Below are 288,358 nucleotides of genomic sequence, written 5' to 3'. Positions count from 1 at the left end.
ACACCACAAATGTGCTGGAGTACCGATTAAGGAGCCATGGTCAAGTAGCAGAAAATAGATCCAAAATTATTTCCATTTGAGCAGACTTCAGATGTCAACGAAGATAAAAAAAAATCAGGAGTAGAGTTTATTAACCCTTCCGTTGTGTTAGCCATTTTGTGTTAAGTCTGTGCTGCAAAGGGAAAACAATAAGTGCATCAAAACTTAAATTAAGACTTATTACTACATATAAATGTACTACATATATATGCATGCCTTTAGTTTCTTCAACAGATCCTTACACAAATATTCAAGAGGTCCTTACACATTTAAAAAAAAAAAATCCTTTTGATTCAGTAAAAAAAGAAATTGAATCAAAAGGAATCAAAAATATTTTCTGTGCAGTATACAATAAATGTCTCCTTGCAGAAAACTTGACCATGTCAGTGATTATTTGTATTTGTTAAATTACAACACATTTTCATAATGTGACTCAAATTTTGAGACAAATGCTTTCCTGACTGTTTTCCACAAAGATGCACATTGTTAGTTCCCTTAAGCACCCTTACCATTTTATGGAAATTGGCTGGGTTGATTGCCATGTCCATTATGTTTCAGCTGCAGCCAGTCTAAGTTGTTTGTCTTTTTCTTCTTCTTTTCAGTAACAATCAGACACAAAAGTAATTGAGACAGCCAGGCATTCTATGCAAGCAAACTAAGGTAATAACTTTGTTTTTTGAATAGCTGAAAACTATACAGCACACGTTTTCAACAAATCCATTTAAGAAAGGTAATACCATTCTAGACCTAGTTCAGGTTCATGAATAGGAGAAACATCTGCAAAACCACAACATGAATTCATGTTCATTAAATGTTTAAAATAGTACAAAAACCATCTCTTTTTCACAGTACATACAACTGAAAAATACATTGGAGAAATAACCACTTTTAATGACACCCATATACCCCTAAAATCTGTTGAAAATCTGGATATATCGAAATATATGTAGATTCATAATACAAAACAGCTGTAAATGTAAATATGCAGCATTTTGTGTTGTGAGCAAAAATATATCATATTGCATTAAAAGTGAATCAGTTATTCCCTTAGCTACCAAAATGTTACTGTACCACGAAACTTACCCTGTATGTATGGGTGAGAGCATAACACAGTCATAAGATCACACAAGATAATACATGGCATCCTGCTCTACCTAGCTAGCACAAAGTAAAAATAAATAAATAAATAAAGAAGCAGAACATTAATTATTATTAATTATGTGTAATCTTTTAAATTGACAGTTTTCGAAACATGCTGTGCTGTTCATGAACGAAGCAAACATTGGTCCTAAGCATGTTTAACAGTGCATGTTTCATTTAAAAAGCATGATCACCCAAACCTGTAGACATTTGAAGATTCTCAGAGATCATGAGTTCACTTTAATTTCATATTGATAGACTTACTTTAGACTTTTCTGGTGAGTTTGCTTGTACAGTTTCAGCAATGGTGTAATAATCACACCAAAAACATTTAAAGAAGTCATAAAATGACCAATGGTACATTCAAACATTAACTGATCTACTCCAATACCAGTAACATTATAAGTAATGCTTGAGGAATGTAGGAGAACAGAATTAGAAGCAATGCTGAAAATGTAATATTAGAGGCATTTCTCTTCTGTTGATTCCCTACATCTCTACCTGTCTGATTTCTGGTACATGTATTTCCTGGCCCTGGTTGTTTCAGAGCACGCAACACAGACACACAGCAGAATGAAATCACAGCCAATGTTATGATGAACACAGAGTTGAGAACAGGATCAGGGAAAGTCATTGTGTTGATATGGTATAGAATGTATCCAAGTGACATGAACCAAACTGCTATAGCTGCTGCAATACCTTTAAACCTTTATATCTCAAGAATGTTACTGGATGAAGCACAGCCAAGTATTGTTCAATGCAAATGCAGGTTTGTATCAGAAGCCTTCCACTCCAGGACAAACACAGAAAAAAGGAATTTCTATAGAGCATGTGTTATTTCTTAAAATAGATAGACGTAGCATTTCAGCAGCACACTCGAAGCAGAAGATGAGGTAGCTCATCTACTGTATAGAATGTGGTATAGAAACACTGAACACATTTATTTTCAAAGATGATATAATCTTGTATGTGTTTTCTTTCTTTTTTGGCCTGTCCTGGATTGGAAGGCCACTGTTACAAACCAGCATTCGTACTGAAAAATACTTGGCTGTGATTCATCCAGAAACATTCTTGAGGTATAAGTCTATATGCTGTAGCAGCTTGGCTGATTGCTTTTGGTTTGACTTTCCGCTCAGTGCAAAAATAGAACCAGAGACACCATGAATTGGCTGGTGTACCAAGAAGGAAACATAATGTTATGACACAGTAGAAGGAAATAAATCCAAAATTAAATCCTTTTAGGCATTCAGTAAAACTAAATGGAGGTGGCAAAATTACAGTGGAATTGATGATCTCTTCAGATATATTAGTCATTCTGTATTAATTCTATACTGCAAAGAGAAAACAAAATAATGTTTTAAGTTTTACAAAATAAAGATTAGAGATCAGGCTCTCATATAATATACAAAACGATATGCATAAGTAATGCACATGTGTCTTGTATTTGTTTGCTATACAGTTTACACATAAACTAGTAGAAAGTTCTTAAAAATCAGTGAATATACCAAGATGTAAACATTAAAAAGGTGGTGAGATTAGAGTGGAATTGTTTAACGCTTCAGATATACAGTGGGAGAAATAAGTATTGGATGCTTCAACATTTTTTTCAGTAAATATATTTCCTATGAGGTTATTCACAAGAAATTTTCACCAGACTTAAGTATTAACTCAAGAAATCTGGAAATATAAAGAATTCACAACAATAAAGTCCATAAATAAAGTTATGTGTAACAAAGTGGAATGACACAGGAAAAAGTATTGAACACACTAACTGAAATTTATTTAATACTTAGTGGAGAAGCCTTTGTTTGTAACGACAGCTTCAAGATGCTTCCTGTTTGAAGAAATTAATTGGCCACAGTATTCAGGTGTGATTTTGGCCCATTCTTCTATGCATATTGTCTTTATATCTTTAAATCTCAATTTGATTCAAGTCAGGTGATTGACTGGGCCATTCTAACACCTTGATTATTTTCCTCGGAAACCAATTAAGAGTTTCCTTTGCTGTATGCTCTGGATCGTTGTCCTGCTGGAAGGTCCACCCACGTCTCATCTTCATCAACGTGGTCGATGGCTGCAGATTCTTCTCAAGAACCTCACGGTAAAGGGCTCCATTCATCATTCCTTCAATTATATGTCTGTCATAATTGGAATAAGTCTGCCAGTACCATGCGATGAAAAACAGCCCCACACCATGATGCTTCCACCTCCAAACTTCACTGTTGGTATAGTGTTTTTAGGGTGATGTGCAGTGCCATTTCTTCTTCAAACATGGTGTGTAGTATGACAGCCAAAATGTTAAATTTGCTCTCGTCTGACCAGACTACACTCTTCCAGCATTTCCAAGCATGCTCAAATTAGTTATTGCACACTCTAAATGAGTTTTGACATGCCTTTTCTTTAGTAATGGAGTCTTGCAGGGTGAGCGTGAGCAGTGGAGTGCATTGCCTAAAGTTTTCTCTGTGACAGTGGTACCTGCTGCCTCTCAGTTTTTCTGGAGCTCTTTCCGAGTGGTCCTTGGCTCTTGGGCTACTCTTCTGACTACTCTTCTGACTCCCTGGACAGAAATCTTGCGTGGAGCTCCTCTACGTGGCTGGTTGATGACGGAGTGATGTTGCTTCCACTTGTGGATAATGGCCCCAATGATGTTTACTGGAGGATTCAGAAGTTTTGAAATACGTCTGTATCCGATTCAATCAATATGTTTTGCAACAAAAAGGTTGTGAAGGTCTTGGGAGAGCTCTTTGCTTTTACTCATCATGAGATGTTTCTTGTGTGACACCTTGGTAACAAAAAGCCTTTTTATAGACCATCAATTTACTAACCCAGCTGATATTAAGTTACACAGATAGGGGTATAATTACTTACGGATTTCAGCTGGTTCCTTGCCTTACCTTGCCTTGGAGAAGTGCTTTTTCTTAGTGTATTCAATACTTATTTCCTGCGTCATTCCACTTATTACACATAACTTCATTTATGGACTTTAATTTTTGGATTTCTTTATATGTGTGTATTTCTTGAGTTAATACCAAAGTCTGGTGAAAATTTCATGTGAATAGCCTCATTGGAAATATATTTACTGAAAAAATGTTCAACGCATTCAACACTTATTTCCCCCCTCCATATATACTGTATATATGGAATAAACATTGATTATATTGCACGTATGGAGTGTACAGTGGTATAATGAAATGTGCATAATGAAAATTAATCTATGTCCTATTTCCTTTCAAAGTATTTCCTGATTCAATAAATCAGTTGATAACACTAAGCACTTTAGTAGTAAATCCTTCATGCACAATGCTTTTCTGTAGCGATCAATAGACTCGCTTGCTGAGATAAAACACTGGCTGAAATGATTAGACTGTCACGAGTGATGGTGTTTCAAAATTGTTTTATTATGAATATGCACATTATTTTTTTTATCTTAAGTACTTTGACCATTTTCTAAATATTTGCTGGGTTGTTTGCAGTTTACATTATGTAAGTAAATATGTTTTCATTTCCATTACAGTATGTTACAGAATCACACCCAGTCTATTTTTGTCTGAAAGTACAAAAAGACAAATAAAAAGACAATCACATGCAGTCTCTCTAGCTGTGGTTCCTAAAACAAACTTTTACATTTATGCGAACAACCCAAGTATTACACCATTTTTTATTTGAAATTTTATCAGTAAATCTATTCAACATAGGAACATTTTCTTAAGCTACTTCAGGTACAGGAATAAGAGAAACCTTTGAAAACCCACAGCATAAACCTGTTCATTATATGTTTAAAACAGTACAAAAGCCATAAATTTTCATCTGTGTTCATAGCACATACTACTTAAAAATATAAAGGAAAAACTACCACTTGTTATAGAAATTATGCCTGTACATGTAGATATATTTAAAACATATTTTATGTTGGCGTTACTCCATTTCATCATTATTACCATAATAGATCAAATGCAATTAGTTTCAAAATACAAAAAAAACCCCAAAAAAAACAAAAACCAAAACACTCAACTGCAAATATGCTGTGAGCATATAAAAATATAATTTTAGTACTGAATCGTCAGTTAAGAAAAGTTTTAGACAGATTCCATACATGAGGTCACATTCCTTTTGGTAGCCTTATTATTTCTTGTGCTGGTTCGTCATTTCTATTACTACTGATTTTTCCAAAAGATTCAGTAAAATGTTTGTGAAAAATTATTCTGTAAAATGTATCCCATAGATTCCACTCATGAAATCTTAATTTCCTTCTGCTACTTTAGACATTTTAGATGACCTTCCTTGTACATTTTCAGGAATGGTGTAACCACCACACCAAATACATTAAAAGAACTAACAAAAGGAGCAATATTACATAAAAGCATTATCTGATCTACTTTCAAAGGAATACAAATGACAAATAATACATGAGGGAGATAGGAGAACAGGATTACAAGCAATACTGAAAATATAGTATTAAAGGCATTTCTCTTTTGTTGGTTTCCTACATCTCTACCTGACTGATTTCTGGTACGTGTATCTCCTGGCCCAGGGTGTTTCAAAGCGTGTAACACAGAAAAACAGCAGAATGAAATCACAGACAATGTTATGATGAACACAGAGTTGAGAACAGGATCAGGGAAAGCCATTGTGTTGATATGGTACAGAGTGTATCCAAGTGACATGAACCAAACTGCGACAGCTGCTGCAATCCTGTATTTTATACCTTTATATCTCAAGAATGTTATTGGATGAAGCACTGCCAAGTATTGTTCAATGCAAATGCAGGTTTGTATCAGAGGCCTTCCACTCCAGGACAAACACAGAAAAAAATGAACCACCATATAGTACTTGTTATTTTTAAAAACAAACAAATTTACTATTTCACCAGCACACTCTAAGGAGACAATGAGCTCTATTATAATGTGATTTAGAAGAAAGACCTGAGTTTGTTTGTCTTTCCGCTCAGTGCAAAAATAGAACCAGAGACACCATGAATTGGCTGGTGTGCCGAGAAGGAAACAAAATATCATGACACAGGAATAGACAATTAATCCAAAATGAATTCCTTTTAGACAGTCAGTAAAAAACAAAAATGTAGTCTGAGGAATTAGAGTGGAATTGATGAGCTCTTCAGATATATTAGTCATTCTGTATTAATTCTGAACTGCAAAGAATGTGTGAAGATTTACAAAATAAAGATTAGAGATCAGGCTCTCATACAATATACAAAAAGATATGCAAATGTGTTTTATATTTGTTTGCTATACAGTTAATGCATATAGAAGATTCCTAAAAGTCAGTGAATATACCAAGTTGTAAACATCAGAAAAATTTAAAAGGTGGTGGAACTAGAGTGAAATTGATGAACTCTTCAAATATACTAGTCATTCTGTAAAGAGAAAACAAAAGAATATGTGAAGTCTTACAAAATAATGATTAGGGCTATTGAGATGATTACAAAAATTGTAAGAAAGAGATCAATGACATACCAAATGCTTATACCTGGTTGAAGAAGTTTTACAAAGTTTTACTGGTGGTCTGGTGCAAGACTTCTAAGAGATTTCTGTGCAACAGCGAGATTGCAAAGCAATGACATTGGACCTTGTTTGCAATTCAAATGACTTTGCCAAATGAAAACATTATTTTTGTGTTGAACAGCCCTGTCCTGTCACGTTAAAACATATATTAGAATTAATAATCTATTTAAATCTTTTTTGACATGTGTTTTGATATACCTTCAATGGAAAATGGCTAAACTAATCACTAAGCAAGTTCAATCATGTTTATTTAAAGTTATTCCGCTTTTCATTTTTTGATTGATTGGATATGTTGGCTTATTTAATTTAAAGTAGGTCTTATGTTGAGAATATTTTTTTTTTTTTTTACATGAACATTTATACGATACAAGTGTTCTGGAGTACAAACTGTCCATAAACTTGGTTTATTATATTGAAGTAAACATTTACAATGAAAAGATGTAACAATCTTGTTCAATTACATTATATAACCATTGAAATAAATGAGGAGTTAAAAATGCAAAATAGGATAGCATAGAACTGGTTTACAGTATTTGAGTAATCAAAAGAACAAAACGAACATTTTCATTCCCAAATCTTTATTTTTTTTTTGTGGCCCTGATATTTTTTGCGCCTGTCTGTCATTTTCGTTATTAGTGCATTTTACAACAGGTCTTGTTAAATAAGTCAGAGATTGTCCACTAAATAGGTCTCTTCAATTTCAATGTATTGCAGCTCAATTGCACTGATCTCATACAGGCCACATCCAAGGTCATCAGATAAACATATGCTGATTTGCAGCAAAGGTCTGACAGGAAACTCCTCTGTCCTGAAGACTTTCCCATTACAGAAACCATACTGCCTGTTAGAAAGTGCTGAAACCTGCTACTCATACCATAAATGTTAAATAATGTCTCCTTTGAGAAAGCTTCACTATATGAATGATTAAAGATTTTTCATTATTAAATAACAGCACATTTTATTCAGTTTATTTTTAGTCTTAGACTATGTGGAACATCTGCTTACACATTAATCTGAAGCTGTGAATTGAATTATAGTTGGCACTATTATCATAACTCCTATTATGGAAAAGTAATCAACTGTTATACACCAATCAGCCATAACATTAAAACCACTAAGAAGTGGCATGAATAATATTGATTATATCATTGCAATGGGACCTGTCAAAGGATGGGATATAATTGGCAACAAGTGAAAGTCAGTTTTCGAAGATAACTTGTTGAAAGCAGGAAAAATGAGCAAGCGTAAGGATCTGTGCGACTTTGACAAGGGCTAAATTGTGATGACTAGAGGACTGGCTCAGAGCATCTCCAAAATTGCAGTTCTCATGGGTTGTCCTGGGTATTCAGGGGTTAGTACCTACCAAAAGTAGTCCAAGTAAGGGTAACTGGTGAACTGGTGACAGGGTCATGGGTGCCCAAGGCTCATTGATGCAAGTGTGGAGCAAAGGCTAGTCTGTCTGGTCCAAGCCCACAGAAGAGCTACTGTAGCACAAATTGATGAAAAAGTTCATGCTGGTTATGATAGCAATGTGTCAGAACACACAGTGCATTGCATCTTGCTGTATATGGGGCTGTGTAGCCACACGTACCACCTACCTAAACACTGTTGCAGAACCCTTCAAGTACAATACACCCCTTCATAGAAACGATATTACCTGATGGCAATGGCCTTTTTCAGCAGCATAATGTGCCTTGTCACACTGATATAATTGTTCAAGAATGGTTTAAGGAACATGACAAAGAGGAAAAAAGTGTTGACTTGGGTTTCAAATTCCCCATATCTCAAATCGATCAAGCATCTGTGGGATAAGCTGGACAAACAAGTCTGATCCATGGAGGCCCCACCTTGCAACTTACAGGACTTAAAGGATCTGCTGCTAATGACTTGGTGCCAGAAATAAATAAATATATTCAGCATTTCAGCAGCACACATTTCAAAGCAGAAGATGAGCTCTATTATAATGTGATTCAGAAGAAACACGAGTTTATTTGACTTTCCGCTCAGTGCAAAAATTGAACCAGAGACACCATGAATTGGCTGTTGTACCAAGGAGGAAACATAATGTTAGGACACAGTAGAAGTAAATAAATCCAAAATTAAATCCTTTTAGACAGTCAGTAAAACCAAATGGAATTGGAGGAATTCGAGTGGAATTGTTGAAATTTTCATATACTGTATATTAGTCATTCTGTATTAACTCTGTACTGCAAAGAGAAAATAAAAGTATTGGCGAAGTTTTACAAAATAAAAATTACGGATCAGGCTCTCATACAATATACAAAAAGATATGAATAAGTTACCTTTGAACTGATGCAAGTCTTCTAAGTGTTTTCTGTGCAACAGCGAGATTGCAAAGCAATACGATTGGACCTCCTTTGTAATTCAAATGGTCTTGCCAAATGAAAACATGACTTTTGTGTTGAACAGCCCTGTCCTGTCACATAAAAACACATATTAGAATGAATTATCTTTTCAAATGTTTTTGACAAGTTTTGAAATACCTTAAATGGAAAATGACTAAATTAATTGCTAAGGAAAGTTAAATCATGTTTATTTAAAGTTATTCTCCTATTCAATTTATTTGACTGATTGGATTCTAGGTGGCACGGAGGCTTAGTGGTCAACGCATCTGCCATACCCCTCCAGGGTCGGGGTTGGTGTGTGCTCTGGTTTCCTCAACCAGTCCAAAGGCATGTGTTATAGGCATTTCCAAGTTGTCCATAGCCTGTGACTGTCACGAGTGATGGTGTTTCAAAATTGTTTTATTATGAATATGCACATTCTTTTTTTATCTTAAGTACTTTTACCATTTTCTAAATATTTGCTGGGTTGTTTGCAATTTGCATTATGTAAGTAAATATGTTTTCATTTCCATTACAGTATGTTACAGAATCACACTATTAGTGGCTTAGTGGTTAGCACGTTTGCCTCACACCTCCAGGGTTCGATTCCCGCCGGGGCCGTGTCTGTGGAGTTTGCATGTTCTCCACGTGCTGTGGGGGTTTCCTCCGGGTACCCCGGTTTCCTCCCCCAGTCCAAAGACATGCATGGTAGGCTGATTGGCATGTCCAAAGTGTCTGTAGTGTATGAATGGGTGTGTGAATGTGTATGTGATTGTGCCCTGCGATGGACTGGCACCCTGTGCCCGATGCTCCCTGGGATAGGCTCCAGGTTCCCCCGTGAACCTGAAGAAGTTCAGGTAAGCGGTAGAAGATGGATGGATGGATGTAGTCTCTCTAGCTGTGGTTCCTAAAACAAACTTTTACATTTATGCAAGCAACCCAAGTATTACACCATGGGTGGCTGTGGCTCAGGTGGTAGAGCGGTTTGTCCACTAATCGTAGGGTCGGCGGCTCGATTCCCGGCCCATGTGACTCCACATGCCAAAGTCATGACACTGAACCCCAAGTTGCTCCTGATGGCAAGTAAGTGCCTTGCATGGCAGCTCTGCTACCATTGGTGTGTGTGTGTGTGAATGAGATACAGTGTAAAGCGTTATATAAGTGCACAATTTTTTTATTTGAAATTTTATCAGTAAGTCTATTTACATTTTCTTAACCTACTTCAGGTACAGGAATAAGAGAAACCATTGAAAACCCACAGCATAAACCTGTTCATTATATGTTTAAAACAGTACAAAAGGCATAAATTTTCATCTGTGTTCATAGCACATACTACTAATATAAAGGAAAAATATGAAGGAAAAATTATAAAAATATAAAGGAAAAATTGCCACTTGTTATAGAAATTATGCTTGCACATGTAGATATATTTAAAACATACTTTATGTTGGCGTTACTTCATTTCATCATTCCTACCAAAATAGATCAAATGCAATTAGTTTCAAAATACAAAAACAAAAAACCAAAACACCTCAACTGCAAATGTGCTGTAAGCATATAAAAATATAATTTTAGTACTGAATCGTCAGTTAAGAAAAGTTTTAGACAGATTCCATGCATGAGGCCACATTCCTTTTGGTAGCCTTATTATTTCTATTAGTACTGATTTTCTATTACTACTGATTTTTTTTCCAAAAGATTCAGTAAAATGATTGTGACAAATAATTCTGTAAAATGTATCCCATAGATTCCACTCATGAAATCTTCTTAATTTCCTTCTGCTACTTTAGACATTTTAGATGACCTTCCTTGTACATTTTCAGGAATGGTGTAGCCATCACACCAAAGACATTAAAAGAAGTCATAAAAGGAGTAATATTACATTCAAATATTATCTGATCTATTTTTAAACAAGCACAAATGCTAAGCAATATCTGAGGAATGTAGAAGAGGATTACAAGCAATACTGAAAATATAGTATTAAAAGCATTTCTCTTCTGTTGGTTCCCTACATCTCTACCTGTCTGATTTCTGGTACGTGTATCTCCTGTCCCTGGGTGTTTCAGAGCGTGTAACACAGACACACAGCAGAATGAAATCACAGCCAATGCTATGATGAACACAGAGTTGATAAAAGAATCAGGGAAAGTCATTGTGGTAAGCTGGTACAGAGTGTATCCAAGTGAAATGAACCAAACTGCTACAGCTGCTGCAATCCTGTATTTTATACCTTTATATCTCAAGAATGTTACTGGATGAAGCACAGCCAAGTATTGTTCAATGCAAATGCAGGTTTGTATCAGAGGCCTTCCACTCCAGGACAAAGACAGAAAAAAAAAACTTGCTGTAGAGTATGAGTTATTTCTAAAAATAAATACATTTAGCATTTCAGCAGCACACCCGAAGCAGATGATGAGCTCTATTATAATGTGATTAAGAAGAAACACATGAGTTTGTTTGACTTTCTGCTCAGTGCAAAAATAGAACCAGAAACACCATGAATTGGCTGGTGTACCAAGGAAGAAACATAATGTTAGGACACAGTAGAAGGAAATAAATCCAAAATTAAATCCTTTTAGACATTTAGTAAAACTAAACAGAGGTGGTGTAATTACAGTGGAATTGATGATCTCTGCAGATATATTAGTCATTCTGTATGAATACTGTATTGCAAAGAGAAAACAAAAGAATGTGTGAAGTTTTACAAAATAAAGATTAGAGATCAGACTCTCATACAATATACAAAAAGATATGCATAAGTAATGCAAATGTCTTTTGTATTTGTTTGGTATACAGTTTATGAATAGAGAAGATTCATAAAAGTCAGTGAATTTACCAAGATGTAAAAATGAGAAAAAGTGATGGAGTTAGAGTGGAATTGATGAACTCTTCAGACACATTAGTTATTCTGTAAAGAGAAAACAAAAGAATGTGTGAAGTCTTACAAAATAACAATTAGGGCTAATGAGATACTGATTACTTTTTTTTTTTTTTACCTGCTATTTAGATCATCTTGCATTCACTACATAAAAATCAATGACATACAGAATGCTTATAGCTGGCTGAAGAAGTTTTAAAAAGTTTTACCTGTGGATCAGTGCAAGATTTCTAAGAGTAGTCTGTGCAACAGCGAGATTGCAAAGCAATGAGATCAAACCTCCTTGGTAATTCAAATGATCTTGACAATTGAAAACATTTGTGTTTAATAGCCCTGCCCTGTCACATTAAAATATATATGAGAATTAATAATCTATTCAAATGTTTTTGACATGTGTTTTGAAATACGTGATAATTCTTGTGCCTGTTTGTCCTGTTCCAAAACATCAGTCATCAGCTCATCAGTCAAGCAGGGTGGAGGTAGTGTCATGGCTTGGGCTTGCACGGCTGCTTCTGGAACAGGTTCACTAATCTTTATTGATGATTTAACGCATAATGATAGCAGCAGAATGATTTCAGAAGTCTACAGAAACAATCTCTCTTCCAATTTGCAGAGAAATGCATCCAATTAATTGGGAGGATCTTAATCATGCAGGAAGACCCAAAAATCACAGCCAGGACAGGGCTGTTCACCCCAAGAGGCATGTTTTCTTTCGTCAAGACCATTTGAATTGCCTAGGAAGTCTGATCTCCAGAATGTTGATAAGATGGCGCTGGTGTGTGTGGCTCTCTCTTAACTCATTTGGAGCACTGTGTGGGAATCCAGGGAAATGATTTCAAATGGTTTAAATCTTACTTGACTAACAGAAGCTTTTCAGTTAGCATTGCAAATTTCACCTCCTCCTCAGCCCATCTCACCTGTGGAGTGCTGCAGGGCTCCATTCGTGCCCCAGTTTAATTTTCCCTTTATATGCTTCCTATAGGTGCTACAGATCCAAGATGGTTTCCACTAATATGGTGCATGTTACGTGTAGCTTACACCAATTTGGAAAGTTTTTTAACAGATGTACATTGGAAGCACTGGTGTACATGTCTATCATCGCCAAATTCTGCTGAACAGTGGAGAACAAAGCTCAGGAGGAATACACAATGGACTGCAAAATGAGCTATGCGACGTCACGCTACTACGCAAACCAGAATCTGGGACCTTACCATCCCTTTGCACTTCATGTAGTCTTGCGTACTGTTCTGTGTTGCACCATGGTCCTGAAGAAACTTCATTTCATTCCAATGCGCCCAAGCTATATAACGGAATGACAATAAAAACCTACTTGACTTGACTTGACTTGATCTTTAAGAGACGTGTGGTGTCTTTTCACTGTTATGCTGACTACATCAAATCATCATTCACAGCACCAAATTTCATACCAAACTTTGATCAAGTTGCATACTATGTTACACCACAAGTTAAAATTATTGGCTTTTTACTGGATAGTGATTGCAAAACTTGACAAGCAGATTTCTACCGTTGTCAGATCAAGTTTTTTTCAACTTGGGCTTTTAGCTAATGTTAAGTCTTTTCTAACTTTTAAGGATCTTCAAAAAGTGACTCATGCTTTTATCTCTTTTCATCTGGATTACTGCAACTCTCTCTACACTGGAATTAATCAGACATCTATTATCTGATTACAATTACTCTGGTTTCCTCAACCAGTCCAAAGACATGTGTTATAGGCTGATTGGCATTTCCGAATTGTCCATAGTCTGTGAATAGGTGTGTGAGTGTGTGTGCATGATTGTGCCCTGTGATGGGTTGGCACCACATCCAGGGTGTCCTCTACCTTGTGCCCCGAGTTCCCGGGGACAGGCTCCAGGCTCCCCTATGACCCTGTGTGAGATAATGGATGGATGGATGGATGGATGGATGATTCAATTTTATGTTGGCTCATTTAAGTTAAATTAGGACATAAGTTGGGATTTTTTTAGACGTTAAAAATGTACTGGACTGTACATTCTCCATAAACTTGCTTTATTATATTGAAGTAAGCATTTACAATGAAAAGATGTAGCAGACGTTCAATTACATGATATAATCGTTGGAATAAATACAAAACAGGATAGCATAGAACTAGGCTACAGTAGTTGAGTAATCAAAAGAACAAAAACAATACAGTCTTCCCCAAAATCTTCATCTTTTTTTCATGGCCCTGATGTTTCTTCTGCCTGTCTGTCATTTGCCTTACAAGTGCATTGTACAACAGGTTTTGTTAAATGAGTCCCAGAAGTTCCACTAAACAGGTCTTTTTAATTTTGATAGAATGCAGCTAAATTGCATTGATGTCATACAGGCCACATCCTAGGCCATTACACAAACATATGCCGATTTTCTGGCACTGCTATCATAACTGCTGTTGTATAAAATTAATCAAAACTTAAATATATGGAATTAATATTGATATACAATCTAAAGACAAGTAAAAAGACAATCAAGTGTCATCCCTCTAGCTGTGGTTCCTAAACGAGACTTTTACGTTTATGCAAGCAAACCAAGCATTAAACCATTTTCATCATTTGAAATGTTATCAGTAAATCTATTAAACATAGGAAACTCTTTCTTAACCTAGTTCAGGTACAGGAATAAGAGCAACCTAGGCAAAAGCATAGCATAAACCTGTTCATTATATGATTAAAATAATACAAAAGCCATAATTATTCATCTATGTGTTCACAGTACATACAATTGAAAAAATATAAGGGTAGAAAATGACCATTTGCTATACAAATGTACATGTAGATATATTTGTAACATACTTTATGTTGGTGTTATTCCATTTAATGAGGATTTCTTACCAAAATGTATCAAATGCCATTAGTTTCATAATACAAAAACAAAAAACAACAACAACAAAACAAAAACCATCCTCAACTGCAAATGTACTGTGAGAATATAAAAACATCATTTTAGTACTGCATCACCAGTTAAAAAAAGTTTTAGACAGTTTCCATAAATGAGGTCACTTTCCTTCCAGGTAGCCTTGTTATTTCCTGTGCTGGTACATTATTTGTATTACAACAGATTTTTCCCAAACGATCTGTAAATTTATTGGGAAGGTCATACCTAGCTATAGCACAAAGTAAGGGGGGAAAAGAAATTAGAAGAACATTATCTATCATGTGTAATATTGATAGTTATGGAAACATACTGTGCTGTTCAAGACCAAAGCAAACATTGGTCATAAGCATGTTTAACAATGCATGTTTAATTTTAAAAGCAGGTTCAATTTTAATGTAACTGAATAAAAATGAATAAATAAAAAAAGAATAACCATCATGATCACACAAACCTGTAGATAGTTGAAGATTCTCAGAGATCATGAGGTCACTTTAATTTTGTTTTCGTAGCCTTGTTAGTTCTTGTGCTGGTGTGTCATTTGTATTACTACTGATTTTTCCAAAAGAGTTCCACTCAATTAATTTCCTTCTGCTACTTCAGACATTTTAGATGACCTTCCTTGTACATTTTCAGGAATGGTGTAGCCATCATACCAAAGACATTAAAAGAAGTCATAAAAGGAATAATATTACATTCAAATATTATCTGATCTATTTTTAAACAAGTACAAATGCTAAGCAATGCCTGAGGAATGTAGGAGAACAGGATTAAAAGCAATACTGAAAATATAGTATTAAAGGCATTTCTCTTCTGTTGGTTCCCTACATCTCTACCTGTCTGATTTCTTGTACGTGTATCTCCTGGCCCTGGGTGTTTCAGAGCGTGTAACACAGACCCACAGCAGAATGAAATCACAGACAATGTTATGATGAACACAGAGTTGATAAAAGAATCAGGGAAAGTCATTGTGGTAAGCTGGTACAGAGTGTATCCAAGTGAAATGAACCAAACTGCTACAGCTGCTGCAATCCTGTATTTTATACCTTTATATCTCAAGAATGTTACTGGATGAAGCACAGCCAAGTATTGTTCAATGCAAATGCAGGTTTGTATCAGAGGCCTTCCACTCCAGGACAGACACAGAAAAAAAAAACTTGCTGTAGAGTATGAGTTATTTCTAAAAATAAATACATTTAGCATTTCAGCAGCACACTCGAAGCAGAAGATGAGCTCTATTATAATGTGATTAAGAAGAAACACATGAGTTTGTTTGACTTTCCGCTCAGTGCAAAAATAGAACCAGAAACACCATGAATTGGCTGGTGTACCAAGGAGGAAACATAATGTTATGACACAGTAGAAGTAAATAAATCCAAAATTAAATCCTTTTAGACATTTAGTAAAACTAAACAGAGGTGGTGTAATTACAGTGGAATTGATGATCTCTGCAGATATATTAGTCATTCTGTATGAATACTGTATTGCAAAGAGAAAACAAAAGAATGTGTGAAGTTTTACAAAATAAAGATTAGAGATCAGACTCTCATACAATATACAAAAAGATATGCATAAGTAATGCAAATGTCTTTTGTATTTGTTTGGTATACAGTTTATGAATAGAGAAGATTCATAAAAGTCAGTGAATTTACCAAGATGTAAAAATGAGAAAAAGTGATGGAGTTAGAGTGGAATTGATGAACTCTTCAGACACATTAGTTATTCTGTTAAGAGAAAACAAAAGAATGTGTGAAGTCTTACAAAATAACAATTAGGGCTAATGAGATACTGATTACTTTTTTTTTTTACCTGCTGTTTAGATCATCTTGCATTCACTACATAAAAATCAATGACATACAGAATGCTTATAGCTGGCTGAAGAAGTTTTAAAAAGTTTTACCTGTGGATCAGTGCAAGATTTCTAAGAGTAGTCTGTGCAACAGCGAGATTGCAAAGCAATGAGATCAAACCTCCTTGGTAATTCAAATGATCTTGACAATTGAAAACATTTGTGTTTAATAGCCCTGCCCTGTCACATTAAAATATATATGAGAATTAATAATCTATTCAAATGTTTTTGACATGTGTTTTGAAATACGTGATAATTCTTGTGCCTGTTTGTCCTGTTCCAAAACATCAGTCATCAGCTCATCAGTCAAGCAGGGTGGAGGTAGTGTCATGGCTTGGGCTTGCACGGCTGCTTCTGGAACAGGTTCACTAATCTTTATTGATGATTTAACGCATAATGATAGCAGCAGAATGATTTCAGAAGTCTACAGAAACAATCTCTCTTCCAATTTGCAGAGAAATGCATCCAATTAATTGGGAGGATCTTAATCATGCAGGAAGACACTGACCCAAAAATCACAGCCAGGACAGGGCTGTTCACCCCAAGAGGCATGTTTTCTTTCGTCAAGACCATTTGAATTGCCTAGGAAGTCTGATCTCCAGAATGTTGATAAGATGGCGCTGGTGTGTGTGGCTCTCTCTTAACTCATTTGGAGCACTGTGTGGGAATCCAGGGAAATGATTTCAAATGGTTTAAATCTTACTTGACTAACAGAAGCTTTTCAGTTAGCATTGCAAATTTCACCTCCTCCTCAGCCCATCTCACCTGTGGAGTGCTGCAGGGCTCCATTCGTGCCCCAGTTTAATTTTCCTTTTATATGCTTCCTATAGGTGCTACAGATCCAAGATGGTTTCCACTAATATGGTGCATGTTACGTGTAGCTTACACCAATTTGGAAAGTTTTTTAACAGATGTACATTGGAAGCACTGGTGTACATGTCTATCATCGCCAAATTCTGCTGAACAGTGGAGAACAAAGCTCAGGAGGAATACACAATGGACTGCAAAATTGAGCTATGCGACGTCACGCTACTACGCAAACCAGAATCTGGGACCTTACCATCCATTTGCACTTCATGTAGTCTTGCGTACTGTTCTGTGTTGCACCATGGTCCTGAAGAAACTTCATTTCATTCCAATGCGCCCAAGCTTTATAACGGAATGACAATAAAAACCTACTTGACTTGACTTGACTTGATCTTTAAGAGACGTGTGGTGTCTTTTCACTGTTATGCTGACTATATCGAATCGAACAAATGCTAAGCAATGCCTGAGGAATGTAGGAGAACAGGATTAAAAGCAATACTGAAAATATAGTATTAAAGGCATTTCTCTTCTGTTGGTTCCCTACATCTCTACCTGTCTGATTTCTGGTACGTGTATCTCCTGGCCCTGGGTGTTTCAGAGCACGCAGCACAGACCCACAGCAGAATGAAATCACAGCCAATGTTATGATGAACACAGAGTTGATAAAAGGATCAGGGAAAGCCATTGTGGTAAGCTGGTACAGAGTGTATCCAAGTGAAATGAACTAAACTGCGACAGCTGCTGCAATCCTGTATTTTATACCTTTATATCTCACTCCAGGACAAACACAGAAAAAAATGAACCACCATATAGTACTTGTTATTTTTAAAAACAAACAATTTTACTATTTCACCAGCACACTCTAAGGAGACAATGAGCTCTCCAGGCCTTCCACTCCAGGACAAAAACAGAAAAAATATATCACTATAAAGAATGTGTTATTTCTTATAATAAATACATTTAGCATTTCAGCAGCACACTCGAAGCAGAAGATGAGCTCTATTATAATGTGATTAAGAAGAAACACATGAGTTTGTTTGACTTTCCACTCAGTGCAAAAATAGAACCAGAGACACCATGAATTGGCTGGTGTACCAAGGAAGAAACATAATGTCATGACACAGTACGAGAAAATAAATCCAAAATGAATTCCTTTTAGACAGTCAGTAAAACCAAATGGAGGTGGTGGAACTACAGTGGAATTGATTAAATCTTCAGCTATATTAGTCATTCTGTAAAGAGAAAACAAAATAATGCGTGAAGTCTTACAAAATAAATATTATGACTAATGAGGTGATGACAAAAAAAATGAGTCTCTCAAATTGCTTTTTTTACTTCCTAAAATTCAGGTCATCTTGCATTCACTACATAGAGATCAATGAAGTCTTACACCTGGTTGAAGAATTTTTAAAAACTTTTACCTGTGGACTGATGCCAGACTTTTTTGTCTAAAAACTGATGCAAGTTTTTTCTGTGCAACAGCGAGATGATCGTCTGCAATTCAGATGGTCTTGACAAATGAAAACCTGACTTTTGTGTTGAACAGTCCTGTCCTGTCACATAAAAACACAAATTAGAATTAATAATCTATTCAAATGTTTTTGACATGTGTTTTGAAATACCTTAAATGGAAATGGAATAAACTAATCACTAAGCAAGTTCAATCATGTTTTTTTTTTTCATTTTATTTGGCTTATTGGGTTCTATGTTAAATGTAGGTCCTAAATTCAGCTTTTTTTTTACATTAACATATAGATGTTAAAAATGTACTGGAGTTAAATGTCTGCACAGGCTTTAAATTGAAGCCCCATTAGTTAGACATGTTAGACACAACCCAACCCGACCCTACCTGTACTGCTAAATTTCAAGACTGAACCCGAACCAAACCTGAAATTGGTTTCCCACAACAAATAACTTTTTGCAATATGCTGTATTTCAGGATTGCATACCACAGTCTGTTACGAAATGTGTAAACAAAAAACATTTTCATCAAGGCAAAGCGCCCCCTCATGACACAAGTGCAAAAGAGAAAAAACACGTACTTACCATTTATGAAACTTGCTGGGTGGACAACAGGTGTAACGTAAATATAAAGAACATAAATTCTTCTTGGAACTTGAACTTCTTCAAGACAGAGTTTGCAACAAGTGTTGCACAACTATTTACACAAACATATCCTTATCAGCATGAGTTGTGAAGCAAGAAAATGGCATAAAAAGTTGATGGTTTCAGTGCTATCCTCCTCTGATTAAAAGTTAGTCCAGCTACACTGAAGTTCTTCTTGCTGCTTCTGCTATTTGCAGGGATGTTGAGTATACTGTGGGCCTGTCATGGAAGCAATGGGAAAATGGCGCTTTTATTTTTCCACCAACTCAACAGATCCCATTCATCTTCTATGACGTGGTTGGGGCTGATGTATTGCTGAACTTCATCACCAGTTTCATTCAGGGGCAAATTTACCCACTCCTCATACTCTGCCACTACAATCTTGTTTCTTTCAGTTGTGGGTTTACCGTCTGGTTCACCACCAGTGGTAATGCTGGCTGTGGCTTCTTGGTGGATATCCTCTTAGATTAGTCTTAGATTATGTGGTGCATCCACCATACAAGTCCATGTGTCTGAGCTGTTACTATAGAAACAATTATGTGTTAAAACAAGCACATTAATATAAAGTTGTGATTTGAATTTGAATTTGAATTTGAATTTTTGAAAGTTGTGAATTATAGTCGGCACTACTATCATAACTCTACTATCACTACACTAATATGGAATAAATATTGATACACTGTGTGTATGGAATGAACACTTGTATAAATGAAATGTTCATAATGAAAATTAATCTATGTCCTATTCCTTATTAAAATATTTGCTTTAATAAATCAGTTGATAACACTAAGCTCTTTAGTAGCAAATCCTTCATGTACAATGCTTTTCTGTAACTATCACTTGCTTCCTGAGATACAAACACTGTCTAAAATGATTTGACTGTCACTAGTGATGGTGATTCAAATTTGTTTTATTGTGACTAGACACAGTTGTTGTTTTTTGTTTGTTTGTTTGTTTTTATCTTAAGCACTTTTCCATTTTCTGAATATTTGCAGGACAGATTCAATCATCCATCAATTTCCCATACCAATTATTCTGCCCAGGGTTGTGGTGTAGCCTATCCAAGGGAACTCAAGGCATAAGGCATGGAACTCCCTGGATGGGGTGCCAACCCATCACAGGGCACAGGACAGATACAGAAACATAGAAATCACTCGAGTCAGTCTGTAGTCATTTTGTAAAGAGAAAGGTTGAGGACAAAAATAAAAAGGGTCTGTAATGTTATTTTTAGGAACTTCTTGCTTTTAAGATAGTCTTGCATACACTACACAGTGAGCAGAGACCTAATGAATGCTTCTATCTGGTTGAAGAAGTTTTACAAAGTTTTACCTGTGGACTGATGCAAGACTCCTAAGAGTTTTCAGATTGCAAAGCAATGAGGTTGGCTCACTGAGATCGTGATTCAAATGGTCTTGCCTAATGAAAAATCAGGGTTTGTGTTGAACAGCCCTGTCCTTTTAATTTAAAACATTAATAATCTATATTTTTGACATGTCTTTTGAAATACCTTATATGGAAACTTACCTAAACATATCACAAAGCAAAATATTTTAGAAATTTAAATGATTTTCAGGACAGACTCCTGGACACTCTGCTGTTGCCAGAAACAGAAAGTCACAAAATCTGTAACTTTTCAGTCATAGTTGGAAAAAATATTAATATGCATTAACATTAATATGAGTGGTTTTATGGTAATGTTTCTCACTTTTTAAATCACAAACTCTTTTAGAGCTGTTTTATTTTAAGGATGAGCACATTTATTTAAAGTTGTTTCCATTTTCATTTTAATAAAAAAAAGTATGTCTTTTTTATTTTAAGTTTTATATATACATTTGCTTATATATATATATATATATATATATATATATATATATATATATATATATTAAAAGAGGCTAGAATATATATTGTCAGGGTGGGCAGTAGTGGCTCTGTGGTTGTCTCTGGTTTAGTAATCAGAAGGCTGCATGTTTGTTTTGCTGTACTGTGATGTGTAGAGTATCTGACAATTTATTATACTGCAGAGAATTACTGAGATTTACATTTTACAGACTAGCTCAATTACAGTATATTAACATTTGAATGAATATAAAAACTAGGATTTCATTTTAAAAACTAGGATTCAATTCATATATAAAATAGGATCTAATCAAAATAGCAAATCCAAAATTGTAAACTCCATACTTGCATCTGTTTTTTGGCCACAATATTTATCGTGTCCTTCCATTATTTGTTTTACTAGTGCACTTTACAGCAGGTTTGGCAAGAGTCCCAAAGTTTCCACTCACATGGTATCTTTAATTTATTATTGATAATTTAGTTATTATACATAACCTTCCTTTTATATGTTCAGCAATAGTGTAATCATCAACTATATACATTTTTTTGGGGTCACCAAGATAGTACACTGGTGGTCAGGGAAGCCGTCCGACTAAAGAAGGAGGCCTTCCGGGATGTGTTATCCCGGAGGACTCTGGAGGCAGTTGCAAGGTACTGACAGGCCCGAAGGGCTGCAGCCTCTGCCGTGAAAGAGGCAAAGCAGCGGGTGTGGGAGAAGTTCAGAGAGGACAACCATCCGCCACCTCAGGAGGGGGAAATGGGGAACCATCCAAGCTGTGTACAGTAAGGATGGGACGCTGTTGACCTCACCTGAGGAAGTAATTGCACGGTGGAAGGAACACTTTGAGGAACTCCTGAATCCTACTAACACGCCCTCTATGGTAGAGGCAGAGGTGGGGGATGATGGGGTATCATCGACAATTTCCCTGGTGGAGGTCACTGAGGTACTCAAACAACTACACAGTGGCAAAGCCACCTTGGATTGATGAGATCCGTCCAGAAATGCTGAAAGCTCTGGGTGTGGAGGGGATGTCTTGGATGACACGTCTCTTTAACATTGCGTGGAAGTCGGGGACAGTGCCCAAGGAGTGGGAGGCCGGGATGGTGGTTCCCCTGTTCAAAAAGGGGGACCAGAGAGTGTGCACCAACTATAGGGGTATCACACTTCTCAGCCTCCCTGGTAAAGTCTACTCTAGGGTGCTGGAATGGAGGGTCCGGCCAATAGTCGAACCTCGGATTGAAGTGGAACAATGCGGATTCCGTCCTGGTCGTGGAACAATGGACCAGCTCTTTACTCTCGCAAGGATCTTGGAGGGGGCCTGGGAGTATGCCCATCTGGTCTACATGTGTTTTGTGGATTTGGAGATGGCATATGACCGGGTCCCCAGGGGTTTACTGTGGGAGGTGCTCTCCCAAAGCGAGAGCTGTGTCCGGATGCTCGGCAAAAAGTCGGACTCGTTCCAGGTGGGGGTTGGTCTCCGCCAGGGCTGCGCTTTGTCACCAATCCTGTTTGTGATATTCATGGACAGGATATCAAGGCGTAGTCATGGTGGGGAGGGGTTGAGGTTTGGTGACCTGATGATCTCATCGCTTCTTTTTGCCGATGATGTGGTCCTGATGGCATCATCGGTCCATGACCTCCAGCACTCACTGGATCGGTTCGCAGCTGAGTGTGAAGCGGCTGGGATGAGGATTAGCACCTCTAAATCTGAGGCCATGGTTCTCAGCAGGAAACCAATGGAGTGCCTACTCCTTGGTGGGGAATGAGTACTTAACCCAAGTGAAAGAGTTCAAGTACCTTGGGGTCTTGTTCACGAGTGAGGGGACATGCAAGCGGGAGATTGGCCGGAGAATCGGAGCAGCGGGAGCAGTATTGCAATCGCTTTACCGCACCATTGTGACGAAAAGAGAGCTGAGCTGGAAGGCAAAGCTCTCTATCTACCGGGCAATCTTCGTTTGGTCCTATGGTCATGAAGGCTGGGTAGTGACCGAAAGAACTAGATCACGGGTACAAGCAGCCGAAATGGGTTTTTCTCAGGAGGGTGGCTGGCCTCTCCCTTAGAGATAGGGTGAGAAGCTCGGTTATCCGAGAGGAACTCAGAGTAGAGCCGCTGCTCCTTTGCGTTGAAAGGAGCCAATTGAGGTGGTTCGGGCACCTGGTAAGGATGCCCCCTGGGTGCCTCCCTAGGGAGGTGTTCCAGGCATGTCCAGCTGGGAGGAGACCTCGGGGAAGACCCAGGACCAGGTGGAGAGATTATATCTCCACACTGGCCTGGGAACGCCTCGGGATCCCCCAGTCAGAGCTGGTTAATGTAGCTCGGGAAAGGGAAGTTTGGGGTCCCCTGCTGGAGCTGCTGCCCCCGCAACCCGATAATGGATAAGCAGTTATGGATGGATGGATGGATGGACCAAGAGAGTAATATTACACACAAGCAACAAGTGATATATCGCAGTAAGATGATAAGTAATACAATATTAGGTCAACAGTATAAGAAGCAATGCTAATAACACCATATCAAAGGCATTATTTCATTTACATCAGGACTTGTGTACTATTTGTCTTGTGTATTTCCTGGCCCTGCGTGTTTCAGAGTGCACAGTGCATATACACAGAGAACGAAATCTGTCACTGCCACAAAGAACACTAAGAAAGAAACATGGTTGTGGAAATTTATTGCACTGATCTCATACAGGCCACATTCAAATGCCATCAACCATATGCAGATTTACCACAGCAGGTAAAAAATAAAACAAAACAAAACCTAAAAACAACTTATTATTATAAAAGTTAAATGCTATATAGAAGATGGGCTCTATAATGTGATTCAAAAGAAACATCCAAGTTTGATCAAATCTCCACTCAGTACAAAGGCAGAACCAGACAATTGGTGTGAATTTGTGAAAAAGTTCTCATACAGAAACTACAACAAAGTATTAATATGCAGTATACACACACACTCATAAGAATTTTTTTTCTATGAAATATCAGTGTATCCTAAAGTTTGGCAAACATAATGAGATCTAAAAGGGTAAAACAAAATTGAAAAGGCACATATTTTAAAGTTATTATGTATGCAAATGTACACATTTCCAAAGACATATATTCACATTTTTCACATAATTCACATTTTAGCATCAGTGCCTAAGCCTGATTAAACTCATTTCTTCACAATAGCACTTAAATGCAGAGATCATTTCACATTTGCTATCTAAATACTGTTGTCAAATGAACAAATATCTTTTCTGTTAAACAGGTGCAGGTTATTTACATCTTTCATAATGAGCACAATAACAGTTATTAGGAAATACAGTTTATAATGAATTACCAAAATATTCCATAAATGTTTATGTTCGTTTTAATATGTGCTTGCTATTCTAGCTTGTAGGTCCATTTACAAAAGAACAATTTGGTTGGTTTTAAATAGCACTGAAAAAACCCATTATATTGACTGAGATTGATTGTGTCCTGCTGTAAACTCTTTAACTGTTAACCACTGTTTTTATTAAATTGACACTTCATGAGGTACAGTATGAAATTTTATTTTAATTTATTTGTTTGTTTTTGCTAACTGAAATGTATCAGCCATCCATTTTACAGTATCTCACAAAAGTGAGTACACCCCTCAGATTTTTGTAAATACTTGATTAAATCTTTTCATGTGACAACAATGAAGAAATGACACTTTGCTACAATGTAAAGTAGTGAGTGTACAGCTTGTATAACAGAAATCTCAAAATAACTCATCAAATGTTCAAATTGGGCCCAATCTATAATTCATAAAGCTATTCATCAGTAGTCATGAGTAAATTAATGGGTTAGACAGCTAGAAATGTGGTGTCCATGTGCATAGTTATGAATGTCATGCTGAAAGGGTCTGATTTTGACTAGCTTCAATTACCACTGCTGTGCAGGTTTGGGATTAGTGCATTGTTATTTGTATGGAATTGGAAAATGTGTACTGGATTGTACAGAAAGGATCTACTATCATAGATCTCATATAAATTCACTGATTTCGCTTTAATCGCTACAGGTCCAGAATCTGACTCCAGAAGCACTCGGACACAGCGACGTAAGTACAAAATTATTTTCTGTCAAAGTATTAAGATATTTCTGTCTCAATTAGGATATGTCCGAGTTACATTCAGGCCATAAAATACAGTTATTCTATATTTATAAAACAACAAACTGAGTTAAAAGGGAAAAGTGAATGTTTTTTCTAATTGTCATGTCTTTGTGTTACAGCTTTATCCCATTTGGTTGTGTTCATGGTTGGCTCAGTGGTGGTGGTCCTTGTGAACGCAGTTGCGTTATTAGTGGAGCTGATCCTAATAGTGTGTGAGTGAACTCTATAGTCCATGATCACTGTAAAAACATTAGTGTGAAATTATTGACATATTAATCGCAAAAATGTTGTTGAAACCAGTCCATTTTAATGTATATACGTACAGAACTACAGTTTCTTTTCTTTTCCAATTATAATTATAAATAGAAACTGGCCAGCTGGCCGACTGAATGCGTCTTTGCTGTGTGCTGCCTTGCTTTACAAATATCTGCTTTCTGTAAGTATAATCTACAAACACAACACAGTTTAGTGTGTGATCTGATGTAGCTGGTCTATGCACTTTTTTCTCATTCTACTGTCATATCAGTAACAGAAATAAAAAGTCTCTGACTCTGAATATATCCCTTAGATCGGACACTACACGCCGTGTATTTACAGCCGGATCGGTTTAGTACTTGTGCATGCTATAAACACGACCAGTTTCTATTCTAAAACACTGTCACGTTTTCCCCCATCACAGACAGGAAAGAAGAACAGATAATGGTATGTGTGTCTTGTTGAGGAATATGAATATATAGATAGATGTTTAGATAGACGATATGATTGTTTTTGTTCTGGTTATCACAGAGTTAGAAAAGACATCGACTGGCTGCAACGAATGTGTACACTCTAAAAACAAATGTTTGGCTCAACAAAAAAAATTAACGCAACAGTTTGTGTCAAATCTTTTTGAGTTGTGACAACTTCTAAAGAAATTAAGTTCAATCAACAAACTATATTGAGTTAGACGAATGACCTTTTCCTCTACAATCAAATGTATTTTCAATTAACACTAACTTAATATTTTGTAGAATAAACACACATCTTTAAGTTGATTACTCATAAAAATGAAGTTGCTCCAATTAGTTTAAGAATGTCGGTAACGACATTCTTAAAACGTGATGGTACTTGTTTTTCTGCAGTAGCGTGGGTACTGTTGGTAATGAAGTTACCAAGCCTGCAATTCTTCCAGAACTGATGGGGGCAGCAAATACACGCAAGTGTTTTAGTCGGTCTACAAGTGGTAAAGAAGAAGAATGCCTACAAGCACACGGGAAAAACTACAGAACATGGACAAGTTAAGCTCCGCCCTGACTTGTTGAGAGAAAATGTGGTATGGAATATAGAAATACTTTGCATTCGATGCGGATGACAACAAACATAATTGATGCTCTGAAGCCGATGTGTAACCGATGCTATCGTTCATTTCAAACACAGTGAGGAAAGCTGGAATTTGGCGAAGCACTTGAAAGAAGGGTTGTTATGTCTGTTTGAGGCAGCTGGCATTGTGGCTGTGAAAACAGCTAACGTTATTCTCCATGTAATGTTTGCGATAGCCAGTTATTTGGTAACGACGCTAACGGATTGCAATGTTATAAACTACCTCTAATGAGTCACCATGCTTCGTGTCCTGTCAGCTAAATGTAGCTTAATGTCACTAATAATTATTTAAATGTTCAACCTTTTAATAAATCTTTTTGGCCTGCCACCATAGTGAATTTAAACTAATGCTTGCATTCAGAGTATAAGTGGTGTGTGTGATTTTATACATATGTTTACATATATACAAACATTAAGTTGTCATACATGCAAGCAAATACATATATACAAACATTAAGTTGTCTAACAATAGCAACCAAAATCCAGAATCATTTACAAAACAAATATCATACCCAACATCTCTTTCTGCAGGTTTGATATACATAAAAACAACATTGGATGAAATGAGCAATACAGACAAAAAAAAAAACAAAAAAAAAATGAAGAAACACTCTACCTGTTATACTTTAACCCCTCTCACAGAATTATCCAGTCTAAAGGCAGCTAATTTTGGTCAAACAGAAAATTGCAGAGAGTGAAGGCTATGTGTGAATAACGAAAGATTTTAAAAAGGGGTCAGTGCATGAAATTAGCAAAAACTGAATGCTTTTCCTCCCTACAGCACAAATGAAAAGCCCTCTCTAGCTGAGCAGATTTGTCAAATGAAACTCTCATTCTTGTCCACTGCTACTGTCTAAACTAAAAGGTAGATGGTCAAATTACACTGCTACATATGAATAGCGTTAGCTTCATGTAACAGATTTCATCAACGTTATTAGCAGGTGTAGCCAAACCTCTGGACATGAGTCCACTATTGGTCATATAACAATTGAGAATATGCCCAAATTAATTGCTTTAGTAGAATTTATGTGTAAATTAAATTTAAAAAATGAATCAATATGCTATGTGTTGATTTTAAAGCACGCGCGCAAGCTTCCTCACAAGAATATTTAAAATTTTAATGGTAACGCATCTGTGGAGTTATTTTTAAAGAGATAGCTAACCTGCTAATGATGGAAATTTCGTGAGTTAAATTGAGATATGTGTACAAATAATGTAATAATTTATAAAAGGTTTATCTTTTAAATAATTAATAAAAAGTTAGATAGGAATAGTGAATACAGTGAAAAAAGACTGTATTAGCACTGTATTATGTATCTATGTAGCAACTGTATTAGCAGGTGTAGCCTAACCTCCGTACACGAGTCCACTATTGGTCATATAACAATTGGGATATGCCCGAATTCAATGCTTTAGTAGAATTTATTTGTAAATGAAATGATACTCGCCTTGAAATGTCCTTGGTATGTTTTTTGTTCAGCAAGGTCCTCTAACACAGTGGTTTTCAAAGTGGGGGCCGCCAAGGGGCGCCCGGGGGGCCTCAATAATTTGGTGTGAAAAATAAATAAATATATGATTTTTTTTTTTTTACATGATTTTTAATCAGACAACCACACCCACACAATCAATTCCTAATGTAATGTAAAGATGTAAGATGTAATTGTTAATAAAAAAAAAGGGGGATATATTCAGAAGTCTGTATTTTTAATGTGTTTTAAAGACATCTTGCAAAAGGGGGGCCTCGGTCAAATGCTAATGCCATTTGGGGGGCCTTGCCCTGGAAAAGTTTGGGAACCCCTGCTCTAACACATGGTCTTATTTGTCTGGACTTGTCCAGGCATGTTAAGTGGGCAGGGGGACAAACCAAGTTACAAACCAATTTCATTAAGTTACTACAACTTTAATTTAGCTTTAAATCAATTAAAGCAGAAGTTTCAGTGACACACAATATTAAGTTGATGTAATTATCAACATAATTATGTCAACACAACTCATCAAAATAATGTTTTCAAATTAAAAGGTTTAATTAAATGACTAAATTAGAAATTTTGTCTTGCAACCATGCACTTAAATAAGTTGTGGTAATAGGTCCTCTGAATTACTTTTTAGAGTGTGGGTGTGAACAGAAACACAGGGTGAGTACATAACGGTGTAATATTAAACACGGGAGGAAAAAATGATTAACATCATTAACTTGTGCGGCTTTTACATTAAACATCATACAAACGCAGGGTTCACCTCCACGAAGCTCAGCCCTCAGGGTCTTAGCAGGTAAGAAGAAGAAAAACAACAACACAAGATTGTTCCAGGTGTTATTACTGAAATATTAAATGAAAATTTAAGTTAATCATCAATAAGTGTGTGCGAATCTAGAAAAGCAGAACATACAGCGGTTTGGTGTTGTGGAGCACTGAGGTGTATCTGTACATCATTTTGAGACGAAAGGACATCAGCCATGAACTGAATGGACTGGACGCACTCGTCTGATCACCTCAAGGATTGTTTTAAAGATGCTTGTAATGTGTTATATTTTTTTTACGATCTTTTGTGTGACATTTAAATGTGAATTTCTTGTCTTCATGTTTGCACCTCCTGTAGAATAGTTTTTATTATCTAATTGCTAGATATAATGACTGGATTTATTCATTTATTATTTTTGTTTAGTTCTTTTGCATGTCAAGAGTTAAGACTGATTGCAGCAAGAGGAAATATGTCATGCTGTACAAGTAAAAATGTAAAAATAAAATCTGTAAAGTTCTGTAATATATTCAGCCAGGTGAATGTGGTGCTTCCAGGTTTATTATAAAATCAATGTCATTATAATATACTGTGTTTGAAGTTGGGCAACTTTTAAACACTATGAAGCCATGAAGCCATGAAGCCATGTAGTCATGTAGTTTGGGACCACAGCTTAGTGACGTAAAGCAGAGGGTTTATTTCACAGGCTTCTCTCCGATAAATAAAAACTACAGAAATAATAATAATGATAATAATAATAATAATAATAATAATAATAATAATAATAACTATAAAACAGTCCCTCAAAAATAAATAAATAAATAAATAAGATAAGCTACTGTTGATTCTGAGATCCTTCACTATGAGCTGGTTTTAAGAATTCTGGAATGCTGGATGCTGGAATTCTACAAGTTCCAGTCTTTATAAAACAGCCCTGTGTGAACGCTCATCATCATCACGACCCTTTAAGAAGAAAATTGCAGATCGGATATGAGTTCTGATGAATGAAGACATGACACTGTGGGGTGTGCTGAACGAGATGCGGTTGGGGGAGGAGCTATGCGACGTGGTCCTCAGAGTGGACGAGGTGCAATTCAAGGTCCACAAGACCATCTTCTGAGCGCACAGCCCGTATTTCAGGTAAAAGGAAGAAAAATCCAAACACATTTTTTCTTAAAAGTGTTAGCTAATGGGCAAAACTATACAGCAGATGAGTGAAGGATGAAATGATGTGACTAAAAAGAGAAAACTGAGTAATAAAAAAACGATATAATACAGTAGCTAATAAGTAGAGTAAAATAAAACCAGTTCATAACAAGACAGGAAATTCAGTAAATCTTTCACATCATCACCATAGCAACTCGTGATGTACTGACATTACAATAATTAGCTGAGCGAATACACTTGATTGGCTAGGGTTACTCTGATTGACAGGTCAGAGACACACCCTCCGTTTAAACTCTCTCAAACTACAGCTTTCACATCATCATCATCAGGATTCCAATTTGTGATTTCCAGACTATAGAGCAAACTGTTGTTCCTAATATGTTTCCTCTTCCTGATTTTCCAGAACCCTGTTCATGAGAGGGAGCAGCTCGGATCAGAAGGTGTACACCATGACGAATGTATCTCCAGACATCATGACAATTATAATCCACTACATCTACACCCAGGAGATTCGAGTCACCACTGATAATGTGCAGGCTGTGTTGGTCATGGCCTATTACCTGCTCATGCGAGACCTTGTTCGCAGCTGCTGCGACTTCCTGAAAGCACATCTCAGCCCGAAAAACTGCTTAGGGATTTGGCAGTACGCCGACACCCACTCGTACAACGAGCTGCAGGATCGGGCCCACACCTACGCATTGCATCACTTAGAGGATGTCGTTCGGTCACCGTCCAGTAAGTTCATGGAACTGAACGTGGAGCAGTTCAGTGGCATCCTGGAGAGGGATGGGCTGAACGTCAAACAGGAGAAAACAGCGTTCAAAGCTATAATCAAGTGGATCGAACGCGAACCCGACATCCAAATGCGGCACATCGCAAACCTGCTGCTGAAGGTGAGCTCCAGTACACTCACTTGGAGGATCCTGACCGTTCCTCTATTTACTCCGTGATAGGTCAGAGTTTGGTTAAGCCGGGTTTACGCACATCGTAAAAAAGATTCTTTGGTCATGAGCTGAGATTAGAACCTTGAACCTTCTTGTTTTTGGGTTCCTTTAGATCTACATCTGTGGAGGATTCAACGGAAACCAGTTCATTTTCACAGCCAAGTGTTTCGACCCTTTTTACGATCAGTGGACACGAATCGAACGGATGCACATCGAAAGAAGTGCTGTGGGCGTCATTGCTCTTAACAACCAAGTGTTTGCGGTAAGGACTTCCAGTGCTGAGGGTCAGTGAAGTTTCTGTAATCGCTCTGTGAAGGATGAGAAAGAGGTGTGTTTCTGTTGGCACAGTTTGTGTTCTTTTATTAATGTACATCGATCAAGATAAGATGTATGGTATTACAGATCGGGGGTTTTGATGGAGCCCACAGTCTGAAGAGTGTCGAAGCCTACAACCCTCATACCAAGTCCTGGAGAATGCTTGCCTCCATATTTAACCCACGAAGCAAATTTGGCGTCGAGGTAATGCACCAAAAGACACATGGCTAACTCATTTTTTGTTTGTTTTACTGAGGCTGGATCCATCAGTCTTCCTAACTCCAAGCACTGGAATGAATTAATGAAATTAGTCATGTACCTCTTCACCATACTGCCTTTTTCTTCTTCTTCTTACAGGTGATGGACGGCTGCTTGTATGTGGTTGGCGGCTACAGCAGCGGAAAGACCACATCCAACTGTGAGTACTACGATGAAGAGAATGATGACTGTTATGAGATGTATAGTGTCAGGTCCAGAAATGTTCTGTTCTGGAGTTAAGATGTATATCAAAACCAGGCTCAGAACTGGAGTGATGTCCTGTGATGTTTCCTTGAAATCCTAAACTCATGGTATTAAGTGAGGTAGAAAACATGACATGATGTGCTGTTAGGTAAAAATAAATAAATAATCGACGACAAGGTGGTGTCCACCCCAAGGTAGATTATTTTACTATAAACAGCACGTCCTGAAGCGTTTATTATTCCTAAATTTGAACTTATTATTGAAACTGCAAAGCATAAACTCCTTTGTCCAGACTGTTACATAGCACAAACACCGGAGACTCCTTCCATAAATGTTAACAAACTTTCTTTTTAATGTGTATGTGGTGTTTATAAACGAGCTGTTACTATAGAAACGATAATGCTACTGTCAGAGCTGCTGTTATAGACACCTTATATAATCAACACCTTCTGACCCAATCACGATCCAGAACTCAGCAGCGTTGTGGTTGAATTGTATTATTCATGTAATTATTCTGTGTAGTAAAGCAGGACCCCAGGGTAAATGTATTACAGTGGTGATTAAAAGCATAATATGTGTCATAAACATGACAAAATAAACGTGATTTCCTGCAGGTTCAACGTCCAGGACATGAATTTCGTCCGCAGTGCGGAAAGCTGCTGGGTGATTTCCAGGCTTCCCAACGTCACCGACTACACCGTCTCGTACGAGGACCTTCTCTGGATGTGGAGCTTTTAAAAAATGCTTTGTTTGTAGTTTGTAGTTTTTTGGGGACTTTACCTTTCTTTAGAATGGAATCAAAGGCTTTAGTTACCTTGAGTCCGGTATTGTTTCGTAACACATGTACCCAGGCATATTTGGATAAAATATCTATGACGTGATCATAAATTTATATGTGATCAATAATATTATCTTTGGCGTGATTCTCTCAACATAATATGATTGCTTCTTCTAGTGCAGACCAGAAGTGCAGAATGTATGTAACATTATCTTTGGTATACAACTCTCAACATAATTAGGATTGATGATGATGACCTTTAACCTGCCAAGAAAATGACAGTTGGTGATGACCTTTGACCTGCCAAGATCATTATAATTGATGATAACCTTTGACCTAGAACTGTCCAAACCATTTAACCAATTAATGATACGAAATATAAGTAAACCTCTCTCTCTTGTACAGGGTGCACAGTGGCTTAGTGATTAGCAGTTTTTTATTTTCTGCTGACAAATAATTAATTTTGACTTTGAAAATTCACTGTAAGAGAACATGAGTTTGTAATAAAAAAAAATACTGACAGGAATAATATGTGTATTTATCATTGGTTATTCAGACAAAATCTTGGTTGAATACTTTTGCAAGCCACTCTGTTACATTATATTATTTTTCAAGTCAACTCTTCAAATCAAGTGGGGTTTTAATGTCATTCCTCTATATAGCTAGAATACATCAGAATAAAATGTCATTTATCTGTTTGAGAGCAGTCCTCATTTTCTATACCTGATTATCTGTGTTTGAAGGCAAGAGTTTGTGTGTAAAGGTGGTGATGTAGATGCTATTGAAAAACCCTGTCTCAGATGTTTCTGCTCAAGAATTTTACAACCTTGAAGACATAAACTACGTGCAAATGTACATAATCTGAATGGGGAGCCCAAAAATTTAACTTAAAGAGGTTCATAGCCACCATCTGAATATGTGCAAATTTTCCTGCATAATTATGTTTTCCCTGTCTGACCTGTTCAATGTCTGGTTGCTAATATACCAGTAGTTTCTTTCTTTTTCAGGACATTTCAAAATGTTGTATTGGCTATGCCCAATGCATGTGCAATGGCTCTGATTTTTTTTTTTTCCTTTTTACTCAGCTTCAAAATGGCTTGCTTTTCTCCCACAGACAGCTCTCTGGTCTTCATGTTGGTTTATACATTTTAACAGCAAATACAGTCTTTGCAGGTGAAACCCAGTACTCAAACCAAGTAAAACCAAGATCAAATAGGTGGGTTTGATCAAAAGGTGGCATATTCTAAGTTGGTTAACACACCGCTGTAAATATCAGGAAAATATGTAAATATCTGTTGTCTCATATAAATATTTTTATCTCAAACCAAATTGTCTTCATCTTATAGCAAAAATAAAAGAATTGGCCAATTTCGTTCCAATACGTTTTGCAGTTAGTAACTTCAAATGAATTTAACTCATGTCTGGGTTTTTGTGTGATGCCTAGAACACCATTATAAATAACTGTGATGCATCCTCTTTTGATAGTTACACAAGGGACGTGTATATAGCTATATACAGGAGGCGTAGCTTCATTTAATGCTACCTACACATTTGGTCTAATCCAAGTTTCTGTAAAGACAATAACTGAAATCCCTGACTACTGATCTAATCCCTAATTAGACCAAATGTCTATAACACCATTGTGAAGCCATCCTCCTCTCCTCCAGACTTGGAGAACCACCAACATGAAAAGAATCCAGATATTTACCAACACCTGCCTCCGAACGATAACCAAGAATTATGGCAGCAAACACGCAAGCCTGCAGAAGATGACATTCTTCAGAGACACTGGAGATGGACCATCCACACGCTTTGCAAGCCTGCTCACAACATTGCAAGGGAAGTGTTCACCTGGAACCCACAGGGAAAAACGTAAAGGGGACAGCCAATAAACACCTGGCACCACGCATTAGATATAGACTTGAAGAGAACAGGCCACACCTGAAGACAGCTGGAGCAACTTGCCCAGGACCGGGATGCATGAAAAGCACTTGTTGGCGCCCTATGTTCCAGCAGGGGCCACAGGCTTTGAGTTGAGTGAGAGTGCTGATTATGGGTGGGCAACGGGGCATAACCTGGCCGGGGCATTCGGGGCTGTAGCCTCGAAGATTTTTTCTTTAGCCCCGAATAATTCTCCAATTGGAGCAGTTTGTCACTACATAACTGAATGTCAGTAAAAGAAGATGGTGGTGTTGCAATTTTACATCTTCAGTGAATGGAGATGAGACCAATCAGACAGGGATTACAGGAAAACACGTGTCAGTCTTATTGGCTGACAGCTCTAAATTCTGCCAAATGCTAGCTCACACAGTCACTGTGAATGGATATACAACAATGGTATTTGTTTTTTTAAACCAGTAAAGGGGTTGAAACTGAAACAGTAACATTCTCTGATGCTGAGCAGGAAAACAAGGTGTGTAAATGTCTATACGAGTTCCAGTTTACGTAAACATGATATGAGAAGAGCATAAGGAAAGATAATGTACTTTGAATGACACTGTAGCAGTTAAACCCATACAATGATAGCTTATTTGTGCCTCCCATTGGCTAGTGACATCAACCCAGCCTAGTTAGTAAAGTTTTATATTTTATCTGTCTGGTAGCCTTACAAACAGTGACAACACCCGAGCCAAGTTTTATGATAAATCCAACTTTTTACTGATCATGTCATACATTGACAGCTTCCATAAAACAAAACTTAGACAACTAGCTCAGCCGCCGAATTATTAACAGTCCCTGGTGGGCACTATGAAAAAATATCATATCATGATACTTGAGGACATTTGTATGATCACAGCGCATATCACGGTATATAATTTTGCTAATAAACTGTCTGAAAAACAGTAGTAAAATAAACAAAAAAATGTTCAACTGAATTTGACTATGCTTTTTTTAATGCCTACAAATGTCATGATTCCCCCTTGAAGCAGCGTGCTCTAAGCGCGAATGCGCGAGCACCTGCTTTTCCGTTGTTGACCGTAATGACATCTGGACACGTGTGTTTTGTTTATGTTTCTGTCATGTCTCCTCCCTGTTCTGTCATTGGCTGGGATTTCACGTGGGTCTGTATTGCTCTCAGCTGCTAGCAGTTTAGACGCTGATTATGTCCGCATATATACCGCGCGCCTCCCAGCACACAACGCGGAAGATTATTTTCGAGTTAGTTTAAGTTCGTATCGTAGTCATAGTCACGGTCCATGTTTAGAATTAGTTTAATTCGTATAGTAGTCATAGTCACGTTCCATGTTTAAAGTTAGTTCGCGCTGGATTATCCGCTTCCAGTCCCTCGTCATAGTTCGTTTCTTGTTTTGTTTATCGACCCTGTTTTCCGTGACCACGACCTAGATTCCTGCCTTGCCCCGTGTATACCTGTTTGCCAATCGCCTGACCTCTTGCATGTTTGTGGATTACGTTTTGGATCACGTTTTAGATTTGTCTGCCTGTCTCTCTTTCAAATAAACAACTGTGCATCCTGCACTTGCATCCGTCCTATCTCTGCACCGTCACGATTCGTGACAGAATCTTCCACCGAAACATGGATGCAGCAGGAGAACGGAGGAGACGCAGAACCCGGAAGTCGACGCCAACCGTCCCCGCTATGGACTCAGTCCACTTCCCACAATGGACATTTATGGAGCTTCCTGATCCATTTGACGGATTTTTCGGTGCCCCAGAATATTTCCTGGTAGATTGTCAATTCTATTTCTCCAGCCTGTCAGACCCTAAGCCAGAGGAGAAGCACTGGCTCCGATTCATGTGGTCCCGGTTCTTTGGAACGGCCCGTCAATGGGTGCAGCTCAAACTGGATAAGCACTGTAGGAACCTGGACAGTGTAGAACAGTTTGTGGGGGAATTCATGATGCGATTCGGGAGTCCGGAGGCGAAGGACGAGCTAGAACAACTTCTCAGGGGGGTAAGTCTGGCAGGCGAACCTGCCCTGCCGTTTACCCACTACTACAGGCAACTTCATGCAGAGCTCAACTCTGAAATCCAAGTCAAGTCTCAAGTCCCTAAGGTCCAAGTCCAAGTCAGGCCTCCAGGCTCTGAAGCCCAAGTCAGGCCTCCAGGCTCTGAAGCCCAAGTCAGGCCTCCAGGCTCTGAAGCCCAAGTCAGGCCTCCAGGCTCTGAAGCCCAAGTCAGGCCTCCAGGCTCTGAGGTCCAAGTCAAGTCTCAAGGCTCTGAGGTCCAAGTCAAGTCTCAAGTCCCTGAAATCCAAGTCAAGTCTCAAGTCCCTGAAATCCAAGTCAAGTCTCAAGTCCCTAAGGTCCAAGTCAAGCCTCCAGGCTCTGAAGCCCAAGTCAAGCCTCCAGGCTCTGAAGCCCAAGTCAAGCCTCCAGGCTCTGAAGCCCAAGTCAAGCCTCCAGGCTCTGAAGCCCAAGTCAAGCCTCCAGGCTCTGAAGCCCAAGTCAAGTCTCAAGTCCCTGACGTCCGAGCCAAGCCTCCAGTCCCTGACGTCCGAGCCAAGCCTCCAGTCCCTGACGTCCGAGCCAAGCCTCCAGTCCCTGAGGTCCGAGCCAAGCCTCCCGTCCCTGAGGTCCGAGCCAAGCCTCCCGTCCCTGAGGTCCGAGCCAAGCCTCCCGTCCCTGAGGTCCGAGCCAAGCCTCCCGTCCCTGAGGTCCGAGCCAAGCCTCCCGTCCCTGAGGTCCGAGCCAAGCCTCCCGTCCCTGAGGTCCGAGCCAAGCCTCCCGTCCCTGAGGTCCGAGCCAAGCCTCCCGTCCCTGAGGTCCGAGCCAAGCCTCACGTCCCTGAGCTCACGTCCAAGCTTGCTGACCCAGTTGACCAAGCTCTGCTAATATCTCAGCCTAATGACCAAATGCTGCTCACACCCCAGTCTGCTGACACGGCCAGCCAAGCTCCGCCCGCGCCACAGTCTGCTGACACGGCCAGCCAAGCTCCGCCCGCGCCACAGTCTGCTGACACGGCCAGCCAAGCTCCGCCCGCGCCACAGTCTGCTGACACGGCCAGCCAAGCTCCGCCCGCGCCACAGTCTGCTGACACGGCCAGCCAAGCTCCGCCCGCGCCACAGTCTGCTGACACGGCCAGCCAAGCTCCGCCCGCGCCACAGTCTGCTGACACGGCCAGCCAAGCTCCGCCCGCGCCACAGTCTGCTGACACGGCCAGCCAAGCTCCGCCCGCGCCACAGTCTGCTGACACGGCCAGCCAAGCTCCGCCCATGCCCAAAGTTCACCTGGTGACCTCAGAGCCTCAGCCTCCCTGTTCAGCTGAGGTCGTCGCTCGGCCTCCCTGTTCAGCTGAGGTCGTCGCTCGGCCTCCCTGTTCAGCTGAGGTCGTCGCTCGGCCCGCCTGTTCAGCTGAGGTCGTCGCTCGGCCCGCCTGTTCAGCTGAGGTCGTCGCTCGGCCCGCCTGTTCAGCTGAGGTCGTCGCTCGGCCCCCCTGTTCAGCTGAGGTCGTCGCTCGGCCCCCCTGTTCAGCTGAGGTCGTCGCTCGGCCTCCCTGTTCAGCTGAGGTCGTCGCTCAGTCTTCCTGTTCAGCTGTGGACGTTGCTCAGCCTTCCGGCTCCATGGCAAACGTCGTTCCCCCCTACTGCTTCGAGGAGACCCACGCTCCTCTCCCTGGCCCCACAGAGACCCACGCTCCTCTCCCTGGCCGCACGGAGACCCACGCTCCTCTCCCTGGCCTTACAGGGGACTTCGCTCTGCCTTCCAGTTCAGCTGGGGTCGTCGCTCCGCTTTCATGCTCCGCCGAGGACTTCGCTCAGCCTGCCTGCCCGGCTGTGGACGTCGCTCTGCCTTCATGCTCCGCCGAGGACGTCGCTCTGCCTTCATGCTCCGCCGAGGACGTCGCTCTGCCTTTATGCTCCGCCGAGGACGTCGCTCAGCCCGCCTGCCCTGCTGTGGTCGTCGCTCTGCCTTCATGCTCTGCCGAGGACTTTGCTCAGCCTGCCTGCCCGGCTGTGGATGTCGCTCTGCTTCCCTGCTACGCCGAGGACGTTGCTCCACTTCCCTGCGCCGCCAAGAACACCGTGCAGTTTCCTGGCTCTGCCTGGGAAATTCAGTCCAGGGGGCCGGGTCCGCCAACAAAGACGAAAGATGAAGTTAAAAAAAATGTCAAATCAGTGGCATCCATTCAGTACCATTTAATTTTTAATTATTAAAAATGTAATTAAAAAAGTAATAATAGTACATCACCATACCAACAATATCTCAGAGAATTATTTCATGTAATCATTTATCAGTAAGTTTAATTTACAATAAGCTCTTTAGATATGAGATCTAATATTTAGAAAACCTTCCTTCAGATCAGAGGTGCTGTCTGAATCTAATGTGTGTTTAATAGAATAGAAACCTTTATTCTCATTGCATCAAAATACAACGAAATTTCAGAAATTGCTCAGCGGTGTCACAATACATACACACATATAAACCACACAATTACATTCCATACATAAACCTAAATGCAGCAGGTAAAATAGGAAAGTGCCAGGTTAAGGGTTTCAAACAGTTATTGCACAGTCCACAGTAAGTGTCATATATAAACAGTGCAAATAGCCCTTAGTTTAAGGACTGGATGGCTTTTGGATAGAAACTGTTCAAGAATCTGGCAATGTGCATTTTAATTGACCTGTATCGCCTTCTTGAGGGCAGGAGGGCAAACAGGTAGTGACCGGGGTGTGAATAGCCCTTAAACCACACATGCTACCATAATGATAACAATACCATAATACCATAATCATACATGCTTTGCAAATGAAATTACCCTAAATTTTAATGTGGGTAAATGTGATGATACGCATATATAAAGGTGTCTTTGAAGGTAAATAAGCCAGACATCTTGCTTTCCTTGGCCATCCTGGGGAGTTAAACCATCGTCTGTCTCCACACAGTATGTATTCATTCAAGCTGTCATTTTATTTTGTGGGGGGTTGTTGTTTAGATTTTAGAAATATATGCAAGTAATAGCATCAGATTTGTTTGATCCTTGGATTAGATTTATACTTTCTTTATACAATAAGTCTATTAAAATGATCAGAATAAGATCATCATGTCCATTTTCGGGCTATGAATATGTTATTATTGTTTGCTTATATGATCAAATGATGATGTTTCTCTCTTTCAAAGATTATAATCCCTTTTCAATCTTTCTGGCCAGAAACAAGGTACAAATCTGGAGATGAACTTCACTCATGAGCTTTCAACCTCACCAAACCCAGTCAGCAATAATACAAACTACCTTCCTGTATCATCATACATCTACCTTGCTGTTTATTCCATGAATGTCATCATGGGCCTTCCAATACAATCCTATGTTTTGTGGCTTATTTGCACGGGAAAAGGAAGTGGAATAGTGGCTGAATTTTTCAGCCTTAATCTCACTGTTTGTGAGATTATCTTCTGCTTGGGTAGTGCACTCTTCATTGCTGCTTTGAAATTTCCAACACTTTTAAGTGGATCATTTTTTATAATAGCACAACCCAGCACTGCCCGTCCTCTGATTAACTGTGTGATCTGCATAGAGCGCTACCTGGCAGTACTCCGTCCTGTTTCCTACCTGAAATACAAACCACTGAGATACAAACTGGCATGTTCTGCTGTAATTTGGATGATGGTTCTTGGCTTTGCTTTGTTCTGTAGGTTTATTCTACTCTCCAACAATATGTACATGTTCCTTTGTGTTTATCTGCCACTGTATTCGGTTCTTCTCTTCATTAAATTATTTTGCTCCCTAGCTATATTTATAGCTTTGAAGGACTCAGGACCAGGTGAGAAAGGGAAGGAGCGAGAGGAAGCCAATCACATTAAGAAAAAAGCAATGACAGTCATCCTAATAATCTCAGCAACCATGTTTGTTCAGTATACTCCTATATATTTAATAGGGATATTTTATAAAACTCTGTCAGTAGCACAGTTTGACCTGTACTGGTGCATTGGGGTTGTCATCTCAATGATGATGGCTTATGTAAGCCCTTTTCTCTACATCCATAGGGTTAGAAAACTTTGATTGATTTCTTGAATTTTTGGTTGTCTTGTTGTCTAATTTTTTAATTGCAGTTATTAAATCAAAGACCATTACAAATTCTGGACCCATACTCAGCACTTTAAACAATGTAAGTTCTAATCATTTTATAAACAACACATCTAAGTTAAAGTTTCATGTGATAATGAACAACATCAGTAGTGTTGGCTTTTCTCCAGAAAACACCCAATTCAAAGAACAATACTACACTAGTAATTTTTTTTACCTATTTTCTCAGAATACAAAAATATATCAAATTAAGGAATTTAGAGAGACTGTAAATGCTCTAATACATGCTATAAATCAAATCCAAGTGCTAAAATCTTGAAGTTGTTTGTTTATTTGTTTGTTTGTTCGGAAAATATGAGCAAAAGAATTACAGATTTAAAAATTCCATAAATGTGGCCTTCTATACATGGGCATGACTTTATTTGGTTAGACAGAAATCTAAGCAAATTAATCTACTCCCATTTCTTCCTTGGAGTTCTCATTTTTTTGGTGTTGGGTTAGGGTTCTCCTAAAATGGAAAGACTCTTAATACTATCAAAAACATTGATGCAGTGTATATGATTGAATTTGCACGATTGATGTCATATGAAAAATGTTTTTTACTTTCACCTACCCATTCAGCGTGTGAGGTTAAATACTTTTGTGTGCTGGAAAAAAAAAAACATCTGATATGTCTGATTTCTGGAAAACAGTCAATAATGGCAAAAAAAAAAAAAAAAGATTTTGGCCTATATTTAGTTTTTCTGACATACTGTGGGCACTTATTGGTTAGCACATGTGCCTCACACCTCAAGGGTTGAGGGTTCGATTCCCACGGTGGCCCTATGTGTGTGGAGTTTGCATGTTCTCCCCATGCTTTGGGGGTTTCCTCCGGGTACTCCGGTTTCCTCTCCCAATCCAAAGACATGCATTGTAGGCTGATTGGCTTGTCCAAATAAAGTGCCCGTAGTCTGTGAATGTGTGTGATTGTGCCCTGTGATGGATTGGCACCCCCTCCAGGGTGTCCCCTGCCTTGTGCACCATGCCCTCTGGGATAGGCTCCAGGTTCCCCACAACCCAGTAAGGATAAGTGGTCCAAAAAATGGATGGATGGATGGATGGATGAAATACTGTACGACCTGTATAATTCAGCAAAATTATGGGAAATGTTTTTTTCTTGTTGTTGTTAATCTTGTGAATATTATCTTCCTTGTGGACAAATGCTGTGGTAAAAACTATTACTCCTAATATGCCTAATGATATCTAAAATCTTTCCAACTGTGACACAGTGAATGTCAGTTTTTTCCTCAAAGAAATACTACTAAAGTAATTGCATTGTTTAAAATGGTCATAATGTTGCTCTTCAGTTAACATAATGTTTACATTTACATTACATTTATTAATTTAGCAGACGCTTTTATCCAAAGCGACATACAAATGAGAAAATACAAGCAAAGCGATATATCAAGCAGAGAACAGTACAAGTAGTGTTACCATACAAGATCTGTTAATTGAGTTCCAGAAGAAGCAAAGTGTACAGAGTAGAGGTGTAAGTGCCAGAGTAAATTTTTTAATTTGTTTTATTTATTTATTTATTTATATATTTTATGAGTTGGTTAGGTGTTCATGGAAGAGATGGGTCTTTAGCTGTTTTTTGAAGATGGTGAGAGATTCTGCGGTCCGGATTGAGGTTGGAAGTTCATTCCACCACTGAGGAACAGTTAGTTTGAATGTTCCAACCTCAATCCGGACCGCAGAATCTCTCACCATCTTCAAAAAACAGCTAAAGACCCACCTCTTCCGTGAACACCTAACCAACTCAATCAATCAATAAATAAATAAATAAATAAATAAATATTGCACTTACACCTCTACTCTGTGCACTTTGCTTCTTCTGGGACTCAATTAATGGATCTTGTATGGTAGCACTACTTGTATTGTTCTCTGCTTGATATATCACTTTGCTTGTGTTTTTCTCATTTGTAAGTCATTTTGGATAAAAGCGTCTGCTAAGTGAATAAATGTAATGAAAATGTAATGTTCTTGAAAGGGACCTTGAGCTACACTGATAGGTACTACTAAGCATCAGTCGTGGATTGAACGCAGATTGCGTGAGGGAACGTAAGCCTCCAGGAGAGAGTTGAGGTAGGAGGGTGCTGTTCCAATCTTCCAATAGATGTTACATCTATTTAAAAAAAAAAAGCACCATATTCAACATTTTAAACAATGTAAAGCAATGCTACACATATCTTTTTATGTGTATTTCCTCAGACTTAAAATATATATATTTAATTAAAGATGTATATATATATATATATATATATATAAGTGCTAATATATTGTATTTGTTTGTTCTTAGTAAAATGTATTGAATACATTTCATGTAGATTACAATGACACTTAATGTCTCATTTTCAATAACAAATACTGTAAGAGATTAAAAGTTGTTACTTACCAAATGTATGCTGTTGAAAAATGCTTTTTTGTCTTCACATTACTATCTTCATTAGTAAGGAAATTGGCTCTATATACAGTATATGTTCTGTATATATATTTTTTAAAAAACATTCTGTTTCTCTGTACTTACACCTGCTGATGATCATCATTAAGCTCTCAAATTTATAACCAAAAATATATTATCAACACAGTATTGTGTTATAAATTGAAAGGAAAGATAGTCTTCTTTCAAAGTATGCAAAACAATTTTTCATAAAATGCCACAACATGTCATGCTGTATTGAAATATTAGTACCCATAATAACAGATTCATCATTTATGATTAATGTGCCTCAGGTCTATTCTGATAGACCTGAAAATAGTGTTCAGGTGCATAGTGCTTCAGGTGAGCTTACAATTGAATCCTCTTACTGTGCTGGGATATAAATAATTAAGTAATGTAAAATTCTTTTAAAACTGGGTTAGTTTTGAACCATTGTTTTTTGTTGCTGTTTTGTTTTTTCATCTATTCTAATAAGGCCTAGCAGTATTAAACTAACAATATTGAACAAGTACATAATCTAAAGTATCCTATGTAAGCACTTGGACAAAGCAGCATTTTAATTTAATATAAAGAAATAATGAAGTACACATAATCACATAAAATATCGCCTTTTATACATGGGCGTGAACATGTTTGGTTAGACAGAAATTGAAGCATGCTTATCTACCTCCTTTTCATCCTCTACTTATAAACAGTATTTTGTGTGTCCAAACATAGTCCAAACACAATGAACTACAAAAACAGTAAGATAATTTGCATTAAAAATGAATGTGCAAATTGAGAGTATACATATAAAGGGGTATTTGAAGGTAAATAAGCCAGACATCTTGCTTTCCTCCATTATTCCAGGGAGTTAAACCATCATCTGACTCCACACTGTATGTATTCATTAAGCTGTCATTTTACTGTTGCTATTTAATAATGCCTCTTCAGTAAACACAAGTAGCACAAAAGAGTCATTGTAAAATGTGAATATACATTTGATCGTTCATTTAATAATGCTAATACATGGTATACTCATGTTTAATTAGTATTAAATGAAAATCTACTATGTGAGTTTTTTTTAAAGTAACTCAGTAAAAAGATAGAAACAAAGGTTGAAGAAAATTTAACAGGGTTATGAGTCTGCAGTTACATTTTATTTGTATGAGTACAGATAAATTATTTTGTTGTTGTTGTTGTTGTTGTTGTTTGTTTTATGGCTGTATTTAATTACCAGTAACAGATCTGTTTGATCCTTGGATTAGATTCCAAGGGTATTTGTTCAGTAAGTCTTTTAAAAGTTGCTTATGTATTGATGTTTTTTTTTGCTGAGAAAGCACAAAACACAGGAAGAAGAAGCGTTATTAAGAATGTACAAACATGCTTAAAGGAACAGAAACTATGCTAAGAAATATGGTAGAAGATGAGTAGAGTTATGTCTGAATGCAAAGGTGATCAGAGTAATGATTAGTAACAACAAAATGCAGTTTTAATTATAAGCCTACAGAGTCATGAGGCCATTAATTACAACAAGATGGGGCAGCATGCCTATTTTTGGCCTATGAATATGCTATTATTGTTTACTTATATCATTATGTGATGGTATTTGTCATATCATAATTTCTGTTTAATTTTTAAGCTTGTGGTCAGAAGTAAGGCACAGTCTGGAGATGAACTTCACTCATGAGCTTTCCACCTCACCAAACCCAGTCAGCAATGTTACACTCTACCAATCTATATCATCATTCATCTATTATTTTGCATATGTCATCAATGTCGTCTTGGGCCTTCCAATTAATTCCTATGTTTTGTGGCTTATTTGCAAGGGAAAAGGAAGTGGAATATTGGCAGAGTTCTTCAGCCTCAATCTCACTGTTTGTGAGATTCTCTTCTGCCTGACTAGTTTGGTCTACATTGTTGCTATTCAATTTCCAGCAGTTTTGTACATAACTTATTTTTCAGTGGCACTACCCACCGTTGGCCGTCCTCTGATCAACTGTGTGATCTGCATTGAGCGCTACCTGGCAGTACTCCATCCAGTTTCTTTCCTGAAATACAAACCACTGAGATACAGACTGGTGTGTTCTGCTGTAATTTGGGTGATGGTTCTTGGATTTGGTGTGTTATTTTTGTTTGCGCTGTACTCCGGCAACATTCACATGTTCATTTGTTTTTATTTGCCCCTGTTCTTAGTTCTTCTCTCCATTAAATTATTTTGCTGCCTAACTATAGTTAGAGCTTTGAAGTACCCGGGACCAGGTGAGAAGAAAAGAGAGGAGGCCAATCACATGAAGAAAAAGGCAATTGTGGTCATCATGATCATTACAGTGACCATGTTTGTTCAATATTCTCCGATAATTTTTACAGGGCTTCTTTATAGTACTCTGTCAGACATAAATCTGTTCATGTCCATTGGGGTTGCCGTTTTTTTAATGTTTGGTCATGTAAATCCGATTCTCTACATCTATAGGGTAAGAAATCTTTGATTGATTTCCTGATTTTTTTGTTATTTTTAATTGCAGGTATCAATCACAAAAGCACATTACAAATTTTGTAACTTTCCTAAAAGTGAACACTTCTAATACAAAACAAATATTGGTGTAGTATGTAACACAGAATTTGCATGATTGATGTAATATTAAAAATATTTTTCATGCTCTCCTACCCATTCAGCCAGTGAGATTAATGTGAGATTAATTGTGCTTTCCTCATAGAGTATATCAGGCTTCTAGCAAGTTTTGCATAACTAAATGCTATAGTGAAGGGGACATGATCAATTCAGTCTGTAATCAGAAACGGCTGTCAAAATGTTTATGACACACCTGAGCCACCAATAAGTACAATAGGTTATAACAATAGAGGTCAGTGAATGGCATACTGCAGAGCGATTTTCCCCTTTTCACATTTGGGGGTAACTAGACTTTAAAATGCTGAACTTTACATGCAGTTGACAGACATGCTAACTAGTTGGACCAGGAACAAAGAAAGAGCTAATAAGTACCTTACAATTAGTTTGATATACTAATGAAATGAAATTGCGCTTTAGTGAACACAATGTCATGCCCTTTGAAAAGCAATATGTAAGCAGTGGTTCTTGCTCTTAACTGCTCAAACTGCCATTTGTTACTACATTTTTCAGTGTAGACTTACTAGCAGCTCTCGTAGTCAGTGTGGTTACTAGCAGTCAGTGTGGTTAGCTGGGCGTGTTGACTGTAGGAGCCGGGTTTGTGCTGTCTGTAGAGCTCGCTAAAATATGCTTTGAGGTCAGGTGGTATTTCAGGCTAGAATTGCTTCAATGGTATGTAAATCCCATACTGCAGATAGGGCAAAGACTTTGGTCTTATCAGTGCTTCCATCTGTATGCATTTTGAATTTCCCTTCAGAGAGCCCAGCAGTGTTTGGACGTCACCTTACATCATGCTTGTCACTAAGTAAATGCATGCAATGTAACGTGAGGTCTGGGGTACAGGTCTGGTTCAGGGCGGGGTGCATTAAATGCGTTAATTGTTTTAATGAGTTATTTCTTCAATATTTAATCACACTAAATTAATTATTATTATTATTATTAATGTAATTATAACATTATTGGCTTTATTGTTAAAGAAATTGTCTCTATACAGAATTAGAGTTTTATTTTTTGTTTTATTTTTTATTTTATTTTGTTTTTAAAAACAATGTTTTAAAAAATTGTTGTATTTTGACCTGTGCAAAACATCTTTCAAGTGTGTTGTGCTTAAGAGGAGCTTAAAACTGGATCCTCTTACCACACTGGGCTATGAATATTTAATTATGGATTTAGCTTTATGTGATTTTGCATGTTTTACTTAATGTTTCCATTTGTAATGTCAATTTTCCTTTTTGTTGATATGTTATGTTTGATATGTTTTCTTTGGTCTTGGTTTTATAACTCCAACCAGTGTAAATAAGGGACTGTTTTTGTTTTTTTTTCTTTTCAATATTAAAATACATGAATAAAATTAAACACAATAAACATTTCTTGCTGAATCCAGTTATAAATTATTATAAAACCATTTTTCTGTAACATATTTTGAATTGTATACTTTTGAACTGGTGCAGTTTTTTCCATCCATTTTCATACTCTAGATATTGTTTATTTATGACAATATTCTGTATGTAATTATATATATATATATATATATATATAAAATTGTTTTCACTCTGCCCACGTTTTACATTTTTTCCTACATTATTTTAAATGTCCATGGAATAAAATAAAATATCAGATGCCACGAATGGCCCTTCTGCCATCATTTACACATTTGAATGACCATGTAATACGAAGCAATGTGATAACATGAAATTAAAAATTACCTTATAAGGCTATGGGCATTGTTTAAACTCAGGACAGCTGTCATTTGCTGCTATTATCAAGCAACAGTTTGATGCCGTACACATCAGTGCTTCACCTTCGCGCGTTCGCTGAGAGTAGAATAATGGTTGAGAGGCAGGAATTTGGCCAATAGTTTGCTGCAAGCCTTTTATAATCAACCAATTGTTGTGCCAGAAGGTGGGAATTACAGAGAGGGGTTAAAGCAATGCAAATACGCGCACACATGATGCAGTATTAGACCATGTGCACATCATAATGAAACTAAAGCTGATTCCCAGACATTTTCGCAAATTTAAAAATCCCCGCCACATTCTTTTCTAATGCCTGAAAAAGAGGACATGTCCGGGAAAAGGAGGACGTATGGTCACCCTAATAAAAGCATTTCAGAGAGCAATTTGTGTTCATTTTTACCAAATTAATTTTGGACAAAATTTTTTGCGTATGCACCAGGGGGTTGCTGATGTGAGCAGAATTATAATCAAGCAGCTGTCTTATTGTGTTATGTCAAAAGATTAATTTCTTTGGTTTTAAATTTTAAAAATTATAATCCTGATAGTATTCCCATTATTTTACCAAATGTACCTGGAATCTGATTACTCCGTTACATGTATTCCGTTACTCCCCAAGCCTGGTGATTGACCACTTTAGCTAGCACGGATTCTATATGAGGTTTTTGAAATCCAGACTGAAATATATCATGCTTGTTATTTCTGCTTAACAAAGAAGAACTTTCTTCAAATTCTTAGATAGAAAAAGCATGGACACTTGATAGTAATTGAAGAGACCTGACAGGTCAAGATGTGGTTTCTTAAAAATGGCTGCCTTTAAAAACTTGGGGATAATTCATTAGTTACAAAGTAACTTATACAGTATATAGTCAAGGACACAAATAGTTGGTCTAGATGACGGCATCAAGGTATAGCTCATTAAATCCAATAGAACTAAAGTCACTGAGGCATTCTCGGATTATGACACTTCCTGGATTATCATCATTTGGGGATGATACAATAATACTTGTTGACATCTAGCTGCTGAATTCGAACCCTTATGGTTGTGTAACAACATTTTAGGTTTAGAGGGGAATGAAGAAATGGGAGGTAGGCTTGGGATAAAAAAAAAAACATGGATCTTTCTTTATTATTTGTAATTCATGAGCACTTTTCAATTCTGATGTAACGTCAGAGTTTCTCTTTTTTGACCCACAAACACAACCACACAGCTCAGCTCTTGCTGCTTGATTTTCATGTCACTTAACACCTGCTTTCTCACTGGGCTGTTCAGCCACTTCTGCAGAAAACCCCGCAACATAAATTGTGCAACATTAATAATGAACAGGCGGCAGCACTCATTCATTATCCCTTGTTTTCCACAACACTGCATCGTTCACCAACTTGTGCCCAATCACGGCTCTGCTGCCACATACCTCCATTCAGGATAGGGAGGACCATGCCCCTGGCCAGTGGACCACCTCAAATTAAATGACTGAAGTGCAAGAAACCAAAGTGATCTACATATTGGTATCTTTAATGTGGTGGAGCTACTGGAATGGACCATGGTCTGAACAGAGGGTGAAGGCCTGTCCCAGCAGCTGGTATTGGAGGGCCCATTTGATGGCCAGGCCCTCCTTTTCTCTTGTGCTATACCTGCTCTCCCAAAACAACAGCTTGCAGCTGATGTAGAGCACTGGGCACTCCTCTGCCTCAACCACCTTGGACAACACAGGACAACATAGCCATAGCCCTGCATAGCCCTCCGTCTGATGCATTGCACTGCAAAACAAAAAGGGATAGAAAAGTCAGGAGAATGCAAGTATGGTCCAGCACAAACTGCAGCTTTTAACTGATTAAAGACCCATTTGCACAGCTCTTTCCACTGGACCAGATCTAGTGCTCCCTTTTTAGTAATGTCAGTCAGAGGCCTGATGCAAATAGGCAGTGGCATAGGTGGCATGTGTGCAGAGGATTTTGCCTCTGAGTTGTTGAAATGTGGCTGGTGCTCCAAGCAAACCAAATGGTAGCGTGACAAATTGGTGTAAGCCAAATGGAGTGGAAAAGCCCCTATTCTAAGAGCCACTAGAGTCAAGTGAATCTGCCAATATTCCTTAGGTAAACCCAGTGCTAAATCAAAATGAGCCACATCTAACCTATCAAATTTGAATACTGCCTTAACCTTTCTAAAGTCCACACAAAAATAGACCAACCCATCTGTCTTGGGAACAAGGACAACAGGGCTGGATCAATCACTCCAGCCCTGGACTCCTCAATTACACCCAAATCAAGCGTAGCCTGGGTCTCCTTCTGAACCTTCCTTTTTTGTTTGGGTAAGCAGTAAGGGTGGCGGTGTACAACCATCCCCTGGGGAGTAACAATGTGTGATGTTCTATGAGACCATTGTGACCAGGAAGGGACAAAAACATATCAGAAAACTCTGACAGCAACTGGACAGCCTCTGTTTTTAGAGATAGTAAGAGGTGGTTTTCACATGGAAATGGGGTTAATTGAGTTGCATTTTCATCTTTACTTCTGGACCCAGTACTGCTCTCTCAGTAATCATCATTACCAGATTCACAAGGACAACCTCACTCCATAGTATTAGGAGGTTGAGGTGATATATTTGTAATGCACTGCCCCTGTCTGTTCACCTGACATCACAGTCAACTTCCCCAACTTGCCAAGTGACCTCAAAGAGTCCTTACAACATTGCAAACAATTTGGAATTTGACACAGGTAACAATATGATCTCTCAGTGAAAATCAGGGAGAACAGGGCCAGGGATCATGGTCTAAATGCTAGATACATGGAACCCTCATTCCATGTATCCAGCCTTCAGACCATGATCCCTGGCCCTGTGGCTGAGGGAACACACACAGCTGAAGCCCTTGCTCCTCTCGAAATAGATGGCCAACCCCCAACCCATATACATAGTCAAGGAGATCCTGGATTCATGACCCCATAGAGAAGGCAAGCTTCAATATGACCAAATCCATCTACATTTCCCATCAGCACCACATACTACAAACCATGTCACATGATTCAATCACATGCTTAAGTTCACTGAATTTCTAATTATACATACCTGATCATAATCACACTCACACTGTAAACAGCCTGGACTTTCATTGCGAAGTCTTGCTCCAAGTATGCCTGTTGTCATTCTATTTTTTGTTTTGTACTTTATTTTGTTGTTACTTTGCTCAACAAAGGTGTGTGTATGGGGGGGGGGGGGGGGGGGTTGAGTGTGTACACATGCATCCAACTCTGCCATCTGTCTGACACATAAAAAATAGAAGCAACACTTGCACCATGTCAGTGTACACAAGTGCTGTGCTTATACCTATGTCCTGCTAGGGGAAACTCACTGAAAATACAATAGTCACATGGTTTAAGCTAAGTTTCTCTTAGACTGAGTAAATTATGTTTATAGTCATTGAATAATTCATGGACAATTTTTTTAGTCAGAGATCTTATGTTTAGTGAACCCAACTGTAAGTTAAAGACACTCTCTGTAGATTCTGACATAGGTATTTCAAAAAGATTTGCTGGGTTAATGCTATAATTTCCAATAGGGGACAATATTGCCTCAGTGTGTTACTCAAATTTCAATAGCAAAAGGATTATGTGAGAAGTCATCCACAACAGAGATACCATTATTATACTCAATGGGAACCACAAACATATTAATCAAACTGTCTGCACAAGTCTTAGCAAGTAACACAATTCCATTCATCCATCCAAATACACAGGAGTTCCTTTGTAGCAAGTGTGGTATTTAATTAGTGTTGCTAGTGTTCAGTTAAGTTTAGTTCTGTTCAGTTCAATGAAATGAAATGAAATGAAATGAAATGAAATGTAATTAATTAATTTGTAAACTTAGTTAAGTTGGAAGGAAGTGGAACAAGCCACAATTGAGACTCGAAAAATAATAAACAACACAACACAATGATAGCAACAAAGAAGAAATATATTTGGAAAACAAGGTGGTCAACTGTAACTGACCCTTCTCTAGCAGAACTACTGGTCCCAGCCTAACAACCACCACACCCACCACAACACTGCTATTGTAATAGGAAGAAACCTGGAGAGGAACTGGATTCAAATGGGAACCAATCCTCTTCTGGGTGGCAGAAAGATTATAAATCTGCAATTATAAATCATTACTCTTCCATAATTGAATATTATATATCCAAACAAAAAAAGTTGAAAGTATGAAAGTATGAAAGTTGAAAGTATGTTCAGTATGAGTCTTTTAGTCTTTATGATTACTTGTCCACAGTATCCAGATGAGATTATCCACAGAAGAAAGTATGAGTGATGGACATATACTGTTTTTGCGATGTGTGAATCTGTAGGGTATCCATTTGGGACCATCCACAGCATTCTATTTAGGTGAACTATAGGATGTTAATAATAGATTAATTATAGGATGTTCTATGCATATGTCCTATGCCATCACATGGTATTCTTTTCTTACTATGCAAACTGGTTGATAATAGGGGGAAAATGTCTAATGCCCAACCTAATTAGTAGTAAGTTGTCATTATATCAATAAGCCCCTCTACCAGTACTCATGCTTATGCCTTCCCCTGCATAAAACTGAGTCTAATATTTTCACAAACACCAAAGACAAATACCAAAATGGCTCAAAATCAGTTACTCTTGAGTGGGATAATTGTATGTGCAACTTGTTTGAAGAGGATGGCCCTGTAGAACTTTTCTGCCATTCTGTAATACAGTTAACATTCTAAGCACATTTCCTTGCTAAAAAGGTCTAGAACTACATAGCCAATCCCTGTCAAAAATTATGGAATCACCACACTTAGAGGATGTTCACCTGACTATATATATATATATATATATATATATATATATATATATATATATATATATATATATTTACTTTGTAGCAAATAAACAAATATGACACAGATTTTTGTTTAATAGCTGAACATTCTGGCTTCATGAAACATACCTCAAACAAGTTAAATGAAATTAGTTTAATTAATGGCATATTTTACCAGATCAAGTAGAGGGAAAAATATGGAACCTTTCAATGTTGAGGAAGAAATTATGGAATCACTTTGTAATCTGCATTTCTAAAACAAATACACAAGTCTAAAAAAAAAAATGCAAATTAGTCTGCAATTAAAAGAGAGTGCTTACAGACCTTAACCTTGGACTTTGTGAAAGAAAACATGGCCCCAACAAGAGAGTTGTCAATTGAAACAATGGAAAGGATTATAAAACTCTTTCAAGAAGGGACTCCAACACTGAGTGTGGCAAAAGATGTTGGTTGTTCCCAGTCAGTTGTGTCTAAAATTTGGTCCAAGTATAAAAAAAAAAAATGGGAAGGTTATAAAAGGAAAGCATACGGGTATACCAAGGAAGACAGCAAACATCGGGATAGAAAACTCAAAGCGATATGCCTTCAAAATAGAAAATGTGCAACAAAACAAATGAAAAACAAATGGGTGGAAACAGGAGATAATGTGTTTGACAGAACTGTAAGAAACTCCATGAATGAAATGAAATTTGCGTATAGAAAAGCAAAATGAAAACCAACACTAACACCTAAACAGAAGAAAACCAGTTTACACTGGGCTAAAGAGAAGCAATCATGGAGTGTGGATGATTGGATGAAACTGATATTCAGTGATGAATTATGAATCTGCGTTGGCCAAGGAGATGATGCTGGTACTTTTGTCTGGTGCTGTTCTAATGAAACACATAAAGTTGACTGCCTGAAGAAAACAATCAGATTTCCCCACTCATTTATGATATGGAGTTAAATGTCAGGTACAGGAACAGGAGAGACCTCAACAGTCAATGCACAGATGTACATTGAAATTTTGGAAACGTTTCTTATTCAATCGATAGAAAATAGATTTGGTGATGATGAAGTCATTTTTCAGGATGATAATGCATCTCGCCACAGAGCAAAAAGTGTTTAACCTTTTCTTAAGGAAAGGCATATCAACTCAATGACATGGCCAGCAAACAGTCCGGGTCTCAATCTGATTGAAAATTTATGCTGGAAATTTAAAAAATTGGTCCATGACAAGGCTCCATCTTGCAAAGCTGATCTGTCCACTGCTATTGGAACCAGCTTGATGGAATATATTGTTTTTCATTAGTGAAGTCCATGCCTCAGAGAATTCATGCCATCATAAAAGCCAGAGGAGGCATAACAAAATACTAATTGTGATTATTTATTTTTTTTGTTGATGATTCCATGATTTTTTCCTCAACGTTGAGTGATTCCATATTTTTTTCTCTGCTTGATCTGAAGAATAATATGCCATTAATGGAAACAATTTAATTTAATTTGTTTAGGTATGTTTCACAAAGTCATAATGTTCAGCTCTTAAACAAAAAGTTTTGTGTCATATCTGTAATTTGTTTATTTTCTACGAGCTAAAAAAAATGGGTGAGCATCTTCTAAGTGTGGTGATTCCATAATTTTTGCCAGGTATAATAAAACATGAATTGAACTGCACTGTAACCAAAATGTTGGCTCCCCCACTTCCTAAATCACAATTGAACCCCCTGGTTATATTAAGTTTGTCATGTATCAGGGAAGGAAGTCTGGACTCCAGTTCCCAGCAGCCATTGCACCACACTCATCAGTCACATGACCACCTGCACCTGTATTCACTTCCTGTTTAACGAGCATGTTTATATATAGTTACTGTTTGCACTGCTTCCTTCTCTCACGTTGTCGTCTTTCTATGCTTTTGTCTATGCTGCCGTGTTTATTTTTTGCCACAGTATTTCGTATGTTTGTTGTAGAGTCTTTTGTATCTTGTTTATTTGTTATGAAATGTTTGATATCCGTGCTTGCATCCGTACTCAACTTTGTATCGTGACAAAGTTCAAATCTATTAATATTCAATCATTTAAACAGCAACTCAATTTCAGTAATACAGTTTCAACATAGAACAGCATGGTGAGCATTGCTGCCACACTACTCCAGAGTCCCTGTTTTGACCCTGAGCTCTGGTCAAATTTTGCATGTTCCCCTCTTGTCCGTGTGTGTTTACTCTGGGTTCTCTGGTTTCCTCCCTCCTCAATAAACATGCTGGTAGGTGGATTGTCTATGCTCAGTTGGCTATGCTAAAGTGTGAATGTGTGTTGTCATTGTGCCAATGCAATGGACTGGCACCCCATCCAGCATGTATTTCCACCTCATGCCTAGTGTTCCCAGGACAGAATCTGGACCCACCAGAACCCTGACCAGGGCTCTGATCAGAGTTTCTGAAGTAAAGCATGACATATTTGCCAGGTGAAGGCAGTTTCTAGATTCTACAAAATCACACTTGAATTCTTTATTGACTTTTAATATATAAAATGACTGTTTACAATGTATGTTTTTCACCTAAGCAGGGATTTAGTTTGTTAAACAAAGGCATCTGACCATGTACCAACTTTTCTTCCATTCTTCGTACTCACCTATCCAAACAAGCCCTTTGTAATTATGTAATAAGATGAATTGGCTACAAGTAATACTGACAGAAAACTAGAATGAAAATGGATAACGCAGATTATTCTTTATTCAAGAAGACAATAATGAAATATCTGAATCAAACATGGTATCAAAACGAGCAATTTGTCGGTAATTGTCAGCAAATACGTTTTGCTTACACTAGCTTAGAATATATTTCAGAAAACAAATTACATAATGTGTATTTAAACCAAAGTAATGATATCATACATGCTTTGTGACTGAAATTACCATAAATTTTAATGTGTGTAAATGTGAGAGTACGCATATAAAGGCGTCTTTGAAGGTAAATAAACCAGACATCTTGCCTTCGTTTACTTGCACAGGGTATTAAACCATCATCTGTCTCCACACAGTATGTATACACTAAGTTGTCTATTGTTATTTAATCATGCATTTTCAGGCTTAGAGTCATAAGAACGACGCAATAACTTGTAGTAGATAAATATATATGCGTATAAGGTTTACAGATGTTTGACTACAAGTTTGATAATTTTGTGTTAGCATTTAATTATTAAATGAAGCAGCCTGTTGTTTAAGTGTTTAAAAAGTAGGTTAAACAAAACAACTAAATTTTAACAGGGTTCAAAAGTTAATTTAGATTTGATATATATGAATACAGCAATACAATAAATTATTTTGTTTAGTTTTTTTTTTGTTTTTGTTTAGTTTTTTTGTTTTTACAAAGTTCTTTGTACACTAAGTCTGTTAAAAGTGAATTGGAAGTTGTTTAAACCTTAAATGTACACAGTAGAATACACAAGATTTAAATGGTCCAAGGTCTCTACTGGATGTACAGTCAAATCTAAAGGAAACAAAAATAGAACTATAAAATTAATATATGAGCGATATTATGACTGAAGGCAGAGGAGAGCAGGATATTTAACAGGAACAGAAATATGTTGTCTCAGGGAAAAAAATCTCACTTAACTGTACATTTCTTTGTCAAGGGGATGGTACCCTCCAGTGTACATGCTTTGAACCTTTAGTATGTATCTTTTACCTAGAAACGTGTATCTAGTGGACCTTTAAAGCATTCCTATACAGCAGTGGTTTTCAATCCTGGTCCTGGGGACCCACCAGTCTGTACATTTTGTATGTCACCTTTATTTAACACACCTGGTTCAGACCATCAGCTCGTTAGGAGAGAGATTCGTGAACTGAGCTGAGTGTGTCAGATATGAGAGACATACAAAATGTGCAGTGCTTTAGGTCCCCAGGACCAGGATTGAGAACCACTGTTCTACAGGATAATATTGGTCCACTTATGTATTACCTATAAATACTTTTTAAATGTGCACTACATCCACATTTCAAGGTAAAAGATATATAGCAAGGCACTAAAGTCCAGGGACTAATAAATCCATCAATTAGAAAAGGACAGGTCATCATGCCCTGTGAATATAGTGCTATGAATGTTATTATTTTATGCTTATATGGTGAAGTTTCTTTTTCAAATATAATAATTTCATAATTCCTTTTCATTTTTAATCTTGTGGTCAGAAGCAAGTTACACGATTGGAGATGAACGCCACTTATGAACTTTCCACCTCACCAAATGCAGTCAGCAATGTTACACACTACAAAGCTATATCATCGTACATCTACCTTTCGGGTTATTCCATCAATGTCATCTTGGGCCTTCCAATACATTCCTATGTTTTGTGGCTTATTTGCACGGGAAAAGGAAGTGGAATAGTGGCAGAGTTCTTCAACCTCAATCTCACTGTTTGTGAGATTCTCTTCTGCCTGGGTAGTTTGGCCTTCCTTCCAGTCTCAAAGTGTCGACAACTTTATTATGTAGCATGTTTCATAGTAGCATTACCCAATGCTGGCCGTCCTCTGATTAACTGTGCGATCTGCTTTGAGCGTTACCTGGCAGTGCTTTATCCTGTTTCCTTCCTGAAATACAAACCACTGAGATACAGACTGGCATGTTGCGCTGTAATCTGGGTGATAACTCTTGGCTACTGTGTGTATTCTTTGTTTGTTTTAAGCTTAAATAATATGTATATTTTCGTTTGTGCTTACCTGCCACTGTACTGTTTCCTTCTCTTTGTTAAAATGTTCTGCTGTTTAGCCATATTTAGGGCTTTGAAGTACCCAGGTCCAGGAGAGAAAGGAAAGGAAAGAGAGGAGGCCAATCACATGAAGAAAAAAGCAATTGTGGTTATCCTGATAATTACAGTGACCATGTTTTTTCAGTATACTCCTATGTTTTTTATAGGGATTCTTTACAGAACTCTGTCATTTGTGGAATTCGACCTGCTCTGGTGCATTGGGCTTATCATCTTTTTGCTTTTAGGTTATGTAAGTCCATTTCTCTACATCCATAGGGTTAGAAGTCTTTCCTGAATTTCTGGAAACAGTTTTTTTGTTTCAGATAATTGGACGTCAGATAATAAATTATTCTTTGAATCTTAATAAAAGAGTCCTAAAATGCAAAATCGTATAATTTCAGGAAGATACATAGAGTCCAATAACCAATAATCAGTAAATAATTATCAGTTATGGAGTGAAATTATAATTGTATAAGATTAAACACTTAAACTCCCAGAATCCAGTGGAGAGTCCAGCCTTACATTCCTCACTCTCATAACTATGTACATTTCCTATTAGTTTCACTGTGGTGAGGAGCTCATAGCAGTTACTAAATAAAATGCTTTAAGATGAATAACAGCATAGCAAACTGAGACTTGAAGGGGTCATTTTGGCAATGTGTGTATATTTAATATATCCTTGTTGAATGTTAATAAATTATAATTGGGAAGATTTTGTAGTGCTTGTATTGTAGCTCTTCTTTAATGTTATGTTGGTGTATATGTTTCTACACTTTCAAAAAATCTATTTAAACGGATGTGATAATAATCACCTTTAAAAATGCATTTACATTTTATTAAAACAAATTATTGCTTGCTCTTTTACTGCCATGGTTTATTTTTTCTTCTTCACATTTGCATTCAGTTTGTGAATTATTTGCAAGCTTCCTGTTTTGCATTTGCAAAACATATGATGTAATGTTGCTAGGCTGTTGTTCTAACTGCACGTCCTAATCTTTCAATGTCATATGATTGTTAATAAGCAACCCATGTGCTTTACAGTGATTTATTTTTACATTTCATGTTACTGTTTGACTTTTTTTCCTTGAAAATGTGATTATGATTTGATATGATTCTCTATCAGATACACAGAGATTGAAGTATCTGTTAGTGTTTTTCTACTTTATGATATTTGCTGGATTTGTGCATCCATTTATGTATCTTCACAGGGTTGGAAAACTTCCTTTAATTTCAGACATGATTCTGTTCAAATTGCATTGAATACCACCAGCACTACAATTTATTATTTTCTTCTAAAATATTTAGACGTTTGTGAAATAAGAAACTAATGTTTTCTTTCTTAGATAAAACAGACATATGTTACTTTCTCACTCTTCTGCATGATAGTTATTCTATTTATTAGTATTTAAAAACTTTATCAAAATTAGAGCTGTGCTATTTTCATGTTGATCTTGTGTCCCCTTATATATAACGGAAAAAAATCAATGTGAAATAAATCAGCAGAGGACTGCTTTTTTTGTCAATTATGCACTGAGTTCATGCAAGAAGTAATTGTAATTCTCTTTTGCATTGCATTTCCCTTTTACTAGTGCAGTGCAGTTGTGCCAAACTGCAGTGTCCAGTCAAAGTTTTAAGCTGTACTCAGGTTATGGCTGTAATCAGAAAAGAGGAGAAGGGCCTCACTCTTGTAAATATGTACATTTCCTATTAGTTTCACTGTTGGGAATAATTCATAGCCATTACTAAACAATATGTTTTAAGATGAATAACAGGATTACAAGCTGAGACTTGAAGGGGTCATTTAGGCAATGTGTGTATTTTATATATCTTTGTAAAATGTTAATGTAGTGCTTGTAGTGTAACTCTTCATTGATGTTACTTTGGTGTATATATATCACTATTTAAACAACCTATTTACCAGACATGCACTTAATAAATGTTCTCACTTCTAAAAAGGCATATAAATTTCGTTAAACAAATTAGGGCTATCTATTTTTATATTTGCATTCAGTTTGGGATTTATTTGCAAGCTTTCTGTTTTGCATTTGCAAAATATATGATGTAATGTCGCTAGTCTGTTGTACTAACAGCATTTCTTGTAATGTCATGCAATGTTAATAAGTAAACCATGTGTTAACAGTGATTTTTTTTGACACTTCATATCAGTAACCATTATAAACCTTCTAGTTCTAAATTATTTTAATGTGAATGCTTAATACTGTCTGTCTTTTTTCCTCTGTGGGTGCAATATTATTTGTACATAATGTTAATGTAATCACTTATTACGTCAACCCTAATCTAGAGCAATACATATTAATAAATAAACAATAGCTTATTTTATTGTGACTGGACAATTGTCGTGTTCAGACAAATAAGTAGGCTAAGGTAAAAATTTCAAGAATAAAAGCACTAAAAAACAATTCAAAAAGCCAAAATTGAACAAAAGATTTGTAAAGTCAAAAACAAACAATAAAAATTACATAATAAACTGTAATGACTGTAAAGAAGCACAAAATGACAGTAGGATTGTATACAGATCGTAGTTAAGGAGCAACATGTGGAAAGCCAGGAGGGTCAGAAAGGGGAAGTCTGAGAAAAGCAGTGTAATATACAGTAGTGAACAATTAATGCATAGACCTACTCTATAGTACATCCAACTACAACCAATATAATCTAAATATAAAATGTATAAATAAAAAATTTAATATTATTTAGAAATAGACTACATCAGCAAGCGATTTCACTTTCAATGAAAATCAGCGAAGACTGTCAGTTCAGTGTATGTGCAGGGATTAAATTGAGGAGCACAGCTCTGGTAACTTTGAATTACTTGACTGAGGAGCAGAGCTGAGGTCTAGGACTATAAGAAATGTAAATCATCGTATACAAATGAAAATAACAATAATCATGTTTTGCGCAGCAGTTTGCCCTTTTATGCAGTACTGACAGTGCTGAAACTCTTTATACACTATATACTAGTGAATGATCATTCCTTCATAACCTTCAATGTTATCTCACGTGTAAGATGAAATAAAATAAAAGGTTGATCTGAAATATGGTTCATTGTGTTTTGGGGTTTTTTTGTTTGTTTGTTTGTTTGTTTGTTTGTAAAATGAATAAACAACCTCCTGCAACCACTTTTTTGTTTAGTAAACAAGAATATTCTAAGGAAATCAATTTCTTGACCTTTTCCCCTAGTACTCTGATGTCTTAGTTTTGTTAATATAACTTTCTTTTTTAGTATTGTCTATTTAACATAACTTAAAAACCTTTGTGTTTTGGTGAAGTAATGTACTTTATATTTTTCCAGATGAGAGCTATTTTTTGGTTAAGGCTCTAATGACAAAATCACACCCACACATTTTTTTTATTGCTATCAAAACTATTATTATTATTATTATTATTATTATTATTATTATTATTATTACATTAACATTTAATGAGGTTATGGATTTTTTTTTTTGCTTGCATTACTTAATTTTCATTTCGCTCCCCTGACATTATTTTCACTCTTGCTTTACATTACATTGTTTGCTGTTCAGGTTTTTCACAGCTGTTCAGAAGTTCTTGGAGCTATAATTGATCACATCTTAGAACCCAATTTTAGTAATTACTGTACATCAGGGCATTTTTAAAGGTCATTTAATCTATCATAATGTGTCTTCAAAAGCAATTATTAAATTCAGTCACCATTGCCAGTGTTTGTACTCTTAAGGCTCCAGGAACTTTGGTGGGTCCACACTTATGTTCTTTGTTCTTGTCACTACAGACCTATTTAGATCAGTTTCATTGTTACTACTGAATAATTCAGAGTAGTTGCTAATGTATGATTTAAATTAAATTCTGAATGATCATCCCTTCAAAAAATGTAACCATTTATAGGTTTAAAAGTGAATTTATAGCATAAAGATTCATTTGGACAGCATATATTGCTAGCCCAGAGTTGTACTATTAATTTCTTGAATAGTAGTAATTTAAGGTATTTGTTTGAGTTGCTATGGCCTTTACACACTTTTCTCGATGCCAGATGATTAGACTTTACACTTTACAAGCTTATTGGTGTCCAGTTGTCCCCTGTAAGATTTAAGGTCAGGTGTGATGACAGACCTTATGTTCAGAAGCACACTCTGTGTATGAGGTATGAAAACTTTATGCTGTAAGAACATTTAACTCTGTCTAAAACAAAACGACATAGGTATGTGTATATTAAGGAAAAAATCTGATTATGTACTAAGTTTTTACATTTTCAGATGATTTAAGTACATGTAAATAGGTTAATCAGATCATTAACAAAAATACATATTTTAGTTATCAGATTATGCAAAGGCTTCTCGATTTAAAGTAGTTATTGGACATTCGGATCCTAATGGCTACAAGACAGTCACTAATCAGCTGTTTTGCATGTTGTAATAAATAAACACATAGTTCATTTAGTAATGGTTATGTCATTATAAAAGTATACCCTCTGTGGTACTGAATTCTATCAGTAGAATGTGATATATGTATATGTGTTTATATTCCTAATTCAATAGAACTGATATTTTCTGAAATGATCTTTTTTCTTTCTAATTCAATAGAACTGATTTACCTTTAAATGATGGTTGAGTAGACCATATTATTCCTTCACTTAACTTTATATGTTCCACTTCAGTGAGGCCCCCACTGTCTTTCTTTAATCACTATATATTTAGTCCTCTAAAAATCATTTAATTTCATTGTTTGTTTGAACCATTGTTTCAACATGATTTCAGTCCTCTAAGTGGACTTAATAATAATAAAAAATAATCCACTCATCTTACAGTGAACTTTTTTTTGACTCATTAAGCTCCGTGGGTTTGTTTTATTTTTGTTGGTGCCTCTTTGACACTCCTAATGATGATTAATATATTGATTTGTTTAATTCACCACATGTGAGTCATGCCCTCCCTCATCACAGTGTCACAGGCTATAAAGCATTTCAGTGATATCATCAAATAGAACTTTGCTCCACTATTACTTTTCTATATACTGTAGAAATAAACAGGTAATGTAGATAAATAAAAATGTGGATTTATTTCTACCTTTTTAATATAACTGATAAGAACAAAGAACATGAAATATCTGCTACTGGGAGAAACCATGTATCTAGTGCTATTATCTCCATTCATTTTCTTCCAGAAATCTCTGCCATTTACATTAAGAAACTAAGAATGTGCATTGCTGTTAATGATGGAAGGGTTTGCACTTCAAAAAAGGTAAATGTTTTTGTATCCAGGTTTCTTGAATCAACACTGTCTAACTAAACATTTTCAGTTGTACATGCTGTGATATGACATGAATATACACAGTCCCCTCTCTGAAACTATTGGAACGGCAAGGCCAATTCATTTGTTTGTGCTATATACCAAATACATTTGCAGAGGATTGTGATACCTTTACCCCTGGTTATGTCACTGACTGTGAGGGCTGTGAAGAAAAACCAAAAAACATCAACATTTCTGTCATCAGCTGTTGTTGATTTCCATGGCTGACCCATTCAGTGTCTGTTGCTCAGTACACCAGCGGTTTCTTTCTTTTTCAGGACATACCAAATTGATGTATTGGCTATGCCCGAAGTTTGTGAAATTCCTCTGATTGATTTTCCTGCTTTTCTCCTCAAAATAGCTGTCTTTTTCACATAGACAGATCTCTGGTCTTAATGTTTGTTTATCCTTTTTAACAAAAAATGCAGTATTCACTGGTGAAACTGAAGGCTAAACCCAAGAGTAGATGTTCAGAGTTATTTATTGTTTAAACAATCAGTCTGACAGGACACACCTGGGTAACAAGAAACATCTCCAATATGTCAGTCACATATTCCAATATTTTTGCTCACCTAAAATTTGGGTGGTCTGATATAAAATATGCTGTGTTCTGTCATTTAACACATTAGCATAAAAATATGAAGAAATAAAAGCTGAAATTAGAAACTGTCTTCTCATATTCATCTTTTGACCTCAAACCCAAATGCCGTCAGTCTACAGCACAAACAAATGAATTGGCCTTGCTGTTCCAATAATTTCAGTGGGAACTTTCTAAAAGCGGTTGTACTTGGAAGTTTGTGAAATAGAAAAACTCTTTGTAGTTATTTAAGGTGTTACATTTACCCTTTTGTTTAAGACTGGATCTGTGGTAGCCTATAATAACTTAGATTCTTTGAATATTACTTAATTGTAGAACCTATGACAAATTGAAAACTGGAAAACAAAAATGCTTTTGCTTTTAGGTTTTCCTGTATAATTTATCTTCTTCTTCTTCTTCTTCTTCTTCTTAAAAAAATACATTCTGAAACTAACAAACAAGGGTTTCCAAAAACCTAAGGTTTCTCTACAAAATTGTAATTAGTTAAATTTAACCATAAGAACAGAAACAGACATACAGTATCAAAAACATGTTTAATCTTTATAAATTTAATCATATTCTTCACATTTCACATAATCTTTATTTTGCCCCAATTCACAATTTTACTTTGTATACAATACTGTACTGACAGCTTAGTAGTCTTTATAAATTCTACTGAATGTTCATGTTCTTCCACATGAAATACCAAATGAAACAAAAATGATATGAAATAATGAGATTTTGAATGGCTTCATACTTTTTAGAATGTCATTATATTAGTACATGGACATGTAGAATTTTATAAAAGTATTAGGTAACTGTAACATCAGTGTCTTTATCTAACCTTTTTCTACATCCTCCATTTTATCCTCCTCAGCAATTTAATGACACAGACCATAGAGACGGTTATGAACTCTTCATTTTTCCTTCCTACTGATGACAAAATGCCTGTCTCTCTGATGTATGCATTCATTGGTATCAGCATAACTGTGATGTTTGTGTCTCTCCCACTCAACGTGTATGTTTTGTGGCTGATTGTAACAGGTGCAAGAAATGGAGTAGTATCAGAATACTTTTCTCTTAACCTCTGTGTGTGTGAGATCATCATTAGCTTCATTTCGGTGCCTAGTGTTTTAAACGTTATACTCTATAGAAATGATCAAAATAGCCCTTTATATCATATTCTTATGTTATTGTCCTCAATTCATCTTATCAGCCGTCCATTCTTCCAGTGCTTTGTCTGCGTGGAACGATATGTGGCAGTGATCCATCCCATCATCTTCCTAAAATACAAATCACTAACATATCGCATTGTTTGGTCATTTGTTACCTGGATAATCATTTTAGGATTCAGTGCACTTTGCTTATATGTACAACTCAGATGCATATATTATTATATTCTACTGCCAGAGTACATGCTTTTATGTTCTATTAAGATTCTCTGCTCCATAGCAGTGCTTAAGGCTTTGAGGAAACCTGGACCTGGTGAGAAATTACGTGTAAAAGATGTAGAGTCCAACCGCATGAAAAAGAAGGCTTTTTTGGTGATTGTGATTATTCTGATTTTCATGGTTATTACTTATTTTCCAATGATGATATTAATGTTTCTCATTGATTATCTATCAGCTATACAGGTATGGAAGGGTCTGGCAGTGTTTTACTACTTTACGATATTTGCTGGATTTGTGTATCCATTTCTGTATCTTCACAGGGTTGGAAAACTTTCTTTCATTCCTGGTTTATGATTCTGTTCAAATTAAAGTGAATACCATCAGCACTACAATTTTTTCTTTTCTTCTAAAATGTTTAGAAGTTTGTAAAATATGAAACTAAATTTTTCTCTTTTTTAGATAAAGCACAAATGTGTTAATTCTCACTTCAAATGAGCTAAAACCTTTCAGTCTTCTGCATGATAGTGATTCTATAGTAATAAATATTGATTGTTACATTTAAAAACAAAAATAAAATTAGAACTGGGCTATTTTCTTGCTGTTCTTATGTCCACTTATATATTTAGTGAAAATATATCAGCAGAAGATTTTTGTTTGTTTGTTTGTTTGTTTTTTAATTAAGCACTAAGTTTATACAATAATTAATTGTAAGTCTCTTTTGCATTCTATTTCCATTTTACCTGTGCACTGCAGTTGTGCCAAACTGAAATGCAATTAAGCCTTAAGCTGTACTCAGGTCAAGGTTGTAATCAGAAAAGAGGAGAAGGGCCTCACTCTTGTGAATATGTACATTTCCTATTAGTTTCACTGTTGGGAATAATTCATTGTCATTTTCTAAACAATATGAGACTTGAAACAGTCATTTAGGCAATGTGTGCATTTTATATATCCTCATAAACTGTTGATGTAAAATTATAATGTGGAAGATTTTTTTAGTGCTTGTAGTGAAACTCTTCATTGATGTTAACTTGGTGTATATACTGTATCTCCACACTTTTTAAACATCTATTTACACGCTTAATAAATGTTCTCACCTGTATAATGCACATATATTTAGTTAAACAAATTGGTGTTTGATCTATTACAACCATGTTTTTTTTTTTTTACATTTACATCCAGTTTGTGATTTATTTGCAAGCTATCTGTTTTGCATGTAATGTTGCTAGGCTGTTGTACTAAATACACTTCACAATCTTGTAATTTCATGCAATTTTTAATAAGTAAACCATGTGCTTTACAGTGATTTATTTTTACTTTTCATGTTACTGTTTGACTTTATTCCTTGAAAATGTGATTGTGATTTGATATGATTCTCTATCAGATACACGGAGATTGAAGTATCTCTTAGTGTTTTACTACTTTATGATATTTGCTGGATTTGTGCACCCATTTCTGTATCTGCACAGGGTTGGAAAACTTCCTTTCATTTCAGACTTATGATTACAGTGATTTTTTGACACTTTATATCAGAAACCATTATAACCCCTCTAGTTCTGAGTGATTTTAATGTGAATGCTTAATACTGTCTGTCTTTTTTCCTCTGTGGGTGCAATATTATTTGTACATAATGTAATCACTTATTGCAGCAACCTTAATCAAGAGCAATAAATATTAATAAATAAACAATACCTTCTTTTACTCTGACTAGATAATTGTAATGCTCAGACAAAGAAGTATATGCAGCTAATTAAAAGGTTTCAAGAATAAAAGTACTAAAAGAAAATCCAGAAAGCCAAAATTGAACATCAACATTACAAAAAAATGCCAAAACATTTGTAAAGACAAAAACAAACTGTAATGATTGTAATGAAGTCTGAAACTAGGACTATATACAGACTGCAGTTAAGGAGCAATCTGTGGAAAGCCAGGAGGGTCAGAAAGGGGAAGTCTGAGAAAAGCAGTGTATTATACAGTAGTGAACAATTAATGCATAGACCTACTCTATAGTACATCCAACTACAACCAATATAATCTAAATATAAAATGTATAAATAAAAAATTTAATATTATTTAGAAATAGACTACATCAGCAAGCGATTTCACTTTCACTGAAAATCAGCAAAGACTGTCAGTTCAGTGTATGTGCAGGGATTAAATTGAGGAGCAGAGCTCTGGTAACTTTGAATTACTTGACTGAGGAGCAGAGCTGAGGCCTAGGACTATAAGAAATGTAAATCATCGTATACAAATGAAAATAACAATAATCATGTTTTGTGCAGCAGTTTGCCCTTTTATGCAGTACTGACAGTGCTGAAACTCTTTATACACTATATACTAGTGAATGATCATTCCTTCATAACCTTCAATGTTATCTCACGTGTAAGATGAAATAAAATAAAAGGTTGATCTGAAATATGGTTCATTGTGTTTTGGAGTTTTTTGTTTGTTTGTTTGTTTGTTTGTTTGTTTGTTTGTAAAATGAATAAACAACCTCCTGCAACCACTTTTTTGTTTAGTAAACAAGAATATTCTAAGGAAATCAATTTCTTGACCTTTTCCCCTAGTACTCTGATGTCTTAGTTTTGTTAATATAACTTTCTTTTTTAGTATTGTCTATTTAACATAACTTAAAAACCTTTGTGTTTTGGTGAAGTAATGTACTTTATATTTTTCCAGATGAGAGCTATTTTATTGGTTAAGGCTCTAATGACAAAATCACACCCACACATTTTTTTATTGCTATCAAAACTATTATTTTTATTATTATTATTATTATTATTATTATTATTATTATTACATTAACATTTAATGAGGTTATGGATTTATTTTTTTTTTACTCGCATTACTTAATTTTCACTTCTCTCTCCTGACATTATTTTCACTCTTGCTTTACATTACATTGTTTGCTGTTCAGGTTTTTCACAGCTGTTCAGAAGTTCTTGGAGCTATAATTGATCACATCTTAGAACCCAATTTTAGTAATTACTGTACATCAGGGCATTTTTAAAGGTCATTTAATCTATCATAATGTGTCTTCAAAAGCAATTATTAAATTCAGTCACCATTGCCAGTGTTTGTACTCTTAAGGCTCCAGGAACTTTGGTGGGTCCACACTTATGTTCTTTGTTCTTGTCACTACAGACCTATTTAGATCAGTTTCATTGTTACTACTGAATAATTCAGAGTAGTTGCTAATGTATGATTTAAATTAAATTCTGAATGATCATCCCTTCAAAAAATGTAACCATTTATAGGTTTAAAAGTGAATTTATAGCATAAAGATTCATTTGGACAGCATATATTGCTAGCCCAGAGTTGTACTATTAATTTCTTGAATAGTAGTAATTTAAGGTATTTGTTTGAGTTGCTGTGGCCTTTACACACTTTTCTTGATGCCAGATGATTAGACTTTACACTTTACAAGCTTATTGGTGTCCAGTTGTCCCCTGTAAGATTTAAGGTCAGGTGTGATGACAGACCTTATGTTCAGAAGCACACTCTGTGTATGAGGTATGAAAACTTTATGCTGTAAGGACATTTAACTCTGTCTAAAACAAAACGACATAGGTATGTGTATATTAAGGAAAAAATCTGATTATGTACTAAGTTTTTACATTTTCAGATGATTTAAGTACATGTAAACAGGTTAATCAGATCATTAACAAAAATACATATTTTAGTTATCAGATTATGCAAAGGCTTCTCGATTTAAAGTAGTTATTGGACATTTGGATCCTAATGGCTACAAGACAGTCACTAATCAGCTGTTTTGCATGTTGTAATAAATAAACACATAGTTCATTTAGTAATGGTTATGTCATTATAAAAGTATACCCTCTGTGGTACTGAATTCTATCAGTAGAATGTGATATATGTATATGTGTTTATATTCCTAATTCAATAGAACTGATATTTTCTGAAATGATCTTTTTTCTTTCTAATTCAATAGAACTGATTTACCTTTAAATGATGGTTGAGTAGACCATATTATTCCTTCACTTAACTTTATATTTTCCACTTCAGTGAGGCCCCCACTGTCTTTCTTTAATCACTATATATTTAGTCCTCTAAAAATCATTTAATTTCATTGTTTGTTTGAACCATTGTTTCAACATGATTTCAGTCCTCTAAGTGGACTTAATAATAATAAAAAATAATCCACTCATCTTACAGTGAACTTTTTTTTGACTCATTAAGCTCCGTGGGTTTGTTTTATTTTTGTTGGTGCCTCTTTGACACTCCTAATGATGATTAATATATTGATTTGTTTAATTCACCACATGTGAGTCATGCCCTCCCTCATCACAGTGTCACAGGCTATAAAGCATTTCAGTGATATCATCAAATAGAACTTTGCTCCACTATTACTTTTCTATATACTGTAGAAATAAACAGGTAATGTAGATAAATAAAAATGTGGATTTATTTCTACCTTTTTAATATAACTGATAAGAACAAAGAACATGAAATATCTGCTACTGGGAGAAACCATGTATCTAGTGCTATTATCTCCATTCATTTTCTTCCAGAAATCTCTGCCATTTACATTAAGAAACTAAGAATGTGCATTGCTGTTAATGATGGAAGGGTTTGCACTTCAAAAAAGGTAAATGTTTTTGTATCCAGGTTTCTTGAATCAACACTGTCTAACTAAACATTTTCAATTGTACATGCTGTGATATGACATGAATATACACAGTCCCCTCTCTGAAACTATTGGAACGGCAAGGCCAATTCATTTGTTTGTGCTATATACCAAATACATTTGCAGAGGAGTGTGATATCTTTACCCCTGGTTATGTCACTGACTGTGAGGGCTGTGAAGAAAAACCAAAAAACATCAACATTTCTGTCATCAGCTGTTGTTGATTTCCATGGCTGACCCATTCAGTGTCTGTTGCTCAGTATACCAGCGGTTTCTTTCTTTTTCAGGACATTCCAAATTGATGTATTGGCTATGCCCGAAGTTTGTGAAATTCCTCTGATTGATTTTCCTGCTTTTCTCCTCAAAATAGCTGTCTTTTTCTCATAGACAGATCTCTGGTCTTAATGTTTGTTTATCCTTTTTAACAAAAAATGCAGTATTCACTGGTGAAACTGAAGGCTAAACCCAAGAGTAGATGTTCAGAGTTATTTATTGTTTAAACAATCAGTCTGACAGGACACACCTGGATAACAAGAAACACCTCCAATATGTCAGTCACATATTCCAATATTTTTGCTCACCTAAAATTTGGGTGGTCTGATATAAAATATGCTGTGTTCTGTCATTTAACACATTAGCATAAAAATATGAAGAAATAAAAGCTGAAATTAGAAACTCTTTTCTCATATTCATCTTTTGACCTCAAACCCAAATGCCTTCAGTCTACAGCACAAACAAATGAATTGGCCTTGCTGTTCCAATAATTTCAGTGGGAACTTTCTAAAAGTGGTTGTACTTGGAAGTTTGTGAAATAGAAAATCTCTTTGTAGTTATTTAAGGTGTTATATTTACCCTTTTGTTTAAGACTGGATCTGTGGTAGCCTATAATAACTTAGATTCTTTGAATATTACTTAATTGTAGAACCTATGACAAACTGAAAACTGGAAAACAAAAATGCTTTTGCTTTTAGGTTTTCCTGTATAATTTATCTTCTTCTTCTTCTTCTTCTTCTTCTTAAAAAAAAATACATTCTGAAACTAACAAACAAGGGTTTCCAAAAACCTAAGGTTTCTCTACAAAATTGTAATTAGTTAAATTTAATCATAAGAACAGAAACAGACATACAGTATCAAAAACATGTTTAATCTTTATAAATTTAATCATATTCTTCACATTTCACATAATCTTTATTTTGCCCCAATTCACAATTTTACTTTGTATACAATACTGTACTGACAGCTTAGTAGTCTTTATAAATACTACTGAATGTTCATGTTCTTTCACATGAAATACCAAATGAAACAAAAATGATATGAAATAATGAGATTTTGAATGGCTTCATACTTTTTAGAATGTCATTATATTAGTACATGGACATGTAGAATTTTATAAAAGTATTAGGTAACTGTAACATCAGTGTCTTTATCTAACCTTTTTCTACATCCTCCATTTTATCCTCCTCAGCAATTTAATGACACAGACCATAGAGACGGTTATGAACTCTTCATTTTTCCTTCCTACTGATGACAAAATGCCTGTCTCTCTGATGTATGCATTCATTGGTATCAGCATAACTGTGATGTTTGTGTCTCTCCCACTCAATGTGTATGTTTTGTGGCTGATTGTAACAGGTGCAAGAAATGGAGTAGTATCAGAATACTTTTCTCTTAACCTCTGTGTGTGTGAGATCATCATTAGCTTCAGTTCGGTGCCTAGTGTTTTAAACGTTATACTCTATAGAAATGATCAAAATAGCCCTTTATATCATATTCTTATGTTATTGTCCTCAATTCATCTTATCAGCCGTCCATTCTTCCAGTGCTTTGTCTGCGTGGAACGATATGTGGCAGTGATCCATCCCATCATCTTCCTAAAATACAAATCACTAACATATCGCATTGTTTGGTCATTTGTTACCTGGATAATCATTTTAGGATTCAGTGCACTTTGCTTATATGTACAACTCAGATGCATATATTATTATATTCTACTGCCAGAGTACATGCTTTTATGTTCTATTAAGATTCTCTGCTCCATAGCAGTGCTTAAGGCTTTGAGGAAACCTGGACCTGGTGAGAAATTACGTGTAAAAGATGCAGAGTCCAACCGCATGAAAAAGAAGGCTTTTTTGGTGATTGTGATTATTCTGATTTTCATGCTTATTACTTATTTTCCAATGATGATATTAATGTTTCTCATTGATTATCTATCAGCTATACAGATATGGATGGGTCTGGCAGTGTTTTACTACTTTGCGATATTTGCTGGATTTGTGTATCCATTTCTGTATCTTCACAGGGTTGGAAAACTTTCTTTCATTCCTGGTTTATGATTCTGTTCAAATTAAAGTGAATACCATCAGCACTACAATTTTTTCTTTTTCTAAATGTTTAGAAGTTTGTAAAATATGAAACTAAACTGTTCTCTTTTTTAGATAAAGCACAAATGTGTTAATTCTCACTTCAAATGAGCTAAAACCTTTCAGTCTTCTGCATGATAGTGATTCTATAGTAATAAATAATGATTGTAACATTTAAAAACAAAAATAAAATTAGAACTGGGCTATTTTCTTGCTGCTCTTATGTCCACTTATATATTTAGTGAAAATATATCAGCAGAAGATTTTTGTTTGTTTGTTTGTTTGTTTTTTAATTAAGCACTAAGTTTATACAATAATTAATTGTAAGTCTCTTTTGCATTCTATTTCCATTTTACCTGTGCACTGCAGTTGTGCCAAACTAAAATGCAATTAAGCCTTAAGCTGTACTCAGGTCAAGGTTGTAATCAGAAAAGAGGAGAAGGGCCTCACTCTTGTGAATATGTACATTTCCTATTAGTTTCACTGTTGGGAATAATTCATTGTCATTTTCTAAACAATATGAGACTTGAAACAGTCATTTAGGCAATGTGTGCATTTTATATATCCTCATAAACTGTTGATGTAAAATTATAATGTGGAAGATTTTTTTAGTGCTTGTAGTGAAACTCTTCATTGATGTTAACTTGGTGTATATACTGTATCTCCACACTTTTTAAACATCTATTTACACGCTTAATAAATGTTCTCACCTGTATAATGCACATATATTTAGTTAAACAAATTGGTGTTTGATCTATTACAACCATGTTTTTTTTTTTTTACATTTACATCCAGTTTGTGATTTATTTGCAAGCTATCTGTTTTGCATGTAATGTTGCTAGGCTGTTGTACTAAATACACTTCACAATCTTGTAATTTCATGCAATTTTTAATAAGTAAACCATGTGCTTTACAGTGATTTATTTTTACTTTTCATGTTACTGTTTGACTTTATTCCTTGAAAATGTGATTGTGATTTGATATGATTCTCTATCAGATACACGGAGATTGAAGTATCTCTTAGTGTTTTACTACTTTATGATATTTGCTGGATTTGTGCACCCATTTCTGTATCTGCACAGGGTTGGAAAACTTCCTTTCATTTCAGACTTATGATTACAGTGATTTTTTGACACTTTATATCAGAAACCATTATAACCCCTCTAGTTCTGAGTGATTTTAATGTGAATGCTTAATACTGTCTGTCTTTTTTCCTCTGTGGGTGCAATATTATTTGTACATAATGTAATCACTTATTGCAGCAACCTTAATCAAGAGCAATAAATATTAATAAATAAACAATACCTTCTTTTACTCTGACTAGATAATTGTAATGCTCAGACAAAGAAGTATATGCAGCTAATTAAAAGGTTTCAAGAATAAAAGTACTAAAAGAAAATCCAGAAAGCCAAAATTGAACATCAACATTACAAAAAAATGCCAAAACATTTGTAAAGACAAAAACAAACTGTAATGATTGTAATGAAGTCTGAAACTAGGACTATATACAGACTGCAGTTAAGGAGCAATCTGTGGAAAGCCAGGAGGGTCAGAAAGGGGAAGTCTGAGAAAAGCAGTGTATTATACAGTAGTGAACAATTAATGCATAGACCTACTCTATAGTACATCCAACTACAACCAATATAATCTAAATATAAAATGTATAAATAAAAAATTTAATATTATTTAGAAATAGACTACATCAGCAAGCGATTTCACTTTCACTGAAAATCAGCAAAGACTGTCAGTTCAGTGTATGTGCAGGGATTAAATTGAGGAGCAGAGCTCTGGTAACTTTGAATTACTTGACTGAGGAGCAGAGCTGAGGTCTAGGACTATAAGAAATGTAAATCATCGTATACAAATGAAAATAACAATAATCATGTTTTGTGCAGCAGTTTGCCCTTTTATGCAATACTGACAGTGCTGAAACTCTTTATACACTATATACTAGTGAATGATCATTCCTTCATAACCTTCAATGTTATCTCACGTGTAAGATGAAATAAAATAAAAGGTTGATCTGAAATATGGTTCATTGTGTTTTGGGGTTTTTTTTGTTTGTTTGTTTTGTTTTGTAAAATGAATAAACAACCTCCAGACCACTTTTTTGTTTAGTAATCAAGAATATTCTAAGGAAATCAATTTCTTGACCTTTTCCCCTAGTACTCTGATGTCTTAGTTTTGTTAATATAACTTTCTTTTTTAGTATTGTCTATTTAACATAACTTAAAAACCTTTGTGTTTTGGTGAAGTAATGTACTGTATACTGTCAAGACTCAAATTACAAAATCACACACATATGTCTAATCTAATTTTTAATTAAAACTGAATTATGTTTCATAACTACAGGTCGTTATGAAAATATAATGTTGCATGTTGTAAAAAATTAACACATTTAATTTATTTAGTTATGGTTATGTCATTTTACAAGTACTCTCAATGGTACTGAATTATATATATATATATATATATATATACATACATACATACATACATACATACAGTATCTCACAAAAGTGAGTACACCCCTCACATTTTTGTAAATATTTGATTATATCTTTTCATGTGACAACACTGAAGAAATGACACTTTGCTACAATGTAAAGTAGTGAGTGTACAGCTTGTGTAACAGTGTAAATTTGCTGTCCCCTCAAAATAACTCAACACACAGCCATTAATGTCTAAACCGCTGGCACCAAAAGTGAGTACACCCCTAAGTGAAAATGTCCAAATTGGGCCCAATTAGACATTTTCCCTGCCCGGTGTCATGTGACTTGTTAGTGTTAAAAGGTCTCAGGTGTGAATGAGGAGCAGGTGTGCTAAATTTGGTGTCATCGCTCTCACACTCCCTCATACTGGTCACTGGAAGTTCAACATGGCACCTCATGGCATTGAACTCTCTGAGAATCTGAAAAAAAGAATTGTTGCTCTACATAAAGATGGCCTAGGCTATAAGAAGACTGCCAAGACCCTGACACTGAGCTGCAACATGGTGGCCAAGACCATACAGCGGTTTAACAGGACAGGTTCCACTCAGAACAGGCCTCGCCATGGTCGACCAAAGAAGTTGAGTGCACATGCTCAGCGCCATATCCAAAGGTTGTCTTTGGGAAATAGTTGTATGAGTGCTGCCAGCATTGCTGCAGAGGTTGAAGGGGTGGGGGGTCAGCCTGTCAGTGCTCAGACTATACGCCGCACACTGCATCAAATTGGTTTGCATGGCTGTCGTCCCAGAAGGAAACCTCTTTTAAAGATGATGCACAAGAAAGCCCGCAAACAGTTTGCTGAAGACAAGCAGACTAAGGACATGGATTACTAGAACCATGTCCTGTGGTCTAATGAGACCAAGATAAATCTATTTAGTTCAGATGGTGTCAAGCATGTGTGGCAGCAACCAGGTGAGGAGTACAAAGACAAGTGTGTCTTGCCTACGGTCAAGCATGGTGGTGGGAGTGTCATGGTCTGGGGCTGCATGAGTGCTGCCGGCACTGGGGAGCTACAGTTCATTGAGGGAACCATGAATGCCAACATGTACTGTGACATGCTGAAGCAGAGCATGATCCCAGCATGTATTCCAGCATGATAATGACCCTAAACACACCTCCAGTACGACCACTGCCTTACTAAAGAAGCTGAGGGTGAAAGTGATGGACTGGCCAAGCATGTCTCCAGACCTAAACCCTATTGAGCATCTGTGGGGCATCCTCAAATGGAAGGTGGGGGAGCACAAGGTCTCTAACATCCACCAGCTCCGTGATGTCGTCATGGAGGAGTGGAAGAGGACTCCAGTGGCAACCTGTGAAGCTCTGGTGAACTCCATGTCCAAGAGGGTTAAGGCAGTGCTTTAAAATAATGGTGGCTACACAAAATATTGACACTTTGGGCCCAATTTGGACATTTTCACTTAGGGGTGTACTCACTTTTGTTGCCAGCGGTTTAGACATTAATGGCTGTGTGTTGAGTTATTTTGAGGGGACAGCAAATTTACACTGTTACACAAGCTGTACACTCACTACTTTACATTGTAGCAAAGTGTCATTTCTTCAGTGTTGTCACATTAAAAGATATAATCAAATATTTACAAAAATGTGAGGGGTGTACTCACTTTTGTGAGATACTGTATATTTAGTTAACAAATTAGTGTTTGATCTTTTACAGCCATGTTTTTTCACATTTGCATTCAGTTTGTGATTTATTTGCAAGCTTTTCTGTTTTGCATTTGCAAAACATATGATGCAATGTTGTTAGGCTGTTGTACTAACAACATTTCCCAATCATGTAAAGTCATACAAATGTTAATAAGCGAACCATGTGCTTTACATGTTTTTGTTTGTTTGGTTAGTTGGTTGTTGTTGTTTTTATTGTGTTTCTATTGTTTTTGTTGTTTGTTTTTACAATTATTCCCTGAGTGATTTTTATGTGAATGCTTTATTTTCCTGGGTGGGTGAATATTATTTGTTCTCAATATTGAATCACTTATTACAGCAACCCTAATCTAGACTAACAAATATTAATCAATAAAAAATGCCTTCTTTTAGTGTGATAGGTCAACTGTAAGACTGCTCAGACGTAGAAGTATGAACACAAAAATTAAAATGTCAAATGGCAGACAAAATGTGGTTTAAACAGTAATGATAACAATAAAGTCAGATTGTATACAATTAAGGAGCAAGATGTGTAAGTAAAGGGGTCTGTGGAAACAATACCACCTATATTTTATTATTTTACACCCAGCTTTTTAAATTCTTTTAAAAGATTAATTCAACATGAAAAATTAAACCGAATATCATAACCTCCTACAACCATTTTTTAGTTTAGCTTACATAAAAAAAAAAAAAGTTTATTTTTTTTTAAAGGAAATCATTTTCCTGACATTTTCCCCTAATAGCCTGACTGGTTAGATTTGTTAATGTAACTTTTTTGTATTGTCTATTTAACATACAAAACCTTTGTGTTTTGGTGAAGTAATACACTGTGTATGAAAGTTATTTCAAGCTCAAGGTTCTAATGACAAACTTATACCCAAATTTTTATATGTCTAATCTAATGTTTAATTAAAACAGTATTTTATAGGTACATTTTTTTTTTTTTACATTTTAACATTAAATGAGGATGTTCATTTTTTTATTCACATTACTTCTTGTTCACTTGTCTCTATTGCCATTATTTCCACTCTTGCTTTGCATCAGATTTTACATCAGTGCTAATCTCTTTAGATAAACAGATGTTACAGTCTTTGACAACCAAATGACTTAATCATTTGCATTTGTGGTTTGTTATTTCCTTTCATGATTCTGTTTTGCATTTGTAGTGATTATGTCATAGTTTGGTGCACAGCAAGCTCCCATATTTCCACAGAGTTCTTGGAACTATAATTCATCACATATTAGAACCCAGTTTTGGCAACTACTGTATCAGGGCATTTTTAAAGGTTATTTCCTTTGTCATAATGTGGCTTCAAAAGCAATTAATACATTTAATCATGTACTGCCAGTGTTTTAACTCTTAAAGATCCAGGATCTTTGGTGGGTCCACACTTATACTCTTTGTTCTTGTAGCTACAGACCTTTTTAGATCATTTTAACTGTTGCAACTGAATAATTCAGAGTAGTTGCTAAAATATGATTATATGTAATGTAATGTAAAACTAGAGTTTTTCCATTTTCAGATGATTTAAGTACATGTAAACGGGTTTATAATATTATTAACAAAAATACATATTCTTAGTTATTGGATTATGTAAATGCTTCTTAATTTAAAGTAGTTATAGAATATTCAGATCCTAATGGCTACAAGACACTGGTATGTTGTCAGGCCACCAACAATAGCATCCCTCACCCAACACTTTGGTCCAGCAGCTGAGAATGTGCTTTAATGTTCCTTTTCTGAGGCACAAGGTATAAGCTGGTTATTAAAAAATTTCCCCATCTGAAAAAGTTCGGATGGGCTTGGTAGGACATCATACAGTAGATGGATTGGATTAAGAACTTGATGTGGAATGGTTCAGCTTTCCACAACTCAGACCAAGAGATCCTCTGATCTCATGCCTATTCCCATCATGTCCATGCACCTTGTTGATGCATACCCACCTAACACAGTGGTCCTCAACCCCGGCTCAAACCTCCCCTTGGACCAGTTGGCACCTGCCCTTGCTCTGGGCTTGGTTGTAGTGAATCGAGCCCCTCTTTGCCACACAAACCTGGGAAGGATACAGTGTTGGTTAATCCAGCTCCTGGTCCAAAGCCTTAATGGACTCAGCATACCTCAGACTGCTGTGAATGTTCTTCCTGAGTCTCCTGATAAGGTTCTCAGTGGATGATGATATCTTGGTGCCTCACAGAAAATAGCAGAACTGGTCAATCACCTTCCCCCTCTTCAGCAACAAGGACCTAGTTTTCTCTGGCTTGAGGCTAATCTGATCCTATATGATGAGTCTCTACAAGACTTGGAGAATCCATTTGCATCCTGGCACTGTGGTTGATTTTGTCACCATCAGGCTTTGATGGGGGGCTGTTGGACTCCAGACTTTGTGTGAGGGCCTCTGCAGGTTCATGGCCAAGGCAAAGAGAGTCAATGAAATGGTACATCCAGTGATTATCCCTTTTGTTTCCAGCCTGAGTCACTGATATGAGGTTACTCTTAGACTGAAGCTATAATAATAATCGCATAATCTAATGATCTAAAATGAGGTCCCTGATCTTGCCTGAAACATAGTGCTGCTCCAGTGTTGTCTTCACCAATTTGTGTGGTATGCCAGGCCCTCACTGTCTTTCTGTCATCACTAGAGGTTTATACCTCCAAAGATCATTTCATTTCATTGTTTGTTTGAACCATTGTTTCAACATTTTTCAGTCCTATAAATGGGCTTCAATCTTTTCACTAGCAACTGTTTTAGTTTGGTGAGATTTTAATTGTCTTCAAAATAATCCACTCATATGACAGTGAATATGTTTTTGTTTTTTCATGTTAATTTGTCTCATTAAGCTCCATGGGTTTGTCATATTTCTGTTGTTACCTTTTTGACCCTCCTAATGATGATAAATATTTTGTTTTGTTTACCTCACCACATCTGAGTCATGCCCATCACAATATCACAGGCTATAAAGCATTTCAGTGATCTCATCAACTAGCTCTTTCTCCACTAGTAATTTTCTGTATAAATATACAGGTAATATCTATAAATAAAAATATGGCTTTATTTCTGCCTTATCCATATAACAAAAGAACATGAAATTATTTCTACTGAGAGAAACCATGTGTCTAATGCTATTATCTCCATTCCTTTTCTTCCAGAGATCTCTGCCTTTACATTAAGAAACTAAGAGTATCCATTGCTGAGTTAATGATGGAAGGTTTTAAACTTCAAAAAAGGTAAATGTTTTTGAATCCAGGTTTCTTGAATCAACATAATCTAATATCATACAATAACATATAATAACATTATCTATAATATAATAAAATATAATCTAATAATGATAGGAAACAAGACATATTCATTGCATCTTTAATCAGATTGTAACTTTATGCTTATTTTTCACAAGTAGTGGGGTTCCCATCCATCTGTTTTATATGAAATTTAAATTTGCACATATGAAAACCTGAATAGAAAAACAGACAAAACTCTATATTTGGCCGACATAACTGGCAGGAAAACGTTGTATCACTACAGAGCAGATGCAAAATAAATAAAATAGGGTTTTTAAAATAAATTACACTTTATGTGAAAAATCTAATAAATAAATTAACAAACAAACATAAAAACTGCACTTTCCCAGGCTACATCAAGCACAACACTAGATATAATATTAAATTGTACATTACATCCTAATGAAATGATTTCTCTGGGATATTGTGAAGGGATCAGAGTTCTGGATTTTATATGATAACTTCTTTACATATTAATTAACTGTAGAATCTATGACAAACTGACAATGAAATAATGAGATTTTGAATGACTGCATACTTTTGAGAATGTAAATATTTTAAGCTAGTACATGGACAAGGACAAATTGTTAAACTTTCAGGAGGTTTTATAAAAGTATTAGGTAACTGTAACATCAGTGTCTTTATCTGACCTTTTTCTATGTCCTCCATTTTTATCCTCCTCAGCAATTTAGTGACACAGACCATAGAGACGGCTATGAACTCTTCATTCTTCCATCCTACTGATGGTAATGTACCTGTATCTGCATTCTATGAACAAATCTGTCTCAGCATAATTGTTTTGGCTGTGTCTCTACCACTCAACATATATGTTTTGTGGCTGATTGTAATAGGTGTAAGAAATGCGGTAGTATCAGAATTCTTTTCTCTTAACCTCTGTGTGTGTGAGTTCATCATTTGCTGCAATGTGTTATTGGGTTTATTCAGTGTCATACTCTGTAAAAATGAACCAAAAAGCCCTTTTTTTCTTCTTATTATGTGCTTATCCTTAATGCATAGTATCAGCCTCCCCTTCTTCCAGTGCTGTGTCTGTGTGGAGCGATATGTGGCAGTGATCCATCCCGTTATCTTCCTAAAATACAAGCCACTAAGATACCGCACAGCAATTTCGGCTTTTGTCTGGATAATAGTTTTAGGATTCAGTGTTTTTTCTTTATTTTTACAGTTGAGAAACATATTGTATTATATTCTACTGCCAGAGTACATGCTTCTATGTTCTATTAAGATTCTCTGCTCTATAGCAGTGCTTAAAGCTTTGCAGAAACCTGGACCTGGTGAAAAATTAAGCGTAAAAGATGCAGAGTCCAACCGCATGAAAAAGAAGGCTTTTTTGGTGATTGTAATTATTCTGGTTTGCATGTTTATTACTTATTGTCCAATGATCATGTTAGTGTTTGTGTATGATTCTCTATCAGATACACAGAAATCAACATGTATATCAGCACTTTCCTACTTTACGATATTTTCTGGATTTGCGCATCCATTTCTGTATCTTCACAGGGTTGGAAAACTTCCTTTCATTCCAAGCTTATGATTCTGTTCAAATTACAATGAATACTACCAGCACTAAGATATATTATTTTCATTATGTAATTTTTAGGGGTTTATAAAAACAAATTAATTGTATAATGATTAAAATGTGTTGAACTTGTAATATAAATGTAGAATTGCTGTGATATGTAAATGAGGTGGGATTTTTTCGGGATGTTTTTGTTTCTTTTGGTTTCATCAATCTAATATTTTTTGTTTGTTTGTTTTTTAATTTAAGGCATACATATGGTCAGGTGCATAAATATTTGAATATTGTTTGTTTTTTCAGCCTAATGATGGCTTGCTTTACTGGAAGTGACAGCTCTTTGGACTTCATAATAAAAGTTACCAGCATCCTATTTCAAATACAAATGCCACACTTCTAGACACCTCTAGACCTTTCACTTACTTGTAAGTGAAATAATGACAGAATAACACACACCTGGCCATAGAACAACTGAGCAGCCAATTGGTCCCTTAAAAAGGGGAAAACCACATACCGCCATGCTGTAATCCCTACACCTTTCAGCCAATTTGGATGTACAGTCATGGGAAAAAGAAAGTACACCCTCCTTTAATTCTATGTTTTTGACCTAAATAACAGGATTTAAATAACAATTGTGTGATCTTCACCAACTTCTATAAACAAGCAAATAACCAAAAGATTTCAATATGCAGTCACTTTATCCCAACAAGTAACCCAACATTCAGAAATGAGGTGGGGGGAAAAAAAACAAGCATAATTTGGTAACACATAGAACCACCTGTTAGCAGCAATAACTTGAGGTAAACATTTTCTGTAGGAGTTTGGTTTTTTTGGAGAAATCTTGGCACACTCATCTAGACAACATTGCTTCAGTTGATCGATGTTTGAGGGCATTTGTTTATGCACAGCTCTCTTAAGATCCTGCCACAGCGTCTCAGTGGTCCAGACTCTGACTTGGCCATTCCAACACCTTCATTTTTTTTACTTCTTTAGCCATTGAGATGTCAATTTACTGGTGTGCTTGGGATCATTGTCCTGCTGCATGATTCAATTTTGGCCCAGCTTAAGCTGCTGGACTGACGGACTGGCACGTTTGTCTAATGTTCTGTTTTAAAGTGGAGTTTATTGCCGTCTCAATGACTGCAAGTTTCCCTGTACTTAATTTTTCCCACCAAGTTTCTGAATTTTGCTTTGCTTTTTTTTGTGGGGGGGGACGGGGGACTACATATTGAAATCTGTTGTGTTTTTTTTTTTATGTCACCTGATGTTATGTGTTGATAGAAGTTGGTGAAGACCAACTTCAGTTGTTATTTGGTCCCTAATAAATAAAAACATAAAATTGAAAGAGGGTGTACTTTCTTTTTCTCCTGACTGTAAATATACTAAAATGAAAGGCCTGCATTTTGAATTCTGTTTAGTTATTATGTTTATTTTCTATTGATATTCATGGGCCTGACTGTTTTAATAAAGTGCTGAAAAGTTTCATTATTCTGCATAAATGTGATTTTATCGTAATAAATGTTGATTGACACAACAAAATTAGGGCTGTGGTATTTTTATATTGCACTTATGTTGCTTTGTCTTTTCTCTGAAAAAAATATCAGCAGGGGATTGCTTTTTTTAAGAATTAAATGCTGACTTCCTGTAAGAAGTTAATGTAATTCCTTGTTACATTGTATTTCTGTTTTACCTGTGTATCACAGTTGGCCCACAATGATTGTCCACTTACAGCCCCTGGCTGTACTCAGTGGCATGGATGAAAGTGGGGAATTGAAGAAAGCATTATTTTCCAGGAGGCATTAGCATACATATAAAGCAATGCCCTTTGTAGTTTCTCATTGACTTGTTGTTTCTTCATTCCTACTGCACTGAATTCTTATTCAAGTTTTTTTTTTTCAGAATTATTACTAAAACATTATACTGCTTAAATGCTAATAACTGATGACATAACAAAAATACTTTTTTAAAAAATCACTGCTGTGCTGAATGTTTTTCACAGACGCACAGATGCATCAATGCAATGAAGGTTTTGTTTTTCAGTGTGACACATTGTCCTCACAAATGCATTTCACATTTTTATTAGGTATGCTTCTTTTTTGCCACAAACAATACAATAATAGGTTTTTGCATATGATACTTGTTCTTGATAGCTTCGACGAGTTCACATCTTAAAGCAGATCCTGTCGTGTTGTGGCTGGCAAGTTCTCACCTTTCTTCCATTCCAGGCAGTGTGTCTATATTCGAAGAGGGAAACTATTGAATTGTTGTATAGACCTAGTTGACTATTTATTTTTCTAATATCTTTATATTTTGTTGCCTACTTTTATTGTTTCTAAAAGTCTGTATTTTCTTGTGTTGTTTATTACTGATGATTCCTTTCTTCATATTATCTGGAAGCGTAGGGAGGAAGGTGATATTTATTTTGTGCTTACCACCTTTTTCTTCTGTTTTTGTTAGATAGAGAAGCTAGGTAAGATTTATGTTGTTAATTTTCTATTCTTTTGGTTGTTAGATTAAGATAGCTTCTTCTGTTAGTAGTCAGTGGCTGTTTTTGTTTCTTATTTTGGCCTGGCCTCCTCCTAAAGACTGTTGCTTCCTTTTGAGTTGTTTAATAAATCTTTACAGTTGAACTTTGAAATCCTGTGTGTGCGTGTTTGTGCTGGAATTGGAGAAGGGCTCAGTTATGTTTTTATATTTTTCCTTTCCTTGTTACTTGCTTCCGACCCTTAGACTGGGGAAGAATGTAAGAAACATCATTTTGACATATTAAGGCACAATCTTCTCATTATTAAGACCAAGTGAATGGTATAATTTATCTTTAACTGATGAACATGCCTGCACAAATTTCCGGTACGCCCAGTCCTGCTTCGCCTTCCCTGTGACTCACCGATAGACGATAGAGCAGGGGTTGGGAACCTATGGCTCTTTCAGTGACTGCCTATGGTTCAACAGCAGGAAAAAACAAAATAGGAATCATAAAGGTTAGTGTGTCAATTCAATTAAAACTCTATATATTTTAAAATATTATGTAACTCATAATTGATGCCCGTTTGTTATGTATACACCAACCTGCGGCACAAGCAGCTCAAATTTCACTGGACAGTGTTTAGTAATTTGCTGGTCTAATTCATAAATCGGTTGAAAACTACACAGCCAGTCTGTTTTCATTTTTTTTAACAAAGGTTAAATGGCTAAAAGAAAAAAGATGACGAGTATCGTTCTTTCCAGTCTGAACGAACAGACGAATTTTCATATTTGGAAAGTCGCATTAATGGTAAGTAGTGTTCAATTTACTCTTACTTACCTACTGCATCTTGTACTGATTTACCATTTGATGAAACTATCATAATTGGTTAAATGACGTCCGACTGCCACCTACAGGTCTGTTAGGTGAAGTGCAGGCTGTAAGGTCAAGCACATGCAAACTGTCAAATGGCCTTTATTACATTACCACTTTTTATAATAATGCAATAATAGTATCCATACTCTATTTTATATCCATACTCTGTCACCATACTCTATTTTATACTTTAAGGTAGAAATGCTCCAAATTACATATTCTTTAAGGGAAACCCACAAAAAAAATTAACAAGATGTTCATGTGAAATGTGCAAAAATGCTTAGTAGATCTTGTTAGTAATCATTCTGAATATTAGTGTTAAAAATGTGTTGCCAAATACAACAAAATATAAAATTATGTTACAAGTCAGACTCGATGATAATGGTATTGATGGGCATGCCTCCACGACGAACAAGTCTAATCCTTCTTATTACTAATTTGTATGCTAAAAATACCCTTAAAATATCATTCAAACATAAAGGAAGCTACTGAAGAAAAATGTTTTTTAGACATTTGAGATTGCTGTGACCAAGATCCTGTCTGAATCAATTCCCAAATCTAGTCAGCTCATCTTCTGGATACAATGATAATTCTGTATAAATCCTACAAACATTCAACAATTCATTCTTGAGATATCTATGCTAATGATAATCTTGGATGGACACACTGACATGGCTCAGTACCATATGTATTATTGTGAATATTCAATACAGAAATAGACTGGCAATAATTACCTTAATCATAGGCACAACTTACCCTGGGGATGCTGGGAACATGAGCTCACCAATTGATATGCATGATTTTGTCTTATATACAATAGCTCACATAATAATGCTTTCTAAAAATGTAATATCAGTCATATTTATGCTATAAGTTTCTTAGTGTAGCATTTTTTGTTCAATCTTCATTTTTGGCCCCAGCACTTTTCATAACAAAGTTATGGCCCAAACTCACAATAACATGGAAACATGTAAACTCTTCGCCATGGAAAAACTGGCAACAGGAAATGAAGTTTAGAAACCAAACTTATATTCTTACTAGAGCAGTCAAATTCGTAATGCAATAAGGAAGTGGGGCATAATTCCACTTTATATCATGCGATGTGGAACAAAGTTCACATCACTGTTGAAGTATAAATCACATGCAAATGCCCATAGTGACTCATCGGTATTGTGCCACCACTGGAAACAGGAAGTGAGTCTGAACCAAACTTTTTAATATTCCTTCAAGAGAGTACATCAGATTCATACCAAATTTGGTCAGCATGATATCATAATATCAAGAGATGCAATTTTGTTAAGGAATTGTTGTATAATTCCACTTTTATGTCATGTGATGTGACTGAAAGTTCGCATACATGTTCAGTGATGCCACAAAATAACATCCACATTTTTTAATAAAGTCAAATATTTTTGCCTTCTTGTTGCTCCGCCTACTGTAGGGAAGTTTTTAGATACCTTATAATGTCTAAAGAGAGGGCCTCGTTTTCATTCTATGGCATGTACTTATCATCTGATATGTATAGTAAATTCCTCCTCTAGAGTTTTACACTATATGACTTCTTTGGGAGATTAATTATAGCTATAAGCAGTCCTTGAGTTTCTATCATTTTTTACCTATGGCTATGGCTTCCAAACGAAGCTATCTGCCGGGAACGGAAAAAAAAAAAAAGAAAGAAAAAGCGCCAAGAATGTGAAGCAAAAGAGCAAGAAGAACTTAAACGTATGTATTTTTTGTAATATTTTAAATTCTCATTTATTCTTGACAAACCATGCAATGAATTAATTAAGAACAATACTCCAGTCAGTCCAGATCAACAGATTCGGCAGTAGTCCAGTGTGTTTTGTTAGAAATGCCACATGATGAAATGTAATTTTCAGTTTGTGTCAGCATACATCAATAATCAAAACGTTCTTATACATGTTTTAATGTACAGGACATAAACATATTCCTGTTCAGCAAAGCAAGCTGGCGTATGACACCTGTCAGTGCTTTAAAAACAATGCCCATTTTTCTAAAGTTTGCATATTTAGAGAATTATTTCTGTATTGTAATCAACTCACTGTATGTTGTTTGTTGACAGTGAAACTGCTCTGAAAGAACAGATTAAGGGATGGGGGTCATTTAGGTTTTTTTTTTTTATGAAGGCACTGACAGGGGCCCTCTGACAAAGTTTTCCTCAGGGCCGCCTGAAGTCTAGGACTGGCACTGATAGTAGAAAATGTCCAAATTTGGCGCCCCCTCCTGGTTCCTTGCCGCATGTACAGCTTGTGTTGGCCGCCAGGGGGCGCACACACTACCGTTTCAAATGCAGCTCCACATGAATGATCCTGACGTAGGATTGAAGGCTGGCCAGGTAACGGTGTTACTGAAAACTGGACAATTTAATCTATCACAGGAGCTTGTTTTGGAATTATTCGCGATAAACGAGTCGGTATAATGCCTGGTAAGTCATATTAGATATGAAAATGTTTCGCTCTGTTTTTACACGGTTGTCGGATGATATCGTTGTGTTTTTAGTCACTGAAAAACACGCGATGTATTTTTAGCTGCTTGCTAAATATTAGCCAGGTTTCAAGTGTTCGTTAGTTCCATGAGGCACTATTGTTTTATTACTTGTTTTGCAGCGTAGTGTAATATAGTTGGCGGATAATATCAAAGGTTGTTTTTTTTCAATAGCATAATCAAGATGTCTAAAGAGCGCTAATGTGGAAAGTAACACCGTCGAGGCCTTGTTTCCTTTAGCTAACTTCGACGTCGGCCTGCTTGGTGATCTCGCGAGATTGCGCGAGATTGCGCGAATCAAAATATCCCCAACCTGTTTTCGTTGTGTATAATTTGTATTTCACGGAATTTCCCCAACTCTGCGCTACTCAAACATGCTTCTAAGTGTTGGTTCGAGTGTAAAACTTGGATATGATCCCACCAAGGAAGCGATAGCCTCATGTGCTCATTAATAGCAAACATATTCTATCGAGTTTATGCTAAACGCGGGGGGTGGGGGTGTATTAGCAAACGTTTCAGAGCAGCTATGTAGTGACTACATAAAACTTAAAGGCGTCTCATTTAGATTTTGTCTTGGATGTTTTTACATGGATGTGCAAATGTGTCAGCCTCTGAAGTAGCTGACCTGACCTGAGACTGTTCAGGGCCCCTAGGTCTATGGAGCCTGGGCTTAGATGGGAAAGGTGTCCACTAGGGATGGGTGATATGAACTTAAAACTATATCACGATATTTTTTTATATTTATTGCGATAACGATATCAGTGACGATATATATATATATATAGTGCCATTCACCACAATTTTTGGCTACAAGTGGCGGCTGCATGCAGTCTTGAGAGCCTCAAAAACACAAACTTTGATCTAAAAGTAAAACTGATTTCCTGTAACCAAACCAGATACACCTTGTAGAGGTATAGTAGCTCCTTGTTTAACGATAAACTCCTCCTCAGCTTCATGTCCGCCTTCCTCCATACATGTTTTTGCTCTGCACGTGAGCTGTGAACGGGTCACAGACCATCGCACACAGAAATACGCCATCAACTAGGCATTATCATTATTATCACTGGAAGACTAATTCATATTGTGGGGAGAATTTCTACCGGTATATCGCAAACGATATCGTCCATCCCTAGTGTCCACATAATATTAATATTAATAATAGTAATGAATTTGATTTATTGAAGGCACCTTTCAAATCATTCAAGGTCACCATACGTCAACAACAAGAAGTAGCAATAATGACACTGTCAAAGTAGTAGATGGCAATAAATAACAATGTCAATAAACCATAAAAGAGGAGAGTGACAATTACAAACATGACAACTGTAAGAAAAACAGAAAGTACTAGATTTGAGTGCAGACAATAATCATGAAGGATAAGCTATTCTGAATGAGTTTTGAGTTTGACTTTAAATTGGGATAACGAGTCTGAATTACGGATGATAACTGGGAGAGAATTCCTAAGGCGAGGAGCAACACGGCTAAAGGCCCTATGGTCCGTGATGGTTAGATGAGTAGAGGGTGTATGGAGGAGACCCAATGAAGGGGTGTAGGGCTGTAAGAGATCTGCAAGGTAAGGTGGGGTGAGGTTAACAAAGCATGCGTTTGCTCAAAGTCCCTGTTATTGAGAGCAATAAAAAGGAAAATAAACTGTATCTGAAACTAAATAGGAAACAGAGGGAACACACCCTGACTGGGACACCAGTTCATCTGAGGGAACCATGCACACACATGTTCACACACATGTTCACACACTTGCACACCTAGGAGTAATATAGCATGTCCAGTTCACCTAGCATTATGTTTTTGGGAGGGACACGGGACGAACGTGTGCGACTCTTACAGACACCCGAGTTCAGGATTGAACTGGTAACTCTGGAGCTGTTGCGTGCACAACAGTACTCACTGCTCCTCCATGTCACACAGGATTAAATATATTATTGTTGTTTTGCACATCTTTAACATAACGTGGACAGTAGCTAAGCAATGATTTGATGGAATTCATGATCATATTGATTAATATTTGCTATGTTTTCAGACAACAAAAAAAAAAACTACTTCCAGTAGTGCAGAAGGTTTTCTGTTTAGGGTCGCACCAATCCAAGTGTTTCATTTTCTGTATAATTATGATACTGACTCATACTGACATCCTCACAGCAACTGACCCATTCACTCTACAATTTTCTGTTGCTAAATTATGCAGAATATCAGTGACATGACTGCAGCAGATTTTAAAACCATGTGATTATACAGCATAAATTACATCGGTGCATCAGAAAATGTCAAGTCCAACCTAATGGCAATAGTCTTTAGTCATTCATGACAACTGAATGATAAGTAGTGTTCGTGGACATTTTTGCTCGTTTTTGTTTTTAAAGTGAGATACATTCATGGTATTTACTCCATGTGACGGGTCACATCTCTGTCCGTTTGAGTATAAAAATGCTGAAATTGTGATGACTGTAGCCTGTTTCAGATTTGCCTACGGCTTTTAAGTATTCCTTTATTAAATATCCATAGTGGTTTGGTGTTTAAGGGGGCTACTCAGATGGGAATATTCATTTGCTTAAACTTCCTCAGAGCCTGCAGATATTAACAGTCCTGAGGTGGCAAAGACACCAGGGGGCAGCAGTGGCCCTGGGAAAGAAGACAGCATGCTGAATGGACACAAGGAAGGAGAGGCCAACCCCTTTGCAGAGTACATGTGGATGGAGAATGAGGAGGAGTACAACAGGCAGGTTAGTGTAACTTCTAATGCAGCTCAGGGGGTTTTATATGGGTATAAAGTTTATGACTTGACTTTTTGTGTTAGTATATCATACATGGAAAAAGCCTGTGTGGGTTGGTCTCGGGGGTCTCTCTCTCTCTCTCTCTCTCTCTCTCTCTCTCTCTCTCTCTCTCTCTCTCTTTCATAATAAAAAAAATGTCTGAGCTGTGTTTGCACCTGTGATTGTAATTTATCTTAAATTCACACAGGTGGAGGAAGAGCTTTTGGAGCAGGAGTTTCTGGAGCGCTGTTTCCAGGAAATGTTGGAAGAGGAGGATCAAGATTGGTTCATTCCTGCACGGGACCTTCCCTCTGGAGTTGGACACATTCAGCAGCAGTTCAGTGGCCTGTCGGTCAATGACTCAAATGCCGAAGACATTGCAGTAAGTTTTTTGAACTGGAACACTGAAATCAGTATAACAGAAGTAGGGGTGTGACGATACCCTTGGGTCACGATTCAATTAACAATGCTGGTTTCACGATTCGATTCTCAGAATGTTTTTAACAAAATTTTAATTAAGAAAAATTATCGTTGAAAAGATATTGTAAACGAACTGTAATACACGTTCACCATATCTTAATAATAAATAAATAAACTTATTGATTCTCGCAAAATTATGATTGAATAAACAAAGTCTTTGACTTTGTAACAGAGCCTGACGTGTTATTTTAATGGGAAATGGAGGTTTGTTTGCATCATTACATTGCTGAAAATGAGAGATTCTTTCTAAACCAGTAGTTGAGGGTGTGTGCACTGTATATGGTGTAAATAAGTTCCTCCATTCCTATGTCTTCACCTCACCACATCTGCACACTGTTGATTAGACACATGGACAGATGTCTTTCCACAACAAGGTTTCCAAGTTAAACTTTTAATCATGAAATGTTGATTTCTCCACATTGAATTGTCTGAAATGTGGAGCATCTCATCATCAAAATCAAATAGTTCTAATCGCTTTTCACCAGTGCTTGTTAGTCTTGGTTCCCTAAATATATTTGTTTTTCTTACAGATAAATAAAAGTGTTAATTTATCTAAAATAAGGGATAAAATTCTATCGAACACTAGAAGACTTTAGAAAAATCTGGTATTGTTTTACAAATGTTTGAGGAACTCACATTATTGTTTTATCTTTTGTTTTTGTGTTTCAGCGCAAAAGCAGTTTGAACCCAGAGGCAAAGGAGTTTGTGCCAGGAGTGAAATACTAGGGATCTACTGGGCTCCCTTATAGAGACTCTTATGTGACTGCTGATGGTCAGCGGTCACCCCCACCTCATGCCTCAAATTAAATTTGGTGTGTGTGTGTGTGTGGGGTTGGGGGGTGGGGGGTGGGGGTTTGATGCTCTTCTGTAAGCTTTTTATTTTTATTTGTCTCCATGTGTACCCTGGGCAGGATATTGGGGTGGGCTGGGAAATCCAAGTAATGCTCCTATTGGACTGATTCACTTTGTGACTAGCTTTCTGAGAGGCAACAATGTTATTTCCACTATTGTGATAGTGATTACCAGTTTGTCCCTGGACATTGTTAAAAGTTTCTTCTAATTCCTTTCTTTTCCCTTTGTACCTGTCTTTTTTTTTTCTTCTTTCTTTTTTTTTAAAAAGGGAGGAAATGTGTCAGAGTGGGAGGGGAAAGGGGTGGGGTGAAGAATGATAGACACAGCAAAAAGGATCATTGGCAGGTGGACCAGTTCAGAGTGTTTGGAGCTGATGGCAGCTGACTTCCTGTAAGGGATTTCTAATGTGTTTATTTTTTCTTCTTCAATTGAAGTCCTTTCACTGTGCGACTTGCATTTACAAAAATGAAGAAAAAAAAGTATAATGAAATAAAAGAGTGGGTTCCCTCTTTGATGTGTTTTGCCCAAGGTTTTATTGCATACTACTCTGCAATGACTCGATATGCTGGGTATTTAAGGCGTTTTATTGCATGAGGTATCGTATCAGAGAAAATGTAATGCACCATTAAAGAGTGTAAATTGCTAAAACTAAAATGGTGATGATGGACATGTAAGTTTCCATTCATGCTGAACTGTACTGAGGCTGTTTGTCTCAGCCCTCAGGCTCATTCAGTGGTGTATTTTTTTATATATATATATATATATATAAAATCAATTCAGTAAGGCTAAGAAAGTTTAGATGGCACTGGAAGTTACCTTTTAGCTATGGCTGTAGAATATGTTGTTTGGCATTGCTGTATTAATAAATCAAATACTGTTCTCTGTCTACTAACCCTAAGAAAAATTATATCACTATAGTGGTAATCGGGAGCAACTCAATAAGCCTGGCATATTAAAACAAACCCAGCTAATTTTTCTCAAATTTGTCACTTACCAGAATTGCAGCTAATCTTAAACCCTGCTCAGTTACTATAGCAACATATACTTATGGACAAACCTGCTCTATATCAAGCTAAGCTTGAATCTTAGCTTGATCTGTTGTTTTGGTAAAGCTGTATGATGTCACATTTCTGACAGGCTAAAATAATATTCTGGCACTATGACTAATAAATTGCTGTCAACCTAGCACATCTAATATTACACTATGCATTATGTAGTCTAACATAGTTGATGAGGGAATTACTGTTTATCGTGGCTATAACAAAGTCTGAACAGGAACAATCTTGTATTTTGGACATTCTGCAATATTCAGTCTAACTATAAACTGTTCAAATGTGCAGCGTTTCTTACATTAATAAATTAAACATTGTACTCCATGGCAAATCGCTGTGATAGAGGTGGGGTTATGCAACAGTTAGTTCTGGTCATTAATTTGATTGGACGAGCAACATTCCAAGAGTGCTTGTATTTAGTATAACCACACTGGGACATTTCACTGTTTGTATCACTCCATTTGTCTGTGTTCACTACTTGAAATTTCAAGTCTATAGATAGTTTTTTACACTGAAACTGTTGGTACAGTAGAGGTAATGACATCAGTGGTCATGGCGAACAATCCATTTTCCATGAATATAACTTTTGACTTGTTTAGATGAAAATGCAAAGGAAGACACAGCCAATTTCACAGAAAGCACCTTTAATGGGAATGTACAAATCAGTTTGGGCCCAAGCTAGCAAGTTAACGGGATGTCAGGGAGTCTGTGTTGGCATAGCAACACGTAATGCTCTATCCATCTGTGGTTTCTTCAGGACCTATTTCTGCTAGTGTCGTGGATAAATCAACCTTTTTAGCCTAAGTCAAAAACTTCAGAGACAGAGAGTTTAGTAGATGTCAAAAGTAAATAAACTACTGAAAACCAATAAAGTGTGACAGTCTGCAGAAAGTCCGAATTATCCAAGCACACAGCATTTTATATACCTTCCCCACAGTGTATACATCTTAGGCGGGGTTTTGCCTTTCCTCATTAAAAACAGACCAATCTTCTTTGCCACAATTAAATATTCATGTCTATGTGTTATCTTAAATTTGTGGAGCATGCACAGTCAGTTGTTTTTCTTGAAAAGGTTTCATGAGGACAAGGTTTCTTTTTACAAAAAAGGTCTCACTCAGAGTCCTGACCCTGACCAACACTCCCTTCTTAGGCCTCAATGAGGCTCTGTCTGTCTCTATCGGCTGTCCCGGCTGATATCTACCTCCCTTTCTGAGGCCCTCTTCCAACTCCCTAACTGGCACCTGTCCTCAAGGTTATTCACCCACAAAAGCTAATCTCTAATGCCAATTTATTGCTGTGCAGAAAAGTGCCAGCTGATACAGAAGAACATTTATTGTACACTTAAGACATAGAGTTCATCTAACTCAAACCACACTCTTAACTTGATCAAACATTGTTCTATGGATTTAGATTATGCTTCTAACTGTTGATTATACATATAGATTATGTTTTTTAACTAATATTGATTATTCGATTATGCTTAAGTAATAATTCTAAATGTTGGCTACATATTGAGTACACTTCATTAACATATCCAAATGTTAGTTACACATTGAATACACTTCATTAACATATTCAAATGTTAGTTACACATATTGATTACACTTCATAGATATTTTCTGTACTAGCAGAGAAAAAAAATAACAAAATATTTGGTTATATTATGTCTCCAATGTCAGGTACTAAATATGAATTTCTTGTTTACAAAACAGCCGAATCACAGCCGTACTGCTATTCAGTATACTTTAACATGAAAATTAATGTTAAAATATCGTCTTTCCACTTGGATTACAGTTTGCTGTCTTCGTAGTAGATAATGTCTATGATAAGAAAAATGTGAGAGAAAAATGGTTTTCCCTGGATGTTGTTTTAGTACATTAAGCCACATTAAACATTTTAGAATGTCCCTAAGGGCCTGTTTACACCTGGTCACATCATGCGTTTTCGCTGATCGGATAGCTATCCGATTGTGAAAAGACCAGGTGTAAATGCCTTCCGAAATGCATTCGAGACCGATTTAAATCTAATCACTCAAAGTACATCAGGAGATGGTCCGGGATGCATTCCAGACAAAACTGGACAAGTCTAAATGCATCTGGTTGTTGAAACCGCATACATCAGCACTTTTCTCCACATATGTCAGAGCTTTTCTCCTCCCAAATGTCACTCACTTTAGCCACGCCAGAAGCAAAAACAACTTATCAACCGGTATAGCCTGACGGAGATGAGTGTGCCTCCTCATTAAATTTCTTTGCAGGCTGACGCAAAGATAATTGAACGTCCCCATTCGGAAACTGGATAGCTAGTCTTGTTCCGTAAAAGAAGCCAGCATTATATTTTCCCACCGGTGTTGACTCTAAGCTTTCATCCAGGTATCTCACTGGGTTTAAAGTTTAGTACTACCGATAGCGAAAATGCTGCACATAATAAGTGCTGCCTTTTGTTGTGTAATCGTTGTAGCAAGCATTTTCCTTTTCTTTTCGACTGCATTCGCAAACCCAAATATAGCAAAATTACGGTGACTGCCATTTCAGTTCAGCAGAAATGTGTATTTGCCTTTTGAAGATTGGATTCATTTCCGTTTAGCTGAAACACCTTATGTGGCCAAGTGTAAATGGAACCATTTTAACAAATAGGATAGCTATCCGATCAGAGAAAACTCATGAAGTGACCAGGTGTAAACAAGCCCTAAGAAACAGTCAGTACATTTACATGGACAACCATAATCTGATATTAACCAGATTAAGACGATACTCTGATTAAGAAACTAACATGTAAACAGCGATTACTGATTACCTTAATCTGGCTAAAATACTCGAAGTAAACACAAATTGAATTAAGACATGTGGAGTATTCCTGTTTTAGTCACATTATTGGAGTGCATTGCAGACATGTACACACCTTAATCACATTATTAACGTCGTGTGAGAGTTTTCACCACATTTTGCGACAGGACACGTACACACATGACAGTGCTCAACCATTTGAGGGCAAACAAGAGAGCAGGACTGCGTCCGAAACCACGTACTTACCTGCTATATAGTAGGTGAAATACATGTATCTCAACTACTATATAGTAGGTCAGTACGCGGTTTCGGACGCAACCCATGGCTTCAAGGAGCCGTCTCTTTGCACGTACGGCATGACAAATAATTAACTGCACTTGAAGCTTTCGTAAAATTAAAAATAAAAACACATAAACTGTATACGGTACCATAACGAAGACGAACTGTATGTCGATACGTGAAATTCTGGAGGGAACATCGAACGGCGTGGCACGGTGACGTAATGACGTGTGCCATTAATCGATCTCTGTTCTATAACATGTAAAACAGGAGCATGAAAGAAATATCCTAAAAGCAGCTCATGTAAATACCTTAATCACAATATTGTCTTATTATTGTCTTATGAATAAGGTCAATAATTAGATTACTGCTATCCATGTAAACGTAGTCAGTGAAAAGTGTGACGACATGCCCCGCTCTCCCCTATTCACGCGTTATGTTTTATTAGTAAATCGGCCTTAATACATTCTCGAAAAGTAAGAACAGACTATTAGAATAGAAACAGATTAAAGCTATGCGTTTTCGGTCACGCAAATATTCTGTATTTGAGAGAGAATTTAACCCCAAAATAGACATGGAAATGTAATCGGAGCATGCGGCTCAGCATCAGTCACTGAAACGGATATGCTGTGTTGTGTGGTGCAGTGACGTTATTTCGATACTCTGGAGGAGTCAGATATGACTTGTCGGTAGTTGGGCGGAATAAAAACTCGCCTTTTAAAGACGGAGTAAACGTCCCCATTTACAGCAGCAAGAAGGTAGATTCCATCTTCGGGCTATACTAACTCAAATCCTCCTGGCCATAACTCAAAGCTCAGACCATCTGAGCTTAAACGTGACTTAAACAGGATATGGACACCCATGTAAAACGAGGAGAGGTTTATTTACAACACCAAAAATATTCAGAGGTAAGACTTTCGTCTTGGTTTGTCTTGCTTTATTTTAGCACCTTAATAACTTTTTAAAGTAGGTCAGGTCTGAGAAATAAATCATTTTGTATATAGGATAAGTTATATAGGCCTGTATATATATATATATATATATATATATATATATATATATATATATATATATATATATATATATATATATGATAACAAATTATATAAACCTATAATAACTCAGTTAACAAGTTCTATAGTATAGAAAAACTATTGTTCTGTATTTGTAACAAATAAAATAAACTAATCAGATATTGTAACAATCTCTCATTAATGTCAATATAATTTTTTATTCCAACCAGTTACCTACACAAGAAAGGATATGAATAAATCGGCGTTATATAAAATGATTTGAGGTTCATTTTTTTCACTTTTGTCTGGACAAGTCTTTGCATTTATAGGCTGTGATGGAAAGCTATGTGCTGGTATGAAAGAGGTGTAGTGGGCTGGGTTTCTACATGTCAGGACAGAGCAGACATCCCAGATTGTTTCGCAATGTAGCACATTTTTGGTGACGCAGTTTATGTGAGAAGCCAACCCCAAACCCCCCCACACACAGACGTACATGAAATGAGTAACTGTTTATTAATTAATCCTCATATGGTTGCCACAGGTCCTCAACCATGGTCCTGGAGTAACCCCTGTCCTGCACATTTTAGTGTTATCTCTGCTCAAATCATTCCTGATACACCTAATCAGATAATTAACAGCCCTTCCCGAGTGGAAGTGGATGTATTAAAGCAAGAAAAGCAGCAAAATGTGCAGGACAGATGGTACTCTAGGACCAAGGTTAGGAAACTGAACTAAGCAAATCAGAAATATGGTCACCTTCATTTTTGGACATCCAGTTCTTCAGCGCTATGTAATTAATAAATGCCAATTGAATATGCAATGTAGATGAAAATCAGTTATAGCTATACAGATAATGCACAGACAACCTACCCAAATACTAGATAAACTTGTTATAACCTTTCTGTCATTGCATATGGATGAATAACAAATTCCAAAAGGATACATTTGACTTAGAATGAGATTTTCCTTATTGGTCTATAAACTTAATGCACATAGATAAGAATCTCAACCATGCATTTGTGTTTTTCTACAGAGTACTTTATTTTATCATTACTTGATTTAACTTGAACGAGTGTCACTACGTTGATTTCACAATACATTTTGCACTTTTGCTATATTAATCATTATCTGCACAGCTCATTTTTGTAATCTCTTTTTATATATTTTATGTATAGTATATCTTAATTATTAAAATTTTATTTTTACTGATATTTTCTTCTGTTATTTGTAATATTTATATGCTCTTATATCACATACATTTCCATTCTGGGAAGAATAAAGTATTATCCTTCATTTTACCTACTAAAAAGAGAAGCTGTAACTGTTGCAAAATTTTGCGGCCAGAGTATTAACAAGAACTCATAGCATATTGCATATCATGAGCATATTGCACCTATTGTGTTGCCAACACTATCAGTATTTCTGTTTTTACTAAACCTTGCATGTCTTTCTCTATGTACTCCTGACTCCCAATTTCCTTGGTCAGAAGTGGAAGCGGTACTGGCTAAACCTTTACCCAAACAGTCGGAATGGTGTGGCTCGACTGGCGCTAACAGAAACAGGTCCAGAACGATCCCCAGTTATTGTCCGGAAGCAGCTCGACCGCAAGATTATAAGGCTAGCAGACTGTATCAGCGTTGTTCGACTCCCTCCACACGCAGAGGCCCTACCTGGGGACAGCATGGCAGCCTTTTGTGTAGATACAGGTGAAAAGAGGCTGGTGTTTGCTGTAGAGAAAGAGGGCTGTGGAGAGTGGCTGGAGAAGATCTGTGAAATTGCATTTCAGGTTTGAACATTTTAGCTTAAAAATACTCATTGAAAACTGAGTCAGTTGTTTCGTGTTTAAACTGTTTCAATTTATCTCCCATGTTGTTTTTGGGGTCCTGGTTTCTAAATTTAACAGAAGAGCAGTAATAATGTGCCACAGCCAGTGCTACAGATGGAAGAGAATGAAATCTATGCTTCCAGAGAAGAAGGTTGGTCCTTGGTTGGAAGTTTGGAAAGTTTTTATTTAACCATATTTTACTGAATCAAACCAAACTGTAACCAAACTCTCAACATTTATTTGAACGCATTGCATCATGAATCACTAAATGTTACAACACTCTTTGAATTATTCCTTTGACTGCCCGCTGAACGTCAGTGTTCCTCTCCCCTCAGTGTTTGAGTTTCTGGTGACTGTGCAGCAGACCGAGGCATCAGTGCGCTGCAGCCTGCAGGGAACGTATTGGTTGCAGATTGGTGAAGACATGCTCATGCTCAAGGGCAATGACAGCAAGCAGAGAGTGATGGAATGGCCCTACAAGCTACTGCGCCGGTATGGAGGAGACAAGGTCAGTAAGCAGCAAGTAGACCAGTGGAAAGCTAGACACCAACATCGGAAAGCTAGGTTGACATATATATTTTTTAAATAGTTAACATTTAAATGCCTGTCATTAACTTCATTGACCACATTGCAAAGTTCCAGTATGAATTATAGAGTATGTAATTACAGTGCTTTGATCCACTCCATACCTATTTGTGTTGTTTGGTGATCAAATAATTGAAGGAAAAAAAAAAAAAAAACAGCCACTAGCAAAAATGATCATCCTACATCATACCAGTGACTCAGTAGGGCCAAATGTCAATATTGATAATATGCACCTAATGTTCCTTACTAATGCTATATTTGATAGCATATTATGTCTATAGTATAGATTCTATATAAAAAAAAAAAGCCTTTATAATCAGAGATTATTTTACAATGTTTATTTTTTTACCACAGCAAATGTTATAGCCCTATGCATCAATTTTGTTCTCTCTTCCTATGTCATTTTTCAGATGACATTCTCAATTGAGGCAGGTAGACGCTGTGATTCTGGTCCTGGCACCTTTATATATGAGACCAAGCAAGGTGATGAGATACTCCATCACATGGAACTGGCCATCCAGCAGCAGAAGAGCCTGGCTGTCACTGGAGGTAGCTCCACTGTCCAAACACCTTGCTCCCCATTGCCTAAACGACCAGGCAGTGGCAACTTGCTGGACATTCACACCAATAGCTATTCTGACTCCAGCTTAAGTCCTATGTACTCAAGTCCTGTAAGTCCAATAGGCTCAGCTGAATCAGAATGCGTCAAACCTGTAACTGGCTCATCCCAAACAACACAGAGGCATTCTGGTGAATCTACTTCCTTGCCTGAAATTGTGTACTCAAATCCTGTTGATGCTGTTGGGTTTGACAAGATTAAGCACACACAGCGAGTCAGATCACAAGTGACTGTGAAAAGCAGTAGTCCTGGTGATTGTCATAATGAGGACTTAGAACCAGTGTATTCTGATCCTGTTGATCTTCTCCAGCCTACATATAATCCACCAAAATATGCCTCTGTTAATCTTGATAAAGCAAGAGAAACACTTTATTATGCCAGTCAGTCAGAACCAGTGTACTCTGAGATACCTCATTTCACACCATACCCAGCACAGAAACACGGAAGTGTGGTTCAGAATGAGGAAGAACCAATCTACAGTTTACCCGAGGTTTGTGTAGTTCACAAAACACAGGAGGACGTTCACACCAGCCCTGCAAAAGACAATAAGCAGAACACACAAAGCAACAGGACAGAGGAAGTCATCTACAGTCAAGTCAAAAAACCAAAGAAATCCACAAAGCCTCAAGACAAGTACACTATTAACAGCTCACAAGAGATTATGTCTGAAGACCTTGGACTGATTTAAAGGAACAATTGCATTTGTACTGTTTTTAAAAGCCATTCATAATGATTATGTTATAATCATATAAGCAAAAGTTCCTATATTACTACACTTTCAGTGGAATGTCAATCATACAAGTCCTTACATAAGTTATTAATACAACCTTTTGTATTGTACCCCCCCCCCCAAGCCTCCCCTATCATGTGGCATCCCAACCCCCCCCCCCCCCCCCCCATTATTGGAGGAGACCAGGTATAATGATCTATTCTATATAAAATCTATCTATATATAATCCAATCTATAATCTGTTTTTGATAGATAGATAGATTTTTTTGTTTCTGTTTGTGTACTTTTTTAAAATTACTATACATAACTTATGATTTTTTACAATAACTATTATGACTTTTATAAAACTATATAACAGACATGTATAGAACATGAATGATCAAAAATGTTTCTGAACACTAAAACTACTTTGAACAAGAGAACTAGGCTGTAATAATGTGTACTATTTTACTTGTAAAACATGTTGCATTCCATTCGCCTTGCATTCTAGAAACATTTGCATATGAATGATGTAAATTGGGACGAAGGGCACATCTTATCCATGACATTGTTAAATATGTTAATAAACAATGAAAAGATAGATTTTTTTTATTAGCAACTGACTCTAATGTCTTGCTATGTCTCCCTCACAAGCCCACATGTCTCCAGTGACTGTAGCTTATGGAAGAGCCTGTGAAAATTCAATAACAAAATCCCATGGCAAAAATCTACAGGTTAGGCTAATTATTGTAAGCAGTCCCAAAATTAGATATCAAGAAATTATTATTTTTGTTTAATTATTATTATATTTATTTACCCTAACGTCCATAATTTGTGGACACCAGACCATCACACCCATATGTGGTTCTTCCCCAAACTGTTGCCACAAAGTTGGAAACACACAATTGTAGAGGATGCCTTTGTATGCTGTAGCATTACAATTTCCCTGAAACTAAGGGGCCCAAACCCATTCCAGCATTACAGTGCCCCTGTGCACAAAGACATGGTTTGCCAAGGTTGGAGCAAAAGAACTTGAGTGACCTACACAGAGCCCAGACCTCAAAACCACTGAACACCTTTTGGATGAAGTACGTAACGTCACTAATGCTCTTGTGGCTGAATGAGCAAATCCCCACCGTCATGTTCCAAAAACTAACGGACAGCCTTCCCAGAAAACTGGAAGTTATTATATCAGCAAAGGGGGACTAAATCTGGAATGGGATGTTCAACAAGCATATGTGTGCTTGATCAGGTGTCCACAAACCTTATATTCGTATTTTTGTCTGAATTATTATTTGCTATTCAACTGGAATCTTGTAAATCTTCATTTTTAATTTCAGTCTTCTCTCAAATTAAGCTAGCTAGGTATAGTACACTGTCACTTTTTGAACACACCCTGTTTTAATGTATTAAAGCGCACCTATTATGGGTTTGAAACATGCCTAATTTTGTTTTAAAGGTCTCATACAATAGATTTCCATGCATCCAAGGTCAAAAAACACTTTAATGCACTCATAATTTAAACTGCAGAATTAATTTTTTCCCCCCAGTGTCACACACATCTCGTTAAATGATCCATTCTAACTGATCCATTCCTAACTCCTTCTTGCAAAGAGCATACTCTGCTCTGATTGGTCAGATGTCCTAGTCTGTTGTGATTGGTCTACCGCTGTCAGCGTGTGTCGAAAAGGAAACACCCACTACCATAACAAGTAGCAGCTCCGTCTGTTCGCGAGCAGATGATGAAAACCAGAGGCGGGTTTTCTGTTACAAACCTACATAGGTTTGTACAGGAAGTAAGTCTGGAATTACTAACGACTCATTTCAGCTGTTCAGAATCGGTTCCTTCTTTTGGGAGACAATAACTCCGTTTGTTGTGCGCTTTGACACACTACACAGCTCTATAGCACACTACATAAAAGGTAATATTTGAAAAACCATAATAGGTGCACTTTAATGTATTGTGACATTCATTCAGCCAATTAGTCATTTAACAGCCATAGATGAACTACAACTGATTTACCTGAGTACAAAAATATGGACATCAGGCATTTTTAAACATCCGCCCCACATCTATTCAGGATGGAAGAAAAGATTACTAGAAAAGTCTACTTTTTTCATGTTTATTACAAACATATTTGAATTTCGTGAATACACTGTAGGCCAGTCATGTAGCAGTGTGGTTGCTGCATCAGATTACTTCAAATACAGCTATAGACCTTAATATGTTTATTGAAATGTCAAATGTTTTTGTATTTGTATTTATGCTCTACTGGCCCTCCTGTGGACTCACCCTACTGTTTCCCATTACCCCCTTCCTGCATGCCTCTTTTTCCTATTGCACTCTATTTGCGTCCTGTCAGCTGTTTTTCTTCTTTTTTTTTTTTTGAAGCAAAAAAAGTTATCCAACACCTATCACCCATGTTAAAAACTAATTAAACCTAAAATCTGGTTTTACCACCTTTAGCAGCAATGACTGCAACCAAATGTTTCTGATAACTGGAGATCAGTCTTTCACTTCTAGGACTAGGATTTACTCCTAAACTTTGGATCATTGTCTTGCTGAATAATCCAGTTGTTCTTGAGTTTCAACTTACGGAGTGAAGGCCGGACATTCTCCTTTAGGATTTTCTGCTAGAGAGCAGAATTCATGTGTCCCTCAATTATTGCAAGTTGCCCAGGCCCTGAAGCCGCAAAGTATCCCCACATCATCACACTTCCACCATCATGCTTGCCCGTAGGCATGATCCCAGCTGACAAAAAAAGGGCCGCAGGACGTCCCCTAAATGGCCTCTACGAAGTCCCCTGAACGTCCATGTGTAGGGTCCCCTTGACATCCTACGGACGTTGAAGGGGACGTTCACAGGACGTCCAGCAGCCATTTGGGAAGCTTAGGGGACTTTCGCTGAAATGCACACATTCAGTAGTGTTATGATTTACTTTATGACTCTGACGTCCTCGGAACATCCGCCACTGAATGTTATAAACCGGACCAAATGCAGACCTAAGTGGATGTTTGTGACATCCGGGGGACATCCCCTGTTTACTGGGATGTTCTTAATAACTATGGGGGCAAATACATTCTCACACAGGCCCAGTTGGTATTGGATAACTTTTTTGCTTCAATAAATAACATTATCATTTAAAAACTGTATTTTGTGTTTACCCAGGTTGCCTTTGTTTTATCGTAGATTTGGTTTAATATCTGAAACAATTTAGTATGAGATATACACGAAAACAGAAGAAATACTTTTTCACAGCACTGTAATGTATACAAAGAGGGGGAAATTTGACATTTCTTGGGAATTTACAACCATGGATATCAAGAATTACTTGTGCAATCTAATTTGAGACAGTTTTCTCTTTGGGCCGTGTTTAATTATTGAAATAAGGCAAAAAGATAAATAAATAAATAAATAAATAAATAAATGAATAAATGAATCACTACCAACTGTCTCTACTGTTACACCCTGAAACGGCACATGTGACAGGTGACATCATCTGAGCAACAAGGGATCACATGGGAATATATGACTCTCGTGATAATCCACGAAACCACATGCTCTACATGTGAAAAATGCGAAAATAAATTAATCATGTGGAGAAAAAAATCACATGTGGAAGTAACCGCGGTATAGTTGGGTTTATATTGGATATTCGCGCTTCTATTTCTCAATAAATAAACACATAAAAAGGATAAAATGTGTATTTTCTGACTCTGGAGTGGACATAGAACCGAGTACAACTGAATATATATTTAAATTTTCTCCCTTTAAAGCCACGGAAGCCAATCTTTCGGAAACGCAGGTCATCAGAGTTTTATAATGATTGAGTGAGTAAGGGACCGTCTAAAAAGTGCATGACCTGGGCAACTGTATAAGATTCTTCCAAGATTATAGTTGTCTATTTTACAGGATATCTAATGTATTGTAGTGTTAGGATACAGTAGTACAGTAGAGTGGGATGTAAGACTCACTACAAGTGCAATATTACACAAAAGTCTTACAGTTAATTATTGCAAGCAATTAAAGTAAATAATATTTTTAACACTCAGTTTTTACATTTTTTTATTCTTTTAAAATGAAAAATAATAAAAATTCAATAACTTTTTGACTGTATGAGTTACACATGTAAAACCAAATGTTATGTAATGTAATATTATTGTTACTAACTACAGCAAACAGACTTTTAAAAACTGAGCCTTTAACATTATTTATTTACATTTTTTTTAAAAAGAAAAATAATCAAATTCAATAACTTTTTGACTGTATGACACCCTTGTTTATACTTCCGCTGCATTGCGTGCACAAATCCCAAATGGACGAAGCGTTTATACTTGATGTGCTCGCCGTTGTAATATTCTTTGAAACAAAAGGGAGTGATTCGAGTAATCGTCCTATAAATCGTCCTCTTTATATATCCCTGTATTGTTCTCCTTACTCTCTCTTTTTCTCTCTTCTTTTTTTTTGCCTGCTGCTGTGACACCCTAATTTCTCCATCTGGGGATTAATAAAGTATTATCTTATCTTATCTCATCTTAAACTAGCAGGAGAAGAAGTAGAAGTCACAACAACCATAGCAATGCTTACAAACATGGCGTCTTGCATGGAGTTGCTGAATGTTGAGGAGAAATTGTTGTTTTTTGATGACGATGTTCGTTTTCAATACACTTCATTTCACTTTAGTTAATAGAAATGATACATTCCATTTCAAATATTCTTCTAGTCTCTCTTGCCTCTGTGCACAGTATACGTTCTGTCTCTGCATGTAAGTGTTTATTTTAAATTGAGACACAATGCCTAGGGGATTGGTCATCACTTTCTTCTGAGGACATCTTTGGACAAAATAGACGTAACTGTCCTGGCACCCATGGACAATTCCATATTTGGCCAGTAGAGGGAACCCTGACTGTCTATGCAGAACAACTTCTTCTTCTGTTGTCTCCCTCCATTTCATGTCTTAACCATTCTCATGTGTTTTCATTTTCCTGATTGATTATTGCTCTATTTAAGTTCCCTGGTTTTTCTCCTTAGTTGCTGCAGCATTGCATCAAATCAAGTTATGTTTGTGGTTCTTTATCAAGTTCAAATCAAGTTAGGTATTGTGGTGTATGTTGGTCACAGAGTTATTTTCTGCAATAATCCAAAATCCAATGGAAAAATCCTATTGGCCTTTTGTTGTGGGAACTGGGGAAATGCTAACTTCTGGGGTGGCCTACAAAAATACATCATCCCTGCAGGATTGACGACTTCCACATTAGGGTCCGACACTTGAGAAAGGGACACCCCTCTCTCTTAATGTGGAGATAAGGTCCATCTCGGCAGCGGGGAATTATTACATTTATGATGGCAAAGATGAAACTCCAGTCCCATTCACAAAGTGCCAGATTTTCTCTGGATAAAATTATATCGTCAGAAAACAGCTTTTGCTTATGTAGAGATCACGAGAAAACAACAGAAAAATTTTATAATGCATGGCCGCTTAGAGCTTCCGTAACCAGTGTTACCAGTGGTCATAAATTTACACGACCTACAGAACTGTCAGGCAGGGGGGCATGGGATGTCAAAGCAGAAAAAATCCTATGTAGGCCTATTTAGCGGTAGTTCTGTGTAGTGTGTAAGTATCCTCGCCAGCGACCTATTTTACGAAAAACCTGTTTATATTTTAAACAAAACACAAAATTCTTTTAAAACATCATCTTTTAAAATGTTCTCTCTTTTTTTTTTTTTTTTTTTTTTTTACCCCTAAAGTACCCTGTTTCAAAGGTGTGTAATAAATATTTTTCATTTTCTTCTGACATATTGTCACTTCAGTCTACACACTGAATAACACAGATGGTTTTGGGGTTTATTTTAGTAAAAGAGAACTACGGTATCATACAGCATCGAGGGACTGTAGAAATGTTATGCACGTCACAGTGTTTTCTCAACAATGTAATCAACAAATGTTTCAATTGTTTCACAAACATCAGTCTGTTCATTTATGTCCACAATTCTAATACAACAATCACATTCAATCATCATGCATTTTGCAACAGCATAGTTACACAAAACAGACCGACTGCATTAATACATACACGTATCATACTGTAGCTAACCATTTGATACACTTTCTTACACCATTCATATTCGCCTAAACCATGCTTACACTTCAAAATAAAACAATACAAAAGTAATTTCAGAAACAAATATTCACTTATACCACAAAATGTATACATTGTGTGTGGATTAAAACTGTAAAAAGCACGGTTCACACCAAAATCTTTAATAAACATGTCCTAAGTATTTTTTGGTCAACAAAACCATGAAACACATCCCCATGATCTCTCCCACATACACACAGACACAGACACACACACACACACACACACGTTGAGATCGATAGGGTCATAAATTAGGTGCGCCTACAGAACTGTCAGTCAGGGGAACACAGAGGGTCATAAATCATAGGGTCATCAATCATTCAGATTGACAGAAAGTGTATTATATTACTACTTATGTTGTTTTTTTTGTAAGAGGAGGGATAAGTAGCATTAATTTCCATGTCCCAAACATCAACATTAAATCCTACATTTTATTTAAAATTTTCTGTTTGACAAAGAAATAAGCACACAATATAGGATCGATTAAAAACAGACTCCAGAGTCGCCTAACCACCAATATTGCCGTTTATCCAAGAGAAAATGATTTATTTTGGGACATTAATAATAATAATAATAATAATAATAATAATAATAATAATAATAATCAGTAGAAGAGTCATCATCATCATCATCATCATCATCATTTGTGTGCTTAATCTGCTATCTGCTCACAGCAAGTGCATTAGAATACAGTATTGACTGAATTTTATAACTGGGCTGAATGGCGTAATACTGAATAGGCTATATTTCATGTAAGCATTTTGTAAATAAGTTGATTTTATTAGTAACGATGCTTGTGTTACTGAGCATTAAAGCAAATCATAATGGACACTGTTCTTTTTAGTTATGAATTCATGTTCAGCTATTATTTGATGCCTTATTGGCCCACAGCAAACTGGAAAATGGTTAATGTGGCTTCTTGGTGAAAATAAGTTTGACACTCCTGGTCTACAGTGGCTTACATGGGCGTCTCATGAATGCTGAAATTCAGGCAGTAGGAGAATGGAGGCCAGCCCAGAATACAGCATATCAGAGATCCATAGTTTTTTTTAAAGGCACTATAGGCTTTTTATTGGGAACTTTGCATATTATTACATTGGAATAACATTGTTTTTCTGAGGCACACTTGCTCACAGCTACCTCCTCTTGGCAGTCAGAAGCAAACAAAAATCTACATACTTTTAAATTCTCAGAAGTTATTCGCTCTCAGAAACAGCCAACCAGACCAGGATCAAGCACTTACTGAAAATGAATGAATATAATGATTCATTACCTGTATATAATCAGCTATAATGTATGAAATTATGAGATTAACTGTGTATTGTTCTGGTGTGTGCTTTCAGTGTTTGATTCAATCTTGTAATTTTTTTTTTTTTTTTTTAAATCAACTTTTACTAAATCATGCACAAGGTTAATGCAAAACTATCTCACAACAGGTAGTACTCCAGGTACTCCGATTTCCTCCCCCATTATAGGCTGAGTGGCATGTCCAAAGTGTCCGTGGTATATGAATGGGTGTGTGATGTGCCCTGTGATTCATTGGCACCCTGTCCAGTGTGTACCGCACCTTGTGCCCCATGCTCCCTGGGATAGGCTCCAGGTTCCCCGTGACCCTGAAGAAGGATAAGCGGTATAGAAGATGGATGGATGGATGGATGGATGAAGTGCCTCCTGTGTTTTTCTTTTTGTTTGTTTGTTTGTTTCTAATGTCAGATCCATATTGCTTAACCTCGTTTATAAACTGTTCAAAAGCTGGCTTAGCTTTAGTCCGTTTTCAACACGATACTTCCTAAGTAAAATAAACTGTAAATACTGTATGATTAAAAAAACAATACTTTTGCAATCAATATTATCATGTAGATTCCTTCCTGTACTGTGACAGACATCACGAGGGTCCTCGACGTCACTACTACAGGGCAGACGGAAGTGCTCGTGACGTCACCGGCGAACTGCAACAAGACGACGGTGTTGCAACAATACGGTTACATTTGATCATCAAGTCCCTGTTCGGTCTTTATTTTGATACTACCAGGGAATCAAGCGAAACGGCTCCTTTTCGCGTACAGTGAAAGAAACGTCGGCGGTGTGTCGTTTCAGGTGTTTTTCATTATGTCGAATCGTCTGGCCTTTCAGACTCAGCTAGCCTCCATCATGGAGGTACTGGCGAATGCAGCCGTGGCAGAAATCTGTAAACTGGTGGACGATGACTACGCGGTGATTAATCTGCAGATGTCTCAGTGCCAGCGCGAAAACAAGGCTCTGAAGAGGAAACTTCATCTGATGGAGCTGCGAATGGCACGAGGTTACGCCGAAAGGAGAATCCGCGAAAGCTCAGGAAATCGCTCCAGTAGAGTCCAAGTGAGCGCAAATCTATCAGACAAATACAGAGCTCCTGTTGCTGGTACGTACCGTGATATCTGTGTGGAGGTAAACAGTACGGGGCGTGCTGTTACAGGGAAAAAAAATCAACCATCCCGAAGTTGATTATTTTCCTGTAATAATCGTCCTGAAGTGTTTTATCCCTCTTATAGCCTACCACAGCAATTTTAAAAGGGATTACATTTTTTTTAATTAATGGAGCTTTTTATCCGTTTATAGTTACACAGCAAAATCCCCTGTGTTGATTTAACACCCATAGTGTTGAATTTACATCCTACAATGTTTAGCTATGTAAGTCCATTGGACACAAAGGAACACTCTGGGAGTTCATTCAACTCTAGGGATTGTACTGTGTACAAGTTAATGCCACACACGTTAGTTCGTGTTATTATATTTATAACCGCTATAAACAGTAAACCCCTCACCAGTTTCTGTCGCTGTCTGTCTTAAAGTTAAAAAACGCAGTTTGTCATGTTGTCTTCTGTCCTGAAGACTTTCCAGTAGGGCTGGGTGATATGACAAAAATAACACATCAGGATAAATCACGATACAGTAGTAAAATAAACCAAAAAAATGTTGAACTGACTTTGATGTTACTTTTCTTTAATGCCAACAAAGACATTTTAGGTCAAATCAATGGCATCCACTCAGGACCTTGTAATTTTTAAAAACGTTTTTTAAAAAATACGTCGTCATAACAACGATGTCTCGGAAAAGTGTAACGCGTAATCATTTATCACAGTATCGATATTATATTGATATATCGCCCAGCCCTATCTTCCAGTACTTGGAAAGTTACATTAACGTCTCCTTACACTAAGCTTCATTATATTAGCGATTATACATGTTCTTTGTTATAACAATTTTAATTTGTTTTAATTAGCCTTGTTTTATGTATGTTGTTCCCCGAAGAGGTCCCTGTAATTGAGTTGTTACTGTAGAAACCATAATACGTTAATATAAACCTGTGATTTGCCTTGCAGCTGGCATTTCTGCTTCTTATAGAAAAAAAAGTTATAGAAAACAACTTCTAAGCAGTCAGATTAAAAAATTCAGCCCTGCTGTGGTATAAGAATTTGCTTTGTTTTTACACAGGTGTATTCTTCCTTGTAAGTGCATAATAGTTGCGGCATGTTCATTACATCCTGCTGTGTTTGGCTTTTCTGTTCCTAGACATTTTTCCAAATCAAGATGAACTCTATGGGAGGCAGTTAAATGAGGATGCTTGGAGAGATGGAGAATCTTCCAGTGCAATTGTGCCAATTGGGCATCCAGTCATCAAACGTGATGAGAATGGGGTAAGCAAAGGTTGCACAGCCTGCACAAACACACAATTTAACTTCATTATTTAGTTTAGTACTTGTGTCAAAGCATGAAAACATCACAAAACTGTGGATGAAGCCCTGTTGTGTATATATAACTACACTGCATTATGGTTTATAAAAAAAATATATTTTTTTAGATGCAACAATTATTGGCACCCTTTTAGTCAATACTTTGTGCTACCTCCCTTTGCCAAGATAACAGCCCTGAGTCTTCTCCTATAATGCCTGATGAGGTTGGAGAATGCATGGCAAGGGATTTGAGACCATTCCTCCATACAAAATCGCTTCAGATCCTTCAAATATTGAGGTCCAAGCTGGTGGACTCTCCTCTTCAGTTCACCCCACAGGTTTTCTATGGGTTTAAGTCAGGTAACTGGGATGACCATGGCAGGACCTTGATTTTGTGGTCAGTAAACCATTTTTGTGTTGATATTGATGTAAGTTTTGGATCATTGTCCTGCTGGAAGATCCAACCAGGGCCCATTTTAAGCTTTCTGGCAGAGGCAGTCAGGTTTTCATTTACTATCTGTTGCTATTTGATGGGGGGCCATGATGCCATGTATCCTAACAAAATTAGCTATGGGCATGAGGTACTTTTCCATATGGCTACCTCTCTGTGTGCTCCAAAATCATCTCTGGTGTTTATTGCCAAAAAGCTGTATTTTGGTTTCATCTGACCATAGAACCCGATCCCATTTGAAGTTCCAGTAGTGTCTGGCAAACTGAAGACGCTTGAGTTTGTTTGAGGCTTTTTTCTTGAAACCCTTCCAAACAACTTGTGGTGATGTAGGTGACTTCGGATTGTAGTTTTGGAGACTTTCTGACCTCAAGACACAACTAACTTCTGCAATTTGCAATCTTTGATCACAGATTTTTTTGGCCACTCGAACCATCCTCTTCACAGTGCGTTGAGACAATATAGACACACGTCCTATTCCACGTTGATTCATAACATTTCCAGTTGATTGGAACTTCTTAATTATTGCCCTGATGGAGGAAATGGGCATTTTCAATTCTTGTCCTATTTTCTTATAGCCACTTCCCATTTTGTGAAGCTCAACAACCTTTTGCTGCACATCATAGCTATATTCCTTGGTTTTACCCATTGTGTTACCTCGTATTTATACCTCTGTGAAACAGGAAGTAGTGATTGAATAATTTCCTGTTCCTAGTCAACCAGGTGTACTAAAAATTGTAAAATCAATGGGAATATACTTCAAATATATTTTCTCATATCAATTCATAGGGGTGCCAATAATTGTTGCGCACACATATATTTAACAAAGTTTTTTTTGATAAACGTGTGTTGTGCAGTTGTTTTATACTCATGAGAGCAGAGTATTTTTGTGAATTTTCTTTAACAAAAGATCACAAGCTTAAACAATAAAGACAATTTTTCACAGCCTCTTTTGCTCATATTTACCAAGGGTGCCAATATTAGTGGAGGGCACTGTAATGTGTATATTTAATAGGATAACCAATAGTGGTTCAAAATATTTGAGTGATTTTCATGCTCAAATACACTTACTAACTTAGTCATGAAAATCACCCAAATGTATTGGACTTTAAATATTCACCACCATAAGACATATGATTCATGTCATCGTCAGTTGATCAGCAAGATAAGTCTTATGTCTGTAATCTGTTATGAATCCTTGTAGTTCAGCTTCTGGTGTTTTCTCTCAAAAGCATGAAGACTCCAGCCAGGCAGGACCAAACTCTGTACTTGTTAAGGCTGAGACATCTGATGAGGGGCACACACAGCAGCAACTATTCATTCGAGAAGATGGTGAGTAAATGCATTAAAGATTTTATTGGCATTTATAAATATCAATTATTCTGTATTTAATAATGATATTCAGAGCTTTCTGTGATTTTAAAATAAAGATAACCAACAGTGTTTAAAAGGAATAGAGAAAAAACATTACATCATAAATCTAAAAAACTGTTACATAGAAGCACATGGTTATAACCTATTGCATCTATCTCCCACTGTTTCTCAGGAGTGGCAGAACCTGTGTGTGAGGGTGTGGAGGCAGATTATGGTGCTGCTCAAGTGGATAAAGTGGATGGTCAGAACTCCAGGACACGGCACGAGGCTTTGGAGGTCAGTGGATCTGACAAAGTGCTTAAATCTGAGCCACAGTTTGAGAACGCTGAGGGGTTATCCCAGGAGCCCTTGGGAGGACAGGGACAGGCAGAGTTTGGTGTAAGTGGGGAGTGCGCTCCCTTGGGGGAGCTATTTATGCAAGGGGGAGACGATGCGGACCCACAGCAGCCATCTTGTTCTTACATGATGAGTGACAGTAAAACTGAAAGCCAACATGAGCATCTCCCACAGAAACCAGAGATCATAGAGGTTGAGTCTGCAGAGGAAGGGGATGACGTCACTCTTTGGGACAACAGTAAAAAATCAACAGTACACCATGCCTTGCAAAAGTACCCCACCACAAGAATAGAGCACCTTAATAATTTTAGCATGCCCTCATCCAGCCTATCACGGTTGACCAGTGACTTTCCAGTGATGGCATCAACATCTTCAGTTATACCCGAAGTGGATAGTTGGCAACATGCCAAAGGCATTGGTCTATACCAGCCAAGAATTGGACAGGCAAGACACGAGCGAGCTCAGAACGAGAAACTCTTTACTTGCAAATATTGTGGAAAAGCTTTCAACCGCCCAAAGAAGGTGGAGATCCACCAACGAATCCACACGGGTGAGAAGCCATTCCGCTGTAACACCTGCGGGAAGCTCTTTGCCGAGGCTGGAAACCTGAAGAAACACCAGAAAGTTCATACAGGGGAGCGGCCTTATAGCTGCACCCAGTGCGGGAAGGCATTCGCCTGGATACGAAACCTCAAAACTCATCAGCAAAAATACCACCCTGATATGCTCACAGCAGAGGAACTACTATCACTTGGGCCAATCAACAACTGACCAAAATGACTTATGGACATGTAGATGGATCAAGCTGCATGCAACTGTGGGTTTTTTATAGTATATTGTTACAGATATCTGGAATACTGATAAGAAACATCAGCTCTGAATTTGGTCCAACCAAGTATTTTACAGTATGTACTGCTTGATTTAAATGGGGTTCACTTTTTCCTTTTTTGGTCTTTTTTTATTTTTATTTTTTATAACTCACAGGAATTTACTCCACTGAACTAAGTACCCCAAATGTGGATCTATAGTTAATGTCATGCCCATATAGAAATGGATTTAGAGGCAGCTATTTGGAATTGTATGACTCCAAAATAAACTTTGATTAATCAGTGCATTTGTTTGCTCCTTTGAGGGGAAAACTGTTAGTTTAATTGATTTTGTAGAAATATAATTTTTATTATATTTCCGAATTAGTATATTAATATTGTCCAAATAGCTTCAGCTGAAACTCAAGACTGTCCATTAGGAGAAGAGGTAAGAAGGGATCTACACTGGCGTTTGTCTTACCTTATCTAACTGAGAAATCATGCTTTGTAGAGTACCTCTTAGTCAACCAAAAAAGTACTTGTAACATTAAATCACAACTATTTTGCTACTATCAAAGATTATTAGCAAACACTGGTTTTATTCAGTGGTCAATATTCAATAAAATGCGACTTTGTAGAAACATCCGAGCATGAGTATTATTGTGTGTTTCAACTATGTGCATTTTGTAGAAACATTAACTGGGAGTACAGTGTGAATATAAAGATATGTGTTAAGCAAAAATAATGGTTTTAACTGTATACCTGTCCACACAACAAAGCCACAAAACATCAACCTTCCACTGCAACTAGCTAACAGTACAGTGCTAGCTCTAACTTGACTCAGTTGTAAATACTAGGCGTGCCATAAAATACATACTGGTGAATTATACATGCATGTGGTAATGTGGTGTATCTTTTCAGTTGTTTCCAAAAAGTGTATTAGCACACTTTACCTTATGCTTATTATATAATATATTAACCTAATGTTAATTAGAAAGTTATTTACACAGTAATTCAATTTGGAGCATACTACAAAAATGTTGCTCTATTACAATGCATCTGTGGAGGCTGATCCTGTCTTGGGAAAATTTTTCTAAATGCATTACATGACAGAAATTATGTAACACACACACCAACACCTACTTAATGGGCTGTTACATTGATTGTTTGTGTATGTAACATTAGGCCTCTGTGGTAATGCTCAGTCTTTGTGTTTGTGTGTGTGTGTGTGTGTGTGTGTGTGTGTGTGTCTGTGTCTGTCTGCACTATAGCACCAAAAGACAGATGATGAAGTGCCAGACGTGCTGTTCATAAAGGAAGAGCATTCAGAGCTCGAACAGCAAGAAAGCCAGACACATGGTGGCATGACCCTGCAAGACGGTAAGTCGAGGCGAGTGAGGAGAAGTGATGAACTATAGTAAACGGACCACACACCAGACTCGATTTCTCAGTGTTTAGTCCTGGATATATGCGAGTATTGGGCACGAATGAATGTGCATGAAAATCTATGCTGTAGATCAGCCTAACTGCCCCATGTGTGGTGCTGATACCCAGGCAGACTGGATTGTTTGGGCTGGTACATTAAGCATAAAGCCCTTATTTGTAAAGTGTCTTACTAATTGCATACTCAGTATATTCAGCTTGGTCTGCTGAGTCAGATAATTTGGCTTGAGTCAACTCTTTGAGCTCCTACATGGCTTATTACTATTTTTTATTATTAATTTTTATTAATAATATTATTTCTATACTGGACAAAGTTTGCAGTCTTTTGACCAGTGATTGTTGTTCTTTGCTTAACTATTTCTGACATGGATACCTAAAAATTAATAAAGCAACCTTCTAATTAACAAAATAACATTTAAAATATTACATTTAAATTTTAACATTTACAAAATTGTAAAAGTAAATGTGCAAATTTGCGATGCTTCATTAAGAGTATTCATCTTTTTTTGGGGGGGGGGGGATTTCAGAATGATTATATCATAACCGCCTGATCATTTTGGTTTTTTTTTTTTTTACATTTAATAATTTAACCAGTTTTGTTACTTGCCATAATGAAGTGAAACCTAACACTCATTGTCATGTTACTAGAAATTACATATCCTCCTTTTTGTGAAACAAACAAACAAAAAATAAACACTTGCATTCTACTGTAAATTGAGGTTTTGTCTGTTCCTCAGGATTTGTGGAGTCCAGCACGGACGTTTGTGCAAACAGAGTCTCTTCCCCACCTGTGCAGATCACATTAGCTCTCAATGTACAGGAGGTCAGTGTGGATAATACAGTGCTAAAATCACGATGTAGCTGAAAGTTCAGAGTTCTGTACTCTTCCTCACACATACAGAATCTACATAATGCTTAATTCATTTTTCCTTAACACCAAAAAGTTGTGTACATTGTGGGGTTTTTTTTTTTTTTTTGCTTTGTTTGTTTTTTTTTTTTTTTTGATCAAATGAAAGACTGACTATTTTGTCCTTTTCAGCCTCTCGAGTTGGAGTCATCCCTTGCGAAGGGTCAAAGTAGACATCAAGAAGAACACCAGGGAACTTCCAGTCAGTCAACAGACAAGCAGATTACTATACATGGTGAGTAAAATATCTGTGCAATGATAATAGAAAAAAAAGGTTGTTTAGTCACCAATTTCATATAGTACTCATTTAGTGACCTTTAAGGAATTGATTTCTTAATTTCATGTTTCACTGGTGTACAAAGAAGATAAAAAGTTTTCAAGGAAATGATTAAAATGAGCGACATTACTGATGCATTTCTCCTGTTATCCGGATGTGGTAGACTCCCAGACTGCTGGGTCTCTGTGTTCACGTGAGCCAGTTCTTCCTCAGAGCGATGTCAAAGTGTGGGATATCTCCAGTTCCCAGTCTCATCTCCAAGGGTCAGATGAGAGCGGCAACATCCCACTTTCAAACCAGAATGCTCAGAGAAAAAAGGTAGTGTCTGTCGATATGCTAGGAGCGAATAGTACACTGTATGAAAGAGCGAAGGAGCCGGAGAGTTCTTTTCCACGATGGACTGCAAATAGCCCTTCTGACAGTCAACCATCTTGTTCATACATTATGGAAGTAGAGCAAGACCAAGACTGTGTTCTGATACAATCAGGACCTGTGTCTGTTCGGGGAAGGCACAAAGGGGCTGCATCAAACAGGCTTCAGGATCCCAGAGGGCTTCATAGGGTGGAGGAAGAGTGGAGTACAGTCACTGCTTCAAGCCAAGCCCATACTCAGCAGTTCAGTCATTTCAACAGGACTCGATTAGATGCAGCAAACCGAGCAAATCTCACTCAGGCTGTTCCAAACTTACCACATCCTGCAGTTTCTCTCGCTGGCCTTCAGCTTCCAAGGCTGAAGCAGAAGGGCAAGAGGAAAAGTTATATCTGCAGGTACTGTGGAAAGGCTTTTACTGGGCAGTCTAACTTAGAGGCTCATCAACGCATCCACACTGGAGAGAAGCCTTTCAAGTGTGAGACCTGTGGGAAGCTCTTTACAGAAGCAGGAAACCTGAAGAAGCATCAGAGAGTGCATACTGGAGAGAAACCGTTTGTGTGTAATCGCTGTGGGAAGTGTTTTGCCTGGATCTGTAATCTCAGGACACATCAGCAGTCTGCTTCCTGTGGGGGGGTGTAAGGAAAAAAATCTGATTTGATCACTTTTACTAAAAAAAAGTTCAAAAATTCACATAAAATCTGTGTGCTTGCTAAAAATGGCTGGACAGGTGGAATCCAATAGATCTAATAGTTACTAATAGATAGTAACTATTAGACAGTGACTAAAAGCTTATTGCCCACTCCTAGTATGGACGAGTGAGGATGAACAGAGTTTCAAGTTAAGACACATGGTGCTTTCCTCTATATTGGTTCGGTGCCTTAATTGTTCCCTGTAAACTTGGTCTGTTTTAAGATTTCAGAAATTGCAAACGCCATTCTACCTCTTGAATTTTTCTGCGGACGAAAACAAAGCAATATGTTTGAACCAGATGGAAGAATATCCGATTATGATTCAGTGCTGGAACATATTCAGCAAATGATGATAGCAATGTACCATGAACTCCAGTGTATGCTGACTCATTGTAAAATAATGAAACGAATAAGATCACATTAAACATTGGAAGCATTTGTAAAACAGAAGTGAACTTTGTGCACACTTTTCAAGTTAGGCTCTTTGCAATGTAAATGGGAAGTGGTGTATTACCAAAAATGAACTATAGAAGTCAGTTACACACTTATTAATTAGACCACAATGCTGTTGAATTGTCAATCCTGATTGGTCAGAAGATATTGAATAATTTTCTATAACCGGTTTATACCTAGGTAGGAAAGTAATTTTCAAATCACAGGTTTACATTAATGCGCTCCTTCTAATACGTTATAGTTTCTATTGTAATAACTTACACAGGGACTTATATGGAGGACACTACATAATCTAAGATTAAAAGGCATGTTATTTAACAAAGAAAATTGTAAAATCATTGATGTGGTGATGCTTTCCGTATGATTTAATTTTTTTAATTTAACATAAGGAACGTGGCTACAAGTTTGTGGACACCTGACCAATACACCCATATGTGATTTTTGAATATCCCATTCCAGATTAAGTCCCCTTTTTGCTGTTATGATAATCTCCACTCTTCTTGGAAGGATTTGATCATTCAGCCCAAGAGCATTAGTGAGGTTAGACACTGATGTAAGGTGTGAAGTATTAGTGTTCCAGTCAGTGTTCCAGTTTTTCCCAAAGGTGTTCAGTGGGGTTCAGTTCAGGGCTCTGTGCGGGCCACTTTAGTTCCTCCACTTCAACCTTGGCAAAACATGTCTTCATGGATCTCGCTTTCTGAACAGGAGCCCTGTCCTGCTGAAAGGGTTATTATCAGTATACTGTGCCTTTGGGACTACATAACAATTAAAAAAAAAAATTAAGATTTCAAGATATTCTTTGAATATTCACCATATAAGACTTACACTTGTATTATGCAACGGCTGGGCAACATCTTGTGACTCATAACACGTTATGTCAACCTTGTCATGGACAAATACAAAGGTGATAAATTATGTTTCTAAAGCATTATAGAAATGATAAAGTCATGTTCAGAGTGTTATTGTGTCCCCTTTTCAACAATATTTCTTATGGCACCTAAAAATCTTTTAGAATTATGTATTTTATTGTAGAATTAGTTTAATTCCTCACTGTATCTGCATCAGACGTTTTTTTTTTCTCCAAAATCAAAGTAATCTTTAGAACAAATTTGTAATATTATTATTTGACTCATTGTTATTTATAAGAAATCAACTATAATGTTGTTGTTGTTTTGGAGTTTTTTTTTAAGCTGTGAAGAATTATTGATTTATTTAAATAAAAAATGAAGATGATGGGGTGGACAAGGACATAACAGGGTGGACAGAGATAAGACTGAGTTAAGTAATATATTACATTGTTGGAACAAAAGTAAACAGTTGTGATTTCATGAGAACATTTAGTGAATTTGCAATATAAATATAAAGAATTTGAATCTCAAGGTTTGCTCCGCTCATATAAAATGCACTGCAGGTTCTGACTCCACCAGAACCTCTTGAACACTGCCGATGATAGAAGCCCTTGGTTAGTATATGAAGCCTCTAAGTATGCTACAATCAAACTGATTATTGACACAAAGTAAGCTGATTTTAATGATGTAATGATGTAAAATGTTTGCTCGGCTCATAAAAACTCGTAGCAGGCTCTTACAGGAGCACAAACCTTTGAACATTAACAAAACCCCTTGGCAAAGATACGAAGTTTAGAGTATGCTGCAACCAAACTGATCATTGACAAATAAAGGGAACTGATTTCACCAGTTTTAAAATTATTCAACCCAGTCGGTGAGGAAGCTGAAGCTTGGTTATCATTAGACCATCCAACAGGAAAATGATCCCAAGTCCTGGAAGATTCTACAGGGCCATCACAGTCACCTAAATTGCAACTGTACTTCCAAACTGACAACTCCTAATGGATGGCGCATCTGTTGACGGTTTTAAGATTGCACCTATTACTGCAATCTTAAAAGAATGAGAACAAATTTGGACCTCTTGGTTCCAGTGAAGGGAAATGAATGAACAATAGTGAAATGTATACATTAAACTGAATAAATGCCATACTGTATCCTATAAAACACATAAACGGTCATAAAAGAAACAAAATGTTAAATATGAACATGTCCCAGCTCTCGATTCTGCTGAAGCCTATCTCCAGCTTTAAATCACCATGTGTTCATTATGTGCCATATAAATCTGTGTAACATAGGACCCTGAGAACATAGATACGCCTCGTTGTAATACAGCATACGTGTGCCCTGTCCCAAATGGCACACTCTGCCCTTGTGGCCCTCCACCGAGTCCACACTTTAGTGGCGTCAGCTAATGCGACAAGGGTGATGGGGGTATTAAGGCTTTTGGGACGGGCTCGACGTTGTGATGCCAGAAAGACGAAGATGTCGGTTGTTGTTGTTTTCACCAAAAAAAAATTTAATCATAAGATTAAGTATTGCTATTCACATACCAAAACACATATAAAGTCTCAATAATAATAAAAGTTTAAAAAATATGGGAAAGGATTTAAATTGTGCCGTATTAATAATACTTGAACACTTATGATTAGGTACATACAATTGGGTCATTCAGTAAAGTATCAGCCTGCCATATAGATTCCACATTTATAATAATTTATAAAGGATATTCTGAAAGTAATGAGTCATAAATACAAAAACAGCATAGTTTTTATCAGGTAACCACTGACAATGGTCATAGTCTGAAGTCCCATTCCATTTTAATTGACTATAATTTCATGTTTTTTATCTTTACACTATACATTATGAAATATTGCTAAAAGTTAGAGCTATAGTTCAATTACATTGTTAATTATGTCCACATGAAGTGCTTCAAAGTTTGTTGCAACAGTTTGGTGAAAAACCACATACGGGTGTGATAGTATGGGGCGTCCACAAACTTTTGACCACATAATGTAAATATGTAAGGAGTCTTGTGTGTCAGTACTCTGTAGCTTGTAGTTTGTAGCTGTTATCCTTGGTTCCGACAGCCCGGCTAGCTCAGTCGGTAGAGCATGAGACTCTTAATCTCAGGGTCGTGGGTTCGAGCCCCACGTTGGGCGCAGGAATTATTTTTCAGACTTTTGATCGTCAAAGCAACCGGTATAGTCCGAGGGTTCAAAGAAATGCATTCACACATTTGGAAAATAACTTTCGTCAATACATTTTAACAATTTTAATAAGCGTACGAAAGTAATAGCGCTCAAGCAGCATGGCAATGATAGGTCCCCAAACCCTTTTCCTGGATCCTACCTACATTTATTATTGTTTTACACTTATTTATGTGCTTATAAGACACCAGATTCAATTAATCAGCTGATAAAAATATCCCTGAGATGGACAGTTATGTCTTTGTTTAACATTCTACATTCGTTTTTTCAGGACTGTGCTGAATATTTTCCAGACATTTAGATTAAATAATGACTCCCAACTGGTTAGGTGCTATTTATAGTTGAATTGAGAACAAAAGGAGCGATTTTTTATAAACTGAAAATTATGCAATTTTAGCAGCGTCCTCACTTAGTGTGTGTGTGTGTGTGTGTGTTAGCGAAGTAAAACGCAGTAGCGCCCTCTGGTGGTACCGCATTATCATCTTTCAGCTACTTAAAGCTTTAAAAACGCCAAAGCGTCCACGTCGGCATTCCTTAATTTTCCACCAAAAAAAGGTACCACGACATAAATTCATACATTAAAAACACACATCAAATTAAATGAAATTGCTGAAAACAAGTTGGATAGCAGAGGATGGTTTCGATCCATCGACCTCTGGGTTATGGGCCCAGCACGCTTCCGCTGCGCCACTCTGCTGTCGGGCTCGTGTTGATGTCAATATTGTTTTCTCGTTTCTAGTTCTTAGCGCTGAGCTGAGCCAGATCATTTGGCTCAGCTCAGCAATAAGAGACGCCTTCGTTTACCCCTTCATTTACTGTCATTTACCACTTAAGTTAATACTTCATCCAAATTTAGCAATGTTTTGACCTACGATTAGTATGGATTACTATGTGTGTACATATATCACTTAAATTATTATATTGTACTTTAACTGTACATAATTTTGAATTATATAAGAACCTTAAATAATGTAAGCGATATAATGTCGTCATCTGAAAGATTTCTTAGAACGATTTTATCGAACGCGGTTCAGCCAGTCAGATTTCAGAACATAGACCGGCCCGTTTTTAAAACACAGACTTTATCCAGAGATTAAAACTTACATTCCCTGACCGGGAATCGAACCCGGGCCGCGGCGGTGAGAGCGCCGAATCCTAACCACTAGACCACCAGGGAGCGCTGAAGAAATACAGGCCATTAAAGGTTTTTAATACATATTAATTCAAACAAACAAATATCAGGGTTGAACTGCTGTAGTATCGTTTTAAAGTGAATTCTAACCACTGATACTTTACATCCTCATCTTCTGGGAGTTGTGTGTATTCATAATCAAGTCTCTAATTCTTAATCTCCTTTTTCTGATGAGTCTGATCTCGGTCTGTATAAACTGCTTAACCAAATGGCCGATTAGACACAAGAACAAAGTTCACCCAACCACTTTTTCCATGTTGCACTGTGTGTGTATAGTGTAGTGTAAACACACCACACACTGTGATGACGTCACTGGGCTATGGGCGGTCTTTGTTCAGTTGTACTGTACAGTAGCATGTTGCCAGTTCTCGATGGCTCTTCAAAACAATTCCGAAAACTGTTCCAGTGTTCAATTAAAGTAATCAAATATAGGAACTGTGTCTACATAGCACATTCATAACATGTTGCATAGTATGGTAATTTTTTACCAGTCTGAAAAACTTAGGTCTTTTTCAGACTGTGGTGAGATTTTGGTCACCCAGGATGTTTTAACCACATCAATACTAGTCTGAGTATTGGTGCATATAGGAAAATGTACTGTTTCACATCACATAATATAATCTTTTTAAGGGTGAAAATGGTCTTAGCAGGAAATTATATTTTCCACATTTGTACTAACAACAAAAAAAAACAAAATGACAAACTTATTTTTTGTAAGTGGTTACTGGCTAATTCACAGTTGGTTTACAATGTTACACAGGGATTTAGAAAAGAAAAAAAGGGGGAAATGATTAATGTGCACCCTCTAATGATGCAACATAATATCCGCAATTATTTAGGGCAGAAAGGCAGATTAGAAAATAATGGCTCCGTCCGAAATCACGTACTACCTTACTACCCAGTAGGCGAAAAGCAGTACGCCAAAGAAACAGTAGGCGAGAAATACCCGGATGGCGTACTGCTTCCAGCAAGATTTTGCACTACGCGAGTCAAACATTCCCATAATGCAACGGGACTGGTGCGGACGAGCTCAAAAAAATGGCAGAAGACAGCGCATCGCTCTTTTTAAGTATTAAACCTTTGTTAAACAGGACTTGTTTAATAATACCCGAATAAATTGTTAACTTGTTGAAGGTTTAAACAAGAAAACAGTTGTCACAGCGTTTAAATCCTTTTTGTGAGCTCCATCATGCCTTAACCGGCCAAGTTAATGACAACGAGTTTACCTCAGCCTGTTATTACTGCCCACAAAGTTACTAATTCAGTTAACTTTCTTGATTTAATCTAGGGGCCCCTTTAAAATTTTTGTGTTTATGATGACGTCGAAGGTCACATGACAATGCCAACATGACGGATGTTATATGTCCGGGATTGTGGTCATAACTCACTCACGCGCGCGCGCGCGCGCGCGCGCGCGCGCACACACACACACACACACACACACACACACACACACACACACACACACACACACACTTTGATTTCGGACGCACCCAATGTGTGTATTGCAAAACGTGACTTATATACAAGCGATCATTAACCCCAAAAGTGAATCAGGTGCAGACCATCATGTGATGTAATCAGGTGAGGTGCAGTGGCTGATGGGAATTATAGTCTCTAGACCTTGGGCCTGTACCATAAAGCTGGTTTATGTGGCTAGCCAGGTAAGTTATAGTTTAGTTTTGCCAGCCCTGGGTTTTAGGTACCATGAAAATGGCTCGGCTTTCATAGTAGCATAGTACGTTCCATGGCTGACCTGCTCCGTGGGCGGGTTATGTTCTGGGTAAGAGAACGCAAACCCAATTTGGACCAATCAGCTGTGAGCAAAGTGACATATGAGTGACGCAACTAATTCAACTCCCCAGCGCAAACTGTAAGAAGAGAAACATTTCAGTAAAACAATTTACATTTATATTAAAGTAAATTACATGAAAGATGTTGCGTGTATAAGTGTTCAATCCGTTTATTCTCATTGAGAGCCTATAAAAGTAAAGTCTTGTTTTCCACCGGAAGTATGCACACCTGCTCTTCGCCATGTCGGACGCTATTGGCTGTTCGGTGCCGACGTCACGCGTTTATGCGCACGAGCTCGTGGACTAATCATAGTTTAATGATCAAAGCCTGAGTTGACAGAGAAAGTTGCTAACCAGTAAAGCCTGATTGGATCGGTTTGATTTTGTCAACTCGAAACTAATCCCGTAACCCTGAGTTGGTTCAACTAGCTTCATGATAGAGAGCGTGAGTGAGTGAGTGAGGGTGTGTGTGTGTGCGCGCGCGCGCGCGCGAGAGAGAGAGAGAGAGAGAGAGAGAGCGAGAGAGCGAGAGATATCTGTAATCCGTAATCCAATCCACAACAGGCGGCTCTGGATGCAGGTCTTAATTCAAACTGAGCAGGAGCTGCACTTGAACCCACTTGTGTAATCAATTGTTCTTTGGATCTTGAACCTTTACTGGTGGAAAAAAATGCTGTGTTTTTTCATGTAAAAAATATTTGTTTTATGTTAAAGAGGTTGCTTTATTGGAGTTGTAAGTAATAAACTTTGTATTTTTACCAGCTACAACTGATTTTTTTTTTAAAAAAACCAAGCAAACAGTAGATTACATCAGTGCATCACACACAATTTCCTGTAACAGTTTATTGTTCCTTTGTCTGTATTCACTGGCTGCTTTTTTAGCAGTTATATATATATTGTTTTGTTTCTTTTTGTTCTCCATTGCTGTGATCCACCACTGAATAATTACAGGTGACAGAAGATTATCTACCTGCTTTGGGAGATGACCTTGTAAGCACTTAAAGCAAGCCATCCATCATATCCTATCTATGTCTAGGTCTTCCTTTCTCTATATTTGTGTGAGTTTTATCTTGCTTGAGGAAAAATGTATATTTAGGAACTATACACTTTGGCTTCACCAGTCACGTGTATGTTTGTCTCATATGCTCCAGCTTTGTTGCAGGAGTTTGTACAACAGTTACTGTATGTACCTGTTGGCTACATGGCACTATTTGAAGTCGGATAGGTGGAGCATGTGTGTGTGTACCTGCTCCTTCCTTCAGATTGTTGAGACCCAATGTTTAGGGTTTTCTTGATTAGTTTCTTTCATACTGGTGGTATTTTGTACAGGATTGGTGCTGTTCTGTAATTACCTGTTCAACATTTATGATCTGTTCATTCAAATGTTTTATATGAAACACATGAAACCACTTGGTAAGAGGCACCAAGAAGAAGAGCTGAACTGTATTGTATTTATTATTACATGAAAATGATGTTTGTTTTTTGTGCATATACCATAGTTTTTAGAGAAATGAAAAAAACTCCATTCTCATATCTGTTGTACGAGTTTCGTTTCCATTGAGGTGAGTTAAATTTGAAAAGCTGTTTACAGTAGGTCTAATTAAATCTGGTGTTTTTAATTATATTAATGGCACTGCAGTAATTTGTTGGTTTATAATCGCTGTTTATTTAAAGAAAATACTTTTTACAGGTTTGTGCCAGTATTGTACAATAAAATGGCTGTAGTAATAGAAAAATGCTATATATATAACACCCCTTAGTGTTGTCACATGAAAAGATATCATCAAATATTTACAAAAATGTGAGGGGTGTACTCACTTTTGTGAGCTACTGTGTGTATATATATATATATATATATATATATATATATACACAGTAGCTCATTTGATGATATCTTTTCATGTGACAACACTAAAGGAATGACACTTTGCTACAATGTAAAGTAGTGAGTGTACAGCTTGTGTAACAGTGTAAATTTGCTGTCCCCTCAAAATAACTCAACACGCAGCCATTAATGTCTAAACCGCTGGCAACAAAAGTGAGTACACCCCTAAGTGAAAATGTCCAAATTGGGCCCAAAGTGTCAATATTTTGTGTGGCCACCATTATTTTCCAGCACTGCCTTAACCCTCTTGGGCATGGAGTTCACCAGAACTTCACAGGTTGCCACTGGAGTCCTCTTCCACTCCTCCATGACGACATCACGGAGCTGGTGGATGTTAGAGACCTTGTGCTCCTCCACCTTCCTTTTGAGGATGCCCCACAAATGCTCAATAGGGTTTAGGTCTGGAGACATGCTTGGCCAGTCCATCACCTTCACTCTTAGCTTCTTTAGCAAGGCAGTGGTCATCTTGGAGGTGTGTTTGGGGTCGTTATCATGCTGGAATACTGCATACTGATCATGCTCTGCTTCAGTATGTCACAGTACATGTTGGCATTCATGGTTCCCTCAATGAACTGTAGCTCCCCAGTGCTGGCAGCACTCATGCAGCCCCAGACCATGACACTCCCACCACCATGCTTGACTGTAGGCAAGACACACTTGTCTTTGTACTCCTCACCTGGTTACCGCCACACACACTTGAGACCATCTGAACCAAATAAGTTTATCTTGGTCTCATCAGAACACAGGACATGGTTCCAGTAATCCATATCTTTAGTCTGCTTGTCTTCAGCAAACTGTTTGCGGGCTTTCTTGTGCATCATCTTTAGAAGAGGCTTCCTTCTGGGATGACAGCCATGCAGACCAATTTGATGCAGTGTGCGGCATATGGACTGAGCACTGACAGGCTGACATCCCACCACTTCAACCTCTGCAGCAATGCTGGCAGCACTCATACATCTATTTCCCAAAGACAACCTCTGGATATGATGCTGAGCACATGCACTCAACTTCTTTGGTCGACCATGGCGAGGCCTGTTCTGAGTGGAACCTGTCCTGTTAAATCGCTGTATGGTCTTGGCCACGGTGCTGCAGCTCACTGTCAGGGTCTTGGGAATCTTCTTATAGCCTAGGCCATCTTTATGTAGAGCAACAATTCTTTTTTTCAGATCCTCAGAGAGTTCTTTGCCATGAGGTGCCATGTTGAACTTCCAGTGACCAGTATGAGGGAGTGTGAGAGCGATGACACCAAATTTAACACACCTGCTCCCCATTCACACCTGAGACCTTATAACACTAACAAGTCACATGACACCGGGGAGGGAAAATGGCTAATTGCACCCAATTTGGACATTTTCACTTAGGGGTGTACTCACTTTTGTTGCCAGCTGTTTAGACATTAATGGCTGTGTGTTGAGTTATTTTGAGGGGACAGCAAATTTACATTGTTACACAAGCTGTACACTCACTACTTTACATTGTAGCAAAGTGTCATTTCTTCAGTGTTGTCACATGAAAAGATATAATCAAATATTTGCAAAAATGTGAGGGGTGTACTCACTTTTGTGAGATACTGTGTGTGTATATATATATATATATATATATATATATATATATATATATATACTATATATATATATAGTATATATATATATAATATAGTGTATATATATAATATAGTGTATATATATATACTATATTATATATATATATATATACACTATACTATATATATATAGTGTATATATAGTATAGTGTGTGTGTATATATATATATATATATATATATAATATAGTGTATATTAATATATAATATAGTATATTAATTTATAATATATAATATAGTGTATATATATAGTATATATATATATATATATATATATATAATACTATATATATATATATACACTATATTATATATATATACTATATTATATATATATAATATAGTATGTATATATATATATATATACTATATATTATATATATATAGTATATATATATATAATATAGTGTATATATATAATATATATAGTGTATATATATAGTATAGTGTATATATATATATATATATATATATACTATATTATATATATATACATATATATATATATATATATATATATATATATATAATATAGTGTGTATATATATATATATATATAGTATATATATATATATATATATACACTATATTATATATATATATATATATATATATATATATATATATATATATATATAATATAGTATATGTGTGTATATATATAATTAGATAGATATATAGTACGGCAATACTTTTTTTAAAAAAATATTCATTACATCTCTGGTAACCACAGCTGCCAGCATTTGACATGAAATACACTGTAAAATGATAATGCACAGTAATATGACATATTTAATGGTAATATATTAAAAGCAAACAGTGTGCATTTGTTAATGTAAATAATGTTAATTTTACACCAAAAATATGGCTATTTCAAAATGTGCAAAGATTTAGGTAAATTAGGAAGTGCTGTAGAAAGGAAATGGAAACTGGCTATCCAGGCCCTTCTGAACTCAGTTCCTTCCTCATGGTGTGTTAGTTTGAAAGTTTAACCTGTAAATGAATAAATTGGCCAACTTGCTGCAATCCCTTGTGATAATTAACTGTGATAATTAACTTTGAAATCTTAACAGCAAAATTGCACCTTGAGATTCATCTATTATCAGACTATTTGGCATTACAACAACACCTGATTATTAATTATACAGATTTAACAGGTTCAGACTGTTGGCTAGAGTGTATTTGCTTGTGTGAAGAAAACTGTGTAATTACTTCTGAACACCAAGGTTTCAACTGAAGGAGAATTTCTACATTGTAAGTATGTGAAACACATGAGAAATGCTTATAGTGTGTTGTAAGAAAGACACTCGAGACATGAGTGTTGAACAAAAAAACATGCTTTATTGATTATTTAAAAGCATAAAAACTAATAAACATGCAATACAGCTATTATAAAACTATATTAACCTATACTTTAATATATTTATTATTATTTACAGATATTAGTACATTTCATACTACATGACTCTGATTGTAAGAATGTTTACATTATTTTATTTAAGGTTAGATAAATTATTTCTGGCTGTAACCTGTACGATAGGTTAATATTAATGTGCTCCTTCTAATACATTATTGTTTCTATAGTAACAGCTTTTACACAGGGATTTAATCTGAAACATAATCTGAGACTAATAATAAATGGATTAAAAATTAATTGTTTAACAAAGTAAAGCTTATAATCATAAATGTGACTTTTTGTTTTGTTAGGAGATAGTTATTTAACATTTATAGAAGGAGTCTCGGTTACACTTTCATAACTATAAACCATTAAATTGTGTGAGGATTTGTTCATTGATAAATTAAACATTGTTCTGGTTGGCAAATTGCTGTGGTATAAGCAGATCTAAAAAACTTATATATACGTATTTACATGAATATACCATAACAATTTGATAAACCTACACATTTTATCCATTTAAATGTAATTAATATACATTATTAATTATACATTATTTATATAAAAAAGACTAATGCTGCAGTGTAGGGGTTAAATACAAATCACTAATAATAATAATTAAAAAAACACTACTGCAAGAGCCTACAGGTGAAATACTTATCACGAATAAAATAACAACAATAATAATGATAATTATAATAAAATAATAATAATAAAAGACTACAATCTAGGTGTTAAATACTTACCACTGATACTTACTACAAATATTTTGACAAGGTGGTGAGAGTGAGGTGATGAATATGAGGTTTTAAAGATCATAGCTCTCTCATAAATATTGGAATTAAACTAGAAAGGATTCGGACGGGCCTCCTGATGTATTCCTGCTCCTCCTCAACAGGATTCACATGCTGCCTTCTACTAGAGGTGGCTTCTTCATTGTCCTCTTCATCCCTCCTCCTCCTTTGGTCAGGAGTCAAAATGTGGCCTACAACATAATGCTGACCAGCCAAAAAGTCAGTTATGTTGACACTGATGTGAGGAAGTAGGAGTAACAGAAGGGGGTGGGCTCGTCGCAGTGGATGGACGTCTTAAAGGAGATAGCCTCCTCACTGGGGTTGGTCTTACAGGAGATAGCCTCCTCACAGGGGTTGGTCTTCTTATAGGAGATACCCTTCTCACAGTGGTTGGAAAAGCATTTATTTTCAGTAAAAATGAATAAAATATTAGAAAAGTGAAAATAAAGTGCTTAATGACTTTACTAATAAAGTGTTTATCGGTTAGGGGTAGGTGTAGGGAGGGCTTTATTGTCCGAATAAGGTGGTGTAGAGGGTTGAAATAAGACATACACATAATAACACCACATAATTTTATTTTTTGTTTTAACTTTATTATTTTGTGGGTCTACATTCAACAGTAATGCATTAGAATAGTTCATTTTGAGATTAGATTTTCAGTTAGATCGTACTCCTTTGTTTAGTCCTATTCTACACTATTAACCTTGCATTTTCATGTACAGTAGACCTTCATAACACAAGGTGGCGCATTGGCAGGTAACTGGAAAGGGGATTGCGTTATCAAATGCAGAAGAATGAATGCTGCAGCAATAGTAAGCGCCAACAACGTGGTCTTCCTTTTTTATTTACTATTCAGTTACTATTCAGACATCCCACCCCAACGCCATTGACAGGGTGGCAACAGTGGCATCCATTTAACAATTTTAATAAATATAGTCATTTACACTCAATGTTATTACTGCATCCTGTTAATGTACAACAATACTTAGGTGCAAATAGTATCTGACCTACAAGACATTGTGCCCAGGGGCCTCTGAATTCTTAATCCAGGCCTGCCCCTGCAGCTGGGTATCAATTAAGGGAAGAAATTAATTAATTAGTTGTGTGTATTAGCACTGCATTACTGCACAGTAGTGGCCAATGTAATGCTACCTATTTGTTACATTTTAGGCTAATTTTATTACAAAATAATTTGAGAGGGCTTGGCTATTTAAATAAATTGTCATTGTCCTTTTCAGCTGGCTCTGACACCCCCAAAGTTTTTCTTCTATATAGCCCATTAAAAATACAGTACTGACAAGCTAACTAGGGATTATCCCAAGCATGTATTTCTGTGTTCAACCAAATGTGCATGACTGAATGTCCAGCTAGCAACATTTTTGTGAGTTAAGACATGAAGTTATCCACTTGACTTGAACAAAACACGTGTAACTGTCTCTAAAATGACAAACGTCTCCTTTATTAGTATCAGCAAGAAAATGTAAATTATTGAGGAACATTAGTTCAGTGGAAATAGCTTTTTTCACCCACTTTTTTATTGTTATTTTTTTTAAAACCTTAGGTATACATAAGATTAGGCTAAGCAGCAAAATTTGCTTTCTGGATTATTATACATGAAAATGTCAAACACACATTTAGAGTAGCCTACAAAAACAATCAAATGTTTTTGGTGCTTGGTGAAAACATAAAGGAGGATAGATTATCTGGCATATTTATGTTTATGTTAAACTGCAGGCAAGACAATATTTTACTTTATTGTAATTCACAATTGAAAATTTTTATCTCATCTGAGGCAGATAAGGACAAGTGTTTGTCAGTGCAGAAAGATGGGTATTTACAAAATCATCTTTGGTCCACTGTCATCATCTCTCCTTACCATGTCCCATTGTCCTCTGATTTCTTATCATCATTCTCCTCGTCCTGAGTAAATGCCTCTCCCTCTGTCTGTTTCCTCATTTCTTTACTTTGTCTCTTCCCAAGTTCCCTCATCACACGTGGCATGAAGTTGACTAAGAACAGAAGGGAGGAGATACATAGCAAACAGAAGACAGCTCCAACTCCAAATACTAACTCTCGGTTTTCAATTTTCCCTCCTCCGTTCTCAACATCAGGAGAAAAATCCACTGCATTTTCTTCATGGTTGGGTGTCAACACTGCCCGCTCCAAATCATCCCAGGCAATCATGTAATTGCTTGTATTTTCATCATAGTTAGTGGACTTAGGGGTTGCTTGTTCCTGTTCAAAGTTACGATACACATTTGTGTTTAACTCTGCAAACGTATCTGATGCATCAGTCATCTCAAAGTCAGAATCTTCACTTTCTAGAGGCCAGAGGTCTGTATCTAGGTTCACCCTTATCCAGCCTGATCCTTTGGCCAGTCTCCGAGTCCAACCTCTCTCTTTGATATCATCCATCTCAATGTGGGTAGACACGAGCTCACAGGTGGAGACCAGAAGCTCTGCTTTCACAAGTGGCCCTCCACCATCTCCTTGTGCAAGGACACGCTGCAATGGGGCAGGTGTTATTGCAACCACAGACTCAGCCAGTGAGGATAAATGTAGAGAGAAAGGTATTTCACTAAATGCAGAGAGCAGATTGGCAGTGTCATCACCAAACTGTAGCCAAACACTAAAAGAAGCTTCCTGAGAGACAAGGGTAATTGGGAAAAAGAAACAAAAAAGTGCAATTGTAGAGAAAATAACAGAGTGGGAAAAGAGAGAGAGAGAGAGAGAGAGAGAGAGAGAGAAATTTGTCATAGAGAAATCAATCTAGATTTTCAAGGACTGTGGTTGGAGTGTCACATGGTGATTGGACATGCGTCATACTCTTAAAGAGATTTCAAATCTCATTCAATGTTTTTTATGAAGACATTTGAAAAAGGGTCTTCAAGATTATGACACAAGCTCAGTCTTGTAAATGTCACTTACTACTACTAGATATTCTAAACCACTTGTATCTGCTTGTACAAATGTAACAACTGAAACTACGAGTACTTACTTGTCCGTGGTTATAGAGTGTGTTATAAGAAGTCACAGTTGCTATGATGACAGAAGGATTTGAAGAGCTTGATTTGACCGACAGACCAAGACCACCCACTAAATGTACAGAAAGGTCACCAGGGGCCACAGGTTCAGAGGTCACAATGACATCAGCAGTGCCAAGCACCCCATCCCACTGACTAGATATCACCTGAGAAAGAAGGAGAAAGTTCTGTATTCTAAAATTAGTCTAAAATTAGTATAATGAATTTACCCAAAATGCAATAATAATGTCATAAGAATGTTGTATGTTTCATGGTCAATTTTTAGACTTATATTTGTAGATACTAACATTTAGTGAAGTAAATCCAGGCTCTAATCCAATCACATAATTTCGCTCATGAAGAGCTGCGACACGAGAGTTCTCTATCCTCAGGCAATCATGAACCAGGTCTGTTACATCCACAAACCAGTCCGGTGATCCAAGCATGTAGGTAAGTTGTCCCTGGGCTGACTGGGCACTGAATTGTGCAAGAATCTGTACGGTGGCCCTTTGATAAACTGGAATGCATCTGAAAGAGAAAGAGGAGGGCAGACAACAGTAGAGAGAAAAAGACAAAGGAAGACCATTTTAGTTATGCTAATTTTGCTTTCTAAATATACCAGAAACAGCTTGAGGTTAATTGGCAATAGGTCAGTAATATGACTGGGTAATAAAAGAGTATCTTAGAGAGGCAGAGTCTTTCAGAAGTAAAGATGGGTAGAGGTTCACCAATCCGCAAAAAAAATGCATCTACAATTTGTGGAACAATTTCATATTAATGAGATTAACATGTTCCTATAATGTTCCTCAACGTAAAATTAGAAGACTATGAATATCTCATCTTCTACAGTACATAATATCATCAAAAGATCATGCAAAGAAGAAGCCATATGTGAACATGATCCAGAAATGCCATTGTCTTCTCTGGGCCAAAACTCATTTAAAATGGACTGAGGCAAAGTGGAAAACTGTTCTGTGGTCAGACAAATCGAAATTTGAAATTCTTTTTGGAAACCATGGACGCCGCATCCTCCAAACTAAAGAGGACTAAAGAGGACTAAAGAGGACTAAAGAGGAGAGGGACCATCCGGCTATTTATCAGCACTCAGTTCAAAAGCCTGCATCTCTGATGGTATGGGGTGCATTAATGCCAATGGAATGGACAGCTTGCACATCTGTACACAAATGGTACACTTCCTCAGTTTAAACATTTTATATGTTTTCTATATTCTACTGTGAATAACATATGGGTTTATGAGATTTGCAAATCATTGCATTTTGTTCTTATTTACATTTCACACAGTGTCCCAACCTTTTTTGGAATTGGGGTTGTAATACTGGTGTATTTTAAAACACTTATTCATTGTTTCTTAAACTTGTATATTTATTATTCCAAGGATTGATGTGTACCTGCTGTCTTTGTAGTAGCTCCAGCCCTCAATGGGGCTCAGGACAGTGTCAGAGAGAGAGATACGGAGAGGAACTACTGGAGCCCACACAGATAGGCATAAAGAACCTCTGAGCATGCCCAGAGAAAACTCCACCTCTACACAGGTACTGCCCACCCCGGATTCACTTCCATCAACATAAGCAGCAGAGCAATCACTTGATACCTGTAAAAATGAGTCCTGCATTGTAAGCACATGCAAGATATCAGCATATTTAAAGCATTTACCTACATACACTTCACAGCTAATGTAGCCTCACAGATAATTATTTTTATTTGCTGTAATGTGCTCTTTAAAAGTATCAGTTTACCTTGACAATGTCTTCATTGGCTGATTGACAGTTTACTGCTGCGGTAATATCTACTACTTTGCCATCCTGCCCAACCGCTAGTACTATGACTGGGAGGGAAACTGGTTGGCTAGACAAGATGGCTGTGTTCATTATTGTGTTGCTCTGTTAATGTATGAAAAATAAAGAGTACAATGATTTAAAGCCTTTCATAACAATGATCAATTCAGGTTATGTATGAAGCCCAAAATCACAAATATGTCCCAGTGGATTTTACAGGCCCTTAACTATCAACAAACCCTAGATCCCCAGCCTTATAGAAGACAATGGAATAAACCCAAGAAGACATTTCCTCCACTTTGAGGATGTTTGACGTGGGTAACTAGCTATAGTCTATGCTACATTAGTAACTTACCACTGTGATGGGAGCAATGCCCACTATCTCTCTGTCCACAAAGGAGAAGAAAGTTGTTACTGCCCCATGTGTTGAAACCAGTCTGTTATGCATTGTGTCCTCCACCCACCAATTTACTGGAACTGTCATTGCAACTCCAAAGCTCCTGTATAAGCCTTCAACTGAGAGACAGGCCACCAGTTGCAGAGCCGAGGTGCTGAGCAAGGTGATGGAGAGATAAATCAATAAATAAATTGAATGATTTGAGATTTAACAAATAGTTGACCATAAATTTAGATTGTATGAATGCAACTTTTTCACTCAGTAAACTCAGAATATACTGCACAGAACTAAAAAGGGAAATAATGTAGTCAAAGACCAAGCAACATTAAAAACTGCATATCACTGCTAGCACAATACTACATTCTAATCTTTTGAATTAATTTCTCAGAGAAATATATATATTGGAAACATTACACATTCACACTATTACATTATAAAAGCTTTAAACCTTACCCACTTATGTCCCGAACAGTACCAGTTCTGTGAGAGATTATGGAAATTGTGTCATGTTTGGAGCCTGATGTCTTCTCCACTTTAACAGCCCACAGGTGAGAGATTTTGTTTGGATGGGCTTGTAGTGACAGCAACCCTTTCTTCACTTTAAGCCTGAGCAAAAAAATAAATAAATAAATAATGGGGAAAAAAACCAACCAAAGCATTGCAGCATTGACTGTAAATTTCCAGACTGAAAATTTGATTGATCTAATATGTGTGATTCTAAAGATAATCAATCGTACTTCACAATGAGGAAATCTCCACTAAAAGTCGCCCTTAGATTTAATGAGACTCCAACTGGTTGTCCAGCTTGCACAGGCCCCTTGTTATAGTAAATCAGTACATCTGAATTCAGCCATAGCTCATCCTGTTCAAGTTCATTGGAGCAGGAAAAACCTTGCATTGTTTTGTTACTTTTGGTTTCTTTATCAGGAAGAGCCAGAGATGCAATGTAGTACAGTTTTCTCTGTGACTGTTTGTCCGCCACACATATAGGAGGTGACATCTTGTGGTTGGTTTCACTGCCAAAAGAAGAGTAGTAGAGCTGGATCATATCAGTAAGGATTCCAGGTTTCGCCCTTAGAGATGCTGGGAAGTTTTGTCCCCATGGGCTGTGGTTACGGGATCGGGGTCTGTTTGGATGGCGTTGTCTGAATCTTTGGCTCTGGTGTGGTTGAACTGTCTGATCAGGCTTAAACCAGTCTTTGGGTAAAGTCAGGGTGACCACACACAGCCCTAGAGGAGGCTTTTGATGAACATGGTGCAGGGGACAGATATTGGAAAGGAAAAACAACACAAGTATAAAAGAATGTTATCTTTTTATATTACAGTTTTATTTTTTGAATAAAACTATCAATACAGTTCAGTGACTCTGTCACATTGTGGCTTCTGTAGCAGATCCTCTATTGTGGCTTATCTAATCATTAATTTGTGTAAATTATTTAGCTGAGGAGAAACCAAAGACTAGCTACAGTGCTATAGGTATAAGTTCAGAAAGGGGAGAGCTTTCAGCAGGCTTTCATAGCTCTTTCAACTCTATGGTCTAATTTTTCATCTCAATGTTCTAATTAATGAACTGCCAACATGGCTTGTTTAGATATAAGTCAATGACAAATACAGAATGTTTATAGACAAATGTATAATGAAGTTTGTGTTTATTATCGGCATCAAATTCAAAAATGACATCTTTCCTCTGTTCAGTGGCAATGGCGTTAGTCAAAAGCAGCAATGTACAATACCAATATGAATTGTCTTACATATTTCTAGTCATAAACTAAACCCAATTGGTTAAGCATTAAAAGGTAACTGCTAACATCATTCAGTTATGTTATTTGCTCACAGAGATCTTTGTAAGCAAGGAATTTTATATAAAGCTTGCCCTGAATCTTTAGCAATACCTGGGCAATGCAGGATGCTTTCTGTTCTTCTGTCTGTTTGAAAGCATGAAGGCTCATACATGTTCTTCTGCTTGAGTCACCTTTCATGTGGAACAACACTCTGACTGTAAAACCTTCCCCTCGTTCAGCTTCCCACTTTTGTTCAACTGTTTTGGAAAGCAGGTATGCGACAGGAGGTACAGAAAACGGAGCTAAAGGTTCAGAAACAAGCTGGAGAAAAAAGAAAAACAGGGGAAGATGAGTGATGGGCAAATACTTCTTTCAAACTCAGTAAAGGTTGAAATGAATTATATTTGAATATTGGAAATGTACCTGAGTCACAGAGTAAGGACCAAAAGAAGCATGGAGGACTGGTTTAGAATCAGTTCCTACAGGAGGCATAAGCAGCAGAGACTGCGTAAAGGAGAAAGGGCTGGAGTTGGTGAAGAGGAGGCTCAGATCAGCCTGAGACACATTGAGAGAGTGCCATGGGGGAAGGACAGAGATTTGGACTGGGAGGGAGAGAGAAGGTGGAGGCTGGGTCTGGGCTTGAGTTTAAGGAGGTGGAGGGAATAGAAAAATTGGAGTTCACATTGGTATTGATAAGATAATTAAACTCATATTTTTAGTAAAAAATTTGTTGCAAAATGTTGAATCTTTCTACTAACTCCACCAAATTTAAAATCTCAGTGCTATATCTGAGTTGTGGATGTATAATACTATAAATATATAGTGTCCTCAAACCGGCAAAGAGACTCTATTGGGCCCATGAGAAATGACCTTAATTTCATTAGTCTTTGGATTATGCCTCACAAGTAAACACAGAATAATTACATGTTACTTTTAAATGTTAAAATGTACCATGAATTCATTTGTCTTTGTACAGCACTAGTAAATTCAGTCATGGAATTTCTGGAATGCCACTGGTTTAAAGTCTTTTAATAATTTCACTTTCAACCTAATTATGGCTTTGAGGAACCAAATGCTGGCAATCCAACTACACACAGCCTGAGAGGAGTCTTTGAGTGAAATTGGAAGAGAGAACAGATACCAGACACAAAAACTGACATAAAGGAAAATAATATATCAAATGCAATGAGGACATCATGACAAACAGTAGGATCTTGTCAAAACAATCCATTAATTTCCTCCATAAAATTCATGTACATGGTAATCATGGTAAATTTGGATTCATTAAATGAACGGAAGCAGACAATTACAATATGAATGGAAGCAAATGTGGTTGTTATGTGCGAATAATTTTTTTTTGAACTTACAGAGCACCACAAAGCAGCAGAGGATTATCAGTTTCATGGTCAGTGAGCTACATAGCGCTCCAAAGATTCCAAACACAACCATCACTTCATCCTTAAAACAACATGAAAAAAAATTATCCTTCCAATCCAACCCTATTTGTAAAAATTCTACAAATTTTTGTCATATATTCCTGAATTTAGTTTTGCTGCAAAATCACAAAATATTTGGTAATTATATTGCAGAAAATGGATAAAGGATCACAGTGAAGAGTTATTGTATGTTTACTCTGGCTGGAGCAGTTAAGAATAAATTTATTTTCTTACCTCATTTGCTTGGTGTCTCCAGAATGTGAAATATTCGTAGAACGTAAAACGTAGAATTTTGGCCTCTTCCATCAGGCATCTTGACTAATTTAAAAGCATTTTCTCTGTGGCATTTATATTATATATTATTTTCTCTCACTATGATACTGAATTATACAGCACCCTTTTGCCCGTGCTTCCAAAATGTCTAGTTTTGTTAAAAATGATTTTGGAATTAGTTCTCTCCATTTGTTAATAGAGCGGTTTAAGTTTTTGTCTTTCTAATTCTCATTGATCTATAGCGCTTGTGCTCTCTCTCTCTCTCTCTCTCTCTCTCTCTCTCTCTCTCTCTCTCTCTCTCTCTCTCTCACTCACACACACACACACACACACACACACACACACCCCAGCACAATGGAGATTTATTCATTTGAAATGGTAAATAATCCTCTCTCTTTCTCTCTGTTCCAATTTGCTGTCATCCCTCCCTTTCAATTCTCATCCCCCTTTCTTGTTTGTTTATATATATACAAGGAGATATACAATGAATACAAGGAAACTGTGGCTCCTCCAGAGTGAAGATACACTTAATAAATCCAAAGCTAAATGAATCTTTTAACTCACCTATTGTCACCATCATGTTCATGTTTCAAAAGTTATTTATGTGTTTTACAGTGAGTGAAAGTAAGAATTGTGACACTTTTGTCTTTGTTATTTAATATACTTCCAGTGTATATCCACTTCAAATTTACATGCATAATGTATTTTGACTTTGGACTTATAAATATGTATAAACAAAGCGTAAACTAAACTGATAGGAAGAATATATATATATATATATATATATATATATATATATATATATATATATATATATATAAAGAAAAAAATATATATATAAAGTAGCCATCATGCTAAAGGTGAAGGAGCTTCCTGAAGTTCTCAGGTACAACGACCTTATATATCCCAGTCACTACAATTGTACTACATTGTCACTACAATAATACGTACGTGCAAAGTTCATGGTACTGCAACGAATCAGGTGCACCACACAAGAATTCACAACATGCTCTCAGACTAATTATTAGAAACACCAGCAGTCACTCAAGAAGAGTTGCAGAATGACCCGAAAGCAGCAGGAACAACAGTTACACAGAGCACAATATGCAGTGAACTACACCACAATCATCTCTGTTCCTACAACCCACGCAAAACTCCTCTGCTGAAACAGAAGCACAGAGATGCATGTTTAAAAGCATCTAGACAAATCAGAACTTTTCTGGAACAATATACTCTGGTCAGATAAAACAAAAATTAAACAATTAGGAAGCATCTGGCATTGTTTATGGAGGATTTTAAAATTGCAAATCTATCAGAGGGACCCTTGTAACCTTGGGGAATTGAAGACGCTTTGGAATGGGCCAAACCTTAACCTGTTGCAAATAGCGCATTACGTAGACGTCTCGAAGCTGTAACTGTAAACAACGGCTGTGCAACAAGGTACTAATGTTATTCATGTGTGGTGTCTGAATGTTTTTTCCCTATTCGTTTTGTTTTTTAAAACATCTTTGTGTATGCATGTTTTTTTTCTTCTTCATATTTATAAGTGCAAAAGCAAAAGACATTAGGTGGGTAAATTGGAAGTAGAAGTATATTAAATAACAAAAACAAATGTGTGAATACTTATTTCCCACCACTGTAAATTAACAAATATAGACATCAATTAAATTTTAATCTTTTAATGTTTGATTTCAGTTGGAGGTTAGTAAGAGGGCAAAATAATGCATGATATGTTAGTCATACTCCTGTTAGCATGTTGTGTGTGTAGCCAACTGAATTCAGATAATGTCTTCTCCATTAAAAGGGAGGTGAACATTCCTATTTTACCCTTATGTACACTATTCACCCTCTTTCCCCCTAAAAAAAAAATCTCATAATAACAGGATTGAGTAGATAAGAGAAGTACCTAGCTATGTCAATAACACTGTACTTAAGGACAGTGTTCGTAAGCCTACATGTGACCTAAATAAGTCCTATATAACAACTGACATGAATCTACTTCTAATGGGTATCAACGGTCATGAAAAATGTTGTAACACTTTACATAAGCGCTTTTTCATAGTGCTACATTATGCCAATATAAGCACTTTCAAACACCTGACATAAACCTTAATAAACATTTATAAGGAGTTTTTAAAATAGGAGTTAGTTGATATATTTAATGACAGTTGGAGTGAGTTTGACGTTTTATTTTACTTATGTAAGAATAAGCCTTTATAAATGCTTATGCAGTTTCATTTTAGTTTATGTAGCCTTATGAACACCGGCCTTAAGTGACGGGTTACCAAAGAGGAGGTCAGAATATTCAGATTTAGATTCACTTCAGCTCAGTGATAGAATAGAAAGAGATTAGAGACAAAGAGCTTAGTATAAACCTATAACATTAAACCACACAAAGCATCCACGCACTCAGGATGTCAGACTATCGCAATCATTCTCCCACACACACCAACACACTGATAAACACAGATGTCTGCTGCTTATTCCTTTGTTCATATGTACTATACCTCCATGCTTTTGGTGCCTCTTAACTAAAACTGCACAACAAACATTTTTTTTAATCTATATGGCACCTTTGGTCTTGTAAAAAAAATAAAATGAAAACAACATATTTAAACAATTAAAGCATAAGAACATACAACTCATATTTGTGTTGCAGTACATGCATGGAAGGAATGGATGATGGATGGATGTGGAGGAATTTATTCGCAGTGCTAATCTCTACATGTAATCTGTTGTCGGCTGTCATTGTGCTCTGCTGCAACCTCATTCAAACTATAGCGATAATCCGCTTTTCTGACTTGAGGATGAGGAAGAGATGGCACTGATCCAACCATTATGTGTTATAGGTGCATTGCCATTAAAGAAAAGTTATATTCGTTCACAATAATATAACTGCTGTTGTAGATACATATAGAAATTGCACTATCCAAGTTCAAATAAATTACAGGAAGCTGGAAAAAATTGGAAATTTACATTATAAGGTAGTCTAGGGGTCCCAATGCTTTTCTGGGCAATCTGGTTTCTTCCCCCAGTCCAAAGACATGCATTGTAGGCTGATTGGCATCTCTAAATTGTCCATAGTGTGCGAATGGGTGTGTGAATGTGTGTGTGTGAATGTGCCCTGCGATGGGTTGGCACCCTGTCCAGGGTGTACCCCGCCTTGCCCCCCCCCAACCCCCAGGAAAGACTCCAGGCTCCCTGCGACCCTGTGTAGGTTAAGTGGTACAGAAAATGGATGGATGGATGGATGGATGGTTGGATGAATTGTGATTATACATACACCAATTTCTCCTAAATTTTTTAAAAGTATTTTTCAAAACAAAGTATTTTTATAAAAGTTATTTTAGTGACGTCACACAGAGTCATGGTGTATCTACAGCAGCCTTTTTTACTCAAAAGGTCTTGAAATATTATAGGGCACACAGTGGCTTGGTGGTTAGCACGTTTGTCTCACATCTCCGGGGCTGAGTACTCAATTCCCGCCTCCAGCCTTTGTGTACTGAGTTTGCATGTTCTACAGCAATGTGTATCTGCAATTCATTATGAAATGATAAATAATTAATTATATATACCCTAATTTCTTTTGATGTTGTACAGTCTTTTTAAGTTATTTTAGTCACCTCACACATATGTGTATCTGCATCAAAACACATTTCCTCTGTGTGTACATGTGTTTATGATATAATATACATATAAACAGATACATGGGAAAGATGCTGAAGCACAAACATACATTTACAATTATCTATTAAAAATATCCTTAACCAAATATCTCTCTCTCAAAAGTCTTAAATGTTTCAGTATTCATAATGCTTTATATCAACAATGTCAACAAAAGTTAATTTAGTTGCCTAAGCTGAGGATGGAAAAGGATAAAGGGAATCAAGAAAAGCCTACTCAACAATATGTAACATGATTAGAAAGGAAGGAAGGAAGACAAGAAATAGAAACGAATGGACTAAGAGAAGATAAATGAATGAGAGAAATTTCTGCCCTGAAAGAATCAGATGAAGGAGCTCTGCATATTTTTAGAGCAAGAGAGAGAATGAAAGACAGAAATAACACAAACAGGAAGTTAGTCCAAACACGACAGGAAACCACAGCGCTGCAAAGCTGTGCATTCATATTCCTCTGCCTGTCTCCCATCATCACCTGCTCTCACCCCCCCCCCCCCCTCATCCCCCCACCCAAATTCACACAATGGGAATCATGCTCAAACACACACACACACACACACACACACACACAGACAGAAAGAGAGAGAGAAAGATTCATAAAGCTTTATTTATTAAATAAAAATAACACTTTACATTAGGGTTCACTTAACTAACGTTATGCAACACATTAATAAATGAACCAGTATTAGTTAATAAAATAACTAAACACTTAAACTTAAGTCAAATAATACTAAATAAGCCAAATATTCAACACCTGATTAAATCATTGTTCATACCATCACGGAGTAGCACTGTACAAAATGAACCAACACCTTAATTAACAGGTTCGTGTTTGATAACTGTTTAAATTGAGAACTGAGGTTGAAAAGCAGGTTTCAATATTTGCACTTGGAGACCAGAATTCAGGAAGCTATCAACATATAGCATCATGCTATAATTGATTTGTTTTTTACTAATTTATGGGGACTTATTTTTATCTTATTGTGAAGAAACAGTGAACGCAAACAGTGTATTTCATTAGCAATTTAACCAAAAAATCAATCAATACACATGTTAACTTACTTTGTTAACAGTACTTATGGTTTATTAATGCTGGCGTTCATAGTTTGTTTATGTTGACTATCGCAGTAAATAATGTTAGTTACATGAACCTTAAAGTAAAGCATTACCACATAGTTATTTAAACACTTCACTTTACATATTCAATCTCTATAACAGAATGCATTAATTAAAATCAAAATAGATACAATCTAAACAACATAACAATAAGAGACAATACAATAAACTATTAATAGCTCACAGTAATAACAAGCAGATAAAGAACAATTTTGTTTAGGTTTATGAATCAATCTCAGGTCAAAAAAGTAAACCAATAAATAAACAAGACTCTTTAGCATGCCATGTGGAACTAGTTTTCTCAGAAACATTACAAATTTATGTATTGTAGCAAATCAAATAAGTAAAACCCAATAAATTAGTAGCAAATTTATGTATTCAAAAATCAATAGTGATGGAATATTTGGGTGCAGATGAAGTAAAAGGCTAGCTAACACTACAAAATATACGTTATTCTGAAGTTTGGCAAAATTTAATATCAGACTGGTTGCTATGAGTACCATGTTGATCTTCACTTAACATCAGAGCCTTCAAAAGAAGTATTTTCACAAACTCCTACACTGTATGAGAGGAGTTTAACCGCCATATGAGTCGTAGTCACTGTTCCTGTTCGACGATGGCTCTCGGCTGGGATTTACCGTAAGTCTTTCCAAACCTGGCAACACACAAAATTCTAATTGTATCAAAGTGCCAGTGTGTGTGAGTGAGCAGAATTTAGGTAAACGTCAAAATGGACAAGATGCGAAATCATTAACTGACCTATATACTCAAGTTACTGTACTTCTATTCTGTAGTACTTGTATTTATGATTTTCTTTCACTTAAGACTTCACATTTACTCGCTACATTTCAAGAAGAAACAGATTGGGTTCTTTATAATCTACATATTTCTGGAAAGCTTCTATCAGTTGACTTTTTGTGACAACAAGAACAGGGGGTCGAATGATTCCTTGTTGTGAATTTCTATATTTCATGTGTGGATGGTTATCTGTACACTCACAAGCCAGCATAAAGGAGGTATACACTGAGAAACGACTGAGAAAAAACAACCTTGGATTATTATTTGCAGTGACAAGCATGCAGTCTAGTTTGCACTCTCAGAATTATCATGCTAGCTAGCATATGAGCCATTTGGGATGCGCCTGTAGCTGTCGTTAGTTTCGCTTAGTTAATGTTTGCAGACGTTCCTTGGTTTCTTGGTCAGACGTGCGCTAATATACTGTCAGCAAATTCAGGTTTTTAATTATGAATTCTGAATTAAAACACACTTTAATTCAAGTAAAGAACACGGAGGAACTGTACTATTATTTGAGTAAGGATTTTGTGTACTCCTACCAATTCTGCTAACAACGACTCACTACCGGATGCAGTTTGAACAGTCAGTTTGCTAAGGTTTGCAAAATTATGCTGCCTAGTTTAACTTTACGATTCATCTGCCCTTCTGTGTGACTACTAATGCTATGAAAAATAATTAAAAGTGTTTGACTATGAAGAGCAGTAGAAAAAAACTGAATCTGTGGTGAACTTGTGAACCTGTCTGACTTGTTTAATTAAGCTGGACTATATAGCTACAAAGTTAATCATTATATTAAAAGTTGTCTATTATTTAATGTGTTTTCATTAATGACATAAAAAAAGTTCCACTATTAACCCCTTTTTATGGAAAAGGAATGTCTGAAAATGTCTATTCTGCTGATTGATTAATGCAGAGAACATAAACATTATATCTGATTCTCAAATCATCCATCAGCAAAAAGACTTTTGCACAGCATGGTACATTCTTCACGTCCTACAATTATTGCACTTTTCACTATTTATGTAGTGAATGATTCAAGATTCAAGAATTTAATGTCATATGTGCAGTAGGCCCACCCTCTGGATGCTGCATAAAAGTAAGTAAACTGAAAAAACCCCCACAATATCTAAAAAATACTCAAGAGAAAAAAAAGTACTATTAAAAAATAGTCATGCATTCAGCACCTGTGCATTGTCCTGGATACTGGACTGTGATCTTGGACACTCAATATTATATTTATGCATGTGTACAGTTATAAAATTTACCTGTTTTAACTGATCACCAGCCTTTGCCAAAGACTAAGTAGAGGTCTGTGTGTGTGTGTGTGTGTGTGTGTGTGTGTGTATGTAAACACTTACCAGGATAGGACTGCCGCTTCATTGTATTGTTATTGGGATAATTGGCCTGCCCTCTATGGTAGGACACTAAAAGAAAAAAATTAAAGAGTGAAAGATATTGAGTGTTCCCACCTCTGCAAGACTGTTCGTGTGTGTGTTTGTGTGTGTGTGTGTGTGTGTGTGTGTGTGAGAGAGAGAGAGAGAGAGACAGAGAGAGAGAGACAGTGAGAGAGAGAGAGAGAGAGAGAGAGAGAGAGAGAGATGACTCACCACTCTGAGTCTGTGTTGGGCCGATCCAACGATTCTGCCGCTTCTGTGAAACTACAGTAAATTAAATAAAGACAAGTTAACCATATGTTGTATATGTTAATGCTGCACCAATATATCAAAACTTGTATTAAGTAAAAAAGTATTTACAGTGAACACGAACAATTATTACCCGGTAAACTACTAGGAGACATTGACAGGTACATGCATTCCTACTAGTTCCTAACTGTAGTAACTGAATAAATTGTTGTTTTTAGTAGATACAAAATAATGTGCTTTAGGATGAATAAATGAATAATAACTTGGGGGTTAAAAATGTAAATTAAAGTTCCCATGACTCACATCTCTTGCGGACAGCTATGTATGTTGGCTGTGCAAATCGACATAGAAGGACGGCAATGATCAGTGTCAGTAACAAGCCTGTTATTACTTTATAGGCCACCAGTTCTTTGCTGTCTACATCTGAGAAACAGAAATACAGTGGTTACTGTAAATACAGTGTACAAAATGATTCTGTAATTTCATTGCATGTTACACACACACACACACACACACACACACACACACACACAGAGAGAGAGAGTAAACACATACACACACACAGAAAACACACACACACACCTACACACCTACACACACACAGAGAAAACACACACACACACACACGCACACACACATACATACCTTTGCAAGTAAGGAGTATTCTTTTGCAATGAATGTCACTGGTTGCAGTTAGGTTTTCATGGATCATATAACCAATCGTATAACTGTTCCTGAAACCAAGGAACTCTCCACATCTCCTCTCCTCACATAACTCATTACCCAAGTCGGTATTTGTAATTTTGTCATTATTGGAACACAGATACGTTGCTCTTTGTGTAAAATTGATGAAGAAGAGTATGTAACCTTGACACGGGTTGGTCTTTATCCAGTTCACCTTTATCCTGCCCACTACAGGTGGCAGCACTACAATGTTGGGCTTATGGATGGTTTGGGGTTCACTTGTAGTTTCGGGAGGAGTAGAATAAGTAGGTGTAGAAACAATTTTACTGATTTGCGAACTTGTACTTGTGGCTGTAACAGAAATCATAGAGACCCTGAGGTTATTAAATATTGCAAGTAAACTGAGAGGTAAAACCTATTTTACATAGTACTTTGTAATGGTTATTAGAGTGGCTTTAGGTTTGAAATTGGACACAAAAAAAAAAAAAACAATTGCCATGAAAGTGGTTAAGACTCGTTGCTAGTGTTCAGAAGATTGTGAATTAAAATTACAGTATTCCCAGAGGTGGGAGATTTGTGTCCCACTTTTGATACATTTATAAATATTTATGTAAAGTTAGGGAAAGGATGTACATTGCAATAATCTATGTACATGTTTCAGATAAATAACTTCAAGTATTAATAGAACTTATCTAGATCATTTTGTCTGTCCCAGCCCATTATAACTACACTTTACTGTACCTTGATATATAATCATTAGAACACTTCAAAAATCTTATTATTTTTGTATAAATGTGTTAATCCATTTGTTTGAAATATTTTTTTCCATGAGTCTATTATAGGTTATGAAAAATATTTTCACAGTGCACAAAACATTCACTCAACCCTGTTACTTGAACACACTCACATCCCATAAGTCATATTTGGATGTTTCATCATCCAGATTTCCTTACGATTCCCCCCTTATGATTTATATATATATATATATATATATATATATATATATATATATATATATATATATATATATATATATATATATATATATATATATATATATAAGATTATGAATAAAAAAATTTCTGTAGTACTCACACCAGCAGCAAGGCTGTGAGTTATCCACATTTTACGTATTTGCCAATTCTATGCTAAAAATCTCAACCCTGTTACGTTCAACCTTGTTACTCATTCAAGAACAAAATGCATCCATTGCCAGCAAAGAAACCTTGAAAAGAATTAGACACTGTTGCCTGAGATGGGTTAACACAAGGTTAAATGCATGTTTTCTTAGATTCAATGTTGAAAAACTATAACAAAAAATATTACAAGAGGTGAATGGAATGCCAATTGTGCAATCATCATCCCTCAACAACTCAGCTCTACACTTTGATTGGAGTCGTAAGTGAATTAAGCTTGCAAAATGATTAAATGTAAATTCTGTAAAGGATCATCTTCACAATACACACTGCAAAGGTTTTGATCATCCCTTATTATCATTTATGGTTAAACTCAAAGAAATGTTTTCAATTTAAATACTCTAGAACTAGAAAATCAAAGTGAGAAAAGGGTGTACGTGAACAAAATGTTTGCAGCATTATATTTTATTTTTTAAAAATATCTGCATCTTACTGGGAAAAGCCGATCTAGATCACGCTGATTAGGCACTTGTAGCACACAACATTTATTTGTCTTTTAGTTTACAATAACACTTTCAACTGTAAAACAAATCTAGACTTAAAGTAAGTTACATTTGTACAGTAACTGCTTCACTAAACATGTGCACGTGTTTTTAATAAAGCACTCTCAATTAGAATATGTGAGTGGATGTACCTTTGAAGTCCTTAAATACAAAGATTAAGGTATTTGATGGAATAATTCTTTACTTTTTTCTTTATTTATTTACTAGTGGATAAACTGTTATAAAACATTTTTGTTATAAAACCTTTTGACTGGTAGTGTATGTGAAAACTCAAATATGAATGCTGTCATAGCGCATCATGACTCAATTGTGTAAATCGCAATAGATTAGAATTCATTTTTAGACATCAGTTCCCACTATGCCACTGACTGAATGTGATAATGTTTTCATGTCAAAAACACAACTTTCTAAATTATATTTGCTGCTGTTGCCTTATCATGACAAGTTTTAGTAATGCTAGGTCATGACATTTGACAAAATCAACAGTTGCGGCTTTGCCCACATGCTCACATGCACTCTTGCTGTTTTTGTAGATTGCATTTGAAGACATGCTTCATTTTGTAGTTCTTTTCTTTTTTCAGAGTGTGGCTTGAACACATTTGCACTGTGCAAACTCAGGCTTTGTAGGCTTTATGATAGTGCGCTCGAAATCTAGATTGAGCTGCGCTAATATAACGATTAGCCAGTGGCAAGTTGAAATGACGAACTCATTAACTCTAAATTGACATTGTCATTAATAACAATCGTAAATGCCGTTAAATGCTATATAATATTATTCATATTAAAACACTATGTAATACCTAGGATGTTTCCTAATCATTTTTAAGAAGGTATGGCATCAGTCGTGATAAAGCAAACACTAAACTGAATTAATTTTCTGTATTAAATATATTGTTTTATGGGACTTTAAACAATACATAAGATTAAGTACATAAAATCAGCAGATATTGATGTATTTTTTGGTCCGTAAGACAACATTTATAGTTCAGACACAGTAGACGCAACCTTGACAGAATTTTAATTGCTGATATAAAACATTAATCTAAAACTCAATTATATGAAATTATTAGATTACGTTATGGTAAGATAAAGAATCCAGTAAATGGATCAGAAATGACTATATTAAAAATGATAAATATCCAAAATCTTCTTGTTGTGCTTTTGATAAAGCTTTAAATGCGATAAATTCTGAAATGGCGATCTTTTACATTCTGAAAAAATTTTTTTAGGTCTAATAATGCTTAAGTAGACTATCCATGGGCAAGCGAATCATCTTAGGAAAAATGTCCTTGTGAAAGCTATCATATAATCACAATTAGACCATATAAGAGCACAAGATTAAAACAATCACTTATGTAAATCAGCTATTTAGCCAAGGATCCTTTAAACTATCAAATAAATTCCATGGACCCCCTCAGTACAGATTTATTTTATGAACAATATACAACTATTCAAATATTAGACACATAATTATATTCTGGCGATATACTGAAGCCATAGATCTCTCATAAAAATCACATAATAAATACATAATAGCAATGATCATGGTTCCCCACTGTAAAAAAAAAATAAACAAAGAAACAAACAAACAAAAGCAGACCCCGGGGCTATGCTTCCCGGACCCCTGGATGGCCCCAGACGCACCACTGGTATAGATAACAATATGTCGAGGGAGTGGTGGAAATTGTTATCATTACAACACATTTTAAGCACTTTGTAACTCATTTTGTACACTGACAGAATAACAAAAACCATTTGCAGATTGTGTTTGAAATTTTTCTATGGTAAAAGTACCACAACTGCACAATATCAGTGCATTCAATAGTTAGAAATGAAACAGAAAGATAAAATGTATACACTTTGGCATGAAGGAATTAGTTTTTGGACTATTTTAGTTTTCACTACCATTTTAACTGCATTTATACAAATGCAACAAGTGACAGGGAGAATGTGGAAATGTGTAGAAAATGTAATAGTGATTGTGACTGTAAACAGCCAAAGACATTACTGAACAGCCAAAGACATTACTGAATCAACTATTAGTTTTACATAGAAAAACTATGTAGTTTTTCCCATTACTTTATGATTACTTTATTCACGATCATGTGATACATGGTTGAGGTTTGCACAGCTATAAACATAAATATGGTTTTAGAATATATAATCTGAATCCTATAAGGTAGGGCTCTATCCATCCATCCAGGCCTAATTAGAATATTAATATTATCAGAATACTGTGAGATGAAATAAATGATTACACTGGTGTCTGGTCATGACATTTGGCAAAATCAACATTTGCGGCCTTGCTCACATGCACACATGCGCTCTCGCTGTTTTCGTAGATTGCACTTTCGAAGACGACATACTTCATTTTGTAGTTCTTTTTTTTTTTTGAAAGTGTGGCTTGAACACAGTTGCACAATGCATGTTCAGGCTTTGCAGGATTTTTGAGGGTGCGGTCAAAATCTAGATTGAGCTGCGTTAATATAATCATTAGCCAGTGCCAAGTTGAAATGACGAACTCATATTAATTCATAAAATCTAAAATGACATTTAGATAGGATGATTCCTAATCTGTTTTTTTTAGAGCAGATACAGGAATTAGTTGTGAATGTAAAGCAAGCAACAAACTTAATGAATCTCCTGCATTAAACATACAGTATTGTTTTATGGGACTTGAAACAGTGCCTTAGAAGTCAAGAATTAGTATCTTTTGAGTTTATGAGGCATATCGATGCACTTTTCCGTCTTTAAGACAACATTTATAGTTCTGACGCAATAGGCGCAACACAATTTTAACTGCTAATAGAAAACATCAGTTTAAAACCAGATGATAAGAAATTATCATAATTGGAATACTAGAAGGTAGGGCTCTGTCCATCTAAAGGCCTAATTCGAGCATTAATATTATCAGAATATTGTGTAGCATGCTAAGAAAGATGCTGCCAGAAGATGAAACAGATGGCTACATTGGTGTCTGTCTGAGAACCTCTCAAACATGCTAGCATGTCTGAAGTTAAATGCAGTTCTGCACAATACACACCCATTTCACCAGCTAATATCTGCTTGACATATAAAGTCAGACAACTTAGCAAAATCTGTTTTTGTGGCCCCTGTGGATTCACACAAGTGTCCTTGATCTTGAGCAGAATTCATCGTGGAATATCTCTGATATGACAGATTATTCATTATTTATTATAATCAATGCTCTCGTGACATGGTGTTGAAATATAGATCATGGCCCAGATTGAATAAATATAAAGAATGAAAGTAGTACTCACAGATGCCGAGGGCAGTGGGCATGAGCACCAGCAACAAAACACGGTCCATCAGTAACTGGCAGAAAATATGGAGACACCGTTATAACTGAATTTATTCCTTTCGCAGTCAGTCCAAAATTATTGTTTAAAATCTCATTTAAAAATGTAATCTATTGATATGTTTCCTGCCCATTTAATTGTTGCATGTTGAGGTGTTATGAATAGTATGCAGAAGTGAAGAAAATGCTTAGTTAAAAGAACACAATAGTCTGTAAAAAAAACTAACACATTTCAATTTCCAAAACCTCAGACCTTGTGCCTTGTGCCTTTTAAATCAGCTTTGTCTTTGAAGAACAAATGAGCTCTTCGTACCTTAAGATACAATCTTCCTGAACCACAGCAAATCAACACCAAGATATTTTGGGGGGTTTGTATCCTGTAATAGGCCCTGATTGTGTGTTTCGTGTTAAATCTTAAAAAGCAGACTGACTGCTACAGATTCGTTTAAGGCCTAAGCCTCGACTAAGTAGAATAGCTGTACCTTCTGTGAATGAAGGTTTAATGCTGCGTTTACATTTCTGGGTTCTTCAGTGAATTGATCACAGAATAAAAATTAAAAGTCAGCGGAAACGTGGAGGGAAATGAAACTTAATGAAACTCTGGGACTACAAAGCCTTTTCTTTGTTGAACCGCCATCCTAAAGCAGGATTTTAGATTAAAGTGCATCAGGTGTCAAGAGATACTCAAAAATATATCAAGTTCTTACCTTAGCTGAAAAACACATGAAGCAGTGTATAGAGCAAGCAACACATACAAATGAAGTGAAAGGAAACAGGCAGAGGTGTTAAAACTATCCTTTCTTCATTTCTCCTCCCCCATCATCTCTGTCTAACTCACTCTCTCCATACAGTGCATCTCCACATCTTGAATGTTGCTCTCTGCACGCTGCTCCGTTTCCTCACTTCAAAGGAAGACTAAGAGAAAAAAAATCATAAACTTGAACAAAAAAGCCATGTAGACTGTAATAAGTGGGTGTTAGCACAGGGCGAGAAATAGTGATGTAGTGTCGTGAGTAATTTTATCTGTGTTCATTTTTATACAAACTGTTCCTCGGCTTTTGGTGCAGCCAACGCACAAAGCACTACAGCATCAAAACAAGATGACAGAATGTGAATATTAGTGAATATTTCTTTAGCTTACTTCCTGTTGAGTTGACTAACATTCAGGTTTTTAATGGGATGCACATGCTGGGTCCGAGCATTTTCTAGAGGACTAACTTTAATTCTAATGATTGTAACAAATATGAATTCCAATAAATTCTTATAATTCTGCAAATACTTTTATCTTTGAATTTTATCTACGAAATTATCTAAAGGAATACAGTTGGAACACTGTGCAACACATCTTTGGGTAAGTTTATCGGGAATTTTATCATTCAAACTCAAATGTTATTTGTCACACACAACCACACAAACAGTAAGAAGTGTAGTGAAATGCTTTTTTTTTTTACCTATTTTTTATGACTTCAGACCAGACTATAATTTCTTTCTTTCTTTTTTTAAACTTAGAGTAAAATGATGATTCATATGTGTATTATAAATCTCAAATAAGCAGGCCCAAGAGTGAGGCCTAATTTTAATGTCAACAAATGACAACTGACAAATGACAAGGTGAAACACAGAATGCAAATGATGCAAGAGCCTAATACCCAGTCGCTCATCTTTTTTCTTTCATCTTACTATTGCTCATTTCTTCTTTTGTTTACACCCTTTCCCTATCGCCCCTTTCCCCTCCTTCACTCTCTCGGTCTTTGTCAAGCTTCGCTCTGTTGGTTTACCAAGCCGTAGTGGTGTTGAAAGGCCCGTAAATTCTGGTTTGCCAAACAAAAATCCCCACAACACCTCCTCAAATCTCGATTATGATTCAGTTTTCACTGTATTTCAATACATTTGGAAAGTGAGTCAAACTGCCTGTTTTGCTTTGCCTAATTTAATTCATAAAACAAGCCCTTAAACTTAATGTCTCTTAAAGCTTAAAACACTGAGAATGTGCTAACTGTATTTAAGATTCATTATATTTATGTGTTAAAGGTTTGTTGGTTGAATTCTAAAAATCTGCTTTCATTAATGAGGGCAAAACAGGTAATCTATCTCCCTTTCCAGGAAAGAGACTCAAGCATGAGAATAATGCAGACGACAGCTTTCATAGATCAACTTCAGTGTTTAATATCCACACCAAAGGAAATAAAAATAAAAATAATACACTTAACAGGCTACAGTCATTACCATCAATCCCACAGAATGCTTTTCCTCTAATGCTGCACATCACAGTGTGCGACTAAATAAACACCCAGTTTCCCCTTCTTTATTTCATGCCAGCTTACTCCCTCGTTTCAGGTCCTGAGGACGGGCCACAGATGACAGGGTTTTGCTCCGAACCTGAGTCTTAATAATTAATGAGTTCATTAAATCATTAAAGCCATCCGAGGTTTGATGGGGATGCCTCAATTTGTTTTTTTATTAATTGTTCTTGTAAGTTAAAAATAATGACTGATAAAATAAAATTCAAAAGTTTACCCCGAGCATCTTTTCTAAAGCTGACGGTTCGCAGGCTCGCCCCCAGGCCCTTTTATCGTAGGGACGGAAGCTGTTATTGTGGAGTGCAAATGTGATTCAAAACGCTCATTCTACCAGTCAACACATAGAAGATACACACTCAAAAAGTTGGGGCAGCTGCAGAGGACTACATACAACGTCCATAGATACATACAGCCTTCATTCACCTTCATGTCAGGGAAACCAGAGCTTTGCCAATCATTAATAACGTTTATAATTGAATTCATTAAGCCCTTATAAACCATTGTAACAGACACATATGGGCTTTACAAGATTAACTTGTCCGAGTAATCTTTTAAAAATATTTTCAGTGTCAAGCTGGTTTCTGAAAACTGTATGTAAACTCCAAAAGATGTTATGTAGCTCAAACTCCCTCGCATGCTCACTGTGTGGTGTTATGGTTCCTTTTGCCTCAAACACCACACCATATACTGTGCTATAGCAGATAAAGATATGTTTATATTATATTCCCCTTGTTTTTTATTTACCATTATTATTAATATCTGTTTATACAAATCACACAGTCTTCACTAAAGTATTTAAACAGTCCCTTCATGTAATGTTCTCATCCAACAAACTGTACATGGCGCAAGGGAGGTGTGAACAAAACAAAAAGGAACAAAAATAAGATAAAAAGCTTAAGAAAGAGTGAAGGAGATGGGAGGAACAAAAAGTCAGTTCAGCAGGGGGGCATTGGGGTGAAGGAGCAGGTGCACCATTGCATTAAATACAGAACCGACTACTCTCGTAACAAGATACATGATTCAGGGGTCAAATAATCCACCAAAATAAAAGCACCTGAAAACGTGGTGTTAAACATGTAGACAGTTTGTGAAATAGTTTGTGTCTTTAGTGAATGTTAGTGGTGGTGTTTTCTGGAGGGGGTGGGGCTAGACAAACCAGAAAACAGCAGGAGATAGATGATTCATATTATTAAGTAGTGTGACGTTTCTCATTACTCATTAAATAAAAAGACACGATTCTGAATTATGTACCCTAGCCATAAGAGGCCAAACAGCAACACAATTCCATTGAACTACTGTAAATTAAAACAAAGGCAAATTCAATCAACACAATCATCAATTTCAAATCTCGGATCTGGAAACATGCTAGAACAGCCAGGAACTGAACTAAAGTCCAAAGTTGACTGACATCCATGTTGGTCTCTGACAGGTTTTTGGAGCAAGTCTTTCACTGAGGTGTCAGAGCGGGGGAGGGGGAAAAACCCACATGGTAACCCAATGTCAAACATTTTGTGCAAGCCTCAAACAGGAGGAGAAAAATTGGGGGTGTCGTTTGGAGGCAAAAGTGGCGGGAGGGAAGAGAGACAACAGAGATGAGGGATTGAGAGAGTGAGAGAGACTGGTTCAGGAGTACGGCTGTGGTACACCAAAGCCTGGCCTATAAAGTGGCCTACCTGTAGGTGACTGAGAAGGAGGCATATTAGAGCCCATGGGGTAACTATAACCTCCATAAGGGTAGGGGCTGGGGTAGGGAGCATTACTAGGGCCAAACTGCCCAAAAGGAGGACCTTGGTGAGCTGGAAATGCAGGTTGGGTGGGGTACGGGCATGTGGGTGGGGCAAAGGCAAGCCGAGCAGCGGGGTAGCCTGAGGATGGAGTAAAAGCTGCAGCCTGGCTTGAGTAGGGCTGAAAAGCACCTGTGGGGTTGGAGGGGGTGGCTGTAGAGGCCGAACAGGACTGACTAGGAGCAGAAACAGGGTATGGAGTGTACGGCAGGGCACAGTTGGGCGGGTTGACGCTCACGCTGGGTTTTTGCTGTGGCTGTTGCTGGGGTTGCTGCTGTTGCCACGGTGACACCGATCCGGCCTCTGGATTGGAGCACGGCTCTGATATCACACAAGACTCCGCGGCTCCTTGGTTCCTCTGGCGCAGAATCTCTTGCAGCTTCTCGATGCAGACACGTCTTCTGTGAGCCAGGCAGCGAAGAGAGTGGAAGCGCTCAAGGAAGGAGTCTAGTGGCAAGGAACCCTCTAGAAACTCATCAGCTAGAACCTGTGAGAGAGCAAGAGTGAGACAAGAATTGGTGTGAAAGCAAGTTGAACGTTAATGAAAATTCTGATAGCTAAACATGGAACTAAGTGACAACAGTTAATATATAGGTTAAGATATTTTAAAAGTTACACATTCTCGAATAGCCACTTACCTCAGACTCTGCCTCTGTGTTGGCGCCCTCTGCCTGTAGACGAGATAACAACCCCTCAGGGGACACCTGGCCCATAATCCCATCTAGACAAAGGAGAGGAAATGGGGTATCAGATCGAGAGAGAGTAGGGAGAGGCAGGGAGAGAGTGAATGATCCCATTCTTTAACAGAGAACTGAGAATGTTTTAATTGCAACTGCAATTCACCTTGCAGATAGCAAACTGCTTCTTTAAACCTCCTCAAGAGAGGCTTTTTTCACCGTGTGATGTATATCAGCTAGACCACAGTGGCACAAATCCAATACAGCAAACAGAGCAGCAGTTCTCAATCCCAGTCCCAAAGACCCTATAAATGGAAGATTCTCGTGTTTTCCCTGTACAATCACAACTAGCAGATAACTACTGATCCATTTATTAACAGATTCATGTTGAGCACAAAAATGCCAACACAATCAATAGACTGTGAATCCCTAAAAGTGAGCCTGGGGTACTGGTATAACACACAGCTTTACAACAACTACAAAAGATTTATTTATTTATTAAGAGTTTAATAGCACAACAAGTGATAAGTGATGGTACTAATGTATGTATTTGATTTTATTTCACACTGACAAAGTAGTTTAATAAAAATAAATTGCATCAATACTTACATATCTATTTAGTAGAACAAAATAATAAAAACAAGTATATATTTAGAATAAATTGTGCCAAAAATTAACAGATAATCCCAAACACTATAATCGTGGTGAGTAGCAAAAGAGATGGTAGGGTTACTATTTGGTGTCAGCATAATAAATCCTTGGAAGCAACCTACCGTGGGTTACCAGTCCAGGCTGGTGACAGAGGTCTAATAGAGTGTGGATTTTTTTTTATTTCTTAGCACACTTTGAGCCCCTTAATACCAATCAAGCATCATTTGGATGCCAGAGACTATGAGAGTGTTGATGCTGACCAGGTGCACCCCTTTTAGGTCTACAATTTACCAATCTTATAATGGCCACTACCAGCATCACAGTGTGCACATTACGCCACAAAACGCAAGTTGTCTCAAACTAGTTCCATGAAGATGCCAATGAATTCAGTGAACTTCAGGCGATCCAGTCACTAATCCAAAAGAGCACCTTTTCACATCATGAAAAATCTGCACCAAACATGTCAACATGGACATATGAACAATTTTAAAGAAATATTCCATGCCACAAAGATTATTATTATTATTTATTGTTCTTTTAATGCCATGTCAGCGTCGACTGTTATTTTCATGGCCAAAGTAAGTAAAAGAGGATATTACATAAATTCAGAAATTACGTAAATTACACAAACAGTGTTACAACAATAAAATTTTACAACATTCCAACCATGTCAACAGCAACAGCTATTTACGGTCCTTCAGTTATATATATATGATAAGAATTCTAGGAATTCTAGGTGCCACTAATATTTACACCCTGGGTAAATATGAGCAAAGAAGGCTGTGAAAAATTGTCTTTACTGTTTTGATCTTTTGTTTTAAAAAAAAATAATAAAATCACAAAAATACTCTGCTCTCATGGACATCAAATAATTGCAAACACAACACGTTTATCCAAAAAATATAAATCTTTGTTAAATTATTGGCAACCTTTTAGTCAATACTTTGTGCTACCGACTTTGCCAAGATAACAGCTCTGAATCTTCTCCTATAATGCCAACCCCACATTATCCTTATAAAAAACAACAAATAAAATGCACTCTGGCTCTTACACCTCTATTCTGCGCACTTTGCTTTTCTAGAAGTCAATTAAAAGATCTTGTATGGGAGCACTACTTGTATTGTTCTCCACTTGATATATCGCTTTGCTTTTATTTCCTCACTTGTAAGTCGCCTTGGATAAAAGCCTCTGCTAAATGAATAAATGTAAATGTATAATGCCTGATAAGGTTGGAGAATACATGGCAAGGGATCCAAGACCATTCCTCCATGCAGAATATCTCCAGATCCTTCACATTTCAAGGTCCATGCTGGTGGACTCTCCTCTTCAGTTCACCCCACAGGTTTTCTATGGGGACTGGGATGGCCATGGAAGGACCTTGTGGTCAGTAAACCATTTTTATGTTGACTTTGATGTATGTTTTGGATCATTGTCCTGCTGGAAGATCCAAGCATGGTGCATTTTCACAGCCTTCTTTGCTCATATTTACGAAGGGTACCAATTAGGGCTGCAACTAACGATTATTTTCATAATCGATTACTTGGCCGATTATTTTTTTTTTTTGATTAATCGGATGGGACAGGGCAAACTTCCAGTACCATTTTTTTCATTTATTTTAAATAAAATCCACACACTGAGTGTTACAAATATTAACTTAAGACTAAAACTTTACACAACCATTTGTCCAATTATATAAGACTGAAAAGAACCCAATACACAAACCAGAATATATTATTCATTTAGGACTGTAGTTTAATTCCGTGCTTTTTTTTTGCATCTATAAAAAGTAATATAGATTATATTTTATATTACAATTTTATATTATATTATATATTACTATATATAGTGTTTATGCATTACTTTTTATGGATGCACAAAAAGCACTGAATTCTACAGTCCTAGCGATCCCTGGTTGATTGGTAACACCTGTCATTCCCCAGGGATTGGTTCAAATACCAGTGGTACAAATACCAGGTTCAATTACATTTTATTGTTGGTGTGACATTTAATTTAACTCTCTGAATGAGCTTTTGTTTATTTTATACATCAAAGCGACACTGGAATTTGTCTACCACTCATAGGTTTTTGAAAATTATCATTTCATTTGTAAATAAATTTCAAATAAATCCATCAATGAACGATCGTCAGCTCAGCTAACGTGATATTTGTGAATGCACATGAATAACCAAATTGATTAATTTTAAAACATCTCATTTGAATATATTTTGATACATTTATATTTATTTATATATATATATATGTGTGTGTGTGTATGTATGTATATGTGTATGTACGTATGTATATATATAAAACATTTAAACATTTTTAAAACTTTCCTACGGACCCTCTGCAATTACACCACTGACCACTAGGGTCCGCGGAAACACTGCCCTAGACGATACAGTACGCAGTGCACAGTGTTAGTGTACAGTATGTCATTTGGGACACAACTTATTTACTCTCCTAAGCATGTTTTCGTAGCAGAAGTAACATAATGAGTAAATGTACCGCGCGCAGACCAACTAATTGATAATGAGTATCGTTGACAACGATTTTCATAATCGATTATGGATTTTATCGATTAGCTGTTGCAGCTCTAGTACCAATATTAATGGAGTACACTGTAAGTGTGATTGAGTGTCCAATATGGCATCTTGTGTATACCGTCTGATCGTGTATGGATTCAAAAGGGAAATGAAGGAAGTGCCTATCATTTATAGCAGGATTGATTTCATGTCATTTCTTATGAATGCACTGGTCCCATTTCAGTTGCCACTCTTTTGAGATGTACAAATTTACCATGACACAAATCACACAATACTTGAGGACCCAGTATTAGTATGGTGTTCCTAATAAAGTGGCTGGTGTATGTATAATACTCACAATTGACTCTGATGTGGGGGGGGGGGGAATTATATGAGCATACTGTACAAAGAGCTTATGTTCTCAATGAGGTCACTATGGAAAAAAAAAAAATAAGAAGAGAAACAAAAAGGCTGTCCACATTCTACGTGACTCCCTTAACAGGGTGACGTAAGTAAGAACACAGGTCTTTATGACTTAAGAGAACAAACAGGACAGTCTTGCTGAGCAACATATTGCCATACTGGTGGAAAATGGAAGCTTTACAAACACAAGATAAAGAAGTCATCCACACTGCAAAATATCTGATTAGTTAAGACTCTATCCAAACTGCAGTTAATGTAGTTTCTAAAGCCAAAGTATTGACCCACTTAATAAACAATAACAGTAATTTTTTTTTCATCTACTCTTAATGATGTACTACTTTTCAAGACAACTCATATTTCTTCTGTAACATGACAGTGTGGTTAAATTTAGGATCCGAATAGGATTCCCTTGAATTAAATTCACAGTTCAACACCTCTAGGAGAAACCTCATAACAATATAACATGCCAGCATGACCTAATTTTAGTACAAGTGCTAGCTGCGGAGGTGCACAGTCATTTCTTTTCATCTTCATACAGTGATAAGAGTTTTAACAATAAAAGCAAATGCTTTTTTTTCCCCCGTTCCATAAATGACTTTATTTTTAACCAGTTCTCCTTTCTTTACTGTAGGCTCCTATTAAGTAGTCTGTCTTACACTTCCACAAAAAGGATTAACGGTTTTAATTAGTGTACAAACTGGAGGTTTGGGCTGCAGACAATCAAATGCACATCAAACCTACATGGACAATTTGCTATTCGATAAACATTTCTAAGTTCACTTAAGACTTTCTTTTGTTTATACCTTCACTTCAGGTCCTCGACTGTTACCATACGGAGACAACGTAATTGTTTTCCTTCTACAAAGATAATTTCTCTCGTGGTGTTGTTTAAAAATGTACAATTCTCATTTATTCAACTTTAGTAAACACTTTATAAAATTAAAAGTGGATATGGAGCCTATCCCTAGAAGACTGAGAGCGAGGCGGGAATACACCCAAATGGGATATCAGTCCATCACAGAGCACTATGCACACATACATATACACCTAGGGGCAATTTAGAGTAGTCAGTTCATGTTTTCGGGAGGTGAGAAGAATCTGGAGGACCTGGAGAAAACCCACACGGACACCGTCTGCACAGCATTATGAACCAGTCTGTGTCTGTGCATGGTTTTCAAAACGTTAAATCCTTGACATTTGGAAACACTGCTGGTAATCTGTAATGTTTAGAAACTTTTTCTTCTTTTATGTTGCGTCACTTAAACCTACATGACTTCAGCCAACCTTGCCATCCATCAGTGAATGAAGCTAACATTTATTTGATACATTTTCAATATATCCAGTCTTTACCTCTGAGAGCGCAGTGCTGTTTGTATCTCTCCCTTACATCCTCCAGTTCATTATATTTCCCCACCAGCCGTTCTCGATCTCTCTCCAGCCGAGGTTTCATGTCGAGGTTCTGTTCAGCCAGGCTGCGGTTGGAAGCCAGAGCCATTTCCCTTTCCAGTTGAATGTTCTGGATCTGTGAAGAGATAAAGGGTCAAAAGTGACTGTTCATTCCTTGGACGGAGGGCATATTTCCCAGTTATATAAAATTTCCCACATACAGAAAGCTGAATTTGTTTAAAAAGAATGAAAGAAAAGAAAAAGAAAATAATAATTTTCTATTAGTTCGTGTCAAATCAATAACTACAAATTATACTATCTTAATGCTTTATGTAAGGGCACCTTAGTCAACTGATACGTTATGGCATACAGTGTGTGTTTTATCGCCAGCTTTCAATTTGTTTATCCTGTGAAAGTGACAACTGACACTGGCAACATGTTCTAACTGGACCCCAAATTGATCTAAGCTCCCACTGGCTGATCCACAACAGGAGACAGCAATTCCACTCCATGGAGCTCTATGGTGGGACTTGGGATGAAGCAAAAGTTAAGGGAATTAATTGCTAATTGGTGAAGAGGACATCTGGAGAACTTCTCATCTTTGTATGTATCCTAGTGGTTGCAACAATATTAATTAATTTTTTCTAATGTAAATAAAAAACAAACATAAAGTTCTCTACAGTCTATGTGTTATAGTTATACCTAGTTCTAGGACCAGCATGGAGCCCTGGGAACCCTCATGTACTACATTTATAAGAATGTGAACTAAACATCTTGGTGATGTTATCTGTGGGTAAACAACTTTCATTGTCATTATCAGAAATTAACTTGTACACTAACAGAGGTCTGAAAATTAGTGAATGCACTGCCAACAGACAGCACTTGAAGGGAATTTTCTATGCTTTGATTGAATACACAATTTTTCTGATTTACTTGTGGTTACTACACTGTGTACACTCTCAATGTGCTCCTGAGAAATGATTGCACAGATACCCATGGTTACCACATACCTTTTATTATCTTAAGTAGCACTTTAACTGTTTACCACCCCATTAAGGGATCAGTAATAACTACATTTGAGTGAGCAAGCAAATAAAAGTCATGTCGAAGAGTCACTGTTTCACTACACTATAACCACTGGCCAAGAAAAATCGCAGTCCTCATTCAAAGCAATAAGTTTCAGTGTGCATCACAAGTACCATCAAACAAACAACCAACCAAACTAGAAACTGCAGACACACTACCATAATGCAATCAGAAATACTTACACATTTGGGAAAAATTATGAAGCCTTGAAACCTATGGTATCTCACCTCATCTGACTCCAGTGCCATTACCTCCACCCGCTCCGAGTTATCCAGCAGATCCTGTAACTCGGATTGTCCGAGATCCTGAAGTTTCTCCATTGATTTGCCAGTACAGCTGTCAATCACAATTGCAGACAAAAAGACAGTCTAATAACTAATTCTGCAGTGTTTCAATCTTGTCAAGGCCATTTCTGATGGAATTGTTACACGGTCAATCTTGTTGGCTTCATAAACCAGTGAAAACATTTAGTCCGTACAGGATTTCAGGGAGTTCTCTGTTTTTTATTTGTGATTGTTGCGATCAAAAATGATCGATTTTGCTGCAGCTTTTTTGGCTGCAGGGTTTTGTGTGCTTTTTTTGTGGAAAACTACTTGAATTGGCAAAATTACAATTGCACAAAAATTTTTGTACAGTCTTTCACGGTGATGTTTGTTGGTAAATGAGACCTTTTAGATGTACTCATGTTCGGTACGTGAATAAAAGACGGCTTTAACTGAATGCGTGTTGTGATGATGTCAAGTGACGCATCTTGGACAAAATCTGTGGAAAATCTGCGGTAATTTAGAAAAATTGCAAGCTCCTCCGAATATTGCAGTGTTTGCTTGATTTTGTGTTCATTTCTGTGGTTGCAAAATCCTGGAGGGACTGAACATTATATCATACTATATCTAATATTAGAAACAAGTGTTGTTTTGCACTTAGCTAAGGGCAAATTTTCCACCAGCCCAGCATACTTCAACACTTAATTAGCAGATTCAGGCATGTTCCAGACGTCATTTCCCTTTTCTAAGACACCTGGTAAAACCTGCTAATTAATAAGAGGTGAATTGAAACAGGTGTCTTTGAGCAGGGAACCAACCAAACTGAGCCAAGTTCTGGGCCCATCAAGACTGGAATTGGGGAACCCTTCTTTACTGTGTCATGTCTTTGTCGGACAATATTTACAAAGGCAATGCCAAAAGTGACACACACACACACACATACATACATACATACACACATACATTATATATATATATATATATATATATATATATATATATATATATATATATACACACACAGACACAAAAGATGCACTTGAGATCTGGCCAATCATATGAATAATAAATACAGAGCAAAATATACTTATTTCCTTAATATTAATGTTACAATATAATATTACTCCTCATAACAAATTGAACAATATGTTTCTGAAGAAGATCTCTCCAATCATCGACTATTTCTACAGACAGACTTTGAGTAATCTATCCAATCACTGCATCTGCATTCATTCAATATTGTGGACACACATAGACCATAACCCTTTATATATATATATATATATATATATATATATATATATATATATATATATATATATATAATTTGTGCTCTTTCTGATATTAAATATATTTCATGCTGCTGTCAGTTCTTTGTACATGGGCATGGACAATCATCGGATATACTGCACCAGTACACAATTTTTTTCTGATTTATTTACAGCCCTATTTATTTACTGAATATTCTACATACGCTGCTACCATTATTGTATTTATATTTATTTGTCTTCCTTGTCACGTCATTATCATCTTGCTGCTGGAGCACTTTCATTTCTCCACGAGGGACTAATAAATTTGAAGCTCCTGCCTGTTGTTGTTGGCTTATGAGTCTCCTCAATCCTAATTTAACCCCTAGCTATCAGGCACCGATAAATCATATATAAGCACACGTGTCTAATGTTGTCTGAGTAGAGATCACGTATATTATGAATTTGTGAAAAACACAAATACTTACAAGGTGCTAGCAAATCAAAATCCTTGGGTTAGAGAGCACGTCGACAAACATCCGACTTGAATCGTAAGCCAGTGACGTAAAATGAAACACGGAAGCGCTGCCCTTGGTTGTAAATAAAACTCAAACACACGTCTCTGTAACTGTTTCACGCGAATTTAACCTTCAAATCATCCAATAATCTGAAATGAAGCCGGCTCTATCCGCTAATGTTTATCGCGGTCTAAACGGCACTTTGCTCTATTTATCGAGGAGAGCCTTTTCAGTCAGCTAGTCAGCTAGCAGCCAAGAGCAAACATAGAAGAAAAAAAAACTGTCGAATGAAAGACGGCCACAAAAAGTACACGAAAGGTCGTTTCTAGTTAAACAACGCAGGCGTCGAACCGACGACAACATCCAGGAAATGCTGCATTTAATTGGAAATATTCACTCTCTTGAGCGAAAGTTTCACTTCTTGCTGACAGATACCGCCGCCATATTTTGGAATAATCCACTCGCGATTCTGTCAAAGGGGGGTGGTGGAAATGCTACGCGACACAGTTTGGATTTAAAAATTTAAAAAGAAAACATTGTTTAAATTAACATTGTGATTTAATTGTAATGTTTACTAGTTTAACATACAATATGATACATTTCGCAAGAGGCAATGGTGACATTTTGAATTTGTAACTAACTGCTGTTCGTTAGTGGTATCGTCTGTTGTTCAGCTGATTCATGGGAAACCCCAAAGTGACAGGAATGTTCCATTCGCTCCGTGGCAGCGGGGAGGCGCAGCACAGCAGCTTATTTTCCATTACAAATGTCTTTCTACATGTTAAGTTTACCATTCAATAAACTCTTTATATTCTGCTGCTTATGACGAGGTCACAGGAAAAGTAGACTGGGTATAATTGGGTTTTTTTTGTATGTCTACATAAAACAGGAGATGGAACATGTTTTGTGAATTTGTTGAAATATAAAACTAAATAAATGCTGATATATAATATAAATGTGTATATATATATATATATATATATATATATATATATATATATATATATATATATATATATATATAATTGCAATGTCTTATTTATTTTTTGTTTGAAACTTTATTCAAAATAGTTACATTTATTTCTGCAAATTACCCTTGTCTAATTAAACGTGTCAATTTGCATACTTTAAAACTGTACTCTTTGGATGATGCTCACATTAAAATGGTAATTTCTCTGTAAAGATGCTCTCAATATAAAGATCTTTACAGTAAGTTTTGTTGAAATATTTCTTTATTTTTTAAACAAAAAAAACATAGGTTGTTAAAACAACTTCAACATAATTTCAGTATAATTAATTTCAGTATAAAATTTTACATAAATCCAAAAATGATCACTAATAAATTCTAATCAATAACATCTTTGTAAACAGGAATAGGAATGCACATGTAAATTTTTACGAATGCAGGTTAATTAGCCACTGATATTTTTGGTTCTGAATATAGTAAAATAATAATAATAATAATAATAATAATAATAATAATAATAATTCTGAGGAAAATGGATCTAAAAACAGTGTGAATTCATGTTTCCACACTAGTAAGTGTGGTTTAAAAAGTTCATAAAAGAAATTGACATGTATTGCCCTATAAATTAGTGTACCCTAACTGGCCATTTTAACAGGAACACCTGTATGCAATTATCCCATCAGCTACTCATCTGCCGCAAGAGCTTCAGTTAATGTTCACATCAAAAAAAAATCAGAATGGAGAAAAATGTCGTCTCTGTGACTTTGACAGTGGCATGGCTGTTGGTGCCAGATGGATGGTATTTCAGATGCTGCTGATTTCCTGGGATTGTCACACACCATTTCTAGAGTTTACACAGAATGGTGCAAAAACAAAAAACAACAACATGCCGAACCTTTAGTTGCTGAATAACATGCATTAATTCTGCTCATTTTCCTCTGACCTCACTCATTAACAAGGCGTTTCCACCTGCTGAACTGCCACTCAATGGAAATTTTGTTGTTTTTTGCACCATTCTGTGTAAATTCTAGAGACTGTTCTCAAGGTCAAAGTCATTAAGATCATATTTCCCCATTCTGCTGTTTGATGTGAACATTAACTGTAGCTCTTGATCTGCATCAACACAGTATAATACACTGTGTTGCTGCCGTTTGATTGTCTGATTGGATAATTGCACGAATGTGCAGGGGTATATATATATATATATATATATATATATATATATATATATATATATATATATATATATATAAAATGTATGTATATATATTATTGTAATATTTTGAGATACTGGATTTTTGATTTCCATGAGCTGTAAGCCATGATCATCAAAATTAAAACAAAAAAAGGCTTGAAATATTTCAGTCTATGTGGATTGAATGAATGAATGTAGAATATATGAAAGTTTCACTTTTTGAATTAAATTACGGGAAAAAAAATTACTTTTCCTTGATATTCTCATTTTTTTTAGATACACCTGTATAGATCAGATAATGCAGCGACTGTGATTGGACAAAACAGTTAAATAATCTTTCTATTGAGTTTTGACATTTTACTACTACAGACTAAGAGGAGACATGCTATCGATTCAATTTATAATTTACCATTTTACAATGTGCCTCTAGTATCTATCTTTATTCTTCTTCTGATGTTCTGCCTGTACTGCCTCTTATCTTGCACTTTATGTAGGCACTGTGCAGAGCTTCTGTATTGTCTCAGTTATTATATGATATGATATATTACATGACAGTAAAAAAATACATTTGCCGATTTCTTTTTTTAGCACTCATAAAACCTGAATACAATGTATAATATTGTGAATATTTACAGTACCGATACAAAATGTCAACCACCTTGCTTAAAATACATTATACATATATCTAGTGGTATGTATTTATATAAATATTAAAATAAATATCCCTATATCTCTTTTTAAAATAAATCAAGTGTGAAAGTACAACCCCAATTCCGAAAAAGTTGGGACAGTATGTAAAATGCTAATAAAAAACGAAGAGGAGTGATTTGCAAATGTACTTTGACTTGTATTTAAACAAAAACATATATATATAAAGACAAGGTATTTCATGTTTTACCTAATCAACTGCATAGTTGTTGTTTTTTTTGAAGATAACCGTTTGTTTTGAAATTGATGCGTGCAACACATTCCCAAAAAGTTGGAATAGGGGCAATTTAAGACCAATAGGGATGTGACAAGTTGAAATAAGAAGGTGATGTGAAACAGGTGAGGCAATCGTCTAATCATAGTATATAAGGAGCCGCCAAAAAGGGTCTAGTCCTTCAAGAGCAAGGATGGGTTGAGGCTCACCAATCTGCCAATAGATGTAGCAGCAAATAATCCAACACTTTAAGAACAACATTCCCCAAAGACAAATGGATAGGATTTTGGGCATTTCACCTTCTACATTGCACAATATAATTAAAAGATTCAAGGAATCCAATCAAATCTCGGTGCGTAAGGCCAAGGTGGAAAACCACTTCTGAATGTGCGTGATCTCCAGTCCCTCAGACATCGTCTTAAAAACCGTCATGAGTCTGTAATGGATATGCTGACATGGGCTCGGGAATACTTTGGTAAACCTTTGTCAGACAACACCATTCACCACTGCATCCACAGATGTAAGCTAGTGCTTTACTATGCAAAGCACTGCCAGTCACTATCAACACAGTCCAGAAGCGCTGCTGACTTTTCTGGGCTCGGTCTCATCTGAGATGGACAGTAGCACAGTGGAATCGTGTTTTTTGGTCTGACGAGTCAACATTTCATAGTTTTTGGACAAAACAGCCATCGTGTTCTCCAGGCCAAGGAGGAAAAGGACCATCCAAGCTGTTATCAGTGTCAAGTCCAAAAGCCAGCGTCTGTCATGGTATGGGGGTGTGTCAGTGCCCATGGCATGAGTAACTTGTATCTGTAAGGGCACCATTAATGCAGAAAGATATGTGTAACGGGTATGGAAAACATTCCATAAATTTAATGTGTAGAATTACACAAAAAGCATGTGTACCTGAATTGGCTGTTTGAGTATTTTTCCTTTTAACTGCCATGATGTCATTGGTTTGTGTAATTTCCTGTTTTGGCTCCTCCTCTTCCCTTTCGCGTTATGGTTGAATGGGAGAGGTAGGTTTGGTTTTCAGTTCTCGGTAATCTTGTTTAATCTTTATTTAAATCATAATTTATACACTTGTATACCCATTTTAGTTTGTGTGTTTAGTGTTATTTTATTTCTGTGTGATTTATTTTTGTTGTTTTACCCTTCTTTTGAGGTTTTTTTTTTTGTTTGTTTGTTTCAACATGTGCCCTTTCGCATGATGGTTGAATGGGAGAGAATAAACAAAGAGTCGACCCAGTTGCCGTCCGACTACATTTTTTTTCTGGACTAAATAAAACACACAACGCAGACTACAACCAGTTACACTTGGTGCTGTGACGCAGAAAGGGAAGAGGGGGAGCCAAAACAAGAAATTACACAAACCAATGACATCAAGACAACCAAAAGGGAAAGCACTCACACAGTCACACCAGGTACACATCTCCTTTTTGTGTAATTCTACACGTTAAATTTCTGGAATGTTTTCCATACCCGTTACATATGTACACATTTTTGAGCAACATATGCTGCCATTCAGAGAAGGACAACGGCAAACCACATTCTGCCCGGATTACAAGCACATGGTTGTGTAAGCAGAGAGTAGACTCTGCCTTCACCTGCCTAGACCTGCCTATACCTGTCTAGACCTGCCTAGAGTCCTGACCAGTCTCCGATTGAGAATGTGGGGTGCATTATGAAGCACAAAATAAGGCAATGTAGGCCCCGTACAGTTGCACAGCTGAAGAAATGCATAATGGATGAATGGGGGAAATTCCACTTGCTAAACTTAACCAACTGGTGTCTTCAGTGCCTAAAAGATCAATAAGTGTTAAAAGACAGGGTGATGTTACAGTGTTAAACAGTCAACTGTCCCAACTTCTTTGGTGTGTTGCAGTCAGCAAATTTGAAATGAGTGTATATTTTCAAATATAAATTAAATTCACAAAGTAAAACATCAAATAATGTGTTTTCAATACAGTACCGGGTGCAGTGAATTTTCAGATAACTCTTTTGGGTTTCTTTTTTTGCATTTTCCATACTGTCCCAACTTTTTTGGAATTGGGGTTGTAATATAATCCCAATTAAGTCTTTGTATAAAGTATGTCTACAAAGTGGCAGCTAACACTTTCATACGTACCAGAGGACAGAAAATAGAATTTCTGTGTGTTTTGGAGGTGCCCATGCATGTTCAGCACTGAATTTGTTTGTGCTGTCACACTACACAGTAGTGGTTAATGGCATGTATGAAAGTAGACACTCAGGGCTTTAAGAATTTGCAGTTTCTGTATTTCTTTTAGACATTGCCTAGACGTTTTATTATTATATTTTTATTGTGGCAGTGGTATACAGTGTTTTACTATCAAAAAGGATTTAGTTGTTGTGTCCTTGTATACCAATGCTATTGGTTGTACTTTACATACAGAAACCCAACAGGGTCCTGAACAATCTCATAACAGAGTTGTTGCGATAAAATAATTGTCACTTGAATAAAAACTAATTGAAAATGACAAAAGTTCATTTCCAATACAGCGGTGGAAATAAGCACCAGTGTACTGTGCGAAAGGGTTAACACAAAATGCTTTTTTGCATGCACACAGCACCATGCTTACTTTTCAAAACTTTATTTTTATTTAAAAAAAGGATGAAATTAAAAAGTATATAAAAAAGTACAATTTCTGAGCTACAGAAATTGTAATACATCACATTTTACAGTTTCTCAGTTAGTATGTGTATATATGAGTATATGAGTGTATGTGTATATATGTATGTATGTATGTGTGTGTATATATATATATATATATATATATATATATATATACACTCACACAATGTTGTTATATTGGTTCATTATAGACTTGTGTGGGTTTTTTTTGTTTGTTTTTCAGTTTGTTTTCAAACCTTTCCTAGCTGAAAATAAAAGGAGGCCTTGAAGAATGAGCGCTCCCATGTCATAAATCAAAAGCAGTGCTGAGAATGCGTTGAAATATTCCTGTAAGGAAACAGAAAAGGTCAAAGCTTTTGCAGATTTTAGAAACATTCCAAGATTATATGCTTAATGTAGTAAATTAAGGGCAAATTCAAATAGGAACAGTCACTGGAGGATTATGCCCTTGGAAACTCACAAATACTCCATATGGTGTACAATCATGTAAAATCTCTTCTGGTTCGCAGACTATAACAGACTTCATGTCATAGATTGCGTAGGCATAAACAAAAATGGCACTCAATCCCACCAACAGCCCAAAGACACTGGCATACAGGCAGCTTTTCACCTAGAAAATTGGAGGGGGGGGGGTAAACATAAAAAAAATGAGTTCTTTGCCATTTGTACTCTATAATATTGTTAGTTTTCTTCTTTTAATCTGCACTTAGCTACACCTAGAGTTAAAGTCAGGAATTTTGGCAGAAGTTACCTCAAACTAGCTGCTTTAGCTGCATTCTGTATATACTCTAGCTATTATACCGATCAGCCATAACATTAAAACCACTGACAAGTGAAGTGAATAACAATGATTATCTCATTACATCTGTCAAGGGGTCAGATATATAAGGAAGAAAAAGAAGCATTTATTTGTCACATATACATTACAGCACAATGAGATTCTTTTTCCGCATATCTCAGCTTGTTAGGAATAAACTGAGATAACCTGGAGCAGATATGGTTAAGGGCTTTGCTCAAGGGCCCAACAGTGGCAGCTTGGCAGTGCTGGGGCTAGAACTCCCAACCTTCTGCTCAGTAACCCAGAGCCTTAAAATTGAGACACCCCTGCTCATGAACAGGCAGTTCTGGAAGTTGATGTGTTTGAAGAAGGAAAAATGGACACATAAGGATCTGAGCGACTTTGACAAGGGCCAATGGCTAGACGACTGGGTCAGAAAATCTCCAAAACAGCAGGTCTTGTGGGCTGGTCCCAGTATGCAGTGTTTAGTACCTACCAAAAGTGGTCCAAAATAGGACAACCAGTGAAGCAGCCACAAAGTCATGGGCGCCCAAGGCTCATTGATGCATGTGAGGAGCAAAGGCTAGCCCTTCTGGTCCCATTGAAGCGCTATTGTAGCACAAATTGCTGAAAAAGTTCATGCTGACTGTGATAGAACACACAGTGCATTGCAGCTTGCTGCATATGGGGCTGTGCAGCCACAGAGCATAGAGTGCCCATGCTGATCCTTGTCCACCACTGAAAGCGCCTACAATGGGCATTGACCAGAACATCATACTGCCTCTGCCAGCTTGCCTTCTTCCCATAGTGCATACTGGTGTGATATCTTCCCCAGGTATGTCCTGTACAAAAAAGACCTCAGTCTCAGTCTCCTCAGCAGGTGGAGACAACTTTGGCCTTTTTTGTACAGGACATACCTGGGGAAGATATCGCACCAGTATGCACTATGGGAAGAAGGCAAGCTGGCAGAGGCAGTATGATGTTCTGGTCAATGTTCTGTTGAAAAACTTTGGGTTCTGGCATTTATGTGGATGTTACTTTGACACATACCACCTACCTAAACACTGTTGCAGACCAAGTACACTCCTTCATGGCAATGGTATTCCCTAATGGCAGTGGCTTCTTTCACCAGGATAATGCACCCTGCCACACTGCAAAAATTGTTTAGGAATGGTGTGAGGAATATGGCAAAAAGTTCAAAATGTTGACTTGGCCTCCAAATTCCATAGAGATCAATACAATCAGGGATGCGCTGGACAAACAAGTCTGATCTGTGGAGGCCCCACCTTGCAACTTACAGGACTTAAAGGATCTGCTACTAAAGTCTTGGTGCTAGATACCACAGCACACCTTCAAAGGTCCTATGGAGTCCATGCCTCGACAGGTCAGAGCTGTTTAGTTGGCGCAAGGGGACATGCACAATATTAGGCAGATGGTTTTAATGTTATGGCTATTTCACAAACACCTGATTTTGATTTTAAACATATCACTTTAGACAAAAAAAAACTTGCCAGCTTCCTGCTAGGAATTCTTATGCATGCCATTGCAAATGATCCTCCAGCCACATACTGCACAGAAATGACATTACAGAATCATTATAGAAAGTTTATAGATTTAATTGACTTGTGCTCTGTTATGTTTGTTTAATGTTTAAAGTAGACTGACAGTTTTAAAATAAACTGTATGGTAAGCAAAAAAAGACATGAATTACTTTGAGTGATTAATTTGCAGGCATCAAATATGTGACTATTTTACAAATAATGAAAAAGACCAGACTCTAAAAAAACCTACTACTGCTCCAACGAAAACTGGGCACACATGTAGTAGTTTTATGTTGATGCTCATGTAGTAAGCCGGAAATCCCAGAAGCACTTGGAACAGTCCAAGTAATATTGTCATAACCTATAAGAGACAAAGTATTTCAATAGACTAATTTGACACTGAACACTTTTATTAGCTAAATACTAATAAAATAATAATCAGGAGTAACAAAAACTTTACATTCATAAGTGCAGGAAAGTAACAGCAACATCATTGGGGCCTTGCGGTCAATGTAACTTAACTGGTACAAAAAGCAATAAGCAAAAAACTAGCAATAGATTTTATGGGGTGTCTGCTCTTTTGTGGAACATAATAATTATCATTAGCTTTGCCAGCAGATCCACATCTCATCATCATGGTTCACTCACCGCTACAACCTCAGGATCGTAAACTCTGAACAGACGATGCAGTTTGCATGGGGGTTCAATCTGTGACTCTGCCATCTTAAAAGAAAATGAATTTGAACATCAGTATGTACATTGGAATAGAAATACCTTTTACTTTTACAAATTGTTTACTTTTTCTCACAAATTCATTTAAAATTTGGCAGATCATCTTATCTAAAGCAACATCGAAATAATGCAAAATTCAATCCAATGCTTTATCTTTATATGCTTGTACAAAATATTTTAACAGTTCTGTAGGCAAATACACAGAGACCTTGGTTCCCTTCTTGCTGCTAAATAGCATTGGGGCAAAGGTCTGCTCAAATGTTTATTCACACAGCTGTAAATAGGGCAAAAGTAAATGTTAGAAAGTAGGCAATCTGATGGCGTTTGGTGAAATTTACCTCAGTGACAGTCAGTAGGTGCTGTGACACTGAGTGTGCCTCTACAATGATTTATTCAGTAATATTCCCAATAATCATTTATGGTGTTCATGAGGTTTTTTAAGTGGGGATCTCAATATAAATTCCACACTGAAAAATACAGCCCTAAATAGGCCTATGAAATATATGTAAAGTATTAAATCAAAGTTGTTAGCTTGTTTTTCTATTTCATATTGGATTCATGATTCATTTAATAGGTTTGTGAAACAGCACATTAATACACAATTTAATGGGAAAGAACACTGTATACATAACAGCAAATGATATATTTAAAAAAAGAAGAAGAAAATATACACTGAATTTATTTATTTTTTTAAATTAGTCAGTTAGTTAGTTAGTTAGCTGGTTAGTTAGTCTGTTTTACACACAGAGTTACATGGCTAGAATATATACATGTTCACTAGCACCAACTGCTGGACTGTATTTATCTTAGGGAATTAAAAATAGAAGGGCAAGAAAAATATTTTGAAATAAAACAGCAGCATCATCTTAGTTGTGTGTGTGTGTGTGTGTGTGTGTGTGTGTGTTTTCTGAGCTTATTTAAATCTGTGCCAATAGTGCTCAACTTCAGGTTCTTCTGAATTTTTATATAATCTTGCATTTTGCCATAAATCATTTTGTTTGACAAGAAAAGAATCAATTTTTCATACAGTAAATGAGTATACACTCATCAGCCAGTTTATTAGGAACACCTGTACATGTTCTCATTCATGCAGGTGTACAACTACACAATTAACAGCACAATGCATAACATCATGCAGATACAGGTCAAGAGTTTCAGTAAATGTTCACATGAAACTTCAGAATAAAGAACGAGGACAGTGACTGCTGTTTTCATAAAGGACTTTTTATGAAAAAAGTGACTGCTTGATATAATGAAAATTAAATTAAACAAATGCCTGAAGTACAAGAATGCAAGGTTGGCCTAAATTTAAAAAAAAAAAAGAAAAGAAAAGAAAAGAAAAGAAAAAAAGATTAATATTTAGAGCTGTACTATGTTGTGTAGTATGTTTATAAAAATACAACAGAAATAGAAAAGAAGTGTGTTTATTAAGACTAAGTAGATGTCTTGCTTTATAGCTCTGAGGATATGGATATAGATTAGAGGTGCTGATGTGTGGTAGGCTGGTATAAATCAGTGGCAAGGTAAGGGAATGGCATATTAAGTATTAGGCGCACGGTGGCTTAGTGGTTAGCACATTCGCCTCACACCTCCAGGGTTCGATTCCTGCCGTGGCCCTGTGTGTGCGGAGTTTGCATGTTCTCCCCGTGCTGCGGGGGTTGCTCCGGTTTCCTCCCCCAGTCCAAAGACATGCATGATCGGCAAAGTGTCCGTAGTGTATGAATGGGTGTGTGAATGTGTATGTGATTCTCTGCGATGTGTACCCCGCCTTGTGCCCGATGCTCCCTGGGATAGGCTCCAGGTTCCCTGTGACCCTGAAAAGGATATGCGGTATAGAAGATGGATGGGTGGATGGATGGATGGATCTCTCTCTCTCTGAATATCCGCATTACCCCTCGGTGTGCATTATGTTTCTAACATCAGTCTCAGTCTCTACTTTTATAAACAGCCTTGCTTTCTGGAAAACAATATTTTTTACCTTTAAATTTTAGTAAAATATTTTTGATTTATATACGGTATATTTCTGTATAGGAACTGTACACAATTGAACATTGACTGTGAGCAAGGTGGTAGTGGTACATGGAAAAAGAAATGGAATAGTGTACTAATCTGGAATAATGGACTAATCTCCTAATATTTGGGACTTATACCACAGCATGTTTGAATTCTCGAATCTGACTGACAGAAGGTGTGCATTATCTTTGTATAACAGCATATGGTAGTTCTGGCTGGAACATTTATATTAATGCGCTCATTCTAATATGTTATAGTTTCTATAGTCAGTCAGGACAGGATTTTGCTGAGTTTTTTGTGATTGTTGCAGCCAAAAAATGCTTTTTTTAAAAAACTTTTTTGTGCTTTTTTGTGGAAAACTACTTGAATTGGCGATATTGCAATTGCCTGATTCCACTTTCTTTCACAGTGATGTTTGTTGGTAAATAAGACCTTTTAGCTGTTCGATGCACGTGAATCAAAAAGGGCTTTGACTGAATGTGCATTGTGATGACATCACATGATGGCCCAAATCTGCAGAAAATCTGCAGTAATTTTGAAAAAGGTCAAGCTCCTCTGAATAAGAGTTTGCTTGGTTTTATATATATATATATATATATATATATATATATATATATATATATATATATAAAATATATAACATAAAGATAGATAGATAGATAGATAGATAGATAGAACATTCTAAATGGTTCACAAACTTTCAACCACCACTGTAACCACACGGTCTGTCGTGTGTTATTCCTTACATACTACATTGGCTTCTTTGTTGAGCCAAATGAATGTATTGAATTGGGTTTGGGCATGAATGCTTTGTGAATGGAGGGAATAGTGGAACAAATTCATTTTAATGGTGACTAGATATTGTAGGGTCCACCACTGATATAATGATGTAGCTTCTTAAAAATTCTCCAACGTAAGCCTTTCACTCTACAAGTACTATTGTGTAGTGAACTTCAGGAAGAATGGCAAGAATATTAACTACTTTTTTATGAAGCAACTGAAGTGTATTTATTCTTTCACTGGAGATTTCTACACAGGAAGTGAGTGGATACTGGAACCAATCCAAAGAGAAAAAGATACACTGAGTGCGAGAAAGACATGGAGCTCTGATGAAAACCATATGTTCTGGTTTCAACATTGTGGAATGTGTGTTTGGAAAGCGACGCAGGCTCTACACTCTTCAAAACATAGCTTCGTATTATTAGAGAAGAAAAAAATGCATACCCATGCCCTCACGTGTTGTGGGTTTCTGGCTCATGGATGACAAAAGAACTGACAAATAGACATTTAAAATAGTGTACAATTAACTCCAGTACATCAACACAGAAAGAAGTGTTGGACACCCGAGTTAGTGTTGCCAGATTGCCCAGCAGTCAGAAAATTATGAACAGTTTTCTCTAGCACCTTCAGTAGTTAAGTATGTAGTGCTTCCTTCATGGTGCCTTATAACATAAATGCATAATAATAAAAAATTTAACATCCATAAATTTATTACTGCTATTTACATGTCTATCTTGACAGCATGAGACGGTGGGTTACTTTCTCAGTGAGTGTGTATAAATGTGTTCATAAGTACAGAAAGACAACAAGTAAACTTTTTAAATATATACACATAACTATGTAGAAAGGTGATGTAAATTATATATTTTATTTTTTTAAATTACTTTTAACCACCACCCCTCTTCAGGGGACAATAAGAAATTTGTTAGCAATATATAATTTCTATGGACTTTCAAAACCACACATAAGAGAAGGATTTTTTTTTTCTTTTATTAAAAACTTTTTTAAGAGAAAAAAATCCAACCAAAAACAAAACATAAGAACAAGAACGAATACATGGGATGAAAAAAAATTAAAAGAAGAGTAAAGATAAAAGAGAGAAAAACAATGCAATGGGGAAGTGATGTATACTATTTAAAGTTTGCTTAAATACAGACAAAAGTCCATGTACATACCTAATCAAATGCCATACAGATTAAAAGCAGCAAGATACACTAAGCTGTGCAGTAAGGCAGGCTTTGTTATGACTACTGTGAACCATCTTCAGTTTGTTCTTAATTTATATGTCTTAATATTCATTTGCTGCCAAACTGTCTTCAAGTTTGACTCTTTCAATTTACACACAAAACAACACATCTTCTTGAAATACAGTAGTCAGGATTCATTCTAGCATTATTTAACACTATATAGAGCAAACTAAATTACACCATGAATGTAAGTAAAAATTATTTGTTCTTACTCAAAGCAGCAGGAGGGACAATACATAACACATACATGGCTGTACTAACTGAGCTAATATTAAGAGTTAGTCATGAAAGAAGAACAAAAATGACCACTTTGTGTTAGGAGTGTACCTCTTTTGCCATGTATGGTGTTACAATAAGTTGAAAGAATGTAATGTACTGCAAAAAGAATATCAAAATAAATTTTAATTTAATAAGATTATTTCTCCAAAAGCTATAAAAATGCTTTGTGTCCCAAAAGTCTGCACGCATAGGGGAAACGAACACTTTTTAGCAAAACGTCTTCCAAAAATGTTCATACTTAGTTTATATTAGGTTTTTTTTTTTCAGATAGACTTTAACAATGCCTTGGACAAAAGAAGAAAATATTGAAATCATTCTCATGGCAGGATCAGGAAGCTGTCGTATTGTTGCGATGGACTTTAACAGGAAACATGGCAAGCACATCACACACGACACTGTTGCCAAACTTATTACTAAATTCAAAAAGACTGGAAGCGTTGCGGACCGACCGAAAAGTGGACGTCCACTGACAAAGACACAGCTGACGTGGTGCTGGCAAACATAGTCCCCTATGTACGGAGACTTTTGGAACACCTGTAATGTACAGTACGGCTGAATAATGAGGTGATGAATGATTTAATTTGCATTTAGAGTCATAAGAAGCACTTCATTTCTCACACCTGTTTATGTTAGTGTATGTGACAGTAGTTGGAGAAGAAGGATACAGTGGTACATGTCCATGTCTACAAGCCAACTGTCAAGGCCCATGTTATCCCAAACAGATAAAGTGTATTATTATGTGCACTACTCACTATTATACCAAAGAGCTCACAGGGGTTGGGGTGGAGGTTTGGGGGTGCAAACCCATCTCAGAGCACAATCACACTCCACATACAATTTGGAAATACCAATCAGCCTACAATGCATGTTTTTGGATTGGAGAGGTAACCTCTGAAACATGGGGAGAGCATGCAAGCTTTGCACGCGGAGGCGGGAATAAAACCCCCAACCTTGGAGGTGTGAAACAAACGTGCTAACCACTAAGCCACCGAACACCACAAAAAAAACCAAACCATATAAATGAAAGGGTCAGTATGTTAAGGGTACATTTTTGGCTTTAGGTCCAAACTCTTGACAGCTTAGCACTCTAACATGGATTTGTGTTTCCCTCAAATACCAAACCGAGCATAGCAAATGTAATTTATGGATCGTTGTATTAAATGATGTAGATTGCAAAACTGTACTCCCTACAACACTGCATTAATGCACCTTATGAATTAGGTGCGATTTTTAACAATCTGGCAATACTGTCCCCAGTTGTCCTATGGCCAGTAAGACCCCCCCTTCACCACCCACCCACGCACCCACCCACCCACCCACGCACCCACCCACACAAACACTCTTCACTGCTAAACAACATGATGACTCCGTAACAAATGATGAAAAAAAAATATTACATTAATAGTTTACTGGAAATAACTGAAACCACTGCACAAACTTTAACATTACAAAGAGCTCTGCCACACAGTACGCACTTATAACATTTGACTTGAAAGGAAAATAACGGTCTGATGTGATTGGTCTAATAAGGTCTAATCAGGTCTAATCAGAAACATGGACTTACTTTGACAGCAGGAGTTCTTGACTCAGGAATCAGTTTATTCAGCAGGAGAAAAGTGAGTGCTGGGATAGTGGTGATATCGAGGAGCACAGAAAATAAAGTGCGCCTGCATTAGTGCACTTGGGTGGGAGGGAGGGGGCCGCTGGAGGGACCACATTTCTTTCTGAGAAACGGGGAGAAACGGGCGGGACGTTGTGTGTGTGTGTGTGTGTGTGTGCTTCATCAAGTCTCTCTCGGGTTCGTTTTTTTCCACATAGTGGAAATTTTGGAGCGGTCTGAAGATTTCACCACTTTTGGTAAGTTAATCGGGTAGCACTGATAATAATAAGAGAATGTATTTTTAAAACTGCCACAAATCGCACTTTGTTAGCGACAGTTATTGTGTATTAGTGTGTGTCGTCGTGATAATTAGTGTCCGAGCGATGCTGGAGTCCCAAACTGCATACTAACGCACTACATAGTAGGTAAGTGTAGTGCACCACCAAGGTTAGTGTGTGGCTTTGGACATGGTCTTCGTGTAAAGTTGGCTGAGTAAGTTTGAGTGAGCTAATTATGCTCTAATAAATTACTAGTTAAAAAAATAATAATTTCATTATTATATTATTATGATAAATACTGATAAGAATGACGAAAACGAGACAACCCTGCTGAAAAAAACCCAATAGAAACCCTCATAGAATTTGTAATGGTTTTAATGGTTATAATGGGAATTGTATTGGTTTAAATGGAAACTAAAACCAATACATGTGGTCTCTACTCGTAATTTGTTGCCTTCTATTGGTTGCATTTTATGTCTAGTGGATACCATTAAGGACCAATAAAGTTAATGGTAATGGTTTTGATGGTTTGTAATGGTATTTGTAGTGGAAACCTTTAGAATGTCTGTGATGGTTTCTATTGTTTTGTTTTGTTTTTCAGCAGGGATTTCTACCATAGAAAGTTTATAGAACGTTTAATCTGAGTTTTAAAGTCCCCATGAAATCAAAATTGAAGTTGTGTGGCTTTTAGTATGAATGTGTTGGCCTTAAGATTATCTATAAGCTGGTGTGCTCCAAAACAATGAAGAAATTTGCATTTAGAAGTTATATGCATTCAGAATTTACAGTCTCTTTCTCTACCACCAATATGGATCAACAATTTTGATGACATCATTCAGCACTTCAGCTTCTCATCAGCTTTTCTGTCAAATCAAATGCTCTCTAAAGAGCTCTCTAAGTCCCGCCCCAACATTATAAAAATGCATGGTACTAACTGTCAACTGGGTGAAAAGCCACTCAATATGTCCTGCTCTTCCTGCCTTTTTCAGTGGAAATTATGTCAATATATTAGATTAATCTACAAGTTTCAAGCCACTTCATGGGGACTTTAAATTAAAACAAGTTAAATTTGTATAGGGCTTTTAATAACAGCTCTCCTCACTGATATTTGTTCCCTCAAATAAATTAAACTTAGGCTATGTTTACTTTCTTCTTATTATTATTATTAATATTCTTCTTCTTCTTCTTCTTCTTCTTATTATTATTATTATTATTATTATTATTATTATTATTATTATGTAAAGCTGTCAAGGTGGTTAAGCTGTTGGAATTCTGATCAAAAGGTTGTAAGTTCAAATCACACCACCAAGCTGTCATGCTGGGTCCTTGAGCAAGGCCCTTAACCCTCAACTGCTCAGTTGTATAAATGAGATGAATGAATGCATCTGCCAAATGTAACTAGCTAATAAAGGAGTCATGCATAGGTATCTTGTTGATACAACTCACTACTATCTTTATACTTTACACCAAACTTGAAAAGCATAATGTAACAATGCAAAAAGGCATATCCATACTTCGCACTCATATCCTGTATCATACAACTCTATCATATACAAGGCCAGAAATACATACATGTGCACACACAAATTTAAGCAAAGATATATATACACACACAGAGATATGCGTATACAAGCACAATAGCACAAATATACCTTAAATACATAGATGCTAACATGAACATATATCTTTCAGAGTTGGTTGATAAATGTGACATCTGTCTCCATCATGAATTTGTCATTCATCCTTACAAGGAAAGTTAAAGAGCATGCTAATGAACTCCACTCTTGAAGAAAGAATCAAAAAAACATTTACACTCAGGCCCCAGTATTTTACATTGAGATATGAAAAATAGAAAAACTTACCTCAGGTAAGTTTTCAAGGAAGATGCCCTGAGATAGCTTAACATATTATTATCAGTGTTTTTAACAGCACCCCTTGGTGAACCAGATATAACTGCTGTGACAACCAGCCCCATTCACCCCCCCCCCCACCACCATCCATGTTACTGTTATATTATTTGCTATAAAACTGTATTGATTATAAATCTGTAAAATAGTTTCATATTTTTTCCTGAGGTTGGAAATAACACAAAATAACTTCATCTTCAGTAGTGTGCTTTATCTTGGTCAGGGTCTCAGTGGCTCCAGATCCTATCCTGTTAACACTGGGTGAGAGATGGGAATGCACTTTGGATAGGATGCCAGTCCATCACAGGTCACCATGCGTGCACATATTCATACACTCGTTCATACCTAGGAGTCATTTAGAGTAGGCAATTCACCTACCGGCATTTTTTTTTTTTTTTTGGAGGTGAGTGAAAACCAGAGAACTTGGTGGAAACCCATGCAGACACAGGGAGAACACAGCCAGCAACACTATCCTCTACAAGCTTTCAATATAGGCATCTTTAATTTGTATGAGTAAAGTTCTCAGAAAAATATTCCCTTTTTCCTCAGTAGTGTCTTATTTATGTAATAAAAAAAACAACTAAGATCACTAAATAAGCTTTGCTTAAATAGAAACCTACTCTTTTATTTAAAAAGACACTGTTAAATGCTTCTCTTTTTCTTGAATGTCTAGGCACCAAACAAGAATGGCATTGACTGTGTCAAGTGACTTGTCTGTCAGTGTAACTACAGACCAGAATGTTAACAAATTAACAGACAAACAGGAGGTACTGAAAAAAAGCATACAGAAAGGAGAACCAAAATCAATAGGGGTAAGTCACTGTGTCAAATGGAGCCCAGATGTTCAGAATTCACTGTTATAATATATAATATACAGTTTAAAGTGTGTAATACAGGCCAGGAAGAGGCATATGAATGTTTCATGATCTCTCTGATGCAAAAGTGTTCCCATTATAAGCCTAACATCTAATATAAACTTTATATAACCTATACCGAATATAACCCGAGATGAGTCCCATCTTACTTAAAAGAAACAGTTTCTTTCTAGATTTCCCAGGTCATGCTTGGATTTCTGATCATCTCTTACTCTGTGCCACTGCTCTCTGCTAAACTCACAGAGGTTGTCATTTTTGGCGTGCCATGGTGGAGTGGCATATCTGTAAGATATCTTTCTTTCACTACTATCAACATTACCACACGCTGTTAAATTGACAACAGGCGTACATCAGAGAAGTCTTGTTACCAGTCAATAAAACTTGATGTACATTAAAACCACTGTCACCTCTCCATGTGTTTTTTCTTTTCAGTTTGTCATTGCAGGTGCTGTTGCTCTTGTAATGGAAAAACATAACAGCACTTCTTTGGTGAGTTACAGTTGGTGGAAGATGTACCCAAGATGCTCTGCTATTCAAAATTGTAAATTGTATAAGTACAAATATAATATCATAAAACATCACTATGTAAAGGCTTGACGTTCTACAACCCCAATTCCAAAAAAGTTGGGACAGTATGGAAAATGCTAATAAAAACAAAGAGGAGTGATTTTTGTAAATGTACTTTGACTTGTATTTATACAAGAATGTATAAAGACAAGGTATTTGATGTTTTATCTAATCAACTGCATAGTTTTTGAAGATAAACATTTATTTTAAAATTGATGCACACAACATGTTCCAAAAAAGTTGGGACAGGGGCAATTTAGGACTAATAGCAATGTGACAAGTTGAAATAAGAAGTTGATGTGAAACAGATGAGGTAATCGTCTAATCATAGTATATAAGGAGCCTCCATAAAAGGCCTAGTCCTTCAAGAGCAAGGATGGGTCAAGGCTTGCCAAACTGCCAATAGATGCATCAGCAAATAATCCAACACTTTAAGAACAACATTCCCTAAAGACAAATCGATAGGAGTTTGGGCATTTCACCTTCTACCGTGCACAATATAATTAAAAGATTCAAGCAATCTGGTCAAATCTTGGCACATAAAGTTCAAGGCCGAAAAACACTTCTGAATGCACGTGATCTCCGATCTGAGATGGACAGTAGCACAGTGGAATTGTGTTTTGTGGTCCGACAAGTCAACATTTCAAATTTTTGGACAAAACAGCCGTTGTGTTCTCCGGGCCAAAGAGGAAAAGGACCATCCAAGCTGTTATCAGCTTCAGGTCCAAAAGCCAGCATCTGTCATGGTATGGGGGTGATATATACATGTTTTGGAGCAAAATATGCTGCCATTCAAAGAAGGACAACGCCAAACCACATTCTGCCGTGATTACAAGCGTGTGGTTGCGTAAGCAGGGAGTGCAGGTGCGAGCATGACCTGCCTTCAGTCCTGACCTGTCTCTGATTGAGAATGTGTGGCACATTATGAAGCGCAAAATAAGGCAACGAAGGCCCGAACTTTTTCCGGAACTGGGGTTGTACTACTGTAACAAAATTACTTTTCTAAAGTAACAGCTAATTCACAGGGGCTTTATGTAGTGCAAGAAACTGCTGTCTTTGTCTTATTATCTTCAAGAAAGACAAAAAAGAGACTGTTGAGGGAAATACTATTTCTAGCTGCTATAACATACATGATAACATGAACTAACTTGTTTCACAGATGTTCCAGAATATTAAATGTAAATAAATGTATATAAAATGATCAAAAGTATGACATATTGTTCTTTAAATAATAATATATTGATTAATTATGGTATAAGAGGTATACATCACATGCTTCACATTGGGCTGTATCACACTAACCCTTTGTTGATTACTTTCTCTAACTACATGCCAAAACTTTGTTTTATTCCTTACTTATCCAAAGTAGTGTTAAAATGAGGCAAAACACAATCAGGGCACTGTACTGTTAAAGGTATAGTGACTGCTAAATGTAAATTTTCCTGCAACTGACCAGAAAAAAGTGCAAGTTCCAGTAATGGGAGTCACCATACACCTTCAGGTCCAGTCTGCTTGCAGTCTCTGAAACAACAAGCTAAAAGGAGAGAAAGTAAATAGTGATGTGAAAGTAGGACAGACGAGTGTTATTTTGTCATGGTGGTTATGATGCAACAAAAGCTCAACCTGTCCCCATCTCATCATTTCCACTCATGGAATTTGTTTGTTTACTATCTCCAGGTCTTTACATGCATGGTGTTCACAGTGTTGGCTGCAGTCATCTCAGTCATTGCAGTAATCTTCTACATCATTGACATTATGAGGAACCCACAGTCTCTTTGCAATAGAAACTCAGCAAATACATGTGATGACGAGTATTATGTCACGGTATGGTAGAAACTATACCATCCTGAACCTTCTCTAATATTGTAATTAGAGAACATGTATTATTCACTTTCACATGCCACAGTCTACACTGAGAAATCACTGATTTTACTCCCCCCCCCCCTTCTTTTTCTAGAGACTCAGTGTAGAAGTGAAGTCAATTCTCATGTCCCTCAGCATGGTGCAGACTGCTATCTCCTCTGCTTTCACATTTATTCTGTACAAAGAAAGGCAAAATTATAACAACTACCTGGTAAGAGCAATACATAAAAACAACTGTCTTAACTCCTGACCCTGCTCAGTTCTGCTATTCTCATCATAGAGGGTTAAATCAGTATTGCTGCACAGCTGGTGCAACTTGTTCAAAGGTTCATGCACTGGTCAATCTATAACCTAGTGATGGGCAAGTTCCAGCGTCTGAATGAGTTCTCTGCCTCCAAGAACATCTAATATATTCAGTTACTGTCCCAGCTTTTTCAGAATTGTGTTTGTACAAGTTGAGAGTGTATGACCAACTTTAACAAACATCTGGAAAAAGTAAAGAGATGCTACCAAATGTGGTCTGAATATGAGGCATTTCTTCATGATCGGTTTCCTTTGATTGCATTGTTCTTTGACTGTGTAGCTGCCTTGTTGTTTTCCAGCTGTTCCCTGCAGAGTACTATAATCACAAGAGTTTATTACAGCTGCATATGTAATTCATAACAATAGTAAAGTGTAATAGGCATTTTAAAGAGAGTAATTTCAGGCAATCTGCCAAAATGTTTTATGAACTTGTTAAGAGAATTGCTTTTAAACATGTGTGGCTTAAAATGAATCAATGAATGAATCTATCTAGCTATTTATCTGTCTGTCTGTCTGTCTGCCCCTGTTTTGACAAGATAAAACCAGATCTGTGCAAACTACAATATTCAGTCCTATACCATGTCTAAATCTGTGTCTCTTTTTTTCTCTTCAAGTTTATGAATTAAGGATGTCCTGCATACGGAAAAAAAAAAAATTGACGACTCTGGACTTCAATCAACCAGTTTCCATACATCTTCATTTTTTACATATTTCTATCATACATGGGTTCACTTATTCTTAGATATGTTGTATTATATAATGGACAGTATGTATTGAGATGTATTGGAAAGTTTGTTAACATTTTATAAAGAAGGCTACATACAATTAATCTTTGAAATTGCATTACAGTTGCACTAAAACAAAGGTTTAGTGTTTTAGTACATTTCAGCTGCATACAGAGTTCTCGCCTACTCTTTTGCTAGTTTCCGCGAATGTACAGTACAAGCTGTGTTGTGTCCAATCTTGCAGCTGGTGGCCTTTAACCTTCCAAAATTCTTCCACAAGCCCCTACAGAATTTCTCTCTCATAACAACAGAATTACTCAGCTCTTCTGCTTCGTCTATAACGGGAAACAGTCTGCAATGTCTGTACAGTTACATTGTCCCATAAATTCTTATATCCTCCAAATTTAGAGATGCCAAAAAATGAATGTGCACGTTCAGTTGTTAGCTACAGCACATTTGTTTTGTGCTGAATTTATATTATATTTTCTGAATGTTGCAATACTAATAGGTTCATTTAATGCATGTATTATGCTATATATTGCCTTTTTATTAAAAAAAAAAGTCTATAACAATTGAAGCAATTGTTTTCTTTTTTTCCTTTTCATTCTGTCTGTCCTTTTTTGACTGTTCGCTCACAAAATCTGCAAGAATAGGAAAGTCTTATTTCACCAGGTTCGATTAATTTGATTAAATCAAGTAATTAATTGGCACATCAGGTAATTATTTTGATTAAAATGTTTAATCAATTGACAGTCCTTATATATATAATTAGGCAACATCCATTTTGTAGTGTGATTTCGCCAATGCCAGTACATAAATCATTCCATAAAGAATAGTTGTAGTTGGTTCATACTGCCTTGTTGGTCTCCTCATTCACTCCTTTACAAATGGTCATTAAGTCTCTTCCGAACAGCACTGACTTGTACTGCAGTTGCTTGACAGTCTGCTTCCTCTTGAAGCCATAAAGAGAAGTTCACCAGGTCATAAGGTTCTCCTGGTCGAGTGGTTCTGCTATGCCAGATATAGTTAGTAACTTGTTAGTAGAGCAGTTTACTCTCTGCTCTTGGCTTTGCTGCTCAGGAATTTTCATATGCTGTTGTGGCTGTGTACAAATGTAAGTAATCTTAATTTGGACTGTTTGGTATATGGTTTAAATTATTTGTTATGCAGTTTATTGTTGATTTAATTTATCTTTGTTTATCCATATTCCTTATGTATTTTTTTAGAAACCAGTCTGATGCTCCTATGGAATGATTTATGTACTGACATTGGTGAGATAAAACTATCAAGTGGATGTTGTTTTAAGGTGTTTTAACTGATGCCCCATTGTGATGCTCCCCTTGTGAAGCAGCTGTATCCTATGAATCTTTTACCTATGTATTAGAATCTACATACGTATATGTATATATACACATATATGTAAATATAATATGTATATATTAGCCTAAATACTGTCATTGTGCTACACACAATCAAAACCATAACATTGTCACTAATATTAGCTAAATATTAAAGCGCAGGTAAATTTTTATAACAAAACCCATTTTTATGCTGCATTGTGCTAAATATCTAAACCCTATTTAGATATTTAGCACATTGTGGAAATATGTTCAATTTATTAATTGAAGCCATTAGAGCCTCCTGAACTTTCTACACACAAAGGCCAAATAAGTTGAAAAATGTAAATTCTAAACAATTTTTTAAGACTGTGGTTAGTTTCAAGTTAATGTATCTTCACTTGTTTAGAGTGCCCATGCAATGGCTTTAGATTTATTATTCAATTTTGTATGTTGCAATAATTCACTTTTAAAACAAGGGAAGTCAGGGATGGCTGCCATAATCCTGCAGTCTTACATGGATTACATGATCTTCCTCCATGAACTGAACTGTCCCTCCACATGTTTCCAGAGTTTTGTCATAACAAAGCTTGGGGAGGTTTCCTAGCCTTGCTCGTCCACTAGCCACCATCCACACTATTACCTTATGCCTCAGCTGTGGTTCTGCTGACTCCAACTCCTTGTGAGCCCTCCTCTTCCTGTCTATATGAACCTGTATACCCACCCTGGTGACTTTAGTGTCTCTGGTGATTTTGTAGAAGGGAAGCTGAAGTTTGTTGCTCCTCCAATATAGAGTGGTGCTGCTCAGGCTGCATGGCAAACCCAGCCACCTGCTGAGATAGCTGGAGATCAGACTCTCCATGGCTTCAAGGCTTTATTGTCATAGGTACCTTGTACACCAACAGAGGCCAGAGAATTCAAAGTAGGATCCCATTTTGGTAAATCCAAGCCCTGAACCTGTTTGGTAAACTAGACTTGTCCACACTGGTGAGCCACGCCTCAAGATTCCTGATGGTAGACTGGATGGTAGCTGCATCTCTTGCCCAGAATCTTTATTGGGTGATTCATGGCATCACAGTGCACCCAAGGAAAAGTAGAACTTTGCCCTTCTTCAGCACCAGTGACCTGGATTTAGTTGGCTTGAAACTCATCCTTGCACAGGTGATGAGTCTCTCCAGGCCCTGGAGGATACCTGCTTTGCCCAGGGCTGATGTTGTTGTGACTGTCAGCTGCCGTGACCAGCATGTTCATAACAAGGGTGAAGAGGATCACTGAGAATGTTCACCACATGATGATGTGTGTTGTTATAAAATCTATTTAAATAACTGTATTATCTACAACACATTTGATTTAGAATTATACAGCTAACATTCCTACATTAATATTATGTGCTGCTGTTTCTGCACTTAACTCTCATTAAAGTATACCATTCCTGTCTACTCATTACAATTTTCACCTACCCATTACACTGCATACATCATAATATCAAGCAGCAATCTGCTACCTCAGGCACACTCTAAAGTGAGACTGAAACATGTTTTAACATTCTTGCCAGAACTGGCTCTACATTATCATGTTTTCCTAAACAACTCAGATTTTGATAATTTCACTGGCCTCACAACTTACTAACAGCTGCTGTCCAAGAGTCGACTTGTTTGTGAACAACACATCACTAATATATTGGATTTATGCAATGCTGTATAAACACAGAAGATGGATAACTTTATTAGTCTTCACGTGAGCTGCTTGACGTTTTCTGTGGTTTAGAGTTATTTTTCCACACTTCTCGTAAATATTTTAAATAACCAGTGTAGCATGTTCTGGATTTGTATCAACCTGATCTGACCTGATGAACTAGAGTAGTGGGTCATTTAAAATAAGCACTGACTAGTCCAAATAGTCTGAGCTGACCTAGTGAAGATGTCTATATTGTGAAAATAATGCAGTGTGTGTGTGTATAACGTGTATGTGAGGTGTGTGTGTGAGGTGTGCAAGCCAGATTGCTGGCAATAAACCCCAGAGGTTTGTTTGTGTCATGCACAGCACATACCTTGATCTTGGTGGTGGCTGACACTGTATGAAACTCCAAAGATGTTACTAGTTATTTGGACTAACTGCAGAAGATGTTCACCCTGTTCTCAGCATCCACCCAGAGATGGTCTTTCTTAAAAAGTCCTGTCAAGATCACGTTAAAGTCATGGTCAGAGACCAGGTGGGAGAGTCGTGTGAACAGTGTCCAGTGTCCATGTGAACAAAGGCCATTAGGTATCAGGCCCCACAAATGAGAGAAGCCATGCGGGAGGTCAAAGAAAAGTCTATAGATCCTGCCATAAAAATTGAGACTCAATCTTTAGCAGAGGATGACATCCTCAACAGCACTGAAAATGTCAGTAAGCTTTAGCCAGAGAGATCAGAAAGTAATTTGAAACAGGTTTGTTACACAGATAAATGACATAAATAAATGAAATGACAAGAAATATGTTGGAGTTATAAGTTTTCAATCCGTTTATTCTCATTGTTAGCCTGTAAGAGTAAACTGAGGCATTTACACAATCAGCAATTTTCCTAGCTTTGGCAACCAAAACAATGTTGCTTTTTGTGGTTAATGTATTTTTAAATTCCTCATATTTCCACATAATAATTTCTTGCTCTTCAGCCGGAAGTATGCACACTTGCTTTTTTCCATGTTGAATGCTATTAGCTGTTTGCTGCAAATGTCTGGCTTTTATGTGCACACGCATGCTGAGTAAATCTTGATTCAGGGTTAAAACCTAGGCTGACTGGGAATGTTGACTGAGAATGTTGATAACCAGGGTCATGAAAACTGTTAACCTTAATTAACCCGGGTTATAGTTTTTTGGTTTTGCAACTCTAAGTTTGTTCAACTCGCTTCATGAAACAGGCCTCTGCACAAAATATGTACAATTACATTATAAAATGTTCGATAGACTTTACAGTGGCTTCATAAATTGATTAAAACATTTTAAAAAAGCAAAACACACATGATGCACAACCTTTGTTCTTCAAACATCTTGCTTCGACCAAAGTGACTTGAACACACCTGAAGTCGTAATTCTGACTTCCCAACTCGTAAATACGAACATCCCAGGAGGACAGTTATCCTCGAAATATTACAACTTTATTCTCGAAATCTTGTGTTTAATGTTTTAAGCAATAACCTTAAAAATATATCCTGAAATAAATAGTGTATGCTGCTGTATTATTAGGCTATAAATTATAATATTTTATTTAGACGTTCTAAAAAAAAAAAAAGTTGTGCAATTATTTTTCAGTTAATGCACAGCTAAAGTAGTTCCATCAGGTCTGGACCGCATTACAGTTCCATATCACTTCGCCGAGTTAACTGAACTAATGGAAAGATTAGCCTACTGTCCACCACAGCCCACAAATCAACAACATCTAACAACAAACAAAATGACAGAAAATTGAGATTTTCCAGAAATAAGTAAGGAATAATTGAGGACGGGTGTTGAATTATTAGAAACATAATGCGCATCACGGGGTAATGCGGATATTCAGAGAGAGAGAGAGAGAGAGAGAGAGAGAGAGAGAGACTTGTGAACAAGTATCCATCCATCCATCCATCCATCTTCTATACCACTTATCCTACCTTCAGGGTCATGGGGGAACCTGGAGCCTATCCCAGGGAACATCGGGCACAAGGCGGGGTACACCCTGGACAGGGTGCCAATCCATTGCAGGGCACACTCACATACACATTCACATACCCATTCATACACTACGGACACTTTGGACATGCCAATCAGCCTACCATGCATGTCTTTGGTCTGGGGGAGGAAACCGGAGTACCCGGAGGAAACCCCCACAGCATGGGGGAGAACACTCCGCACACACAGGGTGGGAATCGAACCCCTGACCCTGGAGGTGTGAGGCGAACGTGCTAACCACTTTATTTAGGTCTATTGTACTTTCTGCAGTAATAAAAAACGAAGGAAAAACTGTAAAGCAGTAAGCCTATCAATATGTATTTATTTATTTGTTCTATTTTCAAGTTATCAACATGAAACGACAAACTGAAATAACTCTCTCTCTCCAGATTATTATAATAATTATTCCTTACATATTAGCCTAGTTATTACAACTGGTTATGGAATAAAGTGAGGTTTAAACTGAGGGTAAACAAGCTTTAAAATCGAGTATTTTTAGTACTTCTTGAGTCTTATAGCTACCACAGAGATTTGACAACGATTACAATGTTTAATAGCCTATACTAATGAGCAACACTGCGCGCTTTTTAACTTAATATTTTACCTTAACACTTAGTATTCAATGTTACAGGCGGTCCACTAAAGTGTCAGTCTTCAGTTTGCACTTTCTGTTTTCTGAGTAATATGAGAAGCTGCGGGTTGATGAGGGAATAACTGTAGCCTACATCTGCTATAATATAAGTGTAACCGGAAACTTGCTGCTTTTTACAAACACTCCTTTGTAAAGTTTATATAAACATCTAACAGAAAACTTCTGATTAAATAAGACTTTTTTTAACCCGTTTATTATAATTGGGCGTGGACTGGCCATTGGGAAGTTCGAGAATTTTCCCGGTGGTTCGGTCTTGTGAGAGTCGGTATTTTTCCCAACTCCGGCATTATATAGCTTATATAAAGATATTCATTTTAGCTGTAGCGACACCGCTGGTGCAATCCGTAATAGCAGGTAGTCTTGCAGTTGTCATCACAGCTGAAAGTATCTAGCCTAGCACTCTGTTGTGTAGAAAGTAGGCAGGAGTTGGGTGGAGAAAACTATAATTGTTAAATAAGCATGACGAGGCAGAAGTACCTTTTTCTTCTTTATTTTCTGTAACACGCACTAATAACACCCACTCAATACTCCTACTCCCTGTACTTGCTTTCTATCCATTTTCTCTCCTGCTTACTACCCAGGAGCGCCCTCTACTGTGTAACACAAGACACCACACACTCGTTGAAGGTATCTAGCACTCGTTGCAGAAACATGGTTAGAAAGAGAAAACTGCGGCCGGCGGTGTAGAGAAGGTGCGCCAAAAAAAGAAAAGAAAACGTCTTTGCTGTCTGACGCCGCAAAGTGTGCTGAAATAACGGATTTATTTAAGCATTGCGCAGGTGGTGATGAGGACAGTGGCAAAGAGGCAGAAACATCAAAGTGGAGTGAGCAGGAAGCAGGTGCTTTAATGCTTACATGCTATTTGCTGTGAAATACCTACATGAACTAACTAAAGACCAAAATGTTTTTGTTAACCTTGGGGTTTCAGTGCTTCTGCTATAGAGTCCCTGCATGTTTGACCATTTCCAAGCTTTAAATAGTCAGACTCAGTGCACAAACTTTTAGAGAAGTTTATGCTAAATCTGTGTTTAAAAAATGGTCATCATTTTCGACTATAAATAGGTCAAATAAACATGTAAATTTAATACTTTTCTTCTAGACTACTCATCGGTTCTTTTTCGCACTGTAGCCTGGAAAGCATATAATAGCCTATTTGATAGTTAGCACAACAATTAAAAAATAATTTGTTAAATACTTACTCTGCAATCTACACAAACAGGTGATCATGGCTCTGTTATGTTATCACGGTTCATGGTAGGATCTCAGACATATGTAGTAATAAAACCCCAACATTTTACACTCTACTCTTCAGAAAGGAAATCACAAACAAAAACCATTGGGAATAGTGTGCTTTATGTGATATAGTGTGAATATGATATGCTTTGTGTGATATTGTGTGAATATATTGTTCTTTATGTGAATTTAGTTTGCTGTGCTCCTGTGGTTAGAGTCTGCTGGTTCTAATTTAGTTCTTTGTTTCAACACCGTTGACTGTTTTTCAATAGGCTATTTTAAATAATTCTGATAATAAAACCAGGTTATTAAGTCAAATTAGGTGTCACGTGATCATTCCATGTATTCAGTTTTGAATGTTTGCTTTCTGTACACACAAACACGGGGAGGAAAACCTTTAGGGGAAAAAAAAAGTTTCATCGTTTTACATATTAGCTTAACACAAACAATACAGCTTGTGTGTGTGTGTGTGGGGGGGGGGGGGTAAATTAAATAGTCTTATACAGTCTTAAACATACAAATCCTTGCTGTTATAGAAAATTACACAACACCTTCTGATTTACGAATGAACCCGTGCTGTTTTTAATAAGCTATTGTAATGCAATCAACACAATTTCTTAAAAAGAAAACATATTTGACGATTACTGGGGCATGACGTCATAGCGTACGCCCAGGTATGTTGCTTAAAATTCCGGCACCCCTGATATAAATCACCTTACTGCGTCCCTGACCGCAGAGAAAACGCACTGTAAATCTGTTTTGTTTATTGTGTAAGTAGTTTGGGCTGTAAAATGGCGAAGTTTTTGTTCACGATGTTTATTTTATCCACACTGACCCGTGAGAGTGTGTGTTCTGTGTCAGAAACAGCCTCGCTCTTGTGGCAAAGTGCACACTCTGCAGTTAAGAGCCTGGGTGATGATGCTCACTTCTATCTGGTTTCCCTCTTCGGACAACAGACAGTCAGTACATTGTTGAAGGTAAGTAGGCCTAATGATTATCTTTAAATAGGGATTAAAAATCTGCCCAGTGAAACTAGCGGTCACAAGAACGTCTTTCCACAAAAATGAAGTGGTATAGTATAGTGAGCTCAACTAAACTGGACAATAGAAAATTGCATAAATCTCAACTGGTGTTTTTCCGACGTTAATCTGCCCAGTTTCAGTGAAGCTTCATGTGTCCACTGTACTGTAGCCTCAAATTCCTGTTCTTGGAATCCATTGTGGTCTTCTGCTGTTGTAGTCAATCTGCCTCAAAGTTCGGCTTATTGTTCATTATGTGATGCTGTTCTCCTCACCATGGTCGTAAAGAGTGGTACCTTGCATATTGGTTGTTTGACTCAGTGGTGAAAATTGATTTCATTTTGTACCTAAGCCTGCATATGTCAGGGCATATTTCAGAGCTTTTCTTCAATGCTTTAAACAGACCACAGAGGATGGCATAAAAGAGATATCACAGGTTGTGGCTCATGCTCTGAATACAGTAGAAGTGTACATCACAGAACTTCTGCATGCCGCCGGAATTGATGGTGAGTTTATATTATTATTATTATTATTATTATTACTGTAAGTATCAATAATAAATTCTACACAAGCATGAAGTGAACTTTGAAGGAGGATGTTATGTCCAGTTATGTCCTCAGATGAATGGTGAAATGTCATTATTATTAAATAAATGACATTATATATTTGATATATTAATTGTATATGTAATTATATTAATATTTAGGTCCAGGTGTGTTCATTTACTATTTTAAAATCACACGGACCACTAAAATCCTTAAAAAACAAGCCACAGATTTATTTGTAGTCTTCATGGTCAAAACCTCATGTGTCTGAAAGTTTAGATGAGATAACATTTAAACATTGAAAGCATTGGTCTAATACATATGTTTCTTTTTATTCAGCCAAACTTCAGAAGCTCTTCACCCCTGAAGGTGTGGTCCTTGCGGGTCAGTGGGCCTTGCTGGCTATGCCTCGATACTGGCTGCTGTTTGCAGGTGTAATAGCATTGTTTCCACTGAAATTCATCTTTGTCATTGGCACAGTACTCAAGTGTGGATACTGGCTGCTGTCTTTGGCAGTTTGCCTGTTTGCTGGTGTTATTAGACTAGCTTTGTTTCCTCTGAAATTCATCTTTACCATTGTCAAAATATTCAAGAAGTTCAGGAAGCTGGCAAGACCACTGAGCGAGATAAGGAGGAAGAGAAAACAAAAATGAGAGCAACTAAAACTAAATAAGCAATGGGGCTAGAGCTGGAAAACACTGATTCATGCTTGGAGGCTAACTGCATTTCGTTGTCTCTGAACATGTACACTGCACAATGACAATAAAGTTGAATCTGAATCTACAATGGCTTAAATTAAGCAATCATATAATTGCTGATTCCAGTTCTTTTTTATTTGTTTGTTTTAATATGAACGTCAGTTATAAACAAATCTTTTTTTTTAAGTGAATTATGAGTATGGATCTAGAAATCCAATTAAATCAGACAACTAAAATTAGGTAAGATGTGCTTAAAAAGTCCATCAATCTTGTACACAAAAGGCTTGTGTGGCTGCATGTTTCTGGTTTAGCCAAAGAGGATCCACAGCTAATAGTCAATTCAAGACCAAGGTCAGCACGTGGAATTGGAATGAAAATCTGCAGCTACACTGGCCCTTGGCATTAAATTATTAAATTAATGTTTTATCCAAACAGGATTTCCATCAGTAGCTGCACTGTAACCCAAAACAACTGTTATCCGAGGTGCAAGCTAGGCTAGACAGGTGACAATTTAAAGGGAAACCAGTGGTTTTTCCAGTGGGACAGTTCTTTTTATGTCTCTGCCACTAGCTGGTGGAGGTGTTATGTTTTTCAGGTTGTCCGTGTGTACATCCAATATTCTCATTAGCATGATTTCTCCAGAATGAGAGGTTGAATGTTGTTAGGATTTAAGGGAAGTAATATTATAAAGAGCAGATGAACTGATTAGATTTTGGAACTGATCTAGGTATGTCAAAATAGAGGTAAAGGTTAATTTCACATGCTTTTGGCTGTATATTGTATTTCAGGACTGGGCACGAAAATGAAACCGTCATATTATCACATTCTTCCTCATAGTGTGTCAGGTTTTCCATGGAACATGGTTTTGTATTCTGCTCTTAGCTGGTAAATTCCTAGATAAGATCCTTTTATTTATCAATCCCAAGCATTCACAAGAATACCTCTAAAGGATAGCAAGCAGGCAAAGTGTAGTACACGCTACATGTTAACTTGGGCTTTACAAATAACATTTTAACCTGTAATTTACAAATAACAAAAAGTTGTGCTTGTTTTTGGCATTACTAAGTGAATGTAAAGGAAAGATAGTTAGACATAGTCTCAGTCTTGAGGTAAAGGAAAAGTCCACCATTAGACATTAGACATTACATGCTGTATATTTATATAGAAAAATTTGTGAAAATGCTTGATAATATTTGAGAATATTTGTGTTTTGTGATTCCCATGCTGATTTGTTGGTTGGTGCAGTTGTCTGCCACTCTGGTGTCTCCGACATTGCTAGTGCAGTTACAATGACATTTAGTAGGAGACAAAAATGTCAGAGATCTCAAACATAAAGGAAAGTTTCTCTCTTAACTCCTAAAAACAAAAGAGCAAGAGCTTCATTTCTCACTCACCATATTTCAATGTAGTTCAATAACATATTATTGGATTATCTCCATGACAACCCTGACAGTTGGTATTTTCATAGTGATGCCCTTTATGTGGAGTAGCTTCACATCATGCACATGCAAAATACACAGAAGATGCAAAACTCAGACCATATTCTGAGATCAGGATCTTGGTACTTCCGTGCTGCTGGACACCAGACCGTCACACCTATATGTGCTTTTTGAACATCCCATTCCAAAGTTAGTCCCCCTTTGCTAACCTCCACTCGATTTTGTAGCATGGCTGTGAGTATTTGCTCAATCAGCCACAAGAACATTATCGAGGTCAGGCACTGATTTTGGGTGAGGAGGCTTGGGGTGCAGTTAGTGTTCCAATTTATCCAACAGGCGTTCAGTGGGGTTGAGGTCAGGGTTCAGTACAGGCCACTTGAGTTCTTCCACTCCATGTCAAGACAAACCTTGTCTTCATGGAGCTCACTTAGTGCACAGTGGCAATGTCATGCTGTGACAGATTTGGGCCACTTAGTTCCAGTGAAGAGAAATCGTCATGCTAAACATGTAATGCTAAGCAGAATCCTAAACAGTTGTTAATGACCTTTTCTATGAGTGATTTTTGGAACTGAAACTGGGGACATTTCTGAATTCTGGGCTGTAGTTATGGGTAGCTTCTGTTAGACAACAAGCCTCCCAAATAAAGGCTCTTGGGTAGGAGTTAATTAATAGCAGGGAGAAAATAGGGCGTTGGTGGGTCATTAGTGGAGAAAGAGTGAGAGAAAGGAATTTATAGGAAGGTGACAAGGAAGAAGGTGGAGCCTAATCTTTAATTATACCATAAACTTCACTGAGCACTGATCCGAATTTATAGTAATTCATTTGATACCCCTGCTCCAGTGTATTCAACTTCATCAACAAGATCTGTCAAAGGACTTACTAAATGTATTTGTTGTATCACTGCATAACACTAATTTCACAAAAAGAGAAACATTCAGTTGAAAATCAGATGTTGGTTTATGGTCCATGGTTAAAATTAGGACTTATAAAGACTGTTGTCCTCATGGACTAACAGAGGAAAGGTAAGGTGTCCTCGAATCACTGCAACTCACAAAAGTAACTGAACTCTAGGCTTGTGCGATATAACGATATTAGCCTCCCTACACAATATTACATATCCAATATACTATATTCGATATCTGGTGAAGTTTATCAGTGATTATATTATATAACCAGACCTGACAACCTTTATGCATTGTAAGGTCCTGTGTAGGAGCTCCACAAAAACATTAGAGTATACTTGTATGAATTATCACTCGAAAATAAGTTTAAGTCTGTGCCTCTCATATATTCTATATTTTTAAAAATGTGCGTTTTATTCCTTTTCACCTCATTCAGGTTTTTGTATTCCATAGTACCCCATGGCCATTGTCTCATCCTGTTTTCCCCCATTATTCGTACCTTTATGTGCTGTTAAAACATTCAGTGAATTACATATGCAATCTAGGTTCCTGATGGGTCACATACACGCAGTGACCGTGAATATTATAAGGTCATGATTGTCACTCTGAACACTCTGAATTCCAATTCACCGACTGTGTTCAGAGTGACAATCATGACCTTATAATATTCACGGTCTCTGCGAGTATACTTCCCCACGTTTATGCCATCAACCATAAGCACCTGGATATTTTTGGTAGCCACTTGATTATGTTTTTCTAATATCCAGGATATTTATTGCCCACAGGCAAGCCCACATTCATACTAATATCACCATCAATGCTGTAGAGCTTGTCATCTTGTAAATTGCTTGTTAGATGAGCCAAGTCTCTGCCTTAATTCGGCAAAACTGTGTCGTATAGTTGCATTGCATCCTGGAACTTTAAGTTTGCTGTCTCCACTACTACTGAATTTTTCAGGTATTTCTCTTTATCTTATGTTCAATGACTGTCCTAATATGTAAATATATGCTGAATAGTTATTGTGAATGCCACTGTCACTGTTGAATTGTAAATATGTGTTTCATCGACTGCTATGCATCTTTTTCAGTTCCTCTTATAACCTCTAACGTACAGACAGTTACAAAGAAAAATTACAAGTCGCTTCATTCCTGGTACTTGGCTGGAGTAAGGACATGGACAGTAAGGACTATAATGGACAGACTGTCATGCACCAAGCTGCTAGGGCACTGTTTGCCAACTGTTTTCACCAAATACTTCCTCACTAAGCAGGCATGTCTGCAGCAGAAACCAGAGAATGCACCAACACTCTTATTTTCATTCTGATTATTTGTCTTTCCACATTTCATTCAACACCTTAAGCACCTGAATTGTACATTAGTTTATTTTGAGAGGTCAGCAGCTACTTCAGATGCACATTTGTGACAGTTCTCAAGCTGTTTTGTTTTTTTTATTGACTGGTTTCTATTGTTAATCAGTAAAAATGTGTTGCATTTATCTGTCTTGAAGTCCATCTTGGCATCATTATATCAAGTCTGTATTTATCTGTATCGTTATCAGGAGAGACCCATATGCTAAAAAAGGATAGACAAGATAAAATCTGTCAAAAATGGTCTAAGTAATATGTGACCTTTGGCTCCAATAGCACAAAAAGCAGTTCTTTTAAGGTTGCACTGGTTACGCTTGCACCTTTCTTCATTGCAAACATTACAGAGCAAAGCGCCTAGAATTTAGTTTTATTTTTTATTTTATGATGCCTATGTAAAACAGCCACTGTGCTGAGATTAAGACGCATACAGTTTCTGATACAGGCCAATGTCTTCATTGTGATTGGTTGATCAGGGATCAAGCATTTTTAATTTTATAAAGGCATACAATTTTATTGGTTTAAACCAAAAACAATTTGATGTCCACTTCAACAGAGTGCTGCAGTAATGAGTTATAACACCCGGAAATTAGCATTTTGGCACTTCCGGTTCCATTGTCCCAGTCTTTTGAATGGGTTTTTGGTTAAATGCATGTTGGTTAAATGCAATGTCTGTGGTTCAACACAAGCACAAAATATTTCACGTTTCATTCTACGACATAAAATACACCAGTAATATCCCACTCGTGATTTTTTTTAAGCTTTTACGTGTCGGGGTCATTAAATGTCATCAGGCCGAACAGGAAAAGTCATCTACTACAGCCTCGTTGTGTTTATACTCGCCCTCTTGCAAACTTGTAGCTTTATCCATTTATAGTATTTTCCAATTGTAGTGTTTTTTAAATAAAGCTTGAAAGAGTTGTCGGAAGCCTAGTGGTGGTTAGTCATGCGACCATGTTGTAGTTGGTTTATAGCAAAATTTTAGCTGATTGTATTACGCTTCAAAATTCATGAAAGTTGTGTTCCTTTGTGGAGATTATCTTGATGAACAAAACGTGTAAGAATCATAAGCTTTTGTTGGTCACATAGTTTATTTTCTTTGATAATCCAAAAGCTTTTTATTATTAAATTTTTTTTTGTTTGTTTGTTTGTTTGTTGTTGTTGTTGTTGTTTTTGTTTTTTGTCGAGGGAACCGGGGTGACGCAAACTTCTGGGCTGGCCTACAATAATACTTCATCCCTGTAGGATTGACGACTTCCACGTTAGTGTCCCACACTCGAGAAGGGGACACCTCTCTCTCTCTTAATGCCGAGATAAAGTCCATCTCTACAGCGGGGAATTATTACATTTATGATGGCAAAGATGCCAACGTGCATGTAACACCAGTCCCATGCACAAAGCGTCAGATTTTCTCACAATAAAATTACATCGTGAGAAAACAGCTTTTGTTAGATCGAGATCACGAGAAAACAACTTAAATTAAGTCGTGATCACGAGGAGACAGGGGGGGGGGTAATGCATGGCCGCTTAGGGCTTCCGTATTGAAGGGGTTAAAGATGTCTTGCAAACCCTGCCTTTATCAATAGATGGCAGTATTGCATCGTTTTTCTAATCCCCGAAAAACCACAGGTTAGATCCCAAATGGCTCCATATTGCAGATAAAGTGGACTAGTGAATGTAAAAAGCCATTATTCCCGATGTAGTGTACTTATCTAGGGCGGTAGGGAGCAGTGTGGGATTGAGCCGCTGACTGCTTGATACGTATCCACCAAAGGCGTTGATGGTTGGAAGTTAGGATTTTGTTGTTGTTGTTGTTGTTGTTGTTGTTGTTTTTACTTGCACTTTGTTTCTTGTCACTTGGAATTGTTTTGGTTTTAAAAGCAGGACAGAGGTCTGGCCAAATTGCCACACTGAGTAAACATCGAAACGCTTCACTTTTCCAAGCTTTGTGGAGTTCCGGCTTCCTCGACTGCCATCTGCTTTACTTCCGTTATTGTCTTCATGAATGTTACATAGTTATTACAAGTGATAGGGCACACACTGAGTTTTATCATTACGGAAGTGAGAACGCACTGTAAGCTTTGTTAATTGTGTAAGTAGTCTAGGCAGTAAAATGGCGAAGTTTGTGGTCATCATGGTGTTTATTTTGTCCACACTGACTCGAGAGAGTGTGTGTGCTGTGTCAGAAACAGCCTCGAGTATGTGGCAAAGTGCACAGTCCGCCGTTAAGAGCCTGGGTGATGATGCTCACTCCTATCTAGTCTCCCTTTTAGGTAAACAGTCAGTCGACACACTGCAAAAGGTAAGAAGGCCATGTGTTTCTCTCTAAACACTAGTGCTAAAATCTGACCAGTCTAACTAGCTATTCTCACATGCAAAATGAAGTGCCACTCAGTGGCCAGTTTATATTTATATTTGTCCCCTTTATTATGTGCACACATGATAGGATATACTGAAGGACACTTTACAGGTACATACTTGCTGACTGTAACCCACCGATTGCTATAAGCAAAATCATTGCATTCCAGATATTTTTAGGGTGGTGGAAAATTCTTAGTGAGGCACCGACACTTTTTGTAAACAGTGGAAATTTGAGTTATTATAGTCTTCCTGTCAGTTAGAACAACCACTGCTCACTCAGCAGTTTCTGAAACACTCAAAGCAGCCAATGTTCACATTTTCCCCCATTCTGATGTTTGATGTGAGCACTGAAGCTCAAGAGCTGTGTCTGCATGATTTTATGCATAGCACTGCTGACACATGATTGACTGACTGAAAATTGCATGGATGTTCCCAATAAAGTGCACCGAAAGTATATATGTGATAAACCTATATGGTATGTTTACCTGTTGAAAAAGCTCTTGAATGTAGGCATAAGGTGGATGTACCAAATAAAATGGTATGTACGTACTTTCATGGCAGGCCATTTCAGACAAATTAAGATATGAAGTAATAGACATGTATGAATGTTTTGTCACCTAGAGTCACCTTGGATCATTAGTTTTTCTTATTTTAGAAAATAGTGTTCAGTGGAATTGAATTTTCAAGTCAGATAAATGATCTGGCCAATATATTAAAATGTATAGCATTATAGTATTTCAGAATATCTTTTCCCAAACCAATTTGCAGGTCTTAGAATTTGCATGTAAGTTGTTTGACTTAATGGTGAAAATTTGGTTTCATATTGTACCTAGTGCTAAGCCTACAAATGTCAGGGCATATTTGAGAGCCAGAGTGTTCTATAAGTAATATTGTTTTCATTACTTTAAACAGACCATCGGGGATGCCATAAAAGTGACATCGCAGGCCACAGCTAACGCTCTGAATGTAGTGGCAGCATACATCACAGATTTTCTGGGTGATGCAGGAATTGATGGTGAGTTTATATTATAATTATTGTTATTACTCTAAGTATCAATAATAAATTCCACACAACCATAAAGTGGCCATTAACGATGGAAATTATGTCCTGTTATGTCCTTGGATGAATGGTAAAAAGGAAATTAATATGAAATTAATTGTATATTTTATGTATTAATTGTGTATTTGTAATTCTATTAATATTTAGGTGAAGGTGCATTAATTTGCTATTAGTAGTATTTTTAAATGAATACCTAAAAACCTTAAAAGACAAGCCACAGATTTCTTTGTAGACACATTATTTAAACATAAAAAGCTTTGAGCTAATAGAGTGTCCATTTCTTTTTGTCCAGCCAAACTGCCAGTCAAGCGCTTCACCCCTGAAGGTGTTGTCTTCGTGTCTTACTGGGCATTGCTGGCTGTGCTTGGATACTGGCTGCTGTCCTTGGCAGTTTGTCTGCTTACAGGTGTTGTTAGAAGAACTTTGTTTCTGCTAAAAGTCGCCTTTGCCATTGCCACATTCGGGCTGATTGTGAGTGATGGTGGAGCCAGTGCCGAAACCACAGCAATGAGACTAGCTGCCTTGGTGTTTGCTTGTGTCCTCCTGGGCGTCGGACCTTCGACTTTCAGGGGAGACTCCAATGCCCGCCTGGAGCAAAAAGTCAAGGTGCTTGAGACACGGATGAGAGAGATGGAGAGGAAGAGAAAAGAAGAATGAGAGCCACTAAAATTCAATAAAGGATTGAGCTAGAGTTAACCTGGGCCTGTTAGCCCTAAGGAACAGAGATTTTGAATCTGTGTTGGATGAATGGATGTGACCATGTCATTGACTCAGTAGTGTATTAGACTTTTTGAGTGTTTCTCCATACATGGAGTGACTGACATGTCGGAGCAGCAAAAACACAAAACCTGTAGAGTTACTCCAGTACTAATGTTGGAAAACACTGATTTATGAGTGGAAGGTGTTTGGGTGGACTGACTTTTTATTATTTGGCAAATATTTACCCAGTTTCCTTTTACATTCAGACAAATGGAGTACTTGGAATGTGTTGTGGTTTGAATATATTTATTTATGTCTTATTCATTGTGTACATTTTCTTACTTTAAAATGGACGTTTGTTTTTCCAAAACACTGCATAATTAAAAGGAAGATTGTGGAATTCGACTTTAATTCTTTTAGAAATATAAATATTTATTGGTTTACTGATTTATATAAGGACCTTAACTCAGTCTTAGGATTGGTTTAATTTAGGCAATCATATAATTGCTGGTTTCTCTTTCTAAAGTACATTAAAATTATGGATCTAGAAATATAATTAAATTAGTCAATTGAAGTTAGATGTGTTTAGAAATTCCTCAGGGGTCATTAAGCTTGTACAGAAAGGGCTGGTGTCGCCGCACGTAGTTGTTCCAGCTAAAGATGATCTATACCTACTAATAGTCGATTGAAGACCAAAATCAGCAAGAGGAATTAGGTGTGGAATGAAAAATTTGCAGCTACACTGGCCCTTGATTGAGAACCTATTGTGTTAAATTTATGTTCTGTCCAAACAGGATTTCAATCAGCTTTAGCACTACAACAAAAACAGCTGTTAACTTGGTGGCTTTGTTATGCTGGGGAATTTTTTTTATGCTTCCACCACTAGGTGATTTCACTAGGCATTTTTTGGGTTGTCCATGTGCCCGTCCATGCATCTGCCCAAGGTTCTTGTTAGCGCAATTTCTTAAGAATGAGTGGTTGAATGTTGGTAAGATTTATATGAATTTATCATTGTAACCAGCAGATGAACTAATTACATGTTGGAATTGATCCAAACAGAGGCAAGGTAACAGCATCGTCAAATGAGAGACATTTTTTTTTCAATAACTTCCTCTTTGAAGTATAATTTAACAGTAATTCTGGCATTCAAAATAGCAACAAGAAGGAGTAGACTTATTGGCAGCGAAGGCCTTGCGTAGCCGTGGGCATTTAGCACATTGTTTACTGAACTGACGTAATTATCCAGTTTGAATTGTTTCCCAGTGCATGTAGACAGGCCTGTGCATGTCAACGCTTATTCTGTGCCTGCATTATTCAGGATGCTTTACTGTTGAGAGCCAGCAATTTACGGAAGAGTTGTCTCTGTAAGTAAAGTAACACATTTCCTGCTTCTACGCCAGAAAAACGAAATCACAAGTAAGTATAAAATTCAACAGAGAGCATGTACAAATGATACTTTATGTCTTGTTAGAGTAGTGATACAAAAACTGCATTATGGGAGGTTGGTGCTACTGGGTGGCAACACATTATTAATAGTTATAGTTTTAGTGTTATAACTTCCAGTTGCTTTAAAATCACAAGGCTGCAGCTACCAATAAGGTTTGTGCTCACTCAAAAAATCTTTCTGTTACACTGTTAATTTGCATTAAGCAAATGTGGTTGTGTGTCAGTGTGTCAAATGTCAGTGTGGTTATAGACTGTTGTCAGTTGAACTCCAGATCATGTCATTTTTACACTAAGACTAACTTTGCTGGCTTAGGTGTATAAAGGAATATCACAACAGAGGTACACTGTGATAAAGAAATTGAACATGCCAACATAACTATCATTATTCTATACCAGCGAGGAAACCATGGGAAATGCTTTTGCCTGTCTCTTTTCTTTCAGGTTTGGGCATGAAAAGCTAACCCTCAACACATTCTTCACGGTGTCATAGGTTTTCCACAGAACATGTGGGAGTTTTTGATTCTGCTCTTAGCTGTTAATTTTATAGCTGGTAAGATTTTTTTTTCAATCCCTGACATACACAAGAATGTCTATAAAAGTCAAAGTGTAGTACAAGTTAAAAAAAAAAAAAAAAAACTAGACAGTTAAGGTTTGTCATGACAAACTTTGATGTTGGCTTGACAGAGCTCGTATGAAAGTTTAAAATAGTTATCAGTTTGAAATCTGAAGGTAACGTGCAGTTTTAAGAAAGAAAGAGATACAGATAGATAGGGTGCCAATACTTCTAGAGTTGGGTAGATAGATTGGGCACCAATACTTGTAGCATTAAATAGATTAGGTAGGGTACCAATATTTTTAGAGTTGGACAGATAGGCTGTCGATACTTGTAGAGTTGAACAGATCGTTACGATGCCAAAACTTTAGAGTTGAATAGATATAGATAGATAGATAGATAGATAGATAGATAGATAGACATGGTACCCTCCAATAATATTGGCACCCTTGGTAAATATGAGCAAAGAAGGCTGTGAAAAATTGTCTATATTGTTTAAACTTTTGATCTTTTGTTACAAAAAAAATTACAAAAATACTCTGCTCTCCTGGATATCAAACAATTGCAAACACAATACAGGTTTATCAAAAAAAAAAATCGTTAAATATGTGTGCATCAATTATTGGCACCCCTATGAATTCTTAAGAAAAAAATATATTTGAAGTATTTTCCCATTGATATTTTTTTATTTTTTTAATACATCTGGGTGAATAGGAACAGGAAATTGTTCCACCATGATTTCCTGTTTCACAAGTGCATAAATATGAGGTAACACATAGGCCAAATTCCCTTAGTCATTCATAACAATGGGTGAGACCAAGGAATATAGCTGTGATGTCCAGCAAATGGTTGTTGCGCTTCACAAAATGGGAAGTGGCTATAAGAAAATAGTACAATCATTGAAACTGGCCATTTCCATGATCAGGGAAATAATTAAGAAGTTCCAGTCAACTGGAAATGTTATGAATCAACCTGGAAGAGGACGTGTGTCTATATCATCTCAACACACTATGAAGATAATGGTTCAAGTGGCCAAAAAATCTCCAAGTATCACAGATACTGTGTTGGAGAATTGCAGAAGTTAGTTGCGTCTTGGGGTCAGAAAATCTCTGAAACTACAATCCAAAGTCAGCTACATCACCACAAGTTGTTTGGAAGGGTTTCAAGAAAAAAGCATCTACTCTCATTTAAAAACAAACTCAAGCATTTTCAGTTTGCCAGATGCTACTGGAACTTCAAATGGGATCGGGTTCTATGGTCAGGTAAAACCAAAATAGAGCTTTTTACACAGAAAGGTAGCCATATGGAAAAGTACTTCATGCCCACGGTTAAATATGGTGATGGCTCGTTAATGTTTTGGGGATGTTTTTCTGCCATAGGACCTGGACATTCTGCAAGGATACATGGCATCATGGACTCTATCAAATATGAACAAATATTAAATGTAAACCTGACTGCCTCTGCCAGAAAGTTTAAAATGGGCCGAGGTTTGATCTTCCAGCAGCACAATGATCCTAAACATCAAAATCAACACAAAAATGGTTTACTGACCACAAAATCCAGGGCCTGCCATGGCCATCCCAGTCCCTATGTAAAACCTGTGGGGTGAACTGAAGAGGAGAGTCCACCAGCTTGGACCTCGAAATTTGAAGGATCTGGAGAGATTCTGTATGGATGAATGGTCTCACATCCCTTGCCATGTATTCTCCAACCTCATCAGGCATTATAGGAGAAGACTCAGAGCTGTTATCTTGGCAAAGGGAGGTAGCACAAAGTATTGACTAAAAGGGTGCCAATAATTGTTGCAGATCTATATTTAATAAAGATATATAGTTGTTGGATAAATCTGTGTTTTGTTTGCATTTGTTTGATATCCATAAAAGCAGAGTATTTTTGTGAATTTTTTTAACAAAATATCAAAAGATTAAACAAAAGGAACAATTTTTCACAGCCTGCTTTGCTCATATTTACCAAGGATGAAAATATTAGTAGAGGCCACTGTAGGTAGATAGGTATGTAGATGAAGTGAGAGTCTCTGTTACAGGTACAGTGACATGAGTGAGAGCGAGAGAAGGCTTCAGGCCGTGTGCACGCAGGTGTTTGTGAGTTTTGACAGTTGGAGTATGAAGTCTTGAGCATTTTGAGCCAGGCTCTGGACGTTCCATCAATGTAAGTAAATGGGATTTTTTTTGGATTTTTGATTGTCCGCTCTGGGAAAACCATAAGTCCGATCAGTTATAAAAAAAATAGTGCATGATCAGTCTAAACAGCCTGAAGGGCTCTGCCGAGTTTGTTGGAATAATAATAATAATAATAATAATAATAATAATAATAATAAGCTTATAAAGCATAACAGTATATTGGCTTTGTCAAGTCAACATAAATTAAAAAAAAACAAAAAACTACAGGTTTACATCTCAACTTTACAAATAACAAAATGTAGTACTTGTTTTTGTCATTACTAAGTGAATGCACAGGAAACTGCATATTCAGACATAGTCCCAGGTTTGAGTGAAAGGGAAAGCCCACCATAAAACACATTAAGTATATTTATATTGAAATATCTGTGATGTGTTTAGTGATAGTGATTCTAATTTGTTGGTTGGTGCTGTATTTTCTTTATTCCCATAAGAAGTTAACGGTTGTCTGCCACTCTGATATCTCTGACAATGCCAGCACAGTTAAACTAACATTTAAAGAAATAATATCAAAGATCTCGGATATAAGGGAAACAAGTTTCACTTTTAACTCCTAAAAGCAAAAAGCAAGAACTTCTTTTCTCACCATATTTCATTGTTGTTCAATGTCATATTGATAATATTGAAGTAGTGGAGATAGCAAATGTTGGACTTAAAGTTCCAAAATGCAATGCAGTTATATGACACAGTTGTACTGGATTATGGAAGATACTCAGTTTGGCTTGATGGAGGTATTAGTATGAAAGTTGAAGGTTTGGAACCTGGTCTGTTTGAGCAGAGTGTACAGCTGAGGAGGTGACAGACTGATTAAAGGACTAAAGTGCTACTGCATCGGTTGCTTTAGGTAGAGATGTAGCAAAAGCTAAATCCCACTGGCACCACTATCAGCAGGTAGTCAAATGGCAGTGTGGTTAATGTAGAAAACTGTTAACCAGATTGGGCCAACATGTTGAAGAAAGGCATTTGAAAAATTCAATTTGGAATTGCATCACAAAATACATCTTTAATGGCAGTGAAGATTAATTCTAAAGAATAATTATAAAGATTAATAAGCAAGTTGTTCAGGGAGGTTTGTTCCTTTAAGGTGTGATAGCATGTTATGTCTGCAATACATTTTAAAGGTCAATTATTAATTTTGATCTCTCTCCTTAGAGTCCTGGACCCTTAATATTGCTTATCTAGAGGTGACCTATGGCCAGCAGCTAAGTATCATGATGGCAAATGTGCCTGACAAATTTGACTTTACACCTGTGAATAAACTGCAGTCATCTATTATCTGGTCCAGACATGCATCCAAAGACATCCAGCCCAAAAGGGGACAAGTGATAGAATCAAAGGAAGAAAGACGCTTCGTAATTAATTCTGTCACATTTGATGATCAGGGAAACTATACAGAGTGGAACTTCTGGGACAAAGTGGCATCAGTCCATGTAGTGAAGGTTCTATGTAAGTTTTTCTCTTGTATACATTTCTCACATTTGTTCTTCTGTGTCCTTCTCAGGCTCTTTGTCTTAATTTCTATAAAACTGCTTCATTGATTAGAACTTGCTTTTTAATTGAATCAAACTTGCTTTTTAATTGATTCTTGCTTTTTAATTGAGTCTTAATTGCTTTCAAAGCTAAAAGGCGTATCCAGACTTGTATGCCTGGTAAAAATCTTAGCATTTCCCTGGATGGCCTTTCAAAGGATGACGTTAAACTACAATACTCCAGCAAAGATTTCAACCTCACTCTGGTAGAGCACGGCTTGGCTGTGGGAAACAAACATCTTGGATATTGGGGACGGATTCAAGTAATTACCAAAAATATCCAAGTTCTTATTGTTGATAGTTCAGATGTGGGGAAGTATACACTCAGTGACCGTGAAAATAATACGGTCATGATCATCACACTGAGTATAGCTGGTAAGTTGCTGAAGTTCTTACAGCATTATAAGTGTTATGACAAAAGTTAAGAATTTGGTAGGCATCTTAATATTGTCTTAGAAAATGATTAGCAGAATTATAGTACATGTACAGTATTCTTGGCCCTTTAGTATAATGCTTTGTAGTAAACTATTGATTGCAATCTCAACTAACTAAAGGAAAACCAATTAAATAATATTATATACTGAATATATACTGTATATACAGTGCCCTCCACTAATATTGGCACCCTTGGTAAATATGAGCAAAGAAGGCTGTGAAAAATTGTCTTTATTGTTTAACCTTTTGATCTTTTGTTTAAAAAAAAATCACAAAAATACTCTGCTCTCATGGATCTCAAACAATTGCAAACAAAACACAGGTTTAAAAACAAATCTTTGTTAAATATAGGTGTGCAACAATTATTGGCATGAATTTATATGAGAAAAATATATTTGAAGTAAATTCCCATTGATCGTTTACATTTGTTAGTATACCGTATAGTATACAGTATATCCGAAGTCACCTACATCACCTACATCATTGTTTGGAAGGGTTTTGAGAAAAAAGCCTCTACTTTCATCCACAAACAAACTCAAGCATCTTCAGTTTGCCAGACACTGCTGAAACCTCAAATGGGATTGGGTTCTATGATCCGATAAAACCAAAATAGATATATTTTACAGTAAACACCAGAGGTGGTTTTGGCACACACAGAGAGGTAGTCATATGAAAAAGTATCTTATGCCCACGGTTAAATATGGTGGTGGATCTTAAATTTTTTGAGGCTGTTTTTCTTCCAGAGGACATTTTGTTAGGATACATGGCATCATGGACTCAGTCAAATATCAACAGATATTGTGGTGCTTGAAAGTTTGTGAATCCTTTAGAATTTTCTGTATTTCTGCATAAATATGACTAAAACGTCATTAGATTTTCACACAAGTCCTAACAGTAAATCACAAAAACCCAGTTAAACAAATGAGACAAAAATATTATACTTGGTCAGTTATTTACTGAGGGGAATGATCCAATATTACATATCTGTGAGTGGCAAAAATATGTGAACCTCTAGGATTACCAGATAATTTGAAGGTGAAAATAGAGTCAGGTGTTTTCAATCAATGGGATGACAATCAGGTGTTAATAAGCACCCTGTTTTATTTAAAGAACAGGGATCTATCAAAGTCTGATCTTCACAACATGTTTGTGGACGTGTATCATGGCATAACCAAAGGAGATTTCTGAGGACCTCAGAAAAAGAGTTGTTGATGCTCATCAGGCTTTTAAAAAAACCATCAAAAAAACCCATCTGTAAAGCATTTGGACTCCACCAATCCACAGTCAGACAGACTGTGTACAAATGGAGAAAATTCAAGACCATTGTTACCCTCCCCAGGAGTGGTCATCCAAGAAAGATCACTCCAAGATCAAGACTTGTAATAGTCTGCAAGGTCACAAAGGAAACCAGGATAACTTCTAAGCAACTAATGGCCTCTCACATATTGGCTAATGTTAATATTCATGAGTCCACCATCAGGAGAACACTGAACAACAATGTTGTGCATGGCAGGGTTGCAAGGAGAAAATCATTGCTCTCCAAAAAGAACATTGCTGCCTGTCTGTATTTGCTAAAGATCATGTAGACAAGCCAGAAGGTTATTGGAAAAATGTTTTGGATGAATGAGACCAGAATAGAATTTTTTGGTTTAAATGTGAAGTGTTATGTTTGGAGAAGAGAAACCACTGCATTCCAGCATAAGAACCTTATCCCATCTGTGAAACTTAGTGGTGGTAGTATCATGGTTTGGGCCTGTTTTGCTGCAACTGGGCCTGGATGACTTGCCATCATTAATGGAACAATGCATTCTGAATTATACCAGCGAAGTCTAAAGGAAAATGTCAGGACATCTGTCTGTGAACTGAATCTCAAGAGAAAGTGGGTCATGCAACAACCCTAAGCACGCACGTCGTTCTACCAAAGAATGTTTAAATAAGAATAAAGTTAATGTTTTGGAATGGCCAAGTCAAAGTCTTGACCTTAATCCAATAGAAGTTTTGTGAAAGGACCTGAAGCAAGCAGTTCATGTGAGGAAATCCACCAACATCATAGAGTTGAAGTTGTTCTGTACTGAGAACAACTCAGTACATCGGCCTGGAGGCTAAAATTCCTCCAGGCCGATGTGCAGGACTGATCAACAATTGCCAAAAATGTTTAGTTGCAGTTATTGCTGCACAAGGGGGTCACACCAGATACTGAAGCAAAGGTTCACATACTTGTGTGAAAATCTGATGATGTTTTTGGTCATATTTATGCAGAAATATAGAAATTTCAAGCAACACTGTATTAAACGAAAACCTGACTGCCTCTGCCAGAAAGCTTAAAATTGGATCTTCCAGCAGGACGATGATCCAAAACGTACATCAAAAGCAACACAAAAATGATTTACTGACCATAAAATCAAGTTCCTGCCATGGCCATTCCAGTCCCCTGACTTGAAATCCATAGAAAACCTGTGGGGTGAACTGAAGAGGAGAGTCCACCAGTGTGGACCTCAAAATTTGAAGGATCTGGAGAGATTCTGTATGGAGGAATGGTCTCAGATCCCTTGCCATGTATTCTCCAACCTCATCAGGCATTATAGGAGAAGACTCAGACTGTTATCTTGGCAAAGGGAGGTAACACAAAGTATTGACAAAAGTGTGCCAATAACTGTTGCACACCTATATTTAAAATATATTTTTATAAACCTGTGTTTTGTTTGATATCCATGAAAGCAGAATATTTTTGACAAACAAAAGATCAAAAGGTTAAACAATAAATTAAAAAAACAAAACAATTTTTCACAGCCTTCTTTGTTCATATTTACCAAGCATGCCAATATTAGTATAGGGTATTTTCATTCTCATTATTCTTGTTTTCTCATTTATAAGTTGCTTTGGATTAAGGCGTCTGCTAAACATTAAACATTACATTAAATGTAAATGTATGTAAATGGGTATTGTGTATATATACTGAAAAGTAATCACTTAAATTCAGAAATTTAATTAAAAAAAACTACTTGTGACAGATTTGTTCAGCTCTGAGGTCAACTGTCATAATAGACAGTTAATAGACTTGTGTTGTTCACTGTGGTTATTTAATAATGTACCAAATACTTATTTCTGTCAAGTATACTGCATTAGGTTTGAGGACAAGCAAGAGATTCAGACATCAGAATAAAGAGAATCTGATCCATCAGGAACTTAGCTTGCATATGTAATTCACTGAATGTTTTAACAGCAATCAAGTTATGAAAATTTGGGGGAAAAAAATAGGTTGAGATAAAGGGCACAAGTACTGTCTCGCACCACACAGCTACTTTGGATGCTCTGGAACAGGTTTAAAATGGCCTGATTAACAGTGGATGTGTGTGAAAGAGAAAATGCTTCATAAATTGGGTATCTGCTTAGAACAGACAGGCTGTCTATCTAAAATTAAACCATAGAACTAGCTGATATAGAAATTTCAAAGTTTCTGTTCTTGTATTGCAAGTAAATGTAAAGAAACCTAAGGCTACATGTACATACATCTTTAATTTTAAAATTGAAACAATAATTTAATAATTTGTACGTTTCTCCTCTCTTTAGGCTGTGAACTTAAGACCACTAAATTGAAACTGATGCATGGCGAGGAGTTTAATATCAAGCTGCCGATTTGGTTTAAGAAGCTGGAGTTTAGCTCAGTGAATGAAGTGGAATCTGTTGTCTGGCCCAGCTGTGCTTTGCACACAAGGAGATATGTTAAAGGATCAGGTTACAAAAGGCAATTTATAATTAGTCCTGTAACATTTAACGATCAAGGAACCTACACACTGTGGAATTACAGGGAAAAAGTGTCATCTATTTATAAACTGAAGGTTGTCTGTAAGTGACTTACTTTCCCCCTCTTTCTTTTTTTCACTTTGGCCCTTTCTCTACATTTTTAATTTCATTTAAATTTACTTTTTTTTTGCAATGGTTTCTTTGTATAAACCCTAATACTGCCTCTCCTGATTACCTTAAAAGATGCAAACCGTATCCAGGATTGTGTAGTTGGTAAGACTCTCAGCATTTCGCTGGATGGCCTTTCAAAAGACGACGTCACGCTACATTTCACCAACCAAGATTTCAACATCACTCTGGTGGAGCACGGTTCACCTGTGGGCAACTCACATAATCACTTCTCAGAACGGATCCAGGTGACTAGCAGTGATATCCAGGTGCTCAACATTGCTGTGTCTGATATGGGCAACTACACACTCACTGATCGTGAAGATCGCATGGTCAAGGTCATTACTCCGAACTTTGTCTGTGAGTTCCCACATCTAAAATCTTTCTACCAATGTCGGTAGTGTAGTGTTGTAACCTGGTAGGTAGCACTGACTGGAGTAGATATACAGTATGCTTGGACCATGGATATAGCAGTTAACCTATTTGAGTTAGGCAGAAAATGTTCTTATACAAATAATAATTTATTAATAATCATGTTATTTTTAATAGGAGAAAATTCTTGGCCATGCTCGGATTTTGAGAAAATCATGAATATTTACCATCTGAGCTAGCCCTGTAGCAAATCTCTTGTCTTTTTTTTTTTTTTTTTTTTTTTTTTAAATGTGTTTTCTGTGTGTGTGTTTCTTAATAAATTACCTCCGAAACAGAGGGTTTTTTAAAGATTGATGGTATTCTTAGTCTGTGACCTAGTGAACCGGTATCAAGATGTATTTATTGATAGAGACTTCAAAGCACTTCTGTAAGTCGCTCTGGATAAGGGAATCTGCCAAATGCCAGAAATGTAAATGTAAATGATGTGCTTCCTCCAGCTGAATCATTGACATAAATGCATGTGATTGGATAATAAATAAAAATTGTTCATATTGGCAAATTGTTACAGTAGGAATACAAGCCTTTGAGACATGCTGTTATTGGAAAATAATCAGCTTTGTGGTGCTAACAGTAACTCCATTTCACACCACCCCACTCCTGACTATTTTCCTATAAAAGCAAGCCTTGTCATATTTTATTCCTCACTTAGTGTCTTATCCTAAAATCTGTAAAATTAAGTTTGTGATGTTCACAAATCCAAAATTTCCTGTCTCACTACTTATCTAAACATGCTTACTTCTCTGTCTCTTTCTGTAGATCAACCGAATCCTCTGCTAGCTCTGCTGCTCTTGCTTTGTATACCACCCTGTGTTTGCTGCTGCTATGGGAATATGATCTATAAAAAATGGACTCAAACCACTACCACCACCACTGTGAGTGCAGTGCAGTTTGAAAAGCAAAATCCACTTCTTGCATCTACACCAAGCCACATGAACTCTGAAGCTCTTGCAGGCAGCACACTGGTAACACACAAGCACACAACACAGCACATGAGTTTTAAAAAATGTATTAAATATAAAATATCCAAATTTCACTTTTACCTTTTTGATGTTCTACTGTGCTTAGATTCTGTTTTGTTGCTGTTGTGCAAGAATCTATGTACTCCTACAGTGTGTTTAGATTCAGAAATACGTGAGGAATAAAACACTTTGGGGCATACTGTTTTAGGAAGATACTCAGGAACATACATACTGTTACCACCCTGATTATATTCCAATAACAGCTTTGCCAGAGATAACAATTTTACATTTTTTTTAATGAACAACATGTCATGCTTTTTAAACTTTAACAGTTACATTGAAGTTTATGGAATGTCTGAGAGTTATAAAAAGTAATTCTCTCACAAGGCTCTCTTTGTTTCTCTTTAACAACAACAAAGTAAGCAACAACAAGCACCCAAAACTTACTGCATCCTTGATAATTATATGATGTTGATATTTATATTATGTCGAATGCTCCTCAACCAGCATGAAAACCTTGAATATGAATGGATTCCATCCTGTTTTAATGCTTCCCTATTCTCATGTACATGTTTCTCTATCTATTCTATCTCCCTAAACACTTAACTATCATTCATCTCCCTTACAGGTGGAGCAGTCTCCAGCCACAAGCAATGGCTGATGTCCAGACCTCTTTGGATTTCATTGTCCAATTCAACATTAACATGGGATAGAAATAAAACTCTTTCATTCTGCAGCCTTCTGTAATATCTTACATGTCCTTTAGGAGGAAAACGGATAGTTTTTGTGATGGCTTTTCAGACAGTGTTTCTTCGACTGACTTCCTGTAGCTAATCATATCCTGTTGCCTGCCTACAAAAGAAAAACAATCTGCCACCCTTATCTGATGGCCCCATGCTTTCAAGATTCTGCTCTGTACTGGTGTTTAGGTGTTGGAATGAATGCTTGCTGCCTTTAAATTCAGACTAAAGATTTTAAATAAACTTAAATAAACTCATGCACTCTTGTTTCTTGCAGTGCCTTATCTTATTGATCTATTTATTTGCCATTACTCACTAGAGTCTCTAGATTGTTGCCAAATAGACAACCAAACACTCACCCACTGTGGATGAGAGAGTCTCAAAATATACATCTCAGAAAATACATCATAAAAATGCCCCTGGGAACATAATCTACCTAACCCATTGTGTGGGTTAGGTAGAATGTCAAGGGTATTCTTTTTTTTTTCTGACCTTTGTCTCATTGATGGGTTTTATTTCTTCTTCATCTTAATTGGCTTAATATGCAATTTATGATTCCATACTTACATTTTGTATATTGCACTGTATTATGTATTTAGTGCACATTGTATTGCATATACATAGCACACAGTATATAATATTTACTTTATATATACACAGTTCAGAAAAGAAATGTCACTCAAACAAAATTGTTGCAAAGAGACTGTAGTTGAACTAAACAAACAAACAATAATGACTCTTAAATTCATCACCAGCATCACTTTAGTGCTTTGTAAATCTGTCCTTCCCTGTATTCTCAGAGTAAGAGACTGAGCTATAGATGAAAGTTGTTATACATAAGGATGACAATTAAATTAAATACATCACCAGTATCAATGTAGTGCTTTATAAATCCTCACACTGTAATGTACAGGGGGGAGGAACCACTTTTCTCAGACTTCCTGAATAAAACTACTTTTTATAGGTGCACTTCTCAGGAGTAAGTCCTAGTGTGTAACTAAGATGAGTAACCTAAAATATTAACACACACTACTTATTGTGCAGTGCAATATAGTTTATTTGTGTTTGCAACAAAACTTAAGGTTGTGTGACAAAATAACACCACTAATAATAAACTTAAATATAAACGACCATCCAAACAAGAGAATGCCCCTGAAGACCTAGGCATTTACAGTATGAATTATGACATATTAGAGAATTAAACCAAGATCTTAGACAGAATGTTAGCCCATGACAAAATTCGCTGTCACTGTATGAACAGTTATGCAATGAAAGCTAAAGGTTAATATTACAAATCTTATTTATAAATTTTCTGACTGGTTTTCATGCATTGTTTGTAAAGTAACCCTTTTTTAAAATATATATATATTTTTAAATAAACAAAATAAGTAACTGGTGTTTAATATAAGCATGTCATTTATAAGTTTAGTTAAATAATAGATTTTTGAAAAACAAAAATAGAGAATGGTATAACGTTTTCACAAATGACAACTAGAGGTCAACCCTGGTTGAAAAAAAATCTGGTAATAAATCAAATACACGACTTAATTTGAACTTTTCTCACTATAACCTTGTTGTTTTTTTACAGTAACAAATCCATCCATCCATCTTCTACCACTTACTCCTTTTCAGGGTCACGGGGAGCCTGGAGCCTATCCCAGGGAGCATCGGGCACAAGGCAGGGTACACCCTGGACAGGGTGCCAATCCATCATAGGGCACCAATCCATCATAGGGCACAATCACATACACACTCACACACCCATTCATACATGCATGTCTTTGGACTGGGGGAGGAAACCGGAGTACCCGGAGGAAACCCCCGCAGCATGGGGAGAACATGCAAACTCCGCACACACATGGCCCCGGTGGGACTCGAACCCCGGATCCTGGAGGTGTGAGTCGAACGTGCTAACCACAGTAACGAATGTTATAATTTAATGTTCACAATCTTTAATTAGAATTACAATTTTAACAGAAATAGGTGTATATTGTCATTTAACGTCATTTCCATTTTCATAAACAGTGAGCATATACTGTTGTTATATCAGATGTACACCCCATGTAAAAAAAAAAAAACCCACAACACTGCAATCCATTTTTTTTTTTTGTATTACTTAATTATAGGGCATTATTTAAAAAAGTATATTAAAATAAAATAATTCATAACTTATATAGAACTAATAATTAATGCATATTCCTAATAATTAATGTTAATTTATTGTAATAAACATTAAATAAATATACACGCTTAAATGTTTGTGTTTACATTGCCAGATGATGTGCTTTGTGAAAAACGAATTCTTTGTGTTTACGTGTCTACACGCAATCACGCGTCAATGCGTAGACGTCTGTACACATAATTACGTGTTTAGGCGCAATAACGCGTACAGACGGTATGTCGTCTGTACACGCCCGATTTTTCTACTTTGTACGCGCCGGTCGCACATGCGCATTTAATTCTTTTGCACTATTTAGTTGTTCCACAAGGTGGCAACAGTGACCCAGGGCCGTTGATTATCAAGGTAGTTGAAGAAAAAACTGAATAAACGTAAGAGAAACGAGTGCAGGTTAGAAAGTACCTGCATTTGTATAATTCTAGCTTTAAAGAGTATAAGGATTTGTATATGGGTGCTAATCGTGGCGAGAGATTGCCCAAACATCATTGTTCGTGTTGTGCAATTCTTCTTCGTTGTCGTCCTTCACACCAGACCTGCTTTACTGCTCTGTAGTGACAATTGTAGGCCAGGTGCGGTAGTGCAAGTTGTCGTAATGCGCATGCGTCGACCGCCTGTGTACGCGTTCATGTCACATGGCGTATATTTTGAATGGCTATGCGTACGACTGTGTACATACGCTTGCGTACGCGTGAAAAAAACGTAATTTGCGTCACGCGTACCCTGCTGATGACGAAATTTGTGTCTAGCGTACGCGTACAAAGTTAAGTATATTTTGGGCTTAACGCAGCAACATGAGAAAACGTCGTGATTTCGCGCATGCGCGCTGAAGGGGAAACACAGGAAATTGACTCGGGAAGCTCGTGCGCACTCGAAAGTATCTGGCTGCGTCCGAAACCGCATACTTACCTACATGTACATATAAATACATGTTATATAGTAGGTAAGTATGTGGTTTCGGACGCAGCCTCTGTGATTTATAGATTGTTTTTAAATAAATAAATAAATAAATAAATAAATAAATGCATGCATGCATGCATGCACAGGTCACTGCAGGGGCTCCCCACTACACTATTCCCAGGATATTAAAAATAAATAAAAAAAAAATACTTGCCACATTTGGTTTGTATGGGGGGAAAAACATTATCAGGAATTTTATTTAACACAATAATAATTCTGTATATTTTTACTAATTCAAAGTCTGCTCAAACCTGTAAGGGTAAAAATATTAATCATATACAGGTCCAACCACACAGTTAAGGTAACAAGAAAGGGTGTAAAGGAAAAAAAAAATTGACAGTAGTAATTTTATGTAAACTGCTTCAAGCACTTTAAGTAAAATTACTACTATCAAATTTTTTACCATGAAGAAAAAATGTTTTTTTCCACACACCATGTCAATAAAATCCAAACTTAAAGCAATTCAGAGAAAACTACCCTTTTCCTGAAGCACATCATGAATATATGTCTAGAAATATAAATAAAGCAAAGGACAACTGTTGTAGATTTGGTTAGATAAGCGCAACAGGACTCCCAACAGCACTATATCAGACAGTGTATGTTTCATGTTTTTATTTCTTTGGCTAATATATGTGCATGTTTTTACAGTGTGCACAAAAAGATACAGGCATAAAACAACAACAAAAATGGCATTCCACAGAACTGAAATAGCAGTTCAAACAGGCAGTTTTGTATAAAATTGTCTTGCATCTGCAATTTTACAGACAGATTAGACTTGGGTAAGTACATTGTTAGAGCTTTAGTACATATTTTTGTAAATATCAATAGTGATAAAAGACCTTCTACATTAATAAACTCCTAGCAACATTACGCACCAACATGGTGCCTAAACATGCATAATATCAACATGACTAGAACGGGCTTGTACAGGAATAAAACACAAATGGGGCATACTGTTATAGGAAAATAACCAACAATTTTAATTTCCCTTATACCACAGTAAATTAATTGCCTACAATTTTTTTTTACTAATTAAAGAATGACTAATTTTTTTATCCATTGATGGATACATTTACAGAATCTACAGGAAGTTAGAGCTCGAGTCCTTTCCCATGTTTATGTTGAATTGGACAGCAGAGTCCAAAGAGTTATGGTCATTAGGGCCAGTATATGGGGCTGAAGGCTGTACCACCTAGCAAGGGAGATAAACAATATTGAAGTGATGCTGGAAAGAGAATCAGGTACATAGACAGAGGGAGGAGGAATCAAATTTATATGACTTCTAACACCATCTTGGAAATCACCAATACATTGTATGCCCCAATAAACCATTTTAAATGTCAGTCATGACACCTTTAATATAATAAATACTATTTAAAGGTAGGCATTTTAAAATCATCTTCAATACACAAATAGTTTTAGATATTCAAACAAAATACAACATTAAACAAAGGCAACCTGAGTAAGCACAAAATACGGAGGTGGGGGTTGGTTTTTTTTTTATTGAAGCAAAAAAAAAAAAAAAAAAAAAAAAAAAAAAATGTACCCAACACCCATCACCAATGTGAAAAACTAATTGCCTCCTTAAACTTAAAATTTGGTTGTGCCACCTTTAGCAGCAAAAACTGCAACCAAACACTTCCAGTAACTGGAGATCAGTCTATTACAGTGCTGTGGTGGCATTTTGGCTCACTCTTCTTTGCAGAACTGCTTTAGTTCAGCCACGCTGGAGCGTTTTCGACCATGACCTGCCCATTTAAGTTTCTGCCTCAGCATCTCAATTGGTATGGGTCAGGACTTTGACTAGGCAACTCCAAAACTTTACTTTAGCTTTTATTGAGCCATTCAGAGGTGGACTAACTCCTATGCTTTGGATCATTGTCTTGCTGCATAATCCAGTTTCGCTCGAGTTTCAGCTTATAAATTGAAAACCGGACATTCTCTTTTAGGATTTTCTGGTAAAGAGCAGAATTCATGTTTCCCTCAATTATTGCGAGTTGCCCAGAGCCTGAAGTAGGAAAGCATCCCCACACCATCACACTTACACCACCATGCTTGACCGTAGACATTATGTTCTTTTTGTGGAATTCAGTGTTTGGTTTACGCCAGATGTAATGGGACCCGTCTACCAAACAGTTCCACTTTCGACTCATCAACCCACAGAACATTCTCCAAAAAGGTTTGAGGATTATCAGGGGGTGTTTTGGCAAAATTCAGACGAGCCTTAATGTTCTTCTGGGATAGCAGGGGTTTTCACCTTGACACTATTCCACGGATGCCGTTTTTCCCAAGTGTCTTTCTGATAGTGGAGTCATGAACAGTGACCTTTATTAATGCAAGAGAGGCCTGTAGGTCCTTTGATGTTGTCCTTGGGTCTTTTGTGACTTCCTGGATGAGTTGTTGCTGTGCTCTTGGAGGAATTTTGGAAGGTTCTGGGAAGGTTCACTACTGTGTAGAGTTTTTCCATTTGGAGATAATGGCTCTCACTGTGGTTCTTTGGAGTCCCAGGGCCTTTGAAATAGCTTTGTAACTCTTCCCAAACTGATGCATTTCAAATCACCTTCTTCCTCATCATTTCTGGAATTTCTTTCAATTTTGGCATAGTGTGTTACCGGGTAAGACCTTCATGCTGTTTAAAATGATATATTTAAGTGTTGATGTGATGGAACAGGGTTTGCAGTAATCAGGCCTGGTTGTGTCTAGTTCAGCTGAACCCCATTATGAATGCAGTTTCATAGATTTGGGGAATTAGTAACTACGGGGGCAAATACATTTTCACACACACTTGGTACTGGATCATTTTTTTGCTTCAATAAATAATATTTTTATAAATAATATATTTTAAAATGGTATTTTGTGTTTCCTCAGGTTGCCTTTGTTTTAGCTTAGATTTTATTTTAATTTCTGAAACAATTTAGTATGTGATATACATAAAAACAGAAGAAATCAGGATGAGGGGAAATACTTTTTCACTGCACTGTATGTGGGTCTTCCCACAAAATTAGAAGCACACAATTGTCCAGAATGTTTCTGTATGCTGTATCATTACGATTTCCCTTCACAGGAACTAAGGCACCCAAAGCTGTTCCAGCATGACAATACACCTGTGCACAAAGCGAGGTTCATAAAGACATGATTTGGTGTGGAAGAACATGAGTGGCCCACACAGAGCCCTGACCAAACCCCACTGAACTTTATTAGATACGATTAAGTCAAAGTATGTGAGCACCAGATCATTTTACCCATATGTGTTTGTTTAACATCCCATTACAAAATCATAATTACTATGGAGTTGGTCCCCTGTTTGCTGTTACAACAGTCTCCACTCTTTGGAAAATAGCTGTGGGGATTTGTGTCCTTTCAGCCACAAGGGCATTAGTGAGGTTGGGTACGGATGTCAGGTGAGAAGGCCTGGGTTGCAGTCAGCATATCAATTCTTTGCAAAAAAGTGTTCAGCTGGTTTGAGGTCAGGGGCCAGTGCAGGCCACTCGAGTTCTTCCACACCAACCTTGGCACAGGACGTTTTTTGGACCTCACTTTGTGCACAGGAGCAATGTCATGCAGCAAAAGGTTTGGGCTTGGCCCCTTCCAGTGAAGGGAATTTGTAATGCTACAGCATGCAAAGGCATTCTAAATCAATTGTGTGACAATTTTTTGTGGAAACAGTTTAGGCAGTGCCCACAGAGGTGTGATGGTCAGGTGTCCACATACTTTAGTGAACTGTGAGATAAGGAAGTGAGTTTATGGCAGAGGATTTTACATAGTATTTCAACTGAACTTGGAGGTAAAGGAGTCTCCCATTTGAAAGAGATCATGTTTTAACCACAACCCATAGGCTACTATGATACATAGTGCAAATATTCAAACAGTCTTTAGTGTAGGTACCTCAGGCTGTGGAGGTGTGAGTAGTGGAGTCATAGCAGTTATTTCCCCTTTGACTGGATCAGGGCCAGCAGGAGCATTATACATCACTGGAGCAAAACCCTGCAAACACAGACACAGCCACAAAAGAGGGAGATTTCATCATCTACATATTTGAATGTAAACAGTGAGAATTGCAGAACAGAAAGCAGTGGGGGATAGAGTAAAATAAATATGCAAATGAACGAAGCAGAATCATACAGCCGGAGTAGGTTGGTTGTAGGGAGCACCACTCCACTGAGGAGGCTGAGCTGGAGGAAAGCTAGATGCAGGAGGGTATCCAGGGTTAAAGGCCTAAAAAACAAGCAACAGTAGATAAATCCTTGAAAAGTCATTTAACATCAGTCTTATATTTGTATATTGTGTGTGTTCACTAAACATTTATAAAACATTCACTTGTGGGAGTGATAATCAGTGACAAAAATCGGAATTTACATGAATCAGACCGTACAGGATTTTGCTGAGTTTTTTGGGAAAATGTTTGAAAGTTTTCGGCGGCTTTTTAAAAAATTTTTTGCGGAAAACTACTTGAATCGGCAAAATTGTAATTGCACGAAATTGTTTTGCACGGTCTTTTACATCGATGTTTGTTGGTAACTGAGACCTTTTAGCTGTACACATGTTCGACACATGAATCGAAGAGGGCTTTGGCTGAATGCGCATTGGGATGACGTCACATGAGTCTTGAGAATATTGCAGAGTTTGTTGGTTCTGTATTAATTTCTGCAATCGCGAAATCCTGGAGGGTCCGATATATTTATTTGCTTGCTCACATGTCACTTATATGTGATGTATAATTAAAACTGTGTCATCAAATGGTCTATTACCAATGTTCTTTGCTTACCATGTAAGGATAGTGTGTGTGTGTGTCTCTTACAGGGTTAGGGGGCATAGCTGGCGATGTAGCAGGATATCCACCATAGGGTGGTTGAGGAGGAAATGTGGGATTAGGAGGAGGAGAAGTACCCACAGGGTAACCAGGTGTATAGCCCTGAAAATCAGTAGCACAGAAATTTTAAAAGATACACAAGCATCAGCACTTGATTAACAAATTCTACATTGTAATTTCATGTGACACTCAACTGCATAAAGAAAAGCCCCCAAACTTCCATGTATTATAAACAACTTCCCTTTAAAAATCCAAGCAATCAGCTTGTTACGGACAATACGGAGCATGTCAAGTTGTCAAAGATGATGAACCTCAACGAAAACGTGCTATGTTGCATGCTGGTGTGTTACCGGTGTAGGGCCTGCAGGAGCTGCGGGGTTGGTGTAGGTTGGTGGAGGTCCAGGTGGATGAATTTGGTTGTCGTACGTCACTGTGGTGGTGTTTACGGCAGTGGTAGTGGGTTGGCTGCTCTTTCTACAGACCTTCTTTCTGCAGCAACAGAAAATACAGGGTGGAATACCAAGCAACATCAGCAGACCCATGAAGGGACCTACATTCACTCCCGCATGATGATCTAGAGAGAGAGAGATGGGCAAAAAAAAAAAAAAAAAAAAAAAAAAAAAAAAAAAAAGAGTTAATACACAAAGCAGTAAGTAATATCCTCAAAAGATTAAAAAGGAGAATGGAATATGGAAAATGTTGAACAGCATTAGTTCCCTACAGACCAGACTTGTATCATTTTAACATTATGAACATCACATGGATCATACATCATTTTATAATAATGATAGAATAAAGACTTAAGGACACAATTATACAATCATTTCAAATATCATTCTACTGTACTGAGTCTGGCAGACATTTTTTTTTAACTTTAGGTTTAGTGTATGGGAGTCATCTAGCTGCTCTATTAATAAACCCATTTTGCCTGTGCAGTGTTTTACACACTCCCTCTGTCAATCACTGTCCATTCTAAACCTGTTACAGAGTCATCCCCACCCCACCCCACCCCCAGGAGATGGAGAGATAAATAAAGGGACTATCCATTGTATATACGGGGGTGGTGGTGTTAACTATGAAAGCTACATGACCTGAAGAGATCTTCATTACTAACAGTCATGTATTGTGTGATTTTATCTCAGCACAGCAAGGGAACATGACTGATGAAAAACAGCAGTTCAAATGAAAGACTTAAAGAGGAATGGCAGCTGGTTTTGGAAAACACTGAAATGGCTAAAAAGAATCATCTAGCCAGAAGTTAACGATGATAAAGTTTATGGGAGAATTTTCCAGGTACATTGGTTTATCCAAGGTACAAGCATATGTACATTAACTATCACATTATAATAGTCTATGAGGACACTAGCCCTGATTTGCTGTCCTTGATTCATATATGAATATGATAGGGCTACACAATTAATAGTACTTTTTTATTACAGGTTAAATTTTTTTGAAGATCAAAATAAGCACAATAAGCTGCGATATTAACCAATTGGATCATTTTATATATGCTTTTTAATTGGTGTAACTCTTCAGTGATATGCTTTACCAGTATTTGGTTGCATGTTGTGCTAGTGTATAATCATATGTATTTAGTTTACACTAATTTGTTTGATATTTAGGTTTTTATATATTTAATTAAAAGTAGACCAGTAATGTATATTCCAAGATTTATACTTTTGAAAGAATATACACTACTGTCAAATGTTTGAACCCACCTGTACAGTTTTCTTCAATTGTATTATTTTTTAATACTTTTGAATAATGATAGACATTATCACTATGAAATAATGCAACTGGAATTATGCCATAGCAAAAAAATTTAAATAAATAATAATAATAATAATAATAATTAAATTAATCGAAATTACTTAAAATTCTTAACAGTATTCTCAACGAAGTTTTGAAGTTCCCAAATAGGCCAAGCTCCTCACTGCTTTTCAGACAATAAAAACTCATTCAAAAAACGTAATTTAAGGCACACTTCCAACTGAAATTATTTAAAACTTCTCTCTGCCGAAACATGTGGGTCTGCAACCCATTACTTCCCCTTATTTAAAAAAAATCCCTTATGAAACAGTCATTTAAATAAAAGCTTTTTAAATAATTATAATTTAAATTTATTCCATAGAACCTCCGAGCATACTGGATCTGGGGTTTTTTCCCCCCAAACTAATTGTTTGGGGAAATTTTTTTTTACCTAAAGTAAAAACTGCTCATTCAAAATAATTTAAATCCAGAAATAAATTTGTACATGGCCATTAACTTCACCATTCATATCTTTTAGAGATGTACACTGAAACACGCACCTTTATCAAAATCTCTTTAGATCAGATGTGTGGTTTATTTATTTTTTTACTATTATTGTTGTTCTGATGCGTCTGATTTTTACTAGTAGTGTAATGAAATCTAAATCACTGTATAATAAGAAGAAGAAGAAGAAGAAGAAGAAGAAGAAGAATAGATAGTTAATATTACAGCAGGTGGTGCACAGGTCCAGAGTCTAATTCATTCCAACAAACACAACATTAGTCTTTCTAAAATATTTTTGGAAATATTCAGAAATTTCAGGTAGAAACTCACCAACCAAGTGCATAGAGATGATCTTGACTTTGCGATTTAGACGATCTCTGAGTGTGTAGTTGCCCACATCAGACACATTGACATTGAGCACCTCGATGCTGTTGCTAGTCACCTGGATCCGCCCCATGTAGTCAGGATGTAAATTGCCTACAGGTGAGCCGTGATCCACCAGAGTGAGATTAAAATCTTCGTTTGAAAAATGTAGTGTGGCATCATTCTTCACAAGCTGACCCAGTGGAATTCGAATCGTTTCACCAGCCACACAATCCTGGGAAATCCTTTTAGCTTCAAAAGCAATTAACAGAGGTAGTATTAAATTAAAAACCGTGATCCACCAGAGTGAGATTAAAATCGTCATTTAAAAAATGTAGTGTGGCATCATTCTTCGAAAGATCACGCAGGGAAATCCTTAAGGTTTCACCAGCCACACGATACTGGCTCTCTCTTTTAGCTTTTAAAACAATTAACAGAGGTAGTATTAAATAGGATGTCTGTACAAAGGATAGTGTACCTGTTGTACATAGAAAAATGTGTCATGGAAAAATGCGAAGGAAAAAGTTAAGAAAGTAAACTGCTATCTTAGGGATGATTTACACTTCTATAAGCCTGTTTCTCTAAGCACCTCAAGGCCTCACGCACAGACTCTTGCATAATGTGAGGATGTTCAGTAGGGACAATGTCAGATGAACCACACTGAAATTTACAGATTTTACAGAGATGATTGCCAGACTCGCACCCCTGGAAGGGGAAGTGTCAAGCAGTTAGATCAAAGAATAGTTCCATATTTTGCAGTAAAAATAATAAATAGAAAATAAGACGTGCTGGAGGAAAAAAGAATATTTGCATGCACAGTTATAAACCAAGTATAATTCTCACTGAAAGCACTTGTGAAGCATTTGTACTCATCTGCACTCAGCAGTATAAAGTGACTCTTGTATCAAAGCATTTCTATTTAACCAGTGTTTAATCCACAATTCTATCAATCGTGGAATTGTGGAATTGTCTATGCTTTTATTACGCGATTACGTTTATTTTAAATTGAGTTAAAAACTTTATTATTTAACATTTTATTGTTTACACTTGAGATTTAGCAGGAAGCATACTACTTTGAACTATATTCTGAATCTGTTTAAACCCGTGGAACACTTAGAGACGCAAACAGATACAAAACTCCAACAACCAATCAGCTTTCATGACTGGTCAGCACACAGAACCACAGGCACACAAGGTAATTACTGATTAATTGTGTGCCACACTTATGCATAATACCACTTTCTGCATCATGACACAAACACATGTTAACACAGAATTGAAAGCCTAAAATCACTTACTGATAACCTTCAATAAATGGATGGAAATCTTTTTGCTCCAGAAGTTAAACAAAGTGTAGGTTCCCTGATCATCAAATGTGACAGAAAGAATTACAAATTTTCTGGTAGAATCTCTTCCCGTTATTTTTCCCCTTTTAGTTATGGAAGATCTGGACCAAAGAACATCCTTCTGTGATGTAGTCGCAGAGATAAACTCCAAACTCTGAGCCTCAACCGGCAGCCAGATACTAAGCTGATCTCCGAACATCAGCCCCTCATGATAGGTCTTAGGTAGGTTAGTGTTACCAGCACTGCAGTCTGTGGGGGTGGGGGAAGCAAGAGAGAGAAAGAGAGATTTACAAAATATTTACATAATGAATCCTACCATAACATAGTGCTAAGCAAAAGTGATTATTCACCGAGGCAGTTAGCTGGTAAGTGTTTCTTTCTTAAATTTTAGTTGAAACTAGTTGTAGCATCGGTTGTCAGATAGAAGGTTTAACTGCACTTTCTTGCTGCTACGAGTTGTTTACACGTTGTAGATTAGAGCTAATTCCTATATTCATATTCGGTTTTGGTCAGGAGTCGCTCGTTCATGCGATTACACTTTGTTTTGCTAATTAAAGAGGCGTGCTCAACTGTGAAGCACCCTACCACAGTACTTAAGAACTACAAAACGCTGACGCAAAAGCGTCAGCCCTTGTCGTATGAAGACCAAGCTCATGTAATCTGCACGAGTCCACTGAGCACTCACGTTGCTAAGTATACTTTTCTCTGTCTCTCCACCTTTTCCTCCTCTCTTCCCCTCGCTGTTTACCCATTTACACACTAACGTGTCATCAGTTTATCCCGGTTATTTACCACAGGCACAGACCACAGCACACTCCAAGTACGCAACTTGTACAACCTACGCTCCCTGCATGTGGCTTCTGCAGATTCCTTCTCGTTCTCTATGGGACTTTGGAACTGCCAATCTGCCGTCAACAAGGGAGATTTCATTCCTGACTTTGCAATCCACTCCAACCTCAGTGTGCTGGCTCTGACTGAGACTCGTGCCCCAACAGACCAGGGGGTGGTACAGGTTTTCTTCTCTCCAAAACATGGAAATGTACGTGTCTTTCTCCCCCTTGCTCCTAGACGTCCTTTGAATTTCATGCTGTTACAGTTACTGACCCTGCCAAAATGCAGTTTCTTCTTGTTCATCGTCCTCCAGGTCAAGTGGGGAAGTTCAATGAAGAGTTTGACATGATACTGTCTACCATCCTGGATGACGGAACTCCTCGGTGACTTCAACATTCACCTAGACAAACCACATGCAGCTGACTTTCTTGCACTCCTTCCCACGTTTGACCTCAAGCAGTTCACCACCCCAGCAACTCACAAAACTGGCAAACAGCTCGACCTCATCCTCACATGTAACTGCACCACACAAAATCTTTCTATTACTCCTCTCCACACCTCTGACCATTTCTTTATCCAGTTTTCTATTTCTCTCCCCTCATCCCCCTCACTGTCTCCACCTTCTATCTCCTTTAGTCACAATCTTCGCTCCCTTTCCCTCCCTCACACTTCTCCATGGTCACATCACTTTTTTGTCATTTGACAAAAATTGCTAAGTTTGGCCACTTTGTTGAGCTATTACAGTAAAAATACCTGAAAATGGCTGAATAAATGTTGTTTTTAAACGATTATATTTTATCCGATGTTTCGGACATACATGTTCTTTATAGAATATGTTAGACCTCCTCATTGTGAACAACTCTGCCTGTAGGACAACTGCTGTCAATCATATAGTCCGTTAAATATGTGAGATTATTAAAAAAAAAACAAAAAAAACTTGTCAACTAGTCCTAGGTTTTTCGCTCAACTGAAATAAAACTATTGCAGGACAATTCTTTGGACTATTTGGATCAATAATTATCAAAAATTGTTGAATTTTTATTTTAACTTTGCAAGGGTACAGCAAAACGTTTGGAGTGGGCGTGACCACTCTTACTTAATTGGCTATAATTCTTGAAATGAATGAGATATTTTCGCCAAACTTGGCATACTTATGTATCAGCTCAATCTGAAGACAGATCTAAAAAATAATACTGATTTTGAAGAGTTGGTGGCGCTATAACAGAACAAAACATGAAATTGGTACTAAATGTGGAACCACTGGTCCAATACACATGATAAATGAATTTTGCAAGAATTGTCCTTGTCCAAGGTCCAATCGGCATATATGAGGACAACTGTGAAGCTTGAAAAATACGGCTGCCACTGGTTGATCAATGTTCAGCATCAATGTTCGATTTAGGTGCTTATAGGATTGCAAAATATTAAGTAATACCTTTTAACATCTTTAAGGGCCCTAAACGTCTTGAAATCTGATAATTGCTACTTGCAGCTATATTTTTATTTGTAATTTGTCATTCAAATTTGAGAATGTGGTATTATTGTACTTTGAGTGATGCAATCTTTGTAGAAGTATATTCTGGATCATTTTTTGGCATGCATGAGAATGTGAGGAAGTGAAACAAAATTTCTTACACTTAGCATAAACAGCTAAGAGCAGGATCCAAAAGCCTTGCATTTTTCTGTGAATGAAAGAGTGAGACGTTAAAGGTGAAGCCAGTTAAGAACAATGCAGCACAATGCAGTCGTGTGGAGGCTAGATCATCATGTCCGGACTGGTCCAAAACTGGAATTGAGTAGGAAAAAAATATAATGGTTTGGGGGTTTTCCAAAAAAAACTCACTGATTTCTTTAGGGTTCAGAACAAGGGCTTGTGACTTCTACTAAAATTTCACTGTCTTTACATTTTAACTATTAGTCAAGTGACATGTTTTTGCATAGTATGAATCTTTTTTACTACATAATCTTACAGTAGTCTCTGTATTCCCCTAGCTACATATCCTGACAAATTGTAAAAGGCTATTTGTATTCATCATGATGATTTATTGGAATATCCAATAGCTTATTATTGGTAACATGACAAAATGGATTTACAAATCAGATACTGCAAATTGGTCTCAAGAATTTAAAATTCCCTACTATAGATTTGCACAGTTGGCATCAGTGGGTCATGAGATCACTCTGGTCTTAAAAACCCCTTCCAATTAATTTTAGGTTAACATACAACGCTAAGTGTGTTATTTAAAAAATAATAATAATAATTTCTTGGGACACTCTGATTTGTTGTAGAGTTCTACATATAAGCTTATAGGGTTCTTACAGAGACCCAAGCTGAAGAACAATGAAAACTGCCAAATGTTGCATTTTTCATCTGATGAGCTGTTTAATAATCAGAAAATGAGAATTCTTCACTCATTAGCTAAACAAAAAAATGACCTATTGGTTTTTTAAAAGTCCCAGATTGTGAAGAACTGGCTTGTATTTTAATTTAATTGATTGATCAATGGAAAATGAAACATTCCTTAAATACCATTTTCAGTTCAAATACATTTGACTGAAAAAGTTTGCATCCATCTTGATTTCTTAGAGAAAAGGATTTTAGACATAAAACAAAATTCTATGATTATTAATGTCTTCCTACTGATACCATGTTACTTTGGAGGACTTGTTCTAGCACACATGCTAAACAAATGAATAAATCAACCAATACAACAATCGATAGATCTAATATAACAGAAAATAAAAAACACTAAAAGTACCGCTGGTACTCAGGTGAGACAGGGACTACAGAGCAGTATGATTTATTGGAGTTTAAACTCACCTGAACTTTATTTTTTTTCTGGAGTAGATGTGGGAAAAAGGGTTACTTTCTTTGAAAAAAAAGTAAAAATAATAAAGCATCAGAAATACAGTCAGACATGCAGAATACAAATCATTTAAAAAGCAAAGAAACAAAAAAGAGCACGCCAACATTTCCAGCACAAACAAGTAATATGGTGACTGGCCAAAAGAATTAAGTAGGGTCTAGGTGACCTCCTACACCATAAGTATTTGCTTTTCAGAGACCTTGATGTCTGCATTCAGGTTTCTTGCTCTTTTTGTTTTTTAATTACTAAATGAAAGGATGATGGCAATTGCATGCAATATGTATTTGATATATAACTATTATACGTAACCTCAGTCTGTTTCAATCTACAGCGTCTGTTTGTTATAACATTTCTCACGCAGCTCCATATGAACATACCCCTAGCCACGCCCATTCCAGAAAATGGCTTCAAATTATTCCTGGCGGTCAAGCAAGTAAAGATTCAGCTTGGAGTCGCAATTAAAGAAATGAGATGCACATCTAGAGTCAAATGTTTCATAATGAATGTAGTGTTTACTTCAGAGTGACTGACACAACTCACTGTTTTCAGTTCAAATACCAGACATCACAACCTGCAAAAACTCATTTCAAGGAGGTAGCTTTATCGGCCACTGCGCGCCACCCACCCACACACAGGCACCAAACATGTATGAACAAGGACATGACATTTCATTATGACAGAACACTATTTATTTAAAGACACATCTCAACTATTTAAAACTCTAATGCAAATAGCTTTTCTGGTGTATGCAGAAAATGTGACATTAAAATATGTACTTACACAGTTTCATATTATATTATATTACTGTATTATTCCACACATGGAGTCATTTTTATATTCAATAACTACTTTACACATGTCTACAGGGAGTTTGTCCTTATCACCTAGACATCAATACAGTAGCTCCTTATAGCAGCTAGTTAAAATAACGTTAGCTATAGGCTACTGATGGACGAATTACACCTATTAAACACCTCAACATGTCTTTTACACTCATTTACCCCACCATGGGCAACTGAGAAATCACTGCTGAATATATTACAGTGAGCTATACTCAGTATGTTTACATGGATAAAAATTATTACCATATGGTAATTATTACCATACCAGATATTAACCAGATTAAGACAATACTCTGATTAAGAAACTACCATGTAAACAGCTATTTCTGCTTACCTTAATCCGACTAAAGTCATACTCGAAAAAAAACAAATTGAATTAAGACATGTGGAGTATTCCTATTTTAGTCATATTATCGGTTAACATCCATAGTGCACTGACCAATCATAGCACGGTCTCGCTCTAACCAATCACGTTGTGTTTTACAGTCAGGGTGGGAACAAAGTGGTACTATACCAAACTCATGTACATCAGCATCAATGTAACACCATTAACAGAAAACCAGCATCATTATGAGTCATAAGTGCACTGTTATTATAGATCAGTGATCTGATGGATTAGTAACTGATTTTCTTGTAGATGTTGTTACAATGATGCAGTTAGATGGTTAGAACCGCTCTCCTGTCGTGATTCCTCCTGATCGGCCATGTTGGAGAGCCTCTATTACAGACCTATGCAAATTCAGTGCAGTGCTTTTATTTTCCTTGTTTTGGATATACTTATTGAGTACACTATTACAAGGGTAGGACCTATGTAATAATTTAAATGTGCCTTCGTTTATCTTGTTTGTTAATAGATATTTGTGTGGAAGAGACCAGACCAGACTCCAATTAACATTGTATAACGCCATCCATTTTAAAGATGAAGCTGGAATAGATTTTCTGTTAATATGATTGTGAACAACGTGGTTATTGAATTTGTGATCAGTAATCAAAATCCCATCAATTGATATAGAAGTGTTATACAAAAAAATAGGACTATAAGTTTGTTCTCCTTTCAAGAGAGTTTTTATACCACTAGGAAGGCGTTGAATACAACATTATATTCATTTAATGAGCCCCAAAATCAAATTTTCTGGAAAATTCTGAAAAGGAATAAAATTAACGATTGTCATCCATCAGCTGATTAACAATATAGATGTTATTTAAATACTGTCTCTCAAAAAAGTAATGATTTATTTCTGTAAATAATAATCTGATTGTTCCAGATAAAACAACAGTGAGGTGAAAAGTTAGGTTTGTAAACCAGTAACCACGATAATAAAACCTGTTGGTTAGGTTTTGCTAATTTAATGGATAGTTTACCAAGTGAGAAGGGGCACTATAACAAAAGATTCAATAGCTCCCATTTTCTTAAAAACAAAATTAGGAAATGTGTTCCATATGGAGGTTTTTTTTTTAACCAATCTTTTTAACCACTTTACTTTTAACACATGGTTAAAGAGGGTAAAGTCAACAACTCCAAGACCTCCATCACTAATCTTATTTCTGAGAACCTCCTTTTTAATCATGTGATTTATTTTTCCATATGAAATTATATAATCATTTATCTAATAAGGAATATATGACTTAGGACAATGCATTACAGAGAAGAGATAAGAAACTCTTAATAGACCCTCTACCTTTGACAGTAAAACTCAACCAAATCTCTCACCAACCAAGAATTGAACTTCTTTTTAATTACATCTTTAATAGGATTTAAATTAATTTATGTAAGAACCATATTTGAATTTAAAGATAGTTTTACTCCCAAATAATTAACTACATCTTTAAAATGTAGGAGATGCCCCAAACTTCCTGGAAAGTTGGGATGTCTGCCAGTGAAACCACCTCAGTGAAATAAGTCGTTCCATGTTACTATGGAGGACTTGTTCTAGCACAAATGCTAAACAAATGAATAAATCAACAAATACAATACAACAGTCAATAAATCTAAGATAACAGAAAATAAAAAAAAACACTAAAATATGCATTAGTCATTCCAAATTTGAGTCTATTTTTATTCTATTCTTTTTTTTTTTTTTTTTTAAACTCATTTACAGCTGGTACTCTGGTGAGACAGAGACTACAGAGCAGTATGATTTATTGGAGTTTAAACTCACCTGAGCTTTAGTTTTTTTTCCAGGTGTAGATGCGGGAAAAGGGTTTCTTTCCTTGATGAATGTGGAGTGCCAGGGGGAACCAACTGTATCCTAAACCGCGCAACAATCGACTAAAAATATATAATAATAATAATAATAATAATAATAATAATAGTAATAAAGCATCAGAAATACAGTCAGACGTGCAGAATGAAAATCATTTGAAAAGCAGATAAACAAAATGGAGCATGCCAACATTTCCAGCACGAACAAGTAACATAAAGAAATAAGTAGGGTCTGGGAGACCACGTACTCTATAAATACTTGCTTTTCGGAGACCGTGATGTCTGCCTTCGGGTTTCTTGTACTCTTTCTTTGTTTTTATTGAAAATTTACTAAATGAAAAGATGACAGTAATTACATGTTATAAGTAGTTCATATATAACTATTATACATAACCTCAGTCTGTTTCCGTCTACATGCAGTCTACAGCGCCTGTTTATTATAACGTTTCTCACGCAGCCCCACAGGGCTTCGCCCCTAGCCACGCCCAGTCCAGAAAATGGCATCAATTGTTTTCCGGCAATGACGTGAGTAAAATAATTCAAAGCTTCAGCTTTGAAGTCGCAATTCAAGAAGTGAGATACATATCTAGATTCAAATGTTTCATAATTAATGTAGTGTTTACTTCAGAATGACCGACACAACTCGTGGGAGGCGTTTAACTAACATGTTTAATGGGATTTCTGATGAAAGGAATAGGGAAAACTCCTTTTGCACAGAAACTGAGCAAACTCCCCACCTCATATCCGCACAGCCCCGACCCCACATCATCCCCACCCCCATACACACTGGGCGCACTGGTTGAGAGCAGGATGCTCGTAACACTCCTAATTTTTATTTATTTATTTATTACATATGTTCATGTTTACTCTTAACAGTAAATACATATTGGTAGATACTGGTAGTGATTGTGAAATGAAGCTTTACGAAGCACCGAGGCTTTCCCCTCAACTGTATCGTGATATGGTTCATTAATCGAAGCTTTACAACACGGTGCACACTATTGACATCTTGTGGTCAAAAGGTTGAAATGCTGCCTTTTAAATTGTTTCTTGTAATAAATCAGTCACTTTGTACTCTGAAAACCATAAAGGCAATAAAAAAATAATGTCTTTCATTTGTCAGGGTTGATGTAGTACTTACACAATGAATCCATTTATAAATGGGATGAATTAACTTTTACTGTAACAATATTTATAAATCTGCTTTGACCAACACATGCAGCCTTATTCACATGGGTTTTTCCTATGTCAGCATATAGTTTTGCATACAAGATCAAAATAAATGAAGATTATTGTGGAATGGTCAGTTGAAGTGCTTGTGAACTGGGCGGTGAAAGTGATTGTGAACTGGGCGGTGAAAGTGCTTCTGAACTGGGCGGTGAAAGTGCCTGTGATTCTCTCACAGAGGAGTCTAGAGTACATAAAAATTCCAGGGCAAGATGATGAAGATATGGATAGACTTACACTCTTTTGAAAGAGAGTCTTGTTTTTCAGGGTTTAACAGACATGTGAGATAGAATAAAAGGCAAGCAGGAGAAATACAGGAAGTAGACTGTACTCAAATAGAGCGTGAGTCCATTCCCTTGTTGATGTTGAACTGGATAGTGGAATCCAAGAAGTTAAGGACATTAGCATCAGTTTACAGGGCTGGAGGATGCGTTCCCTAGCAGGGGAGATGAGCCAAATTAATGTGATGAGGGAAAGAGGGTCTGATAGTTAAAGAGAAATACGGAAGGTTAGGGAAGGGTGAAAAAAAAGAGAGGAGGAATCATTTTAAACCTGATGTTTATGTTACCTCTAAACCTCGTACTCCATCATGATCGCTGAAATGGAAAATGTATTTTGTTGATCCGTGAGAGGAAATTTGAGTACTACAGCAGCAAAAGACGTGACAAGGTGCAGAAAACAATAGACATTCACAACAACCAAGTGGTGTGATTAGTTTGGATAGTATGGCATTCAGTGTGTATGAGTGTATATACTGTAAATGAATGGCCAAATGGATAATAATTGTTGCACATTTATATTTAATAAAGTTTTTTTTCTAATATATAAACCTCTGTTGTGTTTGCAGTTGTTTGATATCCATGAGAGCAGAGTATTTTTGTTATTTTTTTAACAAAAGATCAAAAGGTTAAACAATAAAGACAATATTTCACTTCTTTGCTCATATTTACCAAGGTTGCCAATATTAGTGGAGGGCACTGTCAACTGGCTCATCTTCTGCGCTATTTTTGAGTGATAAATCGTATTAGGATGATTTATGCAAACTGCGTAAAGGTGGGCAGATCTAGTAATCATCATTAGATATTGTGGCAGTGTGTTGTCATCCAGAGACAATAAAAGCATTATTTTGCAAAAGCCTATCAATATTAAAAAAGCACAATGTTGCAAATAATTTAAAAACAGCAGTTTTATTATATTGCATTTATGTCAAATAAGGTTTCATCATACAAACAATGTTGTAAGACTAAGGATGCAATTGGTTTGTTGGCCTAGTCCAAATGACAGAAAACACAATACTTTGGCCAAGAGAAGGGGCAAGAATGGCTTGTCTGACTATCTGAGGTGAAGTAAAAATCAAAGCCGCTACCTAGGACACCATCTAGATGGGTGGGCACTGTTTAGAAAGCCTTCAAATGTTCATCAAAGTACATGGAGTGAGTACCTGAAAGGCCCACTGATGCTCTGCTTCATTCTTTCCACAGAAGACAGCACTAAAAGTAAGCCCTGTTTCAAGCCTTGTTTCAAGCCCTGTTTATTGGTGCACCAACATATTTCAACTTGGTATGCCATTGTTTGTCTTCTGTAAAACTGAAACTTTACAGCAATGGTTGGTGGTGTGTAGCTGGGACCAAGCATTTTTCCAGTCAAAATGTTTTTTCAGCTTCAAAGAGAAGCAGGGGGCAGGCATGTGTCTCTGGAATCTCTGGGTTACCAATTAACAAAAACATGCAGGGCACTAGAAATCCTAAGAGTTTAAAATATAGCAGTATTGTAAACATAACAATAACAACAATTGGATATGATTAGATCACAAATTTGACCATATACTATCTGCTTTGGGGGAATACAAGTAAAAACCCTTACATTCATCCACTCAGTCCTTCCTGAAATATTCCACATAATCAATCTCAGGGGGAGACACCAGTTTCCTAGATGACATACACAAAGTTAGTACATAAAATACTATCTGGTACACACATGCATTCACACTCACACATAAAACTGTACGCACATTTCATGTACATTACATTATATTGCATTAGGGACATCTCAGCATTTATTAACCAAGAAAAATATGCCAAATCTGTGATTGACAAGCATGTGTTTTCACAATTCCTTTTGACAGTGACTCATTTTCCAAGTCTAACTACTTTTTTTGTACTCCACGTAGATCATAACCCATTTAAATCGTTTGGGAAATGTAAACGTTATTGTGCTTTTTATCCAGAAAAAATGCAGCTGCCCAGTTTACTTGTATTTATAGGGCAGTCTTGCCCGGATCAATATGGCGGACATGTTGGTATATCGCAACAACAGGCCAATGCAGCGTCTATGTATGTGTATGCATAAAACTACGACTTGGTGGTGCTCAAATACAAAACTTTCTTTTGTTTTATGCAGCCTGTGTTTCTAAGTACAATGGACTACTGTATATTGACTATATTCAGATGTTGGCCTAAGTAACATTCTATAGGTTATTTCTTTACACAATCACATCAAGAATGATGAAGAAGCATGAAATCTTCATTATTTTCCAAATTCATAACCAATCTTTTCTAACGTTCAATTTGAACTGATTATGTAAAAATCAAGGTAAAAAAAATAAATAAAATAGAACTAAAAGGTAGGTAACATTTTATAATTTACTGCTTGCATTAACAACATAACTGAGTTTTTAAAAAAAAAAAAAAACAACAACATTCACATCACTCCACATCCACATAGTACACTAAGTAAAAAAAAAAAAAAACCTGCATAGGACATTAAGACACAAAGTATTAAGCCCAAGCTCCCAGTCTATCTTATTCTACTGGTTACAAATGCATCATTTAACAATACTTGTGAGGTGTCCAGGCATCCACTCATTAATCCATTATAGCCTTTCTTTTTTCCTCACTCCACTTATAGTATTTTAAAATTTACCTGAAACATCCTTGTGTTAGAAAAGACAATACTACATTTCATTGCAAGTTTTAACCAGTTCATTAAACCATCCTTTATATCCTGAAACGACTACTTGCAAATGACCAAGTATGAACCTATGCATCAGCACAATTTCACTCTTTTTTGTGTTTACAATAATAGTCAAGATGGAGAAGAAACTACAAGAAGTTGGAGCTTGAGTCATTTCCGTTGTTTGTGTTGAACTGGACGTTGGAGTCCGAGGAGTTCAGGACATCAGTGGCAGTGTACGGAGCTGGATTCTGTGCCACCTAGTAGAGGAGATGAACAATATTAATATGATGAGGGAAAGAGGATCAGATACATATTAGGAAAGGGTGAGAACACAGAGAGAAGGACTAATTATTAAACCTGATATCTATATTACTTCTAAACCTTCGACTCCATCACTATCATGGAAATCACCAATACATCATCAATGTCAATACTATGGCACCATTACCATCTTCAATACATAGATTACATAACAGTCTGTGGTTCATTACCCATCTGGAAGGGTATCTTCAACCATCCTTAATGCTCATGTATGGTAAAAAGTGCAATGAACAAACACTCTTTAGTACAGAGTTAATTGTTAAATCATATTAGAGTAATAAAAGAAACGTAAATGGAAATGAAGTAATGGTGTAGGTACTTCAGGCTGTGGAGGTGTGAGTAGTGGAGTCATAGCAGTTATTTCCCCTGTGGCTGGCTCAGGGCCTGCAGGAGCGTTATACATCACTGGAGCAAAACCCTGCAAACACAGCCACAAAAGAGAGAGAATTGCACAAAAGAGGGACAGAATGCAATGGGGGACAGAGTGAAATAAATATATCAATGGATGAAGCAGAATCGTACAGCTGGAGCAGGTTGGGTATACGGGGCATCACTCCACTGAGGAGGCTGAGCTGGTGGAAAGCTGGATGCAGGAGGGTAAAGGGGATTCTGGTTGCTGCATTCAGGGTTAAAGTCCTAAAAAAACACAATAGATAAATCCATTAATAAGTCATTTTGCACTGGTTTTATTTACAGAATTTAAATATATTTGAACAAGGAAATAAATTTTGTGTGTGTGTCTTACAGGTTTAGGGGGCATAGCAGGTGATGTGGAAGGATATCCACTGCAGGGTGGTTGAGGAGGAAATATGGGATTAGGAGGTGGGTGAACAATACTCTCACCTACAGCAGGGTAGGGAGGAGTATAGCCCTGTAAATCAGTAGCACAGGCACTGTAAGGCTATATAAGCTTCAACACTCGTTTAATGGATTTTGTTGTTTCTTTAGGTAATGGGTAATAGTTTCACATTTTTTCCATCTACTGCCGTTAGATAGATGGGGTTTAGAATACAACTTTCTTTTTTTTTTTCTTTTTTTAAACTTACTTTGTACTTATTTTATTCAAATAAGTAACCATTTAAATGTTATATTTTTAACACTTTAACAGGTAGGAGTGTAAAAACAAAACAAAAAAACAACTATCAAAACATTGAGACATCTGTCTCTGCTGCCTGACTGAGAATGGCATCACTCATGTCTGAGTCTGAAGATCAGGCAGGGATCTCCTTGATTACTCTCATCCTCTCTCTCATCCCTCCACTATTACTCCTTTTACCATAAAATAGGGATAGACTGCTTTGAAGCTCAAATTCAAAATTCACATATTCTATACAATAAAGAAAAATGCTGTCAGTCACAAGCACATCAATTATGCAAAAAAAACCAGGAAGCATAACCCTGCTAACAGCTTTAAAATCCAAAGTCCAATAAGGTTGTCAAACAGACAGGATGCAATTAATTTGTTTGTCCAAATCAGAGTGAAATACAAAAATCCAAATTTGAAATAAAATTTTAAAAATGGCACATTGGCTACGGAGTATGTGAGAAGGGACAAATATCTGTCAGTTCACACACTGACCAACGAATGGCATCGTAGGGGTAAACATGCCATGGTTCAGTTCAACCCAGGGTTGGCTGGGCAACATAGGCCGCGATCTCTGTGGCCATGAGGGTGCGCCAAGGTCACTTGTCATGGGTTACCAAATTAACACTAACATAACCCATCCTTAATAGTGAATAGGAAATCTTCTGGAATTTAACTCACATACATGTTGTAAACATAATATTTTACAGGATTAGACAAAACAAAGGCAGTGTCACAATGCTGTGGTTTTCACATCCTGTTTATACCCTCTCTGGTGCACACCTGCACTCACAATCATGCATAATCTGCTTCAAATGTAGGGCTAGCAATTGAGATTTGAGAAATAAAAAAACATGACTCTTGCACAATCCTGTGTTGTGTTGTGTGCTGGTGTGTTACCGGTGGGGGGCCTGCAGGAGCCTGAGGATTGACGTAGGCTGGTGGAGGTCCAGGTGGATTAACTTGGTTGTCGAACTTCACAACAGTGGTGTTGGTGGTGGGTTGCCTTCGCTTTTTACAATTCTTATTTCTAAAGCAGCAGCAAATACAGGGTGGTATACCGAGCAATAGCAGAAGAGTTGTCAGAGGACCTGTACTAATCCCTTGATGTTGATCTAGAGAGAGAGAGAGAGGGAGAGAGAGAGAGAGAAAGAAAGAAAGAAATAGAGGTGGGAAAACATAATTATTACACAAACTGAAATCCTCAAAAGAGGGGAATTGGCTATGGAAGATGATGTACCCTGTCAGTTACCTATAGACCATTACATTTGCTTGTTTATAAAATTCCATTCTTAACATCATGAACATTACTGAGATCTTAGTTAATTTTATATTAATGCTAGAATAAAGACAGTTTTACAAGAATTTTAAATAACTTCCTATCTTACTGGCACTGGCAGATTGTATTTTGTCTTTGGAGTCATCTAGCCTTTTTCTTTTCCTGTGAAGTGTTTTACACATACCCACTGTCAATCACTGTTAATTCTAAAGCTCTTAAATCCCCCCGCCCTCCCCCCACCCCCAAACACACACACACACACACACACACACACACACACACACGCACCCAAAACAAAGAGCTAAATGGTTGTCTACACTGTATGGCCAAAAGTACACTTTGTGGCCCAATGTTTGTGGACACCTGACCATTACACCCATATGTGCTTTTTGACAACCCCATTCCAGATGTAGTCCCCCATTTGCTGTTATAATAAGCTCCACTCTTCTGGGAAGTCTTTATACTAGATTTTGGAGCATGGCTGGGGGGATTTGCTCACTCAGCCACAGCATCAATAGTGAGGTAGGGCACTAATGTCAGCCAAGAAGGCCTGTGAGAGCTGTGTGCAGGGCATTCTAGTTCTTCCACTCCAAACTTGGCAAACCTTGTCTTCATGGAGCTCGCTTTGTGTACAGGGGCATTGTCATGCTGGAACAGGTTTGGGCCTCTCAGTTCCAGTGAAGCAAAATTTTACTGCTATAGCATACAAATACATCCTATACAATTGTGTGCTTCAATGTTGTTGCACTAGGTTGGGGATGGTACATATACACAATATATACAACACATACATACATAAATACATACATACATACATATATATATTAGGGATGCACCGAATGTTCGGTAACCGAAATTATTCGGCCAAAAATAGCAAAAAAAGCCCTTTCGGTGTTCGGCCGAATAAGTGAAAAGGCCGAATACATTTGACCAAACAATGACGTGTTTGATGACGTGCCAAATACCCTAGCACCCAGAGTGAGACGCGCGAATGTCACGACCTCCACTTCCGGCAGTGCGCCCGGAGCGATGATGGGGCGTGCGCATGCACGAGCTACGTGCACGAGCGCATGCTCTTCGGATGTTGACAACCGTGACATTGTTTACTGTGGACACATGCGTTTGTTTTGTTTCTGTTCCGGAGTATTCTGTCACGTCGCGAGACGTAAGGGAGTAGAGTATGGAAGCAGGTAAAGACGTATTTATTTAAGGGAACATAACATTAACAACGTATCTAACTATACTATATCTACTATAATACTCCACGAGGTGTACAGGGTCGCGAGCGGTATATATCCCCAATATAATCAGGCGTCTATAACCGAATAGAACCATTTTTTGCACTCGTCAGTGCACTTTTTTGTTGTAGGCTACAGAGTGTTAAATTCTTTCAGCAGTCAGTTATAGGCCTAACATAGGCTATTCAAGGGGGGCTCAAAGATGACCACATAAAAATATTTTTATTTTACTAATTTATTTATTTAAAGGTACATTGTGCCTTGTTGGTAGCCTATGCCTGCAGGAATGAAAAAAAAATGTTCAGTGTTAAATAAATATTTTGAAATTGTAGTTTTTGTAATTGATTTTTTTCTTTGAAAAGCAAGACAAAATAGTAAAAAGCACATTTTGACTATTTAATTTATGCAGTGGTGAAAAAAATGGTAAAATAAATGGAAAAAACACGAAAAACGTGTTCGGTATTCGGCCTTTGACCAAGTTTTTCATTAGCTTCGGCTTCAGCCAAGAATTTTCATTTCGGTGCATCCCTAATATATGTGTGTATATATACATGTATATATATATATATATATATGTGTGTGTGTGTGTGTGTGTGTGTGTGTGTGTGTGTAATTCTTTTTATTATCTTGACTTTTAAAAAAAAAATAATAATACCATTGATTGCTATTATAAGTGAAACCTGTAGAATTTTAACATGTTCTCCCTGTGTGTGTGGGTTTCCTTTGTGTTCTCTAGTTTCCTCTCACCTCCTAAAACATGCTATTGTGTGTGTTTACTGATAGGTGACTACAGAAGCCCTAAGCAGTCCTTCCTGATTTTGCAATTGCAGAAATTAATGCAAAATCAAGCAAATTTCGCAATATGTTTCAGAATTACCGCAGATTTTGGCCAAGACGCATCATGTGACGTCATCACAACTTGCATTCATCCAAAGCCCTCTTTGATTCACATGCATCAAACATGAATACAGCTGATCACATTTACCAATAAACTTCACTGTGAAAGACATGTGCAAAACAGTTTTGTGCAATTGTCTTATTCTTTTCTTCTTTCTTGTTTTCTCGTGATCACGACTTAATTTTTCTGTGTACTCGACATAACAACATGTTTTTATTGTTCTGGAGGCAACATAATGGCTGAACAAATTAGTTTTTACTTTGATCAGGGACTCACTCAAGCTGAAATAGCTCTGTGTCTGTGAGTGATTGACGACTTCCACATTAGTGTCTGACACTTGAGAAGGCAATGCCCCTCTCTCTTAATGTGGAGATAAGGTCCAGCTCTACAGCAGGCAATTATTAAGTTTGTGATGGTGATGGTGAAGACACCAACGTGCATGCAACACCAGTGCCAATCACAAGACACAAGATTTTGTCATGATAAAATTATATTGTGAGAAAACTGCTTTTTGTTATGTCAAGATCATGAGATAAACAAGAAAGAAAAAAAAAATAATGCATTAGGGCTTCCATAGCAGACAAATGAACAAATATTTTAAAAAGTACTCTATTAAAGCTAAAAGGGTAGAGTCATGTGGCTAGTCATGTTTTTTGGCACTGACGTGATGCTATTTTCTGGGGTGGTAGAGGAAACTGACAATCAAAAGCAGAGAAATGGTTTTGTAACACAAGTTTATTATTATTATTATTATTATTATTATTTCACTTATGTCATTTTAACTTTTTCAGATACTTTCATCAATTTGTTTTATTAATAATCTACAGAACTACTAATCACAAAAACAGTTCCTGCCAGATGTGCTCCTCCAATTAATTATAAGAAGAAGAACTCTAGATTTTGTAGAAATACATTTTGGGAATACTCAAAAATTTCAGGTAGAAACTCACCAACCAAGTACATAGAGATGATCTTGACTTTGCGATTTAGACGATCGCTGAGTGTGTAGTTGCCCACATCTGACACATTGACATTGAGTACCTCGATGCTGTTGCTAGTCACCTGGATCCGTCCCATGTAGTCAGGATGTAAATTGCCTACAGGTGAGCCGTGATCCACCAGAGTGAGATTAAAATCTTCGTTTGAAAAATGTAGTGTGGCATCATTCTTCACAAGCTGACCCAGTGGAATTCGAAACGTTTCACCAGCCACACAATCCTGGGAAATCCTTTTAGCTTCAAAAGCAATTAACAGAGGTAGTATTAAATTCTCATTTAAATAGGAGGTTTGTGCAGAGGAAGCATTGTATATAAAAGCAAGTTAATAATGGAAAATATAAAACTAGGAGTTAAAAAAGAAAACTGGCATTAAAAAGGGAATGTTTACAAAGGCCTAAGATCACTTACCGACAACCTTCACTAAATGGATGGACCTCTTGTTGTCCAACACGTTCAGCACAGTGTAGGTTCCTTGATCATCAAATGTGATCGAATTAATGACAAATCTCCTGCCATTATCTCTTCCTGATACTCTTCCCCTTTTGGCTAACTGATATTTGGCCCAAAGGACTTTCGGCTCTGTTTCATCCACAGGGACAAACTGCAGTTTCATAGCTCCTATTGACAGCATGATATTCAGTGAGTCGCCATACATGATTTCTACATGATATGTAATGGAAGCACAGGAGTCTAAGGAGAGAAAAAGAGGAGTAAAAATAAAGATCTCTAGATCATCAAAATGTACCTTTGGGACTCCTACCAGCCGATATGCTATTACAATTAAGATAACATTTATTAGACAGTTTTCTTTATGGTCATTGGTAAATCATTTATTTGCTTATTTGTAATTTCCAGACATTGACTGAATTTAGGCCATGGGTTTACACCAGTTACACTGCTTAGCTTCGATATAAAAACAGGAGAAAGTGGTACTATTGTACTCTGAATAATCTTTGTAGAGGCAGTGCAGTCCTTGCAGAGGCATGTTCTGGACCATTCATGAGAATGCACAGGAATGAGATAAAATGAAAAGGGGAAAAAAAATCTTACACATAATTTGAACAGCCAAGAGCAGGATCCAGATGTCTTGCATTTTTCTGTGCATAAAAGAATGACATGTTTAAGATGCAGTACGTGTCATTTGAACTATAGATCGAGGACATCTAAATGATCACTTAAAGAAACTTTAACAACAAACGGCAGGAATCTCTTTTTTTCTCTCTCTCTTCCTGTTTTTGTACTATAGCATATTGGTATAATAAATGTATATTTCCTTACACCGGAGCTCCTTCAGGAAAGCTAGATTAACTCTGTATCTAAAGCAAACTTTCAAGTGTTTGTACAACTTGGAGCGACTTTGCCTAAAAGAAGAACATAACTAATGCATATCTGGGAAGCAGAAAATAAGACATACCAGAGAAGTGAAATTCCAACCTTAAGTAATGTGGTCTGACAAGATAACACACCTGCGTTTTTACTGCATGCAAATCTTGTTTCGATGTGTAGCCTTGTTTCGAGAATTTTAAAGCACAGCCTATGAAACAGTGCTTGGAAACACAACTGTAGATAATGTAGACCACAAAGTAGAGGGTGTCCCAATATTCTCCCTACATAGGAGAAATTAACACTTTTTTTAAAGCAAAATGTAACTTAATTTACTCTACATGATAGCCGTTTCCTTGTAATCTCACACAGTCATCGTTTCCATTCACTATGAACTTGTGTTAACAAATCTGGTGTTATACATGTAATTGCATGTCCAGTGCAATCTTGCGACAGCTTCCTGATCCAGCCATGAGAATGATATCAATACATTCTTCTTTTATCAAAGGCATTCTTAAAGGATATCAGAAAAATATATATAATATAGACTAAGTATGAAAAAAGTTGGAAGCCATTTTGCGCATTCCCCCTATGTATGGAGACTTTTGGGACATCCTGCATTATTATTTATTTGAGATTATACTCACCTGAGATTTAAAAAGGGAATGTGGAGCCCCGAGGTGAGCCAACTTTATCCAAAACCACACAGCACAGAGGCAAGCAACTAAAATAATAATAATAACAAAGCATCAGAAAAACAAGAGGAACCCTGTCGTACAGAGTTATATATCCTTTCACTGAATAAACCCGTCAGACTAGATAACTGCATGCCATTTCAAACAAGAAACAAAACAGAGCATGCCAACATTTACACAATACAAAAACATGGGGATTGGCTAAAGGAAATAGGTGAAGGTATGTATCGAGCACGCAACAGAATCTCAGATACCTCAACCTGTAAAAACTCACTTCAGGGAGGTGGCTTCACTGGCTGCTGCTCACCCACCCCCCACCCAGCCACCAAACATGTACAAACAAGGACATGACATTTCATTATGACAGAACACAACTATTTATTTAACAACCTTTTGCAATTTACTATTTGCACACACTAATGCAAATAGCTTTTCTGGTGTATGCAGAAAATGTGACATTAAAATATGTACTTACACTGTTTCATATTATATTACACTATATTATGTTACTGTATTATTCCACTCATGGAGTCATTTTTATATTCAATAACTACTTTACACATGTCTACAGGGAGTCTGGTCTCATCACCTAGACATCAATACAGTAGCTCCTTATAGCAGCTAGTTAAAATAACGTGAGCTATAGGCTACTGATGGACGAATGACAGCTATTAAATACCTCAACATGTCTTTTACACTCATTTACCCCACCATGGGCAACTGAGAAATCACTGTTGCATACAGAACAGAAAGCTACACTGTCGTTGTCTTTTACCCTTATTATGCATGGGTACACTTTAGTGTAGTCTAGGGTGAAGTGTGTTTTGTACTTGTTTTTCATTTTTATTTAGAGACACTGCCATGAAGCAGCAGAAACTAATCTGAACCGAACTGATGGATGAAGTGAAGAGAGAGAGGGAGAGGAGAGAGAGTGAGGGAGTGTGTGTGTGTGTGTGTGTGTGTGTGAGAGAGAGAGAGAGAGAGAGAGAGAGAGAGAGAGAGAGAGAGAGAGAGAGAGAGAGAGAGTGAGAGAGAGCGAGAGAGAGGGAGAGGAGTGTGTGTGTGTGTGTGTGTGTGAGAGAGAGAGAGAGAGAGAGGGAGAGTGAGTGTATGTGTGTGTGAGAGAGAGAGAGTGAGTGTGTGTGTGTGTGTGTGTGTGGGAGAGAGGGAGAGGAGAGAGAGTGTGTGTGAGAGAGAGAGGGAGAGGCGAGAGTGTGTGTGTGTGAGTGAGTGAGAGAGAGAGAGGGGGGGAGGAGAGTGTGTGTGTGTGTGTGTGGGAGAGGAGAGAGAGAGAGAGTGAGAGTGTGTGTGTGTGTGTGGGAGAGGAGAGAGAGAGTGAGAGTGTGTGTGAGAGAGGGAGAGGCGAGAGAGTGTGTGTGTGAGTGAGAGAGAGAGAGGGAGAGGAGAGTGTGTGTGTGTGTATGTGTGGGAGAGGAGAGTGTGAGAGTGTGTGTGTGTGTGTGTGTATGTGTGGGAGAGGAGAGAGCGAGTGAGTGTGTGTGTGTGAGAGAGAGAGAGAGAGAGTGAGTGTGTGTGTGAGAGAGAGAGAGAGAGTGAGTGTGTGTGTGAGAGAGAGTGAGTGTGTGTGTGAGAGAGAGGGAGAGGCGAGAGAGAGTGTGTGTGTGAGTGAGAGACAGGGAGAGGAGAGTGTGTGTGTGTGTGTGTGTGTGGGAGAGGAGAGAGAGAGTGAGAGTGTGTGTGTGTGCGTGAGTGAGAGGAGAGAGAGCGAGAGTATGAGTGGGTGTGAGAGTGTGTGAGAGAGAGAGAGTAAAAGAGTAAAAGTGTAAGAGAGTAAAGGAGTTAGGATGTCTGTGATCTCTAGTGAAGCCCCCTTTCAGGGCGTGTATTAGTTTCATAGAGTCACGTGATCGACAACAACCGAAGCCTCACTTTCTGTCCAATCACGTTGGCTCAGTCTGGTTGGTATTTTTTTCTATAAATATTTTTTCTTGGTGATTTTTTGCACCAGGTTTTGTTTTGGTAATGTATACACATTGGCATTGCAGTTTCTTTGTACACCAGCCTCCTCTGTACCATGTGAACAGTGTTCCTTAAGTACTGTCAAAGAGGAGAAATAGACTCCAACAGACCTCAACACTCTCAAACAGCTCTTATTTCTCAATAAGAATAATGAAAAATCTCTCTCTCTCTCTCTCTCCCCCCCCCCTCCCCCTCCCCCTCCCCCTCGGGGAAAGCCTCAGTGCTTTATGAGGCTTCATTTCCCCATCCCTACCTCCTACTCCACAAGTACTGGCTTTTTGAAGAGCTTTATGTAGACCTGTATTTACGTTTCTTTTGTAATTTTTTTTGGTTGACATTATAACCTCAGTCTGCTTCCATCTACATTACAGCGTCTGTTTGTAATAGCATCGCTCATGCAGATTCCATAAGCACACACCCTCACCTACCAGGCCACGCCCAGTCCAGGAAATAACGTCTGGGGTTTTTTTTTTCTCCAGATGTCACGTGACTAAATAATTCAATTTGTCTAGGAGGCATCCTGAAAGAAGTGAGATGCACATCTAAATTTCATAATAGTGCAGTGTTTGATTCAGAAGGCCCGACAAAACTCCCTGGAGGGGTCTAACCTTCCTGTTTAATGAGAATTCTGCTGGAAGAAATATGCAAAACCTTTGTTGGCTCAAATTTAGCCTATTACCCAAAAACACTTAAAATTCAACATAGAAGCCAATACTCACATCTACCTCTGAGCCCAGTTGGAGATAGAAAAAATACACCAGCCGTGAGTGAGAAGAAGCAAGGGTCCAGCTTTATTGTTCCGTTCCACCACACGAGATCCACACCGATGAGAATTCTCAGAGGTGATCCCAATACCCTGAGCTTAAGCTCCAGTATTTATACTGTATTTACACACTAAATAACCCAGATGTTTCAAGAAGACTATGATCTCACTACCAATAGGGTTAAAAAAGAGCTCATTTACCTTACTCTTATGTTCCAGAAAAGGGCTATTTCACTTACACATAGAATTGAAACCAGGGGTTTTAATTTACACATAAAATCAGAACCCAGGCATTTCTAATAACCCAGAAAATAAAAACCCAGAGTTTCTAGTTACTCAGAGGATCAGAAACCAGAGTTTTCAGTTACCTAGGGCATCAGAAACTTCGTTTTTCATTTACCTAGGGAATCGAAACCAGAGAGTTTGAATAACCCGTAAAATAGAAAGTGGACAAGACTAAACAATCTAGAGTGACCTTGGTCTTACTGTTATCTCGCCGGGGGGGGGGGGGGGGCAGCTTGACTCAGCTACCCTTATAAATGGCTCCTCATGGTTCTTTCTTAAAATTAAGGCCTTCCTTGCGAGACAAGAACCCTCACCATTTGAGTCATGAGTAAGTTTACATTTTCCTGTATTTCTAGTTTATTTTCATATTTGCACTATATTTCTTATTTTATATATATTTATACTACTTAAAAAGCGGTTTACTGTACTTCCAACTTCTTAATATCATTACAGTTCTACTGTCCTGCATATCCTACTATTCTGTTTTTTTATAGAGAGTTTCTCTATTACTATAAGATATTATTAAAGTTATTCATGTGTGTGTATGAGAAAGAGAGAGTGTGTGTGTATGTTGTGTCTACTTGCCCGCCCTTGACTGTACGAGCGTGTGTGTGTGTGTGTGTGTGTGTATTAGCCCTCCTCAGCTCAGCTCGTATACCTCTTTTTGACTTTTTTGACTACTACTGCTCTTAAAGATCTTTAAAGTGTAATTCCAATTTGTCAATGTCCGCCTAATCCCGCTTATATGTGTCTAGGTGCCCGTCTTTTCTTCTTCTCCCCTTTGCTGGATGCTAGGTCTCCCTTATGTTTATTTTATGACATTTTTTATCCACAACACCTTCTCTTTTGAGTACCTATGAGTATTTCACCCTGCTTATCGTGTCGACATTATTATTGTGTTTATTCATTTTGTGCAGTGTTGTCTTTGTGATTATGAATGAATCTGTGATGATATTGATGCACTGCCGATGTACATTTATTTTTATAGTGTGATGTAAAACAATTGAAGGAGGTAACTGATATCCCAACATTTAAATAAATAAATAAATAAATAAATACAATAACAAATAAGTAACATTTTACACGTATGGTAATAATAATAGTAATACTAGTAGTAGTAGTAGTAGTAGTAATAATATTAATAATAATAATAATAATAATAATAATAATTACACATTCAATAGTGTAAATTGTAAATACAATGTCTGTATTTAGCCTATATAAATGGAATCCTATATAAATTGGAATATTCCAAGAATATACAAATGTAGTTTATAAAAATTTCAGGTGGAAACTCACCAACCAAGTACATAGAGATGATCTTGACTTTGCGATTTAGATGATCGCTGAGTGTGTAGTTGCCCACATCTGACACATTGACATTGAGCACCTCGACGCTGTTGCTAGTCACCTGGATCCGTCCCATGTGGTCAGGATGTAAATTGCCTACAGGTGAGCCGTGATCCACCAAAATCTTTGTTTGAAAAATGTAGTGTGGCATCATTCTTCACAAGGTGACCCAGCGGAATTCGAAACGTTTTACAAGTTCCAGCTGATTTTTATCTACAGTCATGTGAAAAAATAAGTACACCACATATTTGGACAAGCAAAACATTTGCTCCTAAATAATAAGTTGTACTAGAGTAGACTTTCTGAGAACATTGGTTTTTAGTATTTCTACAACACTGAACAACCATTATTACTGATGAAAACGAGTTATTCATTTTTGAGAAAAATTGTAATGTTTTATTGAGCTCGAACATTTTGCTGCCATTTTTTTGCCATATTTCCTACCCTTAGACTGAAGCATAATTGCACTTTCAGATTACTACCTCCGTCCTGTGTGCACTGAGTTTGCATGTTCTCTGTGCTTCAGGGTTTCCTCCCCCAGTCCAAAGAAATGCTCTGTAGGCTGATTGGCATTTCCAAATTGTCTGTAGTGTGTGAATGTGTGTGATTGTGCCCTGTGATGGGTTGGCACCTTGTCCAGCGTGCTCCCGCCCTTGTGCCCCGAGTTCCTTGGGATAGGCTCCAGTTTCCCCCTGCGACCCTATGTAGGATTAGCGGTATAGAAAATGGATGGATGGATTTCACATTACAGTGTTTTCTGATTACCATAGGATCATTATTCCACAGCAAGGAGGTATATCTGCTCTAGGTCTTCCTCTACTCAGAAGTTGCCCACAATCGTGTCAGTGTTCTAGCAGAGCTGTGGTTTGTCAAATTCAGATATGTGAGTTAAATAATGTCATCTTCAAGATAAATGGCTTTTTATTGTCATTTCAACCATATACAGCTGGTACACTACACAGTGAAACGAAACAACGTTCCTCCAGGACCACAGTGCTACATAAATCACACTAACCACGTGAGACGACACAGAGATAAAATCTTGTATCAACTTAACACACGTTATACTTTGTGGCACTCACCATTTGCACACTTTACACTTTCTCCCTGCTTGTTCACTTTTTCCCCAGTTCAATCCTGATTTTTACTGATTTTTACGTCACACTGTCTCAGATGTGAAGAGACAAAGACCTTCAGGGAGGGTTTTTTCTCCTCTGGCAAGTGAGACACTTTCTTGTTCCATTTAAAGTACTTATAGGAATACATTAGAACTCAAAATTAGTTTTTCATCTTCTTCTCGTGCCTTTTTCTTTTTCTTTTCTCTTACTGTTTCCTTTTATGCTCTGGGCAGCATTCTTGAAGCGGGAGATCAATCGCTCCACTTCCCAGCCCTCTGCCTTTGCTCCTCAACCAAGAGAGCTTCTCACAGTCAAGGAGCAGGGAAATAAACTGTCTACAGAGGTGAGAGAGAGAGAATTAAAAGAAAATGCCAGTGTTTTATTATATACATAAAAGAGATGTGCTGATATAAGAACGGAAACCCCATTCAAAAGCAACAATAGCAATAACGTTGTTAAAATGAAACAAACATGAAATAATGTGTTACTAAAGCTTGTTGTCCAGCTTACCAATGTTGGAGTAATACAACAAAGTCATTCCGGTTACTTAATTCACTCCCTAAGGTTTTGTGGCATTAATTAGCAATCAGGCAGAAACCGAAATATTTCCGAGTCTATGTTCTGTAACACAACCACAAATCTTTCCCTCTGGAAAAGTTGTCTGGTCTCTGAAAGGACAAGCTATACAGATTTAGAGTACAAAACACACTTTTGAGTTAGAAATGTATGAAAAGACTGTACATGCTTTTTTTTTAATACACATTAACATTGATCAGTTGATTTACACTCATTCAAATCTGGAACTTGTTCAGACACATGGACATTTCAAATGGCAATGCTGTCCGACCAATCATTAAACATTAAACTCTCTTGAAATAATCTCTTAATCATAGTTTTTACCCTTCAGGCTTTGGAGTAACCAAATATTACGATTCATTCTTTTTTTAAGTAATACAATACAGTGCCTTAGCTTGTAATTTTGCACAGGAGCACATAATTTCATACAGTAGATGGGAGTATCATGGATGTCCACAGCAGTTTATATTTTGCATGACTATTATAATTGAAAAGATATTTAACAAAAGGTTTTTTTTTTCTTAGCCCATATGGTTCATATTTTAGTTTCACAGTTTCCTCTTTAAAGATCTGTATCACTAGTTGCGCAAAACTAAAAATGTGCACTGATATGAATGCAGAAACCGAAGCAACCTATTGAGGCAAGTTCTAATGTTGTTCAAAATTGAGTGAAAGGACATTAGGTAGGCGTTTAACTGCAGTAGAAGAAAAATGATGACTCACTCTTCCCATGTGAATCTGAATGAAAATGTTAACATGCATGGCATATGATTCTGCTGTAAAACTGTTTCACTATAGCATTGTTGACAGATAGAACCCAAATTCTCAAGAACACTGTATAAAATTAATACATTTACTCATTTAGCTTTTATTCAAAGCGACTTACAAATGAGGAAATACAAGCAAAGCGATATATAAAGCAGAGAACAATACAAGTAGTGCTCCCATACAAGATTTTCAATTGAGTTCTAGAGAAGCAAAGTGCACAGAGTAGAGGTGTAAAAGCCATTGTAATTGCTGATTTTTTATTCTTTTTTTAAAGGGGGGGGGGGGGCAAGGTAGGGGTTAGGTTAAGTGTTCACAGAAGAGGTGGGTCTTTAGCTGTTTTTTTTTTTGAAGACAGTGACGAATTCTGCGGTCCGGATTGAGGTTGGAAGTTCATTCCACCACAAAAGGACCAGTCAGTTTGGAGGTAGGGAACTCATGCCTTAACTGATTGCAGATCAAGGAACGTAAACCACAAGGCGAGTGTTGCAGTGTTCCTGACAAGGTCTTGTACGTGACCATCAAGGCCTTGAATTTGATGCGGGTATCTACAGGAAGCCAGGGGAGGGAGATGAAGAGGGGTGTGACATGGGTTCTTTTGGGCAGGTTGAAAACAAGGCTGAAGAGGTTTGATGAATCTGGCTGGGAGGCCCAGGAGTAGTGCGTTGCAGTAGTCCAGTTTTGAAATAACAAGAGCCTGGACTAGTAGCTGTGTGGCCTAAGTGCTAGAATTCAGTAAAGGTAATCAGTTGTCATTTATATTTTAATGTGTATTTGAGGAAAATCATTCGAGTGGTCGAACACAGAGTATAGTATTTTGTTTATCTTCAGTTACACAAGAATTTAACTGAATGCAATGAAACATGCGACTGCAAGTGTATTGAAGTTAATAGCAATAAAAACGTGACAATCTGCTTCAATCGGTCATTAGAAAAACAACCCCATTGGAAACCACTGCATTTGAGGCCGTGGAGAATAATTGTAACCATGTGTATGCTCTTACGCAATGCTCATATGGTGGTGTACACCACCATCATATTTTCCCTTCCTGTATGCAGTTCGCTTATACATGGGAAGCTCTCTGGCTTTTACTGGAAGAGAGATCTCAAAATGAATTGCAGCACCATTGAGTTTTTTGTACAATATTTTTTTACAATCCTTGGTTTTAAAATGATTGTAAGGGTCCTTTACAATTAATATTTTTCGATGCCTATACTGTATGTATATAGATACATAAAAACAGCATTTCTCATCATCTGTGTGCAGGGTTATGTGAGGTCTGTGAAGCAATGTCAGAGGGTTACAATGATTGGAAATTACAACTCACCGTCATCAAATTCAGAGCTCTTATTGGATGGTTTTACTGGTCACTTGAATTAAAGGAGTTTAACTCAACCCTTGATAACTCATACAATTGAAATCTTTAATAAAAAAAATGTTGTGGGTGGAAATTTCAGGAATAAAACAATTTAAGACTCCAATAAATAGCCAAATATAACTGTACACATAAAAAACAAACAAAAAAACAAAAACCGAAAAAAAAGAGCCTAATATTTGAAGAGTTGGATTATGATGTGAAATATAAAACCTATACTGAAGGGGTACATGGAATAATTTTAACAGTTAAATGGGGTTCCTTGCTGTGAAATAAATGAATGAATAAATAAATAAATAAATTGAAAGCCCCTAAGCTATACAACTCAAACTTGAAATCTAATTTATACAATAATACTGCATAGAAATGTATTCTTAAGCAGCTATTTTGTTTTCCCTCTGGATTACATGACTCACTGGTTCCACAAAATATGCCACTGGACAGCTGGAGAAGGAACTCTGGCTTCAGCCAAGAATTTTAGTCCTTGTGTGTCCTTATGGGCATTTTTGTCTTTTACATTTCTGTGTGGTTTTTTTTTTTAATCACTTTGTCTGTGTTACTGCAAACAGCATGAATTGTGCAAAAGGTGTGTATTTTTTATTGAAATTTTAATATTTCCACCCTCATTTACTTTTATAAACCTACTGTAAACTAGGTACACAAAATAATGTCCCCATTGAAACCCATTCAAACTGCAGTATTTAATCCCATGACGTATTCCATGTTAATAGGGTTTAATTTTGTTGACAAGGTTTCAAAACATTGAAATTAGAAAATGTGAAGTATCTTCTCAGGTTTAGCCTGTGGGGAAAATACATGCTTTTCCTTTCTTCTGATTGTGCTGTATTATAGAGCGCTGCAGTCCAACTGAATAAATGATGCAGATATAATTGTGTGGGTGTTTGTATATGTGCACTGAACATTTTGTGTGTGCGCGCACGTGTGTGTATACAGTTTGAAAGAATGAATGTACATGAGTCAAAGAAGGTTCCTGAGCTTTGAAGATTTTTGCATTATGTAAAGAAACCGGCATTTAAAGGGTTACAATCTGAATAGGAATGAATGTTTGGTAATTATGATTAGAACTGATGCTGGTTATAAAATTAAAAAAAATAAAAAATCAAACTCCGTGAATGTGGAAAAAATATTAATACTTAATATTTCTATTACAGTTTTTGGACATGGACATTTTTGTCCTCTATGGACCCATGTGTAACTTTTTAATTGATGCACGAGAGTTAATTCCAATGCATCACAGGATGTACAAACACGCCCGCATTTGTGCAGTAGGTAAATACCTTCGTGGCACTAAAATTTGAATGTCGTTGCATTTATCTCGATGTAGCATGACTGTTTGCAAGTGGAAGAGTATCTGATTCTAGCTTAAAAACGCACACAAGGAGATCTGGAGAAACTAGGGGAGAGTGAAATAAAATGAGAAAAATGTGGAACTGATGAATTCTGTTTAGTAATCAAGTACTTACCCCTTTTTTTCCAGACTGCTGGAGTATGACCACTTACATCTATACATCGGGCAATTTACACTATAGGGTACAATTTCAACACTACTTCTTAACTCTGGCTTGCACACACACCTCTAGGCACCATGTTGTGTCAAGTGTGGGGCAACACTTAAAATATGTGCATTAAATGATGAATTTCTTCTGTGTCCAGGGTTGAATTTTAGAAAATATCTCAAACAAACCTGACACATTATAACAAATTTTATTATCATTATTATTATTTTAAATGTAAATATCTGGAAATATATGAGGCCCATTTCTATATGCCAATAAAGTGTTTTTTCTCCCTAAAAGACTTGGTCGCATATTGTTGGTGTGACTTCATAAGTGACTTCAAGTCCTGCCTGTCCTTCCTCCTCAAAGGAAGGGCTACACAATAACACAGCAACAATACGACAGTAATCAATAACCATACGAACAAAGCAGTTACATTTTGCCACAAATCTCACAGGACATGTGACTAATTTTTTTATTAATTATTTTTTTCCCCTTTTCTTGAAAAAAGAAAAAAAAAAAAAGAACAAAAAAAAAAAAAGGTTGTGTTGCTACAGGCTGCACTTAAGAAAAAATAAAAATACATGTACACTATAAACAACCCAGCAAATGTACAGAGGAAGATGGTGATATGGAAGAAAACTGCCTAACACAGGTAAAGTGGTAAAGATACATGAGGATAAAGATCACAAAGATAAAAGCAAAGAAAACTGGAGAAAAAAAAAAAAAAACAGGAAGAGGCCTAAGTAGAACTTGATGCAATTTACTAAGTGTAGTAGAATATGCTGGTAAAGCTGTATAGACAGAAAATGTTACCCAAGATGTCAAAGCTTGACATATCTGTGAGCACAGAGGGCAGAAAAGAAAAGACGGACTAACTCTGCATGTGCGTTTGTAACTGCGATGTCAGGTTACAGTCAGAGTTACATTTCGTGGCGCTCAAATTTAAATGCATGTCATTGCCTCCTGTTTGTTGGCAAAATGTCACGTTGTACCACGGCTGGTTCCTTTCCCTCCACCCATGGTACTGCTGGTTTACAGTATCATAAGAGCCATACCTGAAACTGCTATATGTAGCCAACATTCTTTATAACCTCTCCTCACTATACTCCTAAGATTGGACTCCTCACCCAGGTAGTTTGGATCAATACATTTTGATTTCCAATTTGACCACATGAGCCTTGGTATCTTCTTTACAAGTCGCTTTGAATGAGCCCAAATGCCTGACACAAAAGAACATAACTCTTCTCAGATTCTGTGCGTTCATCCTCTCCCCAGGGGCGCAGCCTCTATCCCTCCATCCACCTGCCCAACCAGACTCGTGAGGGAGCTCGGTATCTTCGGAGCATTATGATGGAGCACGTTGAGCACACCAGTGTAAGAGCATGTGTGCTGTGTGTGTGCGTCTGTGTTAAGATATCCTCTGGATGAGTTTATCCTCAGTCAGACAGAAGAAGGTGCAGTAAGAAAGGTCAGAAATGAAGTTTTCACAGCCATGTCGCGTGATACCCTTACAGCCACGCAAGTCTAGTAGAGTTAGAGCTGAGAGGCGCTTCATATAATTCAGGCAGACATCTGTTAGCTTATTACAACCTAGAGATAAAAGAACAGAACACCGCTGTTTATTCAAAACTCACTTACAGTGCCCTGCCCTTATATTGGCACCCTTGGTAAATATGAGCAAAGGCGGCTGTGAAAATTTGTCTTTATTGTTTAAAATTTTCATCTTATGTTCAAAAAAATTCACTAAAATACTCTGCTCTCATGGAGATCAAACAACTGCAAACAAAACAGGTTTATGCAAAAAAATAAAAATTGTTAAATATAGGTGTGCAACATTTATTTTTTGTGCACCTGGGTGACTAGGAACAGGAAATTGTTCAACCTTGACTTCGTTTCACAGGGGTATAAATATGAGGCAACTCATTTACCTTAGTCATACATACCAATGGGTAAGACCAAGGAATATAGCTGTGATGTGCGGCAAAAGGTTGTTGAGCGTCACAAAATGGGAAGTGGCTATAAGAAAATAGCACAGGCATTGAAAATGCCCATTTCCACCATCAGGGCAATAATTAAGAAGTTCAAGTCAACTGGAAATGTTATGAATCAACCTGGAAGAGGACGTAGGTCTATATTGTCTCAACGCACTGTGAAGAGGATGGTTTGCATGGCCAAAAACATGCATCAAAATCAACACAAAAATGGTTTATTGACCACAAAATCAAGGTCCTGCCATGGCCATCCCAGTCCCCTGACTTGAAACCCATAGAAAACCTGTGAGCTGAACTGAAGAGGAGCATCCACCAGTATGGACCTCGAAATGTGAAGGATCTGGAGAGATTCTGTAAGGAGGAATGCTCTCAGATCCCTTGTCATGTATTTTCCAACCTCATCAGGCATTATAGGAGAAAACTCGGAGCTGTTATCTTGGCAAAGGGAGGTAGCACAGAGTATTGACTAAAAGGGTGCCAATAATTGTTGCACACCTATATTTAACAAATATATATATATATATATATATATATATATATATATATATATATATATATATATATATATATATATATATATATATATATATTTTGATAAACCTGTGCTTGGTTTGCAACTGTTTGATATCCATGAGAGCAGAATATTTTGTGTATTTTTTTAAACAAAAGATCAAAAGGTTAAACAATAAAGACAAATTTGCATAGCCTTCTTTGCTCATATTTACCAAGGGTGCCAATGTTAGTTGAGGGCACTGTATATGCAAAACTGCTTCTAAATTATAGATGCACAACAGATGCACCATGCTACAGATTAGTATTTGTTTAATTTCCTCTTTCTGAGTAATGCTCTACACTGCCCTTAGAATTCCTAGAATTATAAGGTCAAGTCCACTTCACCACAATACTGACAGGGTTACATGTAAGAAATGCGTGTACCTGCGAGGTTGAGCTCTCTGAGAGTGTTGCGTGTGTTGGAGCCGATGGCTGTAAGCAGGCTGATTGACTGGTCTGTAAGGACAGGGCAATGTGACAGGTCTAACCTCCTCAGCAATGGCATGTGTTTGATTATCAGCTTCAATGTCGAGTCACCCACGTCCAGACCAGATAACCGCAAAGTTAACAAGCCTTTCAGCCTGCTGCGATTTTCACTACCTAGATGGTTTAAAGCAGAGAGTGTAAAAGAGTAGTTACAGGTTATATTCAGCAAGAAACATCAGTCTTTCTTTTGCCCTATTCTCTTTATTTCATGCTGGTTCATCTTGAAATGATAGGACTACTGAAGATTTGGTTTTAACGTGGGCTACTAAGGGTTGTGCATGCAATTGACCTGACGGAGCGATGAGGTCTTTGAGCTGAGAGTCTTTAATGCTCTCTGCCCAGCACAGGTCCAGCGTGCGGAGACAAGGGATGCTCTGAGAACTCAAGCCCGAAAGAGATGATGATGAACAGCCGGACATGATCAGATCCTTCAGTCCTGACAAACAAAGCCAAAGAGAAAAATATATTACTACACGAACACTCATGGGATTCTGCAACTTAGTATGCGTATGCACATGAATGTTTCAGCTTTGTAATCCAATAAAACAATATTTAGAAAAAAATAATAATAATGTTGCTTATGGAGAAGCTGCAGCATTCTAGGCATGTATGTGTATATTGCTAAATAGCATCAGCCTGGTGTTTATACCTGGAAGATGGTGGATAAGCCAGGTGATCTGTTTCTTGGACACAGGTGTCCAGGACAAGTCAAGTGCAACGGGCTGGCGTTTAATAACAGCTGACAGAGCCTGAGTAGTGAGGGAGCGACATCTACTGAGATCTATCCGAGTCCACAAGCGCTTATCGTAACACCTAAAGAAAGAGAGAGAAAAATCGTTAAAAAGAGAAGGGCTTTCAGCTACCCTGTTTCATTAACCAGAAATTAAATGTATGGTCATTGACAATTCACACCCCCTAGCTAGGTTGAGAGCTAACACATACAGCATCAACAAGCACACTAATCTGTTTTTCTGTTTTTTATACTGTCTATGTAGACCATCCCAAATACTACCCAATTGGAACAATCTTTTGGACTCCTGGCCACTGATGTCTGTCATAATCAGGACCTGAACTTGTGATCTCTCAAAGAAAAGGCCACTTGAGAGCTCTCAATATTTTTCCATAATTAAATATTTTTATAATATGGGCACCACTATGCAAATGCAGACCATTCAACACTGGTTTATCATGGAACGGGTGGACAATTCAGCATGGAAATTCTATGTTGGCATATAAGATCTACACTACCAGTCAAAATTTAGACACACACATTATTTATTTTCCCCCCACATTTTAGAATAATAATAGTCATAAAATCTCTGGAACAATACAAATGGAACTATGTAAGAGTGTAGTATTTTAGCATCTTGAAAGTAGACCCCCTTTTTGCCTAGAATTTCCAGAAATGTATTCTTGGCATTTTCTCAACCGATTTCTTGAGGAATCCCCTGAGATGCTTTTTAAACAGTATTAAAAGAGTTCCCACCTACACTGGACTCTTATTTGCTGCTTTTTGGAATATTTCGCTCCAAGTCATCGGTTTAAAAAAAATTATATATATTTTTTGTAAATAAAATGTTAGTTTTCTAATGAAAGAAATGAATATGTTGGCACAATTAAATTTTTGTCTACAACACTGATTTCAAACATTTAATCATACACCTTCACATAAAAAAAAAACAAAAAAAAAAACATTTCAGTCAAGTGTCTCCAAACTTTTGACCGGTAGTGTACTTCTCTGCAGTTTTCTATTTTTGTAACACTGCTACAACAAAGCAACCTAATATTCAGATTTAAAAAAAAAAACAAAAAAAAAAAACCACAAGTTTGTGGCCACTTCAAACAAACAGGAAAAAAGTGGTCCAGTGAATTTTTTTTGTTTCATTTTGTAGATGCAGAAAGGAATTATTATAACCACCACCACTTCTCACTCTTTCTCTATACTCACCATTTGTACCAGGCCTTGCAAACCCGCATGCACACAGCCAGTTCTGTTCGGCTCAGGTAGCGAAACACGGACACCCACACCTCCTTCTCACATCCTGGCTCGTTCCCCACATCCCGGAATGAGGGATGAGTGAGGAGGGAAGGAGGGGAGGAGCCGGTGGTGGATGTCGTGGGAGGAGGAGGAGAAATAGAAGAGCGAGAGGAGGTGGAGGAAGGGGAGGCTCTACCATCAAGGTTCAAACTCCTGTAGCGTGTATGACGGCCTGATGCTAGACTGACTTTGGGTTGTGAGAAACCATTTCCAGTGGAGAGAGAGCTGCCATTTTTCTGCCGATACTTGTGAAGGGATTTGCGCTGGAGTACATCAGCATTACCGGGAGTGCGAGGAGACATGGCTGCCTCCAGTTTGGGTACAATAGACCCCAGATCACGTCTGGCCTTTGATGGGCGCTGCAATGTGACAGTCAGATAAGAACCATTTAACAGTTCATCATTTAAGTCTGAGACGAGTAGAACAGGAGGGTCAGGTTCTGAGTCTGAACGGTTCTCACCCTCGTCATCCTCATCTTCCTCCCCTCCATCATCCAGGTCCTCCATTTCTTCATCCTCTCCATCAAAGTCTTGCTCTTCACTTTCATCATCCTCATCATCGTCTTCATCATCCTCTTCACCTCTGCGCCGCCGACGCCGCGAACGGTGCTCTTTTTCAGACCTGCCCATGTGCCTTTCTTCTTCACTTTCATCCTCTTCCTCCTCCTCATCATCGTCCTCCTCCTCATCATCATCGTCGTCGTCGTCATCGTCGTCATCGTCATCGTCTGTTTCATAACGCCTTCGCTGCATTTTGGATCCACCTCGTAAACGAACACGACCTCCGCGCTCACCCCTTACACCGAGTCCACGCCTCATTTTTAGGGAGGACGAATTTGGGGTCATGCTACCACTCCCTCTGGCACCTCGATGTGAAGAACCTCTTAACAGTCCCCGCCTACCAGATCCAAATCCACGGCGAGCAGATATTGCACCCCTTGAGTGGAGCGAAAGCTTTCTCCTTCCTTCTCCATCCTCGTCGTCACTGCCTGAATCCATTCCTTGTCTCCGGTAGATCTTAGCAACCCGAGGATCCAACGAGGATGATTTGCGCTTCTAAAGACAAAATTCAAAGGATTCAGGCAAAAATTTTCATGTTCTCTTTTCTAGAGTAACAAAGCATCAACTATGAGGGTCGAACAAAATAACCGAGAAAAAGGATAGTTAACAAATGGTTTCTAAATTGCGTCATTTTGAAAATAGCACAGCAGGCATATTATTGACGCACCAAAAACTTGTGAAAACGTGCTATATGTGTTTTGTTAAATCATTATGATATGATTTTTGACATGCGCAGGTTGAGAAATAAAATGTTCAATTTTGCTTCTGACAGAACAAATGCAGCACCAGCAAGCAGACTAATCTGTTTTCTGTGTTTTGTCCTGTCTATGTATATACTGGCTCACACTGTATCACGGGATACATAAACAAGCAACAATAAAGTTGACAGCCTCAATTCAATTACCATTAGTTCCTAGTTTGCTTCCAATAGTTTGCTACCAAAATCTGTACACCTGGAACCTTTGGTACCAGAGCAGTGGACAAGTCGCTTTTTTTTTTTTCCTAGTGCCACAAATTCTGGTACTTAAATAGACCCTATTATTTTAATACTTACATGCATTTTGCCTGCTTCCAATTTGATCTGTTTAAGAAAAAGAAAAAAAAAACTGTTTAATGCAGGCCCTTACAAATGCAAGCACACAGGATTCATGTCATGATCAAAGTGAATGAAAAATCAAACAGGCAGCAGACAGAGCTGATTCTGAGGTCCTCTCCCCCCACCAGTCAGTCCGAGCAGCGATGGGGCAACGGGATGATGATGAAAAGGGGCAGGAAGGGCAAGATAGATAGAAACAGACAAATAGAGACAGGAAAATGCTGGCAGGGAGTCAAAAGAAAGGAATACAGAGGGGGGGGGGGGGGGGGGAAGGATAGCAGGAGATCGGGTGAACGTGCGGCAGCCGTGGCGTGAGGAAGGCGGAGCCTCTCACCCTCTTCCTGAGCCGCTGCTCTGGGGCCGCCACTTGTTTCCGTAGCGACCCATGTGACAGAGAGGAAGGGGGCCGCCCGACCCCGTGCCACGCCCCGCCCTCGCCCCTCAGCCCCCCCGACCCCTCTGGAGTTGTGAGTTCATCACCGCTGCCCGATGACTGACACACAGGGGAAGAAGCAGCACTGTTAAACACTCAGAGCTGTGCGCTTGTATACATACACGTATACATCCAATGGTACTGCCTTAAATGTGCTATACGAAAGAACAGTATAAATTATATTCGTATTACCCCTATTCAGGACTAGATACTCAGAACATTGTTGTTTCAAAATCAGCTTGTAAAAGACTATGCATGCATGTTTTACCTCAGAGTCCGTGTCTTTGCCAATGACACATTTGGGACATTCCCAGCAACTGGGCAGATCTTTGTTTACTACACCCTCACCTGGCACCTAGAGGAAAGAATGTTTTAATTCAAGCACAATGAAGGAAAACACATTTTAAAGTTACAATAATACTATGTAGAATGTATAAAAAATGATGAAGTAATGCATACTGTCCTGCTATCAAAGACTACTGAAATAACTACATGCAGGTGATTCTCTCTCACAGTAGACGTGCGTATGAATATGCATATATAGGTGAAATCGTAAAGGCACATGAAAGAAATGCTGTAAAGCAAAAGACGCCTTCAAAGATAATAAACGTTAAACAATCCAACATAAAAAAAATACTATAAATAGCTGTAAACCATGCTAAACTAAAAAAGTCTATATTTATTGTGACAATCTTTTTGATTTTTAAAAATCCATCAGTCATCTCAGGTACACTTTGTGAAGTTTTATACAGAAATTAGCTGGAAGGTTTTACTGAGCATCTTGTGGAATCTGCCACAGATCTTCTGGAGGCTTTGACTGAAGTAAAACTTAGCAGTCTTCATTGTTTTTTTTGGTCTTAAAAAGAGATGCATTATCTAATGTTATTTTATTTACTAAACAAACATTTTTCTGTGAATGTTTGTAAATCTAAAATGTTTTTGTATTGACTTCACTGCAAAAATCATAAAATAAATATCTATCACTTGTATCCATTGTCCACATCTATCCATTGTAGTTAAAAAGTAAATAAATAAATAAAAACCACCAAAACAAACAGGGTGCCTAAATATTTTTGCACAGTGCTGTATGAACAGCCCAAAACACTGCCATCACTAGCTATTAAAGTGACAAAGATGAGTGCTGTTAGGTCAAGCACAGGAAAACTAATGAGAAATTTAACTGTACCCTACTTTAAAGAGTAGTAGGTTTAAAGGAGATTAATTTATTAGTCTTCCACAATTATCATATGCCACACACTATACACATGCATATGTAGTGCAATATTACTAGACTTGCTTTAAATACACTACATATAGATTTAGCATCGTCTCACGCCAAATAGTATTTTCTCTGTGATCATTTGGCCCAAAGGTTTTAGAAACTATGATGAGAGGCCTTCACAATGTCTCCACAGTAAGTATTACGCACCAAAACAGAAAATACTGCTTAACATGTGCACATGCCTTTAGGCAGCTAGGATGGGCAATCTGCGCACAATTGGAGCATTCCATGAGTTCTTCTCCAGTATCCTGGTTCCCTTCTTCACAAATTTCACACACCGCAGAGAGAGGCAAGCCAGGCTACGTGTGAGAGAAGAAACAAATATAGACGGTATTTTACATACAAAGGTTACTGGTTGTGATTTACTGCTTAGTCTTTCTTTCTCCTATTGTTCTAACTTACTGTGTGGGTATGTGAACATTTAAAAAAAAATAAATAAAAAAATAAATAAATTCTTCATCCATTACACTGATGACTATTCATCCCAATCACTCCATTCTAAGTATGGGGTAATATATATTCATGTGGCACAAACATAGAAATTGGCAATGATTCTAAAATAATTTTCTATCGAAAATAATTAGTAATAAGCTCCAACACATAAATACATTAATGCAGACACACTTCCCTTTCACAAGTTTCACTGGTATATAGTCACTAGTCAACTATTCACTAGTTTCATTAAAGTCCACCTATTATGGTTTTGAAACGTGCCTAATTTTGTTTTAGAGGGCTCATACAATAGATTTACATGCATCAGAGATAAAAAAAAAAAAACTAATTGTGCTCATAATTTAAATTGCAGCATTACCTTCCCCCCAAACCCCGTAAAAAATGACCGATTAAACGATCTGTTCTAAAGGATCCATTCTAAACTCCTCCTTTCAGAGAACATATACTGCTCTGATTGGTCAGATGTACCTGTCTGTTGTGATTGGTCTACTGCTGTCAGCGAGCAGCCAATGAAGACCAGAGGTGGGGCTTTTTGTTATGAATCTACTTCTATACAAACCTAAGTAAGTCTGGAATTACTAACAACTTGTTTCAGCTGTTGAGAATGGGTTCTTTCTTTTGGGAGTCAATAAGCCCGTTTGACGTGTGCTTTGATTTTTGAAACTTTGCGGGGTTTTTTTACATTCACAAACAGCTCTATAACACACTATATGAAAGGTAATATTTGAAAAACCATAATAGGTGCACTTTCATATAATTAAAATTGGCAAAAAATAAAAATTAAGGTAATTACAAGTACACACACATACATACACGCATACATATGGGAGGCATGCCAGGAAAAAAGTCTTTGCAAGACTACAGTTTGCCAATGAGCATATAGGCAAAGACCAGGCCTTTTGGAATAATGTGCTCTGGACAGATAAATCAAAGATAGAGTTGTTTGGCCACAGTAACAGCAGACATGTTTGGTGCAGACTAAAGACAGCTTTTCAGAAGAAGCACCTCATACCAGCTGTGAAGCATGGTGGTAGAAACGTTATGGTTTGGGGTTGCTTCGCTGCTTGCATTTATTGATTCAACTATGAATTCTGCATCATATCAAAGAGTGCTTGAAGATAATGTGAGGCCATCTGTCCAAATGTTGAACATTATATCCAAACAAACCACCATTTTCCAGTAATAACCTCATAATACTTCAGCTAATGTAGTGTAGGATTTCAAGCTAGTAAAAGACAAATGGCTCAACAAAAAATGCACGCACAAGTGCACACACACCACTCTACACTCACAGCAAGACACTGGCGAAGGACACACGTCTGTTTCAGTTTGCCTGGGCCACCAAACTTCTTCATATCTCTGCAGAAATTGCACTCGCCACATTCTGGCCGCAGACATGCCTCACAGCGCTTACAGCGCACACGCCGCCGCCGGAGTGCTGACATCGAGGAGGCTGGCTTTGTTGGACGAGGGATGATTGGAGTGGTGGCTAATTTGGGACGACCGACTGGGGCAGGCGGCGGGGGAGGCTGGTACCAGGATGGCTGGATGGAACAAAGTAGGAGAGATTGAGAAACAAACAAGGACAGATTGAGAAACAAAGAAACGGTAATAGGGCAACAATGTAATCTTTATTTTTATAGAACTTTTTTTATAAGTTCAGAATTATAAATTCTGTTACACTTAAAAGATCAATACTAAGTATTTATGATAAAACACATTAAAGAACCAATGTAAAATCACCAGTTAACTGACTACAAATCTGCAAGTAATTCAAATCATGAAATGTATATTTAACAAGTAAAAAGAGACCAAAAACAATTTGCAATGGTCGAGTTATTACATTTTAAAGTTTAGAATTATCTTACCCTCTTTGGCCATTTAACAATGGGTCTTCCAGTGTATGAAAGTTTAGAGTTATCATTAGCATGTTCTTTAAGTAATGCCTGGGGGGGAAAACACATTTACCATTAGCCTTGAGGAAAAGAGGAACGAGTCAACCAACATTTACAAAAAAATTTAAGACCTGCACGTCACTTCAATCATGCTACACGAAACATCAGCTATAATGTGTACATGCATATACATACATTTCTGGGTTTAAGTAAACTATAGCAGGGTAAACCTCTATAGAGGTAAATGGGAGAGCATAGCAAATATCCTTTTTGAATTACCATTTGCACCAACAGTGAAGAAAAAAAAAAGCCAGTATTTCCTTCCCATAACTTTCCAAGAGAGGAAAAAAATATAGAGAGATGGATTACGGCAGTGAGAAGAGAAAAAGATGTCAAATTTACCATCACTTCTTCAGCAGCTGTATTAGAAACCCCTCACAGCAGTGTTTATGAGGGTTTTTTTTGGAATTAAATGCCAAGATAATGTAACATGTAGTGCTATAAATGTACAGAAATTTTTGTAAAGAAGAAAATATATATATTTTTAAAAACCCTTTGCAATTTTGTAATATTACTATTGCACTGAATAATACTTAATAATAATAATACATTTTTATTTGGGGTACAAATAGTAATAACACAATAGTAATATATTTCTGACTTAATACACTTTTATGCATTAGAACTTGCGGATTTTATTCTGGTGGAAAAATGCCGGAAGACCTCCGTTTAGTTGGCAACATTTTTTTTTTAAAAATTCACTTCTCATTACCAATCAGGTGAAAAGCTGTAAACCTCTGCCCAAAAAAATGTTTGAGATTATGCTAATGTAAAACCAAAGTGAATCTGGCATGTGTTGTGTCTAAATGCAGGTTATAAGCGACTCAATCTCAGTTGGTGTGGAGCGGCGCTTACTGTGAACCGAGCCGCTCTAAAACACCGGCTCGGAGCCGCACACACACTCCGAGAGCGACACAGTCATATGGGTTTATCATCTCAAACAGCAACGAGCCAAAATAAAATCTAAACATTCTTTACAGTGTCATTTCGGTTGCATTATTAAGACCTTTGAAACGTGAATTTATGACATTTTAATGCTAATTAACCCTTAGAGATCTAGATCGATTTTTGAGAAATCTGACTCCTGTATTTTTTTTTTTCTAACCTATTCTAGCAGTCAACATCAAGTGCCATATATAATTTTAAACAGGAGCACTTTAAGTTTCAATCTAAAATTTTCATTTAAAGTCCAAATTGTATTTTTTTTTTGGTCTGAGAATGGAGGAATTATCCAGAATTTTTAGAAAAATGCAAGAATCAATTTGGTGTTTTTTTTACTGTGAACTCATTATACTTTTTAATGGTTTGCTCAGCATTATTTCCTTAAGCTTACCCGCATGTCATGGAGCAAGGCAGGTGCGTTGTGTATTCCTGCAGGAACACACTTTTTGTGCGAGGGAAGAGATTCTAGTTTTCCTAGCAAATTCCATAAACCCTCCAGCTCAAAAGGTGTCATGTGGACTTTCATTCCAGGCCGAGTTGGAGGAGACGGAGGATCATCCTCTTCCTTTACGTGACCGTTCAAGGCTTCCAAACTGGAGGGTTCTTGCTTAAGGCCTGAAACAAAGTTATACTTTCACTGAATTTTCCTTAGATAAAACAGATTATAAAAAGATCAAAACAGCTAATTCTGCTAACAACCACTAACAGTTAATGGTGTGTACAGTTTCTTTTATGCCTACTGATTCAAAGTACTTTTTAATTCACCAATAGCCAGTTTAGTGAGTTTAGATTAAGTGTTCTTGCTGAGATACCAACCGATGCCTAGAGAGTGTTTCTGAAACTCAGGGATGAGGTAGGAGGTGTTGGTCAGACTGTACACATACCGTTCCAGCACATACCAACACATCTCATAATAAAATGGGTAGCGAAATTTAGTTGGCACCTAATTTGGTGGACAGAGAAATAAGAAACATGTTAACACTGTACAAAAAGTAAAAAGACGGTTAAAAACTAAAAAAAAAAAGTGAAAAAAGGTGTTATTCAGAATGAGATACGAATGACCAATACCTTTAATAGTGCAAAAAATATGACTTTAATTACATGTCTAGAGCATGCTTATTTTCAACTTACATGTACATATTCATATTTGTAACTCAGATTACATAATTTGTTGCGCACCCTTGTCCTGTCCTCAATGTTGCAGATATTGAGCTGCATGGGGATGTTAAAACTGTGTAGGAAATTGCCACCAAACACAAGTGTGTCCACAGGTGTGTACACTGCATGAATCCAGCCTGTGGAAACGAGCAAATATCCACAGAAACACGAATTTAACGAAACACATCATCAGGATGCGACACTGATGTAAACTGATATTAAACATCCTTGGTGAAATGAATATTATTGTCTGTAAGAAAAAAGTTCATGTACTCACCTGATGGGATAATAAACGTGTAGCCCTGCTTGAGCTCAATCCTTTGGCACTCAGTGGCCTTGTCTCCGAGGAAGATGTCTCCTTGTTTTCCAGACAACACCCAGTTCTCATAGAGCTCCAGGTTTTGTGGTGTCGGAGGAATTAACCAAAATACCTGTGACACAGAAAGTCAGCCGCTGGCTCATCTCACTCGGCTATGGATTTCAATGGATTACAATGGATTTTATAGACGCAGTGACATCTTCTGAAGCTTTTCAATTACTGATCTCTTGATTTCATCAAAAGTACTGAGTACTTGTATCAAGAGTGGTTGATTTAGACTACCCCCGATGACAGAACTTTCAACAATCAAAAATAAACTATACAAAACAGTTTTCTATAATAATTTTTTTTTTATAAAAATGACCTTGAAACATGTTTACACCTTTATCTCACTTCTGTCAGTCAATTAGGATAACTGTGAGCTCATGTATACAGGTTGGCATATCTTCACAGGTAAAGTAGAAACAGCACACTACTTGAAATTGAATAGGGCACTAAAGTAATGCCCAGTATGGTGGCTATATCTGATTAATTAATTACACCATTTTTGTCAGATTCTGAAAGCCAATTTAAATTAGTAATTGACCAGTCTCTTCTCAATTTGTTTCTGGTATATGGGTTTTGATCCACTCAGGCAGATAAGAGCCAGACTTGTAACATTAACTGAACTGCCTGGGAGCATTTCCTAAATCGCTGCAGAGTAAACAGATTTTGCTACTATAAGAAACCGATAAGTTCAAGCCATGAAGATTACTTTTATGACCTCACACACCGAGCTCATACATAATGCCCTTCAACCAGTTTTTAATGGAAGTATTGGTGAAGTATCAATATAAAATATCCATATTTTTTAATTTATTGAAACTTTCATAATAATGAACACGTAGAGTTTGACGTGTTCACACATACCTTGCATCCTCGGAGTATGTGGTACCACACAGAAGTGCCTCCAAAGTCTATGTGGAAGTCTGTGTAACAGCCCTGCACGCTCATCAGACAGTATCTTCACACACAAGAATATATTGACATCATGAGATCAAGAAAGAGAAGGAGAGAAACTACAAACAGGAAGAGGGTGATTAGAGGTAGAATACTGAGGGAGGATAAGCAAAGAAAATATGGGGTTAGGGAAAAGTAGGGATGCTCCAATCAGGATTTTTGCAGCAGATACCGACTGTTCAAGCTTTATATAAGTGATAAGTAAGCTTTCTGTTGACCGTCACTGTTTTTTTGTTTTCAGATAAAGTAATGCCCCAGATGTTGCCTTGGTTATACTATTTACAGTAATGTTGTAGATTGTTAATTGAAAATCAAATAAATAAGCAAAACAAGTATTAATAGGCCTTTAAAAATATACAGCAAATGGTGTCATTGTTTCTTGAGACCTCGTAATAATTCCACACTGGTGATGACATGACTGCAGTGCTAAAGTTTAACGTCATCATGTGTTTTATGTAGAGATGCACTGATGTATCGGCCAATAATGGCAATTTTTATAAAAAGTTAATACAATAAAAAAAAAGTTGATATTATATATTACCTGTTTGATGTTCAGTGATAAAGTAGAAATGCTTTAGCTTGTGGTGAGTGAATGTGAAGCCTAACAGGAGGTTAGGATTCAGTTAATGTTAATATGAATTAATAACATTCAGTAAGTTAAGAAATCTTACTTTATTCTTCAGAATTTAGTTAATGTGTTCATGTTAAACTGAGTAATGTGTTTTCTGTTTATGAGACCAGTTACTGTGAAACAACTTCTTTCAGAATTGGAAACTATTATTATTAATTTAAAAGAAGGCATAAAAGTCAGAATTATCGGTATTGGCCGATATCACTCTGAATAATCGGTTATCAGTATCGGCTGAGAAATTTTGTATCGGTGCACGTCTAGTTTTATGCCCTCACATGTTTTACGTCATTAAATTGTGATCAGTTTGTGAGCTCGGCCAAATTTAGAGACTACCGATCAAGTCATAGAATGTGATTATCGGCCGATACCGATTGCCGGCCGATCGATCGGAGCATCCCTAAGGAAAAGTCATTCATGCCACTGGCAAAGATTACATACAAATACATATAAGCAATAAAATAAGTGAGGAAATAAGACACAACAGACCTTGTGGTCCTAACAGTCTGGAGTGTGTTATTCCACTTATACCACAGCAATTTGCCAATGAGGTCAACGCATTGAATGATTGCAATGTTTAATTTATTAACAAACGGCACATCACAATTTTTATGGTTTAGTGTTTGATCCAATGTTGTGGAACTTCCGTGAGACATATTAGATCCTGTTATGGTAAATGGTCTGTACTTATATAGCGCTTTTATCCAAAGCGCTTTACACGGCATCTCATTCACCCATTCACACACACCAATGGTAGCAGAGCTGCCATGCAAGGCACTAACTTGCCATCGGTTCAGTGTCTTGCCCAAGGACACTTCAGCATGTGGAGTCATGAGGGCCGGGAATTGAACTGGCAACCCTACGATTAATGGACTGCCCGCTGTACCACCTGAGCCACAGCCTATGATAACTATGTTATCATTTGTTAGTTCCGCACTAAAACACTCATTCCCTCTCCAGCATCTCCTTCTCTCTCTTTTTCAAAAAAAAAAAAAAAAAAACAGCTCGTCATTTTAAAGTGAAACTGGAAAACATGAACCAAAGTTTCCCATGATGGGAAACTTTGCAAAGCACCATAACTGATACTGACGGCTCTTTCTATAAATGGTAAATAAACTTCTTATATAGATTTTAAATAAATGACTCCTAACAAAACACATCACCACAACAACCATTTGGTTTTTCTTTGTTGAACAACATGGTATGTATGTGGTGCATTCACCAGACAAGTCCACGTGTATGAGCTGTTACTGTAGAGAAGGTAATAATGCATTAGAACGTGTGCATTAATATAAACCTATAGTTCACATTACAGCCGGAACTACTGTCAGAGCCATGTGAGTATACAGAAATAACGCACACCTCCTGACCAATTGGATTCAAGATTTCAACCGCACAGTAGTATAACATGACTTCATAAACCAGACGTAATTTTAGCTTACTTTTGCACTTTAGGGTACTGCATGTCAAGGATGGAGTTGGTGGAGTCTCTCTGCCTTTCCTTTAAGTGTCGTGGCCACATATTATCCACCCAATCGATCATGTCCACCTGGGAGACAACAAGAAAAACAATACTAATTGTGAGAAAGGGAAATAACCTGAAAGTGAATCGAGGCTTTACTGCATGTTTGCATGCACTAACTGTTGCAGGTCTTTTGACTAAATTCTCCAGTTTGGTGTGGCTGAACTCCAAGCTGATGACATTGTACAGCTTCTCTCTCTGGGAAGGCGGGGTCTCGTAGTATCGCCTCCACTGAGCCATAGACATCTCTGTGCCCTTCTGAGTAGCCACGTCCATCACGTCTATCATGCGGCGACTGCCTATCATAGAGAGGGTTTGGCATGATCATACTGGTACATTGTCTTTATGTTAATTTAACACCAGCTGGTTTCCTACTGTTTTTCATTTATTATTTATTCCCACTGTACAATAATGTGTAAATTCCTTACCCACAAACATCTTCACATCGTTCACACTGAAGTCTGAACCTGGCATTCTAAAGAAAAACAGTAGAAAAAAATATATATATACATATATTCTGAAGAAATTATATACTACTACAGTATAGATCATCAAAATAGAGAAAAAGATGGTGGGGAACAGATACTTAAAATGATAAAAACTGAAAGCAAAAGTAGACAACACAACATTATCATAAAAACAAAAATTCAACACCACAAGTTAGAGAAAAGTAAGTCTTAAAACGTCTTATTGCAGTAGATCCAGTTGTGTGGGTTTGGAAAGGGGTTTTTTTATTTTATTTTATTAATACTGCACACAATTCATGCATTGAAGATACTAAATTAAGTGCTAACTGAATAAACGTAACATGTTATTAATATTCTGAAGGTCCAAAACATCCACATGTATGTTGTGTTTATTCAATAAAACACATTGCACTTCTCTGAGTTATGTGCAGTACTATAGAAAAAAGAAAAAGAAAAGAAGAAGAAAAGAAAAAAAGCTTGACTGCTCCTCAACCCCTACAGATGTGAGGCAGTTTAACAAGTTGTTTTTAAGGAAAACTATATATTGGTCACATTTGTAGTGTCAAAAGTTTAGACATAATCATTCTTTATTTTCCCCCCACATTTTATAATAATAATAAATCATCAAAACTCTGGAGTAACACAAGTGGAACTATGGGAATTAAGTTGTGATAAAAACAAAATAAATGAAAATAATTTAATATTTTAGCATCTTCAAAGTAGACCCCCTTTTTGTCTAGAATTTCCAGAAATGTATTCTTGGCATTTTCTCAACCGATTTCTTGAGGAATTTCCCTGAGATGCTTTTTAAACAGTATTAAAGGAGTTCACGCCTATGCTGGACACTTATCGGCTGCTTTTCAGAATATTTTGCTCCAAGTCATCTGTTTAAAAAATTTTTTTTGCTTTGTTTTCTAATGAAAGAAATTAATTTGTTGGCACAATTACATTTTTGTCTACAACACTGATTTCAAACATTTAATCATTCACCTTCAGATCAAAAGGTTTTTAAGATCATGAGAAACGTTTCAGTCGAATGACTCCAAACTTTTGACCGGTTGTGTATGTGTCTTGAGATCACAAACAATCATTTCAACATATTTTGGAATGGTGTAATAAGAACAGAACCGAAACCCATCGAATCAAAACACACTTACAGTGGAAGGCAGTTTCAGAATCCAATCGATCAAGAATAAATATCGGCATGGCTTTTTAGGAGGTAGCGAGAACTCGGATCTGAAGGGATTGAAGACTGAAGAGGTAAAACATTTCAGTGGCTCGATAGGTAGCTAGCCAACATTAATGGACTTGTTCACTTGATTCAGCTAGGTATCGAGTTTCCTTGTTTTTTTTTGCTATGGTCAGTGTGGTAAAATGCACTTATTTTCAAGCTAGCTGAGAGAGAGAGAGAGAGAGAGATCCATCTCTACTCCAAGAAAACCACATCCGCTGCCACCTCCAATGTCAAGTATTGGAGCGAATATACAACCCATATGTATACCACAAACTATCAGATTCATCTGGGTACAGGAGCAGTGCTGAAGCACAACCCACGGGGAAAAAAAATAACTCCACAAGTAACTTGCGATTTTATATTTCAAACAGAGATGGTTTAGAGAGACAAAAGTTAAGTACTGCAGCATTAAAGATTCATAATAATTACACTAATAGAGACTTCACAAAGCAGTTATTTAGCTTTCCCTAAAGTTATGTAGTACCCATGTGCAATCAGAACAGAAAATAAGTTAACAAATAATGGCAAATTCATTTTCCTGGAAAAAGTACTTCCAAATTGTGTCATATGCTAAACCGATTTACATATTTACATTTTACAAAAATTGCCTTACATTTTCTTTTTTTTATTCCCCACCAATTTCTAGTCTTTTTTCTCAGTACCAGGAAACGTGTCCCCCAAATCACCAAAGGCTACAATGTGGTAGCTTGAACTCAGCTTCAAAAACACTGTTTTTGAACACAAGATGCATTACTTGATTCCAAGTCCATCTGGTCGTTCAAAGATAATTGGATCCCTCAGCCCGCACCTCTGGATGAACTCAAATGTGAAATCTGGGGAAATAACGTGACAATTTGTTTACAACAGTAAACACACTAAAGAAGCAAACCTCTTAATATGCAGACAGTCAAAAAAAAAGCAACAGAAATAATTTGCTACATAAAATCCTCCCCCTTTGTAATTATATTGTACAAAACAGAACAGTACATAATATATATTTTGATTGACAGTAGAAATGAGGCCCAACTAACATGCTCAGTAGTTTGCTTTGCTGCATGTGAGGGCCAGGTTCCAGTCTTTGCATTAATGGACTGTCAGAAATATACTGGTTACCTCTTCTTTTCCACTAGAGGAACCCAGGTCAATTTCAGTTCTAAGGTTCCCTTTTTAGTTCGACCTTCAAAAAAATAATGCTTGCAAATGCATGAGCTACTGTAGCTGAGCTTGGTCTCAGAGTATTCTCCAATCTATCTCCATATCTTCCATTCTGATATATTTCATCCTATGAAACAAGATCAGTCAGATCTGCAAATGAACATAATGCGTGCAGTGCTACGCTCTGAATGTTCTACCACTCAGTGGTGTGGCCTTCTACACAGTGGTGAGCTGAGGCCAAGGTCAAGGAATCACATCACAGTAATCAGAAAGGAAGGGCTTCTCAAAAAAGCTAAATGCTGCTTACTGTTGAATCCATAGTTTGGAACAGTTCATAAATATTAAAATTTTTATTACCCAATCTAAAAACTTTTTTTGTTTTTAACCAAATCTACTGTTTTGAATTGCTATTGTCTTGAGCACGTTGGCACAAAAAGATTTCTTATGCCACAAATTGTCTTTACGCATCATGTTAGCATCAAGCTTATGACATTGTTCTTATTTTTGCACAACTCAGCAACAGAACCTTGCAGACAGCAGGCTTGTTTAATGTAAGGATGTAGCCATCAGTATCTGATCTGACCAGAACATCATTAAAGCAGGTAAAATTGAAAACAACAAAATCCATTATCGTTATTAACGTTCATGCAAGATCAAGGGATTATTAACTCTTTAGCAGAGTTACTTTTTCTGAAAATGCAGTAATGAAAACGCATTACATTTTACATTTATGTAATTTGATTACAGTTACTGATGTTAATAAAATTACGCTACTTGCATAACAAATGTATTTTTAAGAAAACAATATTAAAATGAATTTTTAAAATAAATCACGTTTTGTGCAACCTGGTCGTAACCTGGCCTGGGCATTCGCGGCTCTAGCCCCGTAGATTTTTTTCTTTAGCCCCGAATAATTCTCCACTTGGAGCAGTTTGTCACTATGTAACCGAACATTAGTAAAAGAAGACAACGGTGTTGTAATTTTATATCTTCAGTGAACGGAGGCGAGACCAATCAGACAGGGTTTACAGGAAAATACTCGTGTCTTATTGGCTGGCAGCTCTCAATTCTGCCAAGTGCTAGCTCACATAGTGAGAGGAAAAATGGATATATGCCAATTGTATTTTTATTATTATTATTATTTTTTTTTACCAGTAAAGGGGTTGAAACTGAAACAGTAACATCCTCTGATGCTGAGCAGGAAAACAAGATGTGTAAATGTCTATACGAGTTCCAGTTTACATGAACATGATATGAGCAGAGCATAAAGAAACAATGTACTTTGCATGGCACTGTAGCAGCTAAACCCATACAATGATAACTTAGCTGTGCCTCCCCTTGGATAGCGACACCAAACTAGCCTAGTTAGAAAAGTTTTATATTTTACCGGTCTGGTAGTCCTACAAACAGTGACAACACCCGAGGCAAGTTTTATGATAAATATAACTTTTTTGTAGTGCATTTTTGTAGATTTCACAGGTTTTGAAAGTAACTTGAAAGTAAATTAATTAGTAATCTGATTACTTTTTACATGCAGTAATGTAAATCAGATTACAATTTTAAAAGTAGTAATTAGTAATCCGTAGTGGATTACTTTTTTTGAGTAACTTACCCAACACTGCTCCTTAGTTCCTGTTTTGAATAGTTATAGTTCCTCAAAATGTGCCTAAACCTCAATGAGAGCTACAATGTTGGGAACTGGCTATTTCTAATGGCAATGTCAAACTCCAAGTTCACTGCACTGTGTCCTATTCATTTTAAGGAAGAGCACTTTCACAACCACAAGGTGCATGACTGCTGATGTGACAAAATCTGGCCTGCTGTGCAATAAAGCACTCAGTTTCTTATAATCGCCTTATAATCTTATAAGAATTTATTATAATCAGTATAATATTTGCTATAACCTAATAGTTCAAACACTGTTTGTTATTGCTTCCTTTTCCTAAAGAAACATCCTATTCTAATTTCAGAGCACAGAGATTATTGGTGTTAGTTGATAGAATGTGTGTGACACCACTGACCTAACCCATAAAAATAGAGAAAGATGTGAAGGAGTGGTATGAGGTAACAATAAGTGGACACACACTCCAACATTAGAATTATCTGAAAACTGAAAAATTTCTGCCCATCTCCCACAAGTCCAGATGACACAGGTATATATGCAGAGCGCAAGACAAATGCAAAGCTGTGCAGGTAGGACATACCTTTTCCTTCCATGCGTTTGATCCTGTCAGAACCAAAGCGATCACTGTATACTTTCTCCTCCAAGTCAAAGGTCCTTTTCCCCTCGATCTCATCATCAGAGATCCCATCGTCATGGTAACGTCGCCGCGTGCCTGACCGCTGGGAAAAGGGGGGAAAAAGAACAATTAGAAACCTTTTACTCATCCTACAGACAGATCATTCGAGGTCAAGTCCATGATTCAACACACCCTGAGACCGCTGATCTACTGTGCAAAATGTTAACATAAAATGTGCTGCTTTATAGCTATAAAAATATATATACATATATTTTAAAGTACATGTTGGACAATCATAATTAATTCGCTATTTCTGTTTTCAAAAAATGTGCAGACTACCACTGGTACATTGCTGATTTATAAATAAACCAAGAAATCTAAATTAATTAACTAAAAATGAGTGTTTGCCATTTAAATTTTTACAAATTTGACAAAAGCTGGGAATCATGATGACTAAGACCAAAGTGTCTGGGGAATTAACAATAGCTTAGAGTGTACGCGTCGGCTTTATGCTGTTTAATACGTAATAGTGTAAATAAATTAAGAGAAAGGTTAAGAAAGGTTGCTTAATTGACAAATTTCACAGTTTAACTGCTTATAACAGTATTATTAGACAGGGATGAGCATGAGCATCAGAGGCAGACGCACTGGAATCAGATTTAAAAATTTTTATTAAAATGCAAGTTGGATGTTAGCTTATAAGACACAGCTCATACTCAAGAACATGAGACAGAAAATGTTTTAAAACACGTCACCGTTACTCTTGTGACCTTTTAATGGACAAATGGATTTTTATATTTTTAAACCACAGCAGCGCCGGCTGTAACTCGAATCACAGGTCTATATTAATTGTCTGATGGAAGATCTACATAATTAAAAGGGTTAATAATAAACAGACAAAACATGTTTTATTAAACAAAGCAAAACGTACAAAAGTTGATATGGTAAAGCTTTCTATATAGAGACATACAGTACATTTACATGGACTCCGATATTAACCCGATTAAGACAATACTCTGATTAAGAAACTAGTGATTTCTGATTACGTTAATCCGGCTAAAGTCATGCTCAAAGTAAACACAAATCAAATTTCAAATCAAAAGACATGGAGTATTCCTATTTTAGTCGCATTATGGAAGTGCATTACAGACATGTACACACCTTAATCACACTATTAATGTTGTGTGGGAGTTTTCACCGCATTTTGTGACAGGACACATACACACATGGCAGTGCTCAACCGTATGATGGCAAACAAGAGAGCACGGCTGCGCCCGAAACCACGTACTTACCTGCTATATAGTAGGTGAAATACATGTATAGCATGACAAACAATTAACTGCACTTGAAGCTTTCATAAAATTAAAAGTTAAACACCAAAACTCTATATGGTACCATGACGAAGATGAATTGTATGTTGATACGTGAAATTCTGGAGGGAACGTCGGACGGCGTGCCGTGAGGACATAATGATGTGTGCCGTTAATCCATCTATGTTCTATAACATGTAAAACGGGAACATGAAAGGAATATTCTAAAAGCGACTCATTTAAACACCTTAATCAGAATATTGTCTTATTCAGAATAAGTTCAATAATTAGATTATTGCTATCCATGTAAACGTAGTCAGTGATTTAACATTTATGGAAGGAGTCCTGGATGTCAGAGAGTTGTAAAAGTCAGATGTTGCCACGGGAACATCTTCAGGACAGAAGACTCGTTTTCTGTCATATTCTGTCAGAAGCTGCATTTTCTGTTATTAACTTCACACGAGAGAGAGAGGAAAAAAAAGAGAGAGGGTAGTAACAGAACAACTGTTTATAGTGCCTACAACGTAAGTGCTAACGGGAATTAACTTGTCTTGAAGACGTCCCAAAACGTTAAATGTAACTGTAAATGGTTAAACAAGCACAAAGTATCATTCATTAATACATTTAAAATTGTAAAATGGCTCCTGAGGGGTGCAACAGAAAAAGCATTCATCCAGTGGTCAGGAAGATCATGATTTCAAATACCAACAATGCCACAGCCATCTGTGGCCGGGGTCATAGAGAGCAAAACTGCCTGTTCTCTCTTGGAGGAGGGAGGGTCACTGAGGACGCACGTGCTGGCCTTCACCCTCACCGTCCCGGCTAGTAGCTGTCATATGACAGCAGGGTTGCCAGGTGAGTGAAAATTAGCACATGATCAACACAGGAAGAATTTTTTTAAAATTAATTAATTAATTAATAATTGCAACTGTGATACAAGAGGAATAAAACATTTCAGGGCATGCTGTTATGGGAAAATAATCCACATTTGTAGTTTCTGTTACACAAGGTGGTAACAGAAACTCCACTTTGTGTCAGGCCACAACACATCACCCCGTCGCAGATTATCTTTCTATAACCGCATGCCCCAAAGTGTTTTATTTTTTAAGAAACAGCATGTTATAATTAAGGGACATTGTTTTATTACTTGGACAATACAGATTATATGCTGATTATATTTTGATTGCTGGTTATTCACATGCTAAGCAAGAAATACTGGCATCGTGTTAAAATGAGAAACATACCAACTCCGGACAAATAAATCCTTTTAATAAAATTTTTAAAAAAAAATTAAATAAGGGACTGAAATAGCTCTTTGCAACACCGTCTAATCATGAATACTTTGGCTTTTCCCATTCAATGAGGGACTGATGCCCATCTTCCTCTCCATCTCCCACTTCCACATATCAAGCCATGAATGAGTAATAAGCTGTCCCAATCTTGGCCTTGTCTTCAGATCTAAAGCATCTCTATGGTGATGGCCAACAGAGCGCATGTTAAAGCCACGTCATCACACGGACTGTCTCAAACACGGACACGATAGAAGAAAATCAATACAAAATCCGGCAATGACTCGGCAACATCCTCACAAATGATAAGTTACTGTTATATACTTACTTATTAAGATCCTTATTTCCGTGAAACAAAGACAAAGACATAACGGTTGAGATGACGAGTAAATCCACTTTGTCCAAGAACATAAAACACTTTATCCGACTAAATAGCACTATGTCTAATACATTCACCTATGACTAAGCACATTCCTTTAAGAAGTTAGATATAGGTTTATGACATTTATGTGGTCTGGATAGACATGAATGTGGCTACCTGTTTGTATGTCCTTACAACAAAGTCATTTCCTGTGTCCATCTTCAACCAAAGCCATTTATACTGCACAGTTCATTGAGCAGGATCGAAGCAGGCAGACAGCAAACAGCACCAGGAACATTGTGTACTTACTAAGACAACGTCAAAAGGACAAATGCGGCTGCTTAGATTTCCAATTGTTAATGCCTGTTTTATTGGGTCAGTAATACACAGACGGATCCCTAAAATGAGTTTAGAAGATGGTATAGCAAAAACACCCATATACATACATATATACATAAATAAATAAATAAAAACACACTGAAAAGAAGGTGCCACAAAAACAGCTAAATTTGGAGCACTGCAGGCAAGGCTGATAAAACAGCTCTTTCCATCTAAATCAAAGCCACATCTCAGATGCATGTCTGTCCTTCTTTCTTTTAGGATCCTTTCTATTCGGTATCTGAGGCCTGAGACTGCAGTGCCCCTAAATGTAGCCCTTGTGGAGGGCAACGAAACACTACACACCTCGCACCTTCAGTGTCACATCTTCGTCCCCCTTCCTTCTCTTCCTCCCTCGCTTCCTCAACACACCACCATCTACAACGGTAAACGTCTGCTCACTGTTCTCCATCCCGCCGTCTCGTGCTTCGTTTTCCTTTCACTGGCGAGACCAGCGGTCGGTCCTCCTCTTGTGATCCTTTGCCTCTGCAGTGTCCCCTCCCTCCCTCCCTCCCTCCCAGTCCCACTCCTCACCCCTTCCGCTTCTGCATCCCAACTCACATGGTCAGCTCGACCAATCATGTCGTTCCTATTCCCAATGCCATCTCTTTGAAAAAGAGACAAACCACTTATAGCTTGCATCGCATCGTCGGTTCAGCTCACTTGCGCTCTTTCTTAATTGACCTGAAACTCACATCTCCTCTTTGTATCTTTATTTCTTTTCTTGGTTTTTGTAACCTTAACATCAGGTGTATAACAGGATGCACAAATCTGGCATTCCAACATTGTTTCAACAATAACACCAGCGGCAAGACCTAATCAACAAGACAGAAGAAGCAAAGATCCTACAAACGTTTATCTCCTATTTTCTCATTATTAAGCCCAAATAAACATAAGACACATAGAACAGATCCTGGAAGACTTCACAAAATCTTTAAACAGTCACAATATCACGATGAAAATGAACGGCATCAATGTTAACTTTTTTCTGTGCCTCTATCTTTTAATCCAATGACAAAAATAAACAAAAACCCTGCGATTCTAACATAAACGACCCCAAATAATTAAAAGATCAAAACTTATACCAAGTTCTAACTTAAAGGTTTAATAATACACACGTTTTATTCTCTCAAACACAAATGTAAATAGACATGACCTGCTACATCCGTTTGTGATTATAGCAGTTATATACTTTAGGTTTAATCAGGGTGACTATAGTTGCATATAACTAGTTCAGTAATTAGTTCATCAATGGCAGGTGGATGAGTATTAGTAAATCTACCTACCAGTCGTTTGCTGTATCGTGGATTTGGATCTTCCATATCCAGTCTGTCACGGAGGAAATAATTTCCAGAGAAAGACACCAGCTCTCGCTTATACTCGTCTGTCAAAAGTTTGGCGAATTATGAGCTACCTGATAGCTAGAAAAGGTTGTCTAAACTTGAGCAAAAAACCTTCGTAATTAAAACACAACCGACCGAAGAGCGTAAATAAAAAAAAATCGTTAAAATGACATTATGTATAAAGTTACCTGAATGTAGTAAAGTGTTTTAAATGGCAGTCAATCTTAGAACTTGCTAGGTAGTAAATTAGTTGGCTATACATTACAGCCTGCTTTAAAAATGTATTGCACCCTGATCTATTTAATAACCATGTTAACCAGCGAGATATGTGCCATAGTAAGGCACCATTCTATCAAGTCACGCACTTGACACTAAAACGCTACTTTAAAAAAAAACCTACAAGAAGTTCAATTATGAATTAATTAACAAGCTGTGTGAAATGTACTTGCTAGCTAGCTACCCTCCACTGAAGTGAACCATCGCTCCACCAAAACAAAACGATTGTGCTGTGTGAGACGGATTAGCATTAGCATTAGCTCGCGCTTAGCTCCCAACACTAAACGCACACGCAAAAGTAGCTAACAAATTGTTAGCTATCTCGCTAGAACCAACATAGCTTTCGTGATATTTATTCACTCCGGTTTTAATAAACAAACACCGCGTCAGGAATGCGTTCGTAGTAACGCTTATTAAGGATAAAAACCAAAACATGACAACTCAGGGGGGTACTAAAGAAAAGCAATTAAAGTAGCTTCATCTCGCGTTGTCTTTATAAGCTAACTTAGCTAGCTAGCGTTAGCTCCAGTTTAGAAACGTTTAAGTTCTAACGTTATCCCACTGAAACGCTGTTATAGTTATTTTCAGCGAACTTCGCTAACTTGGCCTCAAAACCCGCACAGTAAAACGCATCAAATCCGCCTCTAATAATAACATATACATTCCGGTGAGGTTTCTTTTGAACTTTTTTTCAATACTGAGGGAAATTGTCGTTTGGACAGCTCCGCTCTCTGTGCATTCACGATAAAGTTCCATTGGTGAACCCTTTCGCCGCCATTTTCAAATCGTCATGAAAACTCAGCTGCCTCTCCGGAAAACAAGCCACGACCACTAGTACATTTGCGCCAATCAAATGCGACACAGATGGAACGGTATTGGTTGGAAAATATGTCAATCAATGCCATAGACTTATACATACAATACTATCGTGTAGATTCACAAAACAGTAACGGACAGCGTCAGTAACCATTAAGCGAACAAATTGTAGGAATTACTGCGCTCTTATTGACGGAGCAGTGATGTCGATCAATATAACATGAAACTATTGGTTTTCAAGCAAATATCCCGTACGTAACCAATCAAGGCGGATATAATGCTTAACGCGTGGTTAGAGGGCAGAACTTGGTGAACATTCATAAACACTTATGAATTGTATAAAATCATATCCAGAGCGTATAAAGCCATCATTCAGTTCTGTACCTTTGATCGTCCGGCGCTTGACATCCCATCGCTTGCAGCCACTCCGTCCATGTTCGCATGTGAATGCTATTTAGGGCTCGATTTATCGTGGAGAATTTACAACTCCCTTCAAATGAGCGAAAACAAAAAAAAAACACAAGTTCACATTATAATACGGTTAAAGCCATTCAGGCAGCATGAAGTCCATGACTAAATAAAAATAAGAGGTAGCCATGTACTTTGTTCGTCCGCATGGTCTCAGCCCAGGAGCACCAGTGGTGCGTTTCCGAACAAGGAAGTGATTTCTGATTGGTCCGTCGTAAGAATGGCAACACTGATTGGCTAATATATCTATCCCTGAGTTCACTATTCATTTTAAACAACAAAAAAATACGAGTTATAACAGAGAAAGGTTAGAAACAACCGTGTGTTGTAGGCTAAACTATATTTAACGATTACAATGATTATGATCAACAGGCAATGGCACTGTTGTTTCTTTCCAACATCCAGGATTCATTTGTTAACGTTTTCCCCAAAAGCCTACACAGCGTAGCCTATATTTTACATTTCAGCAGGTCCAGACTGGAATAAATGCATTTTATTTCATTCCTGCAGAAATGTATATTTCTATCATTAAAACCCAGTTATAATTTATATTATCATCCCATCCTAGATCATATAGCAACCAGACAGCAGAAAATTAAACCTGAACTTAAACTTAGGACAATTAATCATTAATGTTAAGCCAAGAAAGTTAAAGCATTTAGGACAGTCAGTAATGCCACTGCTTAATAATAAATAAATAAAAATCCAGAAAAGGTATTTTTGTTTTCCAATTCTTTCATTTATTCGTTTATTTATTTAATCAACAATTTATTTATTTTTTTAAATAGGTAAACCTGAGTTAAGGAAGAAGCTCTTATTTTTAGCACAGAGCCATTGAGTATTCATAAAAACACACGGCTTAAGCGCCCTCCACCGGCGGATAATACCAGTCCATCAGTTAAAACTCAACAAAACTTTCAGAGAAATACAGTAGATAGTATTATGCTCGTCTACCTAACAAACACAAACCGACTGTTTACTACACATAGCAGACTGTTTATAGGCCTACAAAGGACAAGTAAAGTAAGTTGAAAATTTAGGATAACAAACAAAAAAAAAACGAAAGAAAAAAACAAGGACAAACAATGGGGATATAAAAGAGAGGAAAGGCAAAGAAAGCCTTCGAGTTTGTAGCATCATTTATTGGTTGATGTCTAAGACTCCACTGTGAGTTGGGTCTTGGGCTACATCGCCTCTTCACCTGTGTCATGGGGAAGAAGTAAGAGCCAAAGACATAATTACAAACGTCCTTCTAGATGGTAAAGACGGTGTATGATAGAATATATAAGACAAAGCACAACACACTGTTAACATTTTACCCACCAGAATTCTTACTTCAACCAGCTGTATACGAGGGAGCCAATGATGACCGCAAGAATGATGCAACATAATGTGATCATCATCTGTTTCTATTGTGGGTGATGAGAGAAGCCCGTGTGGAAAAGTGAAGAATGCAATATGGGGCAAAATAATATGCAAGTGACAACAGAGAGAGAGAGAGAGAGAGAGAGAGAGAGAGAGAGAGAGAGAGAGAGATGAGCAGGATTAGTGAGAGAACAGGAAACAGGCAGATATATCAAAAATTGTGAATGGATAGAAACATAAATGGGATGAAAACAAGGGAATGTCAGACAGGAAATGGAAAATAATAATGAATTAAAAAACAACAAAAAAACAAAAACAAATGCTAGACAAAACACAGAAGAAGAAAACAAAATTTAACAGAAAAACTGAATAATGGAATCAGAGACTGAAGTCTCATGCTGGACAGAAATTTCATTTATTTGTATACCCCCAAAAAGGTCTGTGTGTGAAGCATAGCCTTCAATAAAACAATACAAAAAAACTATTGTTACAGTGTTGGAAATTAGAAATCACCCTTATCAAAGTTGTAATATGTATTTCCATAGAGAGTTCCTATAGTTATTAGACTATTTGAATAGTCACTTGAATTGAATGGTTTTAATCCATACCTCAATAAATCCAAAACAAATAGTCTATAAATAATGAAGAGTCTTATGACAATAAAATGGGTTATGTGAATGCAAAATTAATGAATCTCCAATTAATAGCCAAAATTATTATTGTACACATGTACAGTACATCATCCATACACTATAAAGCCAAAAGTATGTGGACACCTGCCCATCACACCCATATGTGCTTTGTGAACATTCCATTCCAGATTTTTTTTTAAATCTGCTTTAATATCCTCCACTCTTCTGTGAAAGATTTTTGCTAGTTTGTGCAGCATGGCAGTGGGGATTTGTGCTCAGAGTATTAGTGAGGTCAGGCACTCATGTTGGGTGAGGAGGCCTGGGGTGCAGTCGCCGTTCCAGTTAATCCCAAAGGTGTTCAGTGGCTCTGTGCAGGCCACTCGAGTTCTTCCACTCAAAACTTGGCAAACCATGACTTCATGGAGCTCACTTTTTGCACAGGGGCATTGTCGTGCTAGAAATTGTGCTGTTACAACATACAAAGACATCCTATATGATTGTGTGCTTCAAACTTTGTGGCAACAGTTTGGGGAAGAACCCCATATGGGTGTGAGGGTCAGGTGTCCACAAACGATTGGTCATTTAGTGTATTACTGAACCCCTGAGTTATATTATTATTGTCCTTTTTGGCAAAAGTAGCATCTGCATTTAAAATATGGCTCAATTGCATACATAGATGTGATAAACCTGTGAGATATTTAATTTCCCAATTTACCCTCCGGGCTTCCTGCTGGAACTTGGCTGCTTTTTTGGTGTCAGCCACTGCTCGTTCCACGAAGCCCACAGACTGGTCCATGTTGCTTTCAATCCTGTCGATTATGCTTCCCTATACACAAATGAAGATAAAACAGAGGTCAATGCCAAAAACAACCAAGTCAGCAATATTTAGAACAAATTACTTTGTAAAGCTGATGACAGATGGTACTAAAACTATCAAATATAGCATAAACTATTAGTGAACTACCTAAAAATAAAAATGTTCTTGCCTTTGTGACACAGAACCCTTAGTGAATACTTAATTCCTCTGTTCTAGCTCTGAGCTTGTTCTGATATCAGAAATACAGAGCTGCTGATGTGGTACCTGATTCTCCACTAGCATGGCAATGTCAACAAACATGTCATGCAGCTCCTTAATGCTGCTCTCCAGTCGCATGATGTCTTTGTGTCTCGCTTCAATTTCACTCAAGGCCTGCTTGGAGATGGCTGAGTCCATGAGCTGCACGAAAAAACAAACGGGCAACATTTGTTTGTTAGTCCACTGCTAATAGCTCAACACGAATGTATGCCCAAGAATACAAAAATGTAAACAATAAATAAACCAAAAGAATAATGCTGTGACACTTAGGAAACACACACACCCCTGCTGTGAAGACGGCAGCATTGCCACCATCCAGCATCTCTTCCAGCTCCTCATCAGTAGTGGTTTTACCCGCTGTTACATTGGAGACAAAAGAAATTGTCACTTTCTGTTAAACACTCTAGACTCTTTAGGTATCAATTAATTATTATAGGATTACACAACAGTCTTATTTGTACTAATAGAAATGTCTTTTAAGTATGTGCCATTGGGTGCATAATGTGTGTGACTCACTGATCTCTAGCTGTCTCTGGATCCTCCCTTTGCTCTTCTCTCTGAACTCTACTTGTGCTTCATTGTACTTGGTCATAACCTCCACAAATTTTCTTGCTAGGACAGCGTGCTGGGAGAAATGATAAAGACACAGAGAAATGTAGGATGTGGCTCGTTCAATCAAGCTGTGTAACACAGTTAAGTAACATTTGCATTTGCATTAGTAACAAGAAAGGTTGTGAGTTCAAATCTCAGGATGGCCATACACTCAGTTTGGATGTTTAATCGAGAACCTTCCTCCTTAATTACTCAGTTGTATGCTTTCAATGTACTCTACTTACTTGTAAGATACTTGTAACCATCTACCAAACAAATGTACACACCAATCAGCCATAACATTAAAACCACTGATATGTGAAATGAATAATATTGATTATCTCGATACAGTAGTACCTGTCAAAGGGTGGGATATATTAGGCAGCAAATGAACAGTCAGTTCTTGAAGTTAACGCATTGGAAGCAGGAAAAATAGGCAACCGTAAGGATCTGAGAGACTTTGACAAGGGCCCAAAAGTGCGGGACAAACAAGTCCAACCCATGGAGGCCCCACCTCACAGCTCACAGGATTTAACGGATCTGCTGCTAACGTCTAGATACCACTGCCAGATACCACAGCACACCTTCAGAGGTCTTGTGGAGTCCATGCTTCGACATGTCAGAGCTGTTTTGGCGGCACAAAGGGGACCTACACAATATTAGGCAGGTGATTTTAATCTTATGGCTCATCGGTGTATGTTACCTGAGATTTCTTTATCCGAGTATCAGCTGAGACTCTCTCTTCTGCATTTGATTCCAAACTCCGCTCGATGCCTGATGACAAGATCAAATATTCAATATTTTGACAAGGAAATTCAATTCACATGAACATGAGTACAGCTAACAAGGTCCCATTTACCAGCAAACATCACTCACAAAGACTAAAAAACTAAAAACTAATAGTGTAATAGTTTAATAGTAAAACTATTTTGTACAATTGCAATTTCGCCAGTAACAATCACAAAAAAAACTACATGAAATCCTGTACAGACTGATTTATAGCTGCTATAACATGATAAAAAAAACTAAATCAACTATAAATGGATAAAAATTACGTTATTCTTTAATAGCAAATACTGTGATATAAAAGGAACAAAACACATTAGGAGTCCTGTAATTGGAAAATAATCAACTTTGGGGTGCTAAAATGAAATAATAAAAATATGTAAAATGTGTTTTATATGCTATTTTCCAGTTGAGCAATAAAAAAAAACATTCATATAACAATTATTATGTTCATGTCACTTGACCAGAGAGTAGCAAAATAAGATAAAAAGGTATAGTTTTTAATTTTTGTATCTCACATTCCCTCCATTTATTAATGGTTCATGCAACACTATTGATTTGCGATGTATAAAATTTTAGAGAGAGTCTGGGTCAATGGAACATTAAACCATTAAACCATCGCCATCATGCATTATTTAGTTACGTGATGTGGCTTTTGATATTCCCTTTTTATAAAAGAAAACCCACTTTTGAGTTTATTGCGAACATTGTTGGCTAATTTCTTGATTTCATTGGTGATGGCTTCCAGGTCATCTTGTGTCTCTAAGAGAAGAAAGAGAAAGACATAGTCAGAGTCAGAGCATACAAACACTGAAGCTGGGAAGTGGGTAAAATACAGACAGTTAGCAGCAGTAAATTCTGGAGAAAACTGAAAGTCATTAAAGTCATTAACGGGATACAAAATTGAAATGAGATATGGGGAGAGATGACTAGGAAGGTTTACTTTGGTCCGATGTAGGTGCAGAGAGGATGACAGAATACAGGCGCTTTATCTCAGTCACGTTCTCATCAATCTTATCAATACTGGTACGGATCTCATCAATCTGATAAAATCACACCCACCCACCCACACACACACACACACACACACACACACACACACTGACTGTGAATAATAGTATGAGACCTCCTTAAAGAATGTCTGTGCTGTTAAAGAGTGACATACCTGAACAAAGAACTCATCCATAAATTCTTTATTTTCCACCTGGATGTCAACATCTTCAGGTGTTTGATCTGTTTTCTGACAAAAGAAACCATGGTCAAACACAGGCTAACTAAAAATATTACCAGGGACTCATTTTATAGCAACCGAAGGCAGTGACCTAAATAAGTCTGCACTGTGTACAAGAAGGTGACCACATCAAATGTAATTTGTAAAGGACAGGAAATGGAGAAGCCTCCCCCACCCCTAATCTCTTTTGGCTAAATCCTCTCCCACCCCCTCTACCCCACTAGTTTGTGTAGGCGGGAATTGGCAGCATCCCTATAAATCAGTGTTGTCTGATTGGATATGTTTTTATCCAAATGGCACATTTATAATTACATTTAATTGGAAGAAAAATCGCATTTGATCGCAGCTGATCGGAATCCATACATGTTGACTGGTTTACAATGAGTGGGTTAGTCTCATAACAATCACTCCAATCTGGCACGATCCCATAGTTATACCTGTGAATCAGCAGCATTATAGAGACTGTGAGACTTGTTAGTATTCGTATTATAAAGGTCTATTTACATTTACATTTACATTTATTCATTTAGCAAACGCTTTTATCCAAAGCGGCTTACAAATGAGTGAATGTTTGCATGTACATGCTCAGAAATAAAAACTACTAAATTGTACCATTCCTTGTCACTGCTTGGCACCCATTGGAATGGCACTACCTCATTTTTACCTATAGTATGTGTCTTTTACATAGAAATATAAGTGTTGAGTTCCTTTAAATCATTTGAATTGATTATTAAAGCACATCATTTGACATTAGAGTCTATTCCTGTACCTTTAATTTGCTTTTAGAGTAATACACTACATGCACCTTTCCAGGTAAAAGATACACACTATAGGTACAGAAGATGTTCCATTGATGGCACCATCCTAGTGACAAGAACATGTCCACATTAGTACTCCTTTTTTTCTGATATTCTAAGCTTTAGATATCTGAGTATCAATACTAATTACATCTCATTATAAAGATTTTAACTGGTAGAAATAGAAACAGAAATCTTACCTCCTTCAGCTGTGCCAGTCGGTCCTTCATCTTGGCGCTAAGGTGTTTAAAGTTAAATCAGTTAATGTAAATTTCACTCCAGGTTTTAGAGAGATATATACTGTCAGACTGGAAAACTGATCATTAAGGGGAACCACATATTCTGAATAATTTCAAATAGTTTTAATGCTTAAATTTTAGGCACTATATATTCATTGCTAAATAAAATAAATAAATAAATAAACATGACAGACAGTGCCTTCTCCGCGTAGCATTTCTAAGCCTCTCAGAGCGGATTAGTGCAACAGTTGTGCGTTGCCAGATTGGGATTTCTGTGTCCAGTCAGATCGCAGTTTAATACACGGTCAATTCTGTATGAGCAAATGATGATTAAATTCGAAAGGTCACCGTTTTAATCTAATAGGTGCCTTATTGGCTTGTTTTGACATGCTTCGTAGATTGTCCAATACAAAGTGTGTGTACTGTATGCATTATTTGCAGTTAAATAAGGCTTTTATTGGAAGTTTTACTTGTTATGAAACAACTAGGTTATTAATAATAATTATATTATTATATAGACAGCGTAAACGTGTGAATTCATATTACTGGATGAAGCTGATTGGGGAGTCGAATGATGAATTTATCAAGGATGCATAATTAGATGCTTTTTACCATTTACACTGGAAAAAAAAACCCCAAATCATTATTACTGTGTTGTAATTCTCAGCACCTCTAAAAATGAAATAAAATCAATAAATCACGCCT

At 37.0% G+C, this 288,358-nt stretch overlaps 15 protein-coding genes, 1 long non-coding RNA gene and 2 other non-coding genes across 31 annotated transcripts; 9 read left to right on the top strand and 9 right to left on the bottom strand.

Annotated features, from left to right (window-relative positions):
• Window positions 1-85,997: 85,997 nt before the first annotated feature.
• paip2b (poly(A) binding protein interacting protein 2B) lies at window positions 85,998-90,826 on the top strand. Its single transcript, XM_053621925.1, has 4 exons — window positions 85,998-86,153; window positions 88,793-88,950; window positions 89,189-89,362; window positions 90,130-90,826. The coding sequence occupies exons 1-4, from the start codon at window positions 86,147-86,149 to the stop codon at window positions 90,184-90,186; spliced, it is 396 nt and encodes a 131-aa protein (XP_053477900.1). The 5' UTR covers window positions 85,998-86,146; the 3' UTR covers window positions 90,187-90,826.
• A 4,206-nt stretch (window positions 90,827-95,032) lies between these two features.
• dok1a (docking protein 1a) lies at window positions 95,033-99,350 on the top strand. The gene is made up of 5 exons (XM_053620148.1): window positions 95,033-95,337; window positions 96,929-97,228; window positions 97,346-97,418; window positions 97,603-97,775; window positions 98,263-99,350. Exons 1-5 carry the CDS (start codon window positions 95,281-95,283, stop codon window positions 99,157-99,159), a joined length of 1,500 nt encoding a protein of 499 aa, XP_053476123.1. The 5' UTR covers window positions 95,033-95,280; the 3' UTR covers window positions 99,160-99,350.
• A 6,901-nt stretch (window positions 99,351-106,251) lies between these two features.
• Window positions 106,252-117,884, top strand: si:ch211-89o9.6 (zinc finger and SCAN domain-containing protein 21). The gene is made up of 8 exons (XM_053621884.1): window positions 106,252-107,723; window positions 108,875-108,999; window positions 110,716-110,815; window positions 111,030-111,133; window positions 113,271-113,379; window positions 114,180-114,265; window positions 114,482-114,584; window positions 114,790-117,884. Exons 1-8 carry the CDS (start codon window positions 107,432-107,434, stop codon window positions 115,635-115,637), a joined length of 1,767 nt encoding a protein of 588 aa, XP_053477859.1. The 5' UTR covers window positions 106,252-107,431; the 3' UTR covers window positions 115,638-117,884.
• Window positions 117,885-119,074: 1,190 nt separating this feature from the next.
• On the top strand, window positions 119,075-119,147 carry trnak-cuu (transfer RNA lysine (anticodon CUU)). The gene has a single exon. It is a non-coding gene; the product is annotated as a tRNA-Lys (tRNA).
• Window positions 119,148-120,300: 1,153 nt separating this feature from the next.
• On the bottom strand, window positions 120,301-120,372 carry trnae-cuc (transfer RNA glutamic acid (anticodon CUC)). Its single transcript has one exon. It is a non-coding gene; the product is annotated as a tRNA-Glu (tRNA).
• A 9,090-nt stretch (window positions 120,373-129,462) lies between these two features.
• On the bottom strand, window positions 129,463-137,149 carry tmem132a (transmembrane protein 132A). The gene is made up of 11 exons (XM_053621446.1): window positions 137,128-137,149; window positions 135,278-135,492; window positions 134,966-135,175; window positions 133,811-134,313; window positions 133,527-133,679; window positions 133,032-133,227; window positions 132,638-132,781; window positions 132,290-132,492; window positions 131,189-131,408; window positions 130,856-131,047; window positions 129,463-130,500 (listed from the first exon to the last, which is right to left on the bottom strand). Exons 1-11 carry the CDS (start codon window positions 137,147-137,149, stop codon window positions 129,730-129,732), a joined length of 2,829 nt encoding a protein of 942 aa, XP_053477421.1. The 3' UTR covers window positions 129,463-129,729.
• Window positions 137,150-141,927: 4,778 nt separating this feature from the next.
• On the bottom strand, window positions 141,928-151,544 carry LOC128605980 (T-cell surface glycoprotein CD5). Its single transcript, XM_053621907.1, has 7 exons — window positions 150,207-151,544; window positions 149,462-149,516; window positions 144,443-144,832; window positions 144,101-144,220; window positions 143,762-143,812; window positions 143,513-143,578; window positions 141,928-142,014 (listed from the first exon to the last, which is right to left on the bottom strand). The coding sequence occupies exons 1-7, from the start codon at window positions 150,222-150,224 to the stop codon at window positions 141,935-141,937; spliced, it is 780 nt and encodes a 259-aa protein (XP_053477882.1). The 5' UTR covers window positions 150,225-151,544; the 3' UTR covers window positions 141,928-141,934.
• Window positions 151,545-151,640: 96 nt separating this feature from the next.
• Window positions 151,641-162,978, bottom strand: vps37c (VPS37C subunit of ESCRT-I). Its single transcript, XM_053621902.1, has 5 exons — window positions 162,330-162,978; window positions 160,559-160,667; window positions 159,210-159,381; window positions 154,222-154,304; window positions 151,641-154,070 (listed from the first exon to the last, which is right to left on the bottom strand). Exons 2-5 carry the CDS (start codon window positions 160,649-160,651, stop codon window positions 153,423-153,425), a joined length of 996 nt encoding a protein of 331 aa, XP_053477877.1. The 5' UTR covers window positions 160,652-160,667; window positions 162,330-162,978; the 3' UTR covers window positions 151,641-153,422.
• A 4,108-nt stretch (window positions 162,979-167,086) lies between these two features.
• si:dkey-9i23.16 (uncharacterized protein LOC571915 homolog) lies at window positions 167,087-177,166 on the bottom strand. Its single transcript, XM_053621919.1, has 6 exons — window positions 177,031-177,166; window positions 171,064-171,138; window positions 170,666-170,776; window positions 170,386-170,442; window positions 168,557-168,706; window positions 167,087-168,423 (listed from the first exon to the last, which is right to left on the bottom strand). The coding sequence occupies exons 2-6, from the start codon at window positions 171,136-171,138 to the stop codon at window positions 168,316-168,318; spliced, it is 501 nt and encodes a 166-aa protein (XP_053477894.1). The 5' UTR covers window positions 177,031-177,166; the 3' UTR covers window positions 167,087-168,315.
• A 13-nt stretch (window positions 177,167-177,179) lies between these two features.
• On the top strand, window positions 177,180-184,161 carry tmem176 (transmembrane protein 176). The gene is made up of 7 exons (XM_053621917.1): window positions 177,180-177,323; window positions 179,925-180,063; window positions 180,300-180,410; window positions 180,559-180,615; window positions 182,371-182,517; window positions 182,651-182,767; window positions 183,474-184,161. Exons 2-7 carry the CDS (start codon window positions 179,938-179,940, stop codon window positions 183,483-183,485), a joined length of 570 nt encoding a protein of 189 aa, XP_053477892.1. The 5' UTR covers window positions 177,180-177,323; window positions 179,925-179,937; the 3' UTR covers window positions 183,486-184,161.
• Window positions 184,162-189,721: 5,560 nt separating this feature from the next.
• LOC128605732 (uncharacterized) lies at window positions 189,722-197,939 on the top strand. Its single transcript, XM_053621444.1, has 5 exons — window positions 189,722-189,735; window positions 189,890-190,101; window positions 191,357-191,472; window positions 191,918-192,020; window positions 192,399-197,939. Exons 1-5 carry the CDS (start codon window positions 189,722-189,724, stop codon window positions 192,710-192,712), a joined length of 759 nt encoding a protein of 252 aa, XP_053477419.1. The 3' UTR covers window positions 192,713-197,939.
• Window positions 197,940-197,979: 40 nt separating this feature from the next.
• On the top strand, window positions 197,980-201,719 carry tmem109 (transmembrane protein 109). Its single transcript, XM_053621914.1, has 3 exons — window positions 197,980-198,763; window positions 199,735-199,837; window positions 200,175-201,719. The coding sequence occupies exons 1-3, from the start codon at window positions 198,575-198,577 to the stop codon at window positions 200,537-200,539; spliced, it is 657 nt and encodes a 218-aa protein (XP_053477889.1). The 5' UTR covers window positions 197,980-198,574; the 3' UTR covers window positions 200,540-201,719.
• A 31-nt stretch (window positions 201,720-201,750) lies between these two features.
• Window positions 201,751-213,052, top strand: LOC128605969 (uncharacterized). Of its 2 annotated transcripts, none has more exons than XM_053621894.1 (8): window positions 201,751-201,997; window positions 202,469-202,577; window positions 205,931-206,224; window positions 206,398-206,682; window positions 210,313-210,588; window positions 210,730-211,014; window positions 211,843-211,958; window positions 212,674-213,052. In XM_053621894.1, the coding sequence occupies exons 2-8, from the start codon at window positions 202,532-202,534 to the stop codon at window positions 212,704-212,706; spliced, it is 1,335 nt and encodes a 444-aa protein (XP_053477869.1). In that variant the 5' UTR covers window positions 201,751-201,997; window positions 202,469-202,531; the 3' UTR covers window positions 212,707-213,052. The 2 variants fall into 2 exon arrangements, with proteins under 2 accessions (XP_053477869.1, XP_053477868.1); XM_053621893.1 differs by having other exon boundaries at window positions 201,752-201,997; window positions 211,843-212,048.
• A 3,466-nt stretch (window positions 213,053-216,518) lies between these two features.
• On the bottom strand, window positions 216,519-231,904 carry LOC128605970 (uncharacterized). 3 transcript variants are annotated; one of them, XM_053621896.1, is made up of 11 exons: window positions 231,685-231,904; window positions 231,393-231,502; window positions 228,346-228,394; window positions 227,160-227,206; window positions 224,646-224,942; window positions 223,315-223,599; window positions 221,082-221,305; window positions 220,720-220,833; window positions 220,044-220,136; window positions 219,807-219,905; window positions 216,519-217,113 (listed from the first exon to the last, which is right to left on the bottom strand). In XM_053621896.1, the coding sequence occupies exons 4-11, from the start codon at window positions 227,200-227,202 to the stop codon at window positions 217,003-217,005; spliced, it is 1,266 nt and encodes a 421-aa protein (XP_053477871.1). In that variant the 5' UTR covers window positions 227,203-227,206; window positions 228,346-228,394; window positions 231,393-231,502; window positions 231,685-231,904; the 3' UTR covers window positions 216,519-217,002. The 3 variants fall into 3 exon arrangements, with proteins under 3 accessions (XP_053477871.1, XP_053477872.1, XP_053477870.1); XM_053621897.1 differs by having other exon boundaries at window positions 231,393-231,482; XM_053621895.1 differs by lacking the exons at window positions 231,393-231,502; window positions 231,685-231,904 and having other exon boundaries at window positions 228,346-231,339.
• Window positions 231,905-233,831: 1,927 nt separating this feature from the next.
• On the bottom strand, window positions 233,832-241,929 carry LOC128605979 (uncharacterized). Its single transcript, XM_053621906.1, has 7 exons — window positions 241,845-241,929; window positions 241,389-241,673; window positions 237,924-238,138; window positions 236,685-236,810; window positions 236,462-236,575; window positions 236,259-236,357; window positions 233,832-235,875 (listed from the first exon to the last, which is right to left on the bottom strand). The coding sequence occupies exons 2-7, from the start codon at window positions 241,513-241,515 to the stop codon at window positions 235,765-235,767; spliced, it is 792 nt and encodes a 263-aa protein (XP_053477881.1). The 5' UTR covers window positions 241,516-241,673; window positions 241,845-241,929; the 3' UTR covers window positions 233,832-235,764.
• Window positions 241,930-249,034: 7,105 nt separating this feature from the next.
• LOC128605994 (uncharacterized) lies at window positions 249,035-251,578 on the top strand. The gene is made up of 3 exons (XR_008385622.1): window positions 249,035-249,053; window positions 249,184-249,293; window positions 251,558-251,578. It is a non-coding gene; the product is annotated as an uncharacterized LOC128605994 (long non-coding RNA).
• A 1,797-nt stretch (window positions 251,579-253,375) lies between these two features.
• kdm2aa (lysine (K)-specific demethylase 2Aa) lies at window positions 253,376-281,097 on the bottom strand. Of its 11 annotated transcripts, none has more exons than XM_053621851.1 (22): window positions 281,072-281,097; window positions 280,854-280,959; window positions 274,661-274,799; window positions 272,056-272,134; window positions 270,029-270,075; window positions 269,521-269,899; window positions 267,361-267,454; window positions 266,410-266,563; window positions 266,106-266,269; window positions 265,791-265,917; window positions 265,366-265,589; window positions 263,946-264,023; window positions 263,370-263,621; window positions 261,807-261,923; window positions 260,611-260,697; window positions 260,244-260,402; window positions 259,868-259,894; window positions 258,164-259,308; window positions 256,865-257,028; window positions 256,505-256,651; window positions 256,114-256,329; window positions 253,376-254,776 (listed from the first exon to the last, which is right to left on the bottom strand). In XM_053621851.1, exons 2-22 carry the CDS (start codon window positions 280,902-280,904, stop codon window positions 254,595-254,597), a joined length of 4,032 nt encoding a protein of 1,343 aa, XP_053477826.1. In that variant the 5' UTR covers window positions 280,905-280,959; window positions 281,072-281,097; the 3' UTR covers window positions 253,376-254,594. The 11 variants fall into 11 exon arrangements, with proteins under 11 accessions (XP_053477826.1, XP_053477831.1, XP_053477835.1 ...); XM_053621856.1 differs by lacking the exons at window positions 280,854-280,959; window positions 281,072-281,097 and adding exons at window positions 279,321-279,418; window positions 279,566-280,792; XM_053621860.1 differs by lacking the exons at window positions 280,854-280,959; window positions 281,072-281,097 and adding an exon at window positions 279,321-280,789 and having other exon boundaries at window positions 266,154-266,269; window positions 269,521-269,627; window positions 269,721-269,899.
• Window positions 281,098-282,264: 1,167 nt separating this feature from the next.
• On the bottom strand, window positions 282,265-287,644 carry stx3a (syntaxin 3a). Its single transcript, XM_053621443.1, has 10 exons — window positions 287,615-287,644; window positions 286,552-286,626; window positions 286,330-286,429; window positions 286,074-286,148; window positions 285,304-285,374; window positions 284,526-284,634; window positions 284,293-284,366; window positions 284,016-284,150; window positions 283,650-283,760; window positions 282,265-282,346 (listed from the first exon to the last, which is right to left on the bottom strand). The coding sequence occupies exons 1-10, from the start codon at window positions 287,642-287,644 to the stop codon at window positions 282,269-282,271; spliced, it is 858 nt and encodes a 285-aa protein (XP_053477418.1). The 3' UTR covers window positions 282,265-282,268.
• Window positions 287,645-288,358: the final 714 nt, after the last annotated feature.

This window comes from Ictalurus furcatus, chromosome 3 (genome assembly GCF_023375685.1).
Source record: "Ictalurus furcatus strain D&B chromosome 3, Billie_1.0, whole genome shotgun sequence".
NCBI classification, from domain to species: Eukaryota; Metazoa; Chordata; class Actinopteri; order Siluriformes; family Ictaluridae; genus Ictalurus; species Ictalurus furcatus.
The sequence above is the reverse complement of the archived record's forward strand: the minus strand, read 5'-3'. Positions and strand labels throughout refer to the sequence as shown.

Coding starts and splice junctions, on each gene's coding strand:
- tmem132a (XM_053621446.1), bottom strand. CDS start 137,149: ATGAACATGATGGTGACAATAG. Junction 135,176..135,277: donor GTCCTTACTCTGTGACTCAG/GTACATTTCCAA, acceptor TTTTTTCTCCAG/CTTGTTTCTGAACCTTTAGC. Junction 132,782..133,031: donor GCATTGCTCCCATCACAGTG/GTAAGTTACTAA, acceptor ATACATTAACAG/AGCAACACAATAATGAACAC.
- kdm2aa (XM_053621850.1), bottom strand. CDS start 278,446: ATGGAGAACAGTGAGCAGACGTTTACCGTTGTAGATGGTGGTGTGTTG. Junction 267,455..269,520: donor CAGTACCCTAAAGTGCAAAA/GTAAGCTAAAAT, acceptor TTGTGTGTGAAG/ATACTGTCTGATGAGCGTGC. Junction 261,924..263,369: donor TCCTTCGCCAGTGTCTTGCT/GTGAGTGTAGAG, acceptor TCTCACACGTAG/CCTGGCTTGCCTCTCTCTGC.
- tmem109 (XM_053621914.1), top strand. CDS start 198,575: ATGGCGAAGTTTGTGGTCATCATGGTGTTTATTTTGTCCACACTGACT. Junction 198,764..199,734: donor CAGTCGACACACTGCAAAAG/GTAAGAAGGCCA, acceptor TACTTTAAACAG/ACCATCGGGGATGCCATAAA. Junction 199,838..200,174: donor GGGTGATGCAGGAATTGATG/GTGAGTTTATAT, acceptor CTTTTTGTCCAG/CCAAACTGCCAGTCAAGCGC.
- stx3a (XM_053621443.1), bottom strand. CDS start 287,644: ATGAAGGACCGACTGGCACAGCTGAAGGAG. Junction 286,149..286,329: donor TGCACCTACATCGGACCAAA/GTAAACCTTCCT, acceptor TTCTTCTCTTAG/AGACACAAGATGACCTGGAA. Junction 283,761..284,015: donor CCATGCTAGTGGAGAATCAG/GTACCACATCAG, acceptor ATTTGTGTATAG/GGAAGCATAATCGACAGGAT.
- dok1a (XM_053620148.1), top strand. CDS start 95,281: ATGGACACCCATGTAAAACGAGGAGAGGTTTATTTACAACACCAAAAA. Junction 95,338..96,928: donor AACACCAAAAATATTCAGAG/GTAAGACTTTCG, acceptor TTCCTTGGTCAG/AAGTGGAAGCGGTACTGGCT. Junction 97,419..97,602: donor CTATGCTTCCAGAGAAGAAG/GTTGGTCCTTGG, acceptor CTCTCCCCTCAG/TGTTTGAGTTTCTGGTGACT.
- vps37c (XM_053621902.1), bottom strand. CDS start 160,651: ATGGAGAAACTTCAGGATCTCGGACAATCCGAGTTACAGGATCTGCTG. Junction 154,305..159,209: donor ACAGCACTGCGCTCTCAGAG/GTAAAGACTGGA, acceptor TCCTTTGTCTAG/ATGGGATTATGGGCCAGGTG. Junction 154,071..154,221: donor ACACAGAGGCAGAGTCTGAG/GTAAGTGGCTAT, acceptor GCTCTCTCACAG/GTTCTAGCTGATGAGTTTCT.
- LOC128605732 (XM_053621444.1), top strand. Junction 190,102..191,356: donor GTGGAGTGAGCAGGAAGCAG/GTGCTTTAATGC, acceptor GTTCTGTGTCAG/AAACAGCCTCGCTCTTGTGG. Junction 191,473..191,917: donor CAGTCAGTACATTGTTGAAG/GTAAGTAGGCCT, acceptor TGCTTTAAACAG/ACCACAGAGGATGGCATAAA.
- tmem176 (XM_053621917.1), top strand. CDS start 179,938: ATGGCATTGACTGTGTCAAGTGACTTGTCTGTCAGTGTAACTACAGAC. Junction 180,064..180,299: donor GAGAACCAAAATCAATAGGG/GTAAGTCACTGT, acceptor GTTTCTTTCTAG/ATTTCCCAGGTCATGCTTGG. Junction 180,411..180,558: donor CATGGTGGAGTGGCATATCT/GTAAGATATCTT, acceptor TTTTCTTTTCAG/TTTGTCATTGCAGGTGCTGT.
- si:dkey-9i23.16 (XM_053621919.1), bottom strand. CDS start 171,138: ATGGCAGAGTCACAGATTGAACCCCCATGCAAACTGCATCGTCTGTTC. Junction 170,777..171,063: donor ACGATCCTGAGGTTGTAGCG/GTGAGTGAACCA, acceptor TGTCTCTTATAG/GTTATGACAATATTACTTGG. Junction 168,424..168,556: donor GTACACCATATGGAGTATTT/GTGAGTTTCCAA, acceptor GTTTCCTTACAG/GAATATTTCAACGCATTCTC.
- LOC128605969 (XM_053621893.1), top strand. CDS start 202,532: ATGTGGGAGTTTTTGATTCTGCTCTTAGCTGTTAATTTTATAGCTG. Junction 202,578..205,930: donor AGCTGTTAATTTTATAGCTG/GTAAGATTTTTT, acceptor CTCTCTCCTTAG/AGTCCTGGACCCTTAATATT. Junction 212,049..212,673: donor CTCTTGCAGGCAGCACACTG/GTAACACACAAG, acceptor TCTCCCTTACAG/GTGGAGCAGTCTCCAGCCAC.
- LOC128605979 (XM_053621906.1), bottom strand. CDS start 241,515: ATGGGACGGATCCAGGTGACTAGCAACAGCATCGAGGTACTCAATGTC. Junction 236,358..236,461: donor ATACCCAACCTGCTCCAGCT/GTACGATTCTGC, acceptor CTGTGTTTGCAG/GGTTTTGCTCCAGTGATGTA. Junction 235,876..236,258: donor TCACACCTCCACAGCCTGAA/GTACCTACACCA, acceptor CTCCTCTACTAG/GTGGCACAGAATCCAGCTCC.
- LOC128605980 (XM_053621907.1), bottom strand. Junction 143,813..144,100: donor CATAGCTGTCCGCAAGAGAT/GTGAGTCATGGG, acceptor AATTTACTGTAG/TTTCACAGAAGCGGCAGAAT. Junction 143,579..143,761: donor CCCAACACAGACTCAGAGTG/GTGAGTCATCTC, acceptor TTTTTCTTTTAG/TGTCCTACCATAGAGGGCAG.
- paip2b (XM_053621925.1), top strand. Junction 88,951..89,188: donor AGGAGGAGTACAACAGGCAG/GTTAGTGTAACT, acceptor AAATTCACACAG/GTGGAGGAAGAGCTTTTGGA. Junction 89,363..90,129: donor CAAATGCCGAAGACATTGCA/GTAAGTTTTTTG, acceptor TTTGTGTTTCAG/CGCAAAAGCAGTTTGAACCC.
- LOC128605970 (XM_053621895.1), bottom strand. CDS start 228,497: ATGTTGGCGTGCTCTTTTTTGTTTCTTTGCTTTTTAAATGATTTGTAT. Junction 227,207..228,345: donor AGAAAAAAAATAAAGTTCAG/GTGAGTTTAAAC, acceptor TTTCATTCACAG/AAAAATGCAAGGCTTTTGGA. Junction 220,137..220,719: donor CAGCTATGCCCCCTAACCCT/GTAAGAGACACA, acceptor CTTGTTTTTTAG/GCCTTTAACCCTGGATACCC.
- si:ch211-89o9.6 (XM_053621884.1), top strand. CDS start 107,432: ATGTCGAATCGTCTGGCCTTTCAGACTCAGCTAGCCTCCATCATGGAG. Junction 110,816..111,029: donor ACTATTCATTCGAGAAGATG/GTGAGTAAATGC, acceptor ACTGTTTCTCAG/GAGTGGCAGAACCTGTGTGT. Junction 111,134..113,270: donor CACGGCACGAGGCTTTGGAG/GTCAGTGGATCT, acceptor TCTGCACTATAG/CACCAAAAGACAGATGATGA.